The sequence below is a fragment of the Ptychodera flava genome, chromosome 1 (assembly GCF_041260155.1).
Source record: "Ptychodera flava strain L36383 chromosome 1, AS_Pfla_20210202, whole genome shotgun sequence".
NCBI classification, from domain to species: Eukaryota; Metazoa; Hemichordata; class Enteropneusta; family Ptychoderidae; genus Ptychodera; species Ptychodera flava.
Window position 1 is genome coordinate 51,224,164 of NC_091928.1, and position 283,025 is coordinate 51,507,188.

Sequence of the window (283,025 nt, forward strand, 5' to 3'; positions counted from 1 at the left end):
ATCAATCTCATTAACACATTAACTCCAGCTTTTGGCGAATACTCATTACTGGTACCAAAATAAGTGCCAAGGACATTGAGATTAATACTATTCCAAAGAATTCCGAACAGATAATTAGTATGCCCCTCCATGAGCCGAGCCAAAACCTTGAGACTTACCATGGTTAATTTCTGCATTACTAGCCCTCTCTGTAGATGGAAAACAAATATTTCAAAAAAGTATTACAAGTGACAAGATTATTTTCATTTTCAAAATAAACTGAAATTTTACATTTTCAATCACTTGAATTTTAAATTATTCCCCCTTGACTACCACCATCTCGTCTAATTTGCATAAAACTGACCAGATAAGAAGCAGCCTTGATTAATACATTACAACTTCGCCGATGATAACTCGTCATGTATGCAACTCCGAAATTTCGGGGTTAATATGCTAAGCCGATCGGAAAGGTGTGAATCACGTTCACATCGATTATACCAAAATCAAACGACTCAAACAGCATTTGCATGCAAGGCAGTGTGTGGAAACAGCGACTATTTCCTCCGTGAAGTTTGATTAAATATTAGTTTCGTCACAGTCCCTCCATGAGGGACTTTAGTTTCGTGAAGGTTATTGGTATGTTCAAAGTCTGACACCCGACTTGGCAATTGCGATGCGATATCGGTACAACAGAACTGAAAAGACGCTTCGTTGTGCCAACGCCTGGCACAAAAGCTGAAGATGGTCGAAGCCAGTTCGACGTAAGCACGGTCACTCCACAAAAGAGTGGAATGACCTTGGCGTACAGACTTCGCTCGAATTCTAGCTTGCAGTATTGACTGCTACTAAAATTCATATTTTACAAGTATAACTCCTACTTTCGGCCCGTACTTATGACATTGCTGCAGCTGTATACTTAACGCCTCACCTCACGAGAAAGACGGAGGCATTGTCTATGTATTCGACTCGAGTGCATTGCATCTAGATGAAGCCTCGCTACTCACAATCACCGTCCCTCCACACACGTGACCATCGTATGATCGAACGTTTTAAATCAGACAGGGACTTCCATTCTGGAGGTTGCTAATTCAGCAAACAACGCAGGCGACAGGTGTGATTGTCTAACAATCTTCAAATACTCCCAGCAAAACATTTACATCAAGCAGTGGAGAACTGATTCAATTTTAATACGCAAAGTGTATGTACAAGCTTTATCCGAATTAATAAGAAAAATTCAAATTGAAAGTCTCTTGATGACGCCGATTTTTATGTGGGTGATAATGAAGGGGCCGGGCCCTTGAACGGAATGGTGTTCAGTTTCAATGGCAGATAAAGATTTTTGATTCAGACTTTGATGAACTTGAATTGGTAGTGATCCGGGCTCAATATTTGGTGCACCAAAGGGCGTAAAATGTAAGACGAACGCTCATGACTGCGGCATTTACTAACTGTCACATGGAGCTAGTCCGTTTCTAGCTCCATGCTGGTCATTAAACCAAGGTGGCTTTACCATAATTTTGAATCCTACGGATGGCAGTAGATTACGGGATCTGCTTATCTCTCTTAGCGAAAGATGAGATCATGTTTTGTCTAAATAATGCGATCAAAACATCGTACAATTTGTTGAAACATCATTTGATGGACATTAATGGATTCATGAAGCATAAACAAGTATCGAAATTATTCCTCTGATAGTGATTCATGTGCTTTTTTGCAGAGCTCTTTTTTGCGTTGTTAGCCTTTTCTATTTTAAATTAGATAAACATTAAGTTAATGCCTTAACGCTAGAAACGAGGACTGCGTTCCCTTTTGTAAGCTGCAATTTACCGGTTGTACACATTATTTTTGAAAAATCCCCTAAGCTAAAAACACAGTGAGAGTGACAGTCACTAAGGAAAACAATTTTACGAAAACAAGGATATCTCTCACTGTGAGTTGTCGTAGAGTGGCAACCAACGCCAATATCCCTTCAGCTGAAACAGTTTGTAATCATTGCTGAATTTTTAAGGGATATATGTCACATTATAATCACATCATTTCATGGCCAAACCAGTGACCATGAAGTTCAAATTTCTACCAATGTTATTATATTAGTTCTGTTGTTGTAGCGTCGCCGTTTATTTTAAATTGAACTGAACGAACGCTGTTAACAATGATCGTTTCCTTTCTCCTTGTTTCTCTTCGCTTCTGTGTCCCTCTATTCCCCTGCCTCTCTAATTCTACAAATACAGTTGCTATCACCATGGTGCCACAAAGAGAATCTATCCACATTCATGATCTAAGCTTATCTATCTACTGATTTCCTTGTCTGTTTATCTACCGGTAATGCTTTTTTCTGATTTATGCAAATGGCAAATACTGGTCAATAGGCTTTATAGTTCTTTCCTTTGTGAAAAAAAACACTCGGAATGACAATCACTGAAATGAATTGCCCCGTCAACTTCCCTTTTGTCTAGTCTCGAGGCAAAGACGATCGAGCTTGTGTGAAACACTATCGTTCTGAAGATACACAACGTTTTATTCAGATCAGAAGTCATTCATTGTCCACTGGGTTTTATCTCCGCTCCTGCTAAACAAGTGCATCTCGTTGACGTGTATACACATGGTAAAGTCACTGTGGTTTAATGACCATGTGTACACATTTCGAAGATTCTCGAAAACAAATCCAATGTTGTCCTAAAGTTAAACTTTGATCATCACACACTACAAAATATTAAGAGGTCGTTCCGAAAACGAGTAATGATTTGCTCATGTGATCATAGCCTGGTAGTTCCAGAACGTCATCTGAAATATTGATTACATAAACTTTCTCTTACTCCCATGGACATTTAAAAAGTTGAAATAATATACCTGGTGGTTGTTTTTCGGGCAAGGATATGGTGAACAGTGGGTGACGAGTGTTCGCTTCATCGCTTGTCAACACTCAACGCGTATTGCAAATAATCTGCCATTGCTTATAGCCGACGCTGAAGTCAAAGTCAAAACGTTGAAAAAACAATGCCTATTGACCATTGATACCAGACAGATGTTTAAGTTTTTTAAAGAAGAGGGTATACAGCATCAAAATGTCAGAAATGTCAGATGTTACTTCACTATATTGAAAGCTATTGATGCTATGCTCGGACACAGACCATTGAGGGTTGATCGACACTCTTTAGCAACAGTAAAATTGCGCACGTTCACACGTCACAAATATGAACACCTGGCTTTTACGTATAGGATAAAGCCCGAGTACGAGGGCTCTTCTGGTATATAAAGTCCAACCCAATGATAAAATGTCGAGGCCGCAGGCCGAGACATTTTATCGTAGGGTTGGACTTTAAATACCAGAAGAGCCCGAGTACGGGGTTTTATCCGACTTAAAAACTATCGCCCCTAACTGATATATTTCGTTTTCCATGTGTTTACGTCAACCGTCCCCTTTGTCAATGTAACATGTTTAGGATATGAATTAAAACTTTTATTTGTGAAATAGCCTTCCAATGTAATGGCACATCCTATAAATGCCCTAAGCCACATTATATAAATGCCCTAGGGCACAGCAGATTTTGTGTTGCAGCTGGTTTCCGCTGTGTTACCAAATTTGAATATTAAAACGTACCAGATGTCTACAGAATATGACATGTTCACTTTTGATTGGACAGTACTTTACTACGGCACTGTCATTCGTTTCTGGAAATTGGTGACCAAGGATTTACGAGTAAATAAAACACCCTGAATTGAGCACTCTGATTGGTCAATCAACAGTAGATAGTTTTTAACTAGTGTTTTACGGTTGGAAAGTGTGACTTTACGATAAGTGATGGTACAATGTGATTTCAAACAAAAATGGAAAAAGTCCATGGAAATTTGCCGTGTAAATTATTATGTGTTGGACCACTGTATACGCCGCTAATTATCTAAACACGTCTAGATACACATGCTCAAGTGCCAATGCACTCATGCATTGCAGGGCCAAAACCGGAATCGATCCTATCACTGTGTGACAGTCTCTCCTCAAAACAAAAGACTGCGGTGCCTTTCTAGCTCCATGGGTCAAGCCATGTAGGTAAGGTCAGTCACAGTCCCTATCATGTTGAGGGATAGGGTGAGCATATCATGGACCGCATTGCCATAATGGTGGCCAGAAAAGTTATCACCAATTATCCCGTCATTACTTGACACTGTGAGCGAACTAACTTCATTTACACTTCGCTGCGAATTTCATACAGGTGGCGCTTTTCGCAACCGATTAACAGGCGTTAATAGTTGTCCATACCAGCATTGGCGAACTTGTTACGCCAAGTGAAAACTGGTCCAGCAAGGGAACTATGAACACGGACAAAACTATCAGTCTTTTTGAACAGAAATTTAATAAAATTGATTATATTTTCACTAAACTAAAACGCACGCAAAGTTTGAAAAGGACAATGACGACTGACACGATTGAAAGCTTTTTTCCTGATTCAAAGATAGAATACAAAGAAGAAGATTAAGTCGATTAGAAAGATGAATATAGTACGTCTGATTATATGAATATTATCAAAAATCTGTCCGACAGGAATGGTATAACTTTAATATTGTTTCAACTAGCGGACGTTAAAAAGCTTCAGTGAAACTATTATGATCAGGGCAAAGCAAATTTATAGGTCTCCAGTTCTTGAGAAAAGAATTACCACTTAGGGAGCCTTCAGTAATTACAGGGGGATGGGCCGGGGAAATTGGGGGGAGGGTCACTTAAAAAAAAAAACAGTTCAAGGAGGAGGGTCACTTTTTATAAACCTAGCTTAGGGGGAGGGTCACTTTTGACAGAAGCTGATATTATGGCCAAAACTTTGATTGTCCGTGTGATATTTCCTGAAAAGGAAATCACCAACAAAATACGCACACACTTATAGACCGCCATGCATAGTGAATTGACATTTTGGTGAGATTCCAAAATCAAATTTCTTACACAACCATAGACTTGTAACTACTCTAGTCTAATCAAGAACAATAATCTTAATAATCAAGCATACATAAATGCACAGATTTATCTAATTTTGTACTGGAAAAAAATTATTCATAGTTTCATCATAGACCCCAATGCATAGTGTATGGACATTTTGGTGAAATTCCAAAATCAAATTTCTTGCACAACCATGGACTTTTAACCACTCTAGTCTTATCAAGAACAATAATGTGAATAATCAAGCATACATAAATGCACAGATTTATCTAATTTTGTACTGAAAAAAAATTATTCATAGTTTCATCATAGACCCCAATGCATAGTGAATCGACATTTTGGTGAAATTCCAAAATCATATTTCTTGCACAACCATAGACTTGTAACCACTGTAGTCTAATCAAGAACAATAATCTAAATAATCAAGCATGCATAAATGCACAGATTTATCTAATTTTGTACTGAAAAAAAATTATTCATAGTTTCATCATAGACCCCAATGCATAGTGTATTGAAAGACATTTTGAAAAAAATTCCAAAATCAAATTTCTTACACAACCATAGACTTGTAACCACTCTAGTCTAATCAAGAAATTAATATCAATAATCAAGAGTACACAAATGCAAAGATTTACCTATTTTTGTATTGAAAAAAACTATTCATAATTTCATTATAAACACCATGGATAGTGAACCAACTTTTTAGATGAAGTTCAGAAATCAATTTCTTGTACACAAATGTTCATTTTACTTCCCTATTCAAGCAAAGTTCATTTAAATACATTAACAAAACATATATAAAATACAAATATAGCATGTTTTTAGGGGTAAATTGTCAATAATTTGCCTGATAGACTCCATGTATTATGATTTGATATTTTTGGATGAAGCACTAAATCTTGCCTTCTTATAGTTGCACAAAATATGGTGACCCTCCTTAAACTGTATGAAATACCATATCTCTTCAACAATTCTTGCGTGATAAATTGCGACTGTCCCTCCAAAAACACCAGCCCTCCCGTCTGTAATTTGTCCGAAACATAACCATTGAACCAATTGTTATGTAAATTAATTTATACTGTTTTAGTTATTCCCGGGGAGAATACCGCAGTGGTTGGGGGGGAGGGTCAAGTTTTAGAATGTCGGATAAGGGGGAGGGTCATATTTTAGACAGGAGGATTAGTGGGAGGGTCACAATTTACGGTACAGGTGTTCGCGAAATCCCCCCCCTGTAATTACTGAAAGCTCCCTTAGTTTACGGAAGGAGTGGTGATAACAAATCCATGGCACGCAGTTGAAGAACGTTATCGGATATGAATTGTTGAAAAACTTGAAGAAAACCGTTCCCTAGAATTTGCCTGATTTTTTTAATTAATAAGGTATGCCATCGACACCGTATTTTACCATTTGCAATGTCCTTGAGAGCGGTAATGTATTCGTCAAGACTAATGGGTTTGGTAAGTTGAGTAGCTTTGAGAGCTGATAATTGAGGGAGACTATGAAGCAGGATATTTTGAGCTTCAGTTCACAAGGGTTTATAGAAAAATAAAGAGCAAAAAGAGAGTTGCCGGACAAATTATTCTGGGACATTTATAAGACAGAGATTTAATTTTTGATGTCAGCCTTTTGTAAGTAAGAAAGTATCACTAGTCCTGTTTCAAAATGACCTACATTACACGTCCTACACACATGTACTGCATGCTCTGATTGGTTAATCCGCTTATCTGAGGTCCACTTTCGGAGCAGTCAAAGGAGGGACCTCATGAGTAAGGTCTCATTATTATGTATTATTCAATTTACAGCTGATGGGTTAAAATGTAGGTCCGGTCCTCCAGTGTTCACTGCCTCATTATGCAATCTCATGTACTTTTGGATGATGCCTGCTCGTGGTCGCTGCTCGATCCCAGTGTATGAAGAAAAGTACTCATGCCGAGTATTTGTCAAAACATTCAGTTAGATTTGACCTTGTTCAAGAGTTTCTTCACTATTCATGGCATTTTATGTGATACTGTGAACTATACATGAATTAAATATTGCCATGATAAATTTTGTCCTTTTCCCTGCGGTTGTTGGTTGAAATGGTTGATCTAGTCAATTTTGCATTTCTCCAAGAATTTGCGAGAAAGATATTCATACATGTCTGTCCAAAGATGGGTATATGTAGGTTACGACCGGTACGACTAACCCACAAGAATCTATGACGGCTGGCACAAGCTGTATTCAGTTGACTGGGAACAACTGTTCTCACACGGTCACAATTTTCGATCTTTGGCTCATGGTAAACGGCTTACTGAATTATTAAACGGCTTACTAAACCCCATGTGTTTCCCTTGAAGCTCTATTGTTTCCTCTTGTCATTCACAGGCCTCACTGTTTTCGATGCGGCCAATGCCCCCGTCAAATCAAAATGAAAATGAAAACGTGAACTTTGTAAGAAACAACAATTGGAAAACAACGAGCCAACATGCCTGTAATGCATAAAGGGACAGGGATAAGTAAAAACATGGAAATTTAACGCATGAAGGTTTGTCGGGCATTTTTCGTTGTAACTTTCGGCCGATCCGGGAAAATCACGAATAACGTATTACTTCAGCGGTAGCCAGGAAGCACGTGGGACATTGCATAATGAGGCAGTGAACACTGGAGGACCGGACCTACACATTGACCAATCAGGGAGCTGTAAAGTGAATAATACATAGTAATGAGACCTAATCCATGAGATCCCACCAATCAGCGTAACGCAAATGGACCTAAAATTACCAGATGAACCATATCACTATTGTTGGAACATATGTCATGGACCTGACTTATGAAACAGGACTAATAGGACCATGAAGGTAGTAGTACCTCCATGATAGGACATATTTGCTGTCTTTTCTGCCATATAAAATTCTGAAATAGCGGCAGACGTCACAAAGGCCACAACAAATGAAAAACTTGCATAAAATTCAATTTTTTTTCCAACATGAGACGACTTGTTTAAGCAATTGACAACAGTGGCCCCCTAATTCAACTGAAACCATGGGGGCCCACGCCCGGTTGACCAATTACATTTATTCATTAGATGATCCAAAAGAACACTTTCGGTAATTAACTGTAAAGTATATCATTCTCCTGATTGTTTCTTTAAGGGAATATCATGCAATTCAATAACCAAACAAATGTAAAATTTTAGAAAGTAAATACATTTTGTTTTGCAGCTTTATTTGTTTAATTATTTTCAATAAAGTTGCATGTTACAAAAAAAAAACTCGGAAAAAAATAATATCTAGCAGCATATGAGAATGTTTCATTTGTCCCTTTCAATGGCAGGAATTATGAAATCCCAATAAAAATGTTAAATAAAGGACAACTATTTCTTAAACGTTTCCTCTCATTTTTTTGGCAGAGAGAATCATCAAATTTGTCACAACTATTGTGGGTTGTTGCAAGATATGACGAACAAATGACTGGAGACATTGTTAAGTGCGATGTGGATATCAATGATCTTAAGCAGGTAAATAAATTATTTGTCCACGCAAATGCTTGAAGCTGACTATATCAACCTTGAAATGTTGAAACGTTTATAGTGGATTTCAAAATAGCTTTGAATTGCAACGTGCTATGCTGCCAAGAAAACGTTTCTGGCAATGGAAAATGACGCCACCTACATTCATATCAAACGTTCTCCTTACATAAATTTTGCAAGAATTCCACATTCACTGTGTCACAGTAAACATTCTCAGCGTTGGCGCGCTCCCATTGGAAAACTCACCCGTACATTGACTGCTTGGACATCTAATCTTTCCTTTATCAAATTTCGCGGTGAATAAACTGCAAAGGTTTTTATTCTAGATATGTTTCGAGTCGGTACAACGATTGGTGTTTTCCACACTGAACGTATTCTGGAAGTGAGTCGTATTGGATTCATTTGTTTCAAAATCTATCAAAGGAGAAAGTGTGCAATGCATGCAGCTGGCGCTATTTTATATCTCCAGAAACGTTTTTCTAATCACCCAAGCGCGTTGTAATTCCTAGTTATTTTGAAATTCACTGTAAGAGAAGGGTGTGATAACACTGAACTACATTATGCTCAAACTAAGTGAAGGGTGAGACTGTTTGAGAGACAAGATTCAATGAATCTTAGTAACTTCGGGTGGCTATATACCTAATAGACACTTTCACGATTTTTATTTTTTTCTCATTTATAGAAGTCCCATACCCAAATAAAGTATATATCTCTGAAAGCCCTGATATTGGGAAATCAGACCGTGAACAGTACTCTGTCGTTTGCATAATAGTCACATGACAAGAGTTTGCTTAACCCTCTAAATCTATTTTTCCTCCTTTTAGCGTTCACGCTGCACTGTTTCCGATTTAAATTTATGCATTGAAAAGCCTTAACAATACCCTTCAAATTAGTGCCTTCGATTTTTTACGAGTCTCCATTCCAATTATATAGCGCGACAATTACAATTCCTTGAAAAGCATCTTTTTCTTACACCTTTCATGGTGCATAACAAACATGCAAAGGCACAGAATTTAAAGGAAGTCCCAGAAACAGATTTGAAGGGTATTACCAAGGCTTGTCAATGCACAAATTTCAACCGGATATCGTGCAGCGTGTTTGCTAAAGGAAGGAAAAATCAATTTTTGGAGGGGTCAGCAAACCGCTTGTCGTATGACTTTTATGCAATGACAGTGTTCTGTACACGGTCGAATTTCCCCATATCAGGGCTTTCAGAAAATACATACTTCATTTGGGTGTAGGACTTCTATAACTGAGAAAAACATAAATATCTGAAAATTTATTTAAGGTATCTTGCCATCTTAAATATGTCGATTGTTCGCAGTCATGTTCATGAGTGTAGCATTGAATACATTTGGCCAGTTACGGGTTCATATTTTACGGCGTGAGACAAAGTGCAACACACATCGATCCAACAATAATCTTTATTTTGAAATGTGTTCAAACCACACACAGGATGGTATTGCATTGCTACATCACTTTGCAAAAGAAGGCGATGAGAAGGCGGTGGGAATACTGGTAAAGAACCGAGCAGATGTTAATGTTTATTCAATTGTAAGTATTGACACCAATGTAATACCACATTAAAGTTTATCTTGAACAAAACGAGATTAAACACATAAACTCCATTTTGGGTCAAATATAAGAGTACATGCAGTCGGTGTGTCGTAGTTGTAGACTGTTTCTGCAGTTTCTTTCTAAATTTACAGCAATCCAAGCGGATTCATTGTAAAAAGGTCTTATTCACCATAATAAAAGTAAAAGATATAATATTGAAAACATAAGCAACGATGCATCATTTACATTTAGTCGTTTAAAGCTTGTGTTGATACGAATTTAATAAAGTAGGCAAAGTAATTTTCTGTTATCTACATTAAATTTTACCTGAAAACGTTTCTTTAGCATGGAATTTAGCCTCTTTTATATATTGTTATGTATGTAACTATATGTGTCCTGAACTTGCTTCGAAAATTCAACCATTATTTTTATATTTTTGTAGTGTCTTACGCACTACATTCACAAGCCCATCGCGATCACTCTATTAACATCTCACTAATATTTATATTATTTGAATTCTTCGGATAATGATTTTGTAATTGTAGGACGGAAGCACCTCTCTTTTTTATGCAGCAGCGGAAGAACATGATAGAGTCGTCTGTCTTCTCATGAAAAATGGCGCAACATTCCTTCACGAAAAAATCAGGTACTTTTTTACATTATCGATTGTGCCGCATCATGACTGACAATTCTTACAGCATCTACTTCAATATATCACTACAAAGGAGAGGTTATCGATTTTGTATTTCACTTTAGAGTATTAAGCTTCCTCATTTCTAAAGTATCATGTTAAATAGCAAAATCAATCACTATCACCCGCATTGTTGGAAGAATGTAGGTTTTTGCGTCAATGTTCATTTTCTTAATAATTTTATTGCATAGACCACAGCTCTTCACTGGGCAGTCTCAAACAATCTGAAGACTGCAGTGAAAACCCTAATGAACGTTGGTCATGACATCAATGAAGAAATGACTGGGCTATCGAAGGTAAACGTGTTGCAGTATTTGAAACATGTCTGTTCTATGAAAACATTTTTGGTACTTTATATCGTTTTGTTGTAGTGAACTAAATTTTCTCTGTCTGAGAATGATAGCCATGTTTACTTTGCCTGAACGAATTCATTCAATAATAATATATTCCTTGGTCTTGTTCGACTTTGCATTTTTAGAATTACACAAATTACAATGAATATGTACAAGTACCTGGATTTACTGAAATTGCATATTTGAAAGCTAATGAATACAGACACTGTGAAAATGGTAACTTGAAAATTTAAAAATAACGTCCCTACGAATCGTTTTCGCTAAACATCGTGTTTGATGTTGAATAAATTTACTGCTATACATATTATGGTTGCTGTACCATTGTTAAGGAAAGGCAATGGAACTCATATTCCTATTTCTTCTGAAAACCTTGCCCCATTTAATGTACACATTAACATTTTCTAAAATAACAAGTCATCTGGCGCTGCATTCGCAGTTTATGTTGTAGTCTTATCAGTCAAACGCAATAGATACAGTTTGCAAGAAATGTCGCTACTAATGAACATATGTTTTCAATTTAAACAGATACCAAACTGATGCCTTATTTATGTCTTTGCAAATTATTATCTGTCCTTGTAAATTCGTTCTTGGATCTTTTTATACGTAGTATTTCACACTTAGGTGAATCCTACAATAATAAACAAATGAAATGAAAAACGCCAAATTCACTTTATTTCTTTAAAAATATCACCTAGGTCAGTACGGATATGGAAAGGTTCTGTACTTAACCACAGTGCAATAACTTTAGTCTCTCTAAGATAACAGATAAGCTAATGTAATGCCTAATATTTGTTATTTCACATTTGCAAAATTCTTTTACATGGAGGTTTAGAGATTCTTACTGATATTTTCCTCTAGGAATTTCCAAAGAAAACAACGTTGCTACATTACCTATCACGACAGAGCAGCATTGATGCCCTTAACTTAGCCCTGGAAGTGGGAGCTGACTGCCATCTACTTGATGAGGTATGTTGTATTCAGTAAACATGTATGCGGTATACTGTAAAGACTTTGATTAATAAGAAACATTTACAATCTTAACGGCTCAGGTACTGGTTTACAGGACAAATGTTGTGTGACAGAAGGGTCTAAGCGTACGAGAGCCGTCTGACGTATGACTGATGTCTGCAAACTCGTATCAGGGCCGTAAAAGTACTGAATGTACGGTTTATCAACAATAATGAGATATCAAACCTTGTCTAAGTAGAACAACGGTATGGTGTTCATTTTCGTAAATTACATGAAAGAGTCAGGGGGACCCAGTCATTACAAAAAAGTTAAATAGAAAAAATAATTACGTCTTTGGTCGCATTTCTGATGTTTTAAGTTCTATCTATGATATTTGTTTGATAAGCATGGTTTTTGATAAATGTTTCATATGTATATATAATGAACATCTGTACTAAGACCTTGAATATATCAAAGATGAGTACAGTTGAAATTTCATGAAACTTCTCAGGTGCAATGTCCATACTAAAATTTATCTAACATTTATTTGCTTACAGTTTTGAGAATATTATATATGGTCATTATTAGCTAATTTGCATATGTAAAGACTATCTGTAATAAGGAAATCTATCAAAGTGAACATACTGAGTTCAATCTTTATTCTTGGGTACATAGAGTATACCTTGACTAATTTATACTCAATATTTGATAAGTTTGGTATATATCACAATTTGTGATTGTGTATATTTCAATGAAATTGTGCATGTCGGCTATATATCAGATAAAGTTTCAGTCATTTCTTGGTCTGCACGGACGAAGTCTGAGAGGACTTTTAGATTAGGCTCCATTTGTGCGTCTGTTCTTCCGTCTCCCGTCAAAGCACACATCTAACACGTGTCAAGGTTTACTTCTTTCAAACTTGACATACGTATAATACAGTACCGGTATAGCATACATATGAATGTCATTTAATTTCAATGTAAAAGAATATTGTTGCCATGCTTCCATTTTGTTTTTTCATATATAACCCAATCATTCAATACCTGATTTCTCACAAACGTACAGATAATATACTGTGACTTAAGGTAGTATGCATCTCGAAAGTGAAAGACTTAAACTTTTGCTCTAACTTTCCTCCAGGTATCTTCCAATCATTCTCTTTCAAAATCAAGAATAAAAATAGGGGGTCACCGTGCAAAGTTTTGTAGTAGAGAAACAAATTACCCAAGATTTACCGATATTAAATATTCAAAATGGCGGCCATCCTTGTGTTAACTCTATGGAGAAAAATAAAATTTTCGAATTTCGAAAACTAAGCCGGTGAAAAGTTTTCTTTCACCAAGAGCTTTAAAATGAAACCCCCACATGTGGTATATCAGAAGAGAATTGTAAAAGTTTTAGAGTCCGAATGTCTGTCCCCGAGGTGCGTTCTACCTTAAATATTCATAGAAACATTGAGTTACTTCATGATACGTTCCTGTAAGGTCGCCAGGTGGTTATTTTGTCCAGCTTTTTAAAATGTCGAGAATCATTTTATACAGTTCCTATCATTGTTGTTTTCCTTTAAATTATGATGACATATTTGATGTATCAGCGGTTATGGCAGATCATATAGTTTTCACTTTCACCTTGATCAACCACAAGATCACTTTTCCTTATTCTCTGATTTTAATGAGATTTCAACGATTATTTAGTTTGATCTAATCTCGCTTAGGTTGCTTTCATAGAGGTAACACCTTGTTATTGATTCAATATAGTGACAATAATGATTGCATGTATAAACGTACACCTATGTTCCATATATGTGCTTTAAGTACAAATGCCTGGGTGGGTGCAAAGAAATGACAAATGCGACATTGACAGATATAACTAGTAGTTAAATATTTCGCTTTATGACCAGTACTTTCAAATTAAGTCATGTCTTACACTTGTACTTGAACGTCGCCTAATACATTAGTATGTTACGTTATAGTTTAAAGAACGTGAAGATATATTTCTCTCCACTGACAGATCATCTCTGTGGCAAACTTGACAATGTAAATTTAGATATCCCTTATGTATCATCACAATTTGTTAAAAAGGCACTTTTACAAGTTAAATCCATTATAGGTGTTGATAACGTTAACGCAATGCTATTGCTCGTTGGTGCACCTGTCATCTCATTGTCTCTAACCAAAGTGTTAAATTTGAGCCTTGATAGTGCAACATTCACTGATATTTTCAAATGTGCAAGAGTTTTTCGGATTTATAAGGGGTCTGGTTATGTTAATGAAATGTCTAATTACCAATTCCACTCTTACGAGCTATTTCAAAAGTTCTAGAAAATCATGTTCATTATAATTTTTACAAGATTTTGACTGATAGCAGTTTGCTGTATGAGAAGCAGTCAGTTGCAAACAGCGCTACTACGTCTGTATGACGATTTGTTACGAAATAATGACAATGGTCGTCTCTCTGCAGTCATTTTTCTAGATCTTTGTAAAGCTCTTGATCATGTTGATCACGGCATTCTTCTCATGACATTGTCCCTGTATGGGCTGAAAGGTAAAGATCTAAAGTGGTTCAAATCTTACTTGTCTGGTCGTTATGGTTGGTGTACCACAAGGCTCAATATTGGTCCTTTGCTCCTCACAATTCTGTCAATAATTCTAACCTGGACACGTACGTCGATGACCAGACTCTTCTTTCATCTGGTCCTTCGATTTCCTCAGTTAACAAATCACTTGGGTCAAAAAGTGACGTCAATGAGATCAAAACCAGAGTTATTGTAACTGGGTCTCGCCTGAATTATACATCAGACCAAAAGTAACAAGACTGTTCATGTGATAAATATACAATCCCATGGGTTTTTTGTCTCTTTGAAATTATCATTTAACGTTACTTCTCGTGGAGGCGTGCAATTTCGAGCCGTTACGCAGGTGACGGAACATGTTTCTGTGATTTGCAGTTATTACATGACAATATTTTGCTACTGTTATAAATACTCATCGATTAAGTCATTTACATAGATAGCAGAATGCGTTTCAAAGTTTGTTGTTGCATTAGACTGGTCCCCAGTCGCTTGGTTTGTCTGATAAGAGCAGTTACTGTCCGGCGAAGCAGTCACTACATGATCTGAGCACCAGTCTGTCAACTGGCCTGACAGTCTGCTTAAGTTCGTTCCTTAAATGTGTTCTGTTTTGATAATTTTATGCCAACAGACTTAGAGCAAGTTTATTGGTAACAATGCCTTACTTCTGTGTTTGCATTAGAACATAAGTTCATTTGTTTTGTTGAGTGTAGACCATTCTGGATAGGAAACGTCTGTGCACAAGGGATATGAATTTTTACAAACGTTGGTGCTTACGTTTTTACTAAATGGGGGTGCAGCAAAAATTCAACTGTAGCAATAAATAATAAAGATTGGCCAAAACAGCATGAACAACTCAAAATAGATCATACACAACCACGTCAAACGCATTTTGAAATCGCATTGCAAATATAACACGATCCAGACCACAAGATATGTAACTGCCGACGAAAAGACATACAATGACAACTCGCCGGTAACTGCCTCTAAATTTGGATCATCCTGCAATCTTCAGACAGAAGTGAAAGGATTTTTAGCTCTACACACTCATGTTTGGGACGTACCGTTGTATTTGTAGTTGCTGTTAAAATTTGATAAATAATATTGATAAATATGAAACCAACCAAGAGCGTTTTCTTGACACGTAGATTTGTCACTATTGATAATAAGTTGCGTATCTGATATACAAAGCTTACGCTCTGAGTTGGTTTCAAAATGTCGCCACCAAAACAAATATTACACTATCAAATTTTAACACCGACTACAAACACAATGGTACATCTCAAACATGTAAATTGGAGTGTAGAGCTACGAATCCTTTCACTTCTGTCTAAAGATTGCATAGTGTATGAAACTTAAGTAAAAGACATTACTTTTTACTCGAAATAATTTGTGTTATTATATATGTGTGTATGACTGTCTGTTTGTGCGTGCATGTGTCTGTCAGCCAGTCAGTCTGTCTGTATCTTTTTCTGCGTGTTGACCCACTGTGTCTCTCTAAGTGTTTACGTTTCTGTGTATCCGTGTACGAGGCTGCTGCTGTATGTCTATGTTAGTATGTGTTATCGTATTTGGGTTTCCTCCTAAATTTCTATTCCTATTTTTTTATCAGGATTCAAAGACTGCATTCTTCTATGCTGTTCATCATGAACAAATTGAAAATGTAAAACGACTGAAGATGTCACATGCGAGCTTCATACCACATCTTCAAGTAAGTTTAGTTAGTAAGGTAGCATAAACAAATCTCTCAAAGACTATGTCCTCTGATCCATTCATGCTCCGAAGCGCATCAGAAAAAAGCTGGAGTATTTGTTTTGCATTGAGTGGGATGGCTCCAGGTAAACTGGAAAACAGACATGGTGAGGACAGCTTTTTTCATACAAAACACTTTTGGCGTCCAAAGTTTAAAAAAGAATTCTTCTGATTCACTGCGACTATTCATGCTTACTTAACTATACATTCAACTCTTCTGCATTAAAAGAAGCCGAAGCGAATACACTTACCTATCTGTTAACTTTGTACGACGTGCAGAAAAAATTCGTCGGGCAAGCTTTGCTTTTTTCATGACGTTAAGGAAAGCTGTTAACCCCAATAAGCAATCCGTTCCCACTGAACTACATTTCAGATGATCTACCTCTGGTTTTAGGATGCTTCTCTTGTTTCCAAATCTTTCCCAACGTCATTTTCCCAAAGGAATGTACAACAACTTGTTGCTAGGTGTTTATCTGTCTCGTTTTATTACCATTACTTGTATGGACGTATTCTAACAACAAACATTTGCGCTACCAAATTAGTGTGATCTCATCTAACAAATGTCTATACCTGTTTTATCTGTCTTCCAGCCAGACAAGTTAGAAGCAAGGACAGTTTACGATGCTGCTTCGAACTTTGGAACGACAAAATACTTGGAGGTATTACTGAAATCAGGATATCGTGTCGATGCCACCGACATTGTAAGCTGTTGTCTTGTTATTGATTTATAGTTATAATAAGTCTTGAGGTCAAGTAACATGAAAGTTCGAATCAACAAACTTTGATGAGTTTCAGTGTAACATAGCAGTTGTTATTGTAACAACTACTTTTTTCAAATTAGCTAGCCAAAAATATAACAATGTAGCAAGTATGTAGCAGCCCAGTTTACAGGTTTATACAAATAAAAACGGTCATACTCTGTCTCGTTTGTTACTGGTGACTGTTTTTCTAAATCCATGTTGAACTGGCAGTAGAGTTGCCATGAAATTGATCTGTAAATGTACACTAGTGGCCTTGGCGTGTTTGTGTTGCATTGCTTTTTTTAGCAAGTGAAGTACTTTGCAATGAATAAGGGATTAGGCTAGTGTTGTGCCAAATCGTTAAATTATTTTTGTACAATTCATTTTATTTCTATACTCATGTAAAAACCATGAAATCCAACGGAGTCGATGTTCTGCCTTTAATGTCTTTTGGGTTTTCATATGGTTATTAAGGTCAACCGGGAAACATATCTGTATAAGTGTCTATATATAGTGGCCCTATATTATATAAATCGCATTGGATTACATGAAAATGACCGCTATGAAGTTCTGGTTTCTGTTAAATGGTGATTCCTGAGATAAAGTTTACTATATTTTCTTCAGGATGGTACAACACCATTACACCTTGCCTCCAAGGAAAATAAAGAGGAAGCCATAGTTCATCTTGTTAACCATGGTGCAATCGTTGATATCCTAGACAAGGTAAATGAATATATAATGCTCATGTAACAATACTAATTTACGAAAACGATATGTAAAGTGCTAAGGATAATATCCGTTACAATAAACATTAAACTTTCGATTTTAAAAATGAAAGTTGTGTTGTGAACTGCAATATTTTCAAAGTCTCATTAGATGGTAGTTGCATTTCATGTGGCTCAATTTTTAGCACATTTTGGTCAAGGATAGCTATTCTCGCAATCTTTCATGTAATTAAAATTCTTATATTTTGGTACAGTTTGATTAGCTCTCGCCGAAACATAATAATTCCGTTCATTTAAAATGTCTAAAACAAGCACTCCTTTCCATTGGAAAGACATCCAAAACATGATATGCACGTTGATATTTCAATTACGTCTTCTTGTTGTTGTAGTTTATTTCCAAAAAAGTAGTCATAAAATTGCGCATGGATTAATTCAAAAGACTAGAATCCAGTGGGGATTAGGTAATTAAGTTATATTTTCCATGCAGCTTTATTAAGTACCTCTAAACAACATAATTTGCTATGAACTACGTAATAACGTTAAACGACCAAGAAATTGTTAAAGCAATGAGCAGTAACAAGTTTAAGTCGCCATTGTGGTCTTTGCTGGCCTGTGCAGCTTGAATTTTCCACGGGCGCATGTGACTCCTATCAGCTACAGATTTTAACTTCATATGATTTGTTAATAAGGCGTGATGTTTGAGTAATTGGCATTACTGTATGGATATATATTTGCATCACCTACTCATGAATCGACGAAATCATGCAACAAGGTGGAGTTGTTGGTCAATAGAAATAGATTATTTCCCTGTCTTTGTTAACTCCTTAGAATTTGGCATCAAATAAATGCGATAGAAACACTGTCGTTCACTCACTGATCTAGTCAGCCAGTGAATTTGTATCAACACTTGAAAAGAATGCTACATGTGCATTGATTCTTATTGGTGACTTGCCATCCATGTTGACAATATCAATAACACCAACGCAAGTAAATTTGCAGATCTTCCGCCTTCGTATAACATCTCTCAGCTTGTTGATCATCCTACCAATAAGCACGGTCATACTTAAGATTCGGCTATTTGCAATAGTTACTCATTAGTATCATCCCTACATGTAGATGGCTTCCGCTCCTCTGATCACAATCAGGTAGTTGCAAATTTATCTCTCCTGAAACTACAGTGTCTCAAATGAGAATTTACGTATTGTGAACTGATTAAAATTTCAACTAAGGATTAGCTGAAAGACCTTGACAGCACAACAGTGTTCTCTGATCCACCATGTGGTCTAAATTATGCCGTTTATACCTATAATTCAGAACTTCGTGAACTTCTTGACAAGCATGCATCAATGATCAACCGTATCGTCACTTTAAGACAGAATTGTAAATAGTATACACCCGAAATCGCAATTGCCATGAAAGCTAGACGTTCTGCTGAGAAATGTTACATGCCTTACACGGGTGTGGATTATATCGGTATGAATTGAGTATATTGACAGGAGTATTGAAACTAATTGCAATAATTCTTAATCACAGGTAGTTCTATGGCAGTGATGTGCGTCGCATTTTAACCTGCATCAAGCTTACAATGCCAGCATCTCGTTTTACTTCTTCCACGTTGGCCGATCAACCAGATATGTTTCGAATTCGAAGTCGTTTTCCAGTCTTTTCCCCAGCTTGCTTAGTAGCCATAGTACATGTAATAACCACTACCTAAACGTACTCTAGCTTATCTTCCGCTGTCCCAGTAAGAAAGTTTGCGCGATGTGGGAAAAAAAATCTGAAAGCACACAAATTTTGCAGAGCCGACGTGCAGAGAAGATGGAAGTAGCTTAGATAGCGTGGAATCAGGAAAGGAAGCTGATGTAGGTCGAGTTACGACCAAAGTATGTATAGCAAGTGATAAGGTGAAGCAGTATGTTGTTGCCTGCACGGATCAGTGGTGCCTTAGTCTCCGTGCCCCTTTCCAATGTTAACCATGATTATATCAAACCCATTATCACCCATTCATGCAAACACATCACATGGAGACAAACGTTTGGCCGAAATCCAGGAGGGATGGTACATCCAGGCGTCACCACCTTTCCCTTGAGGACATGCGCAGATTTGAATGGCTACCAGGATGCATATATTGCCCCAGTTGGTCCCTCAAGGTATCCCACTGCACATTGGGCAGCTTGCTACTGGGCACGCACTAGAGGCCCATGACAGTACCTGCTCCCCAAATTATGGCCAAACCGCACAAAAGTGGCCGAGGAGGCCCCCTCCCAGGGCCGGTGAGGTGACCACATGCCATCGGAAGAGATCCGACGGTGTTTATCCATAGCTGCTAATATTTGTTATCTCTAAGGTTCACATTTTTGCTGTTGCACTGTTTGTAGAGTTTACTGGGAATCAAGTTAGTTGCTCAGTTATTTAAGTGTCACTCTCCTCATCCAAAGCGCCTTTGGTGTACCACATTGAGAGTCTCTAGCTGTGTTTTGATGTAGATCTGGTACGCATTGCCTCTCCATCTCCTTTTTATCTTGATGACCCAGTCAGAAGTCGTAGCAGAACCGTGACATAAGCTATGAATGGCATGTAGCCTAGTATCAGCAATTCTTACCAGCATTAACAGTTCCTGCAGGTCTTGATTCATTCTTTGTTGCGTGAGCCCCATACCATCAGCAAATCAAAATGCTGGTTCCCCAGACACACAAAGCCGCGCATCTCTGCATACTTTCCATAGGCGTAGACCTAACACACAGACGTCCATTTTGGTGCATTAGATGGTATATCGAATGGGTGTATGGGTCTGTCTTGGATGATTTTATTTTGATATCAATCACGTCTGTTAGTACTTTATCCACAAACGTAATGTGATGTTCACATTGAATTGCATTGACATTTGCAAGGTGAATTTACTCACTCTAAGGAAGCTGTAGAATGCCATCTTGAAGCTAGCCCACCTCATGAGTCTGTTGTTATCATATGTTGTTGCGCTGGCATAGGCATTCCTTAAGCCATTGAAGCAGGTCAATGGCGATCAAAAGTCGCAGCTGACACACTTCGCTGACACTTCGCCTGATTCCTTGCATTGTCCGTTGCATCATGTGCGCCACTATATTGTCTATTTACGCATATTCAATATGTTGGTGCATCACTATGGCCAGGACAACTTAATGGACTTGTATGCTAGTCCTCATTTTGCCAGGCGATTCACAAAGAGTACGACTGTCCTGACTGTAATGTTTTTAGGGCGCTAATGGCTCTAAGTCTATCCTACCTGGTACGTGCATCTTGTATTCTCTGTGATACTGTTCTGGATGCAGGCCGTCGCTACTCTGTGAGTCGTTGCGTAGTAGGCAATACGGATGCAGGAATGTCGGCACATGCATAGGGCAAGCGTCTGCTTCAGGCATCAAGAATGTTCTGAATATTTCTATCTGTGAACGAGAAAGTGAATCAGCAATTGAGTTATCAATTCAATTGAGATTGGCGATCATAACATTGAAATTTCATTTGGCTGCCTCATAAAAATGCCTCTTACAAGTTACATGATGTCAGGACATCTTGTCATACTTTTTTCCAGATATGCACAACAGTTTGATTGTCGCAATGGAACAGCAGGCGGCGGCCTTGCCAGCGATGCCCCTAAATTAAACAAGCGACGAGTATTTGGTACATCTCCTTATATTCGATTAGGACTTGCAAAGAACCTTGCCAGGCGACGGTGAACCAGTGACTTTTGTAAAAGCTACGGCATGCGACTTTGCCAGAGGCATCAGTGTAGAGTCAAGTCAAGTCAAGTGTAGAGTCAAGTCAAGTCAAGTCACAAGACAGTGTCCATTTCATTTGAGGAATGAGGTGGTGCCATTCCATGTCAGTGGCAAGTCACACCACCATATTACATTAAGGCAGAAGGCATATATCGGAAGCATGATTATGGCACTCAGTTTGTATGTGGATGTACTCAATTTGGTCATGCAGCAGAGGAAAATGCGTCCTGCTTGATGCATTTGCTTACAAAGCTGAGGTTGCCGATGAAGGACAAAGCTCATATTTTCTGCAAGATCGTTAGTGGAGCAAGGTGGGGAGTGTTTGAAGTAGATTTTGTGGCTTATCGTCCGGCAGGTGGAGCCTTACTGTACAGGGAGTGTCCAAGGTGATGCCCAAGAACGTGATGATGTATTGTGGTCCTTCAATCTTTTCCAGTAGGTATTGCTAGGTAGTCGCAAGTGTTGAGCTTGGAGTCGAGGAAGTGCTAACATTGAGGGGATTTAGGGGCCCAGCTCAAAGGTAGTCATCCAGGTAATGCGTAAGTCGTGTGAGTTTGCCTTGCATTTGATGATTCAGAAGAGTGCTTCGGCCAGGCGGTTGAATAGGAATGGAGCGGAGTAGAGGACAAAGGGTAGTAAGCAATTGAAGATGAAGAGCCCCTGCCATTTGAAGCTGAGGAATTGCCAGTCCGTTTTACATGGGGCAGAAATTAAAATGCCAGTTTAAGCTCCCGTTTTGTAAGGAGTTTGCTCCCGCCAAGTCTTTGTATGACTGGAACAGCATTATCCGTCCTTGAATAGGGAGGGTGTAGTACTCTTTGTTGATGTTGTGGTTGATACTGTGGTTTCTTGGCTGTGATAAGTCTACGGTGGCCGCCTGATTAATAGTGGCCGCCTGATTTTTTGAGCCGCAGTCAGAGTGAGGTTACAACAAAGTCGGGAAGTGGTGGCATGCAGAATGGACCAATTGTGTGGCCAAGGTCCACTTCCTCCATTGTGGCATTCTTGACAGCATCAGGATTATTCATCGCTGACTTGGCATTTTAGGTGTAACATGGTGCACGAGTCCCACTGAAGCCGATGTCAGCACCGTGAATGATATCATGGCTTTGGTTGGGAATGACCTATGTGTGTGGATGGTTTTGCAGAGTTTAGCAAGTTTGATTTGTTTTGTTTTGTTGGTGGCGGCGTTGCGTGTGTTACAGGGTTAACAATCGCACACTCAAAAAGGGCTTGGAGGTCTCTTGTTCGATATGTTGATAGTGTTGCGGGGCATCGAGCTCAGTGGCATTACACACAGAGAATTGTGTAGTCCACAATGATGGCTGGGGATGGACTGGGAGATGAGCGAGCATTGAACTGGAAGGTGAACGAGTCGGATGGAGCGGCAAGCGTCGCCGGAACCCTGACAATGATTGTGGTGGGTAGTTGTTCTCCAACAGGTGCACTAGTGGGCTGAACTTGCTAGTTGAGTGCAATAAGAGGTGTCCAGTTGGAAGTACTTTTGGCCGGCGTCGAACGCAGTTCACAGCTGGGTAAGTCAACATCAGTTGCAATGTCGACTTTGTCAGTTTGGCGATGTGGTCTGCCATTCCTGGACAAGCTAACTCGGTGATGATAGGCTTGAGAAATGAACCAGAGGTTTCCTGTACTTCCATAATTAATCCGATCTCCTTTGAAAATGTTACTTTTTTTCTTGTGTCACAGATTAACTTAAGCATCCAATATTGGTGCAGGTGATATCACGTGTAATCTGTGTCTTTGACACAGATGTGTTTTAGACCTGCCACACTGCTCCTGCTAGCCTCTAGTCACTGTCAGACGTAGCCTATCCCTTGAGACCAATTTTTCTCTCTGCTTATCGGCTCCTTCTCTGCACTAGGCACACAGCCTCAACCAGTCTTCGTTCTACAACCTTTTATTCATTCAGTTCTCATAGTTTGCTGTGTGCAGACTGTCGTCAATTACTCGCTTCCGTTGCTTATTCTTACCTTCCACTCGACGGCCGACGGAAAATATTTCTTTACGCTACATTGAACAAGCAATTCGGCCCAAGGACAACACTGATAAAGTTCAACGAGTTCAACCGTACGTCAGTCCCATTTCTTGGACTAAATCTCTGGCACGATCTCTCATGACTACTGCGTTGGGCGAGCCGCAGGCTGGCTAGCGACCAAAGAAGTCATACAAATAATCTGAGCTGGTTTCAAAGTGTCGTCATCAAAACAAATATTATTTATCGAATTTCAAATCCATCTAGAATTATAGTACAATGGTACGTCCCAACACCATAAAAGAGAAAACATCATACGGGTAAAAGTAGTCTGACGATTGCTTGACTCATGAAACTTAAGTACCAGAATATAGTTAAATTGTAATTGAGCTTATAAATTATTATTGGTAATGCACCGCTTTTCGCATTGAGTGCTGTGTAAATAGTGAGTACGTCATCTGCTGAATTTTCTTGTCGCTTACAAAACAAATAAGATGTTTTATAAGTTATCAACATTCTACGCAATTCAGAATGTTTAATGATCTTTGTCCAATAACAGAATCAGCGAACAGCGATACACCATGCTGTATTAAATTCAAACTTTGAAGCAACTAGGGTCCTATTACGGAATAACTCGAAAACTGATCTTGCGGATGTGGTGAGTAATTTTTAGTAAATCGTGTACATAACGTAGCGTACTTGTTCACCTTAATTTACATTAAGGATTAAACGGAAAGAATTCGACAAAATGAGAAGTTTGTGAACATATAGTAGTTATTTCAATTGTGATAATAGCCTGCGTAAGGCTGTTTGGATTTTCTCTTGCATTCTCTCTGTTTTCTTTATTTCAGGATCAAAAAACACCACTGTACATAGCTCTAGAACTTAAAGATCAACAAATCGTAAGAGAGCTGTTAGACGTTGGGAGCACTATTCATCTTGAAAATGTACGTATTTAACTTACTGTGAGAAAGGATATAACTTACTGTGTACTTCCGTATTTACATTACTAAAATGCAAAAGGATACCAGTAACCTTGTATGTACGGTGCATGTAATATAATTACAACCCAACAAGAAAGCTTCAAGGACAGTTTATTTCAAAGAAATATTTTCAATGGAAGGGTTGCTTTTTTTTCTTAATACTCTGAAGTCTTCACCTTATTGGCCGTAGGAAAGAATGAAAGATGAAAGATTATCAGTTTGTATACATTTTTTAATATGTCGGGGTTTTTTTTTTCAGTATATCTATACTCGTTGAGCATAATTGAATGTTAGCTTTCGGGGATTTTGATGAAATTACTTTTTCATCGGAAAAATAATTAATCATAAGTCTGTCAATTTTTATATTAACGCTGACAGTGGTACTACTAAATTTGTTCAATACTATTATTATATTTATTGATATTGCGTCTTTTTGTTCTTTGATAAGCACGGCTTTAAACCTTCTTTTTGTTATCAGGAACGCAAGTCCAACGTATCCCAGGTATACTGGGCAGCAAAACATGGCAAGAAATCGATGGTAAACACACTTCATAAGTGTGGTGTCAACATGGACGGGGAAGTCGTGGTCGAGGTGAGCTCAGCTACTGTACTTTTAATTTTCTGCTTAAATAGATAAAAAATTTATCTCTTCACCTGTGATTGTCTTTAATAAATTGTTTCAGGAGGGGAAAACTCCTCTACATCTTGCATCTGCTGAAGGCAGTGAAGAAACAGTTCAAATACTATTGGAAAATGGAGCAAATGTCGATGTGTACTGCAAGGTAAGCGAGAATAGAGCTCATATGTTTACACAAACTAAGGCTGTCAGTCTCTTTTTTGTGTATCTCGTCTCACTGTCAGAGGATAGTGATTTCGAGACTGAGCACGGTGATATGCCGTTGAGCAAGGCACTGAACTCCCTATTGTTCCATTTGGTAGTGGGTTATGAGTACCTCATCCTGTAACTGGGTTAGCCTGTTGGATGGGAAAAATAAAAAATAAAAATAAAAATTAAATTACATTAAATCCATGTCGTAATGATATCTGTAAAAGAAATAAAAATGTACTAAACTGTATGCGTGCTTCATCGGTGTCAAAAAATCATTTGACATTGTTTGGTACAGTTGCCTCTACGTTAAACTCCTGAGAAATAACGTAACAGGTAAAACTGTGATAGCATAAAATCCATACATAGTAATATTATGAAGAAAATTTAAACTATTAAAACTATGGAGGTCTAACCAAACAGGGATGTAATCTAACGCTCTTTAACCTGGTATGATCTTCCAAACATCTTTGATACTGACAAATGTGACCGATAAACCCTTGATAAGACTAGCACCAGCTGTCTTCTTTACACTGACGACATCGGCATTCTGTCAAAGTCCAAAGAAGGACTACAAAATTGTTTTGACAAGTTAGCTATGCACACTTCAAAATGACACTTGACTGTCAACTCGGATAAATCAAATATTATGATATTTAATTCGTCAAACAGACATTTGGCTTATGACAAACTTTTGTTGGAAGAAAGGAGATTAAAATTACAGTACTGCTATCAATAATATTGATCTCCGAGACTGTCTTGTCAAATTTAGATTCAGTAATTATGCTTTAAAATCGAAACAGGAACATAACAAAGAGTACTGCATCCTTCTCAGAAGATAAAATACACATTGAATATGCATTGCCGTTGAGCGGTGTTCCTCAGAGGTTTCAGCGCATGCCCTTTTTCTGCACAGCGCTGCCAATGTGCTGATGATGTTATCTTGATCTGTCAAAATATCCTTTGGCTTTCATGATAAATTTGTACTGTATAGTAGTCTCTTGTAACTTTTTTTCCCTATTTCGTGCGCCAATAAGGCCTATAGCGTTTTCATTTTACCCGCATTTTTGCCGCTCTACTGCCCTTTTACGCTGAAACTGTCAGGAGAAAACTTCCTGACCGCTTGCTCATGGTAATTATGTCCACACCACGACTCTGTTTTGCAAACTTCACCATGCACCAAATACCCTGGACATTTAATAAACTTCTAGGAATGGCATCCTAGAAATGGCATTTCAAATTCTTTCATGTGTCCTCGCAACTTTACACTGTAAGGTAGGCCTACATATCAAATGTATCCGGTAATAAATATATATATTTTTTAATAACCGTGTTCGTTTTATGGTTAATCTGAAATGGCAACGGATTTTCTAATTGTTACATCGCTGAAATATTAAAGTCAAATCCAATCCATATTGTAAGCTTCCCATATAATTACATCACATCCCGAAACACTGGGAATGATATCAATTTATACATGATCGTATAGATATGTGTCATTCTTCATGTACGATTCCTTTTATTGCAAATACTAAGTACATTCATCATCTGTCTCTATTATAGAAAGGACTATCTCCGCTTTTTTATGCATCATATAACAAACATAACAATGTAACTCAACGTTTACTGAACCAAACCAATAAAATTCACAAGGACTGTGCACCAGAGGTACGTTTTGCGTGAATTCAGATCTTCCCTTTATTAAGAGAATTAAAAGAATATTTTGAAAAGATGTGTTTCTGGTTGCCTAATGTTTAATGTTTAATGTTTAATATATTTCTATAGCGCTTTTTTCTACAATAAAATATTCAAAAGCGCTTTACATCAAGTAAAACAATAAAAAGTATTGCATTCAATAAAAATACAAAACAAGATTTAAACAAAAATCTCATAAAATGTCCAATAATAATAAAAATTAATCAGTGCAGTTGATAAAATTGTTTAAAAAGAAAAGTTTTTAATTTTGATTTAAAAGGTTGAATTTCTGTTATGCACTTTAATTCAAGTGGGAGTGAGTTCCATAACCTTGGACCACAGACTGCAAATGCACGATCATTATACTTGTTGAAAGATCTTGGTACTACAAGATTCATACCGGAATTTATCCGCAGATTATACCTATTAACGCTGACCTTTTTCTACCAAGTCCACAATATACTGTGGTGCCATACCATTTAGAGCCTTAAAGACCTGCAAGATAATTTTGAAATTAACCCTGGCCTTTACTGGAAGCCAGTGTAGTTGGATCAGTGAGTCAGTCACACCATCATACTTTCTCAGATGCCTAAGTTGTATTTCAAGACAACGTTAATGTCATGGTCGTGTTAATATTAATCTGTTATTTGGTATATACCGTTGTTTTTCATGCATTTTTATACTTTTGCTCTCCTTTGCACGACAGATGACACATCTTCATTGGGCAGTTAGAGAGTACTATCCTGATGTTGCAAAAACATTGGCAGGTGCAGGTCTTGACATCAATGGGGAGGTAAAGTATTCATTACATTTTTGATAACCAGTTCACATTAAACCCTGCTGGTAAAGCCTTGTAGATACTCGTAGCTCTTATATATCCAATGTACGAAAGATTGCAGCACAATGTTATGAATTATGTCTGACAAAGTATGACTTGGAAGGGTCACCCTCTCAAATTGTATTTTTTGAGGGATCTTATATTTTTTCACATGATAAGTTCAAATTCAGATATAATGCCGCAGAACATAAACAGGGTCACCGTGATACCCTAATGTTTGACAAAATTAGAACGATAATGTTCGTGATGGAAAATTTTAAACATTAAAGATCAATTGAAAATATTTGAAATAAACACCTTGGAAACTATTCTTTATTTTTACGTGCATTTTTATTTAATCCATGGATTTCCTACTAAAATGACCGCTTAAAATCTTGTAATTAGACTAGAAAATATCATATTTTTATATCAAAGTATCAACATAACTTTTTTTGAATAGCATTCTTTCATGCTATGTATTATGCGCAAGAATACATCATAAAAGAGGCCAGTTTGACTTGTATTTACAGTCTTTTGCAGGACGCTTCTAAATTTGACATTGAAAAAACTTTCTTTTGGAATAGGTGTATGATAGAAGCACAATTTTACATCGAGAAATACGAGATAATGAGCTAGAAGTCATTCAACTTTGTGTTGAACTTGAGGCAGATATTCACAAAGAAGACAGAGTAAGTATTATTTTTCGCCCTTAAAATAAATAACATTGTTACATTCTGCAGTATCACAATTCTGATTTAGGTGCCGAACATGTCCTAAGAGATGACCTGACATTGATTACTTCAAATGACATTGGTTTAAAAACAAGATCAACTTCATTTTGGTAGTCATTAAATATACAACTAATCATAAGTGATTTCCAGATGATTTATAAACTCTGAAATAATTCTGTTTCTCTAGACATGAGTAATGTGATACAATGCTGTAAATAATTGTATCACATTACCTCGTTTACTACTCTTTCTTTGTATGCTGAGAATGTTCCCACAATAATTATCATATTTAGAGCTTCAAACCCAGGTAGATCTAGAGAATAACCATATATAACATGTAACAAGTGAAAATTGATACAGTAAAATGCTGACCGACCAGCGGGAGATAAAACACATGCAAAATCGCAGAGAATAAAAGAATGGACGTTTTGGGTTCAACAGATCGTCAGAACTAAAACTCGCCTGCTGATGTGCAGCGCGCTCTGAAGGTTCTATCTGATTGTTGATTGTCACTATTCGCAACAACTTAGGGACTATTTCTTTATTATTTGTTATAACGGTAAGATTCAGCCACACAATTTCACCCTGCATTAGAATTTACTTCCACTGTTACAGATAAATCGGTTGCCTTTCTCGACATATTAGTATCAATCAATGTGGATTCGTTGTCTACTTGTATTTATTATAAACCAACAGACTCTCGTGCGTACGTTTGCCTTAGTGGCACCATTTTACTAGTGGTATAGCCACAAACTGATGACGTCAAAATCGCCGTACACAAAACACAGACGACCCGTAATTGCGGCAGTGCCTAACTAATAAGGTTAAAATAATATAAATTTGCGCTTTCTTCAAATCACTAACACAATTACCGACTGAATAATTTTTGTGTCGGGTGAAGCACAGCGGGAGCCAGAAATTGGGATTAGCTGACCAATTTGTGCGAATGGAGCGAGCTCTTACGCTAGCGCCATTCGAGAGCAGAGTTCCGACAATTTGGTCAGCTAACCCAATTTCTGGCTCCCACAGTGCTTCACCCGACACAACATTAAGGTAATATGCACCTCGAAAGTGAAAGACTTAAACTTTTGCTCAAACTTTCCTCAGTGAAACTTTCAACCATTCTCTTACCAAAGCAAGAATAAAAATCAGGGGTCACCGTGCAAACTTTGGTACTAGAGAGACAAATAACTTGTGATTTCTCGATATTTGAAATCCAAAATGGCCGCCATCCCTGTGTTAACTCTATGAGAAAAAATAAAATTTTCGATTTTCGAAAAACTAAGACGGTAAAAACTTTTCTTTCGCCAAGAGCTTCAAAATGAGCCCCCACAAGTGGTAGGTCAGAAGAAAATTGATAAAATTTGAAGGCCTGAATTTCTGTCCCCGAGGTGCGTTCTACCTTAAGACAATCACAGACTTTTCAGGGTTAGGGTTAGTTAGAGTTCATGTGATCGCGGCAGGAATTCCGCCTCATTCCGGGTTCAATATGTCCCCTCTCACGTTTTATTCATAAAATTTTTGTCACGTACAAACTGACCCCGACGGCACTGGCCATATTGACACTTTTTAATACAGCAGTTACCAAAGACGGCATACTGTCATGTAACAGAATTCTGAGTTCATTCAAATGCAAGTTATAATCAATTTGACGGTCAAAATAACTTTGTATGTTTCATTTGCATTACTTCTTCTAAGTATGTTAATTTTTGTCCAAAAATTTGTTTCCTTTATCTTTGCGATCATGCCTCCCAATAGATTATTGGCCCGGCTGTATTATTGAAATTTATGAATCCACGGATGTAAAAATAAACATCTATAATGAATTCAAGTTCCGGAAGTCCAAATACAGCTTGGGTCGACACAGTGACAGACATTTGATGTTTGGAGTTATTGGTCACGATATTTGTGCTTGCTTTTTAATTATGTTGACCGGCGTAACGCCAATGCTTTATCGATTTGTTCTTCCAGGTTCTATTATTATTATGGTGAATAGGGGGTATACTTCGTTGTCCAAGTCTCCTCACACAGAACAATAAATTACCCACAACCCTGTTTGATTTGTACCAACGACGTTATTATTCTTATAGCTTTTTTCAGTGCTGCATAAAAGCAATAATGTGAAGTCTCAAGATAATTGATTAATTATATTTATTAATTGTACGTTGAAATATTGTAGTATAAATTGCAAAGAGACTGTTATATAACCATAAAATTCACATTCTGCAGGTAATACAAATGTCACAGTTTTGGGAAGACCAACTGATGGGGTCATTCTCTGAAAAAATTTAGCATGTAAATTTCTTTTGCCTTTTTTATTTGCAAAAAATCAATATCCTTTTGTTTCATAAAATAGGTGCAACTAGTCTACCTACTTTCCATCACTTTATTCTGTATGGCTAATGACACAATCAGTAGAACATTTACAAAAAATGCTATCTCCTCCCTCAATCAAGTACAATTTTCTAAATCCTTTAAAATGGGAATTGAGAAAAGTCTCCTTAAAAGTTGGTTTTCAGACTTTTTACACTTAGTCCAAGAATTTATCTACACATGGGAGACATGGTAGACTTCACTGGGGAATCTACATTTGTATAAATCATGATGTGTTATGGGAGATCTGTGCTACTTTGCGCTTTAGCATGTTATACATTGGCGATACAAAGCGTCGCCTAGGCGATCGCTTTGTCGAACATCTTGGCACTGTAACCGACAAAAAGCACTGCTTTATCTCCCGCTTGTTGGTTATTATTTAATAGTATTCAAAGTTAGTTTATTTTGCTTATATCAATGTCTTGTTATAGTTTTATGTACATTTCTATAGGATTCTAGTTTTGACGCAGTATTGCTGGTAAAAAAACTCATTGTGTGCTTGTGTCACTCCAGTCAACTTTATGTCAAAAGACTTCAGGCAATTGGATATGCTTACTACTTAAACTATTAAATAGTTGACTCTGCAGACCTACCCTCACCTTCATAAGGTTCTTCCCCAACCAGCTGTACAGCAGCCTTGGGTAATTCCACACACCAAATACCTTGTATTCTGAAGTCAATTTCTGATACCTCAAGCATAAACCAGTCAAGTCATGTAAGGCACATGACTAGGCACCAACACCTTGTTATAGACTTTGATTTACATATTAATGTAATAATTGAAGCCAGCGACTGCACATGAAACCACCAATGACCAGCATTGGCATTGCAGTGGATACACAGTACGTAATGCCATAATAAGCAAAGGTACCAGGACTACTTTTGTTTGTAACCAGCTATTATTTTGTGAAAAAACAACAATGGTCGTCAGCAAATGCGGGAAACCAATTATCAACATGAACGATTTCACAGACAATAGCTACGAAATGCTTACAATCTAATTACACGTCAATGAAAACAATGGCAGACTACAAGCACATTGTAATCGGGGTATTTGCATTCGACCTGGTGGTGAATTCTTCAGTCCTTGCCACTGAAAACACCACAAACCCTCACAAATGCCCGGACTATGGCGCACTTGAACTGTCTCGCCATCAGGTTCTATCATATTCTTATGTTACCAATCTATTCTTTTTCGTTTAGTTACAGGAAAAACGTACTCCTTTATTCTACGCAATAAGAAATGATAAAGTGGAAAATGCAAAGTTTCTTCTTGGATTGCATGCAAACTTCTTACCATTATCAGAGGTAGGTTCGCGTGATACGTCATAATGACATACTGACAGCAATTGTGCCGTTAGTAATTATTATTATCAATATTCACATAGCTGATAGTCGATACAGTATGTATTGAATTTAAGGTCATCTATAGGAATAGACACGTATAAGACTAAAAATGAAACCACATGAACAACAGTAAAAAGGCAACTGCACTGAAAGATCGCTCCGTGAAATCCTTATTGATAGATGTTCTCATTATTTCTCTATCAGGCTGCTTCAGTCTTGCAAGAAGAAACTGGTGATGTTCCAAAGTGGTCAGTGTCACAACAACCCATATACCTGGCAGCAGCCAAATACAAAGAGAAGTCCTTCGTTGATAATCTGAAGAAAGCAGGAAAAAACATAAACGATGCCTTCCAGGTATTTAAATATAGACGCACAACAACGTGATAAATTAGACTTCATTTCCTGACCATGATCATTGTTATTGTTTCTATTCGGCACATAATGGTACAACTTGTCTAATAAATATATGTTTAGTTCCAACCTATCAACAACAACACAACAACAACACACAACAACAACAACAGCAACATTGCTTATTCGGTATGCTAGACCTCCAGCCTCTGATACATTAAAAGCTACATAACAGAAACATAAATTAATGGGGGGCGGGGCAGGGTTGTACATATAGCAGGCAATTCTTGTAATGCAAATCAGGGAAAAAAATACCCACTTTTTAAAACCTTCCTACCTGTGCAATGATATTATTGTTCTGAACTTTAAACAAATTAGAAAAATACTCATGTACAAGCCACAATGGATGAGAGTGCACCATAATTTGACTTTGATAAATATTGTTCTTGAATAAACCTTGAAAAATATAAAATGGAGAACATCTGAGTTAAGGTGTCACAGCAACCTAGCAGCGTTATTTGTTCATAGTATAATGTAAAGAATATCGCTGTGTGTGTTTCATACTTAATTTATTCTAAGAAAGTTTTAAGTAAGGTTGTTGTTGAAAGCTTGTCTAACAGGTTGTGGCGATAACATATAAACACGAAGCATATTACTGCTGCTGTGTCTTCAGCATTAATGCAATCAGACACAGAGTAAACCATATGAAACATGTTTTTTTGCCAAAACATGAAACAAATATCAGTAGATAAATACAATATCTTTCTTCGACAAATGACCGCTGATGGAATCAGTGACATTTGGCTTTATTGGTGACCACTACCTATTTGACCTACAGAATGATATACATGTATGGAGGGTGCCACATGTGGGACAGGATGCGCTTACTATTTCCGAAACACACGACATCACTTCTTGGTATTTTGCCCAGAGGTCCATATATCTTTCTTCCATGAATTTGACTTTGTTGTGTGTAACGGTGATTTACTTCTGTTCTGTGCTGTTTTGTATCTCTGTTTATAAATATTGTATTATGAAATTTGACCTCGTGTTTTTCAATTATGGATTAGTATGATTGCGATTATTTTATCAAAAATACAACGTGCTGTTCATACTCGCCTTTGCTCCTGTTATTTTACTAAGTATGTATTGAATCATTAGAGTCTAGTACCAGTAATTGCTCCACTTATTAAAAATACATAAGAGCTGGATAACTTCCATAATGGTCTGAAAATATTTACACATATACTTATCGGTTTATAGAAAACAATGCACGAGCATCGTACGGGTATAGAACGGATATTTACTTTAATAAGGTTTGCCAACTATTTCTAAGTCTTGTTTCAAAGATTAAAAGGTTTCTTCTCCTATATTCCTAGGATGGTTTGACTGCTATACATGTTGCAGCTGTTAATAACGAAACGAAGGCTGTTGAAATACTAATGGAATGTGGAGCCGATGTAAATAAACAAGATGAGGTATTGAGATCTTGATTATGATTATATTATGAAACGACCTCTAATTTATGTCGATACTGACAAAAGGATGTAGTTGGTAGTTTATCTTTTTGTTAACATAAGGTGTTGCATACTTTAGCAAGTGCATCATTGAAGGTTTTCTTTACATTTTATTATTCATTGTTTCTTCAATACAGCAAGGTTGGACAGCCCTTCACCATGCTGTGGTAAAGAGAAACAACGATGTTGTAGAGGTTTTGATCAGTAACATTGCCACAACCAAGGATGCTGTGAATAAAGTAAGGAATGACAACGACACAATGCTTCAATTTAACACATTCTTTGTCAACATTTATTGATGTTAATGTCTGCTCCTTTCGATAGGCCGGATTCATATTATTGACAAAATTATAGCATTGTTTGTGATGAGATATGTCCAATTTCTTCCACATATTTAGAATAAGAAATCGAAGCATTTCGGGTCCCATTCCAAAAAGGACACTAGAAAGAGTAGTGGATGGAAAAAAATATGGGGTTGAATAATTTTTTCCAGGATTTCACAGTCAAAATAAAGGATGAAGACTACTACTTAGTTAACACTAAGTGATATATGAATGTGTCTGCGCTGCACAGCTGTAACACCCCTATTTGTAACAACCAACCCTATTTGTAACAAAATTTAATTTCAAAAACTTTGCCGTATTTGTTGAAATATTAATAAAATATGCATATTTGTATGTTTTGGGGCAATTTCCTTTTTTTTTCCTTGTCAAAACTCATTTTTACGAAACTGCTTTTGTTACAAATTGGGTTGATTGTTACAAATAGGGGTGATATGTCAACCTATTTGTAAAAATCAACCTATTTGTAACAAAACCTAATTTTCAAAAACACTTGGCCGTATTTGATGAAATCTTGATGAAATATACATATTAGTATGTTTGGGGGCAATTTTCTTTGTTTTCCTTGTTGAAACTCATTTTTCCGAAAATGCTCGTTAGATTAAATTTCGTCGTGCAGATTCCTAGGGATAAGAGGCCTACTCGTAAGATATAATCCAGTCGTGGAGATACATGCCAAAAGTTTGTTTCGGGGCAATTTTCACCAATTTCGGTCAAAAATGTTAAGGAATCTTGTTTTCTGACCGAAATCTTACTAAACCATATGGGCTAAACTTTTGATACAAATTCGGTTGATTGTTACAAATAGGGGTGACGTGTCAACCCTATTTGTAACAATCAACCCTATTTGTAACAAAATTTAACCAATTTGTAACAAAACTTAATTTTCAAAAAAACTTGGCCGTATTTGATGAAATCTTGATGAAATATACATATTAGTATGTTTGGGGACAATTTTCTTTTGTTTTCCTTGTCGAAACTCATTTTCTCGTAAACTACTCATTAGATAAAATTTCGTCGTGCAGGTTTCTAGGGATAAAAGGCCTCCATCTAAGAGGTAATCATGTTGTGCAGATACATGCCATGATTGGGGGCAGCCGTCACAAATTTTGGTCAAAAATGTAAAAAAAATCTTGTTTTCTGACAGAAGTCATACTAACCCAATTTGTAACAAAGGTTAACTGAATATAGGTTTAGTAAGATTTCGGTCAGAAAACAAGATTCTTAATAATTTTGACCGAAATTAGTGAAAATTGCCCCGAAACAAACTTTTGGCATGTATCTCCACGACTTGATTATATCTTACGAGTAGGCCTCTTATCCCTAGGAACCTGCACAACGAAATTTAATCTAACGAGCATTTTCAGAAAAATTGAGTTTCAAACAAGGAAAACAGGAAAATTGTCCTCAAACATACTAATATGTATATTTCATCAAGATTTCATCAAATACAGCCAAGTTTTTTTGAAAATTAGGTTTTGTTACAAATTGGTTAAATTTTGTTACAAATAGGGTTGATTGTTACTAATAGGGTTGATTGCTACAAATAGGGTTGCAAACAAATAGGGTTGACATGTCACCCCTATTTGTAACAATCAACCCAATTTGTAACAAAAGCAGTTTCGTAAAAATGAGTTTTGACAAGGAAAAAAAAAGAAGATTGCCCCAAAACATACAAATATGCATATTTTCTTAATATTTCAACAAATACGGCAAAGTTTGTTTGAAAATTAAGTTTTGTTACAAATAGGATTGATTGTTACAAATAGGGGTGTTACAGCTCCTGTGACCTATTTACAATACATTGTATAAACAGGTATGCATGCCTGATGCTAGCGGTGCAAACAAGACCTTTTGTTCAACGTCAACGGACACTCAGCAGTGTGAACGAAAGCTCTTTTGTGCCTGAACTATACATGTAAACAGTGCATGTTAACTCATATTAAACTGTGTAACTGTTCATGAGGTTCTAGGTGCCCAAGTGCCTTTCCAACACATAATGTTTCTTTTTCCCGTGGTTTTGCTTTCCTTTAAAGTAGCACGTCTGATGCTGTGTGCTCCCTTGAATACTTATGCATTTTTTGCCCAACCCTTCATATGAGAAATAATGGATGATTGTCTTAAATGATTGTTTGAATAATACTCCGAGAAGGTGTGTTTAGAATTAATCGCATTATTATTCATCACCACCAATTCTCCGCCCACAACTATTTTGCATAAATGTATGTCATCAGCATCCCTTCTTCATAAAATTAAAATAACCTTCCTTATGTGACACTTCAAATGTCCGTATGTTTTAGAACGGAAACACAGCCCTTTACTGTGCCGCTGAACGATCCTTTCATGACACAGCTGAGCTATTACTTCGTAACCAATGCAAGATACATCCAGATGCGGTGAGTCAGCGATTGTACAATGCTGTTGTGATATACATTCTGTTCAGAAGATAAAGGAAACCAATTTCATTGATTGATTGATTGATTGATTGATTGATTGATTGATTGATTGATTGATTGATGGATTGATTTATTATTTATTTATTTATATATTTATTTATTTATTTGTTTTTTTATTTATTCATTTATTGTTGTCAACACCAAGCAGTGGTTAAGTCGCATCATTTTATCAGTTATCTTAATTTTGTCCATCTGTAAACCTTTACAAAGTCAAATTATTGAACATTAACAGTTATGAATTAGTACCCGTTTTCGTGCTGCATTAAGACATGACCTCAGACTATGGTTAAAATCACTGTCATATTTGATTCCTACTTATGTTTGGCACAAATAATCATGCGTATTTTAATCTATTAAGAGAAATTCACTGTTGACTCGCAACACTATTTTATATTTAAAAATCAAAATATTAATTCTCCTAAACTGATTTATTCCTCCAGTTTGGTATTGACAACAACGCTCAGTTACATTGGGCGTTGAAAAATGGTCACAGACATTTAGTTTCTGTTTTGAAAGACGCTGGAGTGGATATTAATTCATATGTTCAGGTATGTGTATATACCAGTAATACACGGCATGCAACAATGTTACATGTATCCATTGAACATTAGTTTTGGGGGTGAAATACACCTATTAAGAGCGCCGAGTACCTATATGATAATGTGTAAACATAGAAACAGATAAATGGGCTGAAATTATGAAAAGATGGCTATTAAGGAACTATCGTAACCTTTTACGGAAAGTCATGTACATATGTTCAATCCAATGGAGAGTAACAATTCAAGGTGACACAGTTTAAACATGCATCCACAACCTAAGCCTTCAAAGCGCTTGTTAAACATCCGCAGAGAACATACATCTCATGAGGCACAGTCCAGTATTTGTGAATTTACTGCATGAATTTACTGCATGAAATATATATATATTAATATATATATATATATATATATATATATATATATATATAATATAATATATATATATATATATATATATATATATATATATATATATATATATATAGTGATTAGCAACTATTACAGCCATACCTTTGGATCAGAACAAGGCTTTTAGTATTGACATTTTAAATAGAGAAGGTTCTTTTTGCTATTCGAAACGCCTTCTTAAATTTTAGAAAATCCAAAAATGCAATGTTACCAACATATTTTATTACATGAATAAACGTTGTAGTGTACCCCAGTACATTTATTTATGTACCTCCTTTCACTGACAAGTCTGTTTAATTATAAACAGCAAGAATTTGGTTCAATCTTAATATGATAAAATGAATGACATGATTAAATTGTATAATTTGAAATCACTTTAAGATACTTTTGTCATTTAAGTACATTATTGTTACTCTAATGGGAGTTCGCCAGGTAATTAGTGAGTATTTTATTTAAGCTTGTGATTATTTCACCTTTTTAATTAGGTGATTCTACATTTTCCAGATGTATCATATTAGTATCGTCACAGACATAATTATTCTTGAGTTTGAATTCAATACTAATTCACAAACTTAAAGAAAAACAACATAAACTTTTATTAAATTTTAAAATAATTATATACACAATAAATTCTTTCATTATTTCGTGATTGCTATCAAGGTAATGCGATCTTTGTCAAACTTACAAGCTGTTCATTATTAATCCAGATACGTCCAACTTGTTGAACACACGCTCCGAGTTGGTCTTTAATTGCGTGTTTTGAAGATGTTATCTGTGAGACCTCCTTATTGACTTCTGTTGAGACTTTTGCCTTGTAAATGGCACCCGGACTTGACAGAGGTCTTTTATCACCTGAGAATAGGGCCGGCATAAGAGAGTAATCTTACGAAATTAGTATAAAGAATTGACAAATGTATGTAATTGCCAAGATAAGCCTTCGTGCCGGTTAAAAATGCCTATGAAGCATCTTCCAATCGTTGTCTCTATGTGTGTAAACTAGCTGAAGCGCAATATCTCTGATTAAGAATTGTATGTCTAATTTTCTATGAGGGTTCGCCTGTTGCTTGCAAGCCTTGAGTTTTTACTTACTTTCACTAATGTTTCTATTCCGCTACAACATACACTGAAATACGTAAACTCAAACTACCTATTTCATTTTGATATGCTGTAGCGTGGTATGACATCACTGCATATTCTGTCAGAGGAGGGTGATGACAGAGGAGTAGAAATCTTGTTGGACTATGGAGCTGACATCAACAAATTTCTACGGTTAGTAAAATCGCATTTTGGATATTTTGATTGTTCGCAAATAATGAAAGCAATCCATATTCGTAATGTAATTCGCAAAAAACAACGTTAATAATGTTCCGTTTTATTTAAGGAGGGGTACACTGCCCTATACTATGCTTCAAATGGAGAGGGAGAAAATTGCTTGAAAGTCACTAAACGTTTGCTTTTAAAGGATGCACAAGTAATGAGAGAGAATAGTAAGGTATGTGAATTACATTTTTTTCCGTATGAAATTACTGGTCGATGTAGTGTTTCACTTCATCTAACATTACTTTTTTATTATGAACAGAAAACAGAAATCGCTTTACTTATTGGTTAATGTGACAATTTTAAATATTCCATATATTATGCCTCAGTAGAGAATATCAGAATAGACATTCCATTTTTAACTCTGCTCGCAACAATAATACTATTTTCTCAGTCAATTCAAAAAGTCATTTAAGTCATTTACAACTATATTCTCCCAGGACTTTCGATTGTTGTGGGCTGTATCAGAATGTAGAAAGAAAATAGTGGAGAACTTAATATCGGCAGGACTTGATATTGATAAGATGACCATATTCTCCAACGATGTAAGTTTATTATTATTATTATTATTATTATTATTATTATTTATTATTATTATTATTATTATTACAAGTTTAGGGGCTATAAGTATTATATAGAAATCCAAAAAACAATTCATTGAAGCTGTGAGACTTCTGAAAAAAAATGTTGTTACTCCTGAATTGTTGCCATGGAAACATCTCACATTAAAATGAGTGTGATTTTTTTTGTGTGCTAACCAGAAAACCCCTTATTATCATTTTTTACATCAATTAATAGTTCTTTAATAGGAATTAGGGAAAAAGTAACATTTTCAATCCCAAAATAGTTACTATGGCAACTCGAAACATTAAAATAAGTCTGACATTTGTGTTCTCTGACCCGAACTTCCCCACTAGGTTATTTTCATATCAATCAAAGTAACTTTTCAAGGGCATTAGAAAAACTGAAATTTTCAACACCTAAAATGGTTACCATGGAAACATGGGGCAGTGAAATCGATATCATATTTGGTCTTTTCGACCCAAAATACCCATATTGTGAAATTTTCACGGAAATTGAACCTATTATTATTCGTATTATTATTTCTATATAATACTTTATTAATTTTTGTCGTCGTTGTTGTTGTTGTTGGTGGTGTGGTGGTGTGTAAAGGTGATTTAATAACTGACAAGAACGTGACAGCACTGTGATGACATGACATACCAGCTTTATGTGTCAAACAATTAGTGTTGCATTACTGAAGCTCTACCCAGTAATAAATCAATTTCAAATTTGTTCTGAAACATTTTACAGGGACATTATTATTTTTATTATTTGTTTTGTTAAATTCAATCTCAAACAAAACTATATTTAAGAGTTCATCTAAATTAGCCTGCTGTCATTTGACTAACATTCCTGGGCAGTGTAAGAGATCCACCAGGATAGCTGTGCCTTTTTAGTTTGCTCAATTCTAACCAAAATAAAGGTATATACTTCGGGTCTCTTCGTATGTTATTTTCGACAGGTCTCGAATAGTGAAGTTAAGTCATTTTATCAATGGCAGTCCAAATATTCAGTCAACCACCGTGCCTCCACCCACCGGTCTGGAAACAGCTCCTGTTTCTTTGTTCCGATGCGCGTTAAGGGTAAACATATCAATTACAAATAATCTCTGAATCTCTGTCACCTTAAAGGTGACAACTACGTGAATTTGCATGAAAAATATGCTAAATTTAACCAAAATGACCAGAATGCACTGCGATATTCACTACAGCGATTTTGCTAAATTGACATTGTCAAGACCGAAATATATTGTAACACGTTTCGATATTGAGGTGGGAGCCTCAGGGTTTTTTCACATTTTTATACGTAAAAATTGATTTCTTTTCAAACCTGTTGCGTACCTCTTTTGCCTTCAAAACTGATTGAATTTGCAAGGAATCGCCGCTAGACAACTGTGCGCGACTGTACCCAATAGTCTTAAAACGGATAAACAAAGACACAAACAAAATCACTATCCCAAAATCATCGTTTCGGAAGAAAAAGCATCAAAATAAGTGTCTCACCATTCGTAAAATATCGTAAATTTAATGTTAATTGACTGAAATATGCTGAGTTGGATTAGATTCAAACATGGAAGGGAGGACAAAACTCCGTGACCGAAGAACCAACGTGCGCGATCAAAGTTTCAAAATGGCGTCGCGGAAAGCTCAACAGCATTCCAAAACATCGAAAGCATAAATTTTGAGTAATGTTAGAATGAAATCGATTCTAGAAAATAACCTTTTAGGAAAGTATATACCTCGCAAGTAAAAATTCACGGGGAATTTTACGAGATGATTGACAATTTTCGTTGTTCAAAAAACGCATGGCCGACGTAGGTGGCCGCCATCTTGATTTTTAACAATAAATGCATCGTCGAAAACTCGGGCGTTTTCTACAACAGAACAGAGTAAACGACAAACGCCAAAGTCGTTTCGATTTCTTCTTATTTCTACAAGTGAAAGGGGGTAAGACTTTCGTACTATAAGGTGCCTCTTCCTACCTAGCGAGGACCAAATTTGGTGGGCGAAAATTCGACGGAAAAACACGGAAAATCATAGACGAAAATCTAAAAAGAAATTACTCTCAATAAACACAGTTTCTCAGTTGTAGCAGAAATCCTGGCTATGGTAACAAGTTACCTGAGGAGCAAAGACATGACAATAAATAAAAATACTCCGCATCGCAAGATGTTGCCAAACGTTACTGATGGCGTCCCCAAGCAAGCATTTACATCCGTAACGCGCTTCGTACCAACGGTAGAGCAATTAACACCTTTAAACAATAGCGCACGTGTCGCGGTTTCCAGACCGGTGGGTGGAGGGACGGTGAGTCAACATTGAAATCCAAAAGCACAGGCATGCAAAAAGAGTGATCGCTAGAAAAAAGCCTCCTTTTGAAGTCATTCACAAAGGCATCTAAGTCAACAGACTACCATGGCTTTCTCAATCTTCTGCATAACCTAAACATTATGCACAATTTCAGTAAATGTATCTATGACAAAGGCTAAACTTACTGGCTTGTCGACACGTGTCAATCACAATGGAGAAATCCTCCAATAAATCGAGATTTTTGCAACTTCCTTAAATCACAAAACGAAAGAACATTAACCTGGGAGTATAAGAATATGAACACCTTCACTCAAAGTTGGAAAAAACGAAGCCTTTCGCATTCAACTTATATCAGATCCTTGTTGCAGACACATTCACACTTTTTAATTCGCAATACGATTTAAAATATTTGTGATAGTTTTCTGAAAAGGCACAGACGTGATTTAAATGCATGAATCACATCTTATTTCTTGATTTAGCGATAAGTGTTTACAATGACTGTCAAATGCGCTGATGAGTTTTCTTTGCTAGGAAGTGATCATCGAGATTCTTACATACAGTGGTCATTTTCTGGAAAGAGAGGCGTATAAGGATTTTAACAAAATTTGCCTTTCCATTACATCAGTTTTTGAAAGAAATGCACTAGTTTAGATTTCTGTCATTTTATTATTCAATAACCTGACATGTATGAAGTGTTCAGAACACATGTATTCGCTATATCCAGCGCAATATAAGAATTACGCATTTACAAATGAGTAACGTTTTTACGGTGTCCTTAGTCTTCTGCAGAATCTTTGGTGTTACATTCCGTTGCTACACGAGGACAACATAGATCAGTGCGACTTTGTATTGAAGTTGGATGTAAAGTAAACCTTGTGGATTCAGTGAGTAGAGCATCATAATCGTCATTACCATGATTGTTACACACACACACACACACACACACACACACAACACACACACACACACACACACATATATATATATATATATATATATATATATATATATTTGTATGTGTGCTCACATTCTGCATTTCAGTTATCGCACACAGAATAAAGCGGGATCTCCATTGCTCTGCCAGTATTTCTCACTTGTCGTTAAGAAATGCCCTTAGGACTAAATGTCACTCAACTACATAATACACATATTTATAAGATGTTCATATGCACATGGTGGAATTAAAGTAAAGCGTCAATATTTAGGGTTTTGCTTTAATTTGTACAAGTCGGGGCATGGTATATGATAAATCTATTATAACCCAATATCGCCATTATCTTGTGCTGTGTCAGCATTCATGTAATTTTTGCTGTGTCAGCTTCGTCTTGTGTGATGCAGCACAAACAACACTCATGATAATATAACGAAGAAACATGCGATATTGGGTAATAACATCTAATTATGCAAATACCTTTGATGGATGTAATTCTAGGATTAAATATGATACCATAAAAGCATGGCCATGACAATGTTTTCACGTGCAAAGTATCAAAGATAGAGTACATATCAACAGACAGTTTGCATTTCATATTTAAGAAACATTAATATATTACTCCTGCTGATTGTCTTTAAAGAGTTATCTTTATATTTAGACTTTTAGTGACTGGCCCTTTACTATGCAACAAAATCTAAAAGATGTGGATACAGTGCGCGAATTACGCGAAGCAGGAGCCGGATTTTATGAAACTGAGAATGTAAGTATTAAAAACGAAGAACAGCACAACCGTTATGTGGGCATATCCTGCTATGAAATCATTTACACTCCTTCCAAAATTAAAATAATTCCTTGAATGTTTCAGATTCTACACATAAACTTTGTTCAATTTAAAATGTAAAGTTATTGTCAGAGATCAAGGGATTTTTAAAAAAACACTTTTGATAAAAATATACTTATGCAGCGCACATGGGTAGAAAATGTTATACCTCTTGGGTGAATAATATTTGGGAAACAGGAGTTCGGTTAAAAGAGATCATCAATCAATTATAAACTATATGTATAAAGGTCTATATCAAACTACATGCCATAAAATGTGAGTCTAGCAGAAAATTGTAACGTTTTACCTAAACATGTTCTTTTGAGCAAATCGATTAAAATAATGAGTGGAGACGCCTATTTCTCAATCAAAGAAGAAATTCTCATTTTTAAATGTAAGCCGAGGGGCTTGATTGTGTTAGAATTTACTCTTTCAAAATAATACGCGATGTTGTTTTGTGTTATGTTATTGCATTATTCTAAGAATTGTAATTTATGCGGGCGGTCTTGACTGAGATGTATTCATTAGATGAGTAGGTGCCGTACGCTGTGAGTTCAAATCCGATCGGAAATCTATAATTTTCTTCCCTACCGGTGGAAAGAATTGCTCCCTTGTGTTTGTCTTTTTTGGAAAATGTTCAATTCGGCATAAAGAATATCCTACTTGCTGTAACTGCAAGAAATATATATGCAGATGGGCCAGATTCCATCATGTTCATTACTGACTATGAAAGATGCATTTGACAAATGAGACTCTCAAGGGTGAAAGTACGTAGGGTGAATGGTATATAATTTAGCTAAAACAAGATAACAAGGAACACTTGAACGAAAACACGGATAACATCGAGTTACTTTTAAATAAAATATTTGATATCACGATCAAATTTTTCAATATTTCTCACGACAGCCACAAACACCTGAGAAGAATATGCAAGGTCTTGATGCCAAAAAATGAATATATATGTTGCAGCAGCCAAGTACAAGGATAAACACATGGTTACAATTTTGCAAAAGGCTGGAGAAAACATTGATATCAAGGACAAAGTAAGGATATTTACTATGCTTTCTTTATTACAGAATATTGGTGTAAAAATACTGAACATGCCAAAATGTTTTCTCTCAAGCTCATACAAAGCTCTGTTCACATCTCACAATGTCTCGTTATATCTCCTCAAAGGATATGTTTATTACATTAAATTTCTATCAAATAAGCGGAACACATTACACAAAGGACATTTTACAATTCGCATAGTTTCTGTTCTTCTACATACACCCTTGTGGTGATTTTTTGAACAAGGTTTCATAAATTTAGTTTTCAAACATTAGTTTGTTATATGTTGTGATATATTAGCCCTTTTTGTAAACTATCAACACACGCCATAATTAGTTGATATCTATGGGTGATAAAAATGTGAAATTAACATCTTTTAGGTGGGCATAGTAAATAAGTGAAACGAGGAAAGGAAACTCAGACAAAGCATGCTAACATTTTCACGGTCTCAGGACTTTGTATCAATGCATTCTTGTATAAATAAAGTATATATTAACACATTAAATATTCGTTATGCACCCATTTCCCCACTCAGTGTGGTTACAGCCAAGACAGCATATGATGTACACAGAATGATCTACTCTTTCTAAATTTAAAATTTGTTTTTGAATATATTACCGACCCAAACTTAAAGGTTTATTGATCCCATGCGAAACAAACCAAACAGACATATATCAGACACAACCATATCATAAAATGAAAGTAAAAAGAAAGCACTTAATAACGAGTGAACACTATGGGAGTGAAAATGTTTGAAATGTTACTACGGAGAGAATAAAAAAACAATGTCAAAACACACAATTTATGCTGTACAAGTTCGAATTATTCAGGAAATTAATGATCGTTTTAGGTATTCACTACTGTTGATACTGTTACTGTGTAATTTGCCATTATGTGCAGTTGTATCTGTTAAAAATGTCCGAATACCAATATCTCTGAATCATGTATATCCTAAATGTCACGATGCACAACTGATTTTCCCCTTCAGTTCAACAAACTTACTCTTAAAGCCATAGTTTTAAACTCACGGCCTGTAGTTGGCTGTTTTGTCACTGGTCTCTGCCTCTCATTCGAATATTGATGAAGAAATCCGTATCAACTTCGGTAAACTCAGTTTATTTGCCGAAGACTATAGTAATCCCAATCCTAATACTATAACGATCTTTATTCTCTAATTGCGAACAACGATACGCCGGGATACGAAACATTTAGTTTACCAATGCGATGTAAAATGATACAACAACTAGGGGAAATACAGGCCACTCTGTCACAGACATAGCCCTGCGTACAATGCTGGTGTGTTCCCAGAGGACGGCCTCGGTTGAAGACCGTATAACGCCGGGAACACACAGCATCGTTCAAACAATGCGTCATCCCAATACTGACAAAAAACCAGGGCACTAAAGACACTACGGTACTAACAGAATGTGTAAAATACACGAGGAGGCAACCGTTTTTTATTGCAGTAATAATTACATCGTCAAAGCTGTAGGATAGTCAACACCAAAATCGTATCCAAGATCATGGAATTACCACAGACTTGTGGTACGTCCATGCTAGATCGATAAAATATCACATGACTGTTTCTGGTAAAAAGATCGACAGTGACAGAGAACTTTCTTTGTCATGGCAACATCCGAAACAAGTAAGACCGAGAATAAAAAGTGTTGTGACTGATTCTGAGGCAGTTCATTGTTAGATTTATAAACGAACAACGAGCCGATTGTGCAGCAAGCGTTGAAAAATACTCGAGTTCAGTGTACGGAAAAAACAACGAGTTATTGCAAGGTAAAATTACATGAGTTTTGAATTATTCATATCCTTCAACAAAAAACAATCTTCGTCAAAATTAGGTGCTAATTCTAAAATATCCCGCACTGACATGCCAAAGGGTTGCTGGGCAAGCCTGGATATCAAGAATTTGAAGAAATTTTCGGATATGTTGGGCCGGGCTACTTAATGTTTTAGTTTACAGTAACCTCGATTTTTACACTTGATTTTTCAGTTTCATGAAACATGTATTGCGTCTTTCTGCACGAAAATTGAATATCTGACAGTTTGCAAACTGACAAAATCCACTTGAAGAGACAAGTACACTTCGACCCAATGCGATCATCGATGCGTCCAAATCTCAAAAAGCGCTGTACGCACGTGTGAGATCATGTTGGAAATTGGCAACGTTGGCTGCGTCGTGTTCCAAATAATGAGATAACGCAATTCTTTGCTTAGACTCGATCGCTTGCTTACCCACCGGACTCAGTTCCACAATGGTGCTCAAAAACAACGTTTTTCAACGTCGGCATTCTACCAACAGCCGCCAGCCGCGATCGATGACGCAGCGATACTCAAATTGGTTGATCATCAGCATTATTAGGCAGATGTCAGGCTCGGAAAGACTTGTTTCAGACGTTGGGAAAATACCACTTTAAGGATGTATGGTTTTCGTTGCAAATATTTGTAATCATATGTCTGTTAATGCTGGCGACGTTCACAAAAGGTGAAAAAGCCTTGAATGAAAAGCTACGACCAAATCTAATGAGTAAACGCACCGGTCAATACTGGCCGTAAGTGCCGCAACGACGCGTTGTCAGTAACGTGGGTGTCATGAATCAGTGGCACATTGGTAATGACCTTGTCGTTTTTGTCAATCGCTCAAATTAGGGCAAGTTTTGAAAATGCGAACATCAACTGCGCTCAATGCGATGCTTATTTCGTTATTTGTTTTACTGCAGAGAGACACCGACTTGCAGATAGAGAAACAAAGGTGACCGTACAAAACATGAAAAACTTGAGTAAAAGAAAATCAATTTCATTGGTATCGGATAGGTTATCGGTCAGATTGATAGGGTATAAGCAAAAATCATAACATTTATCGGGCCCGATACACCAGTCAACATGAAAACAGAATGCAGGCTTTCGGAAATCTCAGTACAAAAACTTCTGGACTTTGTGGTTGGACAGAAAAGGAGAGAATGGCGTTATGAGCGTTATTTTACGAGAAAAGAAACGCTCATGACGATGGAAGGCGTAATGGTCACAAGGAGAATGTCGTGCAGAAGGTTCGGTCCTTGTACCCAAATCCACCTGATAAGCGCTATATATGGCCGGCCATGTAGGTGTTTGTAAGGGAAATGTGTGTTCTAACATATGGCAAACAAAAACGGCCCCTTTCAGGGACCCACTTTCTCCGAAAAGAAACTACCAAAGTCGATTGCAATTGTACAATGTGCTTTTCAATGTTGATTCGTGTTTCGGTTTTTTAGTCCCCACGGACACCGTCCGGGGGGACTTATAGGTTTGGTCATGTCCGTGCGTGCGTCCGTGCGTGCGTGCGTGCGTGCGTGTGTGCGTCCGTCCGTGCGTCCGTCCGTTCACGCAGATATCTCAGAGATGCCTGGAGCGATTTCATTCAAACTTGGTACAAGGATTACTCCTTATGTCATACATATGCACGTCGATTTGTTTTGTGATACGATCCAATATGGCCGTGTGGCGGCCATTTTGTTTCCTGTATTTGATGTAAACAGCAATACTCAGACAGTTTTTGGCCTATTCGTTTCAAACATGGCACAAGAACAACACACTGTAACTTTAATTTGGATATAACATTATTTTTGCAATATGATCTTATATGGCTGCCAGACAGCCATGTATGGTGTTAATGGTATTAATGGTGTTTTAATTAATAAAAAATGAGCTAAAATATGACAGATCTTGTACTTTGTACCGAGCAAAATGTGGTAAGTAAATGTATAATCTTGTGCATGTTGTTTTTGTTGTATTGAATAAAAATTGACAGCAAGAATGAAAGTGAGCTCTTGAAGTTTGCAACAAAATTACCCCGAATCCGAATCTGAAATTTGCTTACTTTCTTCATGGCAGTTCAAAAACTCTTTGTTAAGTCATATTAGACACAGTTGAGTGAAATGTTCCTTTTTCTAGTGTCTATGATTGTACTTTTTCAATAAAAATGAACTGCACAGATGTCAGCCGTCTTTTATGCCGAGAAATTTCTTGTAATACAACGATGAAATTTGCTGAATCTTAGTACGAATGAGAATCCGTTTTCAATAAAGCCGTTACGTTATGAGCGTGGACATATTCATGCACGGAGCCGTCAATTTGTCTACGATTTTTGCCGCGATTCGCTATCAATACCAGGTACGTATAGTTACGGATCATTCATTAATGTGTGTACGGTAGGTGTGTAATGGATAATTTGATTATGGCGATAAAAGAAGGCGTTATCTGAAAGTGACAAAGCACGATGTGGCACGTACGATGTGTTGCTACGCCATTTGTGTAATGTGCATTGTGCATGTGTATGTAATGTACAAGTTGTAGCTGTTGTCGGCTAGAGTACCGTGTCTGATTTTGAATCAATTGGCAAAGCATTTCAGCGGTATTGTTAAGTTGATGATGCCCACAATGTGAACATTTGCGGTATTTTTGCAATAGCCGAACTTGGGAAGCAACGCGGTACGTTTTCTCAAACTTCACTGAACACGATGTTGTGCATGGATCTCAAGATGGCGGTACATATGGTATTGTAACTGGTCGTTTCGGCCACTCAATTTCCGGCCTCACGTCGTTTCGGTACCGCAGGCCAAAACGTTTCGGCATCCTTGTTTTGATTTTTTCCAACAAATGCTGTATAAACATGTAGAGTAAACATAAACATGAAGAATTCGTTTCAAAAACTGCTGTCTAAATATAGGGTTAGGGTTTTCAGTGACGTCACTTACAGGACACAGTGGGAAATCACTACCGTGTCTTACATTTCCCTCGATAAAAAAAATACGCAAGCATGAAACACCGAATTAATTTCCACAAATGTTGTTTAGTAAGTCTCATAAAATGTTAAAAAAAATTATTGTGGTATTTTCTGTCATTACGGAGTTACGGCACGTTAAACTTGAAACTCCAGCAGTTGCGGCGGCTTGAGTGCCGATAGCATCTACAAAATAGGTCAAAAATCCTGTACGGGCCACACGTTTTCCGTACGGCATTTTTACATGTATGATGGTTCTGTTTTAAAATCGCCAGATTCAGAATTGTAATTACTTGGCATATGAAGATGACATTGATGACAAAAGTCATACTTTATCCAGAAATGTTCAATTTCCAAGATCAATATACGGGGAAAAATACGAAGTAGGGTAGCCCAGCGTACGATGTTGTGCATCTCATGTTGTGTGCCGTGTTCTGGCTATGTGCCTCGCGCCACGCCGGCACACAGTGCATAGTATTCGTGCTCGGTGTGATAAATCGAACCTTGACAAGTACGCTGCCACTGAAGTACCCGGCAGAGTGTACATTATTTTTTAGGGGTGGTCGATGGTTGTGAGGGACTGAATACGCATACTTATGGAAGGGGACTAGCAGTAGACACTTGTGGCTGTAGTTGTTTTAATGGTACATCACTTTTTGGAGGATTGAAAAATAAGTCATAAGACAGTTTGTTTCTTTCCAATTACTGCAAGAATGGAGGCCAAGAGACCAGTGACCATCTTTTGAGACATTGTGCCATTTCTGAAGATGTGAAAGATATATTCACGCCATCCAAATTTTATTTTCCTGTTGTGTATTGTCTTTTACAGTTGCACCCCACTTCACACATTCTACAACAACTTTTGTAGTTGAGCATAATCCCTTTTTTGCCATGGATTATACCTCTTCATTTTGGTACCTTCACACATTCTATTACAGCACCTGTACAATGTGCATGAACAAAAACAAGTTTTAATGACTGTAAATAACCTGTTCCCATGCAGAATTTCTTGAACTAGTACATCGTGGAACTTAGTTCAGAGTGTTGAGAAGACAAAATTTATGACTTATTGAACTTGCATATAGTTATCATTGGCAAAAGTGTTGTCTAACGGCTAAATTCAGGCCTGACACCTTTTGGCACCCCTAAAAAATAATGGTACAGTCCTCTAGGTACTTCCATGGCAGCATACTTGACAAGGTCCGATAAATGTACCTCCAGTTTTGTCAACAAAAAATGATGAAATACAGTTAGTGATATACTTATATTTTGAAGTTTGCTAGCACTTGTCAGTTCTTAAGATCACATCGAAGTTTGTATACAGAAAATTGACTGAAGTCAAATTGATGTTACATTATGGACATGACCTTTGAGGGCATTTTCTGAATGTATTACAGTATGGAAAAACAAGTATTTTCTTGCATATATTAATTATTCATAATAAATAATTTGATTTTGAAAATGAACTTGAATAAAGATCACTTCAAAGAAAGAAGTTATGGTGTGGCAATAATTTGTAATTTTATTGTAACATTTGGTAACATGAGTTCAATGCGATGGTGTCTGATACTTCAAAGCATCTCTCAGACAGATGAGAAGTTTTATAATTCACAATACTAAAAGTGTTAACAACATAAACAATGAACCATTTACAAATCAGAGTTGTTAATGAAGTATGTCAAGTATTCTAATTTTCGTGAACTGTGTGACAAGCCATGTGTTACATATGTACACCAGTAATAATGTTCATGTCTGAAATAATCCCTTTTCATTTCTTTTTCAGATACGAAAGAAGAAGTTTGTTAGTGCCTAGGTCACTAACGGTACTCGTGCGGAGTACTCCCAATTTGGGAATTGAGCAGAGGTTGGAACGCATAACCATCCTAGCTGCTGGCCTGAACATAGGCCATTATAGAACCAAAATACGAAATACTTACAGGAATATCAAATACGGAAGCTAATACTAGAGCCAAAAAGACAATACCATATACAGAACATACCTGACGTATACTCGTGTGGAGTACTCCCATTCGAAGTGTATGTTTGGGAATTTAGCAGAGGTTGGAACGCATAACCATCCTAGCTGCTGGCCTGAACATAGGCCATTATAGAACCAAAATACAGAATACTTACAGGAATATCAAATACAGAAGCTGATACTAGAATCACAAAGACAATACCTATTTACAGAACTTGAACATAACTGATATACTGTAATTGAACGGCATACTAATCAGTGGACTTCTACAATAGCAAACCATTGGTAGTAGAATATTACCCCTTGAAGTTACAAAAAATTGTACAAATTTGAAACCAAAAAACTACTGGTTTTGAAACAATTTAGTTACCAAAGTATATTTAAAAGATAATTTGCTAAACAAACTATTTCTGTAGATTCATAACCTGTTACACTGTTGAACACGTCCTATTCTAACCACCTCAAATGCTCAAACATATTTTGTGTGATAGCTTTGGCACCAAACTTCAAAGGGATATCTCGTTTTGTGATTCCAATAAACCAAGGATTATGGACATCTCTCTGCAACAGTACCGACTTGCAATAGGTGGATTCCATTGCGTACACTTCAAACAGGAATTTAAAATGGCCAGGTTCATGTACTTTTCTCTGAGCTGGATCATTCAAATTTATTTATGTAACCATTATATGAAGCAGCTTCTGATGTTAGGTGGTGATATTGAAACAAATCCAGGTCCTGTCTTTCCAACCACAGTACTTTCATATACAAACAAGAGAGTAATTACAGGTAATTTCCATCAAGGTTCCCTTAAGTATTTATTAAGTGCAACTGGCACCAGCACATGTATGACAACAGTCTGGTAGCATTGGCTTACTCTCAGATTCTTGGAATGCCAGACTGGAACAGTGCAGTTATTGATTCAATCCTTGATATGGGCAAAGCATTGTATGATAAAGTATACCCCAACAGAAACAGTCAAGATTCATGCCCATATTTACAGGTAACAGATTTGAATATTAACTTCAGACTTAAATGTCAGTATTTTACTTGCAGTCCATGCTTTTCCCTGTTTGGATACCTTGGTGATACTGTCAGCCCTGATAACATTGTGCACAAATTAGACCATGCACTCCAGACTGCCTTTGAAATTTCTTCACAAGCAATTCTGATTATTGAGCAATATGGGATGGCATTATTTACAATGAATGGCCAATTCCATGTGTTTGATTCTCACAGTAGAAATGATGAAGGGTACGCACATCCTGATGGCCATGCAGTTTTAGTTACTGTTGATTCGATTGCTGACCTTTGTAAACATTTACGACATTTAGTTTGTACATTGACAGAAAAGCCCCTTAAAACTGTACAATTTGAAATCACGCCAGTATTACTCTACACACAAAACACATGTCACAATTTCTATGACTTGCCTGATGAATGTAGTATTAATATTTCGGCTATTCCAATCCATATCAACTCACATGATTTGAAAAGCAATAAGCGTAAGAGTACTCTAGAAGAGAGAGAACCCACAAAATTCATAAAAACTTGTCAACCTTCAACCCCAAAAGTAGAAACTGCAACAAGGATCACTACCTCAGTAACTGATGATGACAATTGCTATATCACTTCTGAAACTGTAACATCAAAATACACATACAACCCAACTGATTTCACATGGCAAACTGCAAAAGCATCATTATTTCACATCACTCCACCCAAGTATGCTGTCCATTTTCAAGGCCACGGTTTACCACTGGGAGTTCCATTGACAAAAGATCTGATTGGTGATGGTAATTGCTTTTTCAGAGCTATCTCATATTTTGTTGCTGGAAATGAAAAATACCATGGTCAGATAAGATTGAAGATAAACATTTGAAAGGGAATAAATTGAAATTTGAAAAGATACTACGAACTCAAGGACAAACTATAAAAAAAATATTTGCTACAAAGTGAGATTGCCAAGCTTGGCAAATATGCTAGTGAAGTAGAAATTGTTGCCACATCCCATTTTCTGAACACAAACATTTACACATACATGACTGACAAACGCTGGCTGAAGTATTCTGGCCAATGGTTGACGCTCATATTGGTGTTAAGAAAAAGTCAATCTTTTTGAAACGCTGCAATGGCAATCATTACCAAGTTGTCACACAGATCAGAAATGATAAATCAAACACCCTTGAAAATTACTTTACATCACAAAAAGTGCTGCAAGATCAACATATGCTAAGTCAAAAGACAACATCTACCCAAAGAAAACTATCAAAACGGGAAAAGCAGCAGTTGAGAAAACAGAATGCAAGGGCCAGGATGAGTGTCATCAGACAAAGCAGATCAGAATTAGACAGAGAGAACACCAAAGAACAGGATAGAATCAGAAAGTTGATGGACAGAAAATTAAAAAAAGAAGCAGGTAAAGAAAAGCAAATGGACAGACTTAGAAAATATAAAGAGCGAAGAAACAAAACAGAACTTGCCAAGGAGAAAGATAAACAACAAAACAAAGTTAGAATGAGGACTGAAAGAAGTAATAGAACAGAACTTGCCAAGGAGAAAGATAAACAACAAAACAAAGTTAGAAAGAGGACTGAAAGAATTAATAGAACAGAACTTGCCAAGGACAAAGATAAACAACAAAACAAAGTTAGAAAGAGGACTGAAAGAATTAATAGAACAGAACTTGCCAAGGAGAAAGATAAACAACAAAACAAAGTTAGAATGAGGACTGAAAGAATTAATAGAACAGAACTTGCCAAGGAGAAAGATAAACAAAAAAACAGAGTTCAAAAGAGGACTGAAAGAATTAATAGAACAGAACTTGCCAAGGAGAAAGATAAACAACAAAACAAAGTTAGAATGAGGACTGAAAGAATTAATAGAACAGAACTTGCCAAGGAGAAAGATAAACAACAAAACAAAGTTAGAATGAGGAACTGAAAGAATTAATAGAACAGAACTTGCCAAGGAGAAAGATAAACAACAAAACAAAGTTAGAATGAGGACTGAAAGAATTAATAGAACAGAACTTGCCAAGGAGAAAGATAAACAACAAAACAAAGTTAGAATGAGGACTGAAAGAATTAATAGAACAGAACTTGCCAAGGAGAAAGATAAACAACAAAACAAAGTTAGAATGAGGACTGAAAGAATTAATAGAACAGAACTTGCCAAGGAGAAAGATAAACACAAAACAAAGTTAGAATGAGGACTGAAGAAGCAAAAGAACAGAACTTGCCAAGGAGAAAGATAAACAACAAAACAAAGTTAGAATGAGGAGTGCAAGAATTAATAGAACAGAACTTGCCAAGGAGAAAGATAAACAACAAAACAAAGTTAGAAAGAGGACTGAAAGAATTAATAGAAACAAACTTGCCAGAAGAAAGATAATCGAAAAACAAAGTAGAATGAGGACTGAAAGAATTAATAGAACAGAACTTGCCAAGGAGAAAGATAAACAACAAAACAAAGTTAGAAAGAGGACTGAAAGAATTAATAGAACAGAACTTGCCAAGGAGAAAGATAAACAACAAAACAAAGTTAGAATGAGAACTGAAAGAAGCAATAGAACAGAAAACCAAAAGCATTTAGAACAGGAATGTGACAAGGCGAGAAAGAAACTAAGGAGATTTATGTGTAATAATGAACGACAGAAATCATTACTTGACTTTCAATCCAATGCATCAACTTGTCATCCAGCATTTGAAATTATTTTAGATGAATTTTTCCAAGCTATAAGATCAGGCCCAACATACTCATGCAATTGTTGCAATAGGTTCATGTATAAGTCTGCAGTAATTTGTTATAAGGCAGAGAATTATTCACAAACAGATACAGATTTAGTACATCAATGTGTACGAGACCATAAATCAGAAGGCAGTCTGTGGCTTTGTAAAACATGCCATCGGTCTCTACAATCAAATCGTATGCCTGCACAGGCTGTTGCAAACAACCTTGAAGTTCAGCCAATACCAAAACAGTTATCATCTCTTTGTCAGTTAGAGAGCCAGTTGATAACCAGAATTATACCATTCATGAAGATTGTTGCTTTGCCTACCGGTGGTCAACATGGTCTCCGTGGTCAAGTTGTACTTGTACCATCTAACATACAGAAAACTGCTACAACTTTGCCAAGACAGACATCAGAGTCCCAAATAATAGCTTTAAGCTTAAAACGACGGTTATCAGATAAATATTCTGTGAAAAAACAATATATACGTCCCCACAATGTTAATGAAGCTTTAGAATACTTGAAAAAGAATAATCCATTGTATAAAAATGTGATTACAAACAGTCAATGGACTGATAACAGTCAATTGGAAAATCCAGAATTGTGGAAAGCAACCACTGAAGCTGAATTGACAAGTATGACATGTAAGCCAAATAACACTAATGATAAAATAAAAACAAATGCAAGAAGTATAAATATTCAACCACAGCAGTTATCAAAACCACAAGACCATGATGCTGATATTATAGTAGATTCAGAAGAGGAAGTTGATGATGATAATCCTGAGCATGTGAAAATGGAACTTAGTTTAAAGAAAACCATCAATTCATCAACATGCCTTTACCCAAAGGAGGGTCCAAATGTCAAAACAAATCAAATATTACACCTTGCACCTGGGGAAGGACAAAGACCAACACATGTCTTTTATGAAAAAGACTGGGAAGCAATGACATTTCCAACACTGTTTCCATCAGGAACTAACACATTCACTGAAGAAAGACAAGTAAGACTGACAGTAAAAAAGTACATTAATGCAAGGTTACTTTCAAGTGACCCACGATTTGCAGAAAGTACTGAATATACTTTTCAGTGTTTACACTGGGCAGAAATGGTTGATGTAAAGAATAGCATCACTATGCAACTCAAAAAGACAAGAATGGGGGATTTAAATGTTGCAAAGTTGAAGAATCCTGACAATGTTAGATTAATGTTGAAAAATGATGAATTATTTGCATCATTTAAAAAAATCCGTGGCACACCCCAATATTGGAAAGAGATGCAACAAGACATGATTGCAAAGATAAGACAGTTTGGACCATACACATTTTTCTTGTCTGGCAGTGCTGCTGACTTCCATTGGCCTGAATTGGTACAAGTCATTGCAACACAGTATGGTGAACACTTTACATTAGAGGAGATAGAGCAAATGACCTGGCAGACAAAACGCAATTGGATAGCCAGAAATCCTGTAACAGCAGCTAGACATATTGATTATATATTTGGAAAGGTATGGAGAAACATTATTTTAAGTGGTATACATCCCATTGGTCAAATTCTGAATTATGATATCAGAAAAGAAATGCAAAGTAGAGGCACTGAACATTTCCATGCTGCTGTTCATGTCCTAAATGCACCAATCCTGGATAAAAATACTGATGAAGATGTCATATCATTTATAGACAAATATATTTCATGTGCTATTCCTGACAAAGACACTGATCTAGTACTTCATGACCTAGTCATATCACGTCAAACACACCATCATACAAGAACTTGTAAAAAGAGAAAAGGCTTAGAATGTAGATTCCACTTTAAAAAACCACCATCATCAGAAACTCTTATTGCTAGAAAAGAGACATCAAAGGAAGCAATTTCCGAAGCTAAAAAGGTTATGACTAAAGTTATGAAAACTTTAGAAAACAGTCAACCAGAAATTACTTTGTGTCAGTTGTTCACAGAAGCAAAGATTTCTAAAACAGACTATCATTCAGCATTAACTTTATCACTAAAACGCACATCAGTCGTTTTGAAACGAAAGCCATCAGAGACCAGTATCAATCCATACAATCCATACATACTCAAGGCTCTACGAGCCAACATGGATATACAGTATATAACTGATGTTTGGGCCTGCATTGCATACATTACTTCATACATGTGTAAACCAGAAAGGGAAATGTCAGAGCTTATGAGAAATGCAGTCAAAGAAGCAAACACTACAACAGACAAACTGAAATGTATCGGCAATACGTTTCTACGGTGCCGAGAAGTGTCACAACATGAAGCAATAGCAAGGTTGATAGGTTTACCACTGAGACAGACAAACACAACAGTTCAATATGTACCAACAGGATATGAAGCAGAAAGAACAAGAATGTTAAAGAGTGTGTCAGAACTTGATGAAATGGATGATGATAATGAAAGTGTCTATGTACCAAGCATTCTAGATAAATACGCAGCCAGGCCATACCAGTTGGATAATCTGTCTCTGGCTGAGTTTGCATCAATGTACAGTACTTCATATGGACAAATGTCTGAATTTGATGATTCTGTTGATAACATCTTTGACCACCAGATGATGAACAAAGTGCACAAAACACAAAGCCTAAATCAAGTACAAAGTTGCAGCTCCTGCAAGGGCTTGGATGGATATATAAACGACAAAAGGAAATTGTAATTCGTTACTATTATGTCTCAAAGCAAAAAGATTCAGAAAAATATTACCATAGATTACTTATCTTGTACCTTCCTTGGCGAGAGGAATCACAACTGAAACTTAACAACAGCTATGAAGCAAAGTTTGTACAAGTGCATGACACTATCCAGGATACAATAAAGAAATTTGAACCATGTAATGATGAGGTTCAAGATGCATATGAAAATGCACCAGATCCTGATGACATTGATGAAGAACTATGGGATTCAGTAGCACCACCAGAGGCTGAACAATGTAGAGACAGACAGATATCTGATGATGCAGAGTATGACTTATTAGACCCATCAAACCTAGATGAAGACCAAGTTTCTGTTGACCCAATCAATGTTCCCACGTCAATGAATTCTAAACGTTCACTGACATTACAGGCAAAGATACTAGCTGATGTAAAATATTACAAGATAGTGCAAAGTCTAAATGATCAACAGAGAAGGATACATGATTTCATCTTTTCATGGTGCACTTCATATAGAATATCAAGTATCCTAGGAATTCACAACCTGATCCATTTTATGTCTTCCTTACTGGCGGTGCAGGAGTAGGTAAAAGCCATGCAGTTCATGCCATTTTCCAAAGTGCAATTCGCCAGCTACGTCGTGAAGGTGAAAGTCCAGACACACCTACTATAATTTTGACAGCATCTACAGGTAAAGCAGCAGTGAACATTGGTGGAACAACTCTACACAGTGCATTTCATCTCCCTTGCAAAAAACATGGTGAATCAAGTGAATATCATAAACCAGCTGCCCAATTTTGAACTCATTAAGAGCCAAATATGTAGCATGAAGATAATAATAATTGATGAAATATCAATGGTTGGTGCCCAAACATTATCAACACTTAATTTGATATTACAAGACATCTTTGAAAACAACAGTCCATTTGGTGGTGTTTCTATACTGGCTGTTGGTGACTTATTACAGTTAAACCCAGTTGGTGATAGGCCAGTATTTCAGATATCAAACAAAAAGGACCTTAGCATTTTGGCAAGATCGCTATGGCAGAGACTCTTCAAAGTACATGAATTACATTAAATTGTGAGACAGCAAAGTGATCCAGAATTTGCAAATATGCTATCCAGACTACGATTAGGTCAACACACTAAAACTGATATTGATCAATTAAACGGTCTTCAAACTAGCTCTCACCTCCCAGCGAACTGTGTTTCTTTATTTGTAACAAATAGAGAAGTAGAGGAATATCATGAAAAACAACTGAAAAATCTTTGCTGACAATTCTGGCAGAAGACAGCACAAAGGACTTGCATACATCGAGAGCAAACGTCATTGTCACGTCTAAAAGTCCACATGAGACAGCTGGTCTTCGAGATGAAATAAAAATTGCTGTAGGTGCCAGATATATGCATACAAAAAACACAGACCTGTCAGATGGCCTTGTCAATGGAGCTACTGGTGAAATTACTCATATAGAAATTGACCAACGTAATCCAATGAAAGGAATAATCTATGTGAAATTTGACTCAAATGCCACAGGCAAAGAAGCTAAAAAACAAAGCAAATACCCTGACTCTGTACCTATCACTGCTGTGACTGACACATTTTCATACTCGGAAAAAGCTCATTCAATCAAAGTTGAACGAACTCAATATCCAGGGACACTTGCATGGGGAATGACTGTACATAAAGCTCAAGGAAGTACATATGAATACATGATTGGCAATATGAATTCCACATGTTCCCCCAAACCAGGGCAAATGTATACAATGTTCAGTCGTGTTAAATCAAGATCAGGGTTACAACTGATAGGATTTGATGAAACCAAGATCAAAGTAAACAAGTCTGCTTTGTCAGAGATGGAAAGATTACAGCAGACCATGCAACTGAAGTATAAATGGCCAATTGAGACAGAATTTCCAAATCACCACTACCTAGCTATTGGCCTTATAAACATTAGATCCTTGAAATCCCATCATTTAGACTTGAAAACACATCCATTCACCCAACATCTGGACATAATTTGTCTCACTGAAACACACGTAACAGATCCTCGTCACTACGGACTACCCAAAATGACAGTCTTTTCAGTCCCATCACAGCATGGTTGTGCAATCTACAGTACCAAACCAGTGAAACAAAATTTCACATTTGCTGGTCTTATTGAAACTGTTGCTATTATAACAGATAAAACATTGATTGTTTGTCTTTACATTCCACCAAACAGACCATGGATGGTAGTAAAGGAAAACCTTGTACAGTTACTCAATGAATGTACAACCATTATGAAACAAAACAACTGTGACACAATTATTGTTACTGGTGACTTTAACATTGACCTGAATAACCCCAATGAAAAATTGACAGAGCTCATACATGACAACAATTTACATCAGCTCATTACAGAATCTACACACAACCTAGCAGGCATTCTAGACCTTGTCATTACAAATCATAATAATACAAGACACTTTTTATACCCTGTCTACTTTACAGATCATCACTTTGTCATTACATATTTACACAACTGAATATGGTGCTGCTTTACAGACTGAAAATATCAAATCACAACATTTATCAAAGAAATATAGACAAGGCAGGCCACAGTATTGGTTGACCAATATCACTTCAAAGCTTCCACATTCAATAACCAAATAGGGACTATGTCATTGACAATGACTTTTTTATGGTAAAGTTAGATGTCTAGAGATGAAAATAAACGGGGTGGCAGGATGAAAAGGTAAAACATTTTCAGTGACAGCAAGTATGCACATAACTCAAAATTCGCCAATCAAAACAATCCATTCAAGAAAGTTGCATACTGATATTTTAAAATTTAATACTGGCTTAAGCTGACATAAACTTGCATACAGAACATTACAAATGCACACAAATTTACCTCCAACTGGTTTGGCTCTATTACTTGAACATCTGACCACTCAGTTAAAACACCTTCCAGGGGCAATTCAACATTAATATACAGAACACCAACACATGATCTCTTAAAACCAGTATAACACCAGTGCTCTCGGACTGATTCCAATAATGGACCCCGAAAATGGGGTCCTCCAATTATTGGGAAAAAGTGGTCTCCCAATAACAGCTGGCAAGATTCAGTCTTTGAACTGCCGGCGTGAAGATCGTCATCAGGCAGTCAACGTGATGACCATCCATGGAAACAAATATTTCCTCCTTTCTGACTACACATCATCCCCTGATATTGAATGGACATCAAGTTCAATGGTAAGTCTAATGTCATGTCCATAGACTTGCACTACTGTCTAGATCTACAGTCTGTAACAGGGTACATATTGTGACTTACTCAGCAACGTTTATGTTGCATCGGTCTACCCATAGTCCTACTTATGACATTTTGACCATGCCTTGCACTGCACCCCTTCAGATATAGGTCCAATTACACTACACACTCTTGTGCTGAAACTGGCAAAGAAACAACATCCAGACAAACACATTACAGTTTGATAAATGTCTGGAACACTTGTTCAATTCAACAGTTGAACCATGATTTACTGTGCCACAAACTCATTCTTCACCATAAAGCCCCATCTGTATTGCAGAATTTTTAATCATATATACACCCATTTTTTGAACAGGACTCTATCCTCTCTGGAGGACTGGTCATCAAAGTTCCCATGAATAAGTGGGGACTGTGTCATCAACGATGACTTGTTCACCATGATTGGACGTTTACAAATAACCGTTCATGCGTTCTAATCCTTGGGATAAAAAAAAACGTGATCGTCTAATATAATAACGAGGTAAACTGTGATATTTACTCAACTAATTTTTACTTAATTTCGCAACTCACTTGACTCAGTATGATTGACAGCAGTTTGAATTCATTAAAAATGCCGATGTGCCATTTCGTTGTTGTCGAAGCTACGTTTTGATCAATTTTCTATTCTCATGCTCAAAATCTGAATTGTTTCAGTACGATAGCATTTTACATATTTTTTCAGCGATTGTGAAGCATGAAACTTTTCAACAAATCTTTCCAGTTCATCAAAACTGTGCTTAATTAACGGATCCTCTTACACGTTGTTTGACCTTTGCCATTCAAATTACATATGCACCCCAAACTAGAATTCTAATTTTAGAAGAAACATAGAAACATTAATGTTCCTCGTTTCACCATGTTTGATGAAAGACTCAATGAGAAGCACACGCTTGTATTACTATGGCAGTTAACCCCATTCAAGTTTACTCAGAAATAGTTTCAATATAAAAGAAGAGTTAACATATCGCAACGCAAATCATGATCTGAAAACATTGCTATCAAATATACATTCAAGTATGCGGCAAGTTACAAGTGTATTTGTGTGCTCAGAATACATTAGTAATGATTATTACTCTACTCAAGAATTCATGTAATCAATTTATTCTAGGATGGAATGACTGCTTTACATCACACATGTAGTAGGGGGTTCTATGAGGCAACAGAAATATTGTTGGAGTGTGGAGCAAATAACTTTGAGAATGACAAGGTAATATGTTGAAGAGTGCAGATCCTCATTTTAACCAGCATAAAAGTTATTTAATGATGTCATTGCTGCCCGTTGAAAGAGTAGATGATTTAACAATTGTAAATGTATTTATGAAACTGAATTATCTGTATCAGTATATTTCTAGGTTTATGCTCTATTTTAAAGTAAACGTGCTAATTGCACATTTAGTTTTGTGCAAAGATTGTAAACAATATGATTCTACGTTGCGTGGGTGAATGGTCACGACATTCACAGTATAGTCGTGATTCGGCCGATTCTAAAGAAATGATAAATGTCTAAGTAGTAAAATTTTAAAATTAAAACAATTAAATATAAATACGTCTTCTCAACTTAAGAACATTATTTTATGATAAATTTCAAAGTTTACGTTGGTTTATATGTTACCTTTCTTCTTTTTTACGTTTGGTTTATTTCACCGAGCTGCAATCTTTTTCGTACTATTATATTTATACAGTAATGTAATGTAATGAACAGACTACTAGACTACTGAGACAAGATTACGTAGTGGTCTTTTAACAAAAAATTATTATTATTATTATTATTATATTATTATTATTATTATTATTAATATTATTATTATTATTATGTTGTTTGTTGTTGTTGTTGTTGTTGTTGTTGTTGCTTTTGCTGCTACTGTTGTTGTTGCTGTTGTTGTTTGCGTTGTTGTTGTAATTTACATTTAACATGTACAAAAACTAACAAGGCTATTTTTCAGATTGTTAATTTTAATGTGTTTGTTCAGATTACTTTGTCGCACAGATATTATATTTTTCTTCTCTCAATATCAGGATGGAAAACATCCTCTACACCATGCTGTGTTCGGACGTAACAATGATCTGGTGTCGCTTATTTGCAAAAACGCAGCAGAATTGGACCACAAGGATAAGGTAAATTATATATATCGGTCTTTTGCCTTACGCATTCCTTTGAATGCACAAAGTAACATAGCATGTCCTCTTTCAAAACCATACATGTTCATATTGCCATGATTTCAAGCTGTAAAATATTGCCAAAAATCGAATGTTGACAGTTTTGTGTCATTGTTACAATTGTAACAAGGCGGAAGACTCACTATTTTACATTAATTACTTTCTTCTAAAAGACCGCGTCTACCGGGAATAATATGCAGTCACGCTCCATTTAAGAAGTAGTGATCATAACTATTGTAATGTTACCAGCAAGGATGTCCGACTTACAGTTTACAAAATTGAAATGGTACACCAGAATACTGCGGTCATAACTTTTTTTCGATGTGCTTTTCGCAATAATTATTAATATATTGATTTCACTAACAAATGACATTTCAAATAAAACAATTCTGATTTCTTATTTGTTACACATTATCTTGCCATAACTCCCGTAAAGCCTAATTTTGTCTACGTAGCGTTTATAACAGAGCATAACCATTACCAGATGTTGAGACAATAGGGTAGATGTAACAGCAATGAAAATATTGAAACGTGTCCTTATATAATTAAAAATGATTGAGTGCAAAAAGGTGTTTCTTTCAATTTGCCTTCTCATAAGATCAATAAAATCATAATGTTATTTGTTAACTCTAAGTTAATGATTTTTCTAATTGACAGAGAGGAAAAACAGCCTTACACTATGCTGCAATAGACTGTCAAATTGAAATCGTCGAAAACCTGTTACGGAATGGGGCAAATAAAAATTCTGTGACTAAGGTATAGTATTTCTTAGTTTAATGTTTAAATGCGCACCCCCCCCGCCACTCATCTTATAACTTATTAGTTTGGTTTCATTGTGACAGCAGATGTGCATGTATAAAATTTCTTTCAGTATTACTTCAACCTTCAAGATGAACATAGAAGGTAGGTAGTGCCCAAAAGATCAATGATGTATTAGTGTAATGGAATTTATACCTAAGGGTACCGCAAACACAAATGTTTATGTAATAGCCTCATATGCATTCATTTGGCATATATCCCACGATTTTTTACACATCAACTCGCCGTAAACTCAAATAAATATGTCTTTTGAAATACACTTTGGAACAAGAAAAGCTCTATTAAATGTAAAGTGAAATATAACTGTATTTAGACTAAATTTCAAGCTCCTCATTTACGAAACTTAACTTCCAGTTGGCGTAATAGTGCATAATTGACACCAATTTAATCAATTTCTTTCAGAAAATATCAATTTATCATTAATCAAATGCGGCACACGGAATATTTTAATGACTTTTACGCTAGCCTTCATGTTTTGCTCAAAATAGTGTAAATGCCTATACAATAATCTGACGACCTTTTGTGTCGTACCCATGTTAAGTTTCGTACATTTAAAATTGCTTACACCAAATGACCTATCACGCCTGTTTCCCTATACAAGGACAATGAGATTTTAGACAAGCATTTAAAAAATATCATTCTCATGTCCCTTGTAAGCTGAATGTGAGAAAGCACCATACTGTAAATAGACAGAACACCAATTACATGACTTTGGTAACGCTTTTGAGAACGCGTTTAAATGTTCAGAAATTGAACATTTCAGAATTCATCATAACTTGAACATATCACATTCTGATAATTCCTAGGAACCTATATACAAAATATCGAAGCTGCAAGCAGTTTTGTGAAAAGAAAATGACAAAAAAGGATAAAATTGTCCATATACATAAAGATGCAATTAACATAGTGTTCCATATACGTAATTATATAATACCCGTATATTTATTAAGCAAATACTGCGATCCGATTGGTCGAGACGCGAAAAATATACCCCATATATCCCATACGCGCGAGCTCTCGGCTTGAGCAAAAATCAGCTTATGATGTTTTAACACACAAATTTCCACTTGTTTTCACTCGATTTTGACCAGTTCACTTCATATATGCACTCGCTATCGCTCGTGCAGATATGTCGTGAACTGGTCAAAATATCGTGGTATACCATCGCTGGGTGTGCTTTATTGCTTAAATATACTTAAATATGCTGATCGCATATTATGTATTTTGTCAAGCGTTTTGGCTAGTTAACGTGTACTGCTCCTCAGGAAGAGTTTCGAAATCAGTCATGGTTTTAATTTGATAACATTAGACATTTTGAAAGTTTGATATTTGCTTTAAAAGAATTTCTGACATCTTATCGTGTATCAACCTTTTATATATCATACAAGTTTTTAACAATGTAAGGTTCCAATGTCAGTAGAGGCAGTTAATATATTCCAATTTGGCCTGTATTCAAATGTGGTAATATCATAAATAACTTAAGATTTCAGAATTATGCACAGTAGGCAAAATGTACGTGTATAAAGGTGCCGCATCTATAATACCATAAAGAGCACAAGAAAAGATCATAGAACAAGGGATTTTCAAAACAATCAGCTGAATAACTATAATATGTTCCTTCAGAATATCCTGTGTATGATTCAGCATCAATGATTCTAATTACAAATATCGAGATTATATATAAATGTTGTTTGCATAATAATTATCGTCATTTTATGTTAAAAGGAGGGACACACGCCTTTATATCTTGTCCTGGATAACATCGAAACAGACAAAGGCAAAAAATAAGGATGGCTAAATTCTTACTCAAAGAATATCAAGCTAAAGTACATGGGCGATGAGATGTGAGTATTGATGCTTACTATCTTGTTCTTTGATATAAGAACATTCACAACAAGTTATGCAAGACTGCAGATGAACTCGTGACTATTCTGTTGTCTTTAATCTTTTCTTCTGCAATTATTACACAGTCCTGTTTAATTAAAATGGGATTAACACGAATTCTGTTCTTTTGTTTTGTTTGTGCCCTGGGTTCCATTTCATTATCATAGTCCGTAATTCCGGATTTACAATTAGTTTGAATACCATTATTTCCTTGGGAAAAGAATGACGGTAGAGTTCAACAGAACACAAAACTTTGAAATGCACTGAGTCAATAAATTGTTTAGGTCTTGATATTGTTATCGTCATATTCTACTTCAAGCAGATGCAGAGATAACTTTATTGTCTCCGCTCGAGAATATTGCAACGATTTGACTGGTTATACACCCAAGACACGTTCCTGTGCAACGCTAGCTGGAAAAAGACGCCGGCAAATTTGTGTAATAATTTGCCGTATCACGCCCCAGAAACACGTTGCCCAAATATAAGCAAGCACGTGCATTTCAGAACAAGCTTCATTCTGGTAACTCACGTGCGTTGCAATCAGCAACACGTTCCATTCGAGCAAAGCAAGCGCGGAGAATCGAACGTCTCCTCTGTTGTGATCATACCAGGCGGTATTTCCTAGGGTTTCATATTGAAATCCGGTGTTGACTGAGCGCATAAGCGATGATGTCTTCGTTTTTCAAAGATTTGAAAGTGAACTTAATTAGATCAAGTGCGATCGTGCAACAGATAGCCGCTACCCGTCGCCCAGCTTCATCTTCCTGCCGAAGCAATAAAATTTACGATTAACTACAACACGCCACAATTCTTAAACCTCTATTTACGCATTGTTCTGATCGTTCTAGGTAAAAAATGACGTCATAATGTACGACCATCGCTTTTCAAAAACTTTTCAAAAATGGCGATTAATGTTTGACATTGCATGAACTGCTATCTTCAAATCGTTGCACAATATTGTTAACTGCATAAATATCTTTCCAAAGTATACGATAAACCTTACGGCCCTGATACAGTTTTTGCAAACTCTCGGTTGTATGGGGTAGGGTCTCGCTGTGCGCGGTCCTTCAGCCGTACAACCTCGGTCCGCAAACACCCTATCAGGGCCGCAAAGATTATCAAATTTTATATGGTAATAGTATATTAATGTGGAATGTTATATTATCTGATGCTGCAAAAAGTGTTAATTTTATCTTTTTTATTTCCAGGACACCTTACTACACTACTATTGGGCTGCTCAGAATGATGCAGAAAATATCCTTAGTGCTCTTGGAGAGGCAGGAGAAGATATCAATGAACTACACATGGTATTTGCAATTTAAAGCTACTAATGTCTAAATAAGCATAACCATATATTCGTTTCAGTTATCTGTGAGTCAACTTTGAAAAAATGCAAATTACATTTATTGTATATCTGACCCTCAAGGAACCCAAATAGGCAGCAGAGACTTAAAAACGGTATGAATAGTTTTGATTTCAATTCCATCTGTAAGCAGTAACAAGTGTACAACCAGCATGTTTCCATTTCAACAGACAATATAGGCCTAAACTTGAGCGACCATACAAAAACATTGTATACAACATCAAAGGACTGATCCATGCTTAGATTCCAGTTAAATATCATTCAAATTTAAAGTCCAAAATCACTGATATAGCACAGGTTTTCTCGACATTCACAGGATGATTGTACATTTTCATCCTGTACGATAAATTGCATAGCAAGTATTTGGTGTATACTCACCTAAACTTTTATATATGCTCAGAATGATACCAAAACAACTTTCGTTATACTTCACGTACTTAACTTGACCCAGTAACTATCCACCTAAACTGTAGAAAGTGCATAAGAAAACGATAATGACTTCAGCATGCAATATGGCGTCATATACTTTAACAAAAATCATGCACCAAACCCAGGCTTCGTCGCTAACAATATTCGCGGGAAAAACAGTGACTCGGCAATTTTCCTTTCAAAACGAAATTTATTTTTTAACGTAACACTAATCACTAATGTCAAGAGAATAAGTACAAACTAGAAAAGTTTACAGGCTATTCATCTCAGCATGGACGGCACAAAGCCCCAGAGTTGTGTCAGACACTGGGACAGAGTGAGCAGTCCTTTGGCTTGCTTTCAGGCTTGAGGTTGCGCGCAGTCCAAGAATAAATCCAGCATGGCAGTGGAGGTCTAGAAAAGTCTTGGCATTACACTACTGGAGTTTACAAAGTCATGCAGTAACACTTGAGAGACACGATCCCAATATGTCTGACTAAAAACTCTGCCATCCCCTATTTATACTAAAATGGTTATATGAGAGAACAATCAAGAAGCTCTATTGATATGTTAATTACTGTTCTAAAAATGTCTCCACACACGACTAACTGAATTTCCAGAGGATTCTAAATGTGACTAATTGAATTCAAGGTCATGAAGGACAGTGAACTTAAGATTGTTCTTGACTAATTAAACTCAGGCCATGATTGTGGGGGAAAATTACCTACATAACACACCCCCTGTTCAAAAAATGAAAATTTTTCAAAGAAAAGTCTTTCTTTTACATATTTTTTCTTGATAATATGAACAACGATAATCTCTAAATAAGATAGCAGTCCTGCAATTAAATTTTCTCTACCCTTGTGTCAATGTTATACTCCAGTAACATAAACTCCATCTAACAATGCTGATTTTTGCCATTCAATTTCTGCAGAAAAAAATCAAGGGGGTTTGATTAATTGTTGGCTAATTTGAAGAAGTAACATACAATTCAAAATGCTGTAAAGCTAATATCAAAGATAAACTGTGTTTGAACTGTAGAGAAGTTTCTCTGGGATTTGTTAATTCCGCGTGAAAAGTAGCAAAAAGGGTGCTCTATCCCATGAGTATCCTCTTGTTATAAAGCAGCACAAGCAGTCACATTGCTAGCATCTACATGTAATTTGAATACAAAACTAAAATCGGATTGGAGCACTATGAAGTATGGCTTTAAAGGGACAAATAAAGTCGGCCATTTTCTACACATTTTTCGAGAGCAAAATTCCTCAGTCAGAACAATATTCGACCCAAAATAGTGACCGTAGATGGCTTCATTGATATTATAAAAGCGCCTGTTACTCTTTACAAGCAATGTTCAATGTTTGCCTGGGCGTCCAGCGATTTGAATTAACCATCATAGTTGAACCCCATCACATAATGAATAATGCGCACACAACTTTAGATTATCTGTTTGGAAGAGTGCGTGAGCGGCCTGTAACCTTCATACAACCTTCAGTACAATGGATAACGAGGAGCACACGACAAAACGAACTACAGTAAAACAGTGCAACTTAAAGGGGAATTTGCTCGTTAAACTATCGAATGACACGGACCGTGAAAGAAAAATCATACCACAGACCCAATTGTTATATGATAAAACTAAAACATACCATGTGTGATTGCTACCTTGATACTGATAGTGAAACAGTTACAGAGTAATACATTTTCTTTGCATTTTATGGTGAAACAAATCTTGATCATAAACATGCATCTTCGTAGACTTTTATTTAGGGTATCTTTTCTGCCATTCCCTTTTTTAGCTCCGCTATCAGCGACGCGGAGCTTATCAAATAGGTTGATTTTCCATTGTCGTCTGTTGTCGTCATCCGTCATCCGTCATCGTCCGTCGTCAATCAACATTTGCCTTCTCCTCTGAAACCACAAGTCAAATTGCTTTGAAATTTTATATGCAGTTCACTTAGGGTGACCTCACTTCAGTTTAGTCAAATCGTGGTGAAATTTACATATTTGTATTTTTTGGGCATATTTCGGTGTTTTTGGTAAAAAATTCTTCTTTGAAACAGCTTGTCCGATTGCTTTGAAATTTGATATGCAGTTTACTTAGTGTGACTATAGTCAGATTTGTTCAAATCGTAGTGAATATTGCATATTTGTATTTTTATAAGTAATTTTGTCATTTTTGGTAAAAAAGTCTTTAAAATCTTCTTCTTCAAAACTCCCAGTCAGATAGCTTTGATATTTGGTACATAGGTCCCTACGGATGATCTATTTCAGTTTGTTCAAATTGTGCAAAAATATGCAAATTTGCATTTTTAAGGGCAATTTTTGCCATTTTTGGTCAAAAAAATGTATTTCTCAAAAAGTACTGGTCTGATAGTTTTGAAATTTGGCATACAGGTTTCTATAGATGACTAAGTAATATATATTGAATTTCTGATGAAATCTGTAATTTTGTATTTTTTGGGCAATTTTTGCCATTTTTGGTCAAAAAATGTATCTTTACAAAACTACTCATCTGATAGCTTTGAAATTGGTAAACAGGTTCCTACAGATGAACTGAAATGATAATGATGAAATCTGCAATTTTGTATTTTGGGGGCAATTTTTTCCACTTTTGGTCAAAAAATGTAAATTTCCACAATAGGTTCCTACAGATCACCTCAATGATATTTATTGAAATTATGATGAAATCTGCAATGTTTTTAATTTTGGGGCAATTTTTGCCATTTTTGGTCAAAAGATGTGTTTCTCAAAAAGTACTTGTCTGATAGCTTTGAAATTTGGTATGCAGGTTTCTTCAGATGAGCTAAGTAATATGTATTGAATTTCTGATGAAATCTGTATTTTGTATTTTGGGGCAATTTTTACCATTTTTTGTCAAAAAATGTGTATTTCCAAACTGCTCATCTTATAGCTTTGAAATTTGGTATACAGGTTTCTATAGATGAATCCATGATATTTATTGAAATTATGATGAAATCTGCAATTTTGAATTTTGGGGCAATTTTTCCATTTTTGGTCAAAAAATGTGTTTCTCAAAAAGTACTGGTCTAACAGCTTTTGAAATTTGGTGTACAGGTTTCTATAGATGAACTAAATTTGATATTTTGAAAATTATGATGAAATCTGAAATTTTTATTTTTGGGGGGCAATTGTTGCCATTTTTGGTCAGAAAAATTTTATTCTCAAAAAACAACTCATCAGATAGCTTGGTTGACATGTTCGTAGGGATGATCCGATGTGATATATTCAAAGTATGATGAAATCTTCAATTGTGTATTTTTGCAGCTATTTTAGCCACTTTCTGGCCACTGCATTGAGCTATCAAAGATTTCCACCTTCTTCATCAACATGTGTCAAAAATAGTTATTCTCTACATAACACAGCGGAGCTATATCGGCCGCTAGTTCGCTTTGTTCAAACATGTCATATTAACGTTGAATCATCGCACCCGAAGGTGCGATTGAACATCGGTAACAATAGTGGGCACATCTGAGTTAGTACGTGATCGTTGATATTACATCTTGACAAACAAAATTTGGGCAAATGTTATTGAACGGGGGATTTCTCTGTGCCTCTTGTAACTATTTGTTACAGTTTAACAGTATATCGAACTACAAGTATGTACATGGATGGCAATGACCGCAGCATGACAGCAGCAGTCGCCCTTATTGTCTTCCGGTCACTCGCATTGCACAGCAGTCTTTGCAGGATTTGCTGCGCTGACAGGCAGTCGGTTTGCCCGAAGTCAAAGACTGCTAAACAAACACAAATAGCCGCTTATAGGAAATCACCTTGATCCGGTGATCGATAATTGCTATGAATACCAAAAAAATTCATGCCACAAACAGGAACACATCGTTTGAACCTTTTATCTTAGACTCCCCCCCCCCCCCCAAGTTGCCAGGCTTCTCCCCGGCAGCTGAGTTACTAGCTGGTCAAGCAAGGCGTTCACCCCACAAGTACGCAACAGCCATTAGCGTGTTGGTCTGCTGGTGTTTAGTCCTTTAGTTTTGATACCTATATGCCCACACACTTGGAGCAACTCTACCATTATCTATAATTGTTTTGTTTGCCGGTACAGCTGAAAAACACAAGACTGATTTCCCTTGACATGCACCCAACTAGCTACTGGAGGCCTATAGCCGGTAACACACAGCCCTTCCATGCAGAGCTTAGTACTACTGCAGAACATTTTTGTATGGACGAACCCCGGGTTGACAAAACAACCTGGGAATAATCAGATTTCTGGGATAAAGTTCTTAGTCTCACCATTGTTTCTTTTAGACGTGATAAGAAAAAAGTAGAAGAATGTCTCGTCGGATTGAAACAGTATCGTACGGCGTATTAACCCACTCATGACCAGATGACCGGGCATACACAGCATGCAGCAGTACCCACAATGTACGCGTCAGTCGCCAAAGTATATTGCTTCAATCTGGCGATCACCTCAATACTAAACGTGAAAGTCTGCTGAAGTTTCTTCCTTCTTTTTACTCAATCCCTTTTGATATTTCTATACCACCAGTCCATGGGAAAGTAAGTCTACACGGAAGTACAAACGAGACAAAAACAATCCGCTATTTAGGCAATAGGTCACAGTGAAGGAGACTGTAGACGATCTGCCACCACTGGGATTAAGTACTGTCGTGGGCAAACGGCTCCGTGAATGTTGCTGCTTGAAGGCATTTGAAATGCCATTTCAAAAAATGTGCTCTTTTGCAGCTAAGAACAGTGTATCGAAGAGCAAGATTGGTCGTCCATGTCTGCATGCAAAGATGACCATCAAAATGTAACTTCAGCAAATAGAACGGCATCGATAGTAAGCTCAGGTGAATCCCGAACATTGCGTTCCTCACAGCGGGACCATTTATTAGCTCAGCTGTCAGCAACACGAAGCTTATCAAATAGGTTGATTTTCTGTCATTGTCTGACGTCGTCCGGCGTCCGGCGTCAAGCGTCCGGCGTCCATCAACAATTGTCTTCTCCTCTGAAACAACAAGTCCGATTGCTTTGAAATTTAATATGCAGTTCACTTGGGGTAACCTCACTTAAGTTTGGTACAAATCATGGTGAAATTTGCAAATTTGTATTTTGGGCATTTTTTAATGGTTTTGGTAAAAAAAATCTCTGAAACTGCTTGTCCGATTACTTTGAAACTTGATATGCAGTTTACTTAGGGTGGGCTCAGTTAGATTTGTTCAAATCGTGGTGAAATTTGCATATTTGTATTTTTAAGACAATTATTGTCATTTTTGGTAAAAACATCTTTAAAAATCTTCTCCTTCAAAACTACCAGTCAGATAGCTTTGATATTCTGTACGTAGGTCCCAAGGATGATCTATTTCAGATTTGTTCAAATTTTGCAGAAATATGCAAATTTGCATTTTTAAGACAATTTTTGCAATTTTTGGTCAAAAAATGTCTTTCTCAAAAAGTACTGGTGTCATAGTTTTGAAATTTGGTATACAGGTTTCTATGGATGAACTAAGTAATATATATTGAACTTTTGATGAAATCTGTAATTGTGTATTTTTGGGGCAATTATTGCCATTTTTGGTCAAAAATGTGTATTTCCAAAACTACTCATCCAGTATCTTTTAAATTTTGTATACAGGTTCCTACAGATAAATTATAGCCAAGACGGAGTCAGCTTGGACTCTCTGTTGTGCCGCGCAACAAAGTAAACGCATTCACTGACGTTTTTCAGACAGAGCACACAAACTACACGCCATCAAACAATGGCACAAATCAAACAAAAGATTCAATTTGTATCCTTTTTGTAACAAATAATTACGTGTGCAGAATTTCTCTACAGACGGATTAATATTTTAATTGGAAACACTGAAAACATTCATCATTCCAGCGAGATATACATGATGTATACTGCAGACTGTAAAAAAAAACCGCACCGTCTTTCCAGGGTTACCTGTTTCCTTCTCAGGAAAAGGACCTATTTCCCAGGAAAAACTACATGATCAAATAGCCAACTTTGCGAAAAAAGCCGAGGCAATCACCAGGCGTAATTTCCATTACTGCGCGAAGTATAGCATATTGTTTATTGTCCTCAAACAAATGCCTGAATATCGGTCTTTTACATAGTGTCTTTAAGTGTCCGAAAAGATACTCAGCTGCGTTGAAGTCAGGCGAGTAAGTTGGCGTGAAAATATACTGTATTCCCATGTGATCTAAGAATTGTGCCAAAAGTTCACCTCCACGATTGTGATGAGTTGGGCAATTGTCAACAATGACAACGTCGCCAACCATGAGCGAAGGAGTACCATCGTCCATTACCGAATTTGCTGCCTCGTTAAGAAATGCTAGAAACGAATCAGTGTCAGACGACCCCATCCACTACGTTTGCATGACAAATGCCATGGGCGCTGACAAGTAGATTCAGCGTTACATTTGGTTGTTTAGCGTACCGTTGTATTTCAACACAGCGAGTGCCGATAGCTGCATGTCCGTACAGCCTATTACAAACTCCCGGATAACTAAATCCTGATTCGTCAAAAAATTTTATTCTGTACGGATCAATGTGACGAAGTGCTTCAAGATAAGCTCCTGTGTAAATTAAATTGCCCTCGGAAAATCTTTCCGCAGCTGGTCGTATCATTTTCTTCCAGGTATACTGCTGAGGTAGTCTACCACGTACAGTTTCACCAATAGTTACGACTGAGACGTCTATGTTACTGAACTCAACCAATTTCTGTTGGATTTCCTCGTAAGAAATGGACGGAGTCTCTAATTTCAAAAACTGAATGTACCTGACTTCGTCGTCACTGAGTTTTCTAGGTGGGCCAGTGGCTTTTTTCCTAGGTGCTATATCACCAGTGTCGCAGAATCTTCGCCAAATATTGGTGACTGTACTCTTCGATATGCTAAATTTTCTTGACGTACTAGCAAGCAACCCAAATGGTACGTATCGTGTTCTCGAATTTGCACCATTCTGCTCCAGTTCACGAACAACTAGCTTTCGTAATTCCCCACTCATCGCCTTTCCGCACTCATATTCCCGCCCTTTATTGTTCAGCATAGAACGACCTTCCATTCTGAACATCGAAATCAAACTGGCGACTGGGAACAACAAAGGAAGTTTCCTGGCATGTCAAAAAGAAAGCGACATTGCGCGCGCTTATTCGCCCAGTCGCGCGGGATAAAATATCTAGCCTTGCGAAGGTAAACAACGAGCGGTTTTATAATTTTGCAAAATGTGATTTTGAAAAAAGATGGTCGAATGGTGTCAAAGTTTACTGTACCATATATACAATAGAAGATTTGTTTGTAAACATTCACAGATGACGTACGTTCGAAAAGCGACCTGACTAGATCACCATGCACACTGTAAAGTTACCTGTTAAAGATAGTACACCAATGAAACGCCTTTTTGTAACACTTTTTGGACGCGTCTAGACGTTCAGAAATTTAACACTACGTATTCAACCAACGTTCAATTTTTGAACACACGTGTGCAGATTTTGAACGCTACGTGTTCATCAGACATTATATTGAACACCATGGTGTTCCATATCTGAACATACGTTGCACATGAATGTGTTACAAAAATTGAACGCATTTACGCGTTCAAAGGGCTGTTACACTTTTTGAACGCATGGACGCGCGATCAACGATAAGTGTGTTAAAAATCCGTGACAAAACGCGGCCAATCTGTTTACCGCAACGAAATTTTAATAAAGAAATTTGAAAATAGATTTTTTGTTGATTTTTCTTGTACGCTAAAATCTATTGAATATTGAAATATACTCATATTTCTATTTCCTATTTCTAATATAAGCGTATGATTTCGAAATAAGCATAATGGTAATTCCGGCTAGCAGATTGCGGCCAACGCGAAGCCTTGTTCACTCACCAGCCCGACGTAAATTGAAAATAGGAAATGCAGTCTATTAGGCAGTCTATCTAGCAGGTTTCCAATTCTGGTGCAGACATGCGCATTGGCATGCTGCGTCGCCGAAGCAGACATCAAAGACGGTGCGGCGTCGCACGGTAACTGTTACACTGTAACTGTCGGAGGGACTGTGACTGTAAATTACATTCATCGAATCATCAGCCCGGAAGTGGATTCGTATTTGGTGCCAGATTTGCTCGTCACCTGATTATGGTTCTTTAGTGGAAATTTGGATACCCACGCGTATTCTCAAAATGATCAATGGAAAAGCGGGAGTTTTTTGTTCACCATCTAGGCCCGTGAAAACACGTACTTTTTGCAAAGGTTTATCGATGAAAGGGTTAGAATAACACTTTGAAATCTGGTAAACAATGTTCTTACACGTACAACCATTTCAGCGCTAAGGTGAAAATGCGACTATTTTAATAAGGGCATCATCATGAACACTTTTTCTGTAAGGTGGTCTTGTTGCCCTAGACTGTAATAGTGGTGGTCAGCTGTCAGACAACAAAGATTACACTGATGTGTCAAGACAATGTTATTGGTCTTGACATATATATATATATAGACATACAAACACACATATACATAAGTCATACATATGTATGCATACATATACGTGCATGCATACATATATATACGCGCATATAGGGTATGCATTTATACATGTAGAATACATACATACATACATACATACATACATACATACATACATACATACATACGTACGTACGTATGTGCACACATACATTCGCAAAAACATGCATAAACACACACACTATACATACATATAAACAAACACACATACGCATACATACATACATACATACATACATACATACATACATACATACATACATACATACATACATACATAAATACATAGAGCCTGGACTTGGATAAATTTACATTCACCTCGCTTTCGACATACAGTTGAAAACGAGGTTGAATGTACATTTTTTCAACTGTTAGCTTTAGTCTGGTTCCCTGACCCATTTCCCCGGTAGAGGGCGTGGGGAAATATAGGGTCAGGTACCTGCTAATGTAAACATGGACGCTATTGGGTTAAAATAAAACAAGCTGTGATTGGATGAAAGTAACACTTGTAACTTTTTCTCATCTTTCTTGGGTTTCGCACTTTCAGGCTCACTTGACACCAACTTCTTGTTTGTACCACAAAGCCGTGAAGGTAGAAAGAAAGACTTTCTACCTCCATGATTTAGCCACTGTGATTTAGCACACCTCTTAATACTTTTAGAACGTCGACATGATGCCTGGCATTTTTCACGAAATTCGGACACCATTCTATCCATCGAAATCAATCGTCGTTCACAGTTCCAACAAAGTTTGCTTTCAATTAGCTGTGATATCGCAGCAGTACTTGTGGCGTGTATCGAACGTGCTCGGGTCATTTGGGTCACGCCACAGTCGGCGATGACCTCAATGACCCTAGCGCGTTCGATACACGCAACAAGTACTGCTGCGATATCACAGCCAGCCTTCAATCACCTCTATTTCCCCGTACTTCTGGATTAATCCTTTCAGTTTATGTTTCCCATCTCGTGTGCCAATGTTTTTGGTTCGAGTACCAGTGTTCGAACATAATTCGAATTTTGACCGGCGTTTTCATGGCAGCAGCCATATTTGTTGTAGCATGTTCTGTCAGGTGACTAACCTCCGCCATCTTGAACAAAATTCTGTTCAAGATGGCTACCCGGTACCCTATATTTCCCCACGCCCTCTAACGGGGAAAAGTTCATGGATCCAGACTATAAGGGTGCGTTTGGGCGCACTGTTCTCGACACAAGAACGGTGCTCGGATGTGCCGAGCGCGCTCGATTCTCTTCGCTACATTTCCGGAAATAGCCGATCTTCGTTCCGAGAACGAAGAACACAACCCTGGTCTGATCCGGGAGCAGACGAGAATAAGATGGCGGAAACCAGCCGCGCGAAATAAAAATGTCAGGGCTATGTTGCTATTGTATGAAAAACGTCTCAGGATACAAGTCGAGATAGGTGAATTCACAGTTGGTGGAGGGACTGTGGTGAATTATTATAACAAGTTTGATCTTTCCAAAGATTTGATGTTTTTCGTTTTTGGAGAGTTGTCGAAAATTTTTGTGAGTAAACTGTCGTACAAATGTACAACAAACGTCTTCAACGTAATATTTGGGTAAAGCTTATGTATGAACGATGATTAAAATATAGCGAAACAGGATTTCCTTCGTGAAAGTTGTCTGTTGCCGTGACTAAAATCACATTTGTACCAAGTTCTGCCAAAGCGAGGCTGTGTCGTTTGGTCGTCAAGAACAAGAACAGCTATCGGAAGCTCGCCCTCGTCGGATGTTCTCCTGACGAGAACGGTACGCCCAAACGCACCCTAAGCTTGTCTCGAAAACATTTACATTCAGCCTCGCTTTCGACATACAGTTGAAAACGAGGTTGAATGTACATTTTTTCAACTGTAAGCTTTGTCTCGAAAACATTTACATTCAACCTCGCTTTCGACATACAGTTGAAACGAGGTTGAATGTACATGTTTTCAACTGTTACCTTGTCTCGAAAACATTTACATTCAACCTCGTTTTCACTTTGCATACATACAGCTGTAAAATTTTATATACACGTAATACCAACTGCAAAACTTTATATACAGTCTCGTTAACGTTTTCACATAGATGGGACTCGGATATTTATATATATACACCCTCGTTTTCGAAATATGATAGTGACTTCCAAATGTTCATATAATGTCGGTCGAAAGTGGATTTACATTAAAGACGTTGTGTTAACACTGCTGCACATAGCAGGGCTTGTGTGTTTCACAAGACCAAAGAAATATTCAATTTTTACTACGGCCCTCCTAGTGGTCCAGCCTACGATGCTCCGCGTTCCCAGCGTTGAAGGTGTTGGACGGGCGCCGCGCTGGCAAAACACAGTATCGTACGCAGGGCCATGGAGCTAAGAAGGTACCATGGCAGGGCTAAGAATGACCCAGGCTAGGTGCAATTATTGTAGCCCATATGCCGTGCGCTGGCTTTTCTGACCTGTTTTCTTTGCAGCGCTGGCCTGTAGCGGCCGGTGCTGCACAGCAACATGTTAGAAAAAGACCACGCACAGCCCGGCCGCCGGCCGGCCGTGAGCTGCCTTTTTTGCGGCTAGACCCTGGCAAGACTAAAGCTATTAAACACACGCATAGTGCTGGCGCTTGTGCTATTCAAGTGCATTTGAACTTTCTGGTTTATTTTGTGCTAGCGACAACAATGACCGTGGTATTGCTATCTGGAGAGATCACCACTGATCTAGGCTGTTCCGTGTTCGTAGAAAAAAAGGATAGGCGCTTGGCGTCGACTACACAGTGCTCGTTCATTGTAGGTCACTGCAGTCGGCTGTGCAACCTACTTTCGTGGTCTTCAGAGTTAAGAGAATAAAGACAAAATTTTAATTTGGAAATTTTGGTGCCATAAACCCATGCACAATTATGGATGAAGGCAAATGTGGGTAACAAGACAGCAATTCTTGGTCTTGGACTTTCCTCGGGTCATTCGACGCAAGGAGTATTCGAGTATGGCGGTACACAGAGCAAGGTGCTCGGTTGTGTTTACGAGATTAGAAATGATCAGACATTTTAATTCACCAGTCAATCAGCGACACTCAGCCGATAGAGTATATGAGATTCATTGAACATGGCATGGAAGTAGAAAGAGATCTCTTGCGACCTCCATGCCGTCTTCAATGAATCTCATATACTCTGTCGGTTGAGCGTCGCTGATTTACTGTTGAATTTGAGTGTCTGATCATTTCTAATTCTCGTAAACACAATAAACACAACCGTTGTAAGGGACTGGTCAGTTTCTTCGGCCGGGGGTGGATTATTTTTTGCCGACGTAAAAAAGGGCTGAACCCCCCCCCCCCCCATTCCAACTTTCGAAAACAGGGTGACCCCACATTGCAACTTTCGAAAACAGGGTGACCCCTTCCCCGTGTGAAACAAAGGTTTAACAAAATGTGGAATATAAATTGAATAATTCAGTATATATATATATATATATATATATATATATATATATATATATATATATATATATATATATATATATATATATATATATATATATATATATATATATATATATATATATATATATATATATATATATATATATATATATATATATATATATATATATATAATTTGGGGGTATATTTTCAACAATTAGTCATTCTGTGTTTTAATGAAATTGGTGTCATGTCAGTTGTAAGATAGGAACTTAAAAGTGTCAATTCTAAAGTTTGAGTACAGTATTTTGAATGAGCTGTATGTATTCCAACTCTCTTTATGCATAAGCAGATGTCCAGAACTGTTGTAAGGAAAATGTGATTGAAATATTATTGCATGTTGCTTTCTAATACTTAATTCTCATAGAGAATACAGAAAAGTATCAGGAACTTGCCATGCTTTTCATATGAAGGGCATGCTGAAAAATATGTTTGATATTTTAAAGAAATGCGCCCAAGGGCGCGCCGAAAAATTTTAAACATACAGATATCTCATATATATATATATATATATATATATATATATATATATATATATATATGTGTGTGTGTGTGTGTGTGTGTGTGTGTGTGTAGTGTGTCAAATATATAAAGTTTTGCACTAGGACAGGGCTCTAAAAATATGTCTTATTATTATTAAAGAAACGTGCCCAAAGGGCGCGCCAAAAATGCAACTCAATGCTGAAATTTGTGGCTGTCACAATGCATTTTATGCAAGTATGAGCCCTTGTTGAACTTGAAAAACACACTGACCCCCCCCCCCCCAATTGGGCATTTCAAAAACATGGTGACCCCATCACCAAAGTCAAAAACAGGGTGAACCCCCCCACCCCATGAATCCACCGCCCCCTTTGCTGAAGCAACTGACCAGTCCTTAGTTACATGCTCGCGTGCTCCATGCACCTTGTGTCAAATGCCCGAGGAAGAGTCCAAGACCAAGAATCTGCTGTCGTTTTACTCAAATTTATTTTCATCCATCATTGTGCATGGGTTTATGGCACCAAGATTTCAGTATTAATTTTTTGTCTTTATTCTCGTAACTGCGTAGACCGCGAAAGTTCATTGCACAGATGATGACGGACTGCAGCGGTCTCAGTGAACGATCGTTGTATGGTTGACGCCGTTGTATGGTTGACGAGTAGCCCTGCATACAGGTCTGTGTGTTCCGGGCATTATACGGGCTCCACCACAGCCGTATAACGCCGGGAACACACAGACATGTACACGGGGCTAGGCTACGAGCAGCCCAGATCAGTGGTGATCTCACCTGATAGCAATACCACGATCATTGTTGTGGCTAGCTTACTAGATCAAAATAAACCGGAAAGTTCAAATGCACTTGAATAGCACAAGCGCCAGCACTATGCGTGTATTAGCTTTCGTCTTGCCAGGGTCTAGCCGCGTACGATACCGGGCAGAGTTCAATCACGCTTTCTGAGCACAAGCATCACTAGGTATTACACTTAATCCAAGACGAGTCTGTATGTAAAATTTCCCATCGAGTCTGTGTATAAAACTTCCCAGCTAGCTGTATGTAAAATTTCTCTATCGAGTCTGTGTATAAAACTTCCCAGCTAGCTGTATGTAAAATTTCCCCATCGAGTCTGTGTATAAAACTTCCCAGCGTGCTGTGTCTTCAGAACGGGTTTGTATGTAAAACTTTCCCACCGAGTCTGTGTATAAAACTTCCCAGCTAGCTGTATGTAAAATTTCCCCATCGAGTCTGTGTATAAAACTTCCCAGCGTGCTGTGTCTTCAGAACGGGTTTGTATGTAAAACTTTCCCACCGAGTCTGTGTATAAAACTTCCCAGCTATAGCTGTGCCCTCAGATCGAGACTGTATGTAAAATTTAGCTGTGTGTAGTTGTATCATCAGAACGAGGCCGATATATATAAACTTTTTGCAGCTGTGCTGAGCTGAGTAAGTTTCTAACATATAGAACCTCGTTCTGATACAGCGATACTTCATCAGAACGAGGCTGTATATATAAGATTTTGCAGCGCTGTCAGATACTGTAAACGTCAGCAGCTGCTGCCACGAAAACGAGGCTAAATGTAAAATCTTCGAGCTGTATCAAAGTCCGATGTATGTATGTATGTATGTATGTATGTATGTATGTATGTATGTATGTATGTATGTATGTATGTATGTATGTATGTATGTATGTATGTATGTATGTATGTATGTATGTATGTATGTATGTATGTATGTATGTGTAGTGTGTGTGTTTATGCATGTTTGTGCGAAATTATGTGTACGTGTATACGTATGATGTATGTATGAACGTATGTATGTATTGTACATGTCTGAATGAATACACTCTATGCGTACGCGTATTTGTACATGTCTGAATGAATACACTCTATGCGTACGCGTGTGATTATATATTATATATATATATATATATATATATATATATATATATATATATATATATATATATATATATATATATAATTCCTCTCTCTATATATACATTTTCCACCTATTCTATCTCTAAAAAAAGCTTGATTGTGTAAATTATTTTTTTACATTTGGCGCCTCATATTGAACACCATTAATTTTGGGCGTTCAGGGGGTGTTCAAGCCTTGAATTAACATTACAGACCACTGATATTCAGTAAAATTATTTTATTCTAAAAATACACGAAGCATTTCTAGAGTAAAATACAATAATTTACTGTAAAATGGGCAAATAAACATTGCAATTTGTATGTAAAGTTTGTCAGAGGAAAATACCAACAGTGTTAACACCCTTTTATCAAAAACATAAAAAATATGAACAAAGTAATGACAAAACAGGTTTTACTTAAATATTGTTGATTACGTTTTAAGGTTCATACTTGTTTAAAATGTACAAAAAAGCATCTGCAAAAGCTCAAAATTTGGCTTACTTATTGTGTTTAAAACACGTATCATATGTATGGATGCATACTACATTGTTGTAAGATGGTTTCTTAAAGACATTTCCTCTTGTATAGACAATTGTAAATTTTGAAGAAAAAAAAGTTAGTCAAGGCTTCTCTAGTGCACATGGTATATAGTTGTCCACATTAAAGTAAACACAACATATCAAGTTGTCAAAGTGTCACAGTAAGGCACAACATGCAGAAAGTGGGGAAAGTTGGTCCTTGGCAGGGTAAAACCTATTTCCTTGTCCAACAAAGTCCTTCATGAACAAAAAGCTTTGTTTGTTTGTAATATCTTTAAATAAACAATGAAATAAATCGGTGACATTTCAAAAATCTACTTCTCAGAAATTAAAAACATATTCGTAAAGACCTTTCAAATTCTGGTGTACCTTGCTATTAATTTTTATACAAATGTTTTTACCAAAAGTGGTAAAAATCACCCTTAAAATAAAAAAATGTAGATTTCATCATAATGTGAATATATCACATTCTGGTAATCCCTCATATCTTAAAAATGTCTGAAATGTCTTTAATGTCTTAAAAATACAAAGTTCCAAATTTCTGCATAATTTGAACAATCTGAAAAAGGCTATCAGTAAAGATCTATGTCCTAAATATCAAAGCTGTTCAATTAGCAGTTTTGAAGAAGACTTTTAAAGATTTTTTGACCAAAAATGACGAAAATTGCCATGAAATATAAAAATTTGAATATTTCATCACAACTAGCACAAATTTGACTAGGGTCATTCTTAGGGACATGTTTACCAAATATTGAAGACGTCAGTAAAAGAGAAGAAGATTTTTGCCAAAAATAGCAAAACTAGCCTCAAAAATATAAATTTGCATAGTTCATCATAATTTGAACATATGTGATTAGGGTTATCCCTGGGGACCTGTAATCCAAATATTAAAGGATTCGTACAGGCTGTTTTGAAGAAAAACCTTGGGATGTACAAATTTGAGGACAATGCTACACATCCACCTATTTAGCTAACAGCAAAGCTATAAACCATTTGCTAAGAACAAGAGTTACGATACAAAATTCTCTAAGGTTTGGCAGCATGCTATGATCAATTAAATGTTACAGGCGCAAAAGCTTCCAAAGACGTGAAATCTCCTTTATCAGATGCAAGGGGAATGAAAAATTGAAGCAGAAAGTGACAGGAAATTCAGAGTGAAAATTTCAGAAAATTCAGTAATTCAGAGTGGACATTTTTACTCTGAATTTGCCGCCGCTTTCAGCTTTAATTTTTCATTCCACCCTTGCATCTGATAAAGGAGACTACACGTCTGTGAAAGCTTATTCTCCGGCAACATTTAGTTGGTCACAGCATGCTACCAACGCTTAGATTAATTCAGAAAAAAATACAGAAACTTATCAAAATTCAGTTACTGACCCTTGGAAGTTTAAATCTACATTAGAGATGAACTGAGGTTCTCAAGCTTGTTTCCAGACAGCTACCTGTACACTCATCTTCTTCATTATCTGTACCACCAGCTTCGGTAACGACTCTTCGATTTTCAGTTAAATCCAACTTTGTACATCCTGAAAATAATGCAACAATAGGTAATATGGCGAGATGAGACTTTAAATGAAAGACAAGTGGCTGATTAGGTTAAGGATATTAATACAGATGCTTCAAAATCTAATACATTTTACTATGTGGAGAGAAAACTTACCCTTTCTGGTCATGCTTCCGCACGATCACGACTTCAGGGTGCGCTTACAAGAAAAATGTCGCAACTTCCGTTTTGATGCATCATGGGATAGGAAAAAGCACCAAACTTGAACACCAAGTGTTTAGAAATAGAACGCCTCTTGCACGCCGATGTTAAAATTAAAACGTTCATGGTGATTTTCTGATTTTCTTTTCAATTTTCAAAATTTCAACACGTAATAAACGTGTAAAATTATTTTGTATACTTTCTTTTTTAGAAAAAAACATGCTTTCAGCAATTGTAGACCGGAAATATTTTTCACTTAGTGGGAAATTCGTTACACCAAAGTCCGTGTACGTTTGCCGGACAGTGAGGCAGTAGTAAAATTAATATGGCCGTTGTAAAGTAAAATAAACAAAAAATTGTTAATTGTTTCACAGTATTTTAAAATTTCTGTGATGCTGAGTTTTTGAACACTTGAAGGATGAGATGGTTGATAACACTACGTGTTCAGGTCTAGAACATCATTTTTAATAATATGAACACTAGAGTTAACAATATGAACACTAGCCGTTCAAATTTGAACACCGACACGTACACTTTGAACGCATAAAGACGCGTCTAGCGTCCGCTATTTTTACAGTGCATGATGCAGTGTGGGAGTGTACCATTGGACACGGAATAAATTAGTTCTCTAATGAATATAAATTTTCTGGACATATTTCAAAGATATATTTGACAAAAATACTTCTTTGTGTTCAAAAGTATATTGTGAGTATGGTTTAATAGCATATTTTGTAATTTCGCAAGGGCGTAATTAATAGAAAGGTTATACATGTAAACTTTGGCGGACGAATTTGCCGTTCATCATTTGAACAAATAAACGCTAGCAATCACGCACGTGTAAAATGGCGCTGTCTAAGCAAGGTAATATGTCTCCGTCTGAACTTATCGACGTGAAGGTTCACTACGTTTACTATAATCGTGAACGTTGCTCAGTCATTGAGTCAAACTACAGGGACTTGTGTCTCATGGATTATGAAGCATTTTGCAAGATGTTGTGCACCGAAATACCTTACATCGAACGTCTCAGCGTGATTCGTGTTACCTACAGGGACATTGAAGGAACGTTTGTGGATTTGACTCCGCGGAGTTATTCAAGGTTCCTACGACAGAGTTCTTTTCTCGGCAGTACTCCGACTATAACAGTCAAAATTGAAGAGGGAAGTTCTCCATCTGTGAACGTAGGTAAAACACGGGCATCGGACAACGTAGGAAACGCATCCAAACGAGTTTTGAGCTATGATGATCGTGCCGAAAATTTGCCGAAAAAAACTGATACTGATACTGGACGTTTCGTGTACAAGAGCCCCATGGAACTAGATATGGAGCAGAAACGTTGTGAAGTCGCCAGAAAGGTAGCAGAAGTAGAATTATTGACGAAGAAATACGTAGAGATGGATGATTTATTCAATCCTAAGGTGTACAAAGACATGACTAAAAAACTATGTCGAAAATGTCACATGAGAAGTGGACACACGAAAGCAAAGTGTACCGGCGAAGAATGCGACAGCGTACTTGTTTGTGGTGAAGTGGATCTCCACCCCGATAGCAAAAAAGAATTGACGGGGGTCGCTAACATGAAATTGGCGGCGGAAAACGAATTGAAGAAGTTAAAAACTGCACTGGAAGTTAAACAGAAAGTATTTGATTCCATGATGAATACATTTGAGAGCAAAATATGTTCATATCTGGTGAATAGTAACCCGGATAAATATATGAAGAATGGCAGAGTTCGCCAAGTCATTGTCAACGCCGATACCGCTCTCCTTCGACGTCATTACGGCGGGAAAGTTCCCAACGACCCTCTGAGAGAGAGTAAGAGATGGCATTCAATTATTGAGTCGATGGTGAAAAAATACGATGGGTTTGAGAATAAAACAAAAAATACGGTAAATCCTGTACAGAAAGAGCTTGAACGGCGCGGTATCACGTTTCCTGCGCCCGAATCTACACAAACGCCCAATCGAGGAGGTGGTGGTAGCTTCAGTGAAAGTCGGAATAGCGTCAACCGGGCAAACTCCGCAGCACGCAGCTCAATTTAGATTGATGCCTTCGTATTGCCAGTACTACACACCCTATCCGTATATTATGTGATGCCACCTTCATCACCGTAGGTCTATTATCAACGTCCAGGTGAAATTCCGACAACAGCGAGCACACCGTCAGCGACTGTGACTGTGACCGACTCCTCGACTCCTCTCCCGCTAAACACATCAGCGACTAGTAGATCCGTACCGATGAATGGTTCCCACCTATTCCCAAAGAACCTCCACCATCGTATCCACAAACGCCTTGAATGGCAAGGAACACGGCTATTATTGCCAGCTTACAAACTTGTTGACATTTTCTCGCATGTTCTTGTTTTCAAATTTTAGTGTTACCATTGATCCTATCCATGCTTAGGGTCAATTTTTCCCTAAGGACGGAAAGCCCTCGTTTCAGTGTCTGAGTTGGATAAATCGTTGGAATATTGAAATTTAACTTTGTTCATTAGTTTTTGTTCTAGATATGGATATATTTATCTGATATCCATGATGAAATCAGCACGTTCAAAACAGTCCTGGTATTACGCCAGTACGCCTTTTCAATAAAAAAGATTTCATGATATTTGCTACATTGTCTCTATGTTTTTATATATAATCCCATGGTATTTTCTCTGTTTGACGTCATCGTATACGAGTGTTTTTCGCGGAGCCGTACAACTTCGAGCCGAAGGCGAGAAGTTGTGCGGCTCCGCGAAAAACACGAGTATACGATGACGTCAAACAGAGAAAAATACCATGGGATTATATATTTATCACATGAACAGTCTTCTTATTTTTCTTTTGACGTAAATGGATCAAAATTATCGTAACAAATTGCATGAATTTCGTCGCGATTTGTGTTTTACTTACGCGGATTACTTTCATTTAAAGAGTAAAGCGGCCCGTCACCCAGGAGATACTTTCATTCATAAATCCCATCAAGCTGAAATTTGCTACATTAAAGGGTATCTCCACCAACCAGACGTACGGATTCGGTCACGTGAACGTGTCAATCATTGTCTCGCGCTGTACCGATGCCAAGGCAAGTTGGCCATCGGCGGACATAGCTTTCACCGTGCTAGCGACGGATAACCATAGTATTCAGAGTTACTTAGAATATTTACAATTATATTTATGAAGTAAATGAGACGACACGATCGAAACAGTAATTCTCATTCTCAGAGATGCCGTGGCTTTCAAAATATCACACAAGTTTACGACCTTTGCGAGCGCGAAAGATTCCGTTCGATGACACACTCATTGCATGTCTGTGCCCACAACGTTGCCGTCACCGGTCTCTGCCGGTGTCAACTCGTCAATCCGGTCTCGGTCATCAATGTTTTCATCTTACGAACTTTGATGTTTGCATTGACACATATCTCGTCCATGGATATATCCTAATTTTGTTGACGGAAACTCTGTTTTGAGTGTTGTCTGAGTCTACTTTCGAAGTACATGGGATTCCACAGCGCTGCAAACAGCTCGACAGCAGCTCGACAGCTTATGTCTTCAGCTATACAGCATTATGCCGCGCTGCAAGTTTGATTCCGAGCAAGATTTACGAGTTTTTGTGTGATTAAGGAAATTGATCGTTGTTAGTCGAATGACTTTAGGCTTGTGCCTCCTATGTCGCTTTCCCGAAGATTTTACTATAGTATACTCATTTATTCAGTTTGAGGTGCGGTAGGTTTCGGTTAATCGCCAAACGGTATCGCCAGGTACATGCAACGTCCACACGACTCGACTGGAGCCGCGACGTTACTGAGCCATTAAAATAACGATCGTCGGTATCTCCATTCGATTTTCAGGAAAAGCTATTGTTTTAGCGACTTGAAATTTCGTTGGACAAATATGCCTTCTATGTTTCCATGTCTGGATTTATCGGGTCACCTTTTTGTAAAAATAACGTGCGAGCAGCACGGCATCGATCACAACAAATCTGTTCATGTCGCGACGCCTGCATGTATGAACGGTACCATGAAAGAAAAAAGTTCCGGTTGATGACGTACAACAGGGGTAATTCGGATTTCTTATTTCTTATCCGTCCTGTTCTACGTCACACAGGTGGGAATTCGGGCCAGTTCATGTGATAATGTCTGTAATAAACGTCAGTGGCTGCGTTTATTTTGTTGCGCGGCACAAGAGAGAGTCCACGCTGACTCCGCTTTGGCCGTAAATGATATTTATTGAAATTATGATGAAATCTGCAATTTTGAAATTTTGGGGCAATTTTTGCCATTTATGGTCAAACAATGTTTTCTCAAAAAGTACTGGTTTAATAGCTTGAAATTTGGTATACAGGTTTCTACAGATGAACTTAGTAATATAAATTAAATTTCTGATGGAATCTGTAATTTTGTATTTTAGGGGCAACTTTTGCTATTTTTGGTCAAAAAATTTGTTTCTAACAAACTGAAAGTTGATAGCTTTGATATTTGGTATACAGATTCCAAAGGATTATTTTAATATATGATATATTAAATTATGGTAAAATATACAATTATTATGTTGAGGAAAATTTTTGCCATTAGAGCTTTTGTTGACATGTTCTCAGGGATGATCCAATATGATATTTTCAAATTATGATGAAATCTTCAATTGTGTATTTTTGCAGCTATTTTAGCCACTTTTTCTGGCCATTGAAATGGGCTATCAAAGATTTCCACCTTCTTCATCAACATGTGTCAAAAATAGCTATTCTCTACATAAACACGGCGGAGCTATATGGCCATTAGGTCGCTTGTTCTTTCTCGCGATGTTTTGATTTATCATGTCTAAAATCGGGATTTAATGTGTGTATGCTCATCCTTTCATTGAATATCTTTCCACATGTCAAAGAGTATAAATAGTGTCTCGTATCAAACAAATTTCATGAAAAATGGCCGACTTTGTCCCTTTAAGTGTATCAAATACTTGTTGGAGTTGTCTAACCAAGTAAACTTTACTGATGAGTTTGTTTTTTAGAACTGGTGTCAGTCTATTGTGCTTAGAACCAGGTGGCAATAAAACTTGGTCTTGAGAGAGTAGTATTGAGCGGTGAAAAACAAGACTCTGTTTAAAATAGTTTATTTCTAAAACTTCTACGTTTGATTCCACACAGGAAATCATCATCAGGCATCTAAAAAAAACAGAATTACAATAAATGTGGGACTTGTAACAGAGAGAGTGAACAGCAGCGTATAAACTTAATTATATATATCAGTGCAAATTGTGCAAGAGACATAATGTTATGATTGGATGAGAACCGGTTTCAATTTATGCAAGCCAAGGTTAAATAAACCATAAATCATTGCTATCGTTGGCCCCAGAATATGAATATAAAAGTGAAAGCGTAAGCAAATAAAGGAGAAGACAGGATTTAGATATCAGAGAAATATTTGGTAAAAATATAATAAATACATACCAATAAGTACACATTCATTTCATTTTTGGATTAATTAATTAAAGAATTTTGCACGACCTAAAAATTGTGTTGTGCTCCCCTTTGATGTCGTCTGCAATATAAACATGGCCGAGTATGCTGCAGGAGAGTTAACGGAGAAGGATTTCCTTCAAGAAACCAAGAATTTGTGCAGCCAATGCAACCAACACGATTTGGTAACTTCACCGAAGATGACCTCGACAGTATAGAGTTACTAAAAGACGAGAAAGCGACCACAAAGCAGACAACATGGGGTGTAAAAATTTTGCGAGGTGAGTGGATAGATCGGAGATTAATATATCGGTACGGTCACGCCTATGTTTACAAAAAAAACGATTACGGTTTTTGACCTTTTGACATGACCTCATGACATGTCACTAATAGGTTTCTTTGATTTCAATTTTTCTAGACTGGCTGATCGAAAAAAATGAAAACCCGGCGTTCGAATATCTCTCCCCAGAAGATTGGCTGCAATTTTGAGGCGATTTTATGCCGAGGCACGAAGCAAGACCGGGAAAGGTACTCAAAATCAAGCCTGACCGGAATCCGTGCTTCAGTCAACCACCATCTGAATTCTCCCCCGTACCATCGCGATGTAGACATCATACGTGATCGAGAATTCAAAGCCGCCAACAACATCTTTGTAGCTTTGTGCAAGCAGCTCAAGGCGGACGGACTTGATTCAACAAAACACAAAACTCCGATATCAACGTACGACTTGAGAAAGTTAGCTTCCAGTGGCGTTTTGTCCAGCAGCGACCCCTTGGCATTGAGTGGAAAGTGTGGTTCAACCTGACGTTTCATTTTGGACGCAGGGGCAGAGAGGGATTCAGAAAGCTGACGAAATCTAGTTACCGCGTAAGGGAGAGCTATGATGGAACGAAATTTGTAGAATTTACGTACTCCAAAAAAACGAAAAATCACCCGGACGATGATTTCGAAACGCAAGCCAAAATGTTCGCCACCGGCGGCGAAAATTGCCCCGTTGCAGCATTCGCAAAATATCTGTCAAAGTTAAATCCGGGAGAAAATGCATTATTTCAGAGGCCTCGCGTCAATGTAAAGCCGGATGACAAAGTATGGTACTGTAATTCATCCCTGGGCGAAAATAAATTAGGCTCCATGATGAGAGATATCTCAAAAGTGGCAAATTTGTGGACAACCTACACAAATCACTGTGTCAGGGCAACTAAGTGCACTGTGCTAGATTCTGCTGGAGTTGAGACGAGGCACATCATGTACTTCACGGCCCATAAAAACGAAGCCAGTGTCAGATCATATCCGAACAAACTCACCTCTGATCAGAGCCATGAAATGTCTGGTATCCTATCTAAAAGCCTGGGTTACCAAACTGAACACAATGGGTGGTAAGTGTTGAAATAGATCGTAATTCTGCTGTCTCTACAGTGCGCAGTGACGTTGCTCGCCTCAAGCTCAAAACACCATCGTGGTGCCCATGGCATCTCAACAAACTCATGCAGAATCTAGCATCGCCGCCATTTCAAATACCCACAATCAGAGTGCTGCATCGTTATTTCACAGTTGCACTTTTAATGGTCCCGTAAATGTCAGTATTATACACAAAAAAAATAAAGAAAAACACAATCTGTGCACTGCCGATCCATCTCTCGCATTGAAGCTTATTCAAATATGGTGGCAACAAGTACGCAGGGTTACATAGATGATGTAATTTCACTCACATGATTCAGGTCGTATTCATATGTAATTTTTTTATTGAACTGACCTTTCAGAGAGTTGTACACGCGTGTTGTATTGTTGACAGTTACGTTTGCTCTACCGTATCATTTCAAAATAAATATTCGTTTGACGATGTGATATGAAACTCACAGATGTGCAAGTCTACGTATATTTTGAGTGTAGGATGTTTCTAGAGAAGGTTAAAATGCTTGTTCTGTGGCCCATTTCATTTAACCACTGTTTTGAGCAAACAACATACCCCGTACGAAAGATCAAAACTTGCTACATATTAGTACATATATGTTACAAATTTGATACACACTTTAATTGAACATGTGAAATATGCACCAAGTTTGTACTAGTTTGGTACACACTATGGGATTTTCACCATGGTAGTTGTGACATTTGTACCAAGCTTGTAGATATATGTGAAATACAAGTCAAGTTTGGTACGAACTTCAGATTTTTTAGCTGTCCCACGTGGCACTGTTTTGTCACAGAATTGAAACAATGATCGAACTACGTACCCTGTGTTCATTGTACAAAATGACAAATTAATTCTTTTTTATTCAAAAAAAAATTAAATACTCTCGGTTGTTAAACACATATGAATTAGGTTACGCGTGGAATGCACAAATTTATAAAAACCATTGAGGAAGCTACCTCCATATCAAACCATTGCAACATCATGAATGAAAAACATCAAAAGTCAACTAAGCTGCCATTTTTCAAACAATTCCTTGGACATATTTTAAATGATAAGGATCCAAAAATGGTACTCGAATTCCATTTAAAGACTTTTTTTGTTCCGTTCACTAGTCGTAACCACTGAAAGTACCTGTCATGTGTCCGCCAAAACACATTCACACTGTCATACCAGTACGCTCAGAGCAGGGAAAGTCATTGCCACTGCTATCAATGATTACTTGCATTATTACACATGTCCAAAGACCATGGATCCCAGCTGACACCAAATGTCTTCAAATGATTGATTTCAAGTGCATAAAAGTTGGTAAAAAAGTAATATACTCTCCCATTTCTCGAGAAACTGACGTTTCAGATAAATGAGAGCATCGAGGTCACACAGCCTCTTATGTATTTGAACTTCGACCTTACAAGATCACATGTCGTGAAGAGAGACACTTGATTGGCTAATTTGGTCCAACACCAGCATTTGAATTCCACTGCACCATAGCAAGTCATGGATCATGAACTGCTTCAGCAGTCAAATTTACAACGTTTTTACCTGCCGTTTTGGGGAGAAATTGTAGACTATTTCTGTCATCGGACGATTAAGGGTACAAAGAAGAGATTTGGGAGTACAATTGTTGTTTGATGAAGGACACATTGCCTCCGTTTGACACCGAGAGTTTATGTAAGTTAAACACATTCAGTGGATCATGGATGTCCGTTATACACTCAAATGACCTTGGACAATTCCGCGGGATTTCAGTTAAGTTTCAAGCTAGAGTTTGCTGCTTTGACACTTTCATGCCACAGAGGACCATTTCAAACCAACCACCGTTCATTGAGAACATCATGATGACAAGAAGTGAGACTGTCCCTATCGATCATTGCATTGGTTCTTATGATAGAAACTCCACTGCATGCTGTACATTGGACAAATCGGACTTGGCAGAGTTATTTTCGTCACAGTTGTCAGTATCTTACGGTGGAAGCAATATTTTGGACTCGGCGGAACTAATCTATCATCCAAGTGACGTGGAATGTGGTTGTGTTTAGTTGTTTGCTTTTGAAGTTGGACTGAACACTAAGTGTCTGTTCAAATATCGCTGTTAAGTCAAGGTCATCCCATGAAGTTTTTATTTTTTTTGTAGCTCTGGACAATGTTTTTCGATGATTTTGCGGTTTGATTTGAACATGTAATAATACAACATTAAGTTAAAACTCTTATGTTTTCCATGTACATTCAATCGGAAAGGTATTTTGAAATGTTTAAAGTGAATTTTATTCGTCAACAAAAGTATATATGTCACAAAAATTACAAAATTTTTTGAATAAGTTTTTCATAGTTAACTATCTATGAGACTTTAATATTTTTTCACCACTCAGTTTCTATTTGGTACTCATTTAAAAAAATTGTGATCTGTATGATCTTGTTTAAAGAGACAGAATTTACCATTTTTCAATCTAAATTCCATTGTCAGGGAATGTTTTGAATTAGAGTGTACTGTACATATATGCCAAAAAGAATATATTTTACAGCTCATTTTATGTATAAAGTACAAAGATTGTATGTTTATTATAGTAGAGATACTGTTTTATTCTGCAGTAATATATTGTGTTTTTAGTTAACAAAATTTATTGTGTGAGAAGTTTTTTCTTTTACAGTGTAGTATAGTTGAATGTGTCATAGGGTGAGTGCGTGTTGGATGTAGTAATATCCTCTCAACTTTTTCATAGATGTTCAACCTAACATCTGGATACATGACTCTAAGGTGAATTTTAGAATCTGCTGCTCACAAGGTAAACATATCTAAAGAGTGTACATTTATAAGCCAGTTTAGAAATTATCATTTGTATACAATACAATGGGGAGTAGCAGCACGATGATGTCATGTACACATGTTATGTGAGCATTACTTTGAAAAAGACGCTGTCAGGAATTACAATCATCTAAATCCCCTGAAATGTAGCCAGGGCAACAGTATATGTCTGATACCATGCCCACGATATTGAATCCCCCCCCCACATCTCCAAGCTTGGTGCACACTCAATACAAACAAAAACAAAATGACCTCTACATTCTCTGTACAAACTTGGTGCAATGTTCATCACACTCTCCACACATACTTGCTGCAAACTTAGCCTATGTTTGAATCAAAGTGTATATAACTGACTAGCACGATTGGTGCTTGTTTGGATGTCAGAATTTGTATCAAGTTTGTAACAAATAAGGAATGCAAACTTGCGGCAAATTTTGATCTTCGTAAGGGACTCCATAAATATTTGAATACGGCCCACTTTTTATCAATATTAATGTCTACAAAAGTAATAACATAAGGTTGATATAATATAATAGCAATAACCCACACTGAGGACGGGTATACCACTCGATATAGCACAATTCACTCGATATATGCACTCGCCTCCGGCTCGTGCATATATGTCGTGAATGTGCTATATCTCGTGGTATCCCCGTCCTCAGCGGGGGGTTATTGCTTACATAACTTTTAAAAAATTGAACTGTTGGTCTATAACAGGAAATGTAGATAAAAAAAAGTCATTGCAACGAGAAGAAAAAAATTAGTTGAACTTACAAACAGAAGACTGGTGATTAGTCTGTCTAAAAGTAGGGATGTTGCGTTGTTGACCAGCCGTATCGTACAAAGCCAATGTCGTAAAATAAAAACAAAGGGAGGCCTCCTTAGAACAAACAACTTGCAGACATAAAGAAGATACTTCCTTGCTGTAGGGAGGCGAATGTGTTAATCTATGGGAACTCTACTATATGTTTACAAGTTCTTTTTATTTATGCCGTTTGGTGACAGAGTACAAAAGCTTATGAATGAAATTAAGGTCAAGCTGTTTTCTTATTTTATCTGCTGTGGATTACACTTTGCAAAGACTAGAGAAACGAAAATTGTTGATCTTGTGCCTGGGTTAATGGAAGTGGTGAGCTACTAGAATGTCGTTATGAGTTCTTACCCTGTATAAATGTTAATTAATTCTAATACGGAGTTCACGGTTTGTTTCACCTATGTATAATTTGTTACACTTATGAAGATAATGACGTAGATGGTATTACGTGTAGTACATGTTACATGTCAGACAAGGGGTTGGTATTTCACAATGAGTTGGTTTGTTATGGAATTTCGTTTTGTTATGAGCATGAGGGGACATGCGCTGTATTTGTTGCAGGGTGTGCAAGTGCCTGGTTCTGTATTGTTGGTATACTGTACTTTTTTTAAGTAAGTTAGTCAAAAGGTTCAGTATTGGTAGAGATATTTGGACAAAATTTTCTGTAGTGACCTACCTTACCAAGAAAACGAATCAACTGTCTCTTACAATTTGTTATGTCTCAGGTAAGTCACCCTTACCCAGCCAAACTCAGATCTGGAGAGGTTGAAAGTCATTATTACTTTGCTCAATCTCTCAAACAACATTCGCATTAGTTTGATGTGTTCCTACCAGATGTCGCTGTACAGGACAACATCTTTGACATAAGCTTAACTTCTTTAAGTCCGGATATGACATCGTTAATCATCCATTGGTATGTTGAGGGCGAGTTCTTCATTCCGAATGGCATTATGTTGTACAGTATCAAAGGCAGATATTTCACGAGCACGATCCATCCGAAGGACTTACAAAATCCCTTTAGTAGACCATATGTTGTCACTTACTTGGCTTTTCCCACTCGATCGATGCAATCAGCAAATTTCGGAATTGGGAAAATATCTGTCTTTGTGAGATTGTTCACTTTCCTGTAGTCCGTGCACATACGATAACTTTGATCTGGTTTTGACATAAGTGTCACTGCGTAAAAACCTATAATACTTACTGTATTAACATGGATTATTGCCTGTATTTTAGCTGAAGAGTGCATATACAGATGAATACAGTCAAGAATCCATTTTTTGTATTCAGCAAGCCTGTATTCATGTGGATTCATGTGAATTCACGTGTATTATACTATAATACAGGCAACTCATTAATGTGAATTTATCTGAATTATCGGGTTTTCATGCAGTGTGTGCACGGTGATCTCAAGTTACTTTTACTGGGTTAAATAAAGTCATTGTCCAGCAGGTATTTGACTTCTTCTTGGAGATATTTCGCTTTCATTGGATTCAGTCTGTATGGATGTTGTTTCACAGGCTTACTGTCGCCGACATCAACATTGTGATAAATGATGTTTGTCTTCGTTGGAACATCTTTGAACAAGTGTTCATATTCGTGGATCAGTTCTTTCACCTGTTGTTGTCGTGACGGCTGGGAGGTATGCAAACTTAGACTCAAGATTCTCCAGGATTTCTGAATTCTAGTGTTTGATCGATCCCAGCTTTGAATCTAGAGTATTTTCACTCAATTTCACTATCGCTACCTTGATAATGGTTTAAACTAACTACACTGTCCGGTTGTGTTACAGAAGGGTTATTCCTATGCAAGTATGGCTTAAGCATTTGTATGTGGCATAATTAATTTAAACATGATGAGCAAAGTAGTGCATATGACCTGGATACAACTTTAATCCTTCACAGGATATTTTCTGGTAAACTGCATTTCTACCATTTCTTGGTTGTTTGTTGGGCAAATATGACAAAATGTAACTGGTGTTGCATTAGGAATGCTTCCAGTTGCAATTGGACTGGCCATTCACATCACTTGCCATATCAACTTCCTGGTCGCTGATGTACACATAACACTTTCAGTCCTTTCCATACAACTTCTAAACTTGGTCCTTCACCAGAACAATGAACGGGAAGACTATATTTGTCAGTTTTATCCTGTTCTCTTACGTGTCTGAAGTGGTAAAGCCGAACAATGTTGGACAATTTCATACATTTGTGACTTACCGCTGCCAGTTGGTGAGCAGGTGAACACACCTTTATCCTGGATATAACTCTCAACAACTTTTCTTTGGTAATCTCGCATGATAAAAACAATGGTCGACCGATAAGTTTCAAAATGCAGTCGATATCGGAACTAGAGTCCATGTCGCGTACTCAACGTCAGAGTGATTTCATGTGGCATGGCTGCCAATAGCATGTATTCTTCTTATTGACCAGAATAATGATGGGGCTGTCAATCATTATGTTATTTGTTACGTCACTGTGTACAATGCCCGTCTATCCGTCGGTAATGCCAAGTCAGCAAATCATTGTAACTACCATGCTAACTCTAATCCAATGTCTTTCATAGCTGGGGAAACCTGACCTGGCCTTCTGTATGAAACAGAAGAGACACTAGAGAAAGTGTATTTTAAACATTCGACGACTTGAAGAATGTTTAATATCAGGAACAAATTTGGCACAGGGACAATACACCATACCATACATGTGTGTGTGTGAATAGTTTTGTGATATGATCCAATATGGCCACAAGGCAGTTTTTCTCTTGTAAATTGTTAATGTCCAGGGCCATTAGTAAGATTTGCCTCAACCGATTCCTTTACAACTTTGCACAAGGACAACACACAATGACTTACAAAAGCTTGTAAAATGTCTTCATCCAATATGACCGGCCGGTAGCCATTTTCTTACAATTTATTCGTGCAAAGAGAAATACTACATGCTGGACAAATGTATTTTAAACTTGGCACAAGAGATAACTCATGATGGCTTACATAAGTATGTCAGATGTCTTCACCATATGATCCAATATGGCTTTCGGGTGGCCATTTTCTTCATTTTTTTCATACCCAAATAAAAGCCATTACTGAGAGAAAAGCCTAAACCTGAGTGGCCATACTTTAAATTTGAAGGACATTTGAAGGATATATTTGAAGGATGTATATGCATACACATCAGTTAAATATCCTTTAAATTTAAAGTAAACATTTACTATATGAAGGAGTTTAACTCAACATTCACAGGTCACTGAACTTTTTTCCCACTCTGTATGATAAATCATATAATACATTTATATTGCAACTCACTGAACTATCCATCACATGGTTTTTCAAGTTTGCAGCAATACGTCGAAGTTAATGACTACAGATGTATGAATGACTTAATAATATTATAGATACAAATAATACTTATTTAATTCTTAGCAAGACTATACTAAAAACTTCTGAACAATTATTCAACACACAGGCAGGAAACTGGCTGATTTCACTTCAAACAGAACAGTTATAACTGTGAATAGACATTTCTTAACAAACCAGTTTGTATGCACGTACAACGTCTGTTTCAAATCACTTGTTTTTTTTAAGGTTTACAACCAGGAAAGTACAGGAACGGATGACGCAGAAAAACACAAATGTACAACACTACAATATGCTGTGAAGGAATGTGCACCATTGTCCACGTTTAATCATTTAATATCAAAAGGAGCTTCCGTCAATGTCTGTGACACAGTAAGTATTGTTATCGATGCACTTTCATATTTCCCTTTCTTAACATCATAGACCGTCGAGAAAAGAATCTATGTTATCGTTAATTATATTATAGCTTTGTCAATACCTGTGAATTTTGTGACGTCATATCCATACATTATTACTGATAATGTATTCCATTATTCAGCATTGCGGCCCCACAGCGAGGGCAAGGTTTTTTTTGGAAAACGAAAAAAGGACTGCGCATTTAAAAGGAGGGGAAATATCGGATAAACCATGTAATACACAAAACTATAAATCTTGACAATGGTTCACAATATTGATAATAATGTCTTACTTTACGATTTATTACTTTTTTGAGTCCTCACGCACGCACTTGCCGTCTGTCTGGCTGGTGCTCAGCATGCAGTCCCCGTCCGATACGCTGGTTGTACTACTACGTTTGTTTACAACATGGTTCGCTTCGTTGCCGTATAGGTGAAACAGAACTCAGTACGTTTGCAAACTCCTAGACGATACTGGGTTTGACACATGGCATATTATGTATGTCAGTGGCCATGTAAACGATGCAAGCGTGAAAGGCTACTCGAACCAGCCGTAAACGGGCTAACAACGGCAGCTTGCTGTCATCAACCTTGACCGGAAGTGTCTACGGAAATTACTACGGAGCCATTCAAAGTCTCGGTCCAAGGTCAGCTACTACCAACAATCATGACGACCGTGGACTCTCCGTTGATCTAACATCTCGGCCACCTAATTCTGATGCACTGACTGTAATCCGAGACAACTTTCATTCATCGTTTTTTTCTCCATGTCTGTGATTTTACCTTGCCTTGTTCTCGATATCGCGACGGTAACGAAACCCTCTAGTATGTTTGTCAACTGTACCTTTCAAGCACCCGTTTACGTCAAGTTCTGTCGTTCGCCGAAATAAAATAGCTCTTCTCAAGGAGCCATCGAAAATTAAATTTATAGACACAATTATTATTGAAATATAAACATTTGAATAACAATGTTAAACTCTGTTGATATCGTTTGCAATGAATGCTGTACTACTAGCGACATAATAATGATCGTATTGATCAGCTGATACCATGGCATGCAGCTCGCTGATCATACTGATGTCGATGCATGAACATTCCGTTTTCTTCATCTCTGGCATTTCACCATGTCGATTTTTGAAAGGCATGACATTAAAGGTGATGTTTCAAGTTTGATATAGACGGTAGGGATGCACTTACTTTTCATTCCTTCAAAAATACATCGTTTTTCAATTCAAAATGAACCGTGAAAGTGCTGGTCATTTTTTGTGCTGAACGTGCGTGTTCAGTGCAGTGCACTGTGCAGTGTGGAGTGCATGTAATATGTACAGAGTCGGGGCCGATCATGCTGGACGACGCTCACTGGCTTCAAACTCAGATAAAATTTCCTTTTTTATTCGTTTTTACAACTACAAATTCACTGGCATTGCCAAAACTATAAAATAATAGCAATAAAATTCGCCTCATACATTATGGAGTGCAAAGTTTGCTTTCGTCCATTATGAGCCGGGAGAGGGTGCATTATTGCTTAAATAGTTTCCTAGTGGCTAAGCTTAAGTTATATCAATTACTGATAAAATATGACCTCAATGTGTCCTGCAGTGAAGCCAATATCACTGATATGATTTTTATATATATGCAAGTTTCAGATTTCAGATGAGTCTTTCACGAGAGCCCTCAGTTTTTGTTTTGGTTTTAAATTTGTTTTTTTTCCTTTAGAGCTCTGATATCAAATATCGCTGTTGCGTGTTCACATGCTAAAATGTTATGCGATAAATTACATATATATTAATTGCAACCTTTTACAGACTTTGTCTGTCGCAGCTATAAAATAGGATTGCCATTTGCATGTAACCAAAATGTTAACTGAAATTTCTGTTATAGAGACATGTAAAATAGGCATTGTAGTTCAGAAAGGGCCTATGTACCGTTTAGGCAGGCGACCATGTCCGCCCGAGTGCATAGTCTATTTGTTGCACTATTATATACAACATTGCATTGCAAGGAATACAAACACTATATGATTGGCTTCCAACTATCCGCAAAACGTTTGCAGCGAGATGCAAGTCTCTCTGTGCAATGGATTTACTTGGAGACTTTGAATTGATATATTCTTAATCATATGATCACAGAACTATCAAAGTGTATAGTAATGTCCGTGCATCTTAGGAGGTATCTCTGGTGGAGATAAAGATGTTTTGAATGCAATAGATACCACGAAGTAATACTGTTTCCACAACCATTCATCTGGTTCCAACATTAAGAAGGGAACCTATTTTACTATATCATATGCCTAGTTTTGTCATTGCTTCCGGTGTTTGTAATCCTGTATCAGATATTTCACATTAGAGCAATTTACTTAAAAGCTCATAAATCATTATTTGCTTTCATTTAACATAAAATATTCATTTTCAAGCAGTCATTAATTAAATGAGGCAAATAAATCAGTTTTCATCAATTTGTTTGTTGTTGTACAGGAAGGTGATTAAACAATTAAGATACCTCAGAGTCATTGCTCATTTGCACATGAATAGGGAGACCATCCCAAGCAAAAATAAAAATGGCTTGTACATGAAATCACAGTTGACAAGTTACATGTACTATTTTACATATTATGCAAGGTACCAAAATGATTTAGTCATATTTCATCAATGTCGTGACAGGTAGGGCGAAATGCTTTGCATTGGGCAGCAGAACACAGTGAAGGTCACCCCGAGATTGTCAGACGGGTTTGTGAGTGCATATCTGATGTGAATGCAGAGGATAAGGTATATGCCGCTGTTCATCTAGTCCTTTATGGGGGCATTCTTGTACAAAGTATTTGTTTATATTTCCAATTGTTTAGGGAAAGTCTGTTCAATGTAGAAGACAGAAAGCCTGTCCTTCTATATTTCTTCCAATGTCAGTACTTGATGAAATTCAAATTATACTATTGATGGTGAAACGTGTATTTTTAGGGGCCTTAAAATGCTTTTGTCAACAACGTGCTTATACCCGGAAGTCAACAATGTTTGATTTGATACTTAGGTTCTAAGGGTGATGTTATATAGACTTACGTTGATTATTATAACATGTATGCGTGTAAATGTTTAAATATATTTCCTGAGGATATTATCCTGAAGTGTTTGTCAGCAGTCACGTCTGTTTCACTTGCCATTATTAGGGGCCCAGCCGATAGGTTTTCCAATCTTTCTTCTTCTTCTTCCGTCAAATTCTTTGCCAGCCTAGACCTGGAAACTGCTGTATGTACATTTCCCAAACTTGGCTGTGTGATCAGGGCCAATGAGAAGTGGTGCACCTGACCCTAGAATTTTTAATAAGTAACGTGACCTGGCAGCCTAATCGATTTCATGAAAATCTATAAATCACTACTACTCAAAAACCACAGGGCAAATCATCTCCAAATTTAGTGGCATGCTTGCACTTTGCCTTTTAAACTTGACCAATAAAATTTGTAGCAGTCACGTGACCTTAGCTGTCATATTGAATTTTATAATTTTATTCATCGTTGACCTAATTCAGCATATTTCAGACTGCACAACACGAAAACGCCAGGACTTATCTGCGTGTCTACTTGTAAAGCTGATCACCTGGGCCCCGCCAACGCTGCTTGCAGCTTTAATAAATTTTGAGGTATTCATCGTATTTTTTAATCACTTTGAGTTACTCTACCCATTTTATGTAGCCGCTCTTTTTCAAGGCACCTAAGCGACAACTTTTGTATTAGATTATTGTGATTTAAGAAATTGATATCTTCTTCAAATAAATGTACCTCCAAAATGATGTTCCAGTTGTCTTCATATCAGTAGCGTCTACGATTGTCAATATTTTCAATTACTTCCCCATGATATCGATAATACTTATTGTACTTTTTGATCATTAAATATGTTATGAAAACCTAAATTTATAATTGTTGATGTTACTTTGACAAAGAAGCTATATCAGCTACTTGGTCACTTGTTATAACTTAAATGATAAAATATGCGCTATGATTTATTAACTTTCAGAAACTCAAAACTCCCCTATATGTTGCAGCAGAATGTCGTAATGTAGACGCTGTGAAGTATTTACTTGCAAACAATGCAAATGTCAAGAAATATATGGTGAGAGGCAGATTTTGAAGAAATAGTATTTGACAAGTTTCAGAGAGAGTGCCTGATGAATATAATCATAAGATATATATAGAAGCCCAAATAACTGCGAATTTCTATGCATAATTTCATGATTTTTTTTCGAACCAAACTCGATTCATGCAAATGTTCTAACTGAAGGGTGTGTATAGAAGGATCTCTGTCAGCTGATTTGGACAGTGCCTACACGTTTTAACAGGCTGAATAATAAAAAGGCGCCGCACTCATAAAATGGTGCCCTCACGGAAAACCTCACGGAAAAGTACAAAAACGCGATTTGTCTGCTGTCCTCTGCGCTAGGTGATTGGGTGCCGTGCGTTGTGGGTTCGAGTCCCCGTTGATACCATCGTATTCCTACAAGTACATATCGTGATCATACCAGAAAACAAGCATGATGCCATTTATTTGAATGCACAACACACGATAGCAAACATTATGTTGTCGTATTCTTTATTTTATCTGTAATATGATTAGTTATTGAAGATGGTGGAAATCTAATATGATGTTAAACGTTTGAATTTACATTACAGACACTTTCAGCCTTTAATGGATCTCATTCGAAGAAAACTCTTGGAAAACTGAGGATATTTTGAGATCGCTTTATTACACATTCACAGCTATTTGGGCTGTAATATCAATGAGATTATATTATTATAGTTGTACTTTGGCCATTACCATTTGTCTTTCCTTTTCTATTAACTTCCACTGTGTAACGTAGTCAAAGTCGGGAGTTCTACTGGCTCTGTAGGACTTTTAGCTCAGGTTGGACTTGGGGGTTACTTAACACACAACAGCCAACACAGACTCGTGCAGAGACAGTAATTCTTGAGAATGAGACTTGTTTGTTACGCCGCCTTTGCGTCTAAACAGAGATCTGACAATTCCACACAAAACTACTCAATTTATAATGCCAAAACTCAGAAACTCCTCCTAACATGTTCAACGGCTAGCTTAATTGGCTATCCATTGTCATATGACAAAATTGTTGCCACAGATTCGTCAGAGATACTAAATATTCAATTCTCACTGTCTAAGTTAAACATTTACATTACATGCCAGGGGTCTCCTTGCTTTCTTTTGTCTTATGATTTGCGTAATCAAAAGATTGCGATAACAACATTAAGCAGCTTGTTTACCTTAAGAAGCTTTTGGGTTTTTAAGATAATAATACGTTGCCAAAGTATTACTTATACACCTGGTACAATCAAACATTGGTTAATATTTGTATAAATATTCACTGGCATCACACAAATACCCAACTTCATGACACACTGAAATAAATACGTTTAAGCGGACTTTTTCATTGTTCCATACATTGAAGGATGAAAAGACCGCCTTTCCGCCAGTATATGCAGCTGCACAAATGAAGAAAGTGCCCATTATAAAAGTTTTTCAGAAGGCAGAAGTGGATATTAATAAACGTTTTAAGTCAAAAAATCCACAAATTGTGAGTAACATGTTAACTTTTCAAAATTTCTTTGAACAGGAATATGACTAGCAGTATATCTTCCCATATAAAGCGACAGTTATAGTACTTTCAATGTGGTCATTTACTGAGTGATCGTCACTTTCTTGGTTAATTTACAGACATTTTTTTCTGATTGGTAACTATTCAAAGGAAAAACAAAATTTTTTCAAAGTCAGTAAAGGTTAAAGATAAAGTTTGATTAACTAATACAAGTTCTTTCTCAACACAAAAGATGAATTTTGTATGATTGTGCTTTTTCAATGATAGGATGGACTTACACCAATACAACTTGCTTGTAAAGTCGGTGATATGGATGCCTTAAAAACTCTGATTGATGCAGGAGCTGAAGTGAATGCAAAAAACGAGGTAGGTCTCACGGCAATAGTACATAACTTTAATTCAAGCCTTGATTTTCATCAACATCGTTACATTGAAAACATTGAAAACGTAGGCCAATGTTATAGATGTAATAGAAGATAAAAGCAGGTAACTAGATTTTGCCTAAAAATAATCTTATCATCAGTTGCAACATCCAAGGAAATGGACTATGTTTCATTATTTGATGTTCTAGATAATCATTAATAAAACATTATGAAACGCAATCGCCGGCCAGAATATTTTCTTTGTACATTCTAACTCGTACTGTACAGGTCAAATGTCTTTTCCTGTTCACTAGCTAAATTTTAAAATCATGACTTCCATCATAGTGAAATAAATGATCACTTGTTGTTTTTTAACTTTACAACAAAAGCACAAATCAGCTTGGTTTATTTCTCATTCAGTCAGGTGAAACAGCACTTCATTCATGCTGTTCGACGGAAATACAGTATAGTGAATTAGAAAAGATCATGTTGTATCTTGTTGACCAGAAGATTGCTGTTAATGCCATTACTAAGGTAATTTGCTTCGACTTTTTCCAAATGAGCTGACTAATAAACATAATTGATACTAAGCTATATACAACTAACTTCCCTTGCCTCCGTCGCATAATATGATCAAATTGAATATACATGTGATAAAATATTTTCTCGTAACCATGTATTTTTATATTTTATGACTTTAACACAACATTTTCCACTCACCTTGTTTACGAATATCACATCAACTACATCTATTTCAAGACTTCACTTGCTTTATTGGAGACAATGTGCAACATTTCAGTAAGCATGATTTACATCAAGAGTTACGTTCCCACTTAACTTATTCGCAAGAGTTGAAAAATGTAGTATAGGTAAAATGTGTAAGGTTCGACCACCGAGGCTCAATAACGTTTACATTCTTTTTCTACCTTTCTACCCTGTTAAATGAAACTAAAAATTCTGAGCGACCACGTCTTACGTATCAGACAGAGGAAGGTATTATTATAAAATTCATGTAATCTGTAATCGCTGGGTGTAATTTTTTCTTTGTTTTTAACACCAGTGCCTTTTCCCTTGTTGTTGTTTTAGTTTCATTTTGTTATTATTTATCTCGTTCAGTTTTAACTTTCTGTATAGTTTGCTTTGTACTTTGTCCATTTATTGACTGAACTTTATAAATTAAGAAATAATGGCACAAGGAACATATGTAGATATTAATAACAGTCGTGTATTTAACTTTTTCCAAGTACTTTCACACAAAGTTATGTTTTTTGTTATTGTAAAACTTAGCTTCGTATATAGCCGGTCACAAACTTGTAATGATTACATACCTGTGGAAGTATTCAAGGCGGGAACCCATAGCTCGTCATATTCTGTGATTTTATACCAAGTAAAACTGTCAGACTTCACAAAACCACTTCGCAGCTTCTTAGTAGCAATTCTCCATACACCCAAATAGTACAAAAATTTAGATAAACTAATTCCATTCCTAAATCGTAAACCAACAGTGCACATGCTGATGATGATCCATACCAGGTATGAACACTTTATCAGTCTTTTCTGATATGCCTTGACCAATTTTGCTTCACCATGGCTTCCAATTTATGAGCCGAGAGGGAACTGTGTTAGGGACTAGACATAAATTACTAGGGGTGGGCCGGTTTTTTTAAGGGTGGGTCACCATTTTTCGCGCAAGCATTTTTGAAGGGTCATAAAAGTTTGTGCAAGCCTATGGGGGAGGGTCACCTTTTTCATGCATCAAAGCTGAAATTGCATGTGCACGTATCGAAATGTATGGAATACTGAAAAAAAGGAACAATACCTCCTGGCATTTTCATTTTCTGCCATTTCCACTTTCGGGGCGCCCTTCGGGCAGAAGTTTAAGGGTATGATAAACAATGTATTGATGATCCAAGCAGCCACGTTAATTTAAGTTGTCATGATTTCTACTTATCCAACTCCTCTTTTGTGCATAACTGTCCCCTATAATGACTCTTTCAATAATAATTTGGGAGATTACTTATTTGATATCATTCTCCCATTGACTATACATGGGTAAAGGTCGGTGTCAAACATTCATGTCGCTATATGTACACTTTTCTATTTTTTTAGAACATTGACAGAATACAAACTATTCAGAATAATGCATAGTGTCATCAATAACAACTGGAAGCTTCAGGTCGAACAACTTTTGAATAACAATTTAGGATCAGTAACCTTTGAGTTTTTTGTGGTTTCCTCATAGTCTAAAATGTATAGTGAATCAACATTTCGGTGAAATTCCAAAATCAAATTTCTTGCACAACCATAGACTGGAAACCACACTAGTCTAATCATGAACAATAATACTAATAATTAGGTGTATATAAATGCACAGATTTACCTAGTTTTGTATTGGAAAAAAATTATTCATAGTTTCGTCATAGACTGTCATGTATAGGGAATCAACATTTCAGTGATATGCCAAAATCAAGTTTCTTGCACAATCAGTGACTTGAAAGCACTCAAGTCTAATCATGAACATTAATACGAATAATAAGGTGTACATAAATGTACAGATTTACCTAGGTTTGTATTGGAAAAAATTATTCATAGTTTGATCATTGACTGCCATATATAATGAATCAACATTTCGGTTAAATTTCAAAATCAAATTTCTTGCATACATATAAACTTGTAACCACTCCAGTCTAATCAAGAACATAAATATCAATAATCAAGCATACATGAATACACAGATTTGCCAAGTTTTGTATTTTAAAAAAGTATTCATATTGTCGTTATACACTACAATGTATAACGGATCAACATTTTATGCAAAATTCTAAAAACAAAGTTCATGTACACAGATGCACGTGCAACCACCCTTTCTTATCAAGTACAATTATGTCAATTATTCAGGGTCTATATATTCACAAATAGTGTATATTTTTAATTCTGAAAAAAAAATACAGTTTTGTCATAGACTTTCATGTATAGTGGATCAACATTTTGAGCGAAATTCCAAAATCAAATATCTTGTTCACATGTGCACTTGTAAACAACCTGTGCTAATCAAGTATATTTATATCAGTTATTAAACATCTATAGATGAACAGATATTGCTAGTTTTATACTGAAAAATACACGTTCATAGTTTTCGTATAGTCGACTACCATGTATAGTGATCGACATAATCGATTAAATCTAAAAATTATATTTTTTGTTCACACATGAACTTTTTACCAGCCACTTCAAACAAAGTGCATTCATATGAATTATTACACACATATGATTTGACATTTTTTGGACTAAGCATTATATCGGCCACATTTGCCTTCCTTTTTGGAGGGTGACTTCAAAAGTATAGCAAGTCAGAAGGGGGACTTGAACATATCACGGTTTTGTTGAGTAACAGGGGAGGGTCACATATTTTTATGCACGGATAAGGAGGAGGGTCACTAAGTTTTGTGCATTAACTTTCGAAGGGTCACTATTTGTGATGCAACGGTGTTTCAAAGAACACAGACCCAGCCCCCTCTGTAATTTATGTCCAGTCCCTTATTTACAATGGTTGCCACATACAAAGATTGATGTACTGATTATTATTATACATCTACCATCGAGAACAATAGAATTTAGCGTTCATTAAAAAGCCGTACGGAACGCCCGTTCAGTAACAATACGGTTTCAAGGTGCCTCATCCCCTCCAGCTGTATCTGCTCGTTCACTGTTGAATGGTTTGAAGGGACACATTGGACGAATGCCATAACATATCTCTTGCGCGCTCTGTACATAGGTGTGTAGTGCTATAGTGCACACACAGACTATCAATAACTTGCAGTAGTGCGTCCGGGATAGCGTTCACACTTGCACTATAAATTGGTAGAATAATTGTTGACATTGCACGAAAACGGTCACTAATCTGACAATTTGATGCCCCATTCGCGAATGTAAGATGTATAACAATAACTTTATGATGGAAATACAGCAAAGGATGCAACCAGATATTGGTGCCGCACACCCGCCGCACACTGCGCCAATGTCCTCGTGCATCCTTTGTGGTATTTTTGTACTGACCTCATATTATTATACATCTACCATCAAGAACAAAAGAATTTTGCATGCGCTAAAAAGCTGTAGTGAACGCCCGTTCTGTAACACGAACAGTTTCCAGGCCACCACATTGCCTGCGAGGTATCTGCGCGTTCACTTTGAAAGGTTTCTGGAAACCATTGAACGAGTGCCAGAACATGTCTCGCGTGCCCTGTACATACATGTGTAGTGCACACACTCCAATACATGCAGAAACGCGTCTGAGATAGCGTTACACACTGGCGCGATAAAACCAGAAGCAAAATTGTTGAAATTGCAAGGAAGTGGTTACTAATCTGACAATTTGATGCCCCTGTCTGGAATGTAAGATGTATAAGAGTAAGGTTATCACGAAAATACCGCAAAGGATGCACTCTGACATTGTGTCGCGCACTGCCCTCCGCTTTGCATTGGGCGATACGCTGCGCCAATGTCCTTGTGCATCCTTTGCGGTAGTTTCCTAATAACCTCATGTTATTATACATCTGCCATCGAGAAAAATATTTTATTATGGTTCGAAGGAAAGCGTTAAAATATTGCTTTGTCGGCAGAGATATATGTAGCTATGTACGCTGAGGTAGATCTAACCTGATAGATACAGAGTATGTAAACTGTAGCAAAGGAAATGACACTAGCTGCAATGCTGTTGTAATCTTGGCGGGATTGCCTTGATCAGTGATTCATTGGAAGTTTCGAAGGAAACATCTAGAGGCCGTTGATTGGCTGTGATTGTGGAAGTCGCGGATGAAGTAAGGGTGCCACACGAGGTAGCACTAGTCCAGACTTACGCTTCAACTGGCTAGGACGTGGCCAGACACCAAGTCCCCCCCCACCCACCCTTATGAATCCTCTTTGCAATTTTTGTACTTCGATTGTGAATCACTTACGCTTTTCCAGACACTTATTTTTGATGGTAAATCACCTACGCTTTTCCAGAGAACCTTTTTCCTTTAGAAAACATTTTAGGAAAAAGGATTGTTCCTTCTGGTTTTTAGCGTGGGGTAAATTTTCTGTGCAGATTGCCATAACAGTCTTTAACGGCAAACTTTGCTGGTAATATTTTTCAAGTACCCTAGACCAGAATTAAGCACATGAGCCGCTCCTCATGTACAAAGTGATTATGTAGCCAGTGTAAGGGAACCCTGTTAAATAAAGGAGAGTATACACTTACAGTTTACTCGACCACAACGTTCACTGCTGTCAAAAGCTTGAAAAGAAATATCAATGAGGCAGACACAGAAAATGTGCAGTTGTCTGCAAGTCAAACTCTTTAATGAATCCCATCATATCGCGAGATTCTCAGCAGTGAAAGTCTGACACTGGTGGCACGGTACCCACTCTCGCTAACAGGTTACTCACTCGTATTAGGTAGGTACATATAGTACCTGTATACAGTATATATATATATACAATCAGAAAGGAAAATAAAAAAATAAAAACTTGTCTATGGTTACACACTCCCCTGCTTTCTGGAATATCGTCCTGATATTCACAAGAAAATACAGTCTGTGATTAACCCTTCGACACAATGTCAATCAACGCAGCACAAAGACGTTCTGCAGAGTCACCTTAGGCGTTAAACTTTACAGATGTGAGGTAATCTGCTTTGACCATTCATTCTGGCTTACTGCAAACCTGAGTAAGATTCAGGCGATCTGGTGGTCGTATTGTCCGCTTTGATCTCCTTAAGGGTTCCCCTTCCACTTCTTGCATGGGTTCGAAGTGTACTTCCTCCTTAATTTCAAACTCCTTGTGTGGCTCAGCATCTTCCTGTAGACTCAGGTCATTTGATTGCTCCAAACTTCCGCTCACTTCGTTCTCAACAACACATTGTACTCCTGGTAGTGAGGAATTCTCAATCGGAAGTGTATCTGAAGTAGTCCCTGGTGGACTGACACCACTGACCACTGATGTGGGCTTTTTCCCAACCATGGCCTGTTTCTCCTCTTTGGGCACAGTATCTGGGTCTGATACCTCTTCAGGTTCGAGTACCCTCTCCTGTGGTGCATGATAGACTGGGACGAAATGAACATCCTGGTCACCATCCGAGTCTGACGAAACTCTACTATGATCCTGTGATTCTTCTGCCTTGCTTGTCAATCTTGTATAATCAACAGTCTCTTTGGGTTTTGCTCTTTGATTCTCAGATGGGCAGGGCAATGAGAAGCATGGTAACAGTAGGTTGCGATGGAGAGTTCTCTCTCTTCCAACCCCAGACTCTGGCCGGACTGTATACACAGGGAGGTCAGGATTGGTCTTGCAAACCACTACATACACATCTCTCTCCCATCGGTCAGCAATCTTGTGTTTCCCTTTAAAGCTAACATTCTTCACCAAAACCCGGTCACCATGCTCCAACACAGCTCCCCTTGCCCTACTGTCATACCTCTTCTTGTTGTATGAGGACTTCTTAGCAGCTGCCTTTGATGCAATCGTATATGCACAGTCAGGTCGGTCTCTGAGGTCCTGCGCATATTCACCATATGTATTTGGCAAATCGCCCTCAGGTTCCAATCCAAGGTACACGTCGATAGGTAATCTGGGAATGGTGTCCGAACATGAGATAGTAGGGGGCATAACCAGTGGAATTGTTAGTAGTGCAGTTGTATGCATGCACAAGTGGACCGACATATGATTTCCAGTCCTTCTTCTGGTGCTCCTTCAAGTGCCAAGCACGTCAAGAAATGTACGGTTAAAACGCTCTGTCTGTCTATTGCCCATAGGGTGGATGGGGTTGTTCTTGACTTCTGGACTCCTGTTATTTGGCAAAGTTGTCGAATGACCTCACACTCAAAGTTTCTTCCCTGGTCTGAATGTAACCGGGCTGAAACCCATAATGTACCATGAAGCTGTTGAAGAGATGCCTAGCTGTAGTCTGTGCGGTCTGGTTCTGGGTTGGGATTGCGACTGCATAGCGTGTGAAGTAATCAGTGATCACCTGAATGTTAGATACACCTCCCTTGGATTCTTCTAGGGTCAGATAGTCCATGCATACTAATTCCATTGGCTGACTGGTCTGTATGTTCACCAATGGGGCAACTGATTTTGCACCTGGGGGCACCTTCCTTCTCACACATCTCTCACATGACTTGATCTTAGTCTCAACGTCATGTGCCATGTAAGGCCAGAAGAAGCGAGATCTCACCAAGTCTAATGTTCTGTCCTTACCAAGCATCATCATGCAGACCTCTGAGAACCATGGCTCTGTACTGTCTCGGGAGTACTAGTTGATGCACCTAGTTGCCTTCACCTGTAATACGACTCCTGTACAAAACACCACTCTTGAAACTGAGTCTCTGCCATTCATAGAGATAACGCCGAACCTCTGAACTCTCAGTCTTCCGTTTTGTTCTGGTTGGAAGTTTTCCACTCTTCTTGAGGATGACGATGCGTTGAATGGCAGGGTCCCTTTGCTGTGCAGCCACCCACTCATCCCTGGTCAGTGTGGGTAAAGATTCACTCCCTGGCAGTGTTGGGGGACAATCTATGGTCTCTGGTACTGCTGTATTTGAACAACCAACCATCTCTACCAAGGGAATCCTTGCAGTCATATAAGACTGACACACAGCCTCTACCGATTCACATGGCACTTCACTCCCTCCTGTCTCATAGCGACTGAGGGTATCCTGAAGTGAGTCAGAGTCGGTCTCTTGGTTAGGAGTGTGAGGTCGGCGAGATAGGCCATCAGCATCGGCATTTCTTGTACCTGGTCGGTAAGCAAGACTGAAGTTATACGTTGAAAGTGCAGCAAGCCATCGATGACCAGTGGCATCTAACTTTGGTTGTTACATAGGTTAAAGGGTTGTTGTCAGTAACTACCTTGAATGAGTTTTCCATACAGGTAATCGTGGAACTTGTCAGTTACTGCCCACTTTAAGGCTAGAAATTCAAGCTTATGAGCTGGGTAGTTTCTTTCACTCGGAGACAAACCCCTACTCGCATATGCAACAACTCTCTTCCTGCCATTTTGTTCTTGATATAAGCAGCACCTAGACCATTAAGGCTCGCATCTGTGTGGAGCTCAAATGGGATGCCATAGTCAGCATAAGCAAGTATGGGTGGATTTGATAACCTGTGAATGATGTCATTGAAAGCAGTGTGGCATTGGTCTGTCCACACAAACTCAGGCAGTGATAAGCGTTTGGTTCTTCTTCGTCCTTGCGCTTGCTTGGGAGTCCAGCTGTCAAATCATTCAATGGCTTCACTATCTTTGAAAAACCTGGGACGAACCTCCGATAGTAACCGGCAAAACCTAAGAAGGACTTGACCTCGTGGACACTCCTCGGAACAGGCCATGTTTTCCACTGCATGAAAACGCAATAATACAGATAAATTAACACTAATAATTTGCCTGTATTAGTGAATAATACACGTGAATTCAGGTGAATCCACATTAATACAGGCTTGCTGAATACAAGCAATGGATTATTGACTGTATTCATCTGTATATGCACTCTTCGGCTAAAATACAGGCAATAATCCATGCTAATACAGTAAGTATTATTGGGTTTTCATGCAGTGTTCAGGGCTTCAACCTTGTCCGGATCAGTCTCTACGCCATCTCCTGAAACCACGTGCCCAAGGTACTTGACTTGACTCTTGAAAGTTGGCATTTTGATGCCTTTACCTTCAGCCCATACTCTTGGAGACGATCAAAGACTGCCTCAAGCCGCTGAAGGTGTTCTTCAAAAGTGGATGAGATATGATTATATCGTCCAGATACACAAGGCATATCTTTAGATTATAGTCTCCCATACACTTTTCCATGAGCCTCTGAAATGTGCTTGGAGCATTGGTCAACCCGAATGGCATACGGTTGCACTTGTAGAATCCAAAGGGTGTGGTAAAGGCCGTCTTTGGTCTATCTTTGTCCGCCATTCCAATCTGCCAATAACCGCTCTTCAAATCAATTGTTGAAAACCACTTGGCTCCTTTCAAGGCATCAATACTCTCCTCTATTCTTGGCATGGCATACGAGTCTTTGACGGTCTTGGCGTTCAACCTTCTGTAATCCACACATAGGCGAATTGACCCATCTTTCTTCTTGACAAGCACAATGGGGCTGCCGATGGACTACTTGACTCGCGTATGGCCCCACTTGCCAACATACCCTGGAGGAGGGACCTCACTTCATCATACATGGCAGGGGGTATGCGGCGATGCCTTTCACGAATAGGGTGGGTATCACTGAGTGGTATCTCATGTTGTACAGCTGTACAATAACCAAGATCATTGTCATGTTTTGAGAATACATCAGACTTCCTCGCTAGTAGCTCTTGGGCCAGCTGATATTGAGTAGCACTCAAGTGGTGTAAGTCTATATTGCTGCCCAGTGATACATTAGCACCCATGTGATCACTACAATTACTATCCTGTCTGGCTGCCGTCATCTGTTGCTGAATCCCAAACTGGTATTGTTCTGCCTACCACCCGCCCGCCGGTGGAGGCAGCTGGGGGTTTAACTGACCAGATTGCTCAGGAACAGAAGGGGCGTTGTCCACCATCTTGGGATTTCGGCAACCTCTGGCTATGTGTCCCTCCTGACCACATCTGTAACAAATTACAGGTCCCCGGATGCGGCCAGTACCTTCTGGACTTCTACCTCTCCTTCTTGTGCCAGCATTTTGTTCAGGCAGATTTCTTTCTCTTTGCCTACCTCTACCACGACCCTGCTGTGAGGGCATGTCTTGAGGGTTAGCGTCTGAACTCGTACCATTACCCTCCATCCTGTCAAGTCTGGCTGCCAAAGACTGCATGTATTGCTGAATTTCCTTTACTACTGAGTCCTCCTTCACAGCATTTGCCTTTTCAGGGACAATGGTCTGATTGGAGATACCAGCACATGCAGGTTTGGCATACGCAAATGTTTCCTTCACTTCTTGTTCTGCTAGGCGGGCGATGCGGAGCAACTCATCGAATGATGTTGCCTTATCATAGCGATATCTGGCAATATTTTTACTCGTTCATCACGCAAACCCTTCCAAAATACAGTTCTGAGAGCTTCATCCACTACCACTGCTGCTATACCACCTCTCTCCTTGGCCTTGTTAATTGCTAACTCAAGGCGACATCCATATCCAGCCACTGTCTCCTTCTCTTCCTGTTTGCTGTTATAAAATTGCTGTAGTAGAGTAGCACCAGTTTCAACCACACCATATATCCCACTCAACTTTTCCAGGATAGCTTCAATGGTTACATCTAAACCCATGTGCATCACAACTCTACCTGCATCTCCACGCAGTGACTTCCTAGCTGCTGTGGCCAGCGTCTCCTTGCTATGTGTTCCATCTCTCTGCAAACACTCAATTTCATATTTCCAGGACTCAAAGTCTGAGTCACCTTTATTCTTTGGGTCACCAGAAAAAGTTGAAATTCTTGGCGGTTGAAACAATGCAGCTGGTAGCAAGACCGTAGACTTGTCAGTTGTAACTGGACATGACACCGCTGGGCTACCGTACTTTGGTTTGACGCCTATACCAGGTTGCCGACTGACAGGGGTTACTTCATGTTCAGCTTTATGCAGAACTTCGATCATGCTGTTCAATTCGGTCTTGTCGACTTCACCGGCATTGGTTACTTCACTCTCGTACCGCAACTTACACTGCATGAAAAAGCAATAATACAGATAAATTCACACTAATGAGTTGCCTGTATTATAGAATAATACACGTGAATTCACATGAATCCACATGAATACAGGCTTGCTGAATACAAGCAATGGATTATTGACTGTATTCATCTGTATATGCACTCTTCAGCTAAAATACAGGCAATAATCCATGCTAATACAGTAAGTATTATTGGGTTTTCATGCAGTGTTATGACAGGGTGTGTACCTGGTTGGCGTGACAACTGGTCTTGATGTCATATTGCTGCTCATTGTCTTGGGTATGGTGTTAGATGCTGATGGTGTGGCCTCATATCGGAGTCTATCGTACAAACTGACCGGCACCCTAGTAATTGTCAACTTGCTACCCAGGAACAGTCGGCCATTAAGTTTCACAATGCTTCTTGAGCTGTGGCCTTGTCAGTAAACTGGTAGAACCATGGTCACTACGACTAACTGACTCTGGGTCGACCAGCCAGACAATATGGCTGACTGTACCAACAGATGACAGGAATTCATTCAACTCCTCACAGTGTAGCACTCCCTGCAATGCCCTTAATATAAAGGGTATGGTCCAACAGGGCTCTAAATTCGCAAGGTGTACAGGTGTGTGGAGGGGTACCCATCATTGCTTGTAAACACACAAGTATGTCAATCAGATATTGAGCAGGTATTTATCGTAGAAGGAAACAAAATATATAGTTTACAGAGTCTCTCTTGTACTTTCAACTAGCACAGCAATTCAGTTCAAACCTCTTTATTTCTCTTCAGCGACGTATAACTGGTGGTTCACTTTAATAGTTGACTAGGAGTTACCATGGAGATAATGCTCGATACATCACCTGTCAAACACTGCGACATAAACTTCATAGGGAACCATATGCCTGTGTACTGCAACACTTTTGCAACGGAGCACCACGTTGGGCGCCAAATTATGTAGCCAGTGTAAGGGAAACCCTGTTAAAATAAAGGAGAGTATACATCTACAGTTTACTCGACCACAACGTTCACTGCTGTCAAAAGCTTGAAAAGAAATATCAATGAGGCAGACACAGAAAATGTGCAGTTGTCTGCAAGTCAAACTCTTTAATGAATCTCGTCAGATATCGCGAGATTCTCAGCAGTGAAAGTCTGACACTGGTGGCGCTGTACCCACTCTCGCTAACAGGTTACTCACTCGTATTAGGTAGGTACATATAGTACCTGTATACAGTATGTATATATATATATATATATATATATATATATATATATATATATATATATATATATATATATATACAATCAGGAAAGAAAATAAAAAAATAAAAAATTTGTCTATGGTTACAATGAGCATTGTGTATTGTGTGTTTCTTTTTGGAGATAGATTGAATGGGAATGTAGACTAAACCAATAAACTTTTGCGTGCGCTAAAAAAAACACACGGAACGCCGTAACACGTACGGTTCAAGGCGCCCCATCATCTGCATGTTCAGTGTTGAATGTTTCAAGGGACTCATTGGACCAATGCCAGAACACGCCTCGCGAGCGATCTGTACGCACATACGTGTGTACTGCATACACAATATCGAGAACATGCAGAAGCGCGTACGAGAGAGTGTTCCACACTTGCGCTATAAATTGCACGAAAACTTGTTGACATTGCACGAAAATGGTCATTACTCTGTCAATTTGATGCTCAAGTAAGGAATGTACGGTATAAAATAATAAGGTTTTCATGAAAATACCACAAAGGATGCACCTGGATATTGGCGCTGTGCATTGCCCTCTGCTTTGTGTTGGGCGATATGCAGCGCCTATGTCCTCACGCATCTTTTGCAGTATTTTCATGATATTTGAATGCGTTTATTTTGAATATACTTCATACCTATGTTCGTGATATTTAGATATAGCCATGCACAGAGTTTTTATAAGTTTTATATGCCATAATAAATCATCGGCATTTTTGATTAATGTTTTAACTAGGCCATAAGTAAAATCTGAATGTATAGAAATTGATCCAACTTTTGGAATACCTTGATTGCACTCAATCGGCATTTTTGTATTAATGTTTAACTAGGCCATAAGTTAAATCTAAATGTATAGAAATTGATCCAACTTTTGGAATACCTTGATTGCACTCAGTCTCAATCATTCTATACAAATGTGACTTGTATTACGTGCTCATCAATAACTTACTAAAATATTCAATTACTGTCAATCATTAGAATTTATCACTACTGAATAAACTTAATTTTATCAGACTTGAAAGGGACATATATTTTGATAGCCATACTTTTCAAATTTGGTTTCCATGGATTTCAGTGTTGATCATTTGCATATTTACTGACTTTCTGTAATTGGTCCATTTATCAAAATTGAATGCACCTATATGAAAAGGCATACTTAAACAAAGATCAGGAGCATATTAAAAAACACCACATAAACTTACACGAAAATCGCTGTTTTCTCTACTGTTGCTTCGACACCATTGCTTCTACATACCTTTTAGCGTACAGTTCCCAGTAAGTCTTATTTAGATTTTCTATAGCTTTTATCTTTCTAAAAGGAGGCAACATGTTTGAATTGAGTTGTCACCGCCGAACAAAAAATAAGTAAATAACATCCGATTTTTTTTTATTTTCAACAAGTAATCTTCAGGATTTTGTACTGATAGCTTTGCTGACCAAACAGTTAATGGAAAAAATGTAATCTCAATTGTATAATATTTTTGATCCATTGGCTGCAATTATGCGAAATATGGGACCATAGTTCTATACTTATAAATCTGCCGTAATTCGCAAGAAGTATAACTTAAGCAAATACTCTCAACTTTTCAACCATATTCTTTGTTTACAGAAAAAAGAAACTCCTCTTCACACAACTTTGATCAGACTCAAAAGAAAAGCTGAATATCCACTACATAAAGTAGTAAAATTTCTCCTTAGCTCGGGGGCAAGCATCGCAAAGAAAGACTCGGTGAGTGCTTAAGTTAAGGCCGAATCTGTACCTTGTAATGCACAAGTCCCTTCTGGTTTTTAAATATTGCACGACTAGAAGAAGATCTGTGAAGTAAATATTTCAATGTTTCAGGCGCTTCATTTAAATGATATTGCTTTCCTTACCGTTAAATCGTGTAATGTATGATTACTGCAATTGGTGTGCTGCCTGAAGGTTTGCTTTTGCAAGTGATGTTTAAAATCAAATAAAGACTTAGTGAAACATCAAGAGCAAATGTAAGTGTATGTAAAATTTTGCTTTAGATTAACTCCAAGCTATCTCACTAAGCGCCTGTAGTAACATATAGTTACTGTCGATATTGATTCGTGAAAACATCTACAGGCTCCAATGTCGCACCACAGGCGGCCCAGACGTATTGAGTTTTTCCTCAGTGTTTACTCTATCAATTCCTCTTCGTTTCTTCATGCTCTGACTAATCGGAGTAATTAAATAAATGATTGTATATACACAACGTCGTCTCTTGACATTGTGTTTATTTTACACCCCATAACAAAGATGTTATCTCTCATATACACATCTTGTAATTATTAGTCAACACAACTAATTATTCTAATACTTGGACTTATCAGTGATTTAATGGGTTGTCAACATTGCGAAAGATAGGAAGAGTAATTAAAAGGAGAAGGTAAGAAGCTCTCCTGAAATGTGTCCAGAAATTACGGCCAGTAGTGACCATTTATCCAACTTTTACTTCAAAAACGGTATCCTACTGATTTTTTTCTCTAAATCATACAAGCGTAACTCAATCGATACTTTACATTTACGTCCACTTTCTTTCCACAAATAAGAAATCGATTCTAAAATGTTAGTATAACCATAGCCCTAGAGAAAAACGGGACAGGCAACTGCAGTAAAGATCAAAGGGACTTTGGATTAGCATTGTATGATCCTACTTGGAATATATGTTGTGCTAATGGGTCGGGGACCTAATGAAGCTGGACCCGACACTACATAAAAACCTTCCAATACTTAATGTATTAGCAGGATTATTGCCTGTATTTCAGCTGAAGAGTGCATATACAGATGAAGAAAGTCCAAGAATCCATTTCTTGTATTCAGCAAGCGTGTATTTATGTGGATTCATTTGAATTTACGTGTATTATATAATAATTTATCTAAATTATTTCGTTTTCATGCAGTGCGATCGACTGCACAATGTTCGGTCATAGACACTGCTGAGGGTATACGGTAATAATGTTTTCGGATTACAAGTTATTTCGGATTACCCGCAAGTCCATTTTTAGAAAGAAAATTGGTTTTGAAGTATTTTTTACATATTAGTAGCGAGATTCGATGCAAATAAAGATCTGCAGACAGTCAGTATGTTGCTGTAAAGTGACAAAGTTTCGAATAGAAATCCAAAACACATCACTGTAGTTCCAGACTTAACAGCAGTTGACATCGCCGAGTTGTTTACATTCCGCAATTGTCCCTGTATCTCAAAATTTTCTGTTTGCAGTTTTTTAACCGTCGGAATATTTTATGTGCCAGGAGTTCTCCATGATTCGGTAAAGTATGTATGTTAACAACTGAAATGTTGTTGTTTGAAAACTTTAACGACCAAATTTGTGAGGACAGCGTTTGCTTTGTGTAAATGCTTGTCTACCTTACCGCTTTTGACTTCACCAAGTTAAGTCCCGATTTATCGCAATGTTTCGCCTGACATCGAAAAGCCAGTGTTAAAATGTATTTCTAGTACTTTGCGGGTATAGACATGTGTAGAATATCGAAATTCGGTGTTTCTTTAGGCTAAAAGAGTACTACAATGTTAGAGGTCGTGTACTTGAGCTCCGATAGAGTAGTCATTTTTGTATACCCTGATTTTTGTTAAATTTCCGTAACAGATGAAAGAAAGGCCAGATTTTCATTTCGCAGGACTTGGAAGTGTAAGAACTGTCTAACTTGTAAATGTTTGTTGTTATCAGAGATTTTTATGGTAGGGAATGTAAACTTAAGATGTCGATACCTAGCAAGATTTTTTTGTAGCATCTATGGCTAAATGTACCGTTTTTATCGTCTGGACACATCTGGTGTTTTCTGTTGGCTTCGGCTGGAATCCAAAATGTGATCTTCATCACCATGTGAAGTGTTCCGTATCCACAGACCTATAGCAATATCCATTTGATGGATTCTTACAGTATACAGCAGAATCCATTAGAGTATCCATCATTATCCAGTACTGAGAATCCAGCACCGGAATACATAATGGATTCCCCCAGTATCCAGCAAAACTAAGGCTGCGGGGAATACATGCCAAAATCCATTTTGGATACTAATGGATTCTAGTGTCACAATGCATTGTGGGTCTAAAAAACACAGACCTGGCTAGATTTTGAGAATCCATAAAAGTATTTATGATGGATACTAGCTTAGCCAGTGTAACGGAAAGTATGACTACTGCAGACACTATTTATGCTGAGTGAAAGCGTTGCAAAAGTTGAAACACCTAAAAATATTACACTTGTAAATTCGTTTTGCAATCAACATTGGCAGTGTCAAAAACGCTTTTTCCTAAAGATCCTATACACATACAAATAAAACAAAATTCCAAAACTTAATGTACGTCAAGAACTACAACGTTAACGATAGAGGACTATGGCCTTTCATGATCAATCATTTGAGTCAAGACATGGATTGCGTTTATACTTATCAGCTTGAAACCCCCTCCCCGATCAAATTGACCCCTCTCCTGCTGCAAGTTTACGTTTATCGATACCAGGTTTTGTTCGAGCTCGTTACAATTTGAGACGGTATATAGTGGACGGAATCGTTCATTACCATCTGTGTAATAAAACCAAGCAAATATGTCATCGTGACGACGAGCTATACTCTCAAGAATTTGCGTCACATTGCCGAAAAAACTAAGAAAATCGCAGAAATGTAGAAGTGACCTTTACTAGCTCACTGGATGAAATCCAAATTTAACATTCTTTATGCAATTGCATAAATTTGCATAAAGTTGGTCAGCTCCTTTACGCACCTTTATGCAGTGCATAAAGGTGTGTAAACATGGTGTCAGTGGTGGTGCCTATATGCATCTTTATGCACTTGTATAAAAGGGTTTAATGGCTCACTAAAATTATGTACCTTATTATGCAATCCAATAAAGTTGCATAATTTTACGTGTGAGGTAAAGATTGTAAAACAACACTGAGGATGACAACTTACAGTCTCTACAAATTGAAAAGGACTATATGTGTTAAAGAATAGCTGGATGTATAGTGACACGTCCCTCCACAAAAGGGACCGTGATAGTGAGAAACATATATCAATTCACCTGGGCTCACACATACCATCTGGAAACCATCTTGAAGGGCTTAGTGTTTGCACTTTGGAGTCCCCGCACTGTAGTAGACACATATCCCTCCTTCAATTCTTATCATTTTGCAACTGTCTTTTTATCTTTCGACTGAAATAAAGCTTGCGTTTTGTATACCACAGTATATGTTGCTGCAGTCATGACGAAAATAGTGATAGGTCAGGCAATGGCAAGTCATGCAGGGCTCTGATTCATTGCTCTCGATTCATTGCTCCATTGTCTCAAGGTGTAAATAGCCATATGTCATTAACATATCAGGAAGGTTGCCATCGATATCGCCACAGCAGTTACACATGGGATACTTCCCTTTTCGTCACACATCATTCATTCAAATGACAAATGTGTGGAGTCAGTAGACGACAGCCTATCTTGTGATAGTATTTGGTAGCCGGTATCATGACAGTTTGTGTTCGTGTCGGCTACACAGACGATCTGCCCTCTTGCGAGTTCGACTTTGTGAAAAAAAGATATGACCTGCGACCAAAATTGCTTATTTGACACATAACCAGGAGACCTGCATTACATTTTGCACCGGTATGTCATGAAGAAAATAGTGATAGGTCAGGCAATGGCAAGTCATGCAGGGCTCTGATTCATTGCTCCATTGTCTCAAGGTGTAAATAGCCATATGTCATTAACAACAATCAGGAGGAACCCCTTGAATGTATAAACAAAAGCGGTTTTCTTGCTTCGAGTCACTGTTGCTAGAAAGTTTAACTGAAAATAGACTTTGTTCAAGTCTGAAATTTGCATCAAATTCTTGTAAACTTGTTTTCTTTTCCTTAACTTGTTAAAAGTTGATTGAACGCATTGTCATTGAGTTGCACCCGAATCACATTTGCAGGATCGCTGTCAGCCCTACTGCACTATGGATGAAAAAAGGAATGTTATAAATTTGAAAGATTTTTGTGATGCATAGAAAATTATGAGTGAAGTTTGTGTGTGTGTGTGTGTGTGTGTGTGTGTGTCCCTGGACGTACCACAGATACGTCCTGGAGTGTCTTGGCCGTCCTGATCATGCCACAGCTGAAAAGGCCAGCGTCGACAAAGATAAAATAATAGGTGTGAAAGGGATTATCAGGCCCTCCTGTACCCTTACATCCATGACTGCACAGACTTCACTTCTAGTGCGTTCTACAACTTTTAAGAACGTCTACAGTAAAAAAAGTAACTTGAGTAGTTTTGCGTGAAATAAAGATGACCGTGATATAGCCGTGATTAAAACAGCCTTTGTTTGCTGTCTTACTCGACCTCAGCTGACTACCATGGCAAAAGTCGGAGACTGCTGAGACGGGAAGGCCATTATCAAATTTGAAAATTGTGAATGTATCGGTCGTTTTATCCAGATGATTTAGTGTCCTTTTCGATATTAAGTGGTCGAACCAAGGCCCCCGGTACGCACTCTGTGGTCACAATGCATAAGCAGTACAGTCAGGGTGAAGTGTGCAACACAGACAAAGGGAATTATTTGTTTGAGTGTGCAACAAGCATTGTCAGGGCAGGGACTTCCCTAATTACCGTGGTCAATGTCGGAATGTGGAGAGGTTGCCTGATGTCCTCCCACATTACGTGTATGGCATAATGTTATGAACACTCTGGTGCACGAATGCTTCAATCGTCGTTTGTGTGCAGAGGGTCTGTAGCTTGACGAAAACCCTATGATACAACTTGTCATTTGCATCGTGCGGGTTTCGCATAGTTACTATCAAATCGCCTGTGCCCTGGCGAGTGCATAGCAATTATCCGGCGAATCGACTACCTTTCAAAATCGAACAACGAATGTTTTAAAATAATGAGTAAAATTAAATGCTGAACACAGAATCGACAATACTGAAAATACTTTGCTGTAGCTGATGGCATCAGTAATTTGAAATACGCTCAAAGGGAACCTACTATAGTCATAGTTTCCGTATGAGTAAATCGGTACAGCCAGCCATCGGTAAGCATGAATGTGAAAAGATACATCAATGCTGTAAGGTCAAATTATTTTGCTCTTGTAGGTAAGATGTGTCCTTTTTTTAAATTTTTCTTGTGCTTCCTAGTGTACCAAGTATTTCTGGTCAGATTTTAGAGTTGCAAACGTTGTATCTCATATAACGGTATGACCGCCAGGTTTGTCTATTGGGTATGTAAGTGTAAGAGTATCAGGGATAGACTTCTCCAAGTCTGTGGGCATATAAGTATCAAAAATAATAAATTGAAGGACTAAACATCGGCAAACCGTTGTGTTAATGGTAGGCTATTGCGACAGATCGTGGAGTGAACGCCGCCTGGTCAGCAAGTAACTCAACTGAAGAGAAAGCGCGACTGGGGGCCAGTCTACACCTGGGACTGTGTTCCGTTAATAAATCCTGGCTAAAATTTAATTTCCTAATAGTATAAACAGCGTCTAATGTGCCTATCAGATATCATGAAGTTTGACGCTTGATTGTAAAATATTAGTGCATGTTGCTTTCTAATGCTGAATTCTCATTGAGAAAACAGAAAAGTATCAGGAACTTATTATGCTTTTCATATGCGCTGGAGGTTTCATTATGATTAGTACACTTTGCAAAACAGACGTTCAATTTACAGACATCAAAATATTTTTATATATTTCTGATATATTAAAGTACAGCGCCCGGAGCGCCCGCTGAAAAATATTAACATCTGGATATCACTGATATATATGTCTGGTATATGAAAGTAATGCGGCTGAAGGGAATGCTGAAAAATAAGTTCGATATTTTAAAGTAATGCGCTCGAAGGGCGCACCGACAACATTTTAACATACAGATATCTCTGACATATATGTCTGATATATTAAAGTTTCGTGCTAGCTTGAAGGGGGCTCTGAAAAAAGTATTATTAATATTAAAGTTAAGCGCCTAAAGGGCGCGCCATGAATGCAACTGAATGATGAAATTTGTCGCTTGCACGATGCATTGTAGGCAAGTATGAGTCCGTGTCAAAATTCTAAAACAGACTGAACCCCCTCCCCAATTGGACATTTCAAAAAACATGGTGACCCCCCTATCATCATAGTCAAAAACGGGGTGACCCCTATGAATCTACTGCCCCCCCCCCCCCGCCGAATAAACTGACCAGTCCCTTTAGTTGACTTTAGCAATTATGACTCTCAAAGGCAGGCACGTTTTATAACAACGACTAAGATCATAATCTTTCGCAAAATGCGCTCGTTCTTCATGCAGTCTCATAACGATTTGTTAGGGTTGTCATCGATATCGCCACAGCAGTTAAACATGGGATACTTCCCTTTCGTCACACATCGTTCATTCAAATGACAAATGTGTGGAGTCAGTAGACGACAGCCTATCTTGTGATAGCATTTGGTAGCCGGTATCATGACAGTTTGTGTTCGTGTCGGCTGCACAGACGATCTGCCCTCTTGCGAGTTCGACTTTGTGAAAAACAAGATATGACTTGCGACAAAAATTGCTTATTTGACACATAACCAGGAGATCTGCATTACATTTCACACCGGTATGTTTTTGAATATTGCCAATATACTCTTCGCCAGTGGTTTAATTCAACCAAAGGACCGTGCTTCAACCACATCAAAAATCGACTCGGAGGCGAGTCAAGGCTGTTCAGTGGCAATGTTAGCTTCACCGCTCGAAAGTTATTCTCGGAAACAGGACGGCAGCATTGGTCAGGGCCGGATTTCGCACATTATATGGAAAGCTGTGGTTATTTCTTCGAAAATATGTGATTGGGCTGCATACTTCTTCTTTGGGCCTTGGACTTTCGCCGCCGAAACGTCAATTAGCAAACAAATCACAAGATAGTTCAGTCACATGAATCCTAAATTTTGATGCATCGATCTATCGTGATGAATCTGAACTAACGCGCATTACTTTCAGAGTTAGGGGAATTATTTGTACTAGTTTCGAGAACTTATAATATCAGTATACCCATTGATATAAAAAATAGACCGTACTGCTGCATATCAAATCAACTTTTAGACGATGAACTTCGAAGTTTTACATTGTACACATTTTTATATTAAAAACACTTTTCCGGAAAAGCGGGTGTATGGGAAAAGATACCGCGACTGTAGCGACTATTGCTCAAGAAAATGTCTTTTCCACTTTCTGCATTTACCTTCGTGGTCCATTAAATCCAACGTCAAGTCATAGTGAACTCTGAGCTCAGTCCGCATGTAAATTGCGACCGTGATATACGATGATGGATTTCATAAAAAAGTGCTAGAATTTCGCTTTTCCCGTCAGTAGGCCTACATGTAGGCCCTACAGGTTGGTAGTTATTATATCAGACTGATTTCAAACGTGTTCATATTTCCTAAAGTTTTAATTAGGCCTAATAGCTGCTATATTTTGACCATCTTGATAAAGATCTCGCCACCGGAATATTCATGAAGGTAAAAAATGCGTAAATCGAAATCCCATTGTGTACATGCTGAGAGGTAAACTGCACAGCTGGCAGCCTGTTGATGAAAATTGACCCCCTAGCTAGCTCGTAGCCTGCTGCTCTCTTTCTTTCTACCTCCATGCTTTAGCTGGCGAAAACGAATATATGGTTTAGTTAGCAATATTTTTATTTAACGAGAGCAAAAAAAATAACATTTTCTCCAAGATTGAGTGAAAAAGTGATAGTTATCAAATTCTTTGCAAAGTTCGTTTCGTGAATATTTGAGCACTTGGGGAGCCATACTCAGAAGACGCCATTGTTATGGATAGCGTCGCGTCGCCTACTCACAGCTCAACGTTGCGTTGCGTCGTCTATATTTTAGTACTGACACGTCCCGCCGGTGTCTAGGAATGTCCACTAAAGACTCTAATCTTGAAATCCTGGACCGTCTCGACGACTATGCGGTACGTTTGAATCTAGTGCCAGTGTGGTGATCGCCAAAGAGTCCTGCATCAGCTGAACGGTTCTCGTGTAAGCTTACAATTTACCAGGTATGTATGTACAGTATAGCTATAGCTATTCACTTATTCTTGACCAGCCAAAGTGTCTGGGATACGTCTACTCCTTCTGGTATAAACGTGTCCAGCAAAATCTGTATCTGGCAAAGTATCGAACGTTTGTTTGTTTTAAATCATTGATATTCCTGATAATTTCTAACGAATAATGAACATCGAATTTCCGGGTCACTTTATGCTAATGAGTGTTGATACCTGTCAGGGACTGGACAGAAATTACGGGCGGGGGGATTGATTGGTGTTTTAGAGGCCTGTGTTGGCACCAGATTGTCTCACCAGAAAATTTACCAACCAGATTACAGTTTCAATGGAAAACAAAAGGTAGTCCTCCTACATACTTAAAACAAAGGCAATCCCAGGGATCAGCAAAAGTGCCTTATAAAATGGAAAATAATGACCCTTCAAAAAGTGTTAGCAAGGAAAAGATTGTCCCTCCAAAATTTCATGTGCCCTGTGAGTCACAGTCTGTATAAATGATATCTTAATAATTGACATATAAGTTCTCATTTAACTTTAACTGTTAAAGAATACTTTTAACCTTTACAAAAAATCACTAGGGTGAAAGTCCAATATCACATTCGTTGTTCACATCTGTTCTTTCAACCAATATTCTCATTGTGCACATTTTCAATTGCCAAACATTACATAAGCACAGATTTAGCTTGTGTTGTATTTCAAAATACCTTTTCATATTTTCTTCAGAGACCAGAATGTATATGTTTAGTGAATCAACATTCCGGTGAAATTCCAAAATCAAATTTCTTGCACACACATTCACTAGTAACCAGCTCAATCTAATCAAGTGCATTAACAGTGTACAAAATAACACCTGTCCGGCAGTCCGAGACTGGTTGTTTTTCTGCAGGACTTGTAAAATAAAAAAGTTACCAGTCTGGCGGACAGGTTGACTTTAGCGTGGGGAGTCTTCTTTTAAAACTATGTCTGCTATTTTTTCTCTGGGCTCCCATTCAAATTTTATGGCAAGACAGTTTTCTTTCCCGTAAATTCATCCTACTCAACAGCGCATAACAAAAATACTTAGGCACACAAAAAGCAATCGCAGTATCAGGACTGGTAAGTTTTTGGCAGGACAGGCAACTTTTTGAAGTTACCAGTCCTGGTGACTGGTTGATTTTTCCACAAATTCGAACACTGGCATTAATATCAATAATTAAGCATCTATAAACACATTTATTGCAAAAAATCATGGTTTCCTCATGGACTACAATGTATATTGAATAATCCAAAAATCAAATTTTTTGTACACAGATGTATTTGCATCCAAATTCCAACTACTAGAATTACATAAATCATCAAACATGGATAAATGTACATATAATGCATGTTGCATAGGGGAAAACTGTCAATATTTTGCCTAACAGATTCCAATGTATTAAATTTGATATTTTTTTGGTAAAGCACTGTATTGGCCACATCTTGTTTTCAAATAGTTTCAATAGTTGCGCAAAAATGGTAACCCTGCCCCAAAGGCATGCATGACAATTCAAAATGCTTTTTTAAAAAATGGACCCCAAAAAAGGCCTTACCCCCTGTAATTTCTGTTCAGTCTCCATGAAAAGTAATCCAAGGAACACATGATTTATACGCTCTATTGTTTGTTGAACCTCTACTCAAAATGGCTGTGCATGAAGGTTAATAATAAGATAATGAAGATTTACTATCCTTTATTTTCTTTTGAAACTGTAATCAGTTGAATGTTGGCCAATTTTTAATTCAATCCCACAAGTCCACTTATTAAAGCTCAAATTTATGTATGTACAATGGCTCAAGGACAGAATAGGGCCCATTGATATTTTTTGACCTTTTTTTTCTATAGTCATAGGAGACATTACATTTAATGATTTATGTTGTCAATTTATTTCCTTTGTCACAATAATAGTATTAATTTAGAAGGTTATAAATAATGCAAAGTTACATGTACATGACGACTAGCATGTTTAACCCTTTGCACCCTGACCCCCTGGTACTCTATGACGTCATCAGACATTTATGTCTGAGTCGGGTTCAAAGGGTTAAAGAACCACTAGCTGTAAGTTTTGAAATTTGTTTACCTCAAAATACATGTATCTCCCCATTTTGTCCTGGTTTTCTCTGAATTCTGCCCTATAGTATTGTTTATGTAACTTATGTGACAAATTATTGATATGTTGGACTTGCACAACTCTACAAATTGCTAAGGACTGTGATTATTACTGTGTGCACCGGTAGGATTTCTCCGAGAGTGCCCCTGCTTTGCAAACATAGACAATTACTCATACACTACAGCACAAGAGAGTTACCTGTATGACCACGGATAAGGCTAATTCACGTGCCGCGAGCCAAAGTTCAGTTTGCATGATTAGCATTTTAACCTAGTAGAAATAGGTGAATTTTCACTCTAATTCACTTTATCGATAAATCTTCACTGTTAAATCACTTTAATGAGGCCTTGTATGTGCATAAAGTGGTGACCTGTGATATGTGTGTTCACGAATTCAACCTGTGCTGGCCGGTAAGGGACTGGAAAAAATTTATAGGGAGGGAGGACGAATTTTTCAAAACGATGCTGAGAAAAGTGACTCTCCCCAATCGTTATGCTGTCCCTGTACGTGCTATAGTCAACGTCAATAATATTTTATTTGACAGATCTTAAGTAATTCATGATGTGACGCCTCATCCCACCAAATATGAAGGCTATTGCACTAATACTGGCAAATAAGTTAAATTCAGGTCAGAGGTCATCCTGGTTACTTGATATTTTTGCTGTACACTTTCCTCCCATGATGGCCGTCCAGCAAAAATCAGACCTATAGCCATATTGGCTGGGTCAAATGTCATCCTGGTCGCTTGATATTTTAGCAGAAATCTTAGTTAACATAATCAATCATCTCTTTCCACTAAACTTCAGACCTCCACCTCTGTTAGCTACAGTGTTGGGTATTGAAATTGTTTAACATTTCACACTACGGTATGACTGAGGTGAGCCCAACTTCACTGCGGGAATGTATGAACTACATGCATTAGCATGAACTCTGTGTGACCAAACAATTCAGAGAATGTTGCGCCCTGAGTGGCCCATCAAATGATGAAGTAAGGGCCATTCAACATTTTATCGCATGAATTGCACAATGCTCTGTGCATTACATTGGACTGCTTTGTGCAGTTTGTGTGAAGATTTCAGTGCAGATATGCACAGTATACAGGGTTTTTGCTTGTATGCACTGTGATGGGATTTAATGTTTTGGCAAATATTTAATCACATTGCAATCTTTATCTTGTCCAAAATTGCATGTACAGTCCCAGTGTTAGTTAATAATAAGTGTATACATGACCAAAATTAGAACATTCTCACAAACTTATTTTGGCTTGACGTTAAAATCATAAAAACAATGCTAGAAGATACAGCTAGTGGGGGCTTAAGTTAACATGAGATTAATTTTAATCTTACCTAAACATGATATGTCATTTTATTTCTGTTTCTGCTGAAAATGAAATGTGGTGTTACTTTCAACATGCACATTTTAGATATTGATATGACCATGGATGTAAAAAGAGTCAATTTTTCATCAATGGTCTGACAGTCTACCAGCTCTGAGATACTGCAGGAATGCATAGTGCAGTGTGAATCCAATGAAGTTGAGCCTTTTCAGGCAATGAAAACGCTTGATATATTTCTGATTCAAATATGTGTTGATGGACTGTCAGATTAATATGGTGATTCATCGTCATTATTGTCACGTGAAATCTGATGATTCATCATCTGTGTTTTAAGATAATTTAATTTTTCACAGTAGGATTTTTAACTCTTTTTATTTATTTCCTTGCAAGTTGCAGATCCCGTGGAGATATTTATTAGGCGTTGAACAAATAGGAAAAGTGTAGTGCCCCAAGGAATGACAGAGTCACACGAAAAGGCATGCCAACAACTGAGAAGATATGAGAGGTATGTACTTTATACACATGTACAAAGTCTGCACTGATAAGTTTTTGTTTAAAGTTGTGAACTTTGAAGGACATGCTAACCAAAGCACCAGTGTTGGTGAATTATGGTACATGAACATGGTTAAAGCCCGGGGCGAAATGGACCGGGATCCGGATTAATGCCAAGTTTGGGTGGGCGTTTGGGGGCATGGCTCTGCATAATGAGTCTGTTGGTAACGGTTGCTATCGTTCGCATTATCTGCGTAATCTGTTTGCTCTCAACTCACGCTCTGACTATAAGCTTAGGTACAGCCTTCGCAATACGCGAAAGAAAAAGAAAGAAGGAAAAAGATCAATTTCATAAAAACAGGAGCGTGCTGAGTTGATCTACTGAAGTTTTTGCTGAGTTGATTTACTGAAGTTTCGGGTTCATGTCATCGTTCGAGAATGATCCGCCATATCTACATACGGAAATGGCGCCGTACGTAGTGGAAATAATCATCAAGAAAGTAATAAACATAAACATTAAAAATAATCCGAAGCTGGCAATTTCGTATGTTGAAATCACGAATTACCGATCTAAACATTGACTGAGAAACACGGTCAGGAAAATGGTAGGAAATAGGTGAACGACGCGACGTCATGACCGATCGCTAAAATAAAAAAAAAGTACACTACATCACGGAAGGGTCGAGATTTCCATGAATCTCGCATAACACGATATATGTAAGCGATTGAGGTCGGCTGCACGGTTGCTTTGAGGGTGACCCCGGACAACTCATCACGAGTTATGTTTATTTTCGGAGCAATGGGATGAACCACGGACTGGGTTCATAGGTATCTTCGTTATTGAAGAAATTAAAGTCCAACCTTTGTCGAAATCTTACGATGTAGTGCCAACTCAATGAGCCGATCTCGGACACACGTGTCACGTATCAATAGCTGCAATAGGCCGAATCCTTCCAAAGAAGATCGGGTGATGACGGCTCACTTGCTCACCTTGACCTGACATTGACAAATACAGTTTTGATGTCTTTACAAGCTTTGTTTAATTCTCATAACAGAAGTCCAAACGTTACTGGGGCAACCGGTATGTCAAAACCTTACCAACCCTCCGAACACGACATGTCACTGCCATGTGTGAGATCACGTGTACATATAGTTATACACAAACCATACGGCCGTTTTCAGGGCTAGCATTTATATCAAAAGCGACTGTAGCGTACCGGTACTTTCGGTCGTAGATTTAGGGGGCTGTTTAAAAAAAATGGCTCTCTTTGACTGATTGTAATTAAATTTATCATGGAGGCTACCGCCATCCTTTAACGATGCGACTCAGGTTCAAAGGTCAATTTCAGCAATTTTTTTTTATTTCAAATTTCGAACCACTGACACATGGTCTTCATCTTTTGGGGAAAGGTGTTGGGTCACATCGTACCGGGAAATTCCTGAAATATTACTAAAATGGAAAACTATCAGCTACACCGCGTGCCATTATTTCCCTTTTGTCTTAACGGTCGCGGATTACCGACCACGATATCTTTGATAAACACGCAGAGATTATGTATAGGCTTTGCGGTATAGTGCTCAGCGTTTTGAACTCCACATGTATCGGTACGGCAAACACGTCGAGCAGACCAAAGCCGGCGCTCGCGCTCCGTACCGTCGAAAAAGCAAGCGAGGTCCACAAAAGCGGACCTGAAAAACATGGCAACGTGCGCAAAGGTCGATTTAAATGTAAAACAGTCCGACTTTGACTCATACTCCCTGCAATAACGATCAAGAATGCAGTGACGAGTCATATTTGGCCGAGGACGCAGACGATAACGGAGACAACTATGAAAGTATTTGACACGCTGCTTTTCGAACATATCCTAGGCTATGCTGATTGCATACCCGAGTCCAAAAATTAGCCTGAGCGAGATGAAACTTCTGTTAGTTGCGATAATTTTATCACTCTTGCTGTACATGCTTGGTGTTAGTATCGTGTTCTTTTATATTTTTAAACTCAAGTTTTCTATCGTGCAGTCTTTTCGTGTCTGCTGAGAAACCTTGAACAACACCGTACCCGACAACAAGTGACATTTATGTCAAGGAGTTTCCCAAGCCAGTGCAGGAGTTCATACACACATAATGTAGATTCACAAGAGCAAGTTCACCGATCTGCTAATTTTTCGAAACGAAATGGAAATATTTTTTTTTATTTCATGCCTTTTCTTTCTTTAAATATAACCCAAAAATTAAATTACATCAAACGTGAATTGCGAGGGTTCACAAATGATTATTGTGTGCGTGTTGTCTAAACTTATCAATTACCCGCAGACTCCACAGCTGCTAGCTGGACCTCAACACTGAACGTAAAACAAATCCGGCTCAACTTCTAGAAGTGCTGAAACTAGCAATTTTTAGCTCACATTTGGTTATACCAATGTGAGTTTATCGTATAAGCTGAAGTCGATGGCGTCTGTATGTATGTGTGTATGTATGTATGTATGTATGTATGTATGTATGTATGTATGTATGTACGTACAGTATGTCCGTCAACATCAAAAACACGCAAACCGCTGCACATTTCAGCTTGGTATTTGGTGTGTGGATGCATCCTGGGGTATAGATGGGATTTTGTTCAAATAAAGTCTGCATTGCCAAAATTATGCAAATGAGCTTACAAAATGTGAAAATGGTCAAGAATTAATATCTCGAGAACCGCTGTTTTGATTGCTTTGAAAATTTGTGTGCAAGTACCTTAGGTGAACCTTATACAGTTTTATGAATATTGTGAAGTTCTCCTTAATTTTGTATTTTTGCTGAATTTTTTGGTGATTTTTCTCATTTTCAGTAAAAATTCTTCTTCCTGAAACCGCCAGCCCAATCGTTCTCAAATTTGGTTGGATCTTTGCAAGGGTGTTACGCTTCTTATTTGTTGAAATTATGACAAATTGGGAAAATTACTATTTTGGAGCAATTTTGTCATTTTTGATCAAGAAAACTTGTTCTCAAAATTACTTGTTTGATAGCTTTGTAATTTGGTATAAAGTCCCGAGGGATGTTATTAGATAAATTTTCTGCTCAAAGTGTTGGGAAACCCCCAAATTTGTATACCGTATTTTAGGTAATTTTCTCAGTTTGTGACCTTAAATGACCTACACCAACCCAGGATATGTTGTGAGACAGTTTCGAAGACTGTGAACATAATTTTGTCATATTAGGTATCAAATTGTAGGAAAATTTGATCCAGGAAGCAAAGCTGAGGTGAATTTTTTCATTTTGGACCAATTTTTGCAGCTTTTCTATGTAAGACATACAAGAACTGATGAGAAATTGGGATCAAGGATAATTCCAGATGTTGTAATCACCGCCCACAGTGGAAGGTATTTCACCATCTGTAACTAACTTAAGTGCTGTTTACATTAGAATGATAACACCCATTGCATTAATTAAAAACTTCCCAAGGTTGTAAATTTCCTGGCCTTAAGTAATACCAAGGGATGGAACATTCGATATTCAGGAGGGGGTAAGGTCTAGAAGATTGATGAGGTAGCATTACTTTTTACCAGATCCCTTGTACATTCTTTTACCCTTTCCCACCTTTTCTTTTTATCAAACCTTCTCTATTTTTTGTTGTTGACATTTGCTTATGTATTTAGGATCTGCTTGTCCCATTGCTATAGAAGTTGATATGCATGTTCCTAAAGATGGCCTCCAGTACCTAAGTTGGAGACCTTATTTGCTTTTGTCATTCTTGTTTTTCCTGGTTTAAATATTTCTCGAATGGACCAATTCAAACCGAATGTAAGCACATAGTGTCCTTGACGGTATTTTTGCTATATGAGGTCAGTCATCAAAAGTTTGACTAAAAGTAAAAATCTCCGAAATAATAATGTGTGCGCTGGTATTGCGCAAGTCGAGTGACTCCACTAGCTGTGTAGACTAGTCGATACTCTGTCTCTCGGAACACGCTGTCGATGACAGCCTGCACTGTTCTACGCTACGGCGTGATGATTATTAGTTTGATAAAATCGGTACAAGAACACATATAAATAAAGTTTGAAAAAATAACACGAGTCAATCTCTCCCGTCGTAACGAAGGGCGACAAGTTTGCAGTGCGGTGCAAAAGCTAAGAAAATACGACAGACATTTTATGTTGTCAAGAGTTACATGTGTTCGTCTCATCTTGAGGTAGGAAAACTAGCAAGTGACGTCCCGTTCGCACAGTGTCGGCGCTAACATGAACTTGACAATCACTTTTCACAAAGAACATGCATAAATTGCCGATCGCGAGACAGGAAGTAGACAACTTGAGTCAAGAACAAGTGAATGCCCGACGCGATCGCGCGACGACAGCACACAGGTCTCGATCTGATAGACTTTTTTACACAAGTTTCGACGTCTTCGTTTTGACTGTGTACACTGGTAACCAGATTGTAACCGTTGAGTTAACAGTATACAGTTAATATGCTAGTTAAACGTTCCAAAAATGGATTAAATCGCTAAGTACCCCTCTGTGTTTGTTGTGTAAATACCACCCACTGCTGGCACTAAGCATTTGCCAGTTTAGTGTATAATTTCTTTCTATTTTCACACGATCTGCAATCCTAAACATATTCAAAATTCCCAAAACTGACTCTAAATATTTCAACTTATTCCTGGTATAAGAAAATTCGCAGAAAATAGTGCGCGAGTCGGACTTCTTGGTCACAATGTGTGACGCATAGGTCGTTTACACAAATCGTCGATTTTCTCAGTTCCGTTTTTGGCAGTGCGTACATTATTCAAATAAGTATAAGTCGGCGGCGCCTGGACAGACTAGCCTGATTTTTCACCTGTGGACAGTGAATGAATATATCTGAAAGAACGTGTCTCAGATTTCCGATAAAGGGCCTGGAAGTGAAGATATCCTGACAAACGTGAACAAAGGCCAATAATTTATGCAAAAAACGTCAAGTTGACACTTTGAAGGTGCATTGTGCGAAAACAAAAGCGAATTTCAAAAATCCGGGACACGGTTTTTTGCCCATTATACCCAGCCGTCGATTGCCGTAAACAGATCACCAAGGCCGATTGGAGATTTGTACTTACACTTTTTTGAGTAAAAAAACTAAAAAACACGTGTTTTTGAGTAAAACAGCAGTATGCGCACTGTTTTTGAAAAACTAACAAATTTTCTGAACTCTTCGGTGACCGAGCAGATAAAAAAAGTACCACATGTCGGGTGTGTGACCACGTCTTCTTTGTGAAAATGAGGATTGAAATAAGTGACAATGAAACTGAGTCGCTACCTTAATATTTAGTTGTTTTCGATGTCATTGTAAACTATGGACTCTGCCTGCAGTTCTGTAAAATACAGTGTATGCACTTTTCGCTAGGATACATCGTACCGGTACTGACTCATCTCTTGCTAAGTCACGACCGAAAATGGCTCACTTTCGCGATGTCATTGCATCATAAACGCTTGCTAATAAAATAGTTTATGAGAACCACGAAGTTTTCATCCTGTGTGCACGCCAATATACATGTAACTCTTAGCTTACACATGGTTTGTTTACATCGTAATTATTCTCGTATGCACAGCAAATGTTTGACCAGTTTTCACCTCTGCGCGTCACTGAATGATTGACAATTGTTTGAATCGCAGAACGACCGTTCCCGATTTTCGTTTCATTACCGGATCAGATCCTGATTTGATACATGACTTGAATTGGGCACAAAAACGTTTCAAGATCACCGCGATGCAGCGCGGCAAGTTATTAGAACACGGACGCCATAATTGAATGACCTGTCGACCTGTGACGTCATGGCCGTGGTTTGCTGGCGTAGCAAGGCCATGATAAACTTGCCCAAGCATTTTAGGCATATTATGTCTTGATAAAATAATTAAACTAGTAATTTTTCAAAATAAAATGAGCACAGTGCGCTCGTCTATGGTATGAACCGAGTGCGAGTGACCACTTGGTCGTAAATAATGATCTGACTTGACCTGTGATGTCATGCATTGATTTAAGTTCACTGGACCGATTGTGATATCGAACTGAGTAACTGACTGGACTTGCCTGAAATTTATTGGTTTTAATGCAAATGTTACGTCTAAGTCATCTTTCAAAAACTTGCTGCCGGCTTGGCAGTAGCTTTACAGTTGTTACATGGTGGCAAGTCCTTGTCGAATCGACGACTGCTGCATAAACAGTCACTGAAGAATCTGTGCATGCATTTACAAGCACTGGATATTTTTACCATTTTTAATCAAAACCGTTCGTATACGTGTATGATGGTGACAAAAACAACATAAGGAATCTTGCGTACATTGTTACTGATTACTTTGACCAAACAAAAATCACCCAAATGCTGAACGATGATCATACAGAACTCTTCAGGTTGCAGGATTAAATGACCCCAAGCCCGATCTCAGTCAACAGTGCCGGGCTCGACGTCTACTCTATCAAACTGGACAAGAGAATATACTAAATTTACCTTGAAAAAATTCAAATTGTGTATCATATTGAAAAAAATCTACTGGGGCCACGGAGCGAATTTAAAAAACCAACAAAACCCAACAGAAGCAGTGGAATGATCATTATTGTGCAAGGTCGCTGCATTATATGTCAGGGTAAAAAACTTGTAGCTTTGAAATTTGTGGACGGTATAAAAGGCTTAGTGGTACAAATGTTTATTCATTGTTGACATCGTATCGATCTGATTGACACAACAAATGTTTGATTGTGCATCCCCTCGTGATTGGCAGCTGTTTGAAAGCTTTCCCCTATTGTTCTTTGAATGCTTCGAACACGTCCACAGCATCGCAGCAGTTTTTGCATCAAAAATCAACTTAAAATGGATATAATGAGAGAATTTCACCAACAAGGTCATGCCACAAGTATTCACAAAAGTAATATGTTGGAACAGTGCTTTAATTTACTCTTTGGTTGTTGAAAACTCTACATTTTCGGGAGCATTCGTTGATGCTGTTACCATGTGCCACTCATGTTGGATTATGAATGCCCAGGGAGATAGGGGGTATTTATAGGCTCCGAGTCCCCCTGCCTTTAATCCATACTGGCACCCATACACAGTCAGTTCAGTCTTTGATTTAGGTGATTCCCCAGCATGACATGCCCTCTTTTTATTCAATATATGTAAATGTTACAAGGCACTGTAGGTCAAAGCTGCATGGTACAAAAATATTTCTACCTCAATATTCCATCCTAATTTGACAGATTTAATATTCTACTGTATATGTCTTACTGTATTAGTTCTCGACCACGTACAAAGACTTGGTCCATTTGCTGAAGCATTAATTGATGATATGTTTTGCAAAATTAATAGTGGAAGCACGACCATACACCATGTGTCTTGGAGATACATTGATGTTAGTCTCTCCTAACAAAAACAGGAATATTTAGTAAATAATAAAATAGGCAATGAATCAGTGAAAAACATTTTTATCTTCATATTTGTATATTATGGCATAAACTTGTCAGTTTGATGTGCAACAGTACATAGATGACCAGTTTATTCATCAAGGAGCATTCAGTTATTACAGCCAGCACAATTTGAATGGGTTGGGGTTCACTTTAAATTGTTAAAAAAGTAGTTAAAGTGTTCAAAACATTTTTTGGGAGATAAAATGATTCGCTGCATTATTTCACTCTCGGTAGTCATTTAACTGTAAATCTGAACAAAAGTCTAATTATCTGCCACATAAACATCTTGCCTTGGCAACTCTGAGGCTTGTCTTATTGTAAATCGAGCTCACTGAGAGCAATGAACAATTTCTATTACTTACATATTAAAGATATAGCAAGTTTTGTCAGGGAAATATTTAACAGTGACCTGTTGACCACTAGTACCATGAAAATAGAAATGTTTAGTTGAAATTCCAATATCATTACTGTTGTCCACATCTGAACCTTCAAACACCCTATTTGAATCAAGTACATTTGTATCAATTGTCAAACACCTCAGAAAGCACAGAATGTGTTTGTTAAGCATTGTAAAAAAATTATTCATAGTTTTCTCATAGACTCCAGTGTATAGTGAATCAACATTTCAGTGAGATTCAGAAATCAAATTTCTTGCATACATATCAACTTTTAACCATTCTAGTCTAATGAAGTACTTTCAAATGAATTATCAAAGGTCTATAAATACAAAGATTTAAACAAAAACAAACTAAATGGATAATGTACAATTCTGGTGATTTATTCTGTGTATCGTTATTTACAGAAATTGAAGGACGCAAACGGGGCTATCCAAGGACTAGCATGAAGCTGAAGACATTTGATAGTTGTGTGTGTTTCTTCTGAGGACAGCGAGCAGGACAGAAGTTGCAAGGGTGGTGCCTTTATTCGGAGACACTTGCCATGGGATAGAGAGAGAAGTGAAACTGCGTACATTATGGAAAAACACTTGCATCAAAGGAAATGCATATTGAGGCTACCTTGCATTGAGGCGTGGCCCCAATCAGACCAGAGCCTGAGGATGAGGATGGTGGGCCACACTGTACTAGAGATTTCCCACAATACATCATGATTTGTACCAATGTAGATTCCCCTGTGAAGTCTACCATGTCTCCCATGTGTAGACAAATTCCTGGACCACGTGTAGAAATTCTGAGAACGTACTTTTAAAAACACCTTTCTTCTCAATTCCCATTGTAAAGGATTAAGAAAATTGTGCTTGATTGAGAAGGATTTTTGTAAATTTTCCACTGATTGTGTCCTCAGCCATACAGAATAAAGTGATGGAAAGTAGGGAGAATTGTTGCACCTGTTTTATGAAACAAAAGGATATTGATTTTTTCCAAATAGAACAGACAAAAGAAATTTACATGCTAACTATTTTCAGAGAATGACCCCTTCAGTTGGTAATAACTTGCTTCCCAAAACTGTGACATTTGTAGTACATGAAGAATGTGACTTTTATGGTTATTTAATGGTTTCTTTGAAATTTATACTGCAATATTTCAACGTACTTTTAATAAATATAATTAATCAATTATCGTGAGACTTCACATTATTGCTTTGATGTAGAACTGAAAAAGTTACAAGAAAACTAACGTCGTTGGTACAAATCGAACAGCATTGTGGGTAATTGATTGTACTGTGGGCCATGAGCCGTTATACAGACAAATGACAATATCAACAGCGCTGACAACTCATTACAGGACAATGTTTAATGTATAAGCATATGTTTTTGCATTTTCTTGATTCTGCTAAAAGCTCAATGATGCATTTTTAGTTTTGAACAAAGACCACTCAACTTTTGAATTTATTGACTAGATACAGGCTGTACTCATGTTATTACACCGACGAGTCATAAACAGTGATTATTTGTATAATTGTATTTTTTGGGAATTTTTCTATTCTTGGTCAAGAAATCTTCTCTGAGACCACAACTCCAATTGATTTGAAAGTTGGTGTGGAGGTTTTTAGGGTACAGCTCAGTAAGACTGTTTCAAATTGTGGTGAAGTTTGCATAATTGTATATTTGGCAAAATTTTTACCATTGTCTTTTGCCAAGTCTTTTTTTTAAATCGCTGCTACAATTGTACAGACGTTCAATGAATGACTTGAAATATTGGTTTCAAAAAGTCTGGTTATATTATTGTTTGTGATTTTTTTTCAGAAACCGCAGCTTTTGTTTAACACATGTATGTGTCAATTATTGTAAATATTTCATTGGATTAGCATTATTCAGTGAATAAAAAGGACATTATTTTTTTAATTGCATAACAGTTGTATGAACTTAAATTGTTGGTGTGTGTAGTGTAACATGTTACATGTGAGTATGAGTAAAATGAAAGAATACTAGTATATCATGAGAATACCGGTAATACATTTTAATCAATAATGGTAGATATTGTGCATACCATCCTATGGCAACAGCCTGCACATAATTCTGTAAACACAAAATGGAAGAATGCAGAAAAGATATTAAATATCTGCACTGTACATATATATCAACTTGGTCCTGTTTGTTTCCCGATAATAGAACTAACTGCCCCATATCTATTTTCTAAGCATGTCTATGCATCATTACCAGTGTAATTGTTGATAATTGCACTGAAGTAAGGCCTTTTGAAATGGATCTGTCAAAAATAACATAAAGGATACAGAGGCCATGTTTAGAAGCAGAATACAAGGTTATTTTGGTATACAATTATGAAAATAAAATGATGAAACAGTACAAAATGTGCAAAAGGTACTGGTTACTGTTTCAAGTAAATATCGATTCATGAGAAATTCAAAAAATTAAAAGGAATGACAGCAGAGCAGTGATATTTTATTCGATTTCACGCAAGGTACCATGGGAAAATTTAAGGCAAGAGGGTGGATTCCCATGATCACTAATTTCACGCAGAATCCATTGAAATCCTGCACAGGATTATTCAGGAGACTGTCTTATGGAATCCATTAAAATGCTGTAATGGATTCTGATGTGGATTCTAAAAGTGTTCCGTATATAGAAGAATCCATAATTGGATACCTTAGGATTCCCTGAGTACCCACAATGGATATCTCTGGATTCCCTTGGATTCTGATTGAATCCACGGAGGAATCCACAACAATGCTTGATGGATTCTGGCTTTTCACATAGTGATCGTTACCAGGACATTAATCATGACTAGTATCAAAAAACCTCAAATTCTCTGTGTCATCACTCGGAACGTGCCATGCAAGAGCAGAGTGTGCATATTCCGAACGTCAGATTGATCGTTAAAAAGATTAAATGTGAGTACGAAGTATTATTGTCCGGGACCGCTTGGCAAATAAACTGAATATATTCCAAGATAGATCGCACAAAGAAATCACAGCAGTTGTCAGTCCTGTTGTTCTCAAGGGTCTATGATATTACTAGATACTACAATTTTTTGAATACTAGATCTCAAATCATAGGTGTACTCTCCTTTCATTCGGCCCGGCAAAATGCTAAATGTTCATCCACTCTGCACTGTAGTAACTGATACGATACAAACCTTCGATGAGCATAATCATGCTCGGTAACTCAAGAAATCTGTGTCAAAACACAATCGTACTCCTAGATAACAACATTATATTAAATTTCAAAATAGCTTGGAATTACAACGTGCTTTAGTGACAAGAAAAACGTTTGTAGCGATAGAAAATGACGCCATCTGCATTAATTACAAACATTCTCCTATAAATTTTACAACAGTTTAACATAATACGACGTTCACTCTGCTACATTCAACATCGTCAGTGTTGCCGCTCTCTCATTAACAAACAAAGACACCCGTTCACCGACTGCTTGAACATCTGTATACTGCCTTTATCATATTGACCTGCACAGAACGCTAACGAAAGGTTTTTCTCCGTACAGTGTGTACGGGTCGTTAGAACGATTGATATTTCCTAAACTGACTGTATTCTGCAAGTGAGAACATTGGACGTCGTATTGGGTTAAATTGTTGCAAATCTACCAAAGCAAACGTTTGCAATGATGCAGTTGGCGTTATTTTCTATCAACAGAAACATTTCTCTAATCACCCTAGCACGTTGTAATTCTAAGCTATTTTGAAATTCAACTTAACATAAAAAGCACACCTTGTTGGTATGTAGATGCACTGTAAAACTGTACATTTTAAAACTGGTAAGGTCCCAAACTCATTTGTTGCAAAGGTCATAATTTATATTGTGTATTTATATGCTTGTATGTCAATCTTTACTTTGAAATGAGCAACCTTCAAATAATCACTACCGAAAGAGCTGTAGCATGTTTAGATTTTGCTGTGATCATATTATTTACTATCTCATGGTGCATATATTGTAGATTACGTTGAGAGAGAATATGCAAGATTAATTATTTACAAGATAACATGGTATTGCACACATTGACAAATGACATCATCATTTTGCTTTGAAGGAACTGAAATGAGGAATGTTTGAGCGAATAAAGTCTTATATAAATATTTTTATTGTTGTTATGTTGTAAGGACGAAAATTCTGTCTTGGACCTCCTACTTGAAATCTGGAACGATGCCGTCACATGTCAACCAAAGGAAAGTGTTCTTTGCCTTAAAATACTTTTTGAGGCAGGTGGATACATAACATTGAAATCAAAGGTAACACTAATATTTCAGATTGTATATCAAGCAAATCTATGCGGCAGAATTATCAAATTCGTACATGCTGTCATTTGTCACTTGTAATATGACATTAATCTGGTCGGATAATCATTTTCATTCAAGGTTATACATTACCAGGTCCATGGAACAGTTGTGTTTTACAAATTTAAGTTGGACCATCCTGAACCACTGATAGTTAATGGTGGTACCAGGCGTCGAGAATGGGTAAGCGTACCCTGCTAGCATGCTACACCCGTTAGGATTTGTCCCCAAATTATCTAAATATTGTATGAAATGAAACACGATATGAATCACTGTGATAACTCAAGCCAGGAATGCTGTCGTTCATCATTTTAGTGACCGAGGTGTCATATTTGGCCACAATGTCGTCATATCGACCGTAGAACTTTTTGAAAGTCCTAACGAGTCTTTTTGTTGTGTATCCCTGTCTCACTAATTTTGATGCCAATGAGCTGTGTCTCAGTTGAAAATCAGCGTAGGAATCACAAGCCCTACAATACCTGAGAAGTTGAGACACGTACACACCATAAGCAGGTGCAGAAGGAATATTACTTGACAAGTGGGGATAATTTATGATTTCAAAATCGAAATCATCCCTTTTGTCATACAGCTTAGTGCGTAGCCCATTAGTACCCACTTGTAGGAACAGATATGAAGCAGAGTTCCTACCCTCTTTTGTTTCTTTGATTTCCAACTCATCAGGGTAAATAAAAAAATGTAAGTAATTTGATATATCTGGATTGTCTAGACTAATCAGATCATCAAAATATCTGTGCGTGTTGTTAAAACGCCTGTTTTTAGACCTTGCCTTGTAGGAAGATTGTAGAAACTCCGCTTCATATGAATACAGAAATAAGTCAGCAAGAAGGGGTGCACAATTGTACCCATTGGTATGCGATAGATTTTTGATATGTCATACCTCCAAACTTAACAAATATGTTGTCGATTAAGAAATTACGCATTGAATAATTTCTTCATCAGTGTATTTATGCTGGGCATCCATATTGTTACGGAAATTACCTGATCTATGTTTAATGGTACTGTATTGGTACCTTCTACTGCCATTTTTATGCAGGAAAGCTTGTTTAACAAGAGATGACAGCCTTGTTTTAAGTTTATCGTGGGAATTGCGGTGTATAATGTGGAATATTCAAATGTTCGGATTGAGCTGAACTTGTTTTTCTTGACTTTAAAATCAAGCAACAATTCCTTCCATTTTTTTAGTATCTACATTTGATTCAACCCACTTGTTTCATCGATTGTCACAATATCGAAAGAGACCATATATGATGGTTGTTAAAATTATAGTCAATAATTGTGACAGATGTTTGGTAGTGCAATTGCTTGATCCTGCAAAAAAACGTTGTTTGTAAGGGTTCGTGTGCAGTTTAGATATCAATACAACATAGGCAGTTTTTTGTCCTTCTCTTTCAACGGAATGCCAAATTCATTGAGCACAGATGAATGGTTTGCAAAAATGTCTTCATCAGTGAGGGAGGAAAGAGTGTAGGTTGTATTACTCTTATCTGAATGAGGTTTTAATTCATCTATTATACACTGGATATAATAATTCCTACAGACAAGGATAATGTTGTTTGAAGCTTTGCCATATCCAATTTCCAAGTCAGTTAAGGAATGGCATGCCAGAACTTTTCACCGAGAACAATGGGCTAAATGGCTGATCAGCTTTTTTACTCTGTGAGCATTTTAGTAGAAAAGAATGTACTAATTGTCTCAGTTTTTGGCCCACGCGGCAATGTCATAGGTTGGCGTTCGTTAGTCTGTATGTGTGTCTGCAATATGTGTGTGTGTGTGTGTGTGTGTGTGTGTGTGTGTGTCTGTGTGTGTGTTATGGATTTGTATCGTCGATATCTCTCGAAATCATCCATCAAATGTCATGAATTAGGTAGACATAATTTTTAGGAAAAAAACTAGATCTGATTAAGTTTTGGGGGTTGTTGGTTGCATAGTTCAGCAGAAATTAATTTTTGAAGTAATATTTAGACTTATTTTCCCTCATTTTCGCTCATTTACATAGCAAGGGAGGATGCACTAAATTATTAGCAGTGGGCTACAGAACATTGAACAAAAAAAATAAATTTGCATTGTTAATTAGTTGAAAGTATTTTGTTTTTCTAAAGTTGTGCAAGTGATATTAAACGACAACAGTGATGCAAACGAATATATACATTGCTTTGGAAGTAGTCAAGATGCTACATTTTTTAATAGAGAACCAAATCTATCAAATTAGCCAATATAATATTTAGGCAAAGTATAGGCATTTAATAGGCATAAACTGTGCACCACATCTTGCAAACCTATTGTATTCATATGAGGCTGAGTTGATGTAGTTTCTGCACAAATTTGCATGTAAAAGGATTGCCAAGCATTATAAAGTCATAAATGATTTAATCAATTTAAACAAACCTATAATACAGCAAATTATCTTGTATATGTGTACCTAGATGACTCAAAATCATAGGAACAACTGAAACTGTGGATCAGCAACTTGTATCAAAAATAAATAGAGGTTCAAGATTACCATATGTGTATTGTTACGGCCTGGAAATTATCTATCTGAAATAGTACCTTGATTATTGAACCTGTTATATTATCTATGTGTAATATCGATATGGTTAAATATTTAATATGTACTTTTCCAGACATTTATTTTGCCCTGATATTTATATTAAGTAGGAATATGTGGATGCAATATTTCTGTGCATTAATTGAGAAATGTGAATGAAATGTATGTGTATGTTTGTGTTCACTATAGAATCATTAATGTGAGTATAAACAAACGATTTTGTACATGTGGCTTCACAATTCCATATTCTGGCAGGTGAGGAAAATTGATTCAGGAGTATTGTCGTCTTAATTTCGCCAATTTTCAGAACTTTTTAATCATTGACACACATATACCAAAAGTTGAATACTTCTTTTTGTTCTAATGTTTTCCTTTACATGGTGTAATGAAAGCACATTAGGAGAGACTATTGTACAGCAGGACAAAGATGTAATTTAAGGTATACAGCATCTTCTTCAAATAGCTGGAAAGTTGAAAAGAAAATGGAAGGAAGTCTAGAGATTAGGGAAAAGTGATTGCAAAAGAAGTCGATGAAGACTCAGTCTGCTAAAATCCAGTCATAGGTTATGTGCTCAACCTAGTGCTGGCAATGTGGTCAATCTCAGTTCAGTATTTTAGAATGTTTTATTTAGTAACAAATACAATGTGAAGCAGAAATACATCAAATAAATAAACTACTTAAAGTATAAGTAGGTACATCCTAAACAAAAGGAAAATATGAGTTAAAATATTAATGATATTATAACAGCATGTGCTTCATGGCAGTGCATTGTTCTAAGAGACCTCACTTAATTGGGTGTTGTAAAAATCTTCACCAATCGCAAAATGGAAATTGGCACAAAAAGGCGGTTTTGGTAAAAAATCTTCTTCATAACCTCTGATCAGACAGATGGAAATCTTCAATTTTTGTCTCATCGGGTAAATTTTGCCATTGTTGGTCAAAATCTTCGTTTCTCAAAAGTTACTCATCTGATAGCTTTGATATTTGGTATACAGGCTCCGAGGGTTTACATTAATGTTATATATCGAAATGTTCAATTTTGTATTTTTGAAGCTAAATTTGCAATTTTTGGCCAGGCTTTCCTGAAATGAGCTATCAAAGCTATCAACCTTTGTGTCACAAAAAGTTATTCTCAACATAACACGTACCTCTGTCGACTGTTAGGTCGCTTGCTTTTTCAAAACTGCTGGTCAGATGGCTTTAATATTGGGTATACAGGTCCCAAGGATGACTTTAGTGATATAATTTCATACATTCAAGAAATACTTAGCTTTGCATAAATGTGTATAGTAGCTTCAGGGACATTGGCCCTTTGTTTTTAGTAAGCAACTGGATGGAGTTTTTTGACCCGACAAGTCCTCCTGGAACCCGCCTCCATAACAAATGGTCCCTACCTAATTGTACGCCTTGGAATTTTATGTAATTTTGTAAATAAAGTGATAAAGATATAACTTATAAATGCGTATGTCTTAAACACCCATGGTCACATCATAATCGGTATGGTGATTATGAACCCTCTCTGTTAGTAAAGAATGATGTAGCCCTACATCACGTGACTCAACTTTGCACTCGGCACGTCATCATCACTGATCTCCTGTACTCCTGATAGTCTGATCTCGGTGCCCTTGAAAACGTGTGTGATCTCTAATTTTGGACCGACCAAAAGAGAAGCAATACAGTTTGTGCGGTGGTATTTGGAATCAAACTCGTTCACTTGATGAGCAGGTAAGAAATTTCATGATTTGCAAGCTGTCATATCTGAGTGATTGACCATGTTGTGATCTTTGAAATTTTCCCATTCTGACAATGATTAGGTCCGTTTCATTTACCAGGGTAAGCAAAGTACTCATGCCTCATTGTAGTCATAGTAGTTTTCAGCTAGAGTTAATTAAATCACATAAACGAAGGTATAACTCTGAAAAATCAACGTAATATAGTTTCAAAGTCCCCGTACGCATAAAAATTAAAACGTCATTGAACATAAACGAGTCGTCGGTACAACCCTGAACTGGCCTCACTGTGTTTTCTCGAGACTACTACGTCCATGGTACAAGTGCGTTCTGTTGAAGAGATCAGGTTGTTGATAGTTAAGGGTCAGAAATAAAAATCAAAACACTGCCGTGTGTCCGTTTGTCAGAACCAATGATCATGAATTTTCTTAAGTCCATTTCATGTTTAAAAAGTTTATGCATCGATCACGTTATTTCGGTCCATATTGACCGTTCGCGACTCTACGGTGGCCCAAAACTACCTGTTCTCCGCATTCAAAGTCTGCGTCGCATTCAATTGTTTTTCTCTCACATATGTCTCCGCATTCAAAGTCTGCGTCGCATTCAATTGTTTTTCTCTCACATATGTCTCCGCATTCAAAGTCTGCGTCGCAATCAAATGTTTTTCTCTCACATAAGCTTATGTCTCCGCATTCAAAGTCTGCGTCGCAATCAAATGTTTTTCTCTCACATATGTCTCCGCATTCAAAGTCTGCGTCGCATTCAATGTGTTTTTCTCTCACATATGTCTCCGCATTCAAAGTCTGCGTCGCAATCAAATGTTTTTCTCTCACATAAGCTTATGTCTCCGCATTCAAAGTCTGCGTCGCAATCAAATGTTTTTCTCTCACATATGTCTCCGCATTCAAAGTCTGCGTCGCAATCAAATGTTTTTCTCTCACATATGTCTCCGCATTCAAAGTCTGCGTCGCAATCAAATGTTTTTCTCTCACATAAGCTTATGTCTCCGCATTCAAAGTCTGCGTCGCAATCAAATGTTTTTCTCTCACATATGTCTCCGCATTCAAAGTCTGCGTCGCAATCAAATGTTTTTCTCTCCATATGTCTCCGCATTCAAAGTCTGCGTCGCAATCAAATGTTTTTCTCTCACATATGTCTCCGCATTCCAAGTCTGCGTCGCATTCAATTGTTTTTCTCTCACATATGTCTCCGAGGTATGCCTCAGTGTACGTTATTCCGCGAAGCATAATTTCTATCGAACAGCGCTCTCAGACGGTCGCTATTGACAACGACGAACATTGTATCAAGTTATTTTCAATAGATTATCGATCGAAAATTTGTTTGGACGCCGCTTGTGCCGGGCGCTCGTGTGTTGAGGTCACGTCATAAACATTTCCACAATAACCCATATATTGACTTATACACTTAAATATCAACATTGAAGGTATCCGTTGGTTTCCTGTACTGAAATTAATCGACGACAATTTTTTTAGTTTTTGTGATACTTTTACGTACGTTTCGGCACATTTTGGCGCACCTCGGCGTAGTTTTGGCGCCATTGTGAACGGGGGGGACTACACGCGAGTGAGCGAGACAACAATGTATCAATTTCGGACAAAAGGATATCGATCGATAACGTTCACTGCACGATTACAGTGGAGACTCTACGCCCGTTCGCCTCTGTTCTGTGTTATTCTTGCAGTTTACTGGGATTTTCATAGTTAATATTCGCCAAAATTTGGTATAAATTACAACAACCTGACTGGTATTTGGTCTGTATAATTTAAGAGACGCTAACCGATTAAATGGGTCAATATTAGACCCTGATTCTGCATATGCAAACGCTGTAAGATCGCCATTTTATTGAGGGCAAGAGCAAAAATTCAGCGATCGGAAAAATAAAATGCAACTAAAACAAGTTTCGTCGAGAAATTCAAAAAACTAAAACAACAGCAATTTTGTATATATATCAAGGAAACACCGTGCCACTTTTCACTATAATTGGTTCAGAATTGAGAAATTTGAACGAGCGATAGTTGTACGGTCTGTTCAGTACATTAAACGCAATTGTTTTCTGTGGGAAATCGAGCAGAGTAGACACATCGTAAATGGGAGGTGAAATTGACTCTCCGAACGCGCACTCCACGTATGTGTGGCAAAAATTCGGGACGCTATATACCGTACAAAATGGGGCGCCTTTGGGCCGTAGTGCACTACGTGGAGTGCGCGTTCGGAGAGTCAATTTCACCTCCCGCGTCATGTTGAAAATTTCGCCGTATTTCCTTGCTGCACATCTAAATATTAATGAAAGAGCAACAGGTCCTATTTCCCGTATATGCTGCCCTTACAATTATAATATTTTGGGAAGAATTTCACAAGGGAATTCCAAAAATACGTAAGCGATAAGAGACATATGCAAAATCAAGTAAAACACAGTCAACAGCAAAACGATCTTCAACTTGTCATTTCATAAAAAAAGAGGGAAACTAAAAAAATAAAACCATAGAGTTTTAGTTACCCTTCATGATATGTGTCATACCAAATATTATAAAAAATAACAGCGAAATGAAAAAGTTAAACCAACGGTTTTTTTTCAGATGTATTTTTCATTTTACGATGTGTCTAATCTGCTCGATTTCCCATAGAAAACAATGGCGTTTAATGTACTGAACAGACCGTACAACTTTCGCTCGTTCAAATTTCTCAATTCTGAACCAATTATAGTGAAAAGTGGCACGGTGTTTCCTTGATATATATACAAAATTGCTGTCGTTTTAGTTTTTTGAATTTCTCGACGAAACTTGTTTTAGTTGCATTTTATTTTTCCGATCGCTGAATTTTTGCTCTTGCCCTCAATAAAATGGCGATCTTACAGCGTTTGCATATGCAGAATCAGGGTCTAATATTGACCCATTTTAATCGGTTAGCGTCTCTTAAATTATACAGACCAAATACCAGTCAGGTTGTTGTAATTTATACCAAATTTTGGCGAATATTAACTATGAAAATCCCAGTAAACTGCAAGAATAACACAGAACAGAGGCGAACGGGCGTAGAGTCTCCACTGTAATCGTGCAGTGAACGTTATCGATCGATATCCTTTTGTCCGAAATTGATACATTGTTGTCTCGCTCACTCGCGTGTAGTCCCCCCCCCCGTTCACAATGGCGCCAAACTACGCCGAGGTGCGCCAAAATGTGCCGAAACGTACGTAAAAGTATCACCAAAACTAAAAAAATTGTCGTCGATTTAATTTCAGTACAGGAAACCAACGGATACCTTCAATGTTGATATTTAAGTGTATAAGTCAATATATGGGTTATTGTGGAAATGTTTATGACGTGACCTCAACACACGAGCGCCCGGCACAAGCGGCGTCCAAACAAATTTTCGATCGATAATCTATTGAAAATAACTTGATACAATGTTCGTCGTTGTCAATAGCGACCGTCTGAGAGCGCTGTTCGATAGAAATTATGCTTCGCGGAATAACGTACACTGAGGCATACCTCGGAGACATATGTGAGAGAAAAATAATTGAATGCGACGCATACTTGGAATGCGGAGACATATGTGAGAGAAAAACATTTGATTGCGACGCAGACTTTGAATGCGGAGACATATGTGAGAGAAAAACATTTGATTGCGACGCAGACTTTGAATGCGGAGACATAAGCTTATGTGAGAGAAAAACATTTGATTGCGACGCAGACTTTGAATGCGGAGACATATGTGAGAGAAAAACAATTGAATGCGACGCAGACTTTGAATGCGGAGACATATGTGAGAGAAAAACATTTGATTGCGACGCAGACTTTGAATGCGGAGACACAAGCTTATGTGAGAGAAAAACATTTGATTGCGACGCAGACTTTGAATGCGGAGACATATGTGAGAGAAAAACAATTGAATGCGACGCAGACTTTGAATGCGGAGACATATGTGAGAGAAAACAATTGATGCGACGCAGACTTTGAATGCGGAGAACAGGTAGTTTTGGGCCACCGTACGACTCCCTCGCTTTGCTGTATTTATTGTCCTTGCAAATTTGGTTGGTTGAAGTCGAAGCCATGTCTGCAGGAAGCCAAGCGGTACGCCAAGCTCTGATTGTTTCTACAACCAAATCACAGAGCTTAGCAAATTGTACAGCTTTTCAAATTCATTATGCCTGTATCATTAATCATGTTAAATTTATGCAAACTACGGAATCACCCAAAACGTCACTTTGTTGTCGGGCTGGATGCCTACGGGGAACGATTTTGCTGTTGGCCCCTCAGTTCAAGTAGTTGCGTCGCGTCGGAGTGACACCAACCTTGGACGTCAAAAAAGATTTTTCACCGTCATGCTCCAAAGATAGCAGAATGGTCAGCAGAATGGTCGTTAGGTTACATGAAATGAATGATAGCTCATAAATGTATCATGTGTGTGTATGTTTTCAAAACAGGCAACTCCGAAGATACTGCTCAGTGCAGCAGTTGTGCCACAAATGAAACAATGACATGAGCGTTTTTAGTCGCGGAGAATAATAATACCTTAAAAAGTCAAAATGAATCAGTTGAATATGGAATTTTGTGAATATATTGACTTTTACAATAGACATAGTGAGCTGAACTGTACACTGAAGTGTACAGTACTTTGTAGGGAGGTAATGCAGATATGGAATAGAATATGATGACGGTGTATTTGGATGCGTGCACGCATTGAACTTGAGTAGGAGAAATCGCACTGCTAAAATACGAAACTGCTAAAATACAGGTACAGCCAAGAGAAATAAATATCGCCGGATTTGTTTGAGAAACTGACGGTACCCCCACGGCCGGGCCACGGGGAATATGAACAGATGAAGGCAGTTGGTTCCATTCAGTGATGCCATTTCGTTGATCATGGACGTAAAGAATACACACTGCGTAGAAAATTCTTTTATCCATGCATACATCGTGAAAAAGCATGAAGTATCGATAGAACTAGCTTAAATTGGCTGTATTGATTCCGATTACTGCATGATTCCGATTACTTCATGATTATGATTACTTGTACACAACGATTGGATAGTGATTTGGTGTCATTTTACAAACCATTACCACTTCCAGACAAAGGTGTCGAACAAGGGTGCAGCCATATTTGTTTACCATAAACATTAAAGGTTTAGGTCATCAGATCGCATTAATCCGTTCAGTTCAGTTGACGCATGTACACGGTACAGTAACCGGTTCAAGAACTAGTAATTCTGTGACACAAATCTACGTGTTTCCCAGTTCCTCAAAAGATATTAGCGAACGGTTTTGTGTAAAGTAAGCGTTCATAGCATAAATTAAAATGTTGGTGAAATTTCAGTATCCTTGGGTATATATTGATTCAGGTAATTCAGTATTTGATGTTTGATAATGCAGGGATAATGAAAGCTATACTTACTGTAGCTCTTTTGATTTTTTGCTTTCATGTCTAGTTTCTTTGTTGTCAGTTTTATTCAAAGTTATCATAAATGTTAGATATGAACAATTCTTATTCTGATGACAAATTTTTTTACAAAGTGATTTTCAAGATACATCTAAGAGAATCTGTTCATGTCAAGCAGCCACATTTATTTTACCACACATTTTGTGGGATATTGTTGGATGTTGGCCCATGCAGTATCCAGTATTGCCAAAAATCATTGTCTCTGACATCACTCTTCGGAATGCTTTGAAAATTGGTATGCATGTTCCCATAGGTACTACTCACTGTGCCTGCCACATTGAATAAGCCAAGTGCCATTGATACTGTTTCAACAGATAAAATATGAATCAACTGAATGTGTTCTGGTTTTACTATGGATTGTTTCTATCTGCACTATATTAAGTCATACCTCAAATTTCATTGTGACATCATAATTAGGTTACATTTATATATATATTGATTCTGTATAAGTAGGTCATGTATATGTATCCAAGTGGGAATGTATGAAATACCTAAAACATTATGAGCGTAATTTTAAGCATTACGCACTTGCATTTCTTACTCTGATTAACACTCAGAATGCTCTGTACTAATATCATTGCACCTCCTTTTTTCTCTTCACAGATTTCCACTGGCAGGATTACTATTACATGAAGATAAATTCAAATCGAAGAACACATTCACAAACACAAATAAAAGTGATATAAAGTTAGTGTATACAACTGAATCTCTATTAATGCATTTACTGAAATAAAAACATAAGCATAATAATGACATACAACTTAGAACCATATACAAAAATAATTTTACCATATTTTAGAAGTATTTCCGTAGTACTTCAGCAACAAAATACTTTCCTGGTGAATTTTGCTCAGACCTTTTAAGAAAACCAATGTTACATTTAATCTTGTGACACTATTCAACATATGTCACTTTTTATTCTGAACTCTTTTTATGAAAGTTTATCCTATACTCACACAAACCATTTTTTCCATGAGGAGTTTTTCTTATGACACACTTTGTTATTGAAACCCATTCTCCAATTTCATGTTGCTTTTTTCAACTATTACCGCGTGGGCAACTTAAGTTTTACTTTGATTTTAGTTGTGTCTGCATGATACTTATTTCAATGCAAGAAATAATGGCAGCTTAAATATGATCTTGCCACCATACGTCTCAGAAACACAATTGGAACTAATTCGGGAAAATTGGATGAGAGTAATTATTAGGATAGTGTAACGAAATCGAAATTTTAGCTGAAATTTTACAAAATGATAGAATAGTGTAAAATTTGAAATATTGTTCTCATCGAACAAAACAACGAAAACACAACGATTATTGCATACCTCTTTCATCGGATTCATTTTCATGAAAAAAAGTTCATTTTTGTGTAAATGTACTACAGAAATGGGACAAAATGCTTAAAATTTCTCTACTTAACGACTTTTGAGTCAGGGCACTTTTGAAATGCCCCTGACTTTTTCGTGAATTTAAGGCTTCATAAACATTAAATTGAGTCAGGGCACATTTTAAATGACCCTGACTGACTTAACTGTAAATCAATCGAAAAATCTTCATTTTGGTCGAGGAAAAGTGACAAACTGAGATTATTACTAGTGTTTCAGTGATGAAGAAACTACACACAAACTCTCATATTTTCATTCAAATATGAATATTGTTCAAATGATTTGAACAATATTGCATTAGATACTATCATGCACTGATTCTTACTCATAACATGTCAACAGCATCGTAAATTTTGAATGAAATTTTAAAGATGGTAAGCAAATATGGTGTAATATTAGAGAAATTTCTAAACTTCTTGAGAAATGTTGCCAATCCAATTATCCCAATTTAGTTCCAATCGTGTTCAGAATAAGGATGGTATTTTTAATTAACATTCCCGACAGTAAATTTGAATTGCAGTTTTCTCATGAAATTGGAAAGCTGGAGCATTTCTACATCCAACGGGTACTTGTGTGTTACAAAAAAGAAAGCATTAGTCACAACTTAAAGTACAAATACACTTATTTATATTTTCCTCAGGAATCTTTGAGGAGGTTGAGTAAACTTGGATACATCTTCATTGAAAGCGATGATGGTACACGTGTAATAGACCCACTGGACAGGAGTGCTGCAGAAGTTGTGAAGACTGCGCTAAATGTGAAGACGAGTCCTGGGGGTAGTGCTCCAAAATTGTCTCTAATGGCTGTGGATTGTCAACCAACGAAAATTATGGAGATTGTCGAAGATTACGAAGTAGCATCTCTAATTGTAGGGAATATACAGGGAAGTGAACTAAACTGTATTTTATCAAGACTCGGAAATAAGGGACACAAAGTCGGTGAAAAACTCATAGTGTTCAGTATCAAAGACTTCGACAATGATCGTTTTTTCGATTGGATCAATGGAACTGATATTTCAGTGTTTATAGTGAATGGATGTAACAGGCACATTGCCGTTGGTGATAGATATTGCAAAACACTGTAAAGTAATCAACGTTAGCCACTGTACATTAGAGAAGGGTTCAAAGAAGTCTAAAACACTAAAAAAGAGTAAAAATGTCCCATGTGTTGATTGTAAATGCAAAAAGTTGGATGCTCTGATTGTGCATAATAACCATGGGCTTACGTCATTACAAGACGATATAGGATCAAAAAGGGATTGTCTATTTTTATTGCTCATGATAGTCAACTCCAAAATATACCCATTACACTAGGCGTTAGGGACGAGTATGAGGAATTCATGATAGATAATAACCCGATAATCAATATTCCCAGTGATATCCTGAAAGAAGGCAAGGGAGCTGTGCTTGCATTTCTCAACGAGTTCATGACAACGAACTCTGAACCTAATGAATATGTTAAAATGGTTATTGTTGGTCATGAAGAAGTTGGGAAAACAACACTTGTGAAAGCACTTCGAAGTGCACGTGAAACAGCGACTTCCAAAGTTGAAAAAACAGATGGCATTGACATATCAGAATTAATATTTGCCAGCAAATCAAAAGAGGCCTTGCCAATTGCATAAGGGGAAATATTGAAGATGTTCGCTCTGTAAGAGTGAATGTTTTGACTTTGCTGGTGATGTGGATTTTCTTGAGACCCATTCTCTTTACTTGACAGATAACACACTTTTTTTATTGGTCTTTGATCTGAGTAAATTTATTATAACAAGAACCTACAGTGAAGCAAGTTTAATTCACCAGCTAGGAAGAATTTGTCTGTGGTTGCAAACAATACACGGCCAAGCCCCAAACTCCCGTGTAATGCTTATTGGCACTCATGCTGATGAAATAACAAAACATGAAAGTGAGCAAATATGGCAGTGTTTTCAAACTCTATTGTATAGTGCAGTCAAAATGCATTCAACAATGCATAAATTGAAACACGTTGAAAACTGCATGATCTGTCATCCAGGTCACATTACACGCAAAACTAAAAAAGGAGGAGTGGCAGCTTGTGTCGAGGTTGACCTCAGCAAACATAAGGAAAAAGTAGATATAGAAATAGAAAGTACTCTCCGCTTTCCTCATACTGTTGGATACTATGAAGTAAGCAGCAAGAAACAATTACCTAGACGTTTAGGTTCAAGAAATCTAAGTATTGAACAGGTTAAAGATGCTATCCACAACGAATCAAGGAAATTTGTAAGTTTGCAGCCAACCATTCCTTCTTTGTGGGCAACATTCCGCACTCACCTGAAAAAAAAGATAAACAAGATCCTCCAATTCTAAAGTTTGACGAGTATTTTGCTATCGCAAAACACCATAGAATCTGCACACATCAGGATGACAAGTCACTAAAAAACATCACAAGTTATTTAAATGTTCAAGGGGATCTTCTGTACTATAATAAATGCCGATCTTCTGAACTTCGCGCAATTGTTATCCTTGACCCCCAGTGGCTTGCCACACAATTACGTAGTATTATTTCTTATGATGCAAATTACATAGACAGGCATGGATTTATAACAAGGGAAAATCTAAATGATGCTTGGGAAATGTATCCTCCTACATACCGAAAGGCCCTGATTAGTTTGTTTGTTGAGATGAAAATTTGTCTCCCGGTTGACAAACTCAATGAGGATGACGAGACAGGCTACTCATACTCTAGATATCTCTTCCCATGTCGATTACCAATACATCCACCGAAAGAAAAAGATTGGCCAAGATACCCTAATGACTGTGAATTACAGTTGACAAATGTTTCAAACTATCGTTCATTCCACCGACATTGTTCAGTGAGATTATAGCTGATATCGACGCTAGTGCAAGCATGTTCACAGAAAAACCGAAGTACTCTAAAAATAATATTCTAATCGAGGGCAATGTTGACAAGTTGTGTTTCAATTGTGACCGCATCCAAGACTCAGTTTCTGCTATCGGAGGTTCCGAGTCCACAGATATGCACTATGCCCATATCGAGTGTGATTATGCAAGATGTAGCATACTTCTGACTGGCCGAGGACAATATCCTTGTTGCTTTTTATGCAGACTGGAGCCCATAATTCGTCGAATCTTGGAAAGTGGTTACTATTCTGGTTTGTCAGTCAACATCAGCATTTTGTGTGGTCACTGCATCTTGGAACAAACATCTAAACCAGGTGAATTTGACACTGATTTTGTGAACATCAGAAGACTATTTGTCCAGAATACAAAGGGCATAGGTTTTCTGATGTTTTCGAAATTGTTAAAGGCCTCCGTTCTCAAAAAACCCAATGGGCATACTTAGCGGCGTGAAAGATATTCAGGATACCTTAGGCTTCATCAGAATGACAGAATGTCCAAAGCTATTTACTGTCCTTCCAGTAAACACAGGAAAGATAACATCTCTTTCCCAATCGATATCAAGCGTCCGTGATGGCTTTCTTGTGCATTTTGTCTGTGAAAAACCAGGTGCGTGGCACTTTCTTGATAGCCCTGGCTATAGAGTTGACCAAATGAAAGCTTTCATGAAAGAATATGGAAAGCGTGCATGCAAAGTATTGAAAGTAATGTCATCAATAAAAACTCCGACAATGACAGATATAATTCTGCCCCCAGTACACAAGGTTTGTGCGTATATAGCATACAAAGAATTAAAGTCCGGGAAAGATGCATTAGTTAAGTTGCTTGAGGACCTCTGTTTTGAGTTTCCTGATTTAGCGAGTTGCAAGGACCGCCATCCTGATCATTTAAAAGAAGAGCTGAAACAGTCAGATAATTTGAACAGAGCTGAATTAGGAAAGATTATAAAAGTACCTGATGAATCAGACCACTTTGGACATTTGTATCCAGTAAAGTCAGGCAGTGATTATCTTTGGCTATGTAAAACCTGTAAAGATCATTTTTTCAAAGTAGATTAAGGCAATTTCTTACATTCTGTGAATATCTCCTTTAGTAGGCAGTCAACTTTTGGAATTACGTTTGCATACATCGTAAGTCGACGTCTACCTGTTTTCCTTTAACAAGGACAGTCATCGAAAAAAATGATGATAGTCATAGCTTTAGAACATTTTCAAAGGAAATTTACATACAAATGATGCATTTCACAGATCACGACAAAATGACAAGACAGTTCGTAAAGTATAAACAAGTATACTTAAAAGGGTCCCCGGTGCATTTTCCTTTTTGCGACATTATTTGGTAAAAATATACCCTGCGTATTTACCAATGATTTTCTTATCTTTGCGCATTTGTTTGCAAAGGCTTTGATATTAGGTAAAAGGTAACACACACTGAAAGACAGTTACATTGGTCCTTTCCTCTATATTACCTTATATCACTTATTAATGTTAGAGAATTATACCGTTATTGAATATTTACTGCAATCACACCGTTTGCAATTGTAAATTTTATGAGTGTCTTTTCCGACTTTGCTGGTTTCCATGTATTTGTTACAGGTATTTTTCTTGTAATTGAAATTTTGCATGTCTGATAATTATCTTCATCATATTCAGTCTTCTACCTTTGTCATTTTCAGCAATGAAAAGATTTATGTTCGTTAGGTTTAACTAAAATCAACCTTGATGAACGTCTCCTTTAAGTCAAACATGGCTAATTCTTTGTGTTGAAAGCGTTAACAATGCTATATTATAAAAACTCACTTTTTTATACTCAGTATAGGCTTTGTGTTTTGATTTCATGAAACATTTCACTATAGTGTTCATGTTGATTTCAGTATGTTTTGTGTATTGAGCATTTTATCCACATAGAAAACTCAAGATTGTCTATATTTCTATCAGTGTGATTCATGTGTTTTAGATAGAATGAAATACATTTATTCTGAACATCATGTTCAGTTACTCTGCTTAAAGGTATACTGTCACCTGTTCCAGTTTTGCCACAGTTACCATTGAAAGAGAAAATCTAACCAATCACAGATTTTAAGCGGGTGGCCGCTTTTTAAAAACAGCGCCCTCACATGGGCATTTCGAATAACAAAGACACGCCCCTTTGACCATATATGGGCATATTTAGATTATAGGTGATTGTATACCTTTAAAGTAAATTTACATAGAAAATGTTGACATTAACAAACTGGTTTATTAGCGGAGAAATGTAAACATTTACCGGCAACATTTCTCTTTATATCCTGAGTGCATCATCAGGCTGACAGATTCAAATTATCTTGCTACTGTGGTCAATTTTTATTAAGGATCGACAAACTTTTGCCAACAGGGAATGGTTGGCATGATGATGCATTAAGGAAAGTTTGAGAAATTTTTGCAACTCAATTGTATACTGGTACAGTTGTCATCACTTATAATTCATACAATATTGTTACTATCTAGATGACTGACAAGCTTCTCATATACAGTTATAGATTTCAAATGTTTGCAAAATACATGCACAACATATGATACTTTGTGAGAGGAACCACAACTACTGTGTTTTACAATAGCACCTTTTACAATAGCACCTAGTAATGGATTTATTGGCTTTTTATTTGCATGTAATGATGTATTTGAACATTTGAAAGTATAATTATTAGGATTATTCATTGAATGTCTTTGAACATAGTACAGTGGTTAGGAAGTTTTAGAATGAGTAAGAAATTATAGTAATAACTATTCACTATGATAATTTGTGTAAGAAATAAGGAAGCATGTAGTAAATAGTATGTTTGACATTTTGTTAGACATCTGACATGAGTACATTGTTTCTGAAGAGACAGTGTAATTGTCAATGGTAGTTGTTGTTTTCAGACATTGTAATTTTTACAGAGTATTTAGTGGATGAGTCACGTTTCCTAAATTTATCATAGTGTCATACTGTAATAATCTTTCAAATTTGAATGTAACATTTTGAGCCTCCTCTGTTAGTTAGTTTGCAATATTTTGATAGTTAGTCAATTAGTGTCCTCTCAGATGCATTATATTTGTTCTAAAGGGTTGGTATAGTTGTAGAGCAAAGGTAAATAGAGCTCTGTTCTCCCTTCAATTTCCATATTTAGTGATTGGTAGTTTTCATGTTCTGTTACCTACGTCTGTTTATCTCTTAAAATTTATTGTGGTGATATTCACAAAAATGTTCTTTTCCATGCATACTTGCAGTCTAACAGGAAATCGATTAACGTGTGCAACGTTTGTTTTGAGAAGGTTATCAGGAATCAATGTATTGTACCAGAACAGTGAATAGTGACAATAATGTTCGCAATTAACAATATGTATATGCTGACCCCTGATATCATGGAAAGGCACAATTACTAATGACGTAATAATTGATAATCTTACAGAACTGGAGTAGTAAAATGCTTTCTTTTCATTAGATATGATCAAGTCAGTACTCAGTAAGTATTTTACATATAGCATAGCGAATTATATGAGTATATTCCTTCTCGTCAGGAAATAGCATAAATATAGATAATACTCGTAGTTCACACTATGCAGGGAAAAGTTTATTATGCAAATTTTACATATATTATAGTTTTAGGGTTTTAAAGGGATAACTGTTTGTCATGTTCTCTAGTGTTTATTGTAGGCTATTATCGTACTCATCCTTTTTATTTCGCTCTGCAGTATTGTTCAGAATTATTAGAATACTTCCAAGTTTACAAGGTCCGTAAATCTTGGAATGTGTATGTATTTTAAAGACTTCAACGTTACTTAGGCCTATTTCTACAATAAGGCGTTAGTCACAATGTTGTGCCTCAGACTTAAACTGGAGTTGGTATAGGTATCGAGTAAATAGAACTGTGCTGTACGGTGTTATGTCATAATCGGAGTCAATTAATGTCAAACTATTTGGTGATTGGTGGTTTTCGTATACTACTTTTGACTTTTGTGTACCTTTACGATTACCTATACTGATGAACGTTAACATTTCTGTGCCATCTATTGTTTCCTGTGACAGGAAATCGGTAAATATATGTCATCTTACTATTAGTGAATGTTTGAACAAACGGATGCATTTTCCTGACATTGTGACCGGTGAAAATGATGTTCGTCATTGGCTGTATACGTATACTTTGATGTCTTGGAAGGCGTGAAGTTTAATGTATCATCAGTATGCAAATTATAATATTTACTTAATCAGAAAATGTTCTTCGCAACATATTTGAATTCAGAGATGTAAACATTTGTGAATTGAACAATAAACAATACTCCAATCAATAGTGGCGTTCTCACTGCAATGTTTTCGCTGGCCTTGATCTGAGTCCGACTTAAAAATACGTCAGGCTAATTCAAAACGCCTGTAGGCCGGCGTGAATGTAGGAGGGAGTCGAGGGGTGGACGTGAGTCGAGCTGGAACCCTGAGCAATGTCGACGAAGTGTAAAAACCATGAAGGCAAATTCAAAGATATAACCGACTACAATAACAGAAGCAGTTTGGGAAGGAAGACCATGCTATTCTTTGATGAACTATGTGAAATCCTTGGCGATCAACCGGCAATAAATCCATAAGCCATTATTATTGTTACATGATGCCCAACATAACCGTAGAGGTCGTTTAGGTCAGTGTCGTTTCAAAACAAAAATCTAAACTTTTAGCGTGAATATGTGAAATGACCATTGTTATTGTTGATAAATGTATTCTAGTCCGGACCTGAATACAAAATTTAAACAATAACAATGCAGATTATAGCATATAGGTTATATTTATGAACTAAATATTAGGAATTTATCAATGGTTCAGGGATTCACACCAGAAACTGCAGATGATACACAGAAACAAACAAAATAAAAAATTTACCAAGGTTACAGCGATCTTTATCGTATCTGATGAAAACAAATGTTTATGAACTGTTCTCTACACAGAGGTCCTGTTCTTTAGTAAAACCGTCACATTCAACAGAATCTTTTTACATATCGTCGTTTTTTCATGGTTTTTACATTTTGTCGACACTGCTTAGGGCTTTTCTACAGTCCCTTGCAAGCCCAAGGGTGTTACTCTTTTTTATTTTCATAAGGGGGTGCCTCCTTATTTGAAAATTCCGTACACTGCAAATTCTTCTAGCTTTCTGGCAAGCTAAATTCGTGCTAAATTTGCACCGGTTTATTTGTCGCTGAACGGATTGCTTCATTTCCCCTAAATTGGCTTGCTTTTTGGTTTGTTTTCAGTTTGCCTACATGCCACTTGATTGAACAGACTGGCAAGCTAACATACCACACTGTGTGTAGGACTTGGTTTGCAGGCAATCCACCACGTGTGTCCAAAAAAGCTTGAATTTAGAGCATATTTAAATAAACATCGGTTTACAGGCAAGCCAGCACTTCCTTGTTAGACTGGCATGAATGTTGTTTGCTTGCAAGCCACCCTGTGGTCTGTCAGCAGGCCAGGAGAGCATCCAGTTTTAGGTAGGGCGGGGCTGGGCGGGGCTGGGTAGGATATGGTATGTGAGGGCTGGCATGGAGGGATTGGGCACTGATGATGCTTTTACTGTCTGTTGTCCTCTTAAAGTCCATTTAATCCTCTTTCTATCAGGTTCCATAGCCAAGCTTGGAAATTAATACCACTTAGGAGAAAGGGGATTAAAATAATTTAGTCTTGATGAATATACCCGGTACACTATACACTGACAAACTGCATAGTCCTGTAAAAAAACAGTAAAGGAACCCCGGATTGAATGGTATTTTATCCAGTGAAAGGGAGAGCCCTGTGGTGGTAACCTGCCAAAGAGATCACACAAAGAAATGTCTTTAGTGTTATTATGATTATTATTGATAAAATGAAAATTCTTGACAAAGTTGTACAATTCAGGTAAATATCACTTGACAAGCCATACATGCTGATAATAATAATGATTCGAATATATATACATAAGCAAATAATAAGTGTAACTTGGTAAGAAATAAAATACAGCAAAACCTGTACTATCTCAACTTTGCCTAAAATAGAACGGTCAAACTTTAGAGGTTTTTAAAACCATTGCCTATTGACACAATGACAAATATTCCCCAATATACCAAACACCATTTTGAAGATTTCAAGTCCAAGTGGAGGTAGACAGGTTTTACTGTATATGGAAAATGTTTAAAAGACTACAGGCCTCTAAAATGAGAATTAAACATTAATAAAGACAAAAGAATTAAAACAAATACTGGCCAACTCTTCCATGAATGCCATAAAATAACATCTGATTCCAAATCATAGTGTCAATGACACTATCACTAAAATCTAAATCAAGTCATTCCTAGTTACTAGAATACATCTGTCAAATGAGTAGTTCTGAAGAATAAATTTTTTGACTCAAAACTGAAAAATTGTTCCAATGACACTTGGCTCACATTTGGTTTGATGTAGCAGGCCAGAGTGAGTATACTTAAAGTTTACCCCTGGGATCATGCATACAAAGTTTCAAAGCAACTGAACAAGCAATTTCTGAGAAAATGATCTTTTTAACCAAAAATTGAATACATTGCCCAAAATACAAATACCCATAAGAAATTTCACCAAAATTTTAAGACACTCAAATAAGGTTGCCTCTAGGTACATGCATACCAAGTTTAAAAGAAATCAGAATGGTTAATTCAGAGAAAATGATTTTGTGACCAATTTGCTGAATTTTCCCTTTTATACCTCGTTAGATATTTTTGACACTGACATATCATTTGAGCATTTGAACAAATTCACATCTCCACCTATGGGTGTACCTGTACATCAAATACTAAGTTGGTAGGTGCCACGATTTTGGATTTTTAGATTTGGATGGACATATATTGCACATACTTACAGACATACAGACACTGCCAACCATATAAGCTCTCAGGTATATATGCATAAAACATATCCCGAATGTAGGCATAAAACCTGCCCAAGAAATACAAATATGCAAATCTCACTAAAATCTGTAAACAAGCAACCTAGCAGCCGATAGGTCTCTGCTGTATTGTGTAGAGACTTAACTATTTATGACATATGTTTTGATGAATGTGGAAATCTTTGACAGCCTTTGATATGTTTGAAGGTGAAAAAGACATGGGACTCATTAGGATAAAAAGCCAAGAACCTCTGCTCAGGCTGAGAGGCAGGAAAGATAAAACTTTCCTGGCCGACCTTGACCTTGATTGAGATCATCAAGAAGAACATTTCTACCAAATATCAAAGGCATAATACAAGCAGTTTTTGAAAACAAATTTTTTAACGAAAATGGCAAAATTACCCTAAAAATACAAAATTGCAGATTTCAGCATAATTTCAGTATATCATATTGAGATAAGCACTAGGAACCGCAACACCAAATATCAAAGCTATCAGACAAGTAACTTATGAAAACCAATCTTTCTGATAAAAATTGCACCCAAAACACAAATTACACATTTCATCAAAATTTTGATACACATTACTTTAAGTTAACCCCTTGTTACCTGTATAATTAATACCAAGGCTATCAGATAAGCACTTGTTAGAAAAAAAAAACGACCCAAATGGCTAAAATAACCCCTACAATACCAATTGTAGATTTCATCAAACAAATGAAATATACGCTACACATTTTGGTCATCCCTGTGAATCATGTATGCAAAATATCATAGCCATGAGAAAAGCAGTTTTGGTGAAAAAGTTTTGATCATGACCAAAATTGCAAAACTAGCCTCAAAATTACAAATTTGCATATTTCTACACAATTTGAACAAATGTGAAATAGATTACCCCTAGGGATCTGTGTACCAAATATCAAAGCTATCTGACCCGTAGTTTTGAAGAAGATTGTTAAGATTTTTGACTAAAAATGACAAAAATTGCCTAAAAGTAATAATATGCAAAATTCAAAATGAATGAGTCAGCTTATATGATCAGCTTCCCATCTCTGACAGCAAAGCTAAAAAGTAAAAATGAATAGTTTTTCTTAATATCGCTATTGAGGAAATAGGATACATACAAAGTCCTACTTTTGATGTTTAACAATTTTCAGAGGAAATTGTTTTGCTATGACCAAATTACACATTTCCTGTAATAACAAGGCCTAACTGTCTGACCCTACCCAGGATTGTATTTTTGTCTTTAGATGTGGGCCAAAAGTATTCTAAAAATTGGCATGCACTCTTTACAGCTGGAGCATGGTCAAAGTTACTCAGGAAATGCACTCCAATATAATAAAGGAGTGCAAGAACAAGATTATTGCTTCAAGAAAAATAACAAACTGCTAAACCTTCTCCTCATGCACAAAAACACCCAAACGAGGTAGTCTGCCATCTTCTTCTCCTTTCACTGAAAGTTTTCCAGCATCCTATAGAGAAAGAATAATCCTGGTAAAAAATATGTAGCCAATTAAAGATAACATTCTTTATACAACTCTGAAAGGCTTTGTTCTTAAATTTGTCCAGCATGTGAACACGAAGTTAAACCACTACTGCGGTGACAGAAGCTACTCCAAAGTGACAAAGAGCATAATGAACATGACATACTATTCCCTTTAAGGAAACCAAATATTAAATCATATTGTGTTGAATACCGAGAGATATGATACTTACATCAACAATGCCTACAATCTTCCCCAGCGCATTTTGAACTGCAAAGGTCATCTCCAACACTCTGATTGCTGCCAATATTCTGATCCCTAAAATGCAAAAAATATTATGCATTATGTTCCTCATCATAATAATAAAGTCTATTTACACTCATTCCATTTCATTACATAAGTGTAGCATATTGTATGTCATTTCATTTTGAATTTCAGGTGCATTTGACTCAAAATTGCTTCAAAATGTAAACTAATATAACGCAATACACACTCAATGATTCACTGACTTTAAAACTATTTACTACAACACAATATTCTACCCCACTCAATGTACAAAGCAAACATGGATAGATTTACTGCTATGCCAACCTTTCCAACTTTAAAAAGCAGAGACCTTGGGGTTGTGTCTGTCCAAGTATGTGTACATCGTTTATGTTAAACTTCCATCAAGGTACAAGAATAGCAATTTACTTTTCATTGCTTTGCTGTCTATCACATTATGCCTGTTATTTATGCTTGTAATACTGGTAACAAGGTTTACCTTTGACATCAATGTTTGAAAAGAAAAGATTTGGGAAAATGAAGGTTTGTCAAGTTTTAGGGCTGTTCAGCCATAATTTAAACTCTATGGTTTGCTACCGTTGGGAAGTGAGTACAGGAATAGAGCGTTGTGTGAGTGAAAAACATATTACAAAAGGTAATGCAAAATTAATTATATCCTTACTTTCTTTGGTTCCCTTTGATAGAAGGAATATCACTTTAAGATTCCTTTAAGGTAACCTTGTCCTTGATGTGTTTGGTACAAGTCCAGATTTAGCAGATCAATACTATCTGAAATAGGGGGGTGTATCAGGCATCTGAAAAGAGATTAAAACCAGGAAGAACAGTACCAAGATGCATACGACACACAGTTTCCCTACTTCCAGTTATTTAAAATTATAGACATGAGGAGACATGAGGAGAGACTGCACTAAACATATATGGTGCTAATTTCTCAAGAAATGTCATCTTACTCACTGAACACAACTGTTACTTGTTAAATAAAATTAAAATAAGTCCAAACACATAAACTGAACTTCATTACCACTTAACTGACACCTTACGTCCATTCCATGATAACTATGATATTTTTTCATTACTTATAGTATATACTCAAGTTTGAAGTATCAATAGAACCTTCACTGATAAGACATTTTCCTATTTCATGAATGCCCTTTCTGCTACACCACATTTATTTACTAGTTTTCATGATGACTTTTGGGGCAGTTGCAGCAGTTGAAAAGTTCTTTCATTAGAATGCGTACTTGGAATGTGCTATTTTCACTGGCAGCGACTCAATAATTACACAAATATGTAAAAACAGTGCATTCCAGTTTCAATCTTGCCGGCTGCAATTTTCACTGGCAGCGACTCAATAATTACACAAATATGTAAAAACGGTGCATTCCAGTTTCAATCTTGCCGGATGCAATTTCCACTGGCAGCGACTCAATAATTACACAAATATGTAAAAATGGTGCATTCCAGTTTCAATCTTGCCGGCTGCAATTTTCACTGGCAGCGACTCATAATTACACAAATATGTAAAAACGGTGCATTCCAGTTTCAATCTTGCCGGCTGCAATTTTCACTGGCAGCGACTCAATAATTACACAAATATGTAAAAATGGTGCATTCCAGTTTCAATCTTGCCGGATGCAATTTTCACTGGCAGCAACAAATTATCTCTAGGCACCTATGTACCAAATATCAAAGCTAAATTGTTGAAGGACAATGGATGGACGGATGGGACAGAAAATTAGTCTATTTGAAAAGCTACTTAGGCAAATGTGAACATCACAAACACATGTCTTTGTACGATACAGTTTTTGATATTCAAATATAAATTTTGATTATTTGTAGATGAATTTTGTGATCAACTTGGATTAAACACAAAAAGGTTAATTTATCATAATCAATTATGGTCACTGTGACGATATACTGTAAATATTTGATTTAGATAGGGTGGCCTATTATCTCTGAGAAGATCATTCATTTGATAGAAGACACTCACAGAATACACAGTATAATATATTGCTATGGTGAGAAAGGAATTAAACCTTACCTTAACTTTCTCTAAGAACTGGAAAATGGCCATTCAGCCTAAAGGTTATTGATGTCATTTCATTGTAAAGAAAGAAAATCAGGCCCATCAATATTTTGATCTGCAAAAGAAAATAATGACAATATCACTGTTCTCTCCCATATAGTTATCAAAGCAAGCCAACAATTGTATGAAACATGAACATACATACATACATACATACAGACAGACTGACATAAACAGACTGGCACAGACTTATGACAGTGGCCCCAAGTGTGCCTTCGCCCATGGAGATTGATAAAGATATAACAGCTGAATGTAATGATAAATAGTTAAACAGGAACTTCCCCTATAAAAGCTGGATTTCTGTAAGTCTTTGCAAATATTAAAAACCACGCTACTGATTGGACGTGCTGTGTTTGGTTGCAGAATCCCATAGTTTTGTCATGTTTCAGGCATTCACTGAATCTTACATTATGACGTGGACTATGCGCTGCAAAATTCAATACAGTCTAACTTTATAGTTAGGCTGTATTGAATTTTGCAGCGCATATTTTGTCCTTTTCTGCAATTACTATCAACAACAATAATAACAACCACAACAACAACAACAAATTTACAGAGTCCAAATATATGTTTATTTTTCTCCATTTTTAAATATTTAATCATCATCATCATCAATATCATCGGAAATTGAGGACCCTATGGTGGAACTAGTGAAGTGATACTGGGTGTTGTTGTCATATAACACCGATATGCTAAGATTACCAGGGTTACACTCACTAGACGAGTATTCTTATAATATTGTATCACATTGTTGCACCAAAATCAATCCATTCCATTGCTAGAATCTGGATGCACGGACGTAATTTATACTTATCTGAATTTATACTGTGCTTTGCGCACAGATCGCAGGGATCAGACTAAATATTAGTAAATGTAAAATGTCGCAAAACAAAAATTAATATGTTGCTACATTGTCAACCCCCCCCCCCCCCCCCCCCCCGTATGGCATACCATAGCGATCGAATTCCCCACTACCAGGACACAAAGTGCGATCAACCCTGTTGCCCTCCACTCCCTCGGTGGAAAACATTGATAGGTGCATGACATTCAAGTCTGAATTACATGATTCAAAGTCAGTCATCATCTGCATCTGTTACAGATCTTGACGGAGAAATTTTCATTATTTATTCCGAATTCCAGTCGGTCATATGGACCGACATGTTGCTAAAAACTTTCGGCCCGACGAGAAATCTGTCGGTCTCAGACCGTCGGACCAACGTTAATTTCGCACACTGACTGCATGGTTTACATGTATTGCCTGCAAAAATACCTCAGGGGTTTGATAAAGGGGAGGGGGGTGTCTGGAAGATTGATGAGGTACATTATCTTTTTTATTCAATACATTGTACATTCTTTTTTCCCCACTCTCCCACCGTTCCTTTTTGTCAAACCTTCTCTGGCTAATTTTTTTATTGACATTTGTTTGGAATATTTTTCATAATCCCTCACTCTTAAACATTAAAAAAAATTTTGGATATATTTGTTGGAAGCCAAACCTGCTAAAAGCACCTCAGCTATGTTTTCTAATGATTTTTTACTGCATTTCCACACCAAATACATTTTACAATACCAAATGCTTACTAAATCATTACATTATATACTCTTAGTTCCAGTAGGTATAAAATTACCAAAAAATCTAAAAAATACAAAATGAAAGATAATCCTGCAAAGATGACAGTTTTGCAAAGTTACCCAAAAATTCAAAATTCTGGATTCCTAATTTCAATATATCATATTAACATAAACCCTAAGAACCTGTTTGCTGAATATCAAAGCAATAAGATTAGTAAATTTTGAGAAACAAATTTTTTGACCAACCAGATATGAACTGAAAATGCTCACGTTTCATTATATATTGCATTATATGTAAATTTGAACCTTTGCCACATGTTTGCAACTTCATTGAAAGTAATATGATCAGGATAATGAACAGTATTCACCGCCAATTAATTCTAAAAGTTCATGAAGTATACAAATATGTAATTAGCTGAAATAAAAATATTAAAGTTCTTTGACTTCTGTCATTGTATCACCATTTTATATAGCAAGTATAATTACCTTGGCCAAGTCCTTCAAGCCATAAATGCCGAACTGTGAAAGCTCATTAGATATGCAAATTATACATTAGCTGACATGAAAATGTGAAATGACTTTCGATATTGTTTTAACCTGGTATAATCATCAATGTACATAGCATGTTTTGCCAACTTTGATCAAGTAAATCCCAGTATATATCCGTAATTAGAAAAGATTATTGAATATACAAATTAGGAATTGGCTGAAGAAAAATGCTTAATGACTTTCAATAATGTTGTATCACAGTATCTTTAATGTATATAGCAAGGTTCATCAACTTTGGTCTGGTCAATTCAGATATATATCCCTAATTAGCAAAGTTCAATAAATATGTAAATTAGGAATTGGCTGAAGTACAAATGCTTAATGACTTTCAAGAATGTTGTATCATAGTAGCTTCAATACATGTGGCAAGTTTCATCTACTTTAGTCCAGTCAATTCAAATATATATCCCTTATTAGCAAAGTGTATTAAATATGCAAATTAGGAATTGGGTGAAGTTAAAATGCTTGATGACTTTCAAGAATGTTAAATTATAGTATCTTCAATATACATACCAAGTTTGGTCAATTTTGATCAAGTCAAATCAGATATATATCCCTAATTAGGAAAGTTCATTAAATATGCAAACTAGCAACTATCTTTCATGTCATCCCTTAATGGTTCCCACTACTGATATATTTTGGTATGAGCAACATTTGTAGCAAATCTCGTCAAATTGTGTGCAGTCGTTTTTAATGTATATCTGTTTTTTCTAAAATCATTAATTATGCAAATGAGCAAAAAGTATGCAAGCCACACCCACCAAAAACTAATCAGTTCTTGCCTTTTGTTAACTGAATCTATTTACCAGATTTGATTCTGATCTGATCAGCCGTTTATGAGATATCAGACCAATAGACAGACAGACAGACAGACAGACAGACAGAAAGACAGACACACAACCACACAGGCAGACAGACATCGCTGCGACAAATGCTCACGTGTGTGAACACGTGAGCAAAAAATGAGAAAAATTGCCCCCAAAATACAAAATTGCAGATTTTATCCTAATTTCACTATATCTTATTAACATAAACCCTAGGAACCTGTACACTACATATCACAGCTACCAGATCAGTAGTTTTAAGAGAATTTTTTTTTGACAAAAAAGGCAAAAATTACCCCCAAAATACAAAAAATTGCAGATTTCATCAGAATTTTAACACATGATTAGATTTTGATCAACCGTTAGAACCTGTGTACCAAATATCAAAGCTTGCTTTCAGATCAGGAGTATTTGGATGAAACAATTTTTACCAAAAATTTGGAAAATTTTCCATAAATTACAAATATGAAAATTACCATAAATATGTATAAACTTGACTGAGGTCAGGTCTCCTGAAGAACATGTGTACCAACTTTTTAAGCAATCAGACAAGCAGTTTCAGAGAAAAAGATGTTTTGACTAAAATCTGAAAAAATTGCCTTAAAAATAGAAACATGCAAATTTCATCCCGATTTCTGCACACATAATTTAGAATACCTAAGGGAATCTGCCCTCATTACTTTTTTCATTTACTTTTTGGCACTGACATGTTCATTTGAAATCTCCACCCTAGGTGCACCTGTACGCCAAATACTATGACAGTAGGTGCTGCGGTTTAGGAGTTTTTGATGTGGACGGACATACATACATACATACATAAATACTGTACATACATACATACAGAGGCTATTTTGCCACTTATAAGAATACCTCCCATTAGCATATATACATATGCACATATTGGAGCTAAAAATAAAATTAGGGAACTATTGAAGTTTGCGTTATCATGACAACCAGTAAGTTGGAATACATGGGGTCTGAGACAATGAACCTTATGACAACTTTGACTGTAATTTAATCACTTTTGGCGGGGAAAGTACGAAGGGTAATTGGTTTCAGATAAATCTTGCGGGACTGATTTAGAATGAAGTGTAAACATGGGATGTGTAAGGAGCTGGTGAGAGGTTTCATATGTTCTCACATAACATTTCTTAGCACTGTCCCAGCTGAGAATTATAAGTTTCTTAGAAGAAAATTTCCTGCCGTGAAAAAAGTAAAACATACTAACAGTATGACAATGACGATTCGGAATCAAACATACGGCCCACCATTACGATGCGAAGCCAATCGTAACTTAATACCACAAGCTGTGCGAAAAGAATTTTGGCGGGTAAATCCCTAGACTGGTTGAATTTAACCGCCGTTGAAATATTATTTGAGTTTTTGATAGCCTGCTACTCACATTAACATACCAACACAATAATTGTTGGCAAAATGAATTAGTATATCATAAAAACACGACTTTTCTTCTCCCCGTCTGTGTTACTGTGATGGTGATGTATGAATTCACTCACAGAATTACCTTTTTCAAGGCCCCCTTCTACACAATGTCAAGGGATAACGGCGACATGAAATGTGTTATACTATTACAGAAACAAAGCAGATTTGTGGTATTAAAATATTATTGATGATGAACTGGTCCCTTCTCAAGTTGTCTATGCGTAGTAGATAAAATTATGAAATACCCAACATTTGAGGAAACACGAGTTTGTACCACTGTCGATAAGACACGGTGAGGCCTTTATATATATGTCATGGAGGTCGACTTACCCGACCAGAATTTTCAACGTCCACGTCCATGGGAAATGCAAACGGTTTTCCTTGATATGCTCGCGACAGGCGAGCTCCTTGGTCCACAGTTAGGCGCCATTGTCTCCGCTGTATACCAGGTTCAAAAGGCGGGCTGATAATTTTGAAGAAGACAGTTAATGACCTGCGTCCCAGCAGTAAGGCATCCGCAGGCGAAATGGTCTCAGGCGCGACCGACCGGTTCAATGCACAATGCACACTTGTACTTGTAGGAGCCAATCAGGGTCAAAGGTCATGTGTCGTCCACACTTGGCCGACCAAAAATAAGTATAATTCATCATTACCCCTATTCAAACCTCAACGTAGACACTCATTATCGTTAATATGAACATTTCCTCATAATGATTTCAGGGATAAGCAAACATATTAAAAGTGGAAAGTAAACTGTGCTACATTGACCTCTAACCTTTATTACATATTCAGACCTTTACGTCCCTTGGCAATATTCGACAAGGTCGAGAAACTTGAGTGTTAAACCGGTAACTCTCGGTAGGGCCCTACCGAGAAAAATCGATGAAAATGGGCGGAGCAAAACATAACTAATATGGTTTCTTTGTGAACAAAAAGTAGCAAATTAAAACAGCTGGTTGAACACCTCCAAAAATAGAACGTGCACGCCACATACTGTAAACATTGACTGCACGGTGACTTTACGTATACTATTTTCACCCAATTTTACGGTTTACTTTCCATACGTTACATCCACTCATTTCCCCAATAGGTTTTTCTTGAACATAGACTTTTTCGAAGTCTTACTGGAGCAGAGGTTCGGCGCGGCGTCGCCTCGGATTTGTACAAACCGTGATGACGTTGCCAGGCGATCGATCGACACTCCTTAGTTCTCATGCGTCATGGTATACGTTTCTCGTCCGAAAACGAAGCGTTTGTCATTGTATTCAGCGCCTTTTTGAATGATTCAACATAATGCATATCATGACAGTGGCAATAGCTATCCGCATCTTTGTATACGGGTAAACGATGCAGAAATCGTAGAAAATGTAGTTTTCTGCCACGGGATCTATTATCGGGGTTTTCCTCGGCTCAGTCATAGTATATATAGTGTACATCACTCTTGCAGGGAGTCTTGATTGAAGATAATAATGAAGCACCGTTTGTCCAAACGCCGTCCTAGAAATGCCGCATTTCAGGAAAGAACGGGAAAAAATCAAAACAGTTCTGAAAGAACAGCAAATTCGCCTACTAGATGTCCAAATTTATCGAGTGTGGTTATTTCAATGGACGACGGACATTTACCACAATGCTCAACGGCCAAGTCGTCTACCAAATTTTGTAGAGCTTTTGTCTTACAAACAATCCTTTCCTCGTTCGACCTTAGTTCAGCGAGGCAGGGCTGTGTCTCCATTATAAAACGTAGTTTTCCACAGTTCTTGGATGGTAGTTGTAGTTTCCTTTTCAAAACTTGCGTTGTCTCATGAACTCGGCGCTGTCGGATGGGAGGGTACCGACGACTATTCCCCGGCTTCGATTACAAGTTTTATGGTGACCGAAATGAAATGTGGTGTCGATTTGTTGTCTTATGATTATTTCAAAAAGCTTCTGAAAATACTTATTTTAGAAATCAAACCTGTTAATATTTAATCACCAAAAATAAAATCAGAATAAAGTGATTTCATAAATTCTCCGAGCATTCGTTTCAATGTTCATCCCTCCTTATAAAATGGTGAGTTCTAGTATTTCGCTACTTTGAACGATCCCGCCAAAATCGAGTGCACTGCACTTCTACACTCTCCACGCAGTCGCGATACTATTCATTACAAACGCGTGGTAGTCAGAGTCAGACTGCTAATCACACTATGTCAGCTGGCTTTATGAAGATAGCGGTCACTGATGAGCACTAGAGGTAGCCACGGGAATTTTCTTTGCCAGGAATGAATTGGAGCTAACTGTGATGGGGATCGAGCGCGGACATTTGAGTGCAACTTATGGGACTGATTAGTACGGTGACCTCAGCTGCCGCCGGCGACGTTTGTCAACTCGACGTGTGATCACTGAGATCAGTATAAGTGACCCAGCACAGTGACGACCGAATATGCCGAAGGCGATTGCAGGCGTCAAAAAAATCCCGGTTTTGTCAGCACATTGGAGGCTACTTGTCTTTTTGAATTTTGACTTTGTTCGCTTTGTGTTGCATAGGCATGCACGGCTTTAGATCGGGAAAAAAAATGTATATCACTTTTGGAAACAGCTATAAAGAAGCGATAGTTACGCATATCGCATTGCGATGATTGCGCTTTCAACAGTACGTTGACTAGAGGGTAAAACTTGACATTTGAAAAGAAGATAGAAGATATACAGACAGTGTAGACAAAGTGAAAGATCATGCCAGAATTTGTGCTGGTACTTGTCCGTGGTCTCAACCCGAACATACCAGACGTACTTTATGCCGGGCATGAATGACAGTATAGGCCTTCCTGTCTGTAAAATGTACGGCTCAGGTAGGCCAACACAAATGAAAACGGTCCTTTTCAGGACCAACAAATTTTCCAAAAAGAGAACTACCGAATCAAATGTGTTTGCATGTATTTGTTATACACAGTGTGTGTGCGTTTGTATCTTTCGGTACGCTCCGAGTATTTGGTGTTTTTCCCCGCCTTGAACAATCAACGCTACGTACGGAAAAAGTAAACAACGTATCGCTAATGACTCATTTGCAATTTGCATATCATGTCAATCATGCAGATTCAAACTGAACATCGAACGTTATACCGGCGATATTACCGGCAAATATTTTATCCTTTTTCTGGTTCCAGACGTCATTTCAAATTTAATTTCGTCAGAAACCAAGTATATTGTGCCCCAAATACTTATACACATATCCCTCAATTTCCAAGAAAAAAATTAATCGTTAGATTTCTTAATTAACGGTTTTTATGGACGGCGTCCAGAGCGTACCGAGTACGTTTGAATATCCCACCATTATGACCACTCTCGTAGGTTCTCGCGCTTTTATACGGGAGTTGGGGCTTTAAATTGACGTTGTGTAACTCTTATGTGTAACTTTGTAAATGCCATGAAACGTGGCAAGTATTACCGCTTAAAATAGGATCCTATGTGCGCTATCGTGAGGAGATTTGCATCCTTTTATATAGAGAATTTTATGTAAGTTTTGTAAGGCTCGAAAACCGTCTCTGTGTTCCGTTCGCTTTGCTGTTCATGAGATACAGTGATACTCCTTGTCGTTTGATGCCGAATGACTTTGCTACTCTCCTAAATTACGCTAGCCCGTCAGGCTTGTAGGCACCAAAAATTACTTGCCTGGCAGTGAAAACTGCTAGCCAGTTAGCCCTGCGTACAGGTCTGTGTGTTCATGGAGGCCGTATAACGCCGGGAACACATACGCAGGGCGCGGGTCGCTTCCAGAACCCGGAAGTAAGAGTGCAAAGGAGATATACGACCCGGCAGTTGGAGTGATCGCGTCAAAACCGTTTTTTTCCGGAGCGAATATTAAAAATTCGCAAGCGTGGCTGATGACTATAAAAAAATTCGCCAAACACGATTGGAACTCATTTGGGACAATTAATCTTTATATTTTTCAAATTTCTCAAAAATGATAGGTGCCCTATAGTTGAATGTTGCGATACTACAAATTAGTCATAAAAACGAGTGTGTAACTTAAAAAGGAAAGCAGATGAGGTTACATTTGCAGAATAAATCGACAACACTTCACCATCCCATTATCCCAAATTAGTTCCAATCGTGTTCAAATGAGTTTTACTCGCATTTATGAGTGGCGCGAACACTGCATATGACCAAGTCAGTTTCACTTGTTATATCTTATTCAAACCAAGGGGCAATCCCGCATGTCATAAAAGCGGCAAGAAATTAACTGCAGCAGTGGATTATAAGTTCTATTTTAAATTGGAATAAATTCCCACCAGATCATAGAATGAGTTTAGTTTGTCAACAAACCAACGATGACCAGTTTTTGCACAGTGATCTTGTGGCGTGGAATACAAACCATTAATTCCGCCCCAGTAGGTCTGCCTTATACAACCTTAACTTACCTGGTTAGGGTACAAACCAGTATACGACACGTAAGTTTGCCCACAACCCGAATTGGCATAAATAATAGACAGTGTTCTGAAATTTCAATCCAGAAGAATTTGCAGTGTATATATATATATATATATATATATATATATATATATATATATGTATGTATGTATGTATAAATCACTCAAAATATCTAGCAAAGCAGAAAAAGATGTCGGAGTAGACTGGGCGATTACTATCATCGACAAATTGTGAGATTTTGCTTTCGATCAATAGTAGCTAAAGCTTTTAAAGCTTCACAATCTCTTACTAGAATTGCCAGCATCTCAACGGAAATAATAAATAAATAAGGCGATAATGAACAACCTTGTCGAACGCCTCGACAAAGATAAAACTTTTTCAGAAATGTAACCATGATTCATAATTGGACTACAAATATTATTGTACATGACTTTAACCCAGACAACAAAAGAAGGATCAAAATTAAAAACTCCAAAATCTTTATAATCAAGTCCCATCTCACTTTATAGAAAGCTTTCTCAAAATCGGCTATCAAAACTAAACCAGTTTTGTTTTCTAGCTCATAACTTTCTATAATCAACTAAAGTCTACCGATGTTGTCTGCAATAAAATGACAATGAACGAACCCTGTCTGGTTTTCCTTAATGATATGTGAGATACGCACTTGACTCAAAGTGCAAGACACTCTGCTAAAATATGTATTTTTATTTACGTAAATTCAATCATCATTTTGATATTTAACCGTACCGCTCTAAATCAAACAATACCGTATGGTTGGATACTGGGTATAGGGTGAGCTTTTATGTGTATACTTTTTGTGACTTTTAATTTCATTTTGTTGGCCTCGCATTTTTCCACTGTCATGAGGCAACTGATTATATCTAGCAAGGTACACCAGGATTTGAAAGTGCCTTACTATTACAGTATCCGTAAATAATACAAATACATTGTATTGATATTCAACGTTTCAAAGTTTTTGGGGTTGGATGCTTCAGTCAAATGTCTATGTTAAAGAGGGGTGACCCAAATTTATTATGGTTGGCTGCGGTACTCGAAATTTCAACGTTTTTAGTGTATTTAATTCCTCCAACCCAAAGCCGTAAAAAATGTTGGCTCCCTTAGTGTGTGTGTGGGATACATGGCAAGACACTAGTGAATCGATAGTGCTTTGATTTTGGTCCCGGAAAAACAATTTTGATGTGTGTGTTTCGTCATAAAAGTGTTTTGAGACAAGAGTGTTCCTTCATCAGTTACCCTACTTTTGTTTATTCCCTCCTTTTCGTTTGATGATAGTCCTCTTCCCTCTAAAAGGAGAAGCCAGATTCGTTATTGACATTGTTCACTGACTCAATATTTGAGATGTGTGATGTCATCATAGACCTAACATATGAACAAGCGTTCCGGATGCTTTGCGTTCATTTCAAGTTTGAATAATGCCACGGCTCCATCTTTGGAACGTGGAGATACCACAAGACCCGGGACGTGACCAATTAGTAAAGCCACGTGATGTGAGTAATTTACATCAAATCGACGGTCGGTTAATACTGGCAATACAATTACCTCTTTTCGGATTTAATTCTCTTCCCTTTTTAGTTTCTTTATTTCCTTTTATCTCAATTTCGCTTTTTCGTATTTGCCCGGCCAATCCTGGTTATGATCGGACCTATCCCGACTATGATGAAGCATTACACTAAGTAATTTTTCGCTCCTGATACAATATAAATTTACATTATTTGCAGAAACAGCAAAACACTGTATATGCAGGTGTGATGGCTTTTGTAAAGATGTTATTAACATTAATTTGCTTTTGTTGTTGCTGTTGTTGTTGGTTTTTTTTTTGTTTTTTTTCACTAATACAAAGCCTGTATCTTTCTGATGTAATTACGCGATTATTTTTACCAGAGGTATAAATAGTAGTATCACACAGATGCACGCTTATACTCACGCAAGCATTGGTACACGCAAACTAAGGTGAACTATTCCAAGGCCACAGACCCATACCTAACCTAACTCATTCTTTTTGTACATCTAATAAATATGAAAACAGTGCTTATCTCCGAGCAAATACGACCATGCTTTTTATTTGACCACTTTTTAAAAAGAAATTGTACCTAAGGACCCAATCGGAATAGAAAGTATGATAGTACACCACTCAGAAAAATAAATGTATTATTTGACATCTTACGACGAACGCAATGATTCTCGTCCTAGGCTTGCTGTTTTATCTCCCCCTTGTGAGGTGGCTCCCGCAAACATGAAAGTTTGTAGTTTTCCCTCCCGGTGTTGCTCTTTGATCTCAAGAGAAATGATCGAATGTTCGCCTTGCTATGGAATCTGTATTTAATCGCATTGATCTGGTAGTGAAACAACATCTTTGCCATCTCTTTATGTCTCTCTTTCTCTCTTTCCTTCCTTTTCCTTTCTTCAATTCGTTTTCTTTTTTCTTCCTTACTAACCAGACTAGCCATCGTGGCAAATAAGCTCGGTCCGATTCCACCTTCTGTAAGTTCATCGGTAAGCTCTCGTAATTTTTCGGCACGGATTTTCCGTGCGTGTTGCAGAATAGCCCTACGTATTCGCCGCCTTCGAGCTCTGGAAATCAACTTCGGCTTCCCATCTTTCCCAACATCGGCATCACCTTCGCCAGTATCTTCTGATAAATTTGATGACGTGTCACTGTGATCTACTGACAGTCCCCTTTGTTGGCGTCGCGCCGACATAGCAACGGCCAGCATGGAAAAGACGTCAACTTTTTCCGTCTTGACTTCTTGATTTGAAGTCGTAGGCGAGGTTGAGCCTCCTTTCGAGAATATGTTCGCAACTTTACTCCTTATTCCTTTGAAAACCGTCTTTCTGTCCCCTTTTGCAGCATCCTTGCAAGCGCCTTCAACATCAACTCTCGCCGCTTCTCCAACTTCGGCGTCTTTGTCGCCATCCTCATTCTCGATATCCAGTTTCATCTTCCTGGTGTCCATTGAAATCAAATTCACAGATTCTGTTGCTATGAGAGACCGAAGAAATATTCCGAAGAAAGGCATGCATGGCGGCGATTTCATAGCCTCGTCCACGGCTTCATGGTAGCATGCAAAATTGCGCTCGTCGCTCATCAAATGTGATAGCTCCAGGAATGTCCTGCAAGAATTGTTTGTCAGGAATTATGTTAGATTAGAAAACTCGATCGTCGATTGCGGGCGCTCTTTCTCAGAAAGAAGGCAATGCCAGAAAACTGCGCACTCAACCAATCAACGTTAATTCTGTGGTAATATGAACAAAAAAAACGAATAATGTATCCGCAAACCTGTATGCTATGATATGAAATGGATTTTGAAAATATCAATTGCCAAGCAGACATCTATCAAATATCAAGTATTCGAGAAAACTCAAAGGCGCCCCTTCTGTGATGAAGGTTTGCGATGTTCGCTTCTTGATTTTGACAGTTTCTGACTACATCCTATCGTCCATGTGTAATTTTAATTGCTCATTGTGGTCAAGTATGGGAAAAATACGAATTTACACTTTTTAGGTTTCCGGGCATTTTCCTTTAGTCACAAAACTTCCAAACATACTGAAACACATTTCTCAAGGTATTTCTGAAATCACAAAAGATATAAGTAAGTGATTACAGTACTCACTGGTTCGGATATCATTGACGAGTGTACGGTGGTAACGATATATTTACAAGTTTAAGTTGCCTAAAAACATATTCAAAACAAGAAAATGCGTAGCCATTACTTACTTGTACTGCTGTTTATACATGTTTTTTAAATAATTCCATGTATCATGAAGTCGATAGATCGGTGTGACCTGAAGACCCGCCATCACTGACCTCAATGAATTAAAATTTTGTAAATGGTAACATTTTCCAGCGACCTACAGGAATGAAAAACATATTGGAAAAGCATACGGTGAGTGGTTATAGTTCTTCATTCACACATGTCAAGCAAAGCTCTCCGCTGGACGTTTATTTGCAAAATACTTCTAAATATGTCCTCTTTCATTTGACCCCTTCTCTGCTAACTTGATATTTGGATTTCGACAAACAAAGAGAATAGTGTCTTGCGCATACATATTGAAATTACAAACAAGTTTTAAATAATACGTACATCTATGAATTTGGCCAGAGTCTGAGTTCGCTTCACCAATGACTCGTGAGCTAGAATCTCCGTGGCAACAAGGTTAACAAGACGCTCAAAGAATTCGATGAGTTCCATTATGTTGGGGGCGCTATAGTGCTGTGAAGCAAAAAATTAAAAGACGTTACTTTGTTTAAGGTACATAAATTAGTAGTAACACGTAGAATATCCCTCAGAACGGGAATTATAATTTGACAGTAATGAATAGACGCAACATGTAGATACAAACTAAACCTCCCATTCCTCGTTGCATCATACAAGGTGATATAACGTGTGCGCTTTTTTGACTTTTTGAAAGCTAGCAATCAAAAATTTCTGTTTATTTTAACAATCAGATTCCTTATATTATTAAATGATGTGGTAACTTCACTCAACTTCTCACATACGGGACCAAACGTTGTGTCACTGGAAAGTATCGACTATCAAGTTTTCTGTGCAAGTCACCATATATACAGTGGTCACACATGGCTGTCCTTTGTTGTCTGGGTAATTCCTTCCTCCGAGTCGAATGTCTGCTTCGAAAATTTAGATTTATTTGCTGCCGTAATGATTTTTAATGTGAACATAACCTCGGATACCGAACGTCGATATACTCCAACAAACTAGAGCTGATTTTTTTCAATCACAGAATTGTTTTCACTCTAAGGTACCAGGACAAATCTGTCTGGGTATAACCGCTAATTTTGCATTGCTTGTTGGGTAACTTCTTTGATATGCTCGTATCTCGAAATGTGCGAGTTCCAGTAATGCCTAATCTCGCAAGCACAAAATGTGTAACTTTTCGCGATCCTTGAATTCATCCTATGATTTTAGACATTCTATTGTTACAAACCTTGTCTTTCTTGGTCCATTTACAGTCAATGAGCTCAGTATCGCGTACTCTGATTAACAGATCCCTGTCAATCAAAGTAAGTTCTTTGGCCAGGGAATCTGAATCGATTTCGTCTACATGCTTTATGATTGGTCCGTGCTCTTCAACCGCGTTCTCCTGTGCTGCACTCATACCGTTGTCATCGGGCGTAGAACGCTTCTTTTTATCCAGTTTTGTATTTTTAGATGGTTTTGACTTGTCTTTCTTCTTCCCTATGTTACGGAATGCTTTTGTGGCTCTTCCCTTGAAGAGTTTGCTCCCAAATCGCTTCTTTGACGTAGGCTTATTTTCTTTTAAAAGAATAAGAAATGATTAATTGGTTATATATCTTAAATATGCAAACTGAACAATATTTTTACACATGTCAGTCAAAGAAGTTGTACATCCTTCTTGGGTTCCGATTAACATTTACGTAATATGCTGATTGTCCCTCACGGTGCGATACCATATTCTCTCTTGTTGCCGAGGTTTCACATTTACACGGTTCATAAATTACCCGTTCGTCTATAAAGATCAACAAATTAATTACCATCGTCCTTTTTCAAGGAAACTTCGCCAGGAAGTTGAATTGTCACGTGACCAAACTCGTCCGTCGTCTGTATTGTGGGTAACCTAGGCAGGAAAGAGCAGTTAAACGATACATCATAGACTACCTTAGCTTATCAGAGATACTGTACTGGATCGGCGGTAACTTTATTTTTCGCACTTCTCACAGAAGATATTCAACGTACAGGAGGATCATTTTTACAGTATCAGATAATGGTAATTGGCAAAATCTAGTATCCGATCATGTAAGAAAACGTTTATAAATACATACTTGATTTTTCTTTCCATTATTCTCCTATACTTTCCTTTCTTCCTGACAGTGCTGAAACTAAGATCCACGTGCTGCTGTCTAGCTTGTTCTACCTCTTTCTCAAGAGCCACCTCTTCATTGGTCAACAGCATCACGTGACCGTTGACGTAGTAGGGTGTCACACTGGGATCATCATTCTCCAGTTCGGCAGAGAGGAGGGAAGCCCGGTGCGTCATTTTTGCAAGATGTGGCACATCCTCGATAAACGTGGCCTCTCCTTCCAGAATGTCCGGTCGTGACGTGGTGTGTGTTATTTTCTCGCGATTTATGTTGAAAGGGTCGTTTTTAGCTAGGCTACACGAAGGAGAGACAAATTTAGTAATAAAAGTAACGTTATATGACTTTTTCTTAAGTGATGCTGAAGCAAATTAATGATAAAATGTTCAAGGAAGGTACCAATTAAAGTTCATGTCAATATTAAACGCACACATATGTACACCTTTGTGCCGTAATTCACACATAGGTTAAAGCCATTGGACAGAGTCGCTTCGAAGTAAACGCTACTGAACGCTATTCTTCAATTATGACACATTATTCTAGCGATAATTGGTGAAAACATGTACTTTCACGTGGCTTAAAATAAAGTATTACCAGCCGGAATAAAAATAGAAAATATGTCCTTTGGCAGAGGAACCAATATATACATAGATATGTTCTGAACCAAATCTAATGTAGGGCGCATCCGTTTTCTTGATTTCACGTTTGTCGGACTGTCGGTTCATTTCTCTGTCTGTCCCTGACGCGGTCTCTCCGCCTGTTTTTGCTATCGGGTTAAAGGTATACTGTCTCCTGTTCCAGTTTTGCCACAGTTAAAAAGGTTAACTATCGCGTGATATCCGTCACATTCCTGATTGGTTGTTGTCTTAGGCTGTTTTGAGGTCAGCAAAGCTTTGCACTTACGTTTTAATTTGACTTTCTTCCGCCCTCTTAATTTCCTGCAAGGCCGTCAGGGACGCTGTGCGTCTCAGCACAAACGGACCGTGGATATGTGGTTCTGCATTCGCGACTCCGAAGAACTCGCCAACGCTCAGAACCAGACGGCGAAGACGCTGTGATTTTAAAGTTTCATCTTTTTCCTCTTCCCCACTGTCTTCAACGTCTGACAACTCGTCACTGCCTTCCGTTTGTCCGGAATCACTTGATTGGACAGAGGAATCGTCAGATTTGTCTTCGTTCATCATAGCACTCCTGCTTCTGATGGACTTGCGCACTGACATTGAACTGCTACCAGCTTCATGGAGGATAGGAAGCCCTAGCGTGAAAACTTCCGTCGCCTCATCCTCAATGTCATCGTTATGCGTTTCAGACACCGTCATTGTGAAGTGCTTCATCCATTTGAATGCAGGTGATCGACCTCTCTCTTTCGGTTTGAATACATCCGCGCTTACATGCACGATGGAATGGTGACTGCCCTCATTAGTGTGGAGAATGTGGCCCGCTTTACCCGGATCTCCAAGGTAATCAACGTGAACTTCATGTATTCTAGCAACCCAGTGATGCCATTTCTCTTCCCTGTCAACATTGTCCGCGAACTCAAAAAACTGGGTTTCCCCGTTCATCATTCGCATTTTCAGCTCATGTTCTTTACTGTGCCTCACAGATAGTTTGACCACGCTCAACGGATAAAGGTGCGCCAATTCCAAATCCTCAAGGTCGTAGTCGTCATCAGTTGGTAAGTCTCCCGGGTCAATGTCCTTGCTTTGGTCCATGTTGTCCTCTGCTATCAAAAGCAGTTTCGGTGTCAGGCCAAGAATAACATACCGTAATGCATCTCCGCTATCAAGAATCTGAATGAACTCTCCCTCGATGAGGATGACGTCATCGAAATTGTATTCCTCGCTCCATAGCAACCGCTGTAATCTAGCCATACTGAGACACAACAAGGGTAAAGTAGATGAGAGGTTTAACGTTTCAATTGTTCAAGTCGAAATTGTCATTCAAAATTATATATTTACATGCAAAGATGTGCCTGATAACATAATTTTCAGATATGCAAAGAGCTCTCTCCCTCCCTCTCTCTCTCTCTCTCTCTCTCTCTCTCTCTCTCTCTCTCTCTCCTCTCCTCCTCTCTCTCTCTCTCTCTCTCGCCGTACATGTTTTATAAACTCGTGAAACATTGAGCAAATGGCCGTTCTTTTGATTGATTTGTTGATTGATTTTGGTAATGCAACACGAAGGATAAACTAAGCAACGACATTCACAAAAAAGATCATTAAATCTTGTTGAGAAGATAATGCAAATGAATTTTATCATTATTTATTTACTGCCAATGAGACCGAGATCACTGCAATACTCAAGGTGACTCTTATGGCTAATATAGGCCTACAGAGACTACAAAGCTGAAATCTTCTAAATTTTGGTAGACATCCGCTTCATAAATTCTAACATTTCCAAAGCCCGTCTGACAGTGTTATTCTAATGTTAGAAGTGAGCACAATACCAAGATCATTTACACTATTCCTCCGAGCAAGAGAATTCCAATTGATAGAAAAGTCGAAGTGAATAAAAGTCCTTTTGTTGGTAAGATAATAACAGCACTCCAAGGTGATTGACATTTAACTTCATGTATCCTTGTATATATAAAACAAAAGATACAAGAACTTCAAGTATCGTAGCAACCAAATGATGCAATCATCGATCAAACTGCTTGATGTAGTCTTGAACAGTTGTAGCATGACTTTCAGAAAATTTTGAATACGAAGTGCATGATTAATCAAGCCCCTTGTGTACACACTAACATTTTGTAGCTTATATACATGTACATCGATTTGGAAAGTTTTAAGACTTACGTTTGTCGTTGATCCTATAAGTCTTTCGACAATTACAAATCAAGTGTTCGACGATTAAAACATTTCATCGTGTTTTTGTTTTGTATTTTTGGTCCGTGCATATGGAACACTGAACAGCGTTGTGAAAGGAGATAGTTCGAAAAATGGAACGCGCTCACTGTACAGCGCCATCACTGTCCTAGATTTGGCGAGGAGAACGTTCTATATTTTATTTTGGCGCTGGAACGCGCATCTCTCTGCAAATTTTCTGCACATGGGTGATTACGCCACCATTCTGCAGAGTCCGTATACGCTGACCGAAGCAGTTAAATAGATAAAATTATGACATGGCGCCATGGCATTTATATGTAATTTCCAATAACACTCTGATTCACCGTAAATTTTAGAAAAAAAGCCTTGATGTCATATACCTACGATTGTAGTGTTAGTCGTGAACTGACGCTGCAGCGGAATGATATCCAAGGAAAGATATAGTTTCATGAATTAAATTACGTACATATAAAACATATGAATACGTCCAAAATTCTGACGTGATTTGTCTAGCTATACATGACGGTTATATTTTTAAAACAGCTGCCTTTATGCAATTATCAACAACATAGAACTGGCGATTAATATATATTTTATCGGACAAACGCAATTCTCTCGTTTTGTGTTTTATTAACAAAAAACGGTTGATATCGTCTTTGAGTGAAAGATGCCAGTCATTATTTATCGTGAATTTCTCATTCCCCATCAGGAAACCTCTGCGTTCTAGGCGTTTTGCGATAGAAGTATGCTTTATAGGCAAATAAAAATTACATACACTGTAATGACAGGAGGCAAATTCTGAAATTGCCATCGTGTGATGTACAGATTTCTCAACGTATGATATCAGCATAAAAACAATTTTGTTATTGCACAACTTGAGTTCAATAGCCTGTTGTCATTTAGTGATGACGTTTCTGACGTCACATCCACTGAATCGCTTCGTGTCAACACTGCTGTCAGTGTACGCCGTGTCCGGCTATCATTCGTGTCTACAACACCGCAGGCTTAACGTCAGTTTCGCTCACAATTCGACTCCCGTGATTCCATCAGCAAAAGGGGCTGTTAATCTCGCACTATTCAGCTCTCCAAGGTAAGTGACCAATATGTTTACTTATAATATTCGAATTCCTCGCTGATCTGCCTGTATGTCTTCCACGCAAAGCGAAAATGTTGTATTTGCGGGAGACAGTTTCTGTTGTAGTTGATATCACCAGTGATGGTCGCAAAAGTTTCAGAAAAATGATATGGGAAGGCTAAAAACGAATCTCCACAATTTCGCAGCTGCCTTGAAGATTCGTCAAGTTTAATTCCTAACCTTCAGAATTGTGGTGAACACGGTTTACCGCTAAAAATCGCAGAAGAAATTAACACCAGTCAAAAAGTGTGTATTGATGATCGAACTTGACGATGATTCGAAAAAGTAGATTCGTTTCAGAACCATGACACAGTTGTTAGTCTTTAATACAAATAATTTTAATGCAACCACTCCCAAAAATATGGTATCAGCGAAGTAAATTATACCGTGACTCTATCACATTCTTGCACTATTATAGATAATTCGTGTTAAAAAATATAATGATTTATCATTCGAAAAAAAACAAACTTAAAAATATTAGGTACCATTTTGCGTGAATCAGTGTAAACATGTACACTGTCTTTTCTATGTGCACTCTAACTCTGTCTTGTCATATGTCTATAAATTAAAATGGAAAACGGTTATTTTTCTCCAGGCTGAGCTTTTTTATGTCGTATATCTTTCTCACAAATACAGTGAAGAAAATTTCATACAGCTGGCTACCATCTTTCAACGTTGACGAATTCTGTAAAAATTATTTTTAATTACGTCCCTAGATGGAAAGCGAAAGTGCGGCCTTGAACTCACGTTTGAAACCAGTTCCAAAGTTCGCGCTTTCCGGGTTAAATGGCGACACGGAAGATTGATTACGCTAAAGCTACTGGCAATTAATTAGGTTCAGCGTTCACTCACCCAGATAAGCTGGCCATTCTAATAGGTTTCAGTTATGGGTCGTCATGCACGTCAATGAAATGATTAAATTTGGATGGCATAATAGGTAACAGTAGATTAGCAATACGGACACAGATGAAACCATTGACACAAATCTCATCTTACGTAAATCCCCTCATTTTATGAGATATCTCCCTCCGTGCCGATTGTCAGAGTAGATCGTGTGTATTGAACTGGCGATGCTACAAAATTCCTTATACGTTATCTGCACAATAATTCTTTATTGTTCATTTTTAACATGTCTTTGTCCTTTGCAAGATGGGTAATACCTTAATTTGCGTCAAGGATGTATCGAATCCAATGTTCAAGGCAACCTTTTGTCGAATCAGATATAATTGTCTATTATATCTTTACCATTGGTAATAATTTTAATCAAAGTGTAAGGTCAATACTTCGTTAACCATTTAAATGTTTGCGTCATTGTTAAATTGACTATTGAAATTGAAATCACAGCATCACCGAAAGAACTCTTTAGTAATTATAGAATACTGTCGCACTCAGAATTTTTTGCGTGTTTTTATTTACTCTTAACTTACTTCGGTGGTGAAAATATGAGAGAGAGAGAGAGAGAGAGAGAGAGAGAGAGAGAGAGAGAGAGAGAGAGAGAGAGAGAGAGAGAGAGAGAGAGAGAGAGGGAGAGAGGGAGGCGGGGAGGGAAGGCGTCTGAAACTTTCATCCTGGGTGCAAATTGAGGAAACTACGATCACGATATAGATGCACATACATGAAATATTTATCTGGTGTCTGGGCGAAGCTTAGCTCGATTGACATGCTAATCACCGACAGACATAATCGCTGTGAATTGGAGACTGGGAATTGCATGGCACGACGAATCTTACGCATAGTTTATATGGAATTGTAGCGTTGTGTACGTACTACGACTACTGTTAGCAAATACCTTGTCGGCTGACAAGCTGCTGTGTATATCGACATAGCGTTGACTCATCAATAAGTATTACAATATCTATTCATTTTATGTTCCTCAGGGCTATAGGGGAGCTTGATTGGCTATTAAGCTCTCGTGGCGTAATTTTAATCAAAACAATACATTTTGTTTTTCTTTTCTATATAGTTAGTGTATCAAGGTCGAAGATGGCACTAATTTGCGAATAGCTCATACTACACTTTTGATTTTATCAACAATATTGGACATAGACAGGCAATAAGTACATGTTTTGGTGGATATGTATACGAGGTTAGCCACTCGTGGGACGAACAGACAAAACAGAACGCACATGAGAACTTATGTAAACTGAAATTCATTGTCTTCAAGCCAAGGCCTTGTGTTTTGTGCAGCTGTCAAAATGTTCGATGAACTAAACTAATTTATAACAAGCACATCAACATCACAATATCTTGAAAATTATTTCTCATATGCAGTCACAACATTCCAAAGGGACAGTAATTAAACGGAAAGATAAGTTTGTACTGCCATGCCGACAGGTTTTAATTGAGTTGCCGAAAATTAGTACTTCCATTTCGTTTATGACTATGTGGAGCCATCAGTTTGTCTCATCAAAATATATCAAGTATATCTATTACACTGCCATCATGCTGTTTTATTAATTGACATGTTGTAGCGGTTGTTAATAAATGTCCCCAAAAGATTGCCAATCAGTGTCACAACGTTTTACTCACAGTATGCATGCAGTTGTGCATATTTTTTTCCGATGAGGCCCAAGTAATTTTTTGTCTACGGCGCGCTTAGGTCTTTTGGAGTTTTTCTAAAAAAATACTACAGGGTATTGAAATAGGACTTTATTGGGTAGCTTGAATGTCTGCCTACAGATATTTTTTACAAACTTTGTGGAATGTTTTAAAAGAGAAAGTGACATAGAGGTTTATAAAGACACTTTCTGCTTTGGAATGGCCGCTTGTATTACATTAAAACAATCTAGTGAATATAAAATGTGTGTGTAAAATTTTCTGTGTGTCTTTTCGAAGCGCTTATACGATTACTTTACAACATTTTGAATGGACGCAAAGTAAAAATCGCTGACCGTGTGCAAAATCACGTGATTCTTGAATCGACCTGTGCCCTCAAATAAGAAACAATCAAACAAACTTAGACATCTTGTATACCGGAATCACCTGGATCATCATCATCACATAATACCTTCAGAGCCTTGTGCGATAAATCTCTTAATAAGATCATTTGTATCTCGAAAATTGACGATTTCACATTTTGCTCATACACTTCTCACAGAAAGATTAAACCATTCCCTTTCCTGATTGATACGATACAAGTCAGTAATTCACCTTGAAATATTCCGATAACAAAAGAGTTTACTTGGCATTAAAGAATTAATAACATTCAAAACGGATGTCATTGTGTGTTTAATTTCAACCGGAAAATTAAATTTTCCATTTGAACAAAAGGGAAATAATATAGTGTCCTTCATTGAAGTTATAACAAGAGTCCACTCTTTTGAGCCGTAGGGACATTACGATTTTGCTTCGTAAAGAAGCTAGGGAACCGTTAATTAATCCAGTTTTAAAATGAGGTCACAAAAAGCAAATTGGAGGTGACAAAGTGCGTTCTCATGAGGGAATGTCCTTCACGACTATTATTTAAAATTAACAAAATAGCATCGTGACGATATAGTTCAATCGATGCCACATTCAGGTTGTCAACTAAAGCTGCTGTTTCCCTCTAAAGAAACGCTGAACTGAAAGTTGTAAGTATGTTAGTCTTTTCAAGTCACAAACACTCGCCTTCCAGTGTTTGGTTGTCATTGTTATATAAAGCTTTTGTGTTTGACTGCATTTCCAACGTAAAAGGAACTCAAATTATGCTGCATGTGCATAATTTCTGACATGTTGTCATTCCGTGTCTGAAAGGTTTGAATCTGGTGTAATCTAAATTGAGGTGAAATGTGGATTATCAGCGGTGGAGAGATACATAACTCTCAGCGAAGATTAAGGCTGTATCGACTTCCTATCCCTGACAATCCACTAAATGCACAATAGCGGTATCACTTGTAATCTGTTAATGTCAAGTTATCTTTCCAATGTTCTCACAGTTTAGCTGAATTCTATGCATTGAACGAAAATGCCTTTAATGCATTATATCAATGTCGGGGGGTGACACCGTGCTTGATGCAAATTTGATAATTTTCACTTCACTTCAAATTTCCTGCAATGCAAAAAAAGGTCTTATGACAAAGAATGCGACCTGCAATGGAAAACATTCAGAGTTAAGTGCCCGAACGGATATCGATGACACGATTTGCTTCTATGGTGATTTCAATACGCCTGTGCACTTTTTCCAGGACGTTTTGTATATTTACTTGGCGGCACCGTATGAAACTTATGCACGGATTTCTAATATTGTTAACAAAGACTGTTTAGCTGATTATGACGTTCCCATGTTAAAAGAAGGAAAACGAAAATGCGTTAGTTTTCAATAACAATAAAATCATCTAAGGTTACTACTATTGTCCCTTTAAAATCGGACTACAATCATGACAAATATTAACGGTCTATTTCAACACTTTAAAACCATTTTCTGTTGTCAACACCCAGCATATAGGAAGAAACCGTACTACTAATAATGGCGACAGTCCTGTTTCCGGAGGCTGAAGGCATTCTCATTGGTCGAGATATCATCGGCGTTCTTCTGAGATTGCGCAGTAGATACGAGATTCCACCACCGGAAGACTTGGCTACTTTTCAGGAAGACAGGATGCTCTTACAGTTCTCGGCCGAAGAAATCCACACTCATGTCAAAGCGCTGACCGGTCAAAACGCCAAGATCTTCTCACACTGACAGGGCGATCCGAAGACATTGAAAATTTGCGTGCGCTTGCTCATCTATTGATTATCAAAGCGAACCAGGAATATACTTCAAAGTATCCTTGTGGAGCTGTAAGTCATGAGTCAGAAGACAGTGATTAGATTGGTAAACACATTTCTCGTTGATATTTGGAAAGTATTTCTGCTCTTCTACCGATAAAGTTATGATCATTCGATCATCTGTAGTGTCTATGGAAGTACTCCCTACATTATCATAATTTTTTCCTCCGTTTCATATTTCTTGATTAGCATACGTTATGATATTTGCATTTTATTCATCTTTTATCGACCTGTCAACCATAATGCACCTCGTTCTCCCTACCAACAGTCACATGACTGTGATGACCTTTGACCTCAAATATACATATATGTCTGTAACTCAGTAATCACAAGTGCTACCCGCTTCATATTTGGTATGATGGGAGGCTTTATAATTGGACATCCTGTACCTCATTAATTATGTGCATATCTAATTCTGCGCTCACCAATAGAGATAGAGGTCTGATTTTCGGTACATAGGCATAACTTTGGAATACATCTTTTTTTACAAGACGTCACATGACCCCAGTGACCTTTGACCTCATATATGCATATATGTCCATAATTCAGTAACCACAAGTGCTACCCGCTTCATATTTGGTATGATTGGAGACTTTATGATGGCACATCCTGTACCTAATTAAATGTGTGCATTTGTAATTCTGGGGTTGCCAATAGTGATCGAGGTATGATTTTCGGTAAATAGCGATAACTATGGACTACATTTCTGAGACAAAAGATCACATGACCCCGATGACCTTTGACCTCACATATACATATAGCCATAACTCGGTAACCACAAGTGCTACCCTCTTCATATTTGATATGTTTGGAGACTTTATGATGGCACATCCTTTCACTTATTAAATATGTACATATATAATTATTGGCTGTCATCAGGGTCATGTGACGTTTTGTCAAAAAAATTGTATTCCATAGTTATCCATATGTACCGAAAATCAGACCTCGATCTCTATTGGTCAGCCCAGAATAAGATATGCACTTAATTTTGTTTTGACAGTCACATGACCCTGATGACCTATGCCCTCCAAAAAGCATACATGCCTCTAAATAGGTAACCACAAGTGCTATACCTTTCATATTCTGTATGATCGAAGACCTTATCATGGTCCATCCTCTACCTCACTAAATATGCAAATATCACATCCTCACATCCTCAATATCACCCCGCGAAGCTGCTTGCATTGTGGTCCTCTGAGTAAAACATATAATACAGCCAATTTTAATTAAACGTAAGTGTCCTACTGTCATTCCATTACGTTTAGTTGAAATGGAGATGATTTAAAACGACCAAGAATATCAATCCTCTGCAGTACGCCATTTAAAATAGGGCTAGGGACATACCATTCACGCTAATTTCATTTACTATTCATTTATCTACTATTCCAACGTACTTGGGCTTTTAAAAAGTGAATACGCATTTGTAGTTGTCTTTTGCATTAACGCAACTTCATCAAATTTTTGTATCACTAGCGACATTTGCTCATCGGACTACAGATTGTGGCAAACGCGATAACTAAATGATCACTGTCGTATTAAGTGTGTATGGTCCTTATTGTTAATACACGTGGATACATTTTATATTAATTTCCCAACACGGGTCAATCGATGAAATTTGTTTTGCTTTATTTACCAATGTTATTAGTTTTAATATTTAGCGATTTAAAATCATTGTAGTCTGTCAGTGACTTCGATGAGTTGACGTCGCTGTCACGGTTAGTGCGGGAGGGTTTCACTTTCAGGCTTTAAAGGACAGTGGCTGTAACCAGGATATCTAAAACTATTTTCCATTTTTTTTTGCTGAGAAAGGAAGAAGTAATCCGGTCCTTCCGTCCCTATAAAATGTGCTAAAATCAATAGCATTACCTTTGCACTCGAAGCATAATGTACAACTTATATACAATGTTGGCTTTGAGAAATCAAAAAATCAAATTGTATATTCACACATTCAGGATGTGTTGACAGGATGAATACAAGTCAAAGTCATTAACACGGTAGTGATGGTCTGAGTATTGTAAGAATCTGAATTAATTGACCAGAAATACTGTAAGACACTTCAGAGTACAATTAAAGGAGCTTTAAAGCACTACAAAGGTACTAATCAAGTTGCAACTTCTTGTATGAAAAAACAATAGTGCATAGTGTCTTTGCGGAACTCAATCGTTTATCTCGTGAGTGTATGGTCAGAGTTAAAAGAGCTCCAAATTCTCTTTTCGCGAGGCTAATGTACTACATTTGCTCTCATTAAAGGTTGATTGCCCTTCGTATCCTCAAGCAACCACAGGGAATATTATTGCTAGGAGGACCTTTGGCTTTGGTGTGCATGTTAAGTCGCTCTCCCCAACCAACACACACACACACGTATCATTATAACTTTTATAGAGTTGACAGCTTCTATAGTTCTTGCTGAAGTGTTTTCCAACATTGTCGAAACATGTTGTCAAGACTTGTCAAAAGCCAGTCTTGATGACTAATGCGATAAACAATCGCGAGTGTTTGAAACCACTCAAGTCACGTGAAATCTAGGGTGGCTTTCTAAAATCCTCGACCTTTACACTCACGTTCACCGCCATTACCAAAGTAGCTACATCTTCAATCCATGTTTGCCACTAAATAATGAATACATATCGAAGTTTGAGACAAAAACAAAAAACAGAAAGTACAATTGTATCAATCTGCAAAATCATGAAATCATTACTTAATCATTACTTTGAAATCAGTGGAATGAACTTTTGACTTTCCCGCGGAGTGGGTGTGTACCAGCGCTATTCTCTAAAGGGTTGTCATTAATGGTACAATTTGTTATCAAATATTTTTTGCTTCTGGGTTCTGTGATATTTGTCAAATTCATTTCATACCGTCCTTAACTTTCAAAACTAGAAAGTTTTGCCGTGCCAAAAAGCATTGCGTGAAAGAAATGAATGTCTTAAATTACGGCTCTTTCAAGGACCATGATACACAACAATGCCAAAATTACCAGCGAAATTCCCTTCAAATATTCATAATAAAGATCGAAATGACAGCCTGGAGAAATCCTACATCATTTCTAAAATAGATAACATTGTTCTAAATTTAGTGCAACACACTGCATTGCACTGCATTGTACTGGAATGACAATCGCTTTATCTGGTCAAAAGTCAGACCGCCAGCAAAGGACCATAAACTTGCAAAGCAATTCACATCCGTGTTTTGTTGCATTGTCATCACCTCTAGCAAGTAAACATTCTATGTTTCAAAATGAGAAATGCAAGTTAAGACTAATTAACACACAGAACATAAGGTTCCATAACACATGTTATATCTAGTCACATATTATTTTACCTTTTTACGGTACATAAGTGTACAGGTATTTGTTTAACCCCAGGTAATAGATTTCCGGGCATTCATGTGCGTTAGATGACGTCACTGCAGTAGTAATGGTATTTGGGGGGAAGGGGGAAATAAGTGTAAAAAAGACGTACGGTAAATGCATCTAAATATTGCTGCTAATTTATTATATCATTTTTATTTACGTCCGTTTCATTTACAGACTGTCAAGGTACTCGGCCCTCATGTAATCCACGATGTTCGGAAAGCTGGGACTCGGACATTTTGTCTTCTCTGTCGTCAGCGTCGTCGTTGGAGTCCTCTGTTTCCTGTACTGGGACGACGATTCAGGGTTATGGCAGCAGGGACATGGATGGGAAGTGTGGATGCACGTCGTCTGCGGAATATTTGTAAGTCTGGTGATGCAAAATATTCGTGCAGATATTCAGTAAAGCTTCATCTAGAAAAATTTAATAGAGACCGAAGTCGATTTAATGGAGAGCAGAGAGTCGCTGGAGGGGCATTGTTCCCATCTGTTGGGTCATTTTTGGTCAATGTACTTGCGACCTCGCCGCTCTTTTTGAAGTTATTGAATTAAAAGAGCTGGTTGTCCGCAGTGGCCTGATCACAGTTCCCACACATTCCAGTGGTATACAGAATTTTGCTCTCTCTCTCTGGGTGATCTTTCTATTAAAGGTATACAGTCACCTGTAATCTAAATATGCCCATATATGGTCAAAGGGGCATTCTTGGTATTCAAAATGCCGTTGCGAGGGCGCTGTTTTAAATAGCGGCCACCCACTTAAAATCTGTGATTGGTTAGATTTTCTCTTTCCATGGTAACTGTGGCAAAATTAGGACAGGTGACAGTATACCTTTAAACGAGCAATGATTAGTTCTGTCGTCTTGCCATCGTTTAAAACAGTGAACCACGTAGAGTGCGGACAGATGGTGACGGAAAACTTGATACGCACCAGCAACGCCATCGTTTTATTTGAAGAAAACGTGACTTGAATACGAAGTTCAAATATCATAAAAACCTTCGCTTATGTTTTTTGATAGGAGGGTGTTAACACCGTTGGTATTTTCCTCTGACAAACTTTACATACAAAGTGGCAATGTTTATTTGCCCATTTTTCAATAAATTGTTGTCTTTTACTCTAGAAATGTTTTGTGTATTTTAGAATAAAATAATTTTACTGAATATCAGTTGTCTGTAATGTTATTTCGAGGCTTGAACACACCCTGAACGCCCAAAAATTGAAGGTTTTCAAGAAGCGCGCATCATGTGTTCTAGCCTTTAACACACTTATCGTTGAACGGCGTCCATGCGTTCAAAAAGTGTCACAGCCCTTTGAACGCGTAAATGCGTTCAATTTTTGAACACATTTCATGTGCAACGTGTGTTCAGATATTGGACACCATGGTGTTCATGATGTCTGATGAACACGTAGTGTTCAAAATCTGCACACGTGTGTTCATAAATTGAACGTTGGTTGAACACGTACAGTAAATTTCTGAACGTCTAGACGCGTTCAAAAAGTGTTACAAAAAGGCGTTTAATTGGTGTCCTATCCTTGAACACTTAACTTTACAGTGTAGGTGTCTTCAACCATGATTATGATATCCGTAAGTCTCATCATCATAGCTGTGTTGGAGTTTATTATCTATGTTTCCACCATTGTGACATGCGGCAAGGCGTTGAAAGACCTCCACAAGGCAAAAATGGTAAGGTTTTATATTTATTGTTAGAATCGACAATAACGGTCATAAAATTTTATTTTTCTTAAAATGATATACCTTCCACGACGTGGTACACGTGCTGTTTCATGAAGATATGTACACATGTGTAACTCACATCTTGCAAGTCCTTTGTTTCCGTTAAACTTTAAATCAGTTAAAACGATTTGCTTTCTGTGAAATTCCATTCTCACCAAGGATATACGACTTTAAACAAGGAAACATGAAGCAATATTAGTTACTAAATATGGAAAGCTTAAAATGACTAAGCATTGTTAGATTTCTGATAATAAATACAAACCATGTCGCTATTTCAATCGCGATTACTTGTAAAATTATTCGCTCGACATCATACGAGAAGCAGTACTTTTTTGCGTGTCTCGGTACTATTTAAATGAATTGTGACAGCATGAAATTGACCTACAAAAAGTAGGTCACAGTTTAAATCGAAATCTGCCACGTGCTCGTTGCCTTAGGTGCGGGCAAAGCTCAGTCATTTGACAGTAGAGTTAATTGCAGAGACGCAGAGACCAATTATATGCAAAATGAAAAATCCCTTACAGGAAATATAAGTCGTTGCATTTAGCCATAGGCGGGGTAAGTAGTGACGTCACTGATTAGTATGCCTTTTGTAGGTAAATTAGTTCAGAACATTACAGATCGAGCGCGCACTGAAAAGAATAGACCCTTTTGTCATCACCCCTGATAGAAGCTACTTACAAAACGTACACTTTCGGTAGTATAAACTTGATTCAACACGGTGTGACCCAGTCTCAACAATATTCCCTAACTTTTGAAGTGGAACTTATTTTACGGATAAAATTCAAGTTTTCGAGTTGTAAAATGTTGAGTTTCGAACACTTCAAATGAACCATATAAGACAAATACCGAGACGTGAGGGTGTATGTAGAGGAGTCAAAAATGACTCACAACAATCATCATTATCCGGTCGTGCGCACTTTTCCCCAAATCTTTGGAGTCACAAACGCCGAGACTATATTCATGTCCGTCGGTGCCAGACAAATCCATCGCCGAAATGATTCCTGTTCTGCAAATCTTTTCCATCATTTTGAGAAATTGATATCCAAACTTCATTTTCTGTCAAATAGCAAGAAATATTTGGTCAACTGTAATTTGATGTTGTCATCCGACATCGATCAGCAATACCTGACAGCCGTAACTTTCAGATGTTTTTTTCGGCCACGTCACTGTTTAATTAATTTCTTATAACGACAAGTATGTCATGATGCCGTTTACGAATTATAACAGAATGTTCTAAACCCATTGATAGAAGCCACCGAGTTCGCTGACGGATCATTAAATCAATCAAATGATAGGACAACTGATCGACGTTGCACATGGAAATTAGAAACTACTCCGACGAATAACGAAGTCTTGGATGTCATCTGTTCTCGTCAACGTTCGGATGAAGTCATCGCTGACACTGACGGGTGACCTCACAATAGAGTTCCCATGACAATCGAATTCAACCAGAAAGTTTTTTTGGTTCATGATTGCGAAAAATAAACAAAAATGTGTCCTTCAGAATTACTAACTGCAGCACAGTACAGTTGACGACGAGCAAGCCGCTGAAGCCCATGAAAATGTGTAAATGCAGCTTTAAATGTAGAGCACATCAACCAACAGATTGCATCCGATTTTCACTGTTTCTTATGTCCGCCAAAATAATGTAAGGTCTTTGTCCGACGTCAGATTGTCTTGCCAGGAAATTAACCAGATTACAGTTTCGAAGGAAAACAAAAGGCTATGACATCTTCATAATCCTCTTGCAGACTAGAACAAACATGGTGCCTATCGGAGGATCGAGTCCTCACCCTTTAAGTTGATGAGAAATTTAGACACTGCATTAAATTGTTACAATTGCAAATAAACCATGATTATATTGTTACGCTGTCACAGTATACGAACATAATTTAATGTGGAAATAAAAAAAATGATAAGGGGTATGTCCTACGAAAAGTCGATCAATTCAACTGACCCACTTTTGAAATAAACATGAATGCCTTGAATTCCTCGTTACACAAAATGAACATTGGTAAAGTTTTAGGCGGGACGTCCTGTACCAATAACAAGTGGCCCGAGCAACGTCACACTCAGAGGTCTTCTTGTAAACATATCGGAATCGACTGAATTAATTGGTGTATAGATGAACCAAAATGATTTAGCAGCAAGTGACATAAATTGCAGTCGAGATCATTCGTACAGTGTCAAGATTTGAACCAATGTCCTTTATTGCCTGTTGTATAATGATAAACAAAACGACCAAAGCCATTAACGGTTAATCATTTTAGAGACACATAAATGCCTCGACGCTTCACAGAGGTTGTTATTGCAAATGATCACGTTTCTAATCGACATAACTCATTTTATTTTCTGAACGATATCTCTTTGTCACAGACGCGTTCAAGATCACGCTCATCGTTCTGTAGCCGATACCATCCCGCAGCCAGGTTCAATAGACGATGTTCCGCTGATTGCGAGATCTCGCGAGACTTTAATACATGCCCGTAGAAACAGGTTTCCAGCTTAGTAATACAAGTCAAACTTTGTATGGAACTAGAAAAAGTGCAGAACTGAGCAAAGATTGCAACTTCATATATTTTATGCAGTGTTTAACGTAATTAGCGACTTGTCCTATTTTACGCAGTTTGTCCTGTGTTGCGAGAACACGTCCACTGCGAACCACATATTCTCGCGATATCTCGGAATGTCTCGTGCGGTTCGGAACATGGTCTATTCACTCGCCATTGAAACACTCAGCGACGAGAGGTACATACATACATACATACATACATACATACATACATACATACATACATACATACATACATACATACATACATACATACATACATACATACATACATACATACATACATACATACATACATACATACATACATACATACATACATACATACATACACACACACACACACCTACACACCTACACACACACACATACATACATACATACATACATACATACATACATACATACATACATACATACATACATACATACATACATACATACATACATACATACATACATACATACATACATACATACATACATACATACATACATACATACATACATACACATACATACATACATACATACATACATACATACATACATACATACATACATACATACATACATACATACATACATACATACATACATACATACATACATACATACATACATACATACATACATACATACATACATACATACATACATACATACATACATACATACATACATACATACATACATACATACATACGTGGACAGATGAACAAGGGAAGAGGGTCAGAGAAGTGTGCAATTAATCACTCCCCCATCCGCCACCATCATTTCGGGACAATTTTGATCCTGTTGCAAGGATTTATTTGCATACAGCTGTCACAGTGTTACGCAAGATGACATAATCGAATACAATGATGAAATGGTTTGTCCGAGTCGACCTCGTTTGTTCGTCATTGTTAGGGTTTTGACATTCGCCATCCAAATGTACAAAATTACCCCTATAAAATTTAAAGCCAAAACAACGTCGAGTTATATCGTGAATGCCTTGGCGAAATAAGTAAGTTCTCGGTACCGAAATTCTAAATGTATCTTGTATCGTTGGTAAAAGCAAGATGCACATTTTGTATCAGAATTTTACTTACTTTCGTTTGGAGCAGTGACAAGCTGAACAATTCATCGTAGTATTATAAATATTCGAAACAGTTTACATTCATGGACGTGTAAATTTTGTAATTACGTTTCTAATTACTGTGTTGAAATGATAGATACAGCAAACAAAAGCCATTATTCGATTTCAAAAGGTCTGACTGACAGTGGAGTGCAATTCATTGATCGCTTAATGTGTGATGTAATTCATGTAGGCTTCAGGTGTTGAACACAATTTAGATATGAAACAGCTTGAAAGTCAATTCTCAATGGAAAAGGGCTGCTAATTGCTTATTTGTACGAACTGATGTGACTGTGTTTGATTGTGTGTTGTACGTTTACTCTATTGACGACAATTTGGTGTCATTTCAGAGCTACCGGTATAATATATCGTTCTCTAAAGGAAGTGTGTATCGCTTTCATTTCCCGAAACTGTCAATAAAGTATAATATCTTATGTATGTCGACAATAATATTAGGAACCGTATTAATGTTTCTATGGTAACAATGTTATGTTATGGAAACAAGGTAATAAATGTGTACACTGTGCGCTTGCGTTGTAGTCAAGCCAGCAGGGAATCTATATAGCATACCTTCCATACTCACTGTCTCCTAACTAAGCAACAAGAATCTAGTAAACTTTCTATATTCTAAGTTTAGGGCCGCGTTCAAAAAATGTTGGGGGGGGGGGCCTGGAGGAATTCAGGGGGGATTCGAACATTTTTGGGGTAGTCGGGAGGACTTGAAAGTTTTGCTTTGCCTATAGGGGAACCTGAAAATATTTTGACTCCTAACATTTTGATGTCGTCAATGGTTCTAATATTAGTAATAAATGAACAAAATCGAGAACCATTTTGTCATATTTTATGTCTTTAATCTCGAAAAAATCTAAAAATGTATGAATGTCATTAAATTTTCGTAAAACAAGTTGGCCTTGTAATGGGGCAGGAGCTACAATTGTTGATAATTTTTCAATATTTCTATGCAATGTATCAACACAATTTCAAGGTGTCTATCTACAGCATGCTGCTGAAAAACACAATATTCAGTTTGTCAACAAAGCCCGTTTGTCTAAATATTGGTGATAATTGAATGATGCAAATGCACGGTACACGTAGGCTGTGTTTGAAAGCTGAATATTGGACAGCTCGACATGCTGTATGGAGTAGAACAAGAACGCAATTGTATAAACTGAACAAAGATATTGTCAAAATAAAAAGTTAATACAACTACTGCCCTGCTACTACATACTGGCAGTGACAGATTAAAGAAGAGTTTCGGTTATAGGACACTCAATTGACAGTGAAACATACATCTACTTGTACACAAGATCCAGCCTGAGAGCAACACATAGAAGACTAGGGGACTAACAGTTACCATGGATTTTGAATTCTGGCATATGAGAATAATCAAATATTAGAGAAAGAAAGAAAAGATGGGGTCACCATAGTTGATCTTATACAAATGTACGATGAAAAGTCAGTTTTTCTAAAATCACTTAAAATCAATATATAAAACCATTCATTTCAAGTTCATGCAGTGAATTAAATTTTCACATTGCAAATTGTACCAATAACAGAAAAGTAAAACTTTGAACAGTAAAGACTCTAATTTAAATGGAAAAATGTGTGACTAAATGGAATCATTTATTTTTTATCAAATTTGCCATTATGATTATTACACTCAAAATTTCTGAGATTATATTTTAACCTTCCAGTATTGTCAATTTTGTAAAACATTTATAAGTGGCATCTAAGTTGTACATGTCTGTATTTTTCAAAAAAAAATTCTGTAGGTCACTGTGCTCATTTTTTCACAATTTGGTTAAACGTAGCTGGCAATACACAATTTTCATACTCTCTCATGATTGTCATTTTGTGTGCTTTTCAGCTGGTGCCATTGAATTGGCCAGAGTTGAATAAACTCAAGTCGGCTTAGACTGAGAAATCCAAAAAGTTCATTGATGCATTTAAAATGAATCAATTTAAGAACTTGCCCTAGGTAAACGGCTCTACAACCTGCTGATAAGAGGTAGTGTTGAACATCTGCGTGCAGAACGATACACTACATGTTTGTTTTTTTTTTACTCTGCGTGCATTCCTAATAAATATGCGGCTATATGGTAATTTTGGGGGGGACTTGAAAATGTTTGAGGGTATTGGGGGGACTTGAAATTTTTGAGGGTATTGAGGGGGATCTGAAAAAAATAAGATTTCAATCGCGATTTCTCCAGCCCCCCCCCCTCACCATTTTTTTGAACGCGGCCTTACTGGATACAATTACTCCAACGATGTAATTTGACCTCACGATCTATTAAAACTTGGAGTGTTGAAGAAATGTGTACACATCTTGGCACCTTTCCTTGCGGATCTTTTCAACAATTCGTTCACAACTGGCATCGTTCCGAGTCATTTTACGTCAGCGATCATTCGTCCATTAATAAAGAAAGTAGATCTTGATCAGAACATTCTGAAGAACTACAGGCCGGTTTCAAACCTCCCTTTCTTATCGAAAGTCCTCGAGCGGGCTGTTGTTCAGCAATTGAACCAGTACCTCACTAGATTTAGTCTTTTCACAAAGTTTCAAAGCGCTTACCGGCTAATCATAGCACAGAAACTGCTCTCCTCCGTGTTCACAATGACATAATGCTTGCCTTGAATAACAAACATGATGTGATTCTCATCATGTTAGATCTATCAGCGGCGTTCGACACAATTGATCATGAAATTATGCTTCAGAGACTACAATTTCGTTTCGGTATAACGGGCAAATGTCTTTCTTGGTTTCGTTCGTACCTCGTTGATCGCCAGCAATGCGTCAAGGTTGGATCTGCATCATCCCCATTTTCTCGCATGAAATACGGTGTTCCGCAAGGATCTGTTCTCGGCCCTCTCTTGTTTACACTCTACACTGCACCTCTTGAAGACATCTTCGTACTCCATGGGATTGATTGCATGATATACGCGGACGATACGCAAATTTATGTCATCTGCAATAGACCTGACGATATTCGTAATAACATTGAACTCTTTGTCGACGACGTCCGCAGCTGAATGAAATCGAATATGCTTGTACTGAACGACAACAAAACTGAAGTTATTCACTTCTCATCACGTTTAAAATCTGATGTGACAAAGCTAGACAGTCTGAGAATTGGTCAATGCGACATAATCCCTTCAATTTCAGTCAGAAATCTTGGCATTACTTTAAGTCAGGACGGTAGCATGTCTGACCATATCAATATGTTGTGCAGAAATGGTTTCTTCTCTTTGCATAGAATAAGTAAGATTCGTAAACTTCTTGACAGATCTACAACTGAAAAACTAGTCCATGCATTTGTGACTTCCCACTTAGACTATTGTAACAGTCTTTTGTTTGGTATCCCTAGAGGACAACTTGCTCGACTACAGTCTTTACAGAATGCTGCGGCGAGGTTAGTTTCTCGTACGCGCAAATTCGATCATGTCACACCCGTTCTCAAAGATTTACATTGGTTACCTGTAGAGGCCCGCATCAGATTTAAAATTCTGTTGCTTACATTCAAAATTATCCATGGAAATGCACCTATTTATCTGAGAGATTTATATGTACCTGCCAGAGACCTGCGATCGAGTGACAAATTATGTTTAACCCAGCCCCGTGGCAACTTTAACAAGACATATGGACAGAGAGCATTTTCAGTATGTTCACCCTTACTATGGAATGATTTGCCATTTGAAATTAAGACCGCCAGAAGTGTAGATAGTTTTAAGCGCAGTTTGAAAACCTACCTTTTTACTCAGTTTTATTTGTAATTTTCTGTTTTAATTTTTTAGTGTGGTTGTATTTTTAAATTATTTTATACAGCTATGTACAATGTGCTGAGACGTATGTGTAGTGCATTTTAAACAATTTTTAGCTCACATTGGTTATACCAATGTGAGTTTATCGTATAGGCTGAAGTCGATGGCGTCTGTATGTATGTATGTGTGTATGTATGTATGTATGTATGTATGTATGTATGTATGTATGTATGTATGTATGTATGTATGTATGTATGTATGTATGTATGTATGTATGTATGTATGTATGTATGTACGTACAGTATATCCGTCAACATCAAAAAGACGCAAACCGCTGCACGTTTCAGCTTGGCATTTGGTGTGTGGATGCATCCTGGGCTATAGATGGGATTTTGTTCAAATGAAGTCTGCATTGCCAAAATTACGCAAATTAGTTTACAAAATGTGAAAATGGTTAAGAATTAATAACTCAAGAACCGATTTTTTGATTGCTTTGAAAATTTGTGTTCAAGTACCTTAGGTGAACCTTATACAGTTTTATGAATATTGTGAAGATATCCTTAATTTTGTATTTTTGCTGAATTTTTGGTGATTTTTCTCATTTTCAGTAAAAATTCTTCTACTCTGAAACCACCAGCCCTATCGCTCTCAAATTTTGGTTGTCTCTTTGCAAGGGTGTTACTCTTCTAATTTGTTGAAATTATGACAAAATTGGGAAAATTACTATTTTTGAGCAATTTTGTCATTTTTAGTCAAAAAATCTTAAACAGTATTTCCTTTTAAAACCCCTGGACAGACAGCTTTCATATTTGGTACACAGATGTACAGAGATGACAATAGTTAGATATGTTGAAATTGTCCTGAAGTATAAATACTTGTATTTTTAAGACAATATTGTCGTTTATGGTCAAGAAAACTTTATCTCAAAATTACTTGTTTGATAGCTTTGTAATTTGGTATAAAGTCCCTTGTTTGATAGCTTTGTAATGTGGTATAAAGTCCCGAAAGATGTTATTACTAATAGATAAATTTTCTGCTCAAAGTGTTGGTAAACCCCAAAATTTGTATATTTTAGGTAATTTTCTCAGTTTGTGACCTTAAATGACCTACATCAACCCAGGATATGTTGTGAGACAATTTTGAAGGCTGTGAACATAATTCTGTCATGTTTGGTATCATTTTGTAGGAAAATTTAATCCAGAAAACAAAGCTAAGGTGATTTTTTTTCATTTTGGACCAATTTTTGCAACTTTTTTGTGTAAGACATACAAGAACTGATGAGAAATTTGGATTCGGGATATTTCCAGATGTTGTAAACACCGCCCACAGTGGAAGGCATTTCACTATCTGTTACTACCTTAAGTGCTGTTTACATTAGAATGATAACACTCATGGCATTAATTAAAAAATCTCCAAGGTTGTAAATGTAATTCCTGTCATTTGGTCTTATGTAACATAAGGGGTGGAACATTTGATATTCAGGAGGGGGTAGGGTCTAGAAGATTGATGATGCAGCATTCCTTTTTTACCAGATCCCCTGTACATTTTTTGCCCACTCCCACCTTTCTTTTTATCAAGCCTTCTCTGTTTTTTGTTGTTGACATTTGCTTATGTATTTAGGATCTGCTTCTCCATTGCTTTAGAAGTTGATATGCATGTTCCTAAAGATGACCTCAAATACCTAAGTTGGAGAACTTATTTGCTTTTGTCATTCTTGTTTTTCTTGGTTTAATATTTCTCGAATGGACCAATTCAAACCGAATGTGAGCACATAGTGTCTTTGACGGTATTTTAATGAATGGATTTGTCAATAATAATAATTAAAGCTGCAAGCAGCGTTGGCGGGGCCCAAGCGATTAACATGTTTTCCAGTTCGTGCAATGATTTTATTATGTGCAAAATTTCAGCTTTAAAACAGTCAAGTCCTTGTAAAGAAGAATTTTGAACATCATCTCATATTTACTGTCTGTTTCAATCGTAATCGTATGTTTTATGCAAAATACAATATGGCGGCAAAACCACGTGACCGATCAAATTGCCTTTCACAAACTTGAAAGAGCTCTCACTAAGAATGACAAAAGTGGAATTTCATTGCCATCAGTGTTGTGGTTCTGGAGAATAAGATTTTAGAGATAAATTGCGATTTTCGCAAAATCAAATGTGGAGTCTGAAACTGAGCACGGTGAGCTACCAAAAATGTCTTTCAAAAGTACAAGACATATATGAATTAGATGCTACTCAAAATTGACAATACTGGAAGGCTGAAATATTGCATCAAATTAATGTATTCATCTCTGAAATTTTGAGTGTAATAATTGCAAATTTTGTTGTAATTCCATTTAGTCATATATTTTTTCATTTCATCTTTAGTGTTCAAAGTTTTACTTTTGTATAATTTTATGACAAGAATGTGAAAATTTAGAAAATCAAGCATGGTGACTCCATCTTTTGTTTGTAATATTTGATTATTCTCATATGCCAGAATTCAAAAATTTTTCCATGTGTTCTTCCTTGTATTGCTTTCTGGCCTGATCTTATTTAGGTAATGTTTCACTGTCATGAGCGTCATTTGACACACACTATTATTCAACTACCATGTACATCAGAGTCAGAGCTCTCTCTGTCACTGCTCACGTATGCAGTAACAGTGACACTACTGTACCAGTAGGGCAGTATCTGATAGTGACAGTTGCCCATAGGCAGTAGCGGTATTATCTTTGATAATTTTGACAATATTTTTCAGTTTATACAACTGCGTTCGTGTTCTACAGCATGTTGAACTGTCCAGTATTCAGCTTGCTAGCACAGCCAGTGTATGTGTACCATGCACCAATGCTGACAACTGACTGTCAGTCTGGACTCTAATTAAACTATCACCTTATACATATTTATATATACTGCCTTTGTCGAGAAACTGAACATTGTGTGTTTGAGCATGCTGTAGGGAGACAGCAAGAAACTGTAGTTGATATATTGGATAGAAATATTGCAAAACTCATCAGCGGTTGGAGCTTGTGCCCTGTTACTAGGCTCAAGTCTGATTTTTATACGACAAATCACAAATGTTTAGATTTTTTTCGAGATAAAAGTCATGGAATGTGACAAAATGGTTGTAGATTCTGTTAAATTATTACTAACATTACAACATTTGAATGACATAAAAATGGTATTCATTGTTCATTTAATTACCTACAAAAACTTGGAATCGGAAAATGTAAAACATAAAAGGAAACCAAAACATTTTCAAGTGCCCCCTACAGGTGGGGCAATATTTCAAGTTCCCTCTCTACTACCCTCAAAATTTTCGAATCACCGTTCCTGAATTTCTCCAGCCCCCCTAACCGTTTTTTTTTTTTTGTGAACGCAGCCTTGGTAACAAACCTGCAATCGCTATCAGTGCTGTACTGTACATGTCGCGCTTTAACAGCACGAAACCTGCTTCATCACACCAGTTTTTCAAACGAACTAGATATCCATTTTCATACCAGTTCAAAAGTAAAATACTCATAGACTTGAGATATTTGTGCATGTTAGACTTTCGATACATTCGCTTTACGCTTGAATTTAGCATGGAGCTTTAGTAGCTCCATGAATTTTAGCAAGCGATGCTCGGACAACGTGCTCGGACAACGCGCACAACGTATCGATGACACTTGGGTCAGGAGTCATCACAAAAAAAAAATCAGTGCGTATTCACGGCCAGCTTGAATCATGCCACGGATCGCGGAAATCATGGATCATAAATCCGAATGTTCATGTCTATTACTTAAACAGAACCCTAAAATATGAAATACATAATGTTTTGATATTGAGAACCATCTTTTTGTTTCACTGACGATCAAGTTTAATGCTCAAATATCGCGACAAGAATTGCGCATTTGCACGATATGAATGCGGAAGTACGTTGACTCGGCAGACGAGCGAGCGCCTTCTCTGAAAACCTGTTTCCGATATTACGTCACAATACACTGAAAATCTCGCGAATTTATCTCTACGGAAGCCAATCAACACAAGTTCCTAACGTCAGTAAAGATATTGTCTTGTTGCCAGCAATACACCACTAACATTTTCGCCGTTCAGGAGAGCCTTACTCGCTCTACTTTGTAAAATAAGTCGTATGCTTTTGCCGTTACCTAACTTTCCAAATTCACGGTAGACTTTCCGCAATAGTAGTTGGAGATTTTGTTCAATATATCGCGCGTGGTGGAAACCGCAATTATCCATAACACACAGTCACCTACAGCCAAACACCCTTTTATTAAAAGTGTAAACTAAATGGTATTATGTCAGGATTTTATTCGCCAAGTTTGGTCAAAATGACACCATTCAAAGCGACAGGAAGGAAGTTAGAAAATTATGTAGTGATATAATTTCATTAAAGCTCCATGCTAAATTCAAGCGTAAAGCGAATGTATCGAAAGTCTAACATGCACAAATATCTCAAGTCTATGAGTATTTTACTTTTGAACTGGTATGAAAATGGAGCTGCCTTCTAGCTGCATCGTAAACTGTGATTTGTGAATGCTTTAGTGGGGTGAAGGCGATGTGAGACACCTGAGTGTGGTGAACGCGATAGCGGGCGGATGAGCGCTACACAAAGGTTTATCCCGGACTCCCGAGGACACCGCGACATTGCACTTTTTATATGATATCCAATATTTACAGCTACTAGATTATACAATATCGAAATTAGATTGGCTCTGCTAGATCTATAGGGTGGTGAAATATCCGATATATATCGGATATTTACCCGTAATTTGACAGAATTCAGTATCGCCTAGTATCAAGGTTAGAGTCAGTCCCTGGAATCATGGATATAAAAAATAGCATGCTGGAATTAAGTCGGGTTTTACCAGAAAAGTAAGGCGGTGAATTCGAAATTTCCGATATATATCGGATATTTACCCACGATTGACAAATCTAGTATTGTTTATAATATCGAAATTACAGTCAGTCCATGAAGTCGGTTTTATGAAAACATGTACATGTAAGGTGGTGAAATGTCCGATATATATCGAATCCCCGACTGAAACTAACTCACTACTGCACAGACTCAGATAACGCATTCCATTTCTAGGAAACCTGGCCTGCGCTGCCTAATTCCAAATAGGTTCGTATGGATATAGGAGAGACACCAAAGAAACTACGATTTTAAAAATTATTTTAATTTTTAACATTTCACCGACTTCAATCAACTCTAGGCGCATCGTACCGTGCATTTGTAATGCATTTGCATTGTTTGGATGTCTCGAAACTACCGAAAGCGTACAATGACCGGACTATAAAAACAGGGGGATCTTGAAACTTTTTCGCGCATGCTCATTTAAGCTTTTGTCAAATTCCAACGCTATCAACTCACTATGTTGGTTGCATGCCAAAGAAGTCTGCCGTCAGTCATCGGCCGACGTACGACAAAGCGACAAATTATTTATTCAAAGAGTAGACAATTAAATGACAAAATATGTCGATAATATGGCTGATATAAGGATTATTTTTATTCATTAGTAACAGTGATGGAACCGGCATAATTTACGATGGTGGACATGGTTTTCTCTCGCCTGCACGATTGCGCAAATCGCGCATTTCCGAGCCATTGTCTGCCCTGGTAAAGTTACTGACAGCGCGGAAGTCGCGCACAAAACAAAGCAGGCAAAAACGCCGAAGGAAGTGGATGTTTATTGAGTGTTTCCACTATAATAAGTTGTGCAAACAAACATAAGATGCCAGGTCGCACCTATTTAGACCTAGAACTATGGAAAGAGCGTCCAACTTCTCCGATATTGGATACAAACCCGCGATTCGACAGAATCTAGTATCGCTCGTTATCGAAGTTAGAGTCAGTCCTTGGAAGTCGGTTTTGACCAGAAATGCAAGGTCACGATATATATCGGATATTTAACCGGGATTTGACAGAATCTAGTATCGTCTAGTATCGATATTTGAGTCCCCAAATCGCCAATAAATATCTAGTAAATATCGGCGACTTCACAGACCGTGCGTGCCGAGGCACAGGGCAAGTCATTCTAGTATTGTGTACTATCGATATCAGAGTCCCCAAATTGCCGATAAACATCCAATTAAATATCGACGATTTCACAGATCTGGCGTACCGAAGCAAAGGGCAAGTCATTCTACTATTGTCCAGTATCGATATCAGAGTCCCCAAATCCCAGATAAATATCGGATAAATTTCGGCGATCTCTTAGACCGGGCATGCAACTGCGCAAAGCAATTACAGTGAAATTCGATCAAGCTGCAGAACTTCATTTAACAAGGTGCTGTTTCAATAGATATGTATCAGCGATTTTTACGACATTAACGGCTGGACTTGATGTGGTCTTGTTTACATTTTTAATCAGCTACATGCTCTCAGTTACACAACACACCAGGGCCACTCCATGCATGTCAGATAGAGAAAAATAAACAAATCACCACACCTTGCAATGTCATGTATCTGTCTTTTTTATCATGATGAAGATGTGAGCGTGCATTCAGACACCTACATATAAAAATACCTGAATAGCTTCATTTATGGTCCTTGACACTCACATATCAGCTGTGCATAGACTCCAGTAATTGTGCCATTCAGTCGATCACACCGGTCGGCCACCCCTTAAAGCTAGTGGCACACTCCTCTAAGTACTTCCGTCGCAGTATACTGACAACGTCACCTGGCGTACAAAAGCTGGTCGCAAAAGTTGCCTCACACAAGGGGCCGAGATTAGGGTTCGTGTGACTGCTAGCTGAATTTGACAGCGGGCATTGCAATCTGTTGTGCCGTCTTTGACTTTCAAGTGTACAATAAAACATACATCACTGATCGATCTTCTGACTGACGAGGTTTTAAACTGCAGCCTTATGAACATTGGGGCGACTTAACCGATCCAAATGCCTTTCGCAAACTTGAAAGTGCTCGCACTATGAAAGATTAAATAAAATTTCAGTTGAATGTGTGTATTGGTTCTGGAGAAGATTTTTAAGATTAAATTGTGATTTAAACAAAATCCAATATGGCGGCCAAATTACGTGACTGATCAAAATGCCTTTCGCAAACTCAAAGGACTACCACTAGGGAAAATAAGTGTAAAATTTTAGTTCAATCAGTGTATTTGTTCTGGAGGAGAAGATTTTAAAGATTAAATTACGATTTTTCACAAAATCCAATATGGCGGCGAAACCATGAGACCGATCCAAATGCCTTTCGCACACTTGAAAGAGATCACACTATCGATGATAGATATAGAAGCTTTTTGCAAACTTGAAAGATATCAATGTAAGGGTGACATGAGTAAAATTTCATATTAATCAGTGTTTTGGTTCTGGAGAAGAAGATTTTTAAAGATTAAATTACGATTTTTTGCAAAATTCAATATGGCGGCCAAACCACATGACCAATCCAAACGCCTTTTGCAAACTTGAAAGAGATCACACTTTAGATGATAGATGTAAAATTTTAGTTCAATTGGTGTGTTAGTTCTGGAGAAGAAGATTTTTAAAGATTAAATTGTGATTTCACAAAATCCAATATGGCGGCCAAACCACGTGACCGATCAAAATGCCTTTTGCAAACTTGAAAGAGATCACTGTAAGCATGACATGAGTAAAATTCCAGCTTAATCAGTGTTTTGGTTCTGGAGAAGAAGATTTTTAAAGATTAAATTACGATTTTTTGCACAATCCAATATGGCGGCCAAACCACGTGACCAATCGAAACGCTTTTCGCAAACTTGAAAAAGATCACACTGTAGATGACATTTATGAAATTTTAGTTCAATTGGTGAATCTGTTCTGGAGAAGAAGATTTTTAAAGATTAAATTGTGATTTCAAAAAATCCAATATGGCGGCCAAACCACGTGACCGATCAAAATGTCTTTTGCAAACTTAAAAGAGATCACTGTAAGGATGACATGAGTAAAATTTGAGCTCAATCGATATTTCAGTTCTGGAGAAGAAGATTTTTAAAGATTAAATGACTATTTTAGAAATCCAATATGGCGGCCAAGGTCACGTGACCGCATGCGATTTTATTTGCAAATTCTAAAGACCAGGTAACATGCTTACTATACAAAAAATTTCAAATCGACTAGACCCCTAGGTCTTCTTGAGAAGCCATTTTTAGGGTTTTGGAAAATCCAATATGGCCGCCAGGTCACGTGACCAATCAAAATTTCAAGGGTCAGGTGCAAGAGTATACACATATTGACTGGTCATGAGGGCAACAGCATACGTCTGTACCCCGAGGGACTGTGAGTCACGCCCAAAAACAGACTGTTTCCCGAGGCCGTAGGCCGAGGGAAACAGTCTGTTTTTGGGGGTGACTCACAGGCCCGAGGGGTTAAAGACGTATGCTGTTGCCCTAATGGCCAGTCAATATGTGTTTGTAACACACCTCATCCGTAGTCATAAATAAGCACGTACCATACACAAAAGTTGTCGCATGATGTAATATGTTGGAGTGGTTCAGCAAGAAAAAGTTTTTGCCGACAGGGTCGCAATACTTCTCACAAACGTTCAATGCACGTTTGATTATCGTCTTCGTTCGTTTCGAGTCCTTGTTTGAAACCAGAGCATTCAGTTCTTCTTCAGAAAGTAGGATAAACCGAGAAATTTCTCGACTATCGTTTCGCTTGTCCGCAGACGGCATCTTTGTTTACATTCCAGTTCGCGCATGCGCCAATGTTTTTTTGACGTCAGCGGGCATCATTTTTCGGAACTGATGCCTGGCAGGCAACAGTCCGACAAATGATGCTTGATGACGTCGTTTACGTGGATCAGCACAAAAAGAACGCATCCCACATGACTGTCAATTGGCGAATTAGAACACAGACTGCGGATTAGGTGTGTTACAATACTAATTGATACCTACTAGCCCTGCAAATTTGAGAAGTTTTCGTTCAGCCGTTTAAGAGATCTAGGTCGACAAAGAATCGGCAGAAGAAGAAGAAAAAGAGGAAGAAGAGGAAGAAGTAGAACTTGAGCAATAACAATAGGGTCCCAGCCGGTCGGCTTGGGCCCCTAATAATAATAATAAAACTTGAAATAATTATGAGTCACTGTTTTGTCAATTGTGCGTGAGAGACAGCGTACAATTGCACACACGCAACTATGGCCAGAGCTATAAAGTAAGCTGAACGTACTTAATCGTCTGACAAGAATGTATATTGTATGCTTATGTTTGTATTATTGTATCATGTATATTGTCCAGCAGGTAGAAGTCTCGTCGATCCGGGAACGCGGCAACTAAGTTATTCTACGACTAACATAGCGCCCTCAAAGGCGAAAGTTACGACGTCGCCGACCGGGGTAAGGAAACAGACCAGGTTTTCATCGACTCCGAACTTGACATTTCCTGATCCTCCAAGCGAGCCGCCTCCCCCGTTAGAGATGGAACCACCAGATCTAACGTCACGTGCAGAGCTTATGTTGGCATCGCATGTCAAAAGTTCACAGTCAAGATCATCTTCTGGGCACATACGCAGCTCCACGCCAGATGTGGCGCCATCTCGAGAGAGCTCCCTTCACAGAAACAGTTACCGTGAAATGCGTCGCGAACAAAGTTTGCGAAATCAAATAAAAAGTGATATTTCAAGGGAGACTGCACCAACCAATAATCAACCGAGTGGATATGACCATAGACGACTCAATGTACAAGTGAACTCATCACGTGACCACTTGCAACCCATTGAATTGGCTGAAAGTGGGGCAGACGACATTTGGATAATGCGTCCGGACGCGAAACGCTCGAGTCGCAGCCCGACTCAGGATAAACAAGATGCTATTCCAGATTATCGAAGGGAAGTACGCATAGACCCTCGTCAATATCAGGTTCAGGGGAACCTTAACAAATTAAATGTAGCTAAGCCCACCAATGTGTTGGAAGGCAGTGGTGAGAAACCTCCGCCCATACCGCCAAGAGATCCCATAAATATTAGAAGAGACTCGAAAGTAGACACGTTTGATAATCATAGCAGACTGCCAATGGCCCAGGGCTATCACCAACTCATTGAAAGAGCGCCACCAACGACGTTTGTCGCTGATCGACAGCAGGAGTCTCCGTATAGACATCACAATTCAGACTACCATCAGCAAGACAACTACAGAGCAAATCAAAGACTGCCCTCATCGGAATTCAGTGCACTGCCATACAATAAATCACGTGATGCAATAAATATAAACGAAAACATTTGGCGCGGATCGGACCCGCCTGACATTGACTACAGACCACATAAAAGTTGGCACTCTCATCTGCAGAATCATCCAAGCAAGGAGGGAACAGCGAAGCAAGATTCGAGAAGTCCTTCAAAAAGTCAAATGAAACATCATCAAAAGCAAACCCCCGCCGACATACAAACGCCACAAAATGAAAATGACAGACGTCGAGAGAGGAGTCGAAATGAAAACAGTAAAAGGAACATACCATATACTGAAAAGCAACACCAGAGAACGGACAATAATAACTCGCAAGTTCGCGAAGCCCTCTCAGAATATGTTAAGAATCAGTACCGTAACAAAGACTACAAAACTGCCAAAGACAGATACAGAGAAGAGACTGCTCAGCATAACGCTGATGAACGCAGGAGAAGTCAAAACCACTGGAATTCACAAAAACCCTGTGAAAGAACCCAATCCCACCAGGTTGCCAGCACTATCAGAAAAACCAAAACAGACTCAGAGCATTGCTAATGATGCGTACATGACTCAAAGTAGTAATCACCCAGAACATCAGAAAGACATGATGTTTAAGGGCCAACATGACAAATATGGACCTACAAAACGCCAATACAAAAGCGCAGATGACCTTTACGAAGACAATGCTCTTCCAGGCTTCCAAGTCAAACTCAGAGTTAGAGACAATGAAGGAACTTTAGGAGATGAGATATTTTATTATTCTAGCACTTCCCTCTTCCAGGAAGAGACGGATATTTGAAAATTCTGATGGCAGATGACTTTTTTCATTTCACAAAGACTAGAGAGTTTTTATATTTATGCGGACTAAATGTCATTTTCCTAGCCATAACCCGTTGATTTCCGGACAATAACACCAAAATTTTCAAATTTTCAGGATTCGCAGTTTTCCTTATAGCCCCCTACAACCCGGCTGTGCAACCTTCTACACCTACAGCCGGTCTGAATTTGTAATTTTATAGACAGGAGAAACTTTCAAACGGTTTTTGGGTCCTATGTGTGCCTAAAATTTCATGTAGACTACCTGTTTGAAAGTTACAGTTCTCATTTTAAACTGCAAACAATATTTGTTCACTTTCAGGTGTTTTGCAGTAAAATACTTTGATAGCGATTAATTGCCTTCGTTTCACAAGGAAATTGACATTCCGTCAAGATCGTAAAACAAATGATGTAATAAAAATTAATAAAACTAATTCCTCTATCAATAAAACAGGTAGTTTTTAACACATTAGATATGTTGATGTTCATAGAGCTTCACCTTATATGATGTTGACGCCGCTTTCCTTTTTTGTCTGTTTCACTACATGCTTGTATGTCTGTTTGTCTGTCTTTATTGTCTCGCAGACAGTTTAAGGTAGTCGATCTATCGCTTTCTCTTTGCCTGTCTGCCTGTCCGCATGTACATGCGGCTGCCAGTCTGTATGTATGTATGTATGTATGTATGTATGTATGTATGTATGTATGTATGTATGTATGTATGTATGTATGTATGTATGTATGTATGTATGTATGTATGTATGTATGTATGTATGTATGTGTGTATGTGTGTGTGTGTGTGTGTGTGTGTGTGTGTGTGTGTGTGTGTGTGTGTGTGTGTGTGTGTGTGTGTGTGTGTGTGTGTGTGTGTGTGTATGTATGTATGTATGTATGTATGTATGTATGTATGTATGTGTGCCAATGTGTGCCAATGTGTGTATGTGTGCCAGTGTGTGTTTCTGTGCAAGCACAAAGCGACAGGGATATTGTTTTTGTTTTATTCTATGACTATACAATATCTACAGTTTATCATTCGGAGGAAATATTGGATATGACACTGCGAGACTTGCAACGTCGCAACGGCTGGGCCTCATTTTCAACACTTATGTTATGCTATCCCAAACGATTACTAATCGTTTACCATAGTGTGGCATGATTTTCAGGTGTAGTTTTTACACTTCCTCCTTCACTGTTGAAGTCTGTAACTTTGATTCTCGGAATTTTAATCTAAAACTATGATGTTGCTGCGATAACGAGCCCTGCCACTCCTTGACGTGTTCTGCTGGCTACCCGAGTGGCAGAGGCTACGGATTCGCAGCAATCTAAAATGATGACATAATTTTCATCCAGTCGGACGTTCGGAGTAGGGAAATGAATCCAACGCCATGCCATTAAATATAACTAGTGCACCTGTAATGAATTCCAAATAATCTTACTTTCATAAACAGTCTGATCGTCAAAAGACGGTGATTATTCGAAATTCCATAACACATCTTGTTAATCCCCATAAAAGTGTTTCAAGATAAGGTACCAATAAGGACATCTTACACACGGGAGCATTCCTGGTGCGAGCAAGCTCGGTAGCTAAAATATTGGACCATTACTGTGAACACAATAATAGATTCGTCAAGAATAGACAATTTTTTGAGTGTAAGTATCACAATTCTTTACATTTCGTTCGGTTTGGCCACACATGCAGTGGGAGGATTTTTTTCGGAATAAATGATGAGACATGATAATAAAGCATATAATTTTTTTCACTTTTCAACCCGCAACTTTTTTTTCACTTTTCAACCCGCAACTATTTTTATAGTGTTTGGATTTTAATGAACCAATTTCTCGGGAAATGATACGTTGCTGAGAATATTGACATTGAAAATGAGATTCAAGGAAAATCTTGGACGTATTTTCAATCTGTTTCGTGGCATACGTTTTCAATGATCACGATTTAACTGTGGAGGCGCTAAATGAAACCATGTACGAAAAGTTCTTTACAGTTTAGGAAATTTGTACCTTATCTTTAACTAATTTTAATGAAACACAGTTTCTCCAATCTTCTAAGGTCATCTCGCACTGCTAAAATTTTTCGGTATAAAAACAGAAAATAAGCAAAAAGAAATCAAGGTCACGCATCTCAGAATGTAATGATCCATCCATAATTTCAATATTGACGACTGAGTTGCGGTCAATATAAGCACTATTATGTCAACATTGTACATAATGTATTATTCAGATGGGCGTGGTTCAAAGTCTTTTTTTGACATGTCTGTGATTCCGTGTTGTCTTTTTTGACGCGTTAAATGAAACCTATTTTTCTTTCTCTTGGTGAGTGATTTGTTTGGCGTGTGAAACATTACTCGTAGACTTACCATTTGGTGTTTTGGCCAAACGGCAAACAAATGGCAGTGGATCCTTGTCCATTGATAATTTCGTTGCCAAAGAATGAGGCTCCAGTAGTAATCAGCGCCAATAAGAATGTCAATATCGTAGCGGGCATCGTTTGAGACAGGGTGTGCAAGACAGAGACCATTCAGATAAGGCAAAGTCAGCAAATGGGAGACAGTCAGTCGAGATGATTCTTCAGGCCGGCCTAGTAGAAATTTCTGGAATCAGAAGTAATTCAGTTTCGGCTTTGCCCCAAGAGATAGCGTGAAGATCGAACGCTTCCATTTTTCATGGAGTGGACGTGTGTATATTCTTTTTTAACACACACCATCCAATGGTAGGGATAAAAGGGTTACAACAACTCAGAAAAGAAAAAAATGTTTATTTGAAAAGGCGGCAAGAACGCGTGATATTTCGCGTTCTAACGCAATTGGCAAAACTCAAAGTTACAACTGTACGGATTGCCCGGTCATCAAAAAGTAAAGTTGCAGTCACGATGCATATAGTTCCCGATCTAATGAGACCGGTATCTTTGCGGTTTTCGACTATACTGGATCTGTCGGCGCATAGTTCCCTGAAAAGAAATGTAGATGAGTATTTCAATTGGTAAACTTTGAAGTTTGGTTCCCACAATCAGTTTGAGTGTTTAACCCTTTCAGCGCCAAAGTCAATTTTTGTCACCTTTAGAAAATATACTCCAGTCAATTTTTTCAGATTTTTATCAAAATTTTGATAACAAACTGTACCCAATGAAATGTGATGTCCATTTGGTCCAAAATTATCAAAATATAACAGAAAAATTCATAAAAATTGGTAAAAAATGTTTCACTAAAATTTTGGTGGGAGCAATTACAGCACTCAAAGGGTTAAAGTTGGTTCAGTTTGACCGTTGTCCTTACGGATACTTGTCAATGATCGAATTTCCTTATGGTTACCTGTTTTATGCCGGGGAACAAACTTACTTTGATGTAAAGAGGTGTTATGTGTACATTTACGGAGTCTAAATGAGAATTTTGAAACACAACTTTCCCAGACAGTTATACCAAAGGTTATTTAGGCACACAATCTCCATGCGAGACTTCGCATGGGATACAACTGTGCAATCAGTCGATGGATGAAATCCATTTGAGTAAATACTAGGGCGTTGCTTAGGTTGGCTGCGAGTGTGCGTGGGGTCAATAAGTTTGTTATTTTGGAATCAGCACTACTTTTTACATAGGATAAGCTTTTCAGAGCCAAAAATTGAACAAGTCAAATTTTTCATTGATTTGACACAAAATATACGTTCAGGATTTCACTTCTCTTCAGCAATATATTTTGTCTGTGAAAACCCTGTACTGTTGTTAATTGAGAGAGGCCATATGCAAGAAACAGGTGCAAATAGGTGCAAATATTAAAGACGAAAGTAAGTGCGATTTCTTCGATAAAAATAGATTTTTTCGGTGTCGACAACAGTGAAATTTGATAGTATGACTCACAAACTTAGTAATCGCTCACCTTCTTCAAACCACAGGGGACTGTCTAAATGTCCGTCCCCAGGGGTGGGTAGGTGTTTCGTTGTATCGCTAATAAAGATATATTCTACCAACCTTTGGTGTTTCGGTCTTACTTAGCACTGCCCTTGACAATCTTGCGTATACGTTTTATCAACATGCTGGGTCTATTATCTGATGAGTTTGAGTGCCCAATTAGCCAAAGTAATCAAGGGTAAATTACTAATCTGTGGACGCTCTCACCAGATTATCACCGGATTAAATTTGACAAAGTCAATAACGAACGCACCAGCAAGGTATAACTGAAGATATACCTTGCTGGTGCGTTCGTTATTGACTTTGCCAAATTTAATCCGGTGATAATCTGGTGAGAGCGTCCACAGATTAGTAATTTACCCTTGATTACTTTGGCTAATTAGGCACTCAAACTCATCAGATAATAGACGCAGCATGTTGATAAAACGTATACGCAAGATTGTCAAGGGCAGTGCTAAGTTTAAGACCGAAACACCAAAGGTTGGTAGAATATATTTTTATTAGCGATACAACGAAACACCTACCCACCCCTGGGACGGACATTTAGACAACCCCCTGTCTTCAAACATGACAAGATTCAACTATGAGGGCGCCGTGTAACTAGGCACACGCTGAACACAGACACGTTTTACTTTACAATTTGTCTCCATTACATGCATTTGTAATTTCAACGTTATGTACGCCAATTTGCTTTATCTATGGGATTAATCGTCGAATTCGGCAAAGTTATGTTACAGCTGATATGGCATGAAAGCAGGTACTAGGTGGATATTCGCAGGTAAGGTACCCTTACAATTGTATTCGCCACAAGCGGGACTTACAGAGAAGGCAGGGATTCTGCTATTTTGCGAATTGACTGAACGCCATGTTGACGCCATAAAACCACTGTGTACGCGTGATGCACAATAGCCCTTCAGATTGTGTAATGTATTTTACTGTTGTCTCAAACTGCTCCGTGAAACTTCAGAAAGCTTATTTCAGCAATTTATCGTACTTCTGTGAATTTCAAATCATGATTTTATCGGCGGATTTTCACTTTGGAGGCTGTGGTCTATTTCCTTCAATTATATTTTGCTTTGTACGCTACGGTCGAAAGGTGGTTGATATTTCTGTATAACAAGTGGCAAATGTAAATGTAAAAAGGGCAAACACACAGTAATAAGTGAGAAGATTTAGATATGCCAGCCTGTGTACATTATGGAAATTGATCGGCTGACCTTTGCACTCCTGAGGGATTGTGGACTAACAAATGTTCGTACATAATCGTCGTTTCACTCAAGGTCAGATCGCTTTGTCATAAGTGCAGCCTTATTTAAAGTCAATCTTTTGGATAAGTTTTTTTTTTCTGAAGTTGAATTACGGGCTTGAAAGACCGCTTTCTTTACTTTCAAAACAAAGAGGATTGACGCTACGGCCAGACAAGTATACACATCCAGCCCTTAGGCAGTTCGCACCTCGAAAACTAATGACTCAAACTTTTGCTCAAACTGTCCTCAAGCAAACTTTGAACCATTCTCTTTTAATATCAAGAATAAAATCTGCGTTCACCTAAACAAGTCATCAAACATTTACCGTTATTTAAAATTCAATATGGCTGCCACCCCTGTCTTATATCTGTGGGAAAAAATCAAATTCCCGATTTTCACAAAGCTAAGCGACTGAACTTACTTTATTCATCTCACAAGCTTCAAAATGAGCCCTCAGATGTGATAATCCATAAGAATATTGTTAAAGTTTGAGAGTCCGAATATTTGCCCCTAGGTGCACTTTACCGTAAAACCGCTTTCGGATATTTGTAGACGTCCGCACATTATTGTCACTTACTAGGGATGCTTTGTCCTATGCATGACCCGAGTTAAAATTCTTTTGTGGTCAGCGTGTCACGTGAAGGTGAATTACGAGCTTCAAGAACTTCCTTCTTTGCATTTTACAACTGCCATGATTAAAGATACTTTTATACACAGCTGCATAAACCTGTAGAGTGTCAAGACCAGTCAGATTAGAATTCATAAAATTCAGGCTCGGGATTTCCATCCGCATCTTGCCTTTCATCACCCTAAAATTGGTGGCTTAATATAACCAGATATTTTGCAGGTCAAAGTCGAGGCTCTTTCATGTTCCAGTGTTCGTCAGAGGAAATTGAAGACTACATCTTTTAATGGTCAACATCAATCATTGCATTGAAGAGATAAGCTTTACAGGAAGGCATGAAAACAACATCAACGAAAGCGGATGCAAGCATGATAGCATTCGGACTAGAAAGGAAACAGTAAATCTTATCTTTCGAGTAAATTTTGGAATCTCTCTAGTATAACATAATTGCATATGTTAGCTATTGACCTCGTTTTAGAAGCTATGCAGCTGTGTATTAAAAACGGTGTACTGTACAAAGAACTGAAACTTAACATGTCAGATGACATTTGACCTATTTGAAAGGTTTAAACTAAATTACTTTAAAACCGAAATTCGAGAAATATCTGCACATGATGGTTCACATGATATGAAATTATCTATTTTTTGGTTATTAAACAACTATGAGATATTTAGTCTGAGGTAGTCATATCGGCAATCATTCTACACGAGCATTCTTTTGTTGACTTAAGTCGATATAAACATCATCAAAGTATTCATGCACCATATTCAGATTTACCCTTGATCTGCTCAGTTCAGTCTTATTAGAAAAGCCTTCTTATTGTTAATGATGTGAATTGCATGGCTGGCAAGTATGACCGAGATAGCATACCTCTCAGGTACTCGTGAAGCTTATGAAAATATGCATGACTAGTTATCAATACGTGCTTTTTTGCATAATTTACACCATACAACACTGCAGCTGAAATTTGAGCGATATAGACTTGTTGACGCCATAGGATCATTGTTTGCGTGTGATGAACAAACAACCTTCATATTGTGTGTTGCAATATATTTTACTGTTGTCTAAAACTTCTCCGTTAAACTTCAGAAAGCTTACATCAGCAATTTATCTTTCTTCTGTGAATTTCAAATCATGATTCAATTGGCGGATTTTCACTGGAGCGGTTGTGGTCTATTTCCTTTCGTATTTCAATTACACTTTGTTTCGGACGTTACGTTCGGAAGATGGTTGATATTTCTATATAACACGTGACAAATGTGAATGTGAAAAGGCAAACACACAATCATAAGGCTGCATTCACAAAAATCTCTAAGGGGCGGAGCTGGAGGAATTCAGGGTATTCGGAAATTTTCTTTTTGGGGAGGGGGTATATAAATGCCCTGCTACTGCAGTGTCCCTGTCACTGCATACCTTCAAGTTAGCAGTGACAGAGATAGCTGTGACTCTGAATTACATACTCTGATGTACATGGTATAGTTGGAGAAGAGTTTGGGTCTTAATGACGCCCATGGCAATGAATCGCCAATATCAGGTTCAGGGTGACCATAACAAAGTAAACTTAGCTGAACCCACTCATGTATTTGAAGGCAGAGGTGAGAAACCTCCGCCTATACCGCCAAGAGATCCCATAAATATTAGAAGAGACACGAAAGTAGACACGTTTGATAATCATAGCCGACAGCCAATGACCCAGGGCCATCACCAACTCAATGAAGAGCGCCACAACGATGTTTATCGCTGATCGGAAGCAGGAGTCTCCGTATAGACATCACCAATCAGACTACCATCAACAGGATAACTACAGAGTAAGTCAAAGACTGCCCTCCTCGGAAATCAGTGCACTGCCGTGCAATAAATCACGTGATGCAATATATATAAACGAAAACATTTGGCGTGGATCGGACCCGCCTGACATTGACTACAGACCACATCAAAGTTGGCACTCTCATCTGCAGAATCATGCAAGCAGGGAGGAAAAAGTAAAGCAAGATTCGAGAAGTCCTTCAAAAAGTCAAATGAAACATCATCAAAAGCAAACCCCCCTCCTATATACAAACGCCACAAAATGACAATGACAGACGTCGAGAGAGGAGTCGAAATGAAAACAGTAAAAGGAACATACCATATACTGAAAAGCAACACCAGAGAACGGACAATAATAACTCGCAAGTTCGCGAAGCCGTCTCAGAATATGTTAAGAATCAGTACCGTAACAAAGACTACTGTTAACAAAACTGCCAAAGACAGATACAGAGAAGAGACTGCTCAGTATAACGCTGATGAACGAAGGAGAAGTCAAGACCACACACTGTAAAGTTAAGTGTTCAAGGATAGAACACCAATTAAACGCTTTTTTGTAACACTTTTTGAACGCCTCCAGACGTTCAGAAATTAACACACTACGTGTTCAACCAACGTTCAATTTTTGAAACACACGTCTGCAGATTTTGAACGCTACGTGTTCATCAGACATTATATTGAACATCATGGTGTTCCATATCTGAACACACGTTGCACAGGAAATGTGTTCAAAACATTGAACGCTTTTACGCGTTCAAAGGGCTGTAACACTTTTTGAACGCATGGACGCCGTTCAACGATAAGTGCGTTAAAGGCTAGAACACATGATGCGCGCTTGTTGAACACCTTTAATTTTGGGCGTTCACGGGATGTTCAAGCCTTGAAATAACATTACAGACCATTGATTTCCTGTAAAATTATTTTATTCTAAAAATACACGAAATTTTCAGAGTAAAATACAATAATTTACTGTAAAATGGGTAAATAAACATTGCAATTTTGTATGTAAAGTTTGTCAGAGGAAAAATCAACAGTGTTAACACCTTCCTATCAAAAACATAAGCAATAAAAATCACCATATGTGGATTACGTTTTATGTCATACTTGTTTAAAACGTACAAAAATCATCTGAAAAAAGCTCAAAATTTGGCATACTTCTTGTCTTGAAAAGACGTATATGTATGAAATGCATACTCCATTTTTGTAACATGGTTTCTTAAAGACATTTCATCCTATATGGACAATAGTAAATTTTGAAGAAAAAAAGTTAGTCAGGGCTTCTCTGGTTCACATGGTATATAGTTGTCTACATTAAAGTAAACACAACATGTCAAGTTGTCAACACTAGACAAAATGCTTGATATGCGCTTAGCATATTTACGTATATTGATGTATATGGAACAGAATACTAATTGCATATGCAGTGTATATCTTTGTATATGGAACATTCCAATACGTTGATATGCGTAGCGTATTTCTATGCAGATCATGAGTATACGTAATGCAGATGTTTGCACACTAAGTGTACACTGTAGTTTTGCATTTTATTAGCATACGTACTGTATACTGAATGTATTTGACACATGTACAGAATCAGTATATGTGTATATATTGTTGTATATCAAGCATTTTGCCCAGTGCAAACTGTCACAGTAAGGCGCAACATGCAGAAAGTGGGGAAAGTGGGTCCTTGGCAGGGTAAAACCTATTTCCTTGTCCAACAAGTCCTTCATAAACAAAAAGATTTGTTTGTTTGTAATATTTTAAATAAACCCTGAAATAAATGGGTGACATTTTAAAAATATACTTCTCAGAAATTTAAAACATATTCGTAAAACCTTTCAAATTCTGGTGTACCCTGCTATTAATTTTATACAATTTTGTTTTACTAAAAAATGGTAAAAATCACCCTTAAAATGAAAAAATGTACATTTCATCATAGCTTGAATATATCACATTTCGGTAATTCCTAATGTCTTAAAAATGTCTGAAATGTCTTTAATGTCCTAAAAACACAAGAATGCAAATTTTTGCATAATTTGAACAATCTGAAAAGACTACCAGTAGAGAGATCTATGTCCTAAATATCAAAGCTGTACATGTTCGATTAGCAGTTTTGAAAAAGATTTTTTAAAGATTGTTTGACCAAAATGACAAAAGATGCCATGAAATATAAAAATTTGAATATTTCATCACAACTAGCACAAATTTGACGATGGTCATTTTTAGGGACATGTTTACCAAATATTGAAGACGTCAGTAAAAGAGAAGAAGATTTTTTCCAAAAATAGCAAATTAGCCTCAAAAATATAAATTTGCATATTTCATCATAATTTGAACATATCTGATTAGGGTAATCCCTTGGGACCTGTAATCCAAATATTAAAGGATTCGCACACGCTGTTTTGAAGAAAAAAACTTTGGAAGTACAAATTTGAGGACAATGCTACACATCCACCTATTTAGCTGACAGCAAAGCTAAAAACCAGTTGCTAAGTACAAGAGACGTGTTGAGCTACAATACAAAATAATTTACGGTTTGGTAGCAGGCTATGATCAACTAAATGTTACAAGGGCATAAGCTTTCAAAGTACGTGAAGTCTCCTTCATCAGATGCAAGGGGGATGAAAAATTGAAGCAGAAAGTGACAGAAAATTCAGAGTGAAAATTTCAGAAAAATCAGTAATTCAGAGTGGACATTTTTACTCTGAATGGTCTGTCGCTTTCAGCTTTAATTTAAATAAGGGAGACTACACGTCTGTGAAAGCTTATTCTCCGGCAACATTTAGTTGATCATAGCATGCTACCAAAGCTTAGATTAATTCAGAACAAAAATACAGAAATTATCAAAATTCAGTTACTGACCCTTGGAAGTTTAAATCTAAATTAGAGATGAGCTGAGTTTCTCAAGCTTGTTTCCAGACAGCTACCTGTACACTCATCTTCTTCGTTATCTGTACCATAAGCTTCTATAACAACTCTTCGATTTTCAGTTAAATCCAACTTTTTACATCCTGAAAAAATGCAACAATAGGTAATATGGCGAGATGACACTTTAAATGTAAGACAAGGGGCTGATTATTATAAGAAAAGTGGAGACTTTCATATACAGTGCCTCTCTTCAATACTGTTACAAAATATTTGCTTCTTCTTGTCATCAACTGATTAAAATTAAAAAGCCAAACTCTCATATGCTGAAACAATACATTGTATACTCTACGATGTTTAACTGATGTTTTACATGCGATTGTGTTTACTGAAAGACATGTGTTAGCTGTGATTACGCAGCGGTACTATGCAAGGCGTATCGATCGCGCTCAGGTCAAGGGTTATCGCTACAGTTGTATTGCGATGACCCTTGACCCGAGTGAGATCGATCGATAGGCCATGGCCAAAAGTACCACTGCGTAGTCACAGCTAGTTGTTGGTATAGCAGCCACTGAAAGAAAAAAGGTTTCTTCACGTAGTTAAGCTATTTAAAGGTACAGCACAATTAATTTCAAAGGACGATAATATAGATGCTTCAAAAATCTAATACCTTTTACTATTTTGGAGAGGAAACTTACCCTTTCTGGTCTTGCTTCCGCACGATCACAACTTCAGGTTGCGCTTAAAAGAAAATGTCGCAACTTCCGTTTTGATGCATCATGGGATAGGAAAAGACACCAAACTTGAACACCAAGTGTTAAGAAGTAGAACGCCCCTTGCACGCCGATGTTAAAATTAAAACGTTCATGGTGGTTTTCTGATTTTCTTTTCTAATTTTTAAACTTTCAACCCGTAATAAACGCGTAAAATTATTTTGTATACTTCCTTTTTTAGAAAAAACATGCTTTCAGCAATTGTAGGCCGGAAATATTTTTTACTTAGTGTGAAATTCGTTACACCAAAATCCGTGTACTTTTGCCGGACAGTGAAGCAATAGTAAATTTAATATAGCCATTGTAAAGGAAAAAAAACAAAAGACTGTTAATTGTTTCACAGTATTTTAAAATTTCTGTGATGCTGAGTTTTTGAACACTTGAAGGAGATCGTTGTTAACACATAGTGTTCAGGTTTAGAACATCATTGTTAATATTATGAACACTGGTGTTAACAATATGAACACTGGCCGTTCAAATTTGAACACCGACATGTACATTTTGAACGCGTAAAGACGCGTCTGGCGTCCGCTATTTTTACAGTGCAGAATCCACAAAAACCCTGTGAAAGAACCCAAACCCGCCAGGTTGCCAGCACTATCAGAAAACCAAACAGACTCAGAGCATTGCTAATGATGCATACATGACTCAAAGTAGTAATAACCCAGAACATCAGAAAGGCATGATGTTTAAGGGCCAACATGACAAATATGGACCTACAAAACGCCAATACAAAAGCGCAGATGACCTTTACGAAGACAATGATCTTCCAGGCTTCCAAGTCAAACTCAGAGTTAGAGACAATGAAGGAACTTTAGGAGATGAGATATTTTATTATTCCAGCACTTCCCTCTTCCAGGAAGAGACGGATATTTGAAACAATACAAGGACAACAAATAATATTGCAGTTTTCAGGATTGGCATTTTTTTTATTTCTCCCTAAATCCGTTTGTACAATCTTCTTCAACTGTAGCAGGTCTGATTTGTAAATTTTATAGCCGGGATAAATTTTCAAACGTCTTGCCTAAAATTCATGTTCAGTACCTGCTTGAAAGGTACAGCTCCTATTTTAATCTTACAACGGTTTTTTTTCAGTTTCAGTTCTGTGCAGTAATACTTTGATAGCGATTACTTGCTTTTGTTACACCAAGAATAGACATTCCTTCAAGATTATTGCAAAGTAAGTGATGTAATAACAATTTTAATCAAAGAATAAACACTAGTTCTTCCTATCCATAAATCAGGTAGATTTCAATACACTAGATATGTTCATACTGTTTAACTTTGAAACTTTGCTTTCTCTCAATGTGTGTCTCCTACATGCCTGTATGTATGTATGTATGTATGTATGTATGTATGTATGTATGTATGTATGTGTGTGTGTGTGTGTGTATGTATGTATGTATGTAGGCACACTGTAAAAATAGCGGACGCTAGACGCGTCTTTACGCGTTCAAAATGTACGTGTCGGTGTTCAAATTTGAACGGCTAGTGTTCATATTGTTAACACTAGTGTTCATATTATTAACAATAGTGTTCTTAACCTGAACACGTAGTGTTAACAACCATCTCCTTCAAGTGTTCAAAAACTCAGCATCACAGAAATTTTACAATACTGTGAAACAATTAACAGTCTTTTGGGTTTTTTTACTTTACAATGGCTATATTAAATTTACTACTGCCTCGCTGTCCGGCAAACGTACACGGATTTTGGTGTAACGAATTTCCCACTAAGTGAAAAATGTTTCCGGTCTACAATTGCTGAAGGCATGATTTTTCTAAAAAAGAAGTATACAAAATAATTTTATACATTTATTACGTGTTGAAATTTTGAAAATTTGAAAAGAAAATCAGAAAATCATCATGAACGTTTTAATTTTAACATCGGCGTGCAAGAGGCGTTCTACTTCTAAACACTTGGTGTTCAAGTTTGGTGCCTTTTCCTATCCCATGATGCATCAAACGGAAGTTGCGACATTTTTCTTGTAAGCGCACCCTAAAGTCGTGATCGTGTGGAAGCAAGACCAGAAAGGGTAAGTTTCTCTCCAAAATAGTAAAAGTATTAGATTTTGAAGCATCTGTATTAATATCCTTTGAAATTAATCGTATTGTTCTTTGAAATAGCTTAACTACGTGAAGAAACCTTTTTTCTTTTAGTGGCTGGTGTACCAACAACAAGCTGTGAATACGCAGTGTACTTTGGCCATGGCCTATCGATCGATCTCACTCGGGTCACGGGTCATTGCAACACAACTGTAGCGATAACCCTTGACCTGAGCGCGATCGATACGCCATGCATAGTACCACTGCGTAATCACATGTCTTTTAGTAGAGACAATCGCATGTAAAAAAATCAATTAAACATTCTAGAGTATACAATGTATTGTTTCAGCATAAAAGAGTTTGGCGTTTTTATTTTAATCAGATGATGACAAGAAGAAGCCAATATTTTGTATTTGTAACAGTATTGAAAAGAGGCACTGTATATGAAAGTCTCCCCTTTTCCTTAACCTAATCAGCTCCTTGTCTTTCATTTAAAGTCTCATCTCGCCATATTACCTAGTGTTGCATTATTTTCAGGATGTAAAAAGTTGGATATAACTGAAAATCGAAGAGTTGTTACAGAAGCTGGTGGTACAGATAATGAAGAAGATGAGTGTACAGGTAGCTGTCTGGAAACAAGTTTGAGAACCTCAGTTCATCTCTAGTGTAGATTTAAACTTCCGAGGGTCAGTAACTGAATTTTGATAAGTTTCTGTATTTTTTCTGAATTAATCTTAGCTTTGGTAGCATGCTATGATCAACTAAATGTTGCCGGAGAATAAGCTTTCACAGACGTGTAGTCTCCTTTATCAGATGCAAGGGTGGAATGAAAAATAAGAGCTGAAAGCGATGGAAAATTCAGAGTAAAAATGTCCACTCTGAATTACTGAATTTTCTGAAATTTTCACTCTGAATTTTCTGTCCCTTTCTGCTTCAATTTTTCATTCCCCCTTGCATCTGATAACGGAGACTTCACGTCTTTGGAAGCTTATACCCTTCTAACATTTAGTTGATCATAGCATGCTACCAAACCTAAGATAATTTTGTATTGTAGCTCAACGCGTCTCTTGTTCTTAGCAACTGGTTTTTCTTCAAAACAGCCTGTTCGAATCCTTTAATATTTGGATTACAGGTCCCCAGGGATTACCCTAATCACATATGTTCAAATTATGATGAACTATGCAAATTTATATTTTGCTATTTTGGCAAAAATCTTCTTCTCTTTTACTGACGTCTTCAATATTTGGTAAACATGTCCCTAAGAATGACCCTAGTCAAATTTGTGCTAGTTGTGATGAAATATTCAATTTTTTATGTTTCATGGCAATTTTCGTCATTTTTGGTCAAAAAATCTTTAAAAATCTTCTTCAAAAGTGCTAAATGAACAGCTTTGATATTTAGGACATAGATCTCTACTGACAGTCTTTTTCAGATTGTTCAAATTATGAAGAAATTTGGAACTTTGTATTTCTAAGAAATTTAAGACGTTTCAGACATTTTAAGATATGAGGGATTACCAGAATGTGAATATATATATATATATATATATATATATATATATATATATATATATACGTTATGATGAAATTTACATTTTTGTAATTTTAAGGGTGATTTTTACCATTTTTGGTAAAAACATTTGTATAAAAACTAATAGCAAGGTACACCAGAATTTGAAAGGTCTTTACGAATATGTTTTTAATTTCTGAGTAGATTTTTGAAATGTCACCGATTTATTACATTGTTTATTTGAAGATATTACAAACAAACAAACCTTTTTGTTTATGAAGGACTTTGTTGGACAAGGAAATAGGTTTTACCCTGCCAAGGACTAATTTTCCCCACTTTCTGCATGTTGTGCCTTACTGTGACACTTTGACAACTTGACATGTTGTGTTTACTTTAATGTGGACAACTATATACCATGTGCACTAGAGAAGCCTTGACTAACTTTTTTTCTTCAAAATTTACAATTGTCTATACAAGAGGAAATGTCTTTAAGAAACCATCTTACAACAATGAAGTATGCATTCCATACATATATGTATTTTCAACACAATAAGTAAGCCAAATTTTGAGCTTTTTCAGATGATCTTTTGTACATTTTAAACAAGTATGAACCAAAAAACGTAATCCACAATATTTAAGTAAAACCTGTTTTTTCATTACTTTGTTCATATTTTTAAAACGATCTACAGTGTTCATGGGGATTTTTATTGCTTATGTTTTTGATAGAAGGGTGTTAACACCGTTGATATGTTCCTCTGACAAACTTTAAATTCAAATTGGCAATGTTTATTTGCCCTCTTTACAGTAAAATATTGTATTTTACTCTAGAAATGCTTTGTGTATTTTAGAATAAAATTATTTTACTGAATATCAATGGTCTGTAATGTTATTTCAAGGCTTGAACACCCCCTGAACGCCCAAAATTAAAGGTGTTCAACAAGCGCGCATTATGTGTTCTAGCCTTTAACACACTTATCGTTGAACGGCGTCCATGCGTTCAAAAAGTGTTACAGCCCTTTGAACGCGTAAATGCGTTCAATTTTTTGAACACATTTCATGTGCAACGTGTGTTCAGATATGGAACACCATGGTGTTCAATATAATGTCTGATGAACACGTAGCGTTCAAAATCTGCACACGTGTGTTCAAAAATTGAACGTTGGTTGAACACGTAGTGTTAAATTTCTGAACGTCTGGAGGCGTTCAAAAAGTGTTACAAAAAGGCGTTTAATTGGTGTTCTATCCTTGAACACTTAACTTTACAGTGTATGTATGTATGTATGTATGTATGTATGTATGTATGTATGTATGTATGTATGTATGTATGTATGTATGTATGTATGTATGTATGTATGTATGTATGTATGTATGTATGTATGTATGTATGTATGTATGTATGTATGTATGTATGTATGTATGTATGTATGTTGTGTGTGTGGTGTGTGTGTGTGTGTGTGTGTGTGTGTGTGTGTGTGTGTGTGTGTGGTGTGTGTGTGTGTGTGTGTGTGTGTGTGTATGTGTGTATGTATGTATGTGTTTGTGCAAACGAAGCGATAGGGTAATTTCTTGTTTTATTCATTGATCATACAATATCTACTTTGTATTATTTCGGAGAAAGTCGCTCTCTTATTAGGCACTGCGAAACTTGCAACTTTTCAACAGTAGGGCAACATTTTCAACATAGTATGTAACATTATCTAAGCGAGCAAGTGTCGTTTGCAACAGTGAGGCATAATTTTCAGGTGTACGGTACACTTCTAACGGTGTACGTTACACTTATAACTTCCTCGAACTCTATAACTTTAATTTCCGGGATATTTGTAATAATGAAATAGAAAATAATTTTAAAAATAATATACTTTTCATTCTTGCGGGCGATAGGATTGAAGAGAGGAGTGTCAGCAATATATCCATGCCATCCAATAGTATACGTGTTCTATCTGCAGATTGACATTACTGTAACCAATTTCAACGTCCAAAAACTGTAAGCTTAATTGTTCTAAGTGTCATATCTTGTCGATCATGATAAAAATGCTTACAACGAGAGATCTTACACATAGAAGCGTTCTCGGTGGAACAAGGATGCCCGCCAAAACAACGAAGTGCGAAATGTAATAAGGTCCAATATATTTAAATTCTACCAATAGTTGACAGTTTATAGAGTATCAGTTATCACAGACAGATTCATTGATTCACTCATTTCGTTCGGATTATCTGCATAGCGGGCGAAAATCTGCATAGCGGGAATTTATGAATGAGACAGGAAAAAAACGTATAAAGTTTATTTACTTTCAACCCGGGGATAAATTTGAAGTGTTTTTTTTATCATAATGAACTAGTAACTTAAGAAATGACACATTCCTGAAAATATACCGATTTAAATAAGGCACTGATACAATTTATTAAACGGAAATCTTGTACGTATTTTCAATCTGTTTCGTGACTATATAGTCGATGGTCGAGACTCAACAGAGGCGGCGCTAATATTAAATAAAATTGTCATTGATTAATTGTAATGGGAGATCCATATATGTAACTTTTGCCATATTTTTCAGCATAATTATTTAGTTGTGAATACAGTTTCTTCGACCCTTTAAGCTTGGACAAGGTCGCGCAACTAACTAAGACTTTAATGTTCCATATTGGCGACAAAATTTTAGTCCAGACAATTAAAAAGCATTAATTTGTCAACGCTAGTGTTGCATATTGAACATAATGCATTGTTATAATAAGACTTGTTGTAACATTTTGTATATTGATAATAACCGGAAGGAGAAGAAAAAGTCCTTTCTCTGGAACAAATGAATGCAGTTTCTGCTTTCTGTTCTACGTAGCGGGCGATATTATCTCGAATGCTAATTATAATGTATCCGTTTTTGCAAGCTGGACTTCGGTATTACGTTACGGGGAGTTGAACCATACAACTCAAGACCTAACTCTATTTTCTGCCTTCCATCCTCTTTCTCTGACGTCATTGTCTCTCTTATCTTTCTCCCATCTGTTCATGAATGTCTGGAATCTGCTATCCAGTTGGTTGGCTGAATCATACCGTTATCATTGAATAATACCAATAGACTCTTCCTCCGAATAGTGACAACACAGGGGACTGTCTAAATGTCCGTCCCCAGGGGTGGGTAGGTGTTTCGTTGTATCGCTAATAAAGATATATTCTACCAACCTTTGGTGTTTCGGTCTTACTTAGCACTGCCCTTGACAATCTTGCGTATACGTTTTATCAACATGCTGGGTCTATTATCTGATGAGTTTGAGTGCCTAATTAGCCAAAGTAATCAAGGGTAAATACTAATCTGTGGACGCTCTCACCAGATTATCACCGGATTAAATTTGACAAAGTCAATAACGAACGCACCAGCAAGGTATAAGTACCTTGCTGGTGCGTTCGTTATTGACTTTGTCAAATTAATCCGGTGATAATCTGGTGAGAGCGTCCACAGATTAGTAATTTACCCTTGATTACTTTGGCTAATTAGGCACTCAAACTCATCAGATAATAGACGCAGCATGTTGATAAAACGTATACGCAAGATTGTCAAGGGCAGTGCTAAGTTAAGACCGAAACACCAAAGGTTGGTAGAATATATCTTTATTAGCGATACAACGAAACACCTACCCACCCCTGGGGACGGACATTTAGACAACCCCCTGTGGTGACAATCGACCAATCACATATAATCTTCTCAACACGCTGCACATAAGCAGAAACTCTGCGAATGAGAATGTTTGGGGCTGTTTCAAAGGTCGTATTAGGCCCCTCAACTTTCTAGGTCGATGTTTTCCGGCTAGTATTGCAATTCAGGTAGGAAAGCCCAGTTGTCAATGTATTACAATGTCAGCGGTCAAACGGTCATCTGTCGGCACAAAAGCGACGAACGGGGTTTATAGGGTGAATAGATGACTCTCTTTGCATTTACGCAGAGTTGTTTGGTGTACGTTCGCTTAAATTATTTGGGAGCTGCATAGCGTCAAAGTAGAAAGAAGATTCCGTGCAAACAGACTTGTGAGACAACATAAGATAATGGTCCATAGGTGAGTACTTCTTTGTTGGAACTTAAAGCCAATTAAAATGATCTTATTTTTTACAGGCAGAGTCTAATGACCTGCTGTTTGCGTACGTGCGCACACCACAAAAGAATACAGCGAAAATGGCGACCACATTCCTTCGTCAATGGACCATGTACTTTTGTCATATGATCCGTTGTTCAGCCAGCTTTTGATAGCATGGGGACATAGTGACCCATAGTAGGTTTAAATGAGGGAAAAAATACATTCTTGAGGGATATGTGATATATTTCAATAAAATAACAAAGTACAGTGTCATCGTGTGTCATGATGACGTGGTACTATATTTGGTGTTAAATAGACAAGTCATGTGAGTGCATTAAAGATAAATATATCATAGGCCGGCAACTGGTGTTGTGTCAAATTGTGCCCACATAAAACATTCAGTATCATTTAGTTTACTGCTACCACTTGATAGGGCTCCTTCTCGGTCACTTAAGTTAGGAGTCAACTCATTAGCCAAACCAATAATCTTATACCCACATTGAGCAACTTTAAGACAGTTTAAGATCTCAAGTGTGGAGTTCCTAATTTTACAAATCCACATGTTTTGTGTTGTTCATGCTAGTGTTTACATTACAGGAATTTTTGTTCAGTTTTTATTGCATTAATTATCTGTGTTTTTATGACATTTAAGTAATAGAAATATTTTTCACTTCTAGTGGTAAACTTTTCCCGCCTGAAATAAATTAGGTAGCAATTCTAAAAGTTTGGTTGCAATGAAAAGTGTAACCATAATTCAGAACATTTCTGCGGCATTCAATGTTCTCAGTATGACAACTTGTCGAAAGCTACAAGCTCCTCATGTGGCAAATCTATGCACTTTTTAAGCCATGATCAAAATTTTGAGGCAAACAAAGAAAAAGTTGCGTGCAGTGCAGAGAGGCAGTGTACATACGATTATTGTGGTGTTTAAGGCCCTGGTATTGTGTCATACTTGTGTCAGTGATGAAGCAGGCTGAATAGGATCTTGAGCATAACCGTCTTTCACGATACAAAGAGGGTTGAGTCAAACACATATTCTGTAAAATAGGACACAATGATATATGTTCATTTAAATTACTCACTGTTTGTGTAATCATGTTTAGTGATTATGATAATATTTTCATTTGATATTTTGATATAATCAAAAATGACTGGTGTGGTCCACTTTTACATCACTCGAATGATGAAATCTGCAAAAATATTAAAATCATTCAGAATCACATCATTTGTTGTATAAGTTATATCAGTTTGAAATAACAGTTGTCGATCTCTTGATTTCTTGCTTTGATTGTAGGTTGACTTGCAAAATTGCAGTTTTCAAACGTGATTTGAAAATGGATATGCTTATTTTAATTACTGTTGACAATTTCTCTTTGCCATGAATCTTAATAAAATTTAATTTAAAACTGAGTCAAGCGGAATGCAATTTCTTTTGGAATGCATCACAAATTACTTTCAACATAATGTTGTACCTATTAGACCACGTTAGGTGGTTTATTTTGAACCATAATTGTGTACTTACGGGTCTTCATGCATTATATTACACGATGAGATGATCTAGATTTGGCCTTTCAGAAAACCTAAATTTTCTTTTTCCTGTGTATTTTGACTGTTTGTGACAATTTCCATTGAAATTATGGTCTTTTCTATCAAATGGAGAATAGTTCAGGTAAAATTTGGATTCAAGCCAGTAGTTTAAACTTTTGACACACTCAAGGACGAACGGGATTCACAGAGGCAAAGCCAAGCCTCAGTGTATTGTAGTGTCGAACAGCAATGTTAAAGTGTTTGTTTAACGTACCAGGGACTTGTAAATTGTAGTATTACTACACCAAGGAGAGTAAAGTGTTTCAATACATTCCAACTATGTAGAAAGGAGGGTAAACTGTTTCAACATCTTAAAACTTTGTATTATTAGCTGTAGTTTTCTGATGAAGAGGCACTGGCTAAACATTCATGAATAGCCACTAAGTAATGACCTACTTAGATTGTGGCATGGTGACCCTTAAAAATTATTTTACAGAAACAAAACAAAATCGATTGCGTCAATTATCGCATAGCCGCAGGCTGGCTGAAGCACGGTCTAATTTCAATAGTGTAATTTTGTGACATCTTCCACGATTGTTGTTCACATTTTCATTTACAATAGCAATTAAATAATGCATGCCATCTATTAGTGATGGACAACTTTTATCATAAGCTGTGTTATGACAAAAGGTTGATACATAACTTAGGTATTGTAAAAATGTAGCGAACCTAAAAAAATCAACTACCATTTCCCCTTAAGTTTCAAAGCCCCCCCCGTTCGAACTCTTACCTAAAATTAATTTACCGACCCTTTTATCTTTGCCGTCATCAGTTTTTGCTATTATACCGCTTGTCACCGTAAATTTAGACTCAGATTTTAGCACTCCTAGTCGTAATTTATTCGACGTTTTAAACTGGTTACCATTTAGAGAAAGGATTGTTTTTAATGAATCAGTCTTGATGTACAAAGTCCAAAATAATTTGGCTCCTAATTATTTGAATGTTTTTAGAAGTGTCCAGAACGTCCACAGTCGTAGTACAAGATCTGTAGACAGAAATGAATTATATATTCCAAGACACAGAACTCAAATTTTTAAGAGGAGTTTTACGTATAGCGGTGTCAAAATATGGAATAGTTTACCAGCAGATGTCAAATTTTGCTCTACTCTTCACTCTTTTAAAACGAAATGTAAGTCTCATCTTTTGGCAAAATGTAATTTTTAAGCCATTTTTGGCGTTTTTTTATATTTTGTCGTCTGTTTCTTGCTGTCTTAATGTTTTGTTTTTCTCTGTTCCGTTTTTTATATTCTTTAATGTACATATTGTATATTTCTTGCATCTCGACACTGTGTGAGAAGAGCCTTCGGCTCAACAGTCTATCGAGTTTAAATAAAGTCTAATAATAATAATAATAATAATAATAATAATAATAAATTGGTGCGGAATATCGAAGATTACGTTTCAGTAAAAATCCCATTTTTATGCTAATTTTCGTTACCAGCATTATTTTAAAAGTTTTATTAAAAGTCACAAAAACCTCCTATTTGGTTCCTTTTTTCAATCGTACAGAGATAATATGACACAGAAACCTTATGTAGTTAGAACAATGTATCTTCATGAACGTACAGTAGGCTACTCTGAAATATCTGACGAAATCAGCGTACGGTAATTAACACATGGTATTGTTTCAACAGCATTAGATCGACAACAGTTCCATACTATCATTTTTTCATCGACCCTTCATGGAATTTATGAAATAATTGATGTTAAGCTTTCATAGATATTCACATTAAAATTGTTGAATAGCAAGTGCTTTACGGTCACTTGTCATATACCGGTTAGTAATCCTTATAGCAAAGACCCCTTGTCTGTTCTTGTAGTGCCGAATGGGCCGTCGTTTGTAACAGCAACAGCACAAACAAAGTATCAAAATCGAACTAAAATTAGTCCCTTTCATGTAAATGATGCCTGATGCCACGCCAACTGGTAAAAGTAACGGGTCAAATGCATCGAAGTTCGATATTCAATCCAGCTCACTGCAATGCGCGATGGTTCGCCCCTTTTACGAAAGACTTGCGGCGCGCAGCACACCAAAGAGGGCGAATCGCGCAATCTCGCAGCCTAGATAACACTGCATTTGAAGCTGTCAGGCGGCCTTATTGCAATGCAGGAGCCATGCCAAGATTCCCCGGCACAATCGCTGTAGGTTCAAAATCATTTCCATATGAAAAGATACCTACTTGAGGCGTGAACTGACTGTCAATCGGTGATTGTTCTGCAAATATCACGGGTGATGTCATATTTACAAACATTGTGATCTTTTGTTCTACTTGATCGGTAGTTTATTTACTCTCCGGGGAGTCATAAGCCAATTATTCGGTAACGCAGAAATTTTCCGCGTTCAGGGGATTTGCCTAGATACATGGTTGTTCCGGCCAATCCACTCATGATCAACATTTTTTTACATAAAATGCAATTTAAAATTGCATTAATTGATATTTAATCCCATTTTGCATGTGGTAGGTAGTGCAGCACTTGTAACCTCCATAAATGTAATAATCTCCATAAATGTAACATCAACCACAGATGTAATAAAGTGCACCCATGAATGTAATATCACCAATAAATGTAACAAAAATCAACAACAAATGTGATAAAACACCAACCACAATTGTAATAAATGGTTACCATAAATGTAATTTAAAAATCACCCATGAAGGTAATACTTTCAACCATAAATGTAATAAATCTCTTTTGTCGTTGCAATTGAGGAATTAGCCCTTAAATATTGATCTATGTAATAAGGAAAGCAACTCCACACATTATTCATATCTTAATTGTTTGCGTTTAGTGTGTTTTTTTTATTCGAAAGTGTATTTTACGTTTCCCTATTTTGTGTACAATACTGATTGGCCATGGCGAGACACAGCTGTAATCTGAGTGTCAGTGCAGTCTCTACTCCAGAGTGGAGTATAACACTAAGATCCTTTAACGCATTTTTTCCGAAATTTGCGCCCTTTCATAATCAGTCGCCTCAAATTCGTCTTCAGTGGATAAATTGTGTGGAATAATCGATAGATTGTCTGTATTCCTATGTTGTCCCACTTGAAGTTTGTTCCTTCACTAGGGATGCCAGGATGTCTAATTTTGTTCTACTGTGTTCAAGGTAGTGTTCGTATTGTTTTTACTAGATTGAAATATATGTTCTCGTCAACATGTTTTGTGTCGTAAATTTCTGTTGTAAGGTTGTATATTTCTCTGTTGTTTGTTCTGAGTCGTCTGTCATAAAACTTTGTGTGCTATGACTGGTTGACGAGTTATTTTGACGCTTCCTCTATTGTAATTATCAGTGTCTAGAACTGCTGTTCCACTTCCATTATCTAACGGTTTCATCGGTACCTCGCCGTTTTCTGACAGTGTTCTCAAAGTACTCGAAAGGAAACCTAGTTTCAGGAAAGTATGTTATAACATTACACTAGTCTAAATCAATTTATTATTCACTCAGCCGGGCATTGATAAACAATTTGTCACATATGTAAGTTGAAGTTTATTACATTTATGGTTGAGTTATATTACATTTATGGTTAATTTGTTTATTACATTTGTGTTACGGGTTGTTACATTAATGGTTGACTGTTTTATTACATTTGTGGTTGATTTTATTACAATTGTGGCTGGTACTACATTTGTTGAGATTATTACATTTGTTGAGGTTACAGCACTCTTTACGTAGCATGTTTTTCAAACCTTTATTACGCTTTGAAGTTGGCAGGGGAACTCCTACATATTACATACTGTCAGAAAGCTGAGTATCTGACCTTATCACTGCGTGCAGTTACAAGCTAAAACATCTAAATACGGTTTTGGTCTCATAACCTTATACTTCTTTTGAAAGTTGAGTCTGGGCTCTTTTCACGTAAGTCCACAGTTTCCTTTCCGGGGATAATGTGATTTATCTTTCTCTTGTCACACTAGAAAGGTTATCAAATTGAAATTTTTTAGATGTAACACAAGTGCTTGTTTTCTGATGTCCAGTATTCATAGCGGTTCTTTCGGATCATTGTCATCAGTAATAGTTCAGAACTATTTGTCTTCCAACAACACGCAAAGGAATCCGCTACCACTGCACATTACAGACTAAGTCATGTTTTTACGTCTGAACCGTGGTCATAAACACCACAATACCCTGCTGAATGAAATAAATCCCGATTATGTAGTAGCAGTGTCTGTGCAAGAGACATTCTTTCTTCGAATATGAAAAAATTGTAGTACGTGTGCTGACAAAACGATTAACAAGCGGATATGGTCAAGCCCTAAACCCAAACCCGTCACACTATTGGTCAAGGAGTATTGACACCTGCAGTTTTAACACCCCTTTCTCATCTCATCACTTAAGAGAAATTTTCACATATTCCCTTTTTTGCCTCTAGCAAGATCTTTAACCAATATTAACACTTTGGCCAATATTTTGTAGAAGTTGTTAAGGGGCCTTAAGTTTGTCATACCCAAGCCCATATAATCACCTTCTCATGACTTTTCTAATGGCACTAAAGCTGTGTCAAAATGACGTCACTCAGCGTCAGATCCATAACTGTTTGAGTAACTTTACCTGCTTGAATAAGATAAAATTCGTCGCCACATCAATATCCAAAAAGATCGCGCATACTTTCAGTTGTTTTGTACATTATACAGTTGTTTTGCAAGTCAGTTTCATCACAAAATATCTCAGAAAGTCAAAGACTCAATTTTATGCAGTGCTTGTAATCTGTGATCTATGATCCGATGGCCGTTTTGTTGGTGCTCATGGTAACTCTATAATATTTAAACTTATGAATGATGTGCTGTATCGACATTGCTTTAAACAGATGTTAATGTCGAAGTTGAAAAAGACATAAACTACATCGTTTCGATTTGTATTACAGTGATATAAAGCGAGGAGCACTTTTTATACGCTTGCTGGAAATGGTAATTGTACAGTCGGGAATAGTCGCATCTGACCGTCAGTGAAGCTGAAACTTCAGCGTCATACACTCAGAATCCCTTTTGCTTGATCTGTGAAGCTGACAAAAATATAAGAGAACGACGCCAATTTCACGCTCATAAGTGGTCCCACCTATTACACACTGCAAGTTAACGACAACGATGCACGTTCTCAAAACAGCATTGTTTGGAGACCATGACACGATTAAGCGTTTCATAATTGTAGTGTATAATTTTGTTTTTAATGTACAGAAAAAGTTGGGGTTATCAACGGCATGCCGTTGCGCGGCTAGCGAGGGTATTTGGTTGCTGATGTGAGACCTCTCGAGTGAAAATTAACATATTTGGCGGGAAATAAGCACAAAGCGCGAGGTGAATAATTCCCGCCAAATATGCTAATTTTCACCCTAAAGGTCTTATATCAGCAACCAAATACTCTCGCTTGCCATTTATGACCTTTAATAATTAGTGCCTCCAAGATGTCCCGATATTACACAAATGCAAATGGCAATAAAGTCAGTAAGCCGATGAATGGATATCTTGAACTTGATATTCTACGAAGCATTAGTGTTCCCGTTGATACGAAATACATTCATAGTGCTATTTTTGAGATTAGGTGTCAGTAAAGTGTTGTCTTTCAACTTTACATGTCTCGGAACATTTTAGAAAAGAAAACATGCAACGTCATCCACATCATCGTTCGAAAGCGTTTAGGCAGCTTCGGATGCAAGTTGTCGACCGGAATTTAGCCTCTCTTACAGCAGTCTTACGCGAAATCAAGATTGTTATTATGACCATAGGTGCTCGTAGACAAGCCCCCTGTCACTTGGCTTTTCTTGGCAGCAGTTACTGGCCGGTCAAATCTGCGTGATAACCCCACGATCTACGCAACAGACTACCACTATATTGCGATAATCTACTAAAGCCATTCCTTTAATTTATCAGGCCTATATTTTGATATTTATAACATCTTTGAAGAATCATTTGAATATCAAACTTGAAGCTAGTAGAAAAATTGAACACATATATTTCTTGGCAAAAGTAGTTTCGCTTTTACATAAGCTAGAATAGAGGAAAGCTAGAAATCTGCGTCACTAAAAGGAATATTTTCAACAGTTGGACACAATTTTCCCACTCTAAACAACAGAAAGCGCCTTTTAAAATCATGTAGTAAAACTTTGGGCCACAAAACCTTCCTTATAAACAGACAAAGTTGCCTGCAATTGGCCAATAATGGTGACTATTCTCTTAGTTCACTTCATTGTGAAATAAGAATCAATAGTTTTACTAGAATACGACAGTGGAATCGAAAGTTAATTTTCCCTTTTCAGGTTTGGAAATGGAACGTCAAAATTGTTATGCACTAAAAGGTTGATGGATGACTTCAACACTATGTAGCAGCCCTGAAAAATGAGTAACTGTCACCTGATTCAATTTTATTAATTAATGAATGTACGGTTAACATTTTGCCACCGTCTTCGATGATAAATTCGCACAGCAAAATCATGGAGAACAGAATATTGAAGATGAAATATACATGTAAAACATGGACGAAATATGCGTGATGAGGAGTGGATGACTGATATGGAATAGGCCTAAAAGGTGTTTTTCCTGTAGCATTTCCCTGAGAAATAGGGTGGGTCGATCTGCTGCATTTTTTTATTTAAGGAAATTTGCGTATTTCATTTTTTTTTGCAAAACAAAGTAATTTGCTAAAACTCCGAAGAAAAGTTTTTGGTCGATGGCTAAAATTAATGTAGTCGGGTTACCTGAAACACCATTCCTAGCGTGTTATCAGACAAAGCCAGTGACCGGCAATGGCCAAAATTTTATATTAATTTTATAATCCCCGCCTAGCATGACCCTAATAAAGGCCAAGTACTTGTATCACGCTATATCATGTCAACGTTCGTAGGCATGACTTGACCTTAACTACACAAGATCTTGATTGCAATCGACCGGACAGCTAGAAATTCGTGCATCTAGACACTTGAATCCTGTTTTTGTGTTTATTAACTTACAAAGAAATTACTTTTTTTGAAATACTAGTTATTCCATCGCCTATTGCCATAGCAACAAACCCGATTTTGCATGACCTTAAGTGACCTAAATATTGATTGCAACCTACTGGGTAGCTTCAAATATATTAAGAATCTTATATTCAGTAGGCTGACCTGATTGCCAAGTGGCCGAAATCCCTTCTGCGATTTCCCATGTTTGATTTACATATTATTTGGACAGTTTCTGCTGGTGGATATTAACTTGTCCCCGAGTCTGTCTGAAAGGTCAGGAAAAAGCTTCGTGCTTTTCCGACTACTATATGTGTGTATGTTCTGTGTCTGTGTGTCGTCTGCTCCATGCACACCGTGTTGCTCGGTCGCGCACAGGATTGTAACATCTAAGTCGGTTGCTGTGACCAACTGTTTTTAGGGTTGGAAACGGTAGCCGACTGGTTTTGTGTGAGGCCTAGCAGCTAGGCGATGTTGCCGTGAATGTGTGGGGGTTCGAATCCTGTTTGGGTTATAGTAAAAATTATATTTACAAATGGATATGTTTTGCGCCAAAGCATCTACTTAGCCATTTCTCATACCCCACAGGCCATGGTTGAGAAACGTTAGGCTAAGCCAATGATCTTGTGTTTTTTATGTCGGTAATTACAAAGATATGGCATTTTTCTCAAAAATGATTTTCAATAGAGCGTTGCCCTGGAAACAACCCTGATTAGGCAAATCGTGATTTTAAATGATCCGTATCTTGATTGCAACCGACTTTGCAACTTCAAAGATAAAAATAGGCACTTATATTGGGTTTCAATGTTGTTGAAAAACTATACAGATTTTCTGAAATTCCAAAGTTCATCACAGTGTTGTCATAGAAACCACCCCGGGGGGCCAATACTCACCACAAGTTCAATGGAAAATAAGCGGCTGACTTGCAGCGTGTTTGCAAGGTTATATCTGATTGGTCGATTGTCATTATTCACAGCAACTTAGGGAGTTTATTTGCATTATTCAATTATAACGGTGAGATTCTGCCAACCAATTGGATAACAGCTTTCAAATCGCTGCAAGTCGGCCCAAAATAAGCAGATAATGACAGGTGAAGTCTCTAGCTAGTAGGAAAACATGGTGAACAAATGTGCCGAAGGGGGATTGTTTCATTTATCATTATATGTAGCAGATTTCATCAACATCTGTAGCATGTTTCATCAAATTTAATGCTGTAATTACAGAGGTATATAAAAATTACAGAACTTCATTAAATACGCAAATGTATACTTATTCAAATTGACACTGCACAGTGCTTCACACAACAATTAGACATTTATAGAACCAATATCTGTAGCTGGTTTCACCAAATTGATTCTATAATGTAAGAGTTATGTCACAATTTGCAAAGTTCAAAATATATGCAAATGAACCCTTAATTAAGTTTACACACTAAATGCGTCACAACACAGTCAGATATCTGTCGGATGATTATCTGCGGCAGATTTCATCAAAATTTCGTTCAGTCATTTCAAAATTATATGACTAATTACGAAACTTCATTAAATATGCAAGTGACCTACTTATTAACTTGACACCACACAATGCTTCACGCAACAATTACATATTGATCAGATCAATAACTGTTGCTGGTTTCACCAAATTTTGTGCCATAATTTCAGAGTTATATCACTAATTTTCAAATATTATTAAAAATGCAAATAAATCCTTTAATAACTTTACACTACTAAATGCCTCTCAACACAGGCTGATATATGTCGGATCAATATCTCAGGACATTCATCAAATTTGGTGCAGATGTGTCGGAGTTATATCACTAATTACAACACGCATGTATCATAAACTTTAGTGTAGGAATTTCTTGTGTTATTTCACTAATTACAAAGTTTATTAATAGCTGTACATAGTTGAAATTTTGCAGAACCTGTTTAAATATTTCAAAGGTGTTTATAAAATACACACTGTTGTCTAACTGTGTGATCTGCTTTATAGTAACGTTTGTGTTTAAGAGAACTTCTCAATGTTGAGTCAGTATCACACATCACTTTTAATATGCGGTAATCCGCTCATATTGAAGTAGTACATATTTACGCGACGTATTTATCATATATGCAATCGTAGCTTGTTTTACATGCTTGATAGAGCCATTTGTTAGATAAAAACATGTTTTCTGAGTAATTATAGTCACATTTTAACATGAAACTTTAGTGTTCGCTACGCTTGGTTACACTAGTGTATTAATACACTAGGAAGTAAAAGGGAAGAAGCGTGGAGATTTGAGAAAATTTGGCCGTCCTGAACTTCACCAGCAAAACAAATGGATAGACGAGCCAAGAAACGTTCCATATTACAGAATGATTGTAAAATGCTGTTAGAGTAACATTCCAAGATTGTAGTGAGGATCAGCCAAACAGAGACTCGGTACTACCGTGGACGAAAACGACAATTGTCCGCGCTGTGTTAAATTTATCGCCGCGCTGTGTTAAAAGCTCCACGCTGTATTATTTTTTCTCCGCGCTGTCAAAAAATCTCCGCGCTGAGTTAAATTAAATCGTTGCGCTGCTGTGTTAATTGTCTCCGCGCTGTGTAAAAATCACCGCGCTGTGTTAAATTTAGCACCGCGCCGTGTAAAAGGTCCGCGCTGTGTTAAATTTGTCTCTGCGCTGTGTAAAAAGCTCCACGCTGTGTAAAAAAAAATCACCGCGCTGTGTAAAAATCTCCGCGCTGTGTTAAAATCTTCTCGCTGTTTGAAATTTCTCTCAATTGTTTGTTCTCCGCGCTAGCATGCTATTCATTTCTGTGACCCAGGAGTACTGGAGTGCATTATTTACGAACAAAAGTGTGTATCTCTCATTTGTAAGATGTTGGAATGTTGATGGCCAGAAAGACACATGTACAGAAAGTGGTAAATGATAATTTAATACTACAACTAGAAAGATGCATTATATTCATTTATACAATATATGGTAGGCTGCCAATGTTTTTTTGATGGGGCAGGGAACTGGTACGGCAACACTTTTTTCACCCATCCTTACAGCTGTTTTTCCCCGAAGAAAGCAATTGTATTCAACAAAAGCAAAAACGTTCAACAGCAGTCTTTGTAAAATACAATGTCCCTAAAGTGACAGTAGCAGTAACTAGATTCATTACGATGTTCAGTGTATCGACGACTTTATATTTCTTGTTCTACTCTTGAGAGTTAAATTTAAATGGCCAGTATTAGCATGGAGCTACCTAAAGGTAGCTCCATGGTATTAGCTTGTGAACACAATAAATATACATATGAAGTTCATTCATATTGTGTACAAAGGAGCTCAATCCAGAATAAAATATAATTGTGTACAATAACAATACAATGTACTCATATAGTGGTTGTAATTCTTGGTATGTCCATTGCAAAACAAAATTTTGTGGACAAAATACTGAATTAAATCAGCAAATGTTGCAATTACTTGCCTTTAACATTTAATCACTTAGTTATGTTAAAGTATGTATACATTTGCACATGCACATCACTAACTTTATTTCAAAGTTACACAACCTTTAATGATAAATCCAGAGATACATGAATGTCTGTGCTTGATGCACATGGAATGAGGGGATTGTCCTTTACAATGCTGTCAGCTGGCCACTGCCTTCTCCGGTATTTTCAATCTATAATCCATCATGGTATACATGAGGGGATTGGCCGGCACAAACCATGTAGGTAGACTAATCCCCTGAGAGCGGAAAAATTCCGCATTACCGAATTAACGGCTTATGACTCCCCAGAGAGTAAATAAACTACCGATCAAGTAGAACAAAAGATCACAATGTTTATGAATAAGACATCACTCGTGATATTTGCAGAGCAATCACCGATTGACAGCCAGTTCTCACCTCAAGTAAGATATCTTTTCTTATGGAAATTATTTCGAACCTACAGCGTTTGTGCCGGGGAATCTTGGCATGATATCTATAGTATAGTAGAGCACCGGTGTTCAGCATGTGGTAAATCGTGCCGGTCTTCCCAAAACAGATCCTAGCTGACCCTTCAGATTATTTTCATATACATAAATCATGGATAATGTTTCCTCTACCATTGTGTACTTTCCCATAACTTTTGGTCTTTATTTTTCATGGGTAGTCATTAAATTTTCTCAATTTACTGGTTCCAAAATTCACGCTAACCCGATGACACGAGACCAGCTATTTTCATACAGGACCAGTAATTCCTGAAAGATGTCTTGCAGTTCCTGAAGACGCGGGCCAGTAACTTTCACTATATCGAAAGAAGTTTACCCAAACGATTTGCTGAGCTAAATACCAGACAAAATTATTCAAAGATACGAAATTTATTCTTTCAAGAGATTTGCAAAACGTGAAAATTCGCAAATTAAAACTGAACAGACTGATCGGTAGAAAGGCGAAATACCTTAAGTTACCTCACTTTTTGTCGCGAGAGTAGTGGCGCTATTCAATATGCTCCCCATTTGCTTTCGGTTCATGTATCTCCTTGTGGTCATAAAAGAGTTATTGTTTAGCGTATGTCGAGGTAAAATGGATTTCCATGACACCGCGACATTGCACTTTTATATGACATCACATTAAGCTACTGACAACACAATATCGAAATTAGAATTGTTTGTCAGATATGTGATTGGGGAAATCTCCAATATAGGATATTTACCCACAGTTTTAGACAAGTTTGGGCTCGTATAACGGATATCGGGCTTGGCCAGACAGCGGGGCCAGATCTGTAAGGTATTATAGTGAAATCCCCGATATACATCTAATATTTACCCACAATCTGACAAGTATGGTATCGTCTAGTATCGAAAGTAAGAGTCGGATTGAGGAAGTCGGGCCTGTCAAGATCTGTGAGTGGTAAAATATCTTATATATATTGGATATTTACCCGTGATTTAAAAGTCAAGAATCGACCAGAATCACTATTAGGGTCCCGAAATCGCCGATAAACATCAACAATTTTACATAGATCTGCCGTGCCCGAGACACAAGGCAAGTCATTCCAGTATCGATATTAGAGTCCCAATCTGATTCCAATAAATATGAACAAGTAAATATCTGTGATTTCACAGATCCGGCGTGTCGAGACGCAAGGCAAAGTCATTATAGAATTGTCTAGTATCGATTATTAGAGTCCCAAAAATCGCCGATATGTATCAGCTTGAGGTAAAATATCGGCAATTTCGCAAACCTGGCGTGCCGCGACAGAAGGCAAGTCATTCTTGTGTCGTCTAATATCGATATTAGACCCGATATATAGATTGTTATGTATGACAGAAACATTTTGGACGTCAAACTTCGATAAGAGAAAGTAAATGTCCGATATTTAAACATTGTTCAAAATCGCGCCTTCATTGTGATTTGAACTTGATGGCCATTTGCCTTGGTCGCCTGTAAAGATTACATTTTTGTGATTCGTCTTTTAACGTGGGTTTCGACACTTCGGTATTTTTTCTCTTCATCAGTTGCCTAAATCTTTGTATTCCCTTTTGTATTCCCTTTCTTGGATTTGCTTATAGTCATCTTTCTTCAAAGAGGAGAAGCCAGAACCATTTTTGAAAGAGTCAACTATTGAAGTGACTCGATTTGCGTGTGATCCTGTGTTTTTGGTGCCAAAGCTTATCTGTCCCTGATCGGAGTTCTTGACGCCTAGCTTTTTCGTGTATGGACATATTTCAACTTCAAGCCCACGCATGTGTTTCTTTTTCTCAATGTTAGAAATACTTGTTATGAAAGCTGTTTTAAGAAATACAAACGTTTCATGAGGGAAAATGCCAAGAGGATTTGACCGGTTAAGAAGGGCTTGACTACGCAGTTTCTGCGTAGTGAAGCGTCATTACGTATTCATGGTGACCCCTGGCCAGCTGTCAATATCTTTGGGGGCTTTTGTCTTTTGGCCTGCTTTGCATATGCGTCGTTGGACACGACCTGCCAATCACCCAGGTAGTCAATTAAACTATTAATTTACTGTTTACCGACCCAATTAACACTATCCAGCAGTATCAGTCATATTTTAATAGCGTGGCCCGGGTGGGCACAACGTAGGAAAGCGTGTATTTTTGTGTGTACGTTTCACTTGTGGTGTTGTTTCACAGGCGCTCCTGAGCTGGGTAGTCTGCTAAGTAGATCGATTTTCGGATCGATCTATTGATCCCGTAGTCGATATGCCCGTCACTGCAACCTAAATACTTAGGTTGCAGTGGCGGGCATATCGACGACGGGATCAATAGATCGATCCGAAAATCGATCTACTTAGCAGACTACCCAACTCAGGAGCGCCTGTGTGTTGTTTGTACTATCGTGCGTTTGAAGTCATCGTTTCACCTACAGCATTACCTTCAAGGTGACAGGCTTACTATTAAAGTTTAGTATCATTGCACCGAGTTCTGCCCATCACGGTGAAAACCATGTTTTGCCTACTAATTACTGCCCGTAGCTGCCCGTCCTGAATGTAGCCCATCATAGCTACAGTAATCAGTGAATATATAATACCCTGCGCCTTATACTCTTTATATAAACTTGTAAAATCATAGTCCGAGCCGTAAAATTGTTGACTTTCGATCCGATATACAGGTTGATCGTTGAATCGCACCAGCGCATCCATGTTTACTTGCCCCATAAGCTTACTACTCTGCAAAGGGTGGGTAGATGGAATTCCAGGGCCAAAAAAATGAACACCGGGCGAAACTTTTTGTGAATCCATGTGAAAACATAAATCATTTATCAGTTTTGATATATACTCCTCAATTGTAAGTTTGATCAAAACCGAGACCACATTCAAGGGCTATGCAGACTGTCCATGTACGCACACACAGGCAACCACCGGTGAATATCAGCGTCAGCGGCATAACTATCGGGTCGTAAATCGATCGGCGGTTTGGGGCCCTTGACTATGATTTTATAAGTTTATATCACAAGTAAATGTTGTGGAATATTAAGATATCGACCTATTACTGTATTGAAAAGGCCAATTTCGTGACGGGTAGTGCTAGAAGAATGACGGGCAGGGACGGCAGTAATTAGTAGGACCGTTTCTTTGAATACTATTCGATATTAAGTGACGGTTAAACTTTTGGGTGGTGCGCGTGACCGGCGGCATTAACACAAACTGGGTTGACAAGCAGATAATTTAGGTTTTTGTTCAGTGTTGTTACCATTTGTACATGGTGGAAAACATTGACGGAAAACCAGAGAAAATGGTCCCGCCTCCGAGAACAGCCCCGAGACGTGGACGGTGTCTTTTGGCACGCGTATACGCCAGTCACCTAGGCGACGGTAATCCGCACCACTTATCACCATCGGGAAGGTACTCCTCCCCCTATACCACTGGCGATCCCACCCTCAAGGCACTACGTCATTCGACCAAGCATTGTTATTGTAATTTCCTGCATAAAATTAACAGCGAGGTCAACCGGTCAAATCCTCTTGGCATTTCCTGGCATGATTTACATGCTTTCAAACTAACGGTAGCAGTGTGGTAGACTACTCCATTGTTAGTAGCTCCCTTTTCAATGATGTTTCATGTTTTTATGTTAAACCACTTGACATTCTTTTATCAGATCATTGTCAAATCTCATTTCATTTAAGAATTAAGAAATTGAATACAGAGTATAAAACTAATCCATCATCAGACATGAAAAGCATAATTAAGAAAATTACGTTAAATATATTTGGAAATCTGATTCAGCAGACAAATTTAGAGAAGCCCTGCAACACAGAGATACTAAATCATTTATAGATACCTTTCATGAAACAATTAAAAAAGATTGTCAGCTTAGTTATCAGCTAATCTATTAAAACTTAGCCATAATTAACCGCTGTAGGTGGCACCTCCAGAGACTACTGAAGACAGTCTACTGTCTCAGGGTACCTGCCAGTGGAAACAATTAAATTTTGTACAGCTTTGAAGTACTTCTTTTTTCCCAATATACGCCAGGTAGACACATTTTTTCCCTAGAAATGACCAGCAACAATGGTTTTTTTTCGAAAATCCTCCAGCCTCCCCCCCCCGAAATTAAAAGTTCCACCCATTTCAAGCAGAATGCCTTCTGTATGGGAACCCCCACTCATACCTATTATTGGGTCTAAATGAAACCCATAGTTTGTTGGGCTCATTTTAAAGCTCTTGGTATAAGAAGATTGTCACCGTCTTAGTTTTTCAAAAACCCAAAACGTTATTGTTCTTCATAGAGTTAGCATAGTGATGGTGGCCATTTCTAATGTCAAATATCGGTAAATAGTTGGTCACTTATTTCTCTAGCACCTAAATTTGCACAGTTACCCATGGTTTTTATTCTTGATTTTGAAAGAAAATAGTGGAAAGTCTTTGAGAAAAGTTTGAAAAAATTTACACAGCGCGGAGATAAATTTAACACAGCGCGTAGAGTTTTACACAGTGCGGAGACAAATTTAACAGCGCTGAGCTTTTAACACAGCGTTGAGATAACTTTAACACAGCGCAGAGAATTGTCGTTTTCGTCCACGGTACAATACAGATCACTGCTGTTCACTCGATTTTAACCAATGACGTAGGACAACCACATTTACTGTCTACGGTGCCCATAGTGGCTGTGTTTACCATATGGTCAATTCAGAGATTCACGAAAAACTATATTTAGAGACTGAGAGCTGTTTTCGGGTACAGAGACATTGATAAGCAGATCATATACGGCGATCCATGTTAAAAGTAGAAGTGTAAGGACGGAGGCTTTACAATTCGCTGACCGACATGTTTTATGGACAGTGAGTTCACTAGCACATAGACATCGAGCTAATCAGACTCCATGATAAAGTTCAGGCGCTGCCTTATTGCAGGGGCGTTGGTACGAGCATGCCAAATGAGTTGCAGATCCTAGCAAATGTTTTTGCTTGCGTAAAGATATGTAGACAGAGAGTTAATAAGGCAGATGATTCCATTCCAAGTAAGTGAACAGTGCCGACTTGTTGAAATGAGTTATTTTGCCTTGTGGTGTTTACTAACAGGAATTGGTTTGCCTAGCAACATGACAGAGTGTTAAAAGTTGAAACTAGAAAAGGAATTGCGATGCTTGTGAGATTGCCGACGAGTGCACCTTCAGGGTTCGGCTTCCAGGGAGTGGAACAGTAGTTTGAAACAGTGCATCTAAAATGAAAGGAAAAAAGAAATGTGAAAGAAATCGCTAGCTATATGAAGAGCAACTTGCGTGGTGCAGCAAGGCTTAACTGCGGAATAAATGCAAAGCTGGGAAAACGCTTGTGCAGGATGGACAAATCAACATGCTGAAAAGGGGGCACGACAATGCATGCAACCGCAAAGAGCAAGGTAACATGAGCAGCAAACAGGTAAATAAACAGAGCGACGAGTAGGCAAATGCTAACGAAAGTGAACTCTTAATATGCCGTATTTTCGAATGCTAGCAAAACTGAACTCCTAATATGATGTATTTCAACGCAAAATGTGAGTCATGGCCTTATAGTAGCATCATGGAAAAAAGAAAGAAGGCAAGATTCATTGCAAAGTCAACCCCAGCAGACAGAACATGCCAACGAGATGGAAAACATCAGTCTGAAAGACGATAAAGAATGACCAGTCGTTTGTGATATCCAGCTGTGGTTTGTTGGTTTTTTTTCTTGTTGCACCGCAGCGTAATCCAAAGTCGAAGTAAGGGAAAATCATCGGGTGACATCCAGCAGCTGCGCTTGGTGACGCATTAACTCACAGGTGAAAACTGGTCTGTAACATCCAATAGATAGCTGGGAGCAGGTTACGTCATATTGGTGAAACAACAGTTCAGTAGGCCACACTACGCATCTAACTCTTCGCTTAGCAGTCTGAAGAGTGCATTAAGTAGAGGTAGCCTTGAGCTACCGCATATTTACATGCTCAGAGAAATTGTTAGTCATTGTTGATTGACCGCGTAAACAGGAGTAACACGAGTCCGATTATGTCTGCAATGTCATGTTGATACGAATTGAACTGTTCACCACGCAGTCTTGTAACTCTACCTTGTTTCGTTTTCCAATCAAACAGGAAGGGAAGCAGTGTGTAGATCGTTGTGAACTGCTGGTTGGAAGGACTCATTAGTATGCTTGAAATCATGCAGATCTTACTTTGGTCGCCTGTGATCTTTGCTCGACGTAAAGTGACGCTGTGGCAACTTGACACCATGGCGGCCACCATCTTTGTTCCTTAGACTGAGTTTGTTTTGCGATTTGACGTATAGCAGGAAGTGACGTCACAGGGTCAAACTCCGTTGTTTTCCCCTGTGCAGCTGTCCTATGACGGGAAGGTCTACTACACATGTCTACTTACTATTCTGAATCGTCGGTCAGTCAGCTGATCCTCTGTCGATTCTTGCTGGACGTTGGTGTCGCGTGATACTATGTACGCGATAGGAACTGTTGACATCAGGTTTGATGAGGTTTCTGGGCCTGCCACCAAAACAGGCAGGTCGACCGAGTCTAGAGTCAATGTGGTATACTATGACCGTCGTTATGTTTGCTTCTTGACAGCGTCTGGCTGTTGTGTCCTGTTAATTCACAGTCATGTTATAATGCTTATGAATTCTTGCGGGCTGGATGAGTAAGATGGGTCGGATTGAGCGGTCGGATGTGACAGAAAAGCCGGGCTCAACAGAGGCCAGGAAAACCATCGCTATAGGCGGTGTATGGCCAAGGAAAGTCAGTTACTCGTAGTCAGCCTGCAACTTGTCCAACGTACAGACAAGCTGGAATTTGTCGGAAATTAGGCAGAGTAAAGAGTCCGATGCCTTATGGTTGAACTCGAAGACGTGCCAAAGTCTTACTCTACGTCTTTGGTCAGTAGTCAGCCTGCAGCTTGTCCAACGTACGGTAGTACGTTTTAATTAGTGCAGACACTAGACGAGCGGGAATTTTCCAGAGATTTATAGCAAAGTAAAAGAGTCTGGTAGATGGAGCCTTCATGAGCCTTTGCCTGGCAATGGCATGTATGTTCATTCATGTACGCACAGAAATTTACCGCTGGTCGTCGACTTGAAGGTGTGAATGAGCAGCAGAAGTGAGAATTGACGGCAGTCTACACACAGCGAACAACGAAAACTGAATGAATGAAATGTGGCACAAACAAAGGATGACTGAGGCTGTGTGCCGTGTGCAGAGGAGGAGCTGATAGGCAGATAGAGAGTATCTCAAGAGATGTGCTACGTCTGATATCATCTGGATGCCAGAAGTAGCAGTGTGGAGAGTCCACAAAACACATCATCTGTGACAAAACACAGATTACAATTAAAAGTTTATTTCAAGTTTCTAATATGTTCTTGTAGCAAATAAACCCCTGAATTGTACAGTATGTGCAGCCACTTAAGGGGTTATTTGGCCTCTTTTGTCAATGATGCCAGCGTACTTTGTAAATGCTAAAAATCAATCCACCCTCGCAAACGTCATGAAAGTGAAATGCGCCAGTTTTGAATCTATGCAAATCAGATACGTTGCCGGTTGAGTGGGAATGCTTTGAAAATGGCCTAACTCTCAATGATGCATCATTTCTCGATGGCCCAGGCTTTTACATGTCGCACGGCCAAGGGTCTAAAACCAGGCCAGTTCAATGCCTGACCTATCGATTTGCCCAAGTGCAGTAAAAATTTTGGAAATCAACAAGCTGCAAGGAAGAAATCGTGGTTGTTTAAAAGCCAGTGCACTGCTTGGATGCATGGTCAGAGTTTGCCCCCTTCTTATTTTTCTGTCCAGAGAGTCTGCCCAGGCAGTACAGTGACAGCGCGCATCAAGTTACCATGCAATGCTACTGCTGCTGCACTATATTGACCATATTTCTAGTGGTCTGTGCTACAACTGCGTTAGTTTGGCATAAATACTGATCATCATTCAGGATTCGAGTGCTGCAGAGTACTTTTGTAACTGTAAAATAATGACAGAAACATTTTCTTTAAAGCAAGAATATTCATTATCATAACAGGGTCTGTAGAACAACTGCGTGAATCTGGCAAGAAAACTAATCGTCATTCAGGATTCGAGTGCATCTGGGTTCTTTTGTAAGTATACAACAATGAAAGGAATACATAATTTTTATGTGCTGTATTCGTAATCATAAATTTGTTAATTTTTTCCACTCTTGTTATGACTGATAATGCAGTATGACCCTACGGCTGGACCAACTGAGTTTCCACAGAAATTAAATCACTGTCACGGACCAACGAGAGTGGCGTCTTTCGTAAATCTGTCCATTTATTATCCAGAGAGAATCAAGGCTTTCAATGATACAAAGAAAATTTGTTCGGAATTAAACTTTTCTTTGTAAAGTACGGCTCATTGATGCAGTGCAGTACGTTCACGTCTTGCTCCATGGTCCATCAATAAACTCAGTCCGTCATGCAAGGTAGTGCATGCAATACACAATCCTCTGTTTCATTCTGTCAGGCCAAAATGGCCACTTAGATATGATGTCAATTCCAACTTCACTTATGAGTAAGCTACAGTTCAAAAAGTACCAGTCAAAGCAGCGGAACAGCAAATCTTACTTGCCAATATTGCTACGGCAAATACGCATCATTGGCAAAGGTCATCTACTTTTGACCGTATTTGCATGTGAAAACAGCTGGATTGGCTACCTTAGTTGTTCAGAAAATATGTGGATGACATGATCTGCTATGGATACTTTACTTAATGAGCTAGTGTAAATGACAGTATCGATCACCCTGAGATTTTATTTTTGCTAAAACTTTGTGAACAATTTGTCAAGTAAACTAACTTGTCATAATGATTGAAATTAATTTTGTTTATAAACTGTTTGTCGTTGGGAGGTCTCAGAAAACCAGAATGGGCCTATATGGCTATTATGCATAAAAACAATAAGAAACATGAAAATTAGTTAAGTTATGAATGTTAATTAATGAAAAAATGCCCCAATAACTGTAAAAAAAGGCCCCCACAATTGAAATCCAAGGGCAAAATGCCCCTTAGCTTTCTGATCCTTTATTCAAACACTGAATAATTTACATTCAGATGAGTGAACTGGACTAATCTATGCCAATAGTTCACTGTTTGCCATGTTAAATCCAAGACTGTTGAAGGCCAGTGTAATCAGAAAGTGTTTCCATAGTTTGTGAAAGTACCGAACATGTAAGTTCTTGTTGTATTTCATCGGGAAGCCGCAGACTTTGGAAGTGGCCATACAAGTTTTTTTTTTATGTTATACGGACTCGATGTATTTCAAAACAACGAAGCAAGAGTAGGATAGATTTGCCTGCATGCTGCATGTGGAGAACTACTTCATTTCTAAGTTCCGCTGAAGAGTGTATGAGGCTGTCCTATCTACATCAGTAAAGTTTGACTGACTGATTGAATAAGGGACACTAATTAGCTGGAACAGAACATTGAGTGCTCACACTTGATGATCAGACAGTGAAACTTTATCAGCATTGATCATTACACAAAGTATCAACTGGTAACTGTTTAGCTTCACTAGTTTTAAATGAGTAGTAAGAATTATTTGGCATCTGGGATAGATTCGGAAGATGACTACATCCTCCCTTCCCTGCAGCCCTCAAAAATACCTACCCCTACAGAGTCAGCCCCTCAAAAAATACCTACTGGTAAGACCCCTAGGTGTTCCTACGGAGTCCATATGGAGTCAACTGTCTTGGTCCCCTTGATACCGTATACATGGGTTCCCTACAGAGTCCCTTTAGAAGACCCTACAAAGTCACATGGCTCATGCAAAAGCTGTAATTTTAGAAACCTACGAAGTATTTCCTCCGAGCTCAATTTTCATAACCATGTAGACCATAAAGCCTCATGTAATGCTCGAGAGGGGGACTAAATCAATCCTGTTTTTTTTTATAAATTTCTAGTGCCTGATGAAATTTGACCTTAATAAGGTCTGAGGCGTTTTCTGTTGTGTGGCTTTTCTTGTATTTGTTTAAGCAATTGCTTATATTGAACATAAAAATGTTTATACCTCTCCCGTTTCTTTGCTGCACCCGTTTTCCCTTGTATTACATCAATAACAACACCTGGTATAGGAGTTAAGGCCAACAGTACCGGAACTGCTGGAATGGTTGCTATGACAGCACAATTTACAAGAATTCCCTTAGTTTCATTAAGAACAATATCAATTTGGCCCACCAATTTATAACACGGCGATATGCAGCGCAAGTTCTTTTGATATAGTTGGCCAAGTGTTCAACACTTTCACTAACTGAGATGTGCATTTTTACAGTATATGTAAGGAATGAAAAAAAATTGAAGTAATATAGAGACACAATATGGAGGAAAAGATATTGCACTCGATGATTATTCCTTTGGGTCATGATGATGATGATGATGATGATGATGATGATGATGATAATGATGATGATGAAACATCCTTTCATGGCAACAATACCCCTGCAGAAGCCGACACTTCAAGGTCAGCTCATGCAACAGCCCACAGGTGGGTGATACGATTTCTGGTCAGACGGGAGAAGTTAAGTGCAATTGTTTGATAAATTCTTAAAATATCATAATAACACTGATCCGTTCGTAAGAGAATATATGGTTATTGAAACTAGAATTAAGTATTGGAAACTGTATTTGAAAAGTATCCTGCTGCAAATGAAATATGGAGAAAAACTTTATATGCCCATGACAATAAATAGATACCCAGGCAGATCTGAATTTGTTAAAAATGTATTCAGTGAAGGGGCCAACAGCTATCGCTCTAGCACAGAGCCTGACTTTGCGAGTTCTACATTGCGTTTAGAATATGTGTTAAATAATAGAATACTGGTCTAGAAGCTGACAACCGTCGACATAGGACATACCAAAGAGGAACTGACACTCTTACGACATGATGCTAGTGGCAATGCTCATAAAATACACTTTTAAAAATAAAATCGATAAATGGAACAATCTATGCCCCATATATAGAGCTATTAATGATGTATTAAGTATTGAGAATATGTGTATTAGCAAGCTTAACAATGAATTAGATAAAAAAGGCTAGAGAAAAGAGAAGTTGAAAAACAGTTAAAGAAAATCCCTTAATGCATACCAAGGAAAAGAAAAAGCTGAAAAACTACTAGCTGAACTCATAACAAGAGAAACTCAAATTATTAATCGAATTGAATAGGAGCATGATAAGATCAGGAAGTCAACTGAAAGACTGGCGATGACCAGGTGTCTTTGTGATGTAATTTCAGATCCAGAATCGTCACTCAGGTTGAAGTCGACAAAAAGTATTTAAACAGAATGGTATAACAATCACTATATTACTTACTGCCCTTGAAATGACAATATCAACAATTGCCCTGGCTGTGACTAAGGGTTGTGATTGGCTGGAAACTGGTGGCTAAGGGTCAAACGATGGCTCAGGCCCGCCCAAAATATACACAAAAGCGAAGGAAATTGTAAAACAGTTTGGCGAATGGTTAAAAACCCTGGCTGCAAAAAGTGCTGCCGCAATACCAGGTTTAATTGGCTCCCTTGTCAGTTTTCTATTTAAAACAGCAGGATCAGTTGTCGGGTTCGTTGGAGAACAGCTATGGATATTTTTAACAGGTTTAACATTAGTCATAATAAATAAAATTATGTATTGATATATGGAGGCATGTTTGGTGAAAAGAATACTGCAAAGTTTCTTTCTGAAAATAAAATCTCTTTAGTTTCTGTGTCGAATTGGAATGGTGTTAACTCCGTCGGGTAAATCGACATATCCATCAAACAAATCCAGGTGTGAGACTCAAAGATGATAATCTATATCATAACTTCATTATCATTAGCTTTCATTAAGTAATGTCAAAAGAGTAACTTTTTGAAGCGTCTAGAATTCATGGCTGTATTCCAGATGATCAGGAGGCTCATCACTCCAAGGATATTTGGTCCTTCGACTTCTTCGTGACACAGGTAATCAATTTATATTTGTGTCAGATGGAAATATTCATGTGAAGATGTGAATTTAGTCAGATGGAAATATTTATGTGAAGATGCGATTTTTCTGACTTACTATATACAATACACGAAAACTAAATGTCGTACGATAGATCATTGTTACCGACTTTCAGCAGCCAAATACTGCAGGGAACGAAGGCAGAAGGGACCCGTCATGTGGTTACTCATAATCAAAGTCAGGCACAGCCAGGTGAGATTGTTTTCGTATGGTGTCCAAAGTAAGAAAGTGGAGTAGCTTTAGTTCCAAATACCTTCGATATTGTTTTGATCTCAAAATATTAGGTCACGAAAATTATTGAGTAGTTCAAAATGTTGCAAAAAATTCAATCAAGCACATGGTTCTAAAATTCGAGGGGCAGATACTTCTTGATTTGAATAACTACCACTTCATTGAATGTTATCGTGATCTCTACAAACAAAAAAGGAGAGTAGAACAAACATGTTGCTTTATGGAATGGACGAGAATCTGAGAAAATAAAGAAGTTGGGCAAACGATGCAGATATTAAAGAGGCACTCCCACTTGTTAACATTTTTAAACACATTTTTAATGCCAACGGTCGATATTTGACGTGGCGACTCCGCCCGGATCGCGAGATATCGATAAAAACATGTCATTTCCCGAGCGTATTTTTCACATCCGAAGTTTACGATCGTTTCTGGTTATGACCCGAAATCCCCCGAAAGTGTGTTGTTGTGCTGATTGACGATGTTTTAAGGAGTCCAAAAACTTTCGAATGACGCAATTAATTTACCTCCTACTGCGATGACTTTATATACATCATGATCAATGCTCTTACCTCTGGTAATTCTTTTTTAAACTTCTCCTTAGTTTTTTCGTTTTCATTATTCTTGATCAGTTGTATTAATTTTTTTAAAAATACACATAGATATCAGTTTTTACGTGTAAAATATTAGTTGCCTCTGATGACTACATTTTGTCGTCTGCCACACAGTTACGCGTGGTTCGATACATAGCGGCCACCACGTGTGGTATGCGCGCACACCACGCGGCGGCCAATATGCATACTATGTATCAACCGCACCTATCTGTGCTAGTCACCTATGTGAATTCTGGTGGAATCAGCAAGCTTTGTTTTTCGTTTTTTTTTTGCCGAGTCAGTAAGACTCGGCTTTCTCTCATGGGACAGACCGCTCATCGACGCGAGTGGTACTGCTGTGGCGTACAGCAGGTCAGCGTAGACTCGTACTCCATAGCTTAGTTGACAATGGCCCCAGTGCCGAACTTTCTATGTTCGGAAGCTGAATTCAGGTGGGCCACCGGAATTCAAACTTAAACATTTTTGAGGACATATTTTTATTGATATCTCGCGATCCGCGCGTTGTCGCCTTGTCAAATATCGACCGTTGGCATTAAAAAAATGTGCTTTAAAAAAGTTACCAAGTGGGAGTGCCTCTTTAATGTTGCTGATGACAATTTACTTGTTCATGTATATTATTCAAAATATGCTATTCGACTGACCCATCCCTTCATCACAGGCTGTGGGGTTACCTGTGCATCAGTGTTAGGTAGTCATATAGAATGGTAAATTACACATGCACCTGTTTCCCAATTGATTGTCACAGCCAGCAGAGCCAGTTATAAATTGACAAACATTCAGATGGAGTATGAAACGCTCAAGGATGACGTACTCGCAAGAGAAACAGCTGATGATTTCAACAATGGTACGAGTTTTCTCTACGAACATGTACAACATTTTAGAACAATCTAATTTAATTAATCAGACAACATTATAAATGAAAATGTTAATGTGCCACGTCGTTGCATGAGAGATATTATTAGTACTCTTCACTGAAGATCAGAATATGTCAGAAATGAATAGCAAACTTTTCTATAATCCATCTATTGAATCTGTGACTGTAACAGTTGACGGTATTGAAAATGAAATACATGCTAAGAAGATTATGCCAAGACAATTTTGGGCAGAAACATGCGATATTTTGCTGAACATAAAGATTCGTGTGAAATTAATATGGATGAAGTCGATTATTTGAAGAATAAATTCTGTCTATTTATCAATCTGCGTTTTTATGTGTGAAATTGATTTGGAGAAGTCGATTATTTGAAGAATATATTCTTTCTATTAATTGATTTGCGTAGCTTTAAAATATTGAATTTCCATGGAAATGGTCTAAAAGTAATTAACACAAAAGATGGTGTAACACTTGAAATTCGAAAAAAAAGATATATCAGTAAAGGGGAGTTGTGCCGACGCTAACGATGATAAAATATTTGCTCAGGTTTATGTTATCAGTGATGCAATGGTCTCTGTTGAGAATAGTAGATTAAAGTCTACACTATTTTAGAGGAGTCTGCCATCCAATCGGCCGAGTTTCTGCCAGCCATTCGTTTGTGACTGGATCATATAACTGTACACGTTTGATATCATTGGCCGCCATCATGATTTTGCTATGCTTTTTACTCTTTTTTACAGCTTTCCGTATGTCACACCTGAGAGTTGACAAAAATTTGTTTGAGTTGTGCTAGGCGTGACGATAAGAAAATATATTGTCATACGGCATGAAAGTCCGTGCCTGAACTGACAATTAAAAATGTTCCTCACTTTCGCTCCACTGAGACCTCTTAACCTGGTTGCGATAGTTCGCTTAGATAGGTGGTATTTACTTCTAAATGTACAATAGAAAGCGATCTCACAATTATATCCATTGGCATAACAGTTCTGCCAACAACAATATTTATTACTAAAGAATAAAACAACAACAACAGCGGGATCAACTTGACTCTTTCTCCCTGCGTCAATGGATCTCCGGTCCCACTCATCGTGCTGGTCATACCATTGACCACTTAATCACATGCATTGATGATACTACCATTACCGACGTCCGAGTTGAACCTATCTATGCCATATCTGATCACTATCCTTTGCTTTTCACTGTCAACCATCGCCGTGCTCTGCAGAAAATCGGCAGCGTATAATATCAAGAAATATGAAATGTTTTTCTGCTGATTCATTCGCCAATGATCTCTCATCATCAATTCAGCTTCAGCCAAACACCAAGTTATCGAGAAAATTGGACATAATGAATCGCGTATTACGTGACACATTTGATAACCATGCCCCTAGGCGTGTGAAATTTGTTCAAAATAGAGAACCTGCACCATGGATCACCAAGCCTGTTACGAATGCAAGATCAAAAAGAATGAAAGCTGAACGGATTTGGAGAAAATCTAAACTAGAAGTACATCGACAGATTTACAGAGAGTTGCGGACTCACGTTGTTCGCCTCATTGAAAAACGCCAAACGTCATTATTATTCAGACTTGATTGACAATAGCAAAGGCAACCAGAAACAGTTGTTTAATATCGTTGAACGGTTAATCGGCCAACCTCGGAGATCTGTTCATCTTCCGAAGCATGATAACCCGTCAGAAATTGCCAATCGCTTTGCAGATTTCTTTTACATCGTGTGAAGTCTCTAGTTTCGAACTTGAGCCAGTCATCCGACGATCTTCACCATCAACGCTCGTCACTGATTTGCGATTCGAAACCTGAGTGTCGCTTTGATACTTTAATGCCAACAATCACTGAGGAAGTTTTGCGTACCATTCGGTCATCTCCTTTGTCCACATGTTGCCTAGATCCAATTCCTACCAAGATCCTGAAGCAGCCAGAAATCCTACAGGTGTTACTACCGTACATAAATGAGCTCTTCAATGACTCTTTACGTGATGGTATTGTACCCACTGATTTTAAACATGCGTTGTTAAACCTCTTCTCAAGAAACCATCTCTTGATCATGAGATTCTTAAAAATTATCGGACCTGTTTCTAACCTACCATTCCTATCAAAGGTATTAGAACGCATAGTTGCTACTAGGCTGACCAATCATATTGCTAGTCATTCCCTGAGTGATCCGTTACAATCTGCGTACAAAGCTGGTCACAGCACAGAGACTGCTCTCTTAAAGGTTACTAATGACATATTGTTAGCACTTGATGCAAAACATGATGTATTTTTGGTTTTACTTGATCTTTCTGCAGCGTTCGATACCGTTAATCATAATATTTTATTAAGTCGGCTGTCAGACCTTCTTGGTGTTTCAGGAAATGCGCTTAATTGGTTCCGCTCATATCTTTCTAACCGTAGCCAGTGTGTTGTTATCGATTCCACTAAATCATGTTTCCGTCAAATTGATACCGGGGTTCCACAAGGGTCAGTTCTTGGCCCTATACTATTTAATGTATATACATCTCCTTTGGGGAAATTAGTTGCAAGTCATGGTTGCCTGTATAGTTTTTATGCAGATGATTCTTCATTATATATGTCTTTTAAGATCAATGAAGCTTCTGTGACAGCCAGCAATCTTGAACTTTGTATTTCACAAGTTAGGTCTTGGATGTCTGCAAATTTCCTTTGTTTGAATGATGATAAAACTGAATTTGTAACTTTCTCTGCATCTTCCAGTAATGCTTCGGATGATAGAATACAGGGGATACGGGTCGGTGACACCCTGATTCCTGCTCAAAGTCAGGCAAAAAGTCTTGGAGTTATCCTGGATTCTGGTCTTACGATGTACCCTCATGTCAACAATATCTGCCGCTCAGCTATTTTTCACTTACAACGCATTGCAAATATTCGCAAATATCTTTCTAGATCAGACACGGAACAGTTGATTCACGCTTTTGTGACATCATTCATGTAATTCGCTTCTTTATGGTCTTCCGAAATATTCAATTAATCGCCTTCAACGTATCCAGAATATAGCTGCCAGAATTGTAACTCGCTCAAGAGTCACTGAGCATATCACCCCGATCTTGTTTCAGTTGCATTGGCTGCCTCTTTCTCAACGTATTGTTTTAAGATTCTTATCTTCACCTATAAATGTATCCATTCACTCGGTCCACTTCTCTTTCTAGCATGGTTAATTTGTACATCCCAACCCGTAATCTAAGGTCCGCTGACCAATTTAAACTGTGTCAAAGTAGGTCGCGCACAAAGAAATATGGGGACCGTGCGTTCAGTATTGCCGCCCCTTTTTATGGAACAATCTTCCAATTGAGGTTCGTTGCTCCCCAAGCCTGCCAAGTTTTAAATCAAGTCTTAAAACACTTCTTTTTAATTCTGCTTTTAACTGAACTCATCCATTGTATTTTTTTTGTTTCTGTTTTATTTTTAATTCTTGTAACCTTTTTTTTTAATTGATTGTATTTTACCCAGCATCTCTGATCACACTATTTGTGTGGATTTAGTCGCTTTATAAATGAATAAATTATTATTATTATTATTATTATTATTATTATTATTATTATTATTATTACAAGTTTAGGGGCTATAAGTATTATATAGAAATCTAATAACAGTTCATTGAAGCTGTGGAAATTCTGAAAAAGAGGTGTTCGAATGCAGGCCCATCGTGGCAGTCGTGGGCGTGCACAAAATAAGGCACAGCAACTGTGGAGAGTCTATGCCATGCCAGTGTATTTGCTGCAAATATACCTTCACGCATGCGCACTCGTTTGCCAGTGTAGTCTGCCAATATGAGCATGCGCAATTGAGTTTACTGCGCGTGAATGTGTAGTCTGTACACTACGTCTCATGCTATAATCTTGTCGTTGAGCTTTGCATGTTGACAGAAACTGGAATTACTGCAGAGAATACTTTTCAGGACATCACAGGGGAGTCCCTAAGGTAACAAGTGGGACGTTTAGGAAATCCTTTCAGAAAGTTCACGCCGCCTGTGGCCATTTTGTGGAGTATAGGCTTAGGGTATACGTACCTGGAGCGACGGTATACAGTATTTCTACTGTACATATTGCCAGATAATATGCGATGGAATTTTGCGTTTCACGTCGTTCAATCATTCAGATGGAAATGCCAGCCTTCTCCAAACTTTGAAAAAATCAGGGTGACAGATTTTGGAATGCTAACTCTTGTATAACAATGACGTAATTTAATGAGAAGACCTTTGTATTCGAGCTCGGCAACAGTTTTTGATTTGAGAACTCTCATCATGGCGGATTCTCTGAAACAGTGAGTATTCAACAACTTTTTCATATGTCCATGTAGCACTTGTGCAAAAATAAGCGAGTCCACAGGCCTTTGGCGAATCAATAAATGCGTTTTTCACCAAGCTGAAAGGTTGAAAGATGCGTCCGTCACTTTGGGACGAGCTAGATAAATGCAGTCAAACCCAGCTGGGCATAGAAAATTTGTTATAGTAGAGACGATATAGTACGACCGGCCGTGCGGTGGAACTTTGCAACAAAGTTTCCATATCTGAACTGACGTACTTGAATGACAGGCACAGGGTATGATGGCCAATAAAAATGCATTCTCGTTGCATTTTGATAATAATGTATCAATCACAATGACAGGGAAATTATGCCTCCTCCCACAGAAGGGCATTGTCTATTTTTAGCCCTGCTACAGTATATCTCAGTGCTGAAAAGGCCATATTGTGTCATGTTGTCATTTCGACTTTTAAATTTGCATATAACTGTGAAAGTGAAAAAGGTTGTTTATAGGTCACAAAACTTTTGAATCCCACCGTCGTCCATTACACCTGTTTCCTTGGGCATTAAAGGTGTGCGAGTATACACATCAAAAGACTAGAAAATTCACTTCATGGGCAGAACCTTGTAAAATAGCCCTTTCAGGCTTTCTTGTCTGGTTAACGAAAAAAGATACCCCTGATCTAAAATATGCATGGGCTACCATGTACCAGCCAGTGTCACCGGGCTACTAACTTCAGAATATGGTTGCCCAAGTGGACTACCAGGGAAAAAAAGTTAATTTCCAGCCCTGGGCAATACTAACCATGAAACATTTAACTTGTAATATTTCCCCTTATCTTGGCCTGCTGGGTTTAAAAAAAATACCGTCAAGGACACTATGTGCTCACATTCGGTTTGAATTGGTCCATTCGAGAAATATTTAAACCAGGAAAAACAAGAATGACAAAAGCAAATAAGGTCTCCAACTTAGGTACTGGAGGTCATCTTTAGGAACATGCATATCAACTTCTATAGCAATGGGAGAAGCAGATCCTAAATACATAAGCAAATGTCAACAACAAAAAATAGAGAAGGCTTGATAAAAAGAAAAGGTGGGAGTGGGCAAAAAATGCACAAGGGATCTGGTAAAAAAGTAATGCTACATCATTGATCTTCTAAACCCTACCCCCTCCTGCATATCAAATGTTCCACCCCTTGGTATAATTACATAAGACCAAATGACAGGAAGTACATTTACAACCTTGGAGATTTTTAATTAATGCCATGAGTGTTATCATTCTAATGTAAACAGCACTTAAGTTAGTTACAGATAGTGAAATGCCTTCCACTGTGGGTGGTGATTACAACATCTGGAATTATCCTGGATCCAAATTTCTCATCAGTTTTTGTATGTCTTACATAGAAAAGTTGCAAAAATTGGTCCAAAATGAAAAAAATCACCTCAGCTTTGTTTTCTGGATCAACTTTTCCAACAAATTGCTATCAAATATGACAAAATTATGTTAACAGCCTTCAAAATTGTCTCACAACATATCCTGGGTTAGTATAGGTCATTTAAGGTCACAAACTGAGAAAAGTACCTAAAATATACAAATTTTGGGGTTTCCCAACACTTTGAGCAGAAAATTTATCTAATGACATCTTTCGGGACTTTATACCAAATTACAAAGCTATCAAACAAGGGACTTTATACCAAATTACAAAGCTATCAAACAAGTAATGTTGAGATAAAGTTTTCTTGACCAAAAATGACAATATTGTCTTAAAAATACAATTTTTTATATTTCAGGACAATTTCCACATATCTAATTATTGTCATCTCTTTACGTCTGTGTACGAAATATGAAAGCTGTCTGTCCAGGGGTTTTAAAAAGGAAACACTGTCTAAGATTTTTTGACCAAAAATGACAAAATTGCACAAAAATAGTAATTTTCCCAATTTTGTCATAATTTCAACAAACTAGAAGAGTAACACCCTTGCAAAGAGACAACCCAAATTTGAGAGCGATTGGGCCGGCGGTTTCAGAGAAGAAGAATTTTTAGTGAAAATGAGAAAAATCACAAAAAAATTCAGCAAAAATACAAAATAAGGATATCTTCACAATATTCATAAAAACTGTATAAGGTTCACCTAAGGTACTTGCACACAAATTTTCAAAGCAATCAAAAAACGGTTCTTGAGTTATTAATTCTTAACCATTTTCACATTTGTAAGCTCATTTGCATAATTTTGGCAATGCAGACATCATTTGAACAAAATCCCATCTATAGCCCAGGATGCATCCACACACCAAATACCAAGCTGAAACGTGCAGCGCGGTTTGCGTGTTTTTGATGTTGACGGACATACTGTACATACATACACTGCATGAAAACCCAATAATTCAGATAAATTCACATTAATGAGTTGCCTGTATTATAGTGTAATACACGTGAATTCACATGAATCCACATGAATACAGGCTTGCTGAATACAAAAACTGTATTCTTGACTGTATTCATCTGTATATGCACTCTTCAGCTAAAATACAGACAATAATCCATCTTAATACAGTGAGTATTATAGGGTTTTTATGCAGTGATACATACATACATACATACATACATACATACATACATACATACATACATACATACATACACACATACATACAGACGCCATCGACTTCAGCCTATACGATAAACTCACATTGGTAAAACCAAATGTGAGCTAAAAATGTTTCAAGGTATACAGGGACCATGTTCAAATTTAGCCATTGCTACCATGGAAAGGGGAGATCTAGCTAATCATCAGAATCATAGAGTTTATGGGGTCACGCCAGGTCACACAAAAAATAATGCACCACTACATGGCCATAATTTTACTTCAGTTAAACAATCAGAAATAATTTGTCTTCATTATTCTTCCTGGAATGAGGCAAAGAAATCAAAATAAATTATTATAAAATGAAGATTATTATACGTCGTTAATCATAAATCCATAAAGTAAATAAGTACCAGTGAATTCTGTTCTAAATAAAACCAAAAAAAAACTGTGCGCTACTACTACTTTTCTGATAAATAATGGTACATTGGGTGATAAGGGGAATTGGGTTCATAAATTAATTTGAGATTCAAGTAGAATTAATGTAGCACATAAAATTAATTTGAAGGCATAAAATTAATTCGATGAATGCATAATAAGTTGGTACTATACTCTATAACACTTATTTGGGATGACTGCATGAAACAAAATTAAAAATGTTTGAAAAATTATTTCTGGTCTATATAAAATTAATTCAAACACACTAAAATAAACGGAAAACAAATTTTGATAACAATGGCCCCAATGTACATTATCTTAATTATTCTTCCTAGAATGAAGGCAAAGAAATTACAATTATTATTATTATTATTATTATAGAACAAACGTTAAAAGTTGTTACTTAGAAATCCATAAAATAAATAAAAAACAGTGAACCATGTTTTAAAATAGACCCTTTCAAGGGTCTATTGTTTTAAATAAAAAAGCTGTGGTTCCCAAATATGTTACCATGGCAACATAAAACAAAAATGAACATTGAGTTCATGCTGTGATAAATACACTTAGGAGAGCATTTGCATAGTTACTGGGATTACTTTAAATGGAATTTTTTAAAAAAATTGAAATTTTAAAACGCAAATAGGTTACTATGGAAACACAGGGCAGTAAAAACGGATATCATATTTTGTCTTTCTAATCTAAAATAACCCTTTGGTATAATATTTCTGTTGATTAATGGATTTTTACACGGGATATTTGGTCTTTCTAACCCAAAATATCCCTTTGATATAACACATTCTGTTGATTACTGGATTTTAGGTGGAATCTTTGAAAAACTGGTAATTTTTACTCCTGAATGGTTGCCATGGAAACATCTCACATTAAATTAGTGTGATTTTTTTTTGGTGTGCTAACCAGAAAAACCCTTATTATCAATTTTTTACATCAATCAATAGTTCTTTAATATGAATTAGGGAAAAAGTAACATTTTTAATCCCAAACTGGTTACCATGGCAACTCGAAACATTGAAATAAGTCCGGTGTTTTGTGTTGTCTGACCTGAACTCCCCCTGTAGATGATTTCATAACAATCAAAGTAACTTTTCTTGGATATTAGAAAAACTGAAATTTTCAACCCTAAAATGGTTACCATGGAAACATGGGGCAGTGAAATCAATATATCATATTTGGTCTTTTCGACCCAAAATACCCTTATGCTTAAATTTTCATGGAAATTGAACCTATTATTATTCGTGTTATTATTTCTATATAATACTTATATTAATTATTATTATTATTATTATTATTCACAGATACCTCTGTATTGTACAATGATTGACAACTCGCTAACAATTTTCATGGTAGATAACACTGAAGTAAATTTACAAGTGTACAGAAAATAAAAGTAGCCTGTAGGCCTAAAAGCTAGGCTTGGCTCAAAAATGATATTTGAACAATACAACAGTATCTCAGTGTCAGACAACTTGTGTAAACACTCATGCTATTCTAAGCCTTCTTTTAGGGAAATAACAATCGCCCGCTTTTCGAACCAATATTTCACCACAATCCAAACTATAAACGTCCCTCCAAGCGGCAAAGAATTACTCATACAAAATCGACTTACACTCATGTGTGTAAGATTATTAAAGCACGATTTTGATTCTGCTGAAAGTTCTGATTTGTAGGCAAAGTTTACACGGTTCGAAGGACAAGAACAGAATCCTTGTTATCCTACAAGCGTGTATATCTACTAGACCTGATCGTTACTGTTCCTGACATCTGGTCCGGTAGCACGGCATAGCATTGAATGTGCATAGAAGTTCAATATACAGGCTGGTGAGTTCCCACTCACGCCGAAGCTTCCGGCCCGTCTTTCACTAGTAGCTACGTCACTCGCCCACACGTGGTTGGGGCTGGACGGATCATTCTGTCAGATATTAAAGAGGTTAGTTACACGTAATTACGTGTACGTCTGACGGCGCGCAGTGGCGTACGCGTATCTGTGCTCATGTGCAAATAGTGAGGTTTAGTTGTGCGTTCCCGATTATTTTGCTGCATATCTTCCTCAGAAACATGGGAAATTTGTATAATTTTAAGAAACATGAATTTTGATATGTGAGAACCACTCTTATAGTCGCTAGTTGTACCCTTGAACTACCTTAAATCAGCCAATTTTCTTTGATACAGTTATTTATGTGGTTTAGAGAATTCTTTTTGGAGGCGTCAGATAAAAAGTGGAATGCGACTACAGCATTTCATTCATGTAAGGAAATTATGGCAAGTACTCCTTTTACAGTTGCAAACTCTACGAAATATTCTGATATCAAAGATGTTTGCTAATTTACAATGATACCGTTAGAGTTTGCTTGTCTAAATTCGTGGAAATCATTGAGAAAATATCAAAAATACTACACGTAATTATGACTACGTGTAGAAGTGTTGTTTGACGTTCGGAACGTCTGTGCTACACGTACGCGACGTCTGGTTATCATCATTTACAAAGACGCTAAGCGTACTGATCGAACGTAATTACGTGTAACGAAACCTCTCTATTGTCTCTCTTACCACATATGAATGTTCTCTAAATGTTCTTGAGTCGCACCTGTACTAGACAGTGTGATGATTGAGTCAGTTCCGACGTTCACAATGTCGGAACAGAAACTTTGAAATTCGACTGTACACAAGTCACGTCTGGCCCCATGCCGTCTTCCAGTTTCTTCTACGTCACCAGACATGTGACACATACATCATAGCCCGCCAATCATTGGCGCTTAGCCGCTCAAACTTTCTAGGCTAGTGTTCTGTTCGCTGGCCACCACACAAGACCAACAATAAGTTTTTGAATTCATCGTCTCCATCCAAAGGTACAAAGATTTATAGAGTTTATATCTCCAGCAATATAACATCGCGTATCCTCCGAACAATCATTTTAGTATTGTGTAAGTGTACTGAGTGCACAAAATACATTCACTCAATCATACGTGTAGAAATTGTCTGACAACATATGGAAGTTACTTTGTCTCTATTAAATTAAAAATGAGTGAAATGACACATGTGATACCCTCCCTCCCGAAAGCATGTCATCCCTTATCCTCCATTTCCACCATCGGTCGATAATTGGCGGACTGGGAGTGTAAGGGGAGACATGCCAACAACCCTCCCTGGAACTGCCCCTACATGGAAATAATTGTACCACACAACTCTTTACAGCAGCTTTGACTACAATAGCTAAACTTCATCTTAATACAGACCTATCACATCGCGGTCTAATAAGGATGCGTTTGCTCTTCCTTGATAATCTGGAAGTCCTGACTACAAGTAACCACCCTAGTACGTAAGATATACCAGGTAAGCCCTTTCAGGGGTGAGGTGTAAATACATGCAGAAGAACAGTAATATAATTCGAATGTTCACAGATATTGTTGTGTTCTTGGTTGAACATTTGGGCTCGATTCTATATTATAGTGACGACTGGACGACTGACATTTAGTTGAACACCAACAAGTAAACTTTATTCAAGAGACGTAGACATGCTACATACACATCACCCATGCCATGCCATGCCATGTGGGAGAGCGTATATGCGCGGATGGCGGGGAACTTTATCATGTGACTACATTTGCATATATGAAACGATACAATCAGCATGCATAAATTAATTAACTCAATAACACAACATCCCCCTGTGTTTTAAAAAAGAAAACGAATGGCAGTGCTCCAAAAAGAGAAGTCCCATCTCATGAAAATGATTGTTCCGATTCAATGAGAACTCTAAATACTGAGGCACTGAAATAACAACAAGAGATCAGTCTCTCTATTTCACAAGTCCAAATGCTGTGGTCTCTTGGATACACGTTGTGAACGTCGGAGCACAGGTTCAGCTAAGTCCGGTTTCTTCAACGTCGTTGTGATATGCGGTTCAGACGCAGTATCAACGGGGTTATTATCGTTGTCAGTTGTTCGCAAGTCTTCCTCGCTGAAGTTCTCCGCTGTTGGTCTGATGTGGTGTCTATTGCGTCTGTATACACCTCTTGGAGTCTCAACTGTATATGAACGTGGTTCGTCAGTGCGTGCAACAACTCTGCCCGGTTCCCAAGTTTTGTTGATTGGGTTCTGTACGTGAACAGGTTGTTGTGGCGTTAGTTCAGGCAGTGGGCGTCTATGCTCCCAATGTCTCTTTACAGTGTCTTGGCGGCGCTGTAAGATGTTGCCATGGCGACTAACACCAGTCGGTATCTTGCTCGGTAGGTTAGAGCGATACATGCGCGAATTCAGTAATTCACACGGCGACAGCAAGTTATGATCGATTGGCGTTGTTCGTAGACATAACATCGCTAGATGTGGGTCTGTGCCAGTCTCGCGGGCTTTAGTAAACACATCCTTCACTGTGCGTACTTGTCTCTCGATGAAGCCATTGCTTGACGGAAAATGAGGTGATGACGTAACATGCTCAAATCCGTAATTTCTCGCAAACTCCTTGAACTCTCGACAATTGTATTAAGGGCCGTTATCGGAGAGTAGGCGTTGGCAAATACCGTGCTCGTCGAATATTGATTTCAGGTGATTGATGATCGATCTCGAGCAGAGATTGTTCAACTTTCTTACCAATGGAAATTTCGAGTATTGATCAGCCACTAACAAATAAGTGGATTGTTCCCAGTGAAACAAGTCTGATGACAGCGTATGCCACGGACCTGGGGTACATCGTGTGAGTGTAGTGGCTCTTTGGGTTGTGATGCTTGGTATTTCTGACAGATAGAGCATTGACGAACTACTTTATCGATGTCACTATACATACCAACCCAGTAGACTACCGATTTAGCGCGTAGTTTGCATTTCTCTATGCCTTGGTGTGCTAAGTGTATTTTCTATAGTACCATTTTGTGCAGCGACTTAGGTACAACGATTCTGTTGCCTTTACCAAAATTCCATCAGACACTCCTAGCTCCTCCTGAAACATCCAGTACGGTAGTAGGTGGGCGGGACACTCTCAGCGCTTGTTAGGCCATCTGGCATGATGACGTCTCGTAGTGCCATGAGCTCGGTGTCGCGTGTAGTTTCTTCACAGAACTGATCAAGTCATGCAGATGATGCGATAAAGTGCATTTCGTGTACCGTAACATCAAGGCCTTTCACCGTTTCCCCCTTCACAGGGTCAACACGTGACAATGCGTCAGCCAGCGGCACGCATTTTCCGGTGACATACTCTAGCGCAAAGTGGTACGGCTGTGTGCGTAACAGCATCCTAGCGAGTCTCAGGGTGACGTTCGCTATGTTTTTTTTGACGTTGCTTACCAGTGGTCGGTGGTCAGTCTCGATCGTGACCATTTGACCAAAGATATACTTGTGGAAACGTTCTAGGCCGTAAACTATGCCTAGCAGTTCTCTCTCTATGTTTGCATAGCGTGTTTCTGTATCAGTCAGCACTTTACTAGCGAATGCGATCGGGCGTTTGTCTTTTATAAGGACGGCACCTAGCCCCCTCCTGGACGCGTCTACTTGTATCATCAGCGGCTTCGTCGGATCGTAGAATGGGAGGTTGCGTGCAGCACAGATCTCCCCTTTGATACGGTTGAATGCGCGGTCATGCTCAGGACCCCATATGAATTCTGAATCTTGCTTGCAGAGGTCGCGTAGTGGCGCGGTGAGCTCTGCCAAGCAGGGTATGTACCTGTTCAGGTAGTTTACAAGTCAGAGAAAGCTCTGCAGGTCTTTTACGTCGCTAGGGCGGCTCATTTCTCTGACGGCCTTCATTATGTCCGGATCGGGTGAAATGCCATTCTCGCCGATAATGTGACCGTAGAATAAGATGCTTTTACATCGTACCACCAACTTCTCATCGTTGAAACGTACATTTTTGTCTCTTGCACGTTGTAGTACGCGATGAAGTGTAGCATCGTGATCATGACCATCCTGGTCCCAACCTGCAACAATAACATCATCTGCGATTCCGAATACACCTGGTATGTCACAGAATGTCTTATCCATCTGTCCTTGGAACATGTCTTGGGCGCATTTTAGACCCATGGGTAATCTGCGATAGCAATACCTGCCAAACGGCGTGTTGAACGTAGTCAGTAGAGCGCTTTCATCATCTAGCGGTATATTCCAGTAGCCAGAGTGTACATCGAGAATACTGAACCACTTTGCACCGTGTAGTCGACTGACTATCTCGTCAAACGTCGGTGTTGGATAGTGCGGTCGTCTGATCGCGAGGTTTAAGTCCTTCGGATCTAAACATAGACGAATTTCACCATTTCTCTTGGTGACACAAACGCAACTGTTAACCCAGTCGGTTGGCTGTGTGACCGGCTTGATAATTTCTTTCTCTACAAGTCTATCCAACTCGTTTTTGAGAGCGTCTCGAAGGGCAAACGGCACACGTCGCGGAGGGTGTACTACAGGTGGAACGCTCCGGTCGATTTCAATGTGATACCTATCCTCGAAGCGACCAATCCCTTGAAATACATCAGTGTACTGGTGAAGTACTCTTTCTCGCGCGGCGGGGTCACCTTTCGGTCTTGATGATTGTGACGTCATGTCCGACCTTGTATCAGGTTCAACACTATCGTCAGCAATGTCAATGTTGTAGTGAAAAGTAACCAGCTGTAGTGCGTTGCATGTGGGTAAGCCTAGTAATACAGGACCCTCTGATTTACTCACGTGAAATAGGCAGCGTTCAGTCCGCTCGCGGTGAGATAGCGTGAGGTAACACGTACCATACGACTCAATGGTATGACCTCCATAGGCGACTAGCCTGGTGTGTGAAGGTTGTAAACCTGGTAATGCCTCTGTGCTACCTTGTGTAGGCACAAGCGTGTGATACACTGATGCAGGCATTATATTTCCCTCTGCGCCAGTGTCTATCTTGCATTTGATGACTCTAGTTCCATGCTCAGATTTGGCAGTAAGAGTAACAAATGCTTGTTTCTTGCTGTTTCTGTCGATCTCTCGGCGCGCCATGTCTGCTTGGAGCGTGTGGAAGTAGACAACGTCGGCTTTTCTATCATCCACTGTAATTTCTCTATCGGCCTTTTCCACTGTGTGAATACAAGCGGTTAGTTTAGTGTGTTTGTTGGGAGATCTACACATTTTTACCCAGTGATTTCTCTTGCCACAGCCTCTGCAGGTAGATCCTCGGGCGGGGCATCTCTCGTCTTTCTTGTGAGCCTTGCCACAGTTGCCGCACGTCAGGGAGGATGGGACTGCCACTGGCCGTGTATTTGGCCTCTTGGCACCGTTCGCCCGGTGAGCATTTTCTTTGTTTTTCAGTGCATTGTGCACCGCTTATATCGTCCAACCGGCGTGATGTAGCCTCATGTAACTGAACGATACGGATAGCATCTTGAAGCGTGATTTTCTCACCAGCTTCGAGCAGCTTTGACTGTATACGACGCGAGTTGATACCATAGATCAGCGTGTCTAACATGTGTTCGTCTGGTTCTTTGTACTTGCAGTCAGCGCAGACAAGTCTGATGCGTTTCATGAAAGTGTCAACCAATTCATTCGCCTCTTGCTTCAGGTTGCGCAGCTTAAATCATGCCACTCTGAAGTTACTGTGCGGTTTGAGGTACGCCTCAAATTTCTCCCAGTGCTTGCTCAGATCATCTTTGTCTGCGCCTGTCAGCTCCCACGACTTAGCTATATCTCGACCTTCCTGCCATATCCAAATCAGTAGATAGCGGATTTTCTTCTTTACGTCGATGGATGCTAAAGGACCTTCGAAGTATAGCTCGCACAAGCTTTTGAAGTTGGCGAGGGCAGTGCTGGGATCTGCAGCATGCCAGTCCATCTTAGGCGTTGGTAACCCACTGAGTTCGGCCATGTTGCGCAATACAATGGGTGTTTTCAGGTCACGTCGCAATCGTTCACGGACGGATCCAGCGATGAGGGACAGTTTATCGGCTGGATCCCACTTCTGACACCATGTTGTGTTCTTGGTTGAACATTTGGGCTCGATTCTATATTATAGTGACGACTGGACGACTGACATTTAGTTGAACACCAACAAGTAAACTTTATTCAAGAGACGTAGACATGCTACATACACATCCGCCATGCCATGCCATGTGGGAGAGCGTAATGAGCGGATGGCGGGGAACTTTATCATGTGACTACATTTGCATATATGAAAGGATACAATCAGCATGCATAAATTAATTAACTCAATAACACAACAGATATGACCAAGGGTCATCCAAGGACAATCCAGGTGGGCACCGTTGGGGTGATTCTACAACACTACACTGGTAACCCTGCAAGCAAAATAGATTGAAGCCATGTAGGGTAATGAATGACTGGCTCCTCTACTGCAAACAGTCAGTGCTGACTACACCTAAAAAGAACACTGTAAGAAATTCTGTTAACACAAAAGAACAAAGCAAAGCATAGACTTTGGCAAACACGCAGGCTAGTGACTGGACAGGTGGCCGCCCTCTATATCTTTGTGCTGCGTATATTTGTTTGACCAATGTTCAACACGCCTCCACATCCAACCTGTACCAACACATCTCTAGCACTCTTTCACTGACTTGTGACAAGGCCAACTACCTCTCCGCCACATGTTACACTGTCCCCCAGCTTGCTAAGCCATATGAGAAAGATAAATGTCAACTCGAAATCTTGCAATTATGCTAAACTATAGCATGTACGGGAACATCGCAGCAGGGCGAGAATTCCACCTAACACACCTGGGTGGCAGGACCCTTTGAAATACTCAATCACAAATGGGCTCATCGTTACATAGTAGCTATATGGCACACACACCCGTAAATGAATTGACGTGGAAGCACTGTACACATAACTTAAAATTGTTTGGTAACATAACTCTATAGTCGTAAATGGCTGACTGTGGGTAATGGTATATATTGAGAGTCTGATAGATATGGGTTGGTTCCCAAAATAGGTGGCTTCGGCTGTGAAGTCGGCATGCGACGAATCTCATCCCTCTCGCAAACTCCAACATAACTCGGTTTTCTCTCAGAATTTCTCCTGCAGCCAGCTTTCTCGCAGAAAGTTGATGACTGTACACTTCTCTATCTGTCACTCAAGGTAACTCTGTTTTCATTCTTGTCCCTTGGACCACTGGATAGCAAGGCATCTGAAATGGTTTGCATCCCACTAATTCATTGTTTGGCATGAAACCTGGTGCTTCTGCATTCAACCATGGTCAACGACATATCTCGTATTACTGTAGCCATAATACTGTGGTTTCTGTCGATTTCTTGTCGGATACCACTGTTCTCTAGCTGTGTCATCTGCTACTTCTGTTCCAACCTTGACACTAGGGGAATCAATCACATCTTTGCCACATTGACTTGATTCTGTTGCCTGACTAGTAACATTCACCACACCCTCTTCACAATGCACGGAACTCGCTGCATCACTCTGGGCAGTCGCATCACATTTGAATTGCTGATTTGGGTGTCTGACATATCTGTACACCCAGCACTTTTGTCGTCATTGTCAGTACCACATGACATCTTAGCTGCATCATCTGGTTGAACGTCTGTACCTGCCATTTCCACATTATCACCAGGTGGAGTGGTAGCATCGCCTTGCTGTTTAGGTTGTTGTCTAACGATACTTTACCCATCTGTGCTGACTCGTTTTGTTGTTGATTGTGAGTGGGACTGGTGCCATCTGTGTCACCATCAGAATGTGACTCTTGCTCAGGTGGATTGGCTTCTGGTATCTGTACTTCTGAGGGTCTTGTTGGACTATTTCGTTGTACTCTTATTCTTTGAGCCCAATCTTCATCACTGGAAGAACTTTCACTTTCTGCATCGCTCGGTGCTGCAGCTGCTCTATTTGTATGTCTAGTCTGAGTTTGTATGCGGGTATTTGGTCTAGAAGGTTGTCTCCTTGGGCGTTCTGGAGGAATTGCTGGTAGTGCATAGAAGGGCATTAGTAAATTACGATGGACTGTCTTTCGCTTCCCTCTAAACTCTGGCTTCAGTACATAAACTCGGATGTTAGGGTTCACCCTTTTCACGACTATATAGGGACTGTGTTCCCACTTGTCTGCAAGCTTCTGTTTGCCTCGGATAGACACAATGCTCACCAACACACGATCACCTGGTTCCAATTCAGCTTCTTTTGCCTTCTTATCATACAGGTACTTATTCTTCTGTGCCTTGCTAGCCATTCTGTTGCCTGCTCATTAGGGGATACTTGCATCTAAAAACAGTGCACTTTTTGGGCTCTTTCTGCACTGATAATATGCAATCTAAAGTAGTTATATCAGATATAATCAGATATTACATAACGCTTAGTCAACAACTTCAGATACCAATAGCTTGGCCGGTACTACTTTATGCCAAGTAGCTTCAGCTATTTTCTTATTTTTAACCTCTCTGCTTGACTTTGAACATACAAATTAGAGAGTGATTGTAGGGGTAACTAAGACCACAGGTACACTATCCCATTGTGTGCATGTATATCAAATTAGCAAATCAGAATTGAAAAGTCTTGCATGGTAGTTCCAATTATAGATCCTCTTTTTTCTTGAGGGTCTATGTTAAAATTCACAAATAAAAATTGTTTTGGGAATGTATGCACTTATTGTAATATTCTGAGACAAGCGCAGTTGACAAAGAAGCTAGCTTTGTTAATCTGCAGAGTTTGTCCAAGAGATCTCCCAAACACCACACTCACTCATTTTTGTGAAACACACAAACATTGGTTTGATTCAAACTTTAAAAAAACATTTATTGCATTACCTGGATTTAAATCAAATCATACAGTACCTGAGATATAAATATGGAGGCATGTTGATATATAATTACAAGCGACCTAATGGCCGATATAGCTCCAATGTGTTTATGTAGAAAATAACTATTTGTGACTCATGTTGATGAAGAAGGTGGAAATCTTTGATAGCTCAATGCAGTGGCCAGAAATAGTGGCTAAAATAGCGGCAAAATACGCAATTGAAGATTTCACCAAAGTACTGAGTGAATGTGGAAATTCAAAAATACCTGAGATAAATAAAAATGGACAAATTCAATAAGATTTACCTGAGTTGCGTAGCAAATGTTGGAGATCACAGACAATACCTGAGTTAAGTAGCAAATGCTGGAAATGCAGACAATACCTGAGATAGTTCATACTGGATAAAAACAGACTGACCTGAGTTAAGTAGAGCACAGTATCTTGGAAATGCAGAGAATACCTGAGATAAGTAATAATAAAGGGCAAAACAAAATATACTCTACTTGACGTAAGTTGAAAGGGGACATAGCAATACAAAATAAAACCTGAGATAAGTAAGAAATGACAAATTCTGAGCATGAAGGAATAAATATTGTATGAACATTAAACCTATACTTGTCCAGTTATAATTCACTACATTGCAAGGATTTGCTTAGATACCCAAATAATGATGAAATTTCTTATTCAGGTGAGTACTGTTGTAAAATTTGTCTATAAAGTTGCACATGGATGAATGTAAATTCACATAAAATCATATTATGACATTGTCTACAGCTAAATATTTCAAATGTAGAAATTAATGTAGTACTGTGTACAAAATTGTAAAAATTGCATTAACAAAAGCCAAGATAGCATGGAAAATCATTTTGAAAGTTCTAACATGATCTAAAAAAAGTTAAAAAGTAACAGTGCTAGCTATACGTTAGTGCAGACCTCACTTTTGTTAAAAAAAATTACATGTGCATAAGTTCCTGCAAGCAAACAGATCCCATACAACCTGTCCCTTCAAAAGAGTTTTACTTATAAATCAATGCATTTTTGCATTTCTTGGTGTGTAGCCAAAACAGAAAAAATATTATGTCACAAAGTGTGACAAACTCATCTTACTTTGATTAAAATCAAGGAAAATAAACTTTTTCTTGTAGGTACAATTCACATTTGACTGTAAAGAGTACACTGCTGGTGTGCTTCAAGGTATACCCAGTTACTCGTTCCTAGACCATGTTTCTGTATGTGAATATGTATATATCAATTTGCCAAATTTTGTAATTTTTGATTGGCTACAGCAAAGACAATCACATTTTATAGTTCAACAAAAGTACAACAACAGCCCAGTTGTATATACTTCTAACCTAGAAAATTACAAAAGCTACCTGATATCTATCGGGACAATGATAGATCAAAGACATTGAAGTTGAATCTTCAGAATGTTATGCTGAGTTAGTTTAAAAAATTGAAAACAAAAATTGCTAAATTGCGTCGAGTTGGTGGGTTGCAACTAACAAACATATTTTGTGTAACTTGACAACATACAGTAAACATACAATGTTTTGATACAACTTTCAAATTGCAAAAATCATCAGTTTTTAAAAAAATTCGCTTGGTAGTTTTGTGCGGTATCGCAACAATATAAACCATCATGACATTGACCATTGACAGATTGATGTATATCAATTTTCAAGTAGACCACGAGAGTCATATAGAGTTCGAAAAAAGGAATTAGCTGTGCGAGTATTTGTTTAACTTTGTAATGTATAAAACTGTAGGAGAATTGTTGCAAGCCATGACAGAATTGTTCCATTGCCAATAAGCATGTTCTCAAATGTATATATGTGCATGTACGTGTACATACACATACAAAACAGAATACTAACTTAAAAAAGCAGTCTATTTCTATCACCAAGTACTTTTACATATGTCTGAGCATGTAGGTGCTTACTTTCTGAACCACTGTACACCATTTGTTGTAAACTAATAGGATTGCATTGCTTTGTACATGTATGTGGAAAACAAAGTAATTGTAATGGAGAAACAAACAATTAAAATTTACACTACCTTACCAGGGCACTAGATTTGAAAAAGTGTCACTGCATAATTTTTTTGTACATAGGGATAATAACTGACTCTTGGGAGGCATTTAATGGTAATTCCTTCATTTCTTCTACAGACTTTTTTTCCGCCAACCACATTTCTTTGTATTTCAATTTCTCCTCTGCAGAGAGGTTTTTCCAATCGTTGAACACTTTCTTAAAAAGCTGTCGTGCCCCACAAAATGTGGACTTATTTTTTTGTCTTTTCATAATTTCTGCTCTCTTCCTAAATGCAAAGTACTGTGCTGGATTACGGGGTACACGTTTAAACTTTTGAATCTTTTGAGAAAACCTTCCCTTCCTGCAATCTTCTTTCTTAGACAATTTCTTCCTGCGATCTCTAATGACAGATAACATTGTCTTTGTTCGTCTAAAATGTTGGTCATATAAGGATACCTGGACTGAAGGTGTTCCCTTAGCCAGTGAAGTAATATCAAATAAATATTGTGTAAAAGGCAGTCGCAAGTTCCCATTGATACTTTCAAAAATGAAAGATGCGTCTAATATGATATGTTTCCTACGCATGGCAACTTTTAATGCAGCAGGCATGTTCTTGAAAGTGAAAGAAGATTTATTGACCAATACATGGTATGTTTTTGTTGATCGTCCCTTTTGCTTTCCACTGGGAAGTGACTTTCGAACAACTCCACCATGTCTCACAATTAATTCTCTGAAAGACTTTTGAGTGAATTTTTGGGTGCCATGCTTTGGAACAGTACCAACAATAACAAATACCATATTTTGGAAAATTGGCAGAATTCCACCTTTTGCACCCGACGTTTGGCAATCTTTGAGGTCAATACCTTGTTTCACTTTTTTTCTTACTAAATACCCTTTAAAGACTTTTTGTACAACCGTGGCAGCAGTATGTTGTTGGCAGTATCTATAGAATGTTTCATTCACCGAGTGATCTGTTGAAGTTTGTATTTGATATGACAATTTTTTTCCAAATATGGAAAAAAGTAGAGTAAATGGGGTCATTCTGCTTAGAAGTCCCACCATGTCTTGTGGTATGTTGAAAATAGAATCGTGCATGTTGATAATTAGTGTGCTCACCACCCTGAGACTGAAATCGTCCTAGTGGAAATGGTAAATCTTGCATCAATTGTGGTACAATATCTATGAATTTCATCATGTATGGAGTCAAATTATGATAACCATAATGACAACAGAATAACTGATAAAATTTCTCAGCATGTACTGTGTAGTTTTTCAGATCTGAACTATCATATCCAAATTTATAATCCTCAACTCTGAGAGAGCCTTCAGGTTTGCCAGGAAGGATTTTTGGCTGGGAATCAGAATTTGCAATACTGAACATTTGAAAAAAGCTGCACCAAATACTTTTCACAATTTCAAATTCTGAATATTTATCTTCAGTCATACCAATGAAATCTTTCACCGTCTGCGCCAAAGGTAAGGCAATAACCTTTTGTGTATCAAGGACACCCTTAAGTGGGTGTGGGTACTTATTTTCAAGACCAGATGGGGGAGGGCTTAACAGTGACTGTGCATGAGTTGCATTAAGAGTTATGGGCTCCAAGTCACCTTTAATATTGAAATAAATTTTAAAATTACTATTGCATACACCTCTCCTACTTATGTTTTGTTCAAGAAGCAGTATTTTATCACTAACAATCTCTTGTGGTCGAAGCGTTTTCATATGTCCTGTTGTGTTGCCACTTGATATTATGTTCTGGGTTACTACCAGGGTGAGTAATTTTTCTGCACACCTTGCCAACCCATGCAATGTACACATGACAGTATTATCAATTGAAATACCTGGTAACAAGGAATTTGGATGCTGTCTGGCAATAGACTGGACAAATTTTGTTCTCAGCCCTGTGTTTGAACATGTGAATTTTCTTGACTCTTTACTACATTTGACATATATATTCCATCCAGAGTCTGTGGTTGGACCAAGCTCTTCATCGGAAAGTAATGGCCTCAATAAACATTTCATCACCACCAAGATAAACAGAATGCCCACGTTTACAAATGCTGTAGGTGAATGAATTTAAGGAACGGATATTTTCCTCAAGGTTATCCCTAGAATCACTCTCATAAAATATATGGATTGGCCAAGTATCATTGGTACTCTGATAACTAATGTCATGAAGCATTAGCTCATTGTTCATGCAGTTCAATGCGACAAATGTGCTCATGCACCCCCCGATTTCCTGCCATCTCCGTACAATTTCCAGTGTAAAATTGTTTCACTTGTAAGGAAACTATATTTAAACATCAGCACCTCTACTAGTCGTTCTGGGTCTATACGCCAACCCATTGATGTCCTTCTTGGCAGTAAACTGAATTGAAATCCATTTTACATTTACTTTTGTATTTCCGTATACTGTCATAGCTTGGAATAACAGGGGATATCAACTTTCTGAGTTCCAGAATAAGTCTTTTTCCTGACTTGTTCTCTTCCAGGAAGACACAATCTGCCTCTGATAATTTAACGAAAGATCTGCAATGACTTTTGACCACTACTTCCAACAACGTCTTACATTTGCCAGATGATCTTGCGTTTTTAAGTATAGTCACTATATCTTTCTCATTAAAGTAGCCAGTGAATGTGTTGTCTTGCTGTCTCTTTAGTTTTATAAGCTTTGATAGTGTGTTAAGCATTTTGGTTTTTCTCCGTCTCGCCATGAAGTGCTGCTCGGCAAATTTGGCTATGGTACTGGCCAAATCTCTGGCAATTTGAGGCTTTGTTTTTCTTCTTTTATACGGTTCTAATGCTTTCTTTTTACCTCTGTTACAGAGTTCTACTGCATTGTTTTTTCTTTTATTTAACAGTTCCAATGCCTTGTTTTTTTTCTTTATTTGATAGTTCTGGACCCTTTTTTTTCGCATTTGATAGTTCCACAATTTACGTTTAACCTGAAGTGCTTTTGAAGTGGCCTTTGTACTGGTACTTGGGGTGCTAACAGGAGAGCCACAAGTCAGTGAGGAATAATTTTGAACATCTTTTCTCTTTGGTGTTGTTAAGTGACTGCGACTGATGATGTTTGGTAATAATTCCCTTTCTAGAACAGAATTTAAGTTGTTCCTGAATTTTTCTCGCTTGTCCTTATTCCTACCTTTGAACTTCAATAGAAAATAGTCTAGTGCCTTCATTTTCACAAATGTTTGTGGAATTCCTTCAATGAAATTGTTAGTATTGGGATATGCATGCTCCACAACATTTTTAAAGCTTTTGTAGCCTGCCTTTTTAAGTATTTTGATAACCCTGCCTCTTCTAAACAAGTTTTTGCATTTAAATACAGCTGTCTTTCTTCATATATGTAATCAATATCCTTTCTACCAATTTTAATTTTTCCTTTTTTCCTGCTATTTTCCATTACTTTGTTTTGGACACAATGGCTTGACTTTGTATGGGACATCTTTGCAGGGGCAGTGCGGTTAGCTGGGTTCAGATTTGACAACTTATTCTGTACAGGGGAATGAGGTGTGCTGGTCCTAGGAACTGCAGTTTCACTTGGAATAGTGTTTTTCACACATGCATGCTGGGGCCTTGAAATGTTGTCTGACTCTGTCACATTACTAAAACAGGGCTTTATCAGAGATGGCTTGCTGTCAACAGAGAGATTCTCCACATTGGCCTCTGACACATTA

The 283,025-nt window shown here is 37.6% G+C and overlaps 6 protein-coding genes and 3 long non-coding RNA genes across 10 annotated transcripts; 6 read left to right on the forward strand and 3 right to left on the reverse strand.

Annotated features, from left to right (window-relative positions):
* Positions 1-7,737: 7,737 nt before the first annotated feature.
* Positions 7,738-39,241, forward strand: LOC139145498 (ankyrin-1-like). Its single transcript, XM_070716720.1, has 22 exons — positions 7,738-7,743; positions 8,295-8,402; positions 9,870-9,932; positions 10,854-10,958; positions 11,874-11,981; positions 16,145-16,243; positions 16,875-16,985; positions 17,649-17,747; positions 24,057-24,155; positions 24,349-24,444; positions 24,959-25,072; positions 25,164-25,262; positions 26,870-26,974; positions 27,708-27,794; positions 28,403-28,507; positions 32,132-32,230; positions 32,474-32,623; positions 34,000-34,098; positions 34,275-34,376; positions 36,779-36,874; positions 37,375-37,482; positions 39,053-39,241. Exons 1-22 carry the CDS (start codon positions 7,738-7,740, stop codon positions 39,239-39,241), a joined length of 2,247 nt encoding a protein of 748 aa, XP_070572821.1.
* A 15,656-nt stretch (positions 39,242-54,897) lies between these two features.
* On the forward strand, positions 54,898-58,613 carry LOC139145507 (uncharacterized). The gene is made up of 2 exons (XM_070716733.1): positions 54,898-57,969; positions 58,056-58,613. Exons 1-2 carry the CDS (start codon positions 54,898-54,900, stop codon positions 58,611-58,613), a joined length of 3,630 nt encoding a protein of 1,209 aa, XP_070572834.1.
* An 8,784-nt stretch (positions 58,614-67,397) lies between these two features.
* Positions 67,398-155,925, forward strand: LOC139140568 (putative ankyrin repeat protein RF_0381). The gene is made up of 10 exons (XM_070709916.1): positions 67,398-67,490; positions 98,599-98,742; positions 101,426-101,530; positions 102,770-102,865; positions 104,214-104,339; positions 104,628-104,726; positions 105,143-105,256; positions 118,239-118,358; positions 142,538-142,666; positions 154,491-155,925. Exons 1-10 carry the CDS (start codon positions 67,488-67,490, stop codon positions 154,932-154,934), a joined length of 1,380 nt encoding a protein of 459 aa, XP_070566017.1. The 5' UTR covers positions 67,398-67,487; the 3' UTR covers positions 154,935-155,925.
* LOC139140545 (uncharacterized) lies at positions 126,395-140,315 on the forward strand. Its single transcript, XR_011554018.1, has 3 exons — positions 126,395-126,641; positions 130,494-130,608; positions 138,808-140,315. It is a non-coding gene; the product is annotated as an uncharacterized lncRNA (long non-coding RNA).
* Positions 155,926-163,490: 7,565 nt separating the features above from the next.
* LOC139140551 (uncharacterized) lies at positions 163,491-172,574 on the reverse strand. Of its 2 annotated transcripts, none has more exons than XR_011554020.1 (5): positions 172,196-172,574; positions 167,436-167,535; positions 166,056-166,162; positions 165,342-165,427; positions 163,491-165,097 (listed from the first exon to the last, which is right to left on the reverse strand). It is a non-coding gene; the product is annotated as an uncharacterized lncRNA (long non-coding RNA). The 2 variants fall into 2 exon arrangements; XR_011554019.1 differs by having other exon boundaries at positions 166,056-166,188.
* A 5,820-nt stretch (positions 172,575-178,394) lies between these two features.
* Positions 178,395-180,127, reverse strand: LOC139142505 (uncharacterized). Its single transcript, XM_070712495.1, has 2 exons — positions 180,006-180,127; positions 178,395-179,401 (listed from the first exon to the last, which is right to left on the reverse strand). The coding sequence occupies exons 1-2, from the start codon at positions 180,086-180,088 to the stop codon at positions 178,477-178,479; spliced, it is 1,008 nt and encodes a 335-aa protein (XP_070568596.1). The 5' UTR covers positions 180,089-180,127; the 3' UTR covers positions 178,395-178,476.
* A 230-nt stretch (positions 180,128-180,357) lies between these two features.
* Positions 180,358-183,997, reverse strand: LOC139145515 (uncharacterized). Its single transcript, XM_070716746.1, has 5 exons — positions 183,030-183,997; positions 182,091-182,423; positions 181,803-181,885; positions 181,235-181,563; positions 180,358-180,501 (listed from the first exon to the last, which is right to left on the reverse strand). Exons 1-5 carry the CDS (start codon positions 183,995-183,997, stop codon positions 180,358-180,360), a joined length of 1,857 nt encoding a protein of 618 aa, XP_070572847.1.
* Positions 183,998-185,621: 1,624 nt separating this feature from the next.
* Positions 185,622-195,261, forward strand: LOC139142589 (uncharacterized). The gene is made up of 3 exons (XR_011554427.1): positions 185,622-186,038; positions 190,500-190,875; positions 194,359-195,261. It is a non-coding gene; the product is annotated as an uncharacterized lncRNA (long non-coding RNA).
* Positions 195,262-212,750: 17,489 nt separating this feature from the next.
* On the forward strand, positions 212,751-214,049 carry LOC139145523 (peptidyl-prolyl cis-trans isomerase G-like). The gene has a single exon (XM_070716754.1). It carries the CDS (start codon positions 212,751-212,753, stop codon positions 214,047-214,049), a length of 1,299 nt encoding a protein of 432 aa, XP_070572855.1.
* Positions 214,050-283,025: the final 68,976 nt, after the last annotated feature.

What these genes read in the sequence shown, in the direction of transcription:
- LOC139145515 (XM_070716746.1), bottom strand. Translation starts at nt 183,997, where the DNA reads ATGGCTAGATTACAGCGGTTGCTATGGAGCGAGGAATACAATTTCGAT. An exon ending in GAAGAAAGTCAAATTAAAAC is followed by an intron (nt 182,424 to 183,029) that starts GTAAGTGCAAAG and finishes TCCTTCGTGTAG; the next exon opens with CCTAGCTAAAAACGACCCTT. An exon ending in AATGGACCAAGAAAGACAAG is followed by an intron (nt 180,502 to 181,234) that starts GTTTGTAACAAT and finishes TTTGCTTCACAG; the next exon opens with CACTATAGCGCCCCCAACAT.
- LOC139145523 (XM_070716754.1), top strand. Translation starts at nt 212,751, where the DNA reads ATGGAACCACCAGATCTAACGTCACGTGCAGAGCTTATGTTGGCATCG.
- LOC139145498 (XM_070716720.1), top strand. An exon ending in GCTTCATACCACATCTTCAA is followed by an intron (nt 16,244 to 16,874) that starts GTAAGTTTAGTT and finishes TCTGTCTTCCAG; the next exon opens with CCAGACAAGTTAGAAGCAAG. An exon ending in ATATTCACAAAGAAGACAGA is followed by an intron (nt 28,508 to 32,131) that starts GTAAGTATTATT and finishes GTTTAGTTACAG; the next exon opens with GAAAAACGTACTCCTTTATT.
- LOC139140568 (XM_070709916.1), top strand. An exon ending in AGTCAAAAAATCCACAAATT is followed by an intron (nt 104,340 to 104,627) that starts GTGAGTAACATG and finishes TTTCAATGATAG; the next exon opens with GATGGACTTACACCAATACA. An exon ending in ACATAACATTGAAATCAAAG is followed by an intron (nt 142,667 to 154,490) that starts GTAACACTAATA and finishes TATTTTCCTCAG; the next exon opens with GAATCTTTGAGGAGGTTGAG.
- LOC139145507 (XM_070716733.1), top strand. Translation starts at nt 54,898, where the DNA reads ATGAGGAGTGCAAGAATTAATAGAACAGAACTTGCCAAGGAGAAAGAT. An exon ending in AAACACAAAGCCTAAATCAA is followed by an intron (nt 57,970 to 58,055) that starts GTACAAAGTTGC and finishes TATGTCTCAAAG; the next exon opens with CAAAAAGATTCAGAAAAATA.
- LOC139142505 (XM_070712495.1), bottom strand. Translation starts at nt 180,088, where the DNA reads ATGGCGGGTCTTCAGGTCACACCGATCTATCGACTTCATGATACATGG. An exon ending in ATGTATAAACAGCAGTACAA is followed by an intron (nt 179,402 to 180,005) that starts GTAAGTAATGGC and finishes CAATTCTTGCAG; the next exon opens with GACATTCCTGGAGCTATCAC.